The sequence below is a fragment of the Monomorium pharaonis genome, chromosome 9, assembly GCF_013373865.1.
Source record: "Monomorium pharaonis isolate MP-MQ-018 chromosome 9, ASM1337386v2, whole genome shotgun sequence".
Taxonomy (NCBI): domain Eukaryota; kingdom Metazoa; phylum Arthropoda; class Insecta; order Hymenoptera; family Formicidae; genus Monomorium; species Monomorium pharaonis.
The window spans coordinates 21,791,798-21,999,940 of record NC_050475.1 but is presented as its reverse complement, the minus strand read 5'-3'; the positions used below and the strand labels follow the sequence as shown (position 1 = coordinate 21,999,940).

The following is a 208,143-nucleotide window of genomic DNA, read 5'->3' as shown; positions in this document are numbered from 1 at the left end:
TATATATATATATATATATATATAAATTATGCTACGCATATAGCCATAATAAAAAAGAGTGATTGCATCTATATTAATTTAGAAAAATGTAAAGGAGAATAGTACGGTGTTTTCTCGCATCTTAGCTAACGAGTTAATTAAACTATTTATCGCCTTCGTAAATTTTATCTGCAGATGAAACAGCCGATGTTTTTCGACGACAGATAAAGATGCCAATCAAACTAAGAGACATGAAGTCAAGCTGTTAATTATTTCTAAAACTCGTCCGAACATCAACGATGTCAAACTTGATACTTTAGGGCAATTATGTTATTATATCTTGTGGGAGCGCACCCGACGCTACTCTCTCGTAATTTACCACACTCCAGAGTCCATATACAAAGTACATTTAGCAGCTGCATAAATCAAACTAATACGTTACATACACTTACACTCTCGATGCGTTTAACGCATACATACTCCAGGAATAGATGTATCCATTACTGTAACATCGACGTACGTCAACTTCATAATCATATTGGAGGTGTCATTATCATCGTTAATGATCTAATATTAATAATTATCTTATTATAAAGAAAATTATAAAAAATCTATTATAAAAAATTGCAAGTTGTTTTCTAAAAGAGAAATTAATCCACAAATTAATATCCTTGGAAAATTCGCCAAATAATTTGGGAAAAAGTAGAAATGATATAAAAGGAAAAGATGAGAAGCAGTAGGGTCATAGGGATGCTTTAAGTATTTGCTTCGGTATGTTAGTACTTCACGTCTCCCTTTTATGTATTACTCATCCGCACATAAGAAGAATATCATATTCATGCATTCTGACTCATAAAAGAAAGTGCGCGGTTGCAGTTCTCTTATAATTTCAAAATATAATATATTTCTAAAGTATCAGTGATATTTCTATTTCATTCTACACAAATGCATCCATACTGTAATATAAAGATGTACTTTTCTAAATTTTATACAATGGGAAACTCCCTCTCAGATTTTTGTAAAGTGGCAAACACATAATATACAGAAATGCGCGGAATATGATTCAAGTTTGTATTTTGAAAATTGTCATAAAAATGTCTTAAAAATTTAATCATTGGTGTATTTCAGAACTAATCGTAACTTCCACGCAAAATTTCACAGACGCGACTACATCGGGATTTAATCCGTCGAGTTGACAGTGCGGATAAACTGCGTCTATACCACTCTAGCGAGATATTCATCTCTCAACATGTGCCGGATTTCCCTACTGTCCTCATAAAATTGTCGGTTTAATCTCGGCTATTCCTAGCTGAATATTTGACGAATTCTCGAACATATATTCGAGCCTACAAATATAACATGTATATATAACTTTATTATGTTCCCAAATTTTTATTTCTGTAAATTTCTAACAAACAATAAAAGAATAGAACATTTTTATTGGCGATTCAATTTAACGTGCGTATTTACAACAATTACTTGGTTCTGCTACAAAGAACAGTAAAAAAACGATGATAGCAGATTAATTAATCGCCTGTACTTGAGCTCAAAACCTGAAACTCATGCGTTCCTGATGTGTAACTTGAAATTTGTATCTAGAATACTTGTAGAACATAGATAACATATGACAGAGCGTAAAATCTCTTTTCTTCTTTAATAATATACTAGAGTTTTTCTGATTATCGTAAAATATGTAAAAATATAAATGTTTTCCGTTAAGTTATCATGTAATAGTTGATAAAAAGAGATAAAAACGTTTCTTCTAAAATTTTTAGCTTAATTTGTGATTATAACTTATATATAATTCTCACAATTAACTTATTGCATATAATACAAATTTATTATTTATCTTGTTCTATTACTATTTGTTTCGAGAAAAGAAATGCATAAATTTGCACTATAGATTTACATTTCTCAGGTCAATCTATCTTTTTGGTAGAATAATTTTAATAACAATCAGTCATAACACATAATCCTAACGTCGCGAGGAAATCGCAGGAAAATTTCTTTCAACGTATGCAAGAAATATATGGTCAAATTATCGATTGCTATTGAAAAACAGCTTGTTAGTTGAAGTTGAATCACCTCGTAAGAAATCCTCAAGAGTTTCCCAGGTGTCAGACGTTTCCTGTGTTCCTTTCTGTCTCTATATATCTATCGATCCTGAGCACCTTGCATCCCTTCCTTTTTATGCCACCGACTGTTATTCCCCCTTCCCTCTTATTCCCCTATGATCCCGTTTCTTTATCACGCTGTAATTTTCTCTCTCACTCACTCGTAGATCGAATCTATGGGGTGATTCGCTTAACTAGTTCTCTTTTATGCATCTTCTTTTAACTATTTCGATACTATAACTTTCAGATATATATAATATTTTAATGGATTTATTTTGATCTTATTCAAATGTAAAAATTAAAAAAGATAACATCCGTTTCATAATAGAAAAAAACATTTTTGTCAGAAAACAATAAAACACAAAGCTGTTTTTATGATTAGAAGCAATTTATATTTATAATTTGATATTTTTTTCAACAATATCAAATATCAAATACTGTAAGAGCTATATTCAGATTAAATCGATCACCCTGTACATTACAGTTTGCCCTTATACAAGTAGCCCTTCTCATGATAGCTCACGCTATGGCGCGCGTAATTTCCCTTGCATATTTATACATGCGTCTCATCGAAAGAAGTACCTCCATTAAACACTTCTCTCTTCTCTCTCCTTCTTTCCCCTCCTCCCTCTCTCTCTCTCTCTCTCTCTCTCTCTCACGCTCTCTCTTTCCAAAAGAATTAACTGCTACGTTTAACAAATTCATATTACAATAAGAAAAAGTCTTTCCTTTTTTCCGCAAGTTTCTCCCCACGAACGATTCATTTACACGATCAAAATGGAGACATTTCTCGTGATTTACATTGATTTAATTAATCGTTTCATGCCATGATTTACTATAATATGCATCAAAAAATTATGTAGAAAAATTAATACAAATATTAAAAAGATTGTTCAAATATAATAAATAATAACGTGCACAATATAATTTACACAATACTAAGATTTTTATGCGTATTGCTATATTATTAAATTTGATTTGAAAAAAAGCTGTGAGACGGAGCCCTTTTGTTAATAATAAAACTAAAATAATAAATAATTAATATTAATACAGAAACGAATAAATCAGATGGACCTTGCGATTTATAATTCCATCTGACTCTACTACGAATAATACATAATATCTACACAGTAGTGAAAACATCAAAAAGCACCAGTTTTTAATTTTGTTACCGAAAAATATCACGTAGATGTTATCACATTCTATTTCAAATATCTGATATTATATTATCATTATATATAAAATAAATTGTTCATTTACATACAGCTGTGATAACTTTATATATGTAAGTTTGTGGTCCTTAAAAGAACTAGATCTCGATTTTTCTTACGAAATTATCTGTAGAAAATAAAATAAATTATTTTACTGTACTTTATATTTAATACCAAAACTCATTTTACATTAAATCAAATAGACTTATTTGTCAAAGGACATAATATGTGTCCTTTTTATCGCGGTAACAGGGACAAAACTAGTTTAGGTCCGTGTCTGAGTCGACAACCCCTTGGTTTCCGTCACAGTCAGTTAAAACGTTGACAGTTGAGTGAGTTACATCAATGACAGTGGAATGCAGTTCCGACATTCCATTTCTGTCGCCAGCAGAGAAATCACATTTTATCGTTTGAGACGGAAACGACTCTCTCTCCACGAGATGACAATATAGCTCCGACTTTGTCACGAGGTATTATTACTTGTTCTAAATGAAAAGTGGTGAATGTTCGGTGTATATTTTAAATCATCAACTTATCGAACTCAATTAAACGCACGTGCCGCCAATAAAACAACGAACAAAATATGATGAGCAACGAAATAAAGCATTATTATCTATACAAAGATTTAAACAATATTTATTTAACGGTATTGACTTTCAAAAAAATTTCTTGTGTAACTAAAAAATATAAGATATATAGTACATAATAACATAAATAGCACGCGGATATATACAGTAAACAAAGAAATTAAAATTTCTAGACTGTGCAAATACTTACTTTATTCGCTATATAAAACAATATTTTTATATTATAGAATAGAAATAGAAGTATTTTGCAGCATTATTTTATATAAAATTATTAATAAAACTAAAGAAGACAAATTAAAAATATTTTCTCATGCTCATATATGTATATATAATATATAATACGTGATATATGTTATCATATTACATCTTATCTTAAAATTACACATATATAAATATATTATATATTACCTATGTATAACGTAACTTTGAGAGCCAACCCGAGGTTCAGTGAATCACTTTTTAATGGAAGGGTAAGATGAAAAGAGGACGGACTATTTAGTGCCTTCTGAATAAGGTAAAATTAGCACCAGAAAAAAAAACAAGTTCTGAACACCCTCGCATAACGGAAAATTCACTCAGCCACGAACGAAAGTCCGGACGCGAACCATCGGTGATCGTCTTTGTACCGACGCAACGGTGGTAGTGGCGACGCCACCCCCGCAATCGCACACTCTGCCACCCCGAAGATAGACACGCGGCTGCTTTCTCTTCGTCACGTTTTCCCGAGCCCGGTCTAACACCCTCCCGCCGCCTTCGGTCGGTGGTGGTTCCCCATGCGCGCAGAGGGTAGAAAGGGTCTCCCCTTTCGCGGGCGTGGGGTTGCGCGCGCACTGTCTCTACCCCCTCTGTATGTCCGGCACATAATCGAACTGGGAGCGCCGTCGTGGCCGTCGTCAGTTCCGTAAAACGGAGCTAAATTTCTAAAATGAGAAAGTAGTTTAGTTGTAAAACGAAATAAGATAGAGTCGATGTAAAAACGCGGAGTAAGGAAGAGATTCTTCGTGACAGTTTCCTCATCGTGATAGAACCACCACCTCGGATTTACAGCCCGGCCGCGAACGCAATCACGCCGCTTATCGTTCAAGTGTAGCGACATCATCGATGCACGAGTGCATGCGGGATAGAGTGGTAGTGCGACTCGAGGAAAGGAGGGTGGTCTCTTCTTCAAGTTTATATGCACCAGCTCGACACGAGCGTATCTAAGAACCCCTCCTCCCCCCCCCCCTCCCCCCGAGATATCGTCCTTGAGTCAAATTTGTCGCAAACCCGTTCCGCGGGTGCCAAGCAGACAGTGAATATCACCAACAAGAATTGAATGGGATTTGTGGAATTGTGAAGGGTTGGGGTGAAAACCGTCGTAAAGTGGAGGAGCTGCAACGCCGCCACCGATCAAAAGCAGCCGATTTCGTCAGGGTTCAGCCACGTTTTCGACAAGATAGGATACCGTAGGGTCTTTTCTCGAATCACAATGGCGTCCAACTTCGGATTCGTGCAATCATCGCCGGTCACGATCGACTGATGCAACAGCAGCTCAGGCACCTTGATAAATATCGACATAAATCCTCCTATATCGTCCGCTCGATGCATCGCTGATTCAAATGAGCGGACTACTAGCTAATGCTCGTTTCCTAAAACATTTCCGGTAGTCTCTTCAGTGTACGGTGAAAGAGGCAACATGAAAAGAATCCGCAAGAGGCATCCGCCAAAGTTAAAAGAAAATTATGCCAGATTGTCATAGAGAGAGAGAGAGAGAGAGAGAGAGAGAGAGAGAGAGAGAGAGAGAGAGAGAGAGAGAGAGAGAGAGAGAGAGAGAGAGAGAGAGAGAGAGAGAGAGAGAGAGAGAGAGAGAGAGAGAGAGAGAGAGAGAGAGAGAGAGAGAGAGAGAGAGAGAGAGAGAGAGGAGAGAGAGAGATAAAGTGATAGTGCAGTGAGTTTGTTAAGTGATGTGATGCTCCCACCTGGGAGTGTTTGCGATGTTTCTTATCGCTCATCGTCCAGTGAATACTGCTTATTGAAAAGCCAAAATTTAAGTTAACGACGGCGAGATGGTGGGATACGACACGCAATTTACAATAGTTCTTGATTAATTCAACCAAAAGAGATGCAATGGTCCGAGTAATCCAACAACATTCGTAAATAACCTGTACTTGAGTCAAAACGTATGCGATGTTCTCCGAGAAGGAATGGACGAATACCAATGATAAATTGATGACATTTGACGCGCATATCGCATCGATTGTCTTCGAATTGCTGCTCAAATGTAATTGAGAAAGTATACTCGAAGACAATCTATGCGTTAAGTTATTCTCGAAACATCCATCACAAGTTATTACGATTAGGAGCACGATGTCGCGTAAAACCGCGATAGAACACGGTCAATCACTACCAAATTTCACAAGGAAGTGTTAACGACGAGCGAAGATTACGGAAAGAAGAGAAAAATCGTGATATACGTTTGACATCGGCCGTTTTTACAAAACAACCCTTCAACCTGGCGGACCAAGAGGAAGGCAGCGGTTCGGCGGCGATGCAGGGCAAGGAGAGCCCTGTTGGGTCCAACACCCAGGAGACTCATCAGTACGTCGGCCCGTATCGCTTAGAAAAGACCTTGGGGAAAGGCCAGACTGGTGGGTGGTGCACGTTCTCTCCACCCCCTCCCATGTTCCTCCTCCCTCTCTGTTACAAATCTCCGTTGCAATTGTTATGGGATTGACGATAGATAGCCGCAAGAATGTCTAATTAAGTCGACTCGAGAACGTTTCATTAAGGTCCACGTATTCTGAAGGATATACAAGATCTCTCGCACGCGTTCTCAGCGATAGAGCTTCAAAGCAAGTGTTTTGAAACACTTTTCTAGGTGGAAAGATTAAACGTTTAGAAATTCGATCGATACAAATTTTCCACAAAACTTTTGCACTACTTCAAGGACTGTTGCATTGTGACATAGAACACGTGTAATTATTTACATGGATTATCTCGTTACTCACGCAAGCTTTCGAAACAAAAAGATATATTTTTCAAGCTTCGAAAATATAGCAAGAATTGAGAATTTTGTTGTCGCAAAGAGGATAGAAAGATTTTAAAAAGTTTTTAATATGTAAATTATAACTAACGTTAGTTATTGCGGTATAGTGATAATAGGATCAAGTTGAAGCCATTCCACGGCCGTGCACAAGACCATTAGTTTTATATCTTTGCTGAGTGCATTTTCGTGGGTCAGCGGTTCAATTCGAATATTCGATCATAACTTTCTTCTCTATATTTGTAGGTCTATTTTCGTATTCAAATACAATTCAGATTAGCTCTTAGCATAACTGCGTTCAAATTCTCAGAAATATATACATATTTCGTATAACTCACATGCCGAGAAGGCTCACAAAATGAACATTTTTATTACTATTGTGTATTTTATTACTATTATACATATAAATGGTAACGTAAACTTGTGCAAGTGCCAAAAGTGGCAGTCGCAATTTTCACGAACAATTTTATCTTATAATTTTATGATATACACACACTGAGAAAAAAAATTGTTAATTTGACAAAATTTTCCAACAAAATTAAAATTTTGTCAGTTTAAGAATTTATGCATTTTCCTTAAATGCACAAATTTCATCAAATATTTATATAGTTAATTAAAATATATAAATACTTGAATAGACAAAATTTAAATTAGAAAATTTAGTCGAATTAACATTTTGTTCTCAGCGCACACGCACACACGCACGCACGCACGCACGCACGCACGCACGCACGCACGCACGCACGCACGCACGCACGCACGCACGCACGCACGCACGCACGCATGCACGCACACGCACGGAGCATTCCTTGTCAAAATAAAACATGAAATAAAAAACCAGAGTAATTAAATATTATATAAAGCTGTGATAGAAATTATAAAGAGATAAATAAAAGTTTTAGAGAAAGCTTGCAATCAAAGATTTATAGAGATGGGAGAGTTTACCGTCGCCGCACTAATTTGCTCTTACCACGAAGGCATTCAATTGCTATTATACGATCGATACTGACAATGTACTAATTATGCCATGTAACAGTTATGGGCAGGCGGAGAATCAGAAACGTTTTTCAATTTGATTGAAATGATTGTAATGGCTAATCCGTAATAATACCTCATACCTTAATATCTCATACCTGTATAAAAATATGTAAAAAATTTTATTTGTCTATTGTTACGTAATTATAAACTGACTATATTATATATTTTTTTTAAATCATAAAAAAGCGTGAGCAATTAAAAGAAGCAGAAGAATAGGGGAACAATAAAGGATTAAATTTCTAAATTCTCTTCGTTCATGAATCGCACTGTAACTTGATATTCCAATAACAAATGGTTCAAAGTTTAAGAATCCTTGCTTTGTATTTCGTCCATTGATACAAAAAAAACTCGACGACAATTGTAAATCTTTATGAAGCAGTTAATAATCGTTTTTAATTAAATGCCACAAGCAAATAGACTGGAGAGTAATAACATCGACAACAAACGCACCAAAGAAAAAAGAATTTGCTAATTCGCACGCGCATGTATTCCGCGTGTAAATGCGAAAGTAAATTAGTAATATTAATTATAAGATAAATCATTTTTTCTTTTTTACTTTTCATTCATCTTTTGTTCAGATAGAATATTTCCAGACGAAATTCTCAATATAAATGCGAGACTTAAATAGAAATTTGGTTCTTCGATCAACACGTAATTTCGCAAAAGCTCGTTAATGAATTCGTGGCTCGGCTTTCAGCGGATGAGTAGCGTGGTGGTCATTTCCTCCGGTGGACTATATCGATCCCGTATGCATCTCGAAAGGGGTGCATGCTCCGGCACGTGACAATACGGCGCGTTAATCATACGAATGAATTCCTCTCCACGCTTTGAATTCCGTGACCCACGCGCAGGCGGGTAATGAAATTACCGCTCATACTCGCGACATGAGTGCGCGCAGTTTGAATTATAACCGACAGGATCGATGAAGACGTTAGAAAGAAGAATCTAACCATTTAAAATGGTAACGTTCTCGCGTGAAAGAAATAAAAATACGAAAAATTCCCTACAAGTTTGATGTGGAAATTGGTTAATGAAAAATAAATGCAAAATTAAAATCTGAAAATGACAAATTCGTCATCGCATCTCTTAATCATTCGACATACTAACGCTAAGATTTGTTTTATATGCACGAATCACATAAAATTTAATCTTGACAAATATAAAGTTCTAAATTGCATATGACGGGTTCGAAAGCTTTTCTCTACAAATGCATATGCTATCGACACCGTTAAATCATAGATGACGTAAATCGTTGGGGGAAGTGCACTTTAACTCTCGATGGTCTCGATAACTGCTAATGCAATTGCCACCGGATTTGACGGGAAACGTTCCGTCCGTTTAATTCCGTACGCGAATTGTCATCTTGTCAATCACTGACGAGACTTAATCTCTCGCGTTACGATTGAGAATGGCTGAAAGGTGGCTATCGATCATTAAAAAAAAATGTCTTGAAGTATTTATACCATTCTAGCGTAACCTCACAGAAACATTATATATTTTTAGACGATATGCAAATCAGTGCATGTGATACAGACACAGAGAAGCCGACGCGTACATGAAAAATGATTTTTCACTCGTGTAATCAAAACATGTCGATCATTTCGCGAAAATCAAATGCCTATAATAACATTCGTAATTTTTACGTAATCGTCGTGTGAAGAGCAATGTGATTCTTTATCTAAGATTAAATCTTCGGATAGACGCGACTTCATTGACGAGGATTCTTGATTGCTCTCCATCGTTGTCTCACAACGAATAGTTCCTTTCTGTATTTTTCTTTTCTTCTTCCCGCTTATCTGCTTAAGCCATGTACCATCGTTGTCGGAGCGCAGCCATTTAAATGGATAAAGACAGTTGTACGGTGCGACTCATTGTGAACTTCCGACAGGGGTTTAAATCAATTTTGTGCCAATCTCATAAATCCCGTTTTTACATTGGCTCTCCTTTGAATCATTTCTTTTGAATCATTTTGAATTATTTTTCTCGCATGTCCTTATAAAGAATCATAAATCTGATCTCTTGGTCCTCTATAATTGTATGCTTCTATAATTTGTCTCTAATATGATTCGTGATTCATTTTACTGTAACTATAAGTATAAAATAATGTAATCATTACTCTTTGGTCGTCATAGAATTGGCAAGAATTAAATTGACGAAAGATTTTTCGTGACTATATAAGGCATTTTGTGTCATGCGCGAATTAACAAACGCTTAATTAAAATGTTATCAGATATTCAATTAGCGTGTAATTAGAAACATATTCGCAAGAAGAATACGGAGCAAATAATAACAAATCAATGCATTTGCATTTGATTAACTCGAATTATTAATATACTCCTAACACAGCTAATTGATAAAGTTATGACTGTTCAAAGAGTGATGCTTTTTAATATAAATTCGCCAAATTGTTTGGAATTCACCAAACAAAAAGAATGCTGAACCACTCGAATAAACATTGTGCTTGTTTGTTCGGGATAATAGTGTGTGTTTATGTACTACCTCATCCTTGAGAAATAACTCAATCCTCAAGTAATTCAAGCACGTTCCAACTTCACTGATTTTCTTTTCATTTATTTGTGCTCACAATCGTGTCGACAATTGCAGAATTATAGCAAATTAATAATTCAAAATTTTTTAAGTAAGGCAAAAAAAAAAAATAATCAGATTTACTTATCATAATGCTATATAACAAAGATTAAATAATGATTTTAATAATCAATAAAACATAGAAATTTTTGCAATTTTCGTATATATGTTCGCATAAGAAAAATATCTTGTTTTTTTTTAATTTCAGGTTTAGTTAAGCTCGGCGTGCACTGTGTGCTGGGTAAGAAGGTAGCGATCAAGATTATCAACCGCGAAAAGCTTTCGGAATCCGTGTTGATGAAAGTAGAGCGTGAGATCGCCATTATGAAACTGATCGACCATCCGCACGTGCTCGGTCTTTCGGATGTGTATGAAAACAAGAAATATCTGTAAGTATTGAGTAAAAGTATGATGAAGCCTTAAAATTAATAAACAATATACAAGAGTGTGACGTTTTATATTTTTTCAAGATATCTTGTTCTGGAACACGTCTCAGGCGGGGAGCTGTTCGATTATTTGGTTAAAAAGAGCAGACTGACCCCAAAGGAAGCGAGGAGATTTTTTCGACAAATAATTTCTGCATTAGATTTTTGTCACAGTCATAGTATATGGTGAGTCACGTGCATTGTCGCTTTTAATCTATATAATAACTCAGACGTATTTGTTTGATTTTGTTATTATTTTAGCCATAGAGATTTGAAGCCTGAGAACTTGTTGCTGGATGAGAAAAATAACATTAAGATAGCGGATTTCGGAATGGCATCGTTGCAACCTGCGGGCTCTATGCTGGAAACTAGTTGTGGATCACCTCATTACGCTTGCCCCGAAGTTATCAGAGTAAGAGCCCTTAAATTACAATCAATTTGCAATATTAAATTACACAGAAATGATAAATTAAACGAGTAATAACTATTTCAGTATTAACTTACAAAACTATTTGCTTCTTTTTAACAGGGGGAGAAATATGATGGTAGAAAGGCGGATGTATGGTCTTGTGGAGTAATACTTTACGCGCTTCTGGTAGGCGCCTTACCCTTTGACGACGACAATCTGAGAAAATTGTTGGAAAAAGTTAAGCGCGGATTGTTTTATATACCGCATTTCGTACCACCCGAATGTCAAAATTTGCTGAGAGGCATGATAGAGGTTGATCCTGAGAAAAGATTGACGGTGAGATTCTTTTGTTCCTCTTCCAGATTGCAATGTTCTCTCTCTCTCTCTCTCTCTCTCTCTCTCTCTCTCTCTCTCTCTCTCTCTCTCTTCCTCCCTCCCTCTCTCTGTCTATCTGTCTGCCTCACTAAGACATTTTCTAAATAAAGCAATAATTTTTTTTAGTTAGCAGAAATAAATAGGCATATTTGGGTAACGGCGGCGGGTAAAGGCGAATTGGAATTGGAACTATCGATGATGGACGTCGTGCAGACGCACGTTATTCCGTCCGTGGAAGCGATCGATCCCGACGTACTACAGGCGATCGCGAGTCTTGGTTGCTTCAAGGAGCGCGACAAACTCATTCAAGAGCTGCTCAGTCCAAAGTAAGATAAAATTTCTCTCGCTCGTAGAGAAACTTTGAATTTTGTAGTTTCCATTCGTTTGAGTATTAGAAAAGTATTGAGAAAAGCAACTGTGGGATTTAATATGTGAATGTTCTCTCAGCCATAACACGGAGAAGGTGATATACTTCCTACTGCTAGAGAGAAAGCGAAGAAGACCAGCGTGTGAGGATGAGCTAGAGGTAATGAGGAGTAGCATGAGAGGATCCGCCGGACAATTAGAAGCCGATCCACCGAGAAAACGAGTGGATACGTGTAGAGTGAATGGTAGTACCGCGCTCAATCTCGGACAGATCAGTCATGGCTCGCCTTTGACGCCTAGAAGACAGTCCAGGTAAATTGGTATCAATTCGAATAGAAAAAGTTAGAAGCATTATGTAACAGATCGTTTTTTATACTCTTATTGCGCGGAGAACGAAGTCGAGATTATCTGATTCCCGCATTTGCCGATAAAACTAATGCGTCAACTGCACTCAACGAAAACATTTTGTAAGGGAGTAGGCAGCTGTATGATTCGCTTCAAACTGGCCAGCGATCGCGTGACAGCGTCAGTTATCCACACACATGTCGCGTGCACCATATCACGTGTCTCCCCGCATTGTTCTCTCTCTCTCTCTCTCTCTCTCTCTCGTCGATGTTGTGAACTCACGTCAGGCGCGACTATCGAATTATTATATTTCGCTTACAACTTGTTAGTTCATTTCAACCGAATCTCAAAAAAAGAAAAATTTCCAATTGAAGCGTTTAATTTTTTTCGTTTAAAGATAATTTGCAATTTCGTTAATTAGGTTGCTAATAATTTGCAGTACGAGACATCACGCGCGTCGATCACCGAGCACGGGTGGCCACACTCATACGTCTCATTCGCACTCGTCAACGCCAGGAAGCTCACCGTTGCACGCACCTACGAGTCTGCTAAGTCCCCACAGAGCAGTGCCGACGTCGCACGTGGGCCAGACGATCGCCTGCGGTGCACACAGACTATCTATTGGTGGCAGTACAATTACTACCATCGCCGGAAACGGTGGTAATCCTACTAATCAAAGCGTCTCGACGCCGACATCAACGCCGACGTCGGCACTCACTAATGTCGGTATTGAACTCAATGAAATGCAGCCTGGTAAGTTTAACATATTATCCTTAAAATTATATCGTGCTCTTATTTCAAGAATACTATCTTTCAAGTTTGTATTGGTAGGTCAAAAAAATCCTGCTCTTTTTTTAAATATTTTAACATATATTGTTGTATTGTCCAATGACAATGTCGGAAAAAGTTAACACGCAAGTAACGGCAAGCCATGCGCGCGCGCGCGCGCGTGTGTGTGTGCTACGTACGTGTAATTTTATTATTAGATTATATATATTCTGTTCTTCATCTATCTCTTTTGTTCCATTCTTTTTCTTCAAAGTGTTCTTTTCAAACATTTTCAAATTTTGATTATTTATGTATTATATATGTAGATATATACATACATACATTTTATACACATATATTTTTTTTTATATTATATATATATATATATGTACTTACAATTGTAGCTTGCATGTACTAGAGACTGTATTGTACAACATCGATAATCACTTAAGTTAACTGCTGTTCTTAAAGACTATTACCTCATTAGCATAGATGGAGCGTATTACGCTAAGTGCTCTCATATTTATCGCATAGCCGCGAAATTGTGTATCAATGTTTTAATAGGGATTTAAACTACGATGTGATTATGCAGATTAGTATCTTACGCTTTACCGATCATTCCAATATGTGTATAGAACTTGTGTTGTAATTAAATAAAATTGCGTGATAAATTGTCCTTACGCGATAGCCTTTTTCCTTAATTGGAGCAACCAATCGTAACACGTAACGATCACATCAATTTTAAACAAAAATTTGGGAGATAACTGATTAATTACAAAAATAAAGGGAAAGAGAAGGAATAAGCTAACATGTTTTACCGCTTTTAGGATAAGACAAACATATGTTTTTAAAATACGACTCGTTTCGCAGTAGTTGCGGTCGGCGTTACACCGCCGGGTTCACCTCACACAGGAGCGGGATCCGGAGCTCATCACTGGAGATCACGATTAACCACAATCAAGAATTCTTTCTTAGGAAGTCCCAGGTTTCATCGTCGTAAATTGCTCACGAGTACCGAGGAGGTATGCGGTAACATAGATAATAAAAATATAATTTTTATTCCTTTTTATTATACATAAATATTATTTAATTTTTTATCAATTACAATATACGATTATTAGCAATAACCGCATTTTTGGTTTACTTTTTCTTTTTAATAAAATCGAAAAATTCGTGGATATTTCTACGCTTAATGAAATTCTCCGGTGCAGTATAATGTAATACGAGTATAATGCAAAAGATTATAGTTATTTAAGGCAAATCAAACGTTGTGTTTTTCAACTTTTTGTGCATACAGGTACATCTTACGCCGGATTCTTCGCCGGAACTTACGAAAAAATCATGGTTTGGTAGTTTGATGACTACGGAAAAGGACGAAACTTTTACTGTTTTGGTCAAAGGAAAACCGCTAGCCAGTGTGAAAGCCGATCTGATTCACGCTTTTTTATCGGTAAGTGTACCAAAGTTTACTATCCATTTTGAAATAAATCTTGAAAATATAAACAATTCACGACTACCTATCCAGAAAAGAATTTAACAAAATATGACTTTGTCTTTGATTTTTAAAATTGATTTGATCTGTCAGAATTTTATTATGAATTATATCAATTTTATTAATCTTTCTTTATACTTAATTTGGGACAAACTGTACGCTTGCAGATAGCAGAATTATCTCATAGCGTGAGCTCACCAATGTCATTCAGAGTGGAGTACAAAAGAGGTAGCACCGCACCAGCCATGTTCCAGAGACAAGTGCGATTTCAAGTTGACATTAGCGCAATCTCGAAGCAGCCGAATGAGCCCCTCTTTGCCATTACCTTCACATTATTGAGTGGTAAGCGTACAATTGTGTTCTTGTTCAAAAGTTTAAATTTTCACTCTTAAATCAAAGAAAAAAAAAAAGTGAAGAAACTAGAAGTCTAGACTGAAGAAGCGTACCTCGAAAAGTACAAAGTCCTCGCAAAAATACACCGTAGGTACAACATAGTGGATCACCATGCTCTTCGGTGTTTGGCAGTCATCCAAGCGCAATTAGATCGATGTTACCTTGGCACATACAACTAATATATATGTACATCTAATATTATGTTTTATTCGCATATGTACATATATATTACGTTCTGTATGTCGATACGATAGATTCTAACTTTTTTAATGAGTTTAGCATCTTACGACCAACGAAAACAAGCTATAGTCACTTAGCTCGTAAATACAGTCTGTCATACTATGTAAATTCCAGTCGCATTTTAATTGGCAAAAACAATCTTCGCTCGATTTAAACGCTAATGCCCTCACAAAAGAAGTCATATTAATCCCTAACTCCTCTATATAACTCTTTTTGAAATTTTTCTAAAACAAAAAAAATAAAATAAAATATTGTCGAATTAAGGATCAGATAAAACCAATGTAATGTTTGCAGGAAACATTCGAAGATTCAGGCGAGTGTGCGAGCACATTCAATCTCAGGTGTGTTCGAGAAATGTAGGTATGAACTTGGGAGGGCAAAGCAGAGCTGCGCCGCCTAGTCCGAGGGCCTCCAGAAAATTCACCACGGAGATGAGTGAGAGCTCCAGCTGCGGTAGCGACACCAGTGAACGACTCTTTCTTAATCCTCACCCAGCTACCAGACAGGTAGTCTGTTTCAATAAGGTAGCGCATCATCCTCGTCATCTTCATTTTTCATTAACACTGTTGTAATATTTATCACTTTTTCATCTTCAGATTGTTAAAAGTTTTTTAACAAAAATTTTTATTATAAGATAAATTCACCGCATTATTTCTTTCTCATAATTTCTTTCACATAATCTAATTGTAAACCTAGATTAACATGATATAGATTTTTCACTTGTGCATGAATAATCTAAACAATTTTTTGTATTTTAAATTTTTTGATAAAAATAAAAATAATTTTTTAAATTAGATTTTATTTAAAGTTACTATGAAGATTTGCATGAGATAGCGAATGCTAGGAGAGTCGCTTTTGTATCATTAACTAATGCAGCATCGTATCGGTTTCAGATCGATTCGGACATTGAATCGGATACGTCTGTATTCGATGTAAAGTCACCGACCCGTGAGAACGGTAGAAGAAGTTCGACGTCGACGAACAACAACAATGCTCTGTCGGGTGATACGACATCAACACCAGGCAGCCCGCCAAAAGCGGTACGAAGTAATTCGGAGAGCCAAAACACGCCCGAAAAAAAATGTGTGACTACAATGAGCGGTAACAACATAGCGTGATACTATCAGAACTTTCGCTTTGAGTTCCGATCAAGTTTGAAGAGCCTATGGGACAGCGCTCAGAGATTCTGGTGAGATTTCCTCTGAACGCTTAAAACGCTACTTTAACACAACTGCGTGAGACACATCTATATGCGTAATACGACGTTGCAACAACAAGATTGAAGTTTAACATCAATTCTCAGTAGTAGTAGTAGCGAGAAGCTAAATAGACGACAGTGAGGATAGTACACTTATTTGCGGTGTGTAATTCAAAACATCGAATACTCGATACTAAAGATTTCATTCACAAAATTTAAAAAAATATTTCGAACAATACAAAAGCGTGACAAAATTTTCTCCGAAAATTCAATTCAAAACGAAATGTTAGAAGCGATGTTAAATGAAAACATCGTACTTTCTGCGTTTATAAGTCCGTAAATGGAACTTCGAGAGGGACACTAGGTTCAAATCGTCTCCAGATAAAATCGCCGAATGGCATATATATTTCAATAAACAAGCCTACATAAAGAATTACACGAAGAGAAAGATCTACGATTATCTAAAAAAAAATGTAAAATATAGTAAGAAAATGTGTTTCGTGAGAAACTTAAGTGCAATAATATGTATAATGTTACTATATTATTTCACGCCCCCCCCCCCCCACATACAATGGATGTTACTACAAAATTGTATCGTGCTGTTAAGTTTGGATTAACAAACGACTTTTGCATATTAGACATATTCCATTCGTTATTTAATTATAGAAAAGACAAACGCGGAGAGTACCTTTGTGGTACTGTATATCGTTACCTGGACATTATAAATTATTAATTTTGTAAGTTTTAATTTTTATTCACGTTTTTACTCGTTTATCATACACTTTCTTTTATTTGCAACTTTATTATTTCAATTTCCTCATAACAACCTGTTAGACACGGTCTAAACGCGAAGAATGTCTCGAGAGATTTATTTTTTTCACACACAATAGAAAAGAGAGAGAGAAATAGAGAGATTTTCAAATTAAAAAAATATTATAATAAATACACACGCAAATCTTACGATCATGCAGAGCGTAGATATTCGTTTGCTTCTTGCAAAAAGAAGAGCGGAGGACGATAAAGTCGACGATGGCAAGCAAAACCCGCCGCGAAGCGATCAAGAGCTAACGCGTTGCTGAATGTATAACTCATATAGAAACAAAAGAACTGCTTTTGTAAGCAGTAGAAGCTGCACTTCCTTAAGCGACATAAGAAATAAGTAGTTATATCATGAAGTTATTCTCAACTCAGACATATCTCGAGATTGTCCCTATTGGCTTCTTAGTAAAAAGCGATTAAAATGCGCATTTAGCGTTGTTTTTAAGCGAAGGTTTGTTATATAAGGCTATATCGTGATATATGTTTATGAAGAAAGGGGGAATGGCTAGATAAAGTAATGGAGGAAATAACGAGCGTTGAGCGCCCGAATGTTCTCGGAGATGATCTTGGATCGATTCTTTGAGAATGCGATACAGAACAAGGATTATTCTTGACGATAATCCAATGGTGCGATTTTCAAAGTTCACACGATTAGGTTTAGATTAGTAGACGAGAGCGAAAGTGTTTAAACGTTCGCACAAATCAAAATTGTGATTTTTTGTTTAGCGTGTTGAATCCCCCGCGATAGGCGCTCTCGCTTCAGATATTACCTACCTATTATATCGCGCATGTGGCGACTCGTTCCTATATATAAATGTCCAAGGGCTATATCTTTATAATCGATTAACGATACGGAAGAGGAGAGTTAACGATCTACTCTTTCCATTGCATTTCAGAGTAGCAAAATTTCGCGAGACGCAAAACGCGGCGGTGTTTTTCAGCTAAAGGCTCAGCTAACGGCGGACACATTGTCATTCCGTATTAACAAACAAAAATACGTAATATTACAAAAGAAATTTAGCTGGACATGTATCAAAAATATTATTACGATGAAAAATACGTGGGCGAAAAATTTTATGAAAAGTCGTTAATCCTTAACTGTTTTCAATTTTTATATCGCTCCTATTATTACACACATAAACACTAATAACGAGAAATTAATGGGAATTATCTAGAATATTATTTATATGCAAATTCAATCATACATAAAACGTAAATGTTTTTCTGTTTCTCTATCGATTTATAAAAACTTGATTATTCTTTTTGATCGTCGCAAGAATAGATCCTTTAGTATGGCCAAATACGAAATGAATATTAATGTCAACAAGTTAAAAGTTAAAACACGAAGTTAAACACGAATAAATTATTTATCAGTTTGTCGTTCGACGCGGCCGTTCATCGTAGAATAATTTATACCGAAAAAACAAAGACAGATGTCATTATTTGAGCGTAGGTGCAATTAATCCACGGCGAAATTAAACCTTTTATTTGTTATCTTCGCGTATATGTTATTCGCAGAAAGAATGATGGTATTCTCTGAAATCGCTTGATATAAATTTTCTTTGTTTGATATTTTTCTAGGTTGAAAAATCAGACTTTGAAAGTGTTTATTGTATGAAAGTGAAAATAACAGAGAGAGAGAGAGAGAGAGAGAGAGAGAGAGAGAGAGAGAGAGAGAATGTGAACACGCGTTTGAATGTATGGAAAAAATAAAAAAGGAATGAAAGTTTTCGTTATACATAGAAGATGAATGTGAATTTAGTATTATCGATACACACACATACACAAACACACACACACACACACACACACACACACACACACACACACACACACACACACGTATAATTAAAATTAGCATAAGCTTGGAATTATCTATTTACTCTAATATAAAATTTACTTATATAATGCGTAAGTATACTTATATACTTATATAACAAAATAACAAAATGAAAGGAGAAACAGAGTAGTGGGTGGTTCGAGAAAGAAAGAAAGAGGATGTAAAACAAATTACCGGCCATATTAAATTAGGATTTTATATTGTGCGAGTTTGTGAATGTGAGCGGAGGAGAGTTAAAGTAACTTCAATATGCATAAATCCATATTAGCAATTCAAGCAAATTACAATACAGTACGGTTTCGCGTATGTGTACACAAATTTTCAAAAGAAATCTCAGTCTCCTGTTTCATAAAAGGCAAATAGAGGGGAAATCCACGTGATATTTTCGTAGATCGAGCCAGAGCGCGAGAGAATGATACCATGCGAATGTAAAATGATAGGAGTGCGTTGCATCGATCCTCGACGAAATATCTCGCCGATAGCTGTGCCGCTGACGTAACATTGCGAAATCTCTTGTACGAAGAAAATAACAAAAGATTACTCGCTATCTCTCACGTGTCTCCGACTTATTTTTCGATTCGCTTTTGCGCGCCGCGAGACGCCACGCCGCGATTTAGCGTGCGCGAGGAATCACACGATCGGCCACCTCATGCTTACCGGCTTAAAGAAGATTTCAACCTTAAGAACGGCGTCGTAGCACGTGAACGCGAATATCAATCGCGTGTCACTGCTATGGAAAAATGCCGATTTATTCAGCTCGCGAGACGATTGTAATTGAATTGCGGATCCTTCTCTTCACGCTCGTCGTGTTCGCACTTTGGTCTCTTTCCGCTGGATGACCAAATAAACTAATTAATCGTCAAACTGAATCGACACCGATAATTAATTAAGAAAAAAAACCAAACAAACAAACGCACGCTTTTTCGACAGCTTGGAGCTCGCGCGCACAGATCGTAGCAAAATTGTCTCGCGCGAAAGAGAGACGCGCATATCTGCAGGCATTATACAACAAATTCCCGTACCATACTCTTAAGGCATTATAAGACTAGGTTGAACATAGAAAATTTTTATACGATTTATAAAACAATGTAATTTGCGCGCATGCGATCGATTAATTTATTATTCACGCACGTTTCCTCGTTAGCGGTTTTTTTTTTGTTTTGTTTTTTGTTAAATGTGCACTATATTCTTTGGAGGCGTGCATCCCGCGCGGCCATCCCGCTGAGTTTCGCGAGTTCCGTCGTGATCGAAACGCGTCGGGCGACAATGATACGATCCTCTGAGTTCCGAACATTGTTTCCCCTCCGAAATTTGTGTTGAGAATAATTGGCGAATGGTCAAAAATGAATGAGAGAGATTCTCACTCTCTTCGATTAGTCTTACGGGGATGCATAAGTGCATCGTATGTACCTACGTATAGAGAGAAAGTCAGGCGTATGAGTATGATTCTCATTGTCAGTATAAACTCAGAGAGGAAATAAGTAAAGGGCGACGGAATCGCGCGGGTCGCCGCGACGTGCCTCGCGTCGTCCTCGCATTCCTCGCGAGGACGCGTTTTATCTATTGTAAGATAGCTCTTGTCCAAGTGAAAAATTCCGCGTGGTTTATTATCTCTGCTTCTCCCTATATCGCGTAACCAATATAATAATATTTATCGTGCGTCTATCGAGAACTCTCGGCGCGAACGTCGCGCCTATCTCGTACGTACCTATCTCTTTGACTGTCTTGACACTTTGATCCTTCGTAGTCGCAACAAACGACGAGGTCCAATTAGTTTTAGCCCAGATTTAGTAAAAGCGGGAAAGAAGAAAAGCTCACCGAATATTCAAGTGATATCCAAGTAATCTGGACAGCAAGAATGTCTAAAACAATAAGAAATATTCTCATTTGCAGACATGTCTCAGTTGTCTAGAAACACCGCTTATTTTTATGATATTTACAACGCGTATTACACGCTTATCGGTTGCAAATGACGCATCACCGATCGCACTAATCGCTGGGTCTCGTAAAACAGCACGTACCTCTTGTCCTCTTATCATCGCTCATAGATCAGATAGACACGATTAGCGAGTAGTGTGCGGGACTCGAGAGAGAGCGTGCCAGAGGTTGGTTCCATCGATAATCGACGAAGGCGGAGTGGCTTTCTCACAGAACTGCTTGGATGCCTTTCTCGAATCTAAAATTATAAGATAACGGACGATTGCATCCCCAAACTGATCGTGCGTCCCTAGAGCGGTAATGAACTTCGCGATCGGATGGAATAAAGATTGTAGTCCTCTTTGACTTGGCATCAACGTGAAAGGACCAGTGGAATCGATCTGAATTTTTAATTAAACATATTTATGCAGGAAGGACCCGGATCCAAAATAGGTATATATTTCTCAAATGCAGCTACTTTAGCATTAAAAGAGAATAAAAACTGCAGTTTTGCAATGTAGTGAAGTGATAATTAACAAGAAATAACTTTTGAATCTGACAATTAGCTTTTTGTTTCTTTTATGTAATCGCTTGCGCTGCTATAGATCTAGCGGTCTATTTTAACCGAGAAAATGTACAAATGCAAAAGTTGGAAACTAGGTCCTTCTTTCATAATTACGTTCGATATGAAAGGGAACGAGTTTACCCTCTCAATATCGAATACCGCGGTATCGCGTTCGAAGTATGCCCGATATTTTTCTTTTCGTCAAACAAAAGGAAAGACACCCTCCGCGGAACGTAAATCGGTAATTTTCTCAAATCTCCCTCGCGTTTACGAGCTTCAATCTATATAATTGCGCGTACATAGTACGTGCTGAATATTTAGTGCAGACGTCCAGACAAACTGACAATAACGGCTGTGAGTGAGCGGTATTTTCTTTTTCAGCAAAAGTCTATTCTAGCGTAAAGCACGTTCCGCTCGATTTGCCCGTGTGAATCGGACGATCATCATGTCCGGTCGATATTACTACATCCCACACACATACGCAACAATTTCAACACATGCAGGTACATACGTACATGGAACACATAACGCATGAACACAGCGATTGATTTGTTTTATACTATGAAAATTAAAATAAACTCTCGACGATTGATACGGCTCGTGCGGGCTGATTATGTCGATCCGCTTCGAAATGTGAGATACGTATCGTTTCTCTATGTACTCCAAGTAATTTTCGACACTTGCAGCCTGAAATCGCATTCTTAGCACCCCGTTGCAGTAAACCACGTTTCAGGAAAAAATTTTCAGGGGGGGGGCTCATTTATATTACATCTCGAGTACATCTTACTCGAACTTGGTCGTACCAGATTCATGCAATTAGCCTGAGAAAAAACGCTGAAATTCGATGCACTCGCAGTGAACTATTTTTTTACGAATGATAAAAATTGCCCTTGCGATTATATGCCGATACTGATATAATAAGCGATACTAAGCCATTGTATATGGACGATTAGATTTCCTTCGCACGCGAATTACAAAGATAACGATATGCGTAGGTATTGTGATTCAGGTATCACGGACTGGCGAGATAAGTGAACCACATACACCAACGCGCGCGCGCGCACTTTTCAGCGATCGTCGATCATTCCGAGATTGAAATTCGTTCTCGCAGAATAAATTTCGTGAACATAATACAAAATTTTAAGCGCGACATCTTAGCACGTATTTGCGTTGTGCGAAATTCTGCTTTCGTTGGAAAAAAAGGAACATATGCGTCGAGCAATTAATTTTTCTTCACGACTTTATCGCATCGAGTATGCATGTATTCTATTGTTTTACTTAAATCTTATTTGTTGAATATCGATTTACGCGCTGCGTTTACGCATTTATCGCACGTTGTTCCAATGACGCATGTCGTATTAGTACGGAGCGGATTTAGGAGAACGACAATGTATAATTTAACGCGGTATAATTATTATTGGTGGTCACATGTCACATATAATGACTATGAATTATTATCTATTATTATTATATTATTATTATTATTATTATAAAAATATATTGCGTTAGTTTTTATGAATAAACAAAATGAAAACACTAAGGATGGGGAAATAAAAATTGTAACATATTTGTTGATGGCCAATATCAAATATGTATAAAAGTAATAATAACGCAACATTAATAATAAACAGATATTACTAAATGTGCTCATTTAATTAATAAAATCACAAAGCCCAATTTCTAAAAAATCTAAATAGATAATATTAATGCCGATTTCGAGAATGCAGCAAAAATGGAAATATTTCTGTATTTTAATTGTTACTTCGTTATTAAGTAAACAGCAATTTTACCCACACCGTACACAGTAATTACTACGAAGTTAGGCTATAAAGTGTGAATGTAAATAGAGTATTGTAAAAAGATTCATATGCCCCAAAATTTTATTTTTGGCAACTTTGCTTATAACCCTACTTTTAATACCCTATACAATCAAGTTGTAATCATTTAAACACAAAGATTTTGTAAAAGAAGATTTGCTACGTAATATGACCATATTAAATTAATTCTTATTTCAAGGGATTCGTCTAGAATGTATTCTACTTGTATATACATGCACTTTTTGTAAGAAGGTAAAAAAATCTATTCAAGAAGAAAATATAGAGAAATATCTGACATGAATGAAATGAAGATCAATCGTGAGATGAAAATGATAAATATGACTTATAGTTTCAGCAAATACGAAAAATGAATGAGATAAACGGATTACGGAGAGGCGAATATTCGATAGGCTGTCAATCGGAGCGAAGGAGAGCGAGAAGGGAAATTTGCTCGATTTCGCCGTGTACGTGCGTCAGTGCGTGCCGCGTGAATGATGAATCGTCGTCTGCACGAAGAATCGTTGGCCGCGCGGGATCTCGATGGAGATCATTCGTTCGCTTCTCAAGAGGGGGTTGGTCGCGAGACAAGGAGAGTTAGAGATCGAGCGGTTGAGCAGGGGCCGAAGGGGACGATTTCGTGATCGCCATCGCAGCATTGGTCCACGATGCCAAAGAGCGAAGCGCTGTTATGACTCGAGTCCGGCTGCTCGCTCGTCATCGTCATCGTCGTCGTCGTCGTCGTCGTCGTCGTCGTCGTCGCCGTCGCAAGTCGAAGTGAATCTGCCCGGCCGGCCGCGCCGCGCGCCGCCGCCGGTTCGGAAACTTTAAAACGGCTCGCTAAACACGTGTGCGAGAATCCCGATTCCGGTACGATACGCGAAAAACGTTACCATCCTTATCATCCTTCACGTTGCTCCATCAATCCGCAGCTTTGTTCTCGACAGGATCATGAAATGGTACGTATACAAAGTGCACTTGCATGTGTGATTATCGAACGTGCGAAACGATTTTCGATCTTTCGCGACGCGATCGAAGCCAACTTCACTTTCCTAACTTTTGCGCTATCTACATATATAACCGTGCATGGTAAAGAGTTAACGTGTATCTATGCGTATGTCATTTTTTTAGCATATCTATACACGTTTCGAGCAAATAAATTACAAGCTTTTGCTACAGCGTTAAACTTAAACGTTTTGGAATACTTCCCGAAATCATAACTAAGATATCTGGATTCAATGCTTCTCTTATAAATAGAGAGAATAACGCAAATATTTCCCACAAGCTCTGTCAGCGCGGATGCAAAGAAAATAAAATCGTCCGTGGCTATTACCGAAAATCAGAAGCTGCTTGCAAAAATAAAAACTCGACTTTCCTTTTATCTCCTTCCGTTTAATCACTCGCGCCCTTTTTTCAAATTTTTATTTTTTGCATTTCTTTTTTACTTTGACAAAACCATTCTTCGCTAATTGAAAAAAATTCGTCAGTTATTTTTTTAAAAAGTAAAATAATAACTTCAATTTTAATAATAAATATTATTTTTGACATTTTGTCGATACAAAATAGCACTGATATATTAAGAGGCGATAATAACTTTTAATGAGTAATTATATAACAATGTAATTACCGTCTATTTTAGCCTTGGGGTCTCTATCTACGATTCGTATTGCGTCCGAGACGGTATATCCTATTATTAAAGTCCCTTTAAATAATCATAGCATATATTTTTAAAAAATCGTGCTACGTGCATCGTTCGGCGACAAACGAATGGTTCATGTATAATATAATTCACGCGTGGATTTGCGGAATATCGCGATATTCAAATCGTACGTCGATATTCTATTCGAGTAAATGGTAATGAACAAGTATATGCTTTACCGTTTATTTAGATTGAGCGATAATTGAAATATTTTTCGGGTTTCTAGGCTATTCTTATTTACGCGCAGATGCCCGCCGCGACATTTTGGCTCGTTGCTTCGTACGGAATAAGAAAACGGTGTGAGAAAAATGGAAACAAGTTGGAAAAGTTGTCTGGCGCGGAGGAAGATGTTGCTCGCGGTGTATTATATGCCGAGTGGGGTCGTTTAAAAATAGACGTTTAAACTTAAATTATGCCCTCTAGCAAAGGGAACTGCGAGAGCGAGCGGTCAAAATTTTATAAGTGCTTACACCTTGATATAAACGAAGCTTATCGCGATTTCGGAACCAAAATACCTTTTTTATTCAACGCGTACGTATAATATAATCGTGACAAAAAGCCGCAAAATTCATGCAAATTGAAATACAAATTGCTAGGAAATAACTTTTCCCCTGATTATTCCGTTATTGTAATTAAGTGATTATTCCTTATTCATGCTAAGGTACGCGTAACGACCAATGATAACGGGCGATCGAATTTTTTATTAAAAATTATGCTGCATGTATATACACAAGCAAAATATCGTACCTCTTGCACTCTACTGTCTCGTCACAAAAAATTCCCCATCTTCCTAAAATAACAGTCTCGGAACACGCGGAAGAATGTGCCGGGTCGTTCTCGTCTCTTGTCCAACTGGCGATTTTTACAATTTATTATAAGAATTAAGCGCTGATACCTAGAGCTTGCATTATATATGATTTGATTGTGAATTTGTGAAAGGAACGAGCGATAAGAATCGATAATGCAATTGATTTCGACGGGATTGACGATTTATGGAAGAGATGCTTTACGCCTACGGTTACGAATGTAATGAGATTGCTGTAATTATTGCTAACGGGGCGAGAGAATCTTTCGCGATTTTCTTTTCCGCGATGCGAGACGATGCGCCATGAAAGGAGACGTTGTTACACGGACGCGTTTACTTACCATGCGGAACGGCGGAACTTTGCGCGAAGAGCGCAAGATCTACGCAAGATGATAACCAATAATAAGCGCTCGCAAGAGAGCGAGAGCGACGAGAGAGAGAGGGAGAGAGAAGGAGGGAGAGAGAGAGAGAGAAAGAGAGAGAGAGAGAGAGAGAGAGAGAGAGAGAGAGAGAGAGAGAGAGAGAGAGAGAGAGAGAGAGAGAGAGAGAGAGAGAGAGAGAGAGAGAGAGAGAGAGAGAGAGAGAGAGAGAGAGATGACGCTGAGATGAGGCGTGGAGCTTGGACGCAGGTGCGGCGAGTGGGCGCGCGTGGCGCGGGCGTCCCGGAACGAGCCGGAGCGTAGAATCGTGGATTACGTATTACGTAGAAGCGAAAAGGATGAAAGAGGACAAAGAGGGAGCGAGAGAGAGCGGCGCGGCGGCGACAGCGGCGGCAGCGACGAGAGGCATGCACTATACACTCTACACTGGTGCGCATCGATCGCTATACCCCGCGCGCTATCTTCCGGCTATTTTGCGCACTACGGTTCCCGTGCGCGACGTGAAATCGAAAGATGGCCGTCGTCCCGCTAGCATTTGACGGCAACTTTTATAGCAGCCGCAGACCTCCGATCCTGGCCGCGAGGAGCGAGTGATCGGTCGGACGGCAATCGAAGATCGTTGCACGAACGGTAGCCCGGTCGGGAGAAGGATGGGGACGGTGGCGACAACGGCAGCGTCGGTGACGGTGATGGTGATGATGACGACGACGACGACCACGACGACGATCACCACGGGATTGTGAAGGAAGTTGTGCGCGCGCGTTGTGCGACGATCGTCCGTCGAGAGTACGTCGCGCACGAGAGTAACGTCGCGCCGTGAGCGCGGTCCCTAGCAGACGACATTGTTAGTAAAAATAAAGTACTACTTGCATATAATTATATTTGGATCGGATCGGAGGAACGGATACGTGCGGCGGTCTCAGCGAAGAGCCGAGAGCGCGTTCGTCCCGCGCCGCGACGCGAAATTCATTTGTGTAGGCGGCGAATAAGGTCGCTTTTTATGCTGCGCCTCGCGTCAATCGCGTGAACGATGCTCGCCCGTCGACGACTTGTCGACATCGCCAATCAATGATGAGATCGTGAGAAAGAATCGAGAATGTGCATGCTCGACAGGCTCGATTGATTGTCGTGACATTCCGACATCGTTTAATTGACGACAAGTCGAATCACGCTAGCGGAGTAACGATCGTTGAGCGAAGAATAAGAGCGAAAGAAAAGGAATGAGAGAGCCGAGTTACGAGCGATTGGAAGATCGCTTGATTCGCTTCTTTAGTTCGCTCGCAGGACCAAATAAGTGAACGAGCGACACTTTTCTCTCGCACGCAATCATGGCTGCCTAGCATAGGGCGCGTATCGACCAATTTTGTCAAACGTCATTTCAGGTTAAAATCGTATTTCGTATTTGAGATGTGTTTTACATCGATAATACATCGTCGACGCGGTGACGTTGCGCTGTTGTGCGGGTACCAGTGATCTTCAGCGTGCATCCTGCGTCCACATGTATATGTATAACATAATCTGTCACTTGGATTTTTTAGGCCTGCAAATCATACCGAGGATTCGGCGTTAAGGAATGTAGGCGACGAAAGCACGGATCAAAATAATAATATAACTATGACTAGCGAAGATCTGCTGCAGCCTGGCCATGTGGTCAAAGAGCGTTGGAAAGTTGTAAGTGATTTTTATTCTTATATATATATATATATATATATATATATATATATATATATATATATATTATATACCTTAAGAAATAAAGCTGTATACCTTTCTACTGGAAGCAGCTGTATACCTTGTCATTTTTGATAAGAAAAATACTTTAAAGAGATGGACAATATTTTGCATTGAAGTAAAAACATGTTTGTATCATATCGATTTGTTGTCTTAGAAAGGTTAGATACAATATTTTTAAGTAATATATATCATATACAAATATCTTATGTATAGGTGAGAAAAATAGGTGGCGGTGGATTTGGTGAAATTTACGAAGGTCTCGATTTAATGACAAAGGAACAAGTTGCCCTTAAAGTTGAATCTGCACGGCAACCAAAACAAGTTTTAAAAATGGAAGTTGCTGTACTAAAGAAATTACAGGGTCAGTATTAAATCTCTTTTAACTGAGCAGATATTTATGTTTGCAAAATTAAATTAGTTTAGTAATCTTATTCCTGGATTATTATTTCATTAAAGCAATTGAAAATGTATTTCTAGGTAAAGACCATGTTTGCCGTTTTATTGGCTGTGGACGTAACGATCGATTTAACTATGTCGTAATGCAATTACAAGGAAAGAACTTAGCCGAATTGCGCAGGGCGCAACCGCGAGGAGCTTTTTCACTTTCTACTACATTACGTCTTGGTCTTCAAATTTTGAAAGCTATAGAAAGTATTCATCAAGTGGGATTTTTGCACAGAGATATTAAACCTGTAAGTATATGGCTACACTCTAAACACTCTTGTTTACATCTGTTAAATCATCAGTATGTCTATCAAACATATTAGAATTTTACATTATTATGAAAATATTACTATTTTGCTTTGCAGTCAAATTTTTCAATTGGCCGTCATCCTTACAACTCCAGACTAGTATATATGTTGGATTTTGGTCTAGCACGGCAATTCACAACCAGTACGGGTGAAGTGCGACCGCCTCGTGCTGCCGCAGGATTTAGAGGAACCGTCCGATATGCGTCAGTCAATGCACACAAGAATAAAGAGATGGGCCGACATGATGATTTATGGTCACTATTTTATATGCTAGTCGAATTTGTTAATGGACAACTGCCATGGCGAAAAATAAAAGATAAAGAACAAGTACGTCGATCATAGAAATTTGAATGCAACAAAACAAGCAAAGACAGTTTTGTAAATTTATAATTAAAAGTATTATTTAAAAAGTATTATTAATTTTGTAAAATTTTGTATATAGGTGGGTCTCATGAAAGAAAAATATGATCATAGATTACTTTTAAAACATCTCCCATCTGATCTGCGGGTCTTTTTAGAACACATACAGGTAAAATCACCAATATGATTTCTAATTGTATGTCAAATCTTTATCTTTTTAATAACAAAACTCATGTGCTTTTGTAGAGCTTGGAGTATGCAGACAAACCAGATTACAGTATGTTAGCTGGTCTGTTTGAACGATGTATGAAACGTAGAGGTGTGAAGCCAAATGATCCTTATGATTGGGAAAGGCCGTTAATAGCTAATGAAGGTTTATCAACTACTAGATCATTACCTACAGTAGCCGTGCCACCTCCTCTCACTACAGCTACTACTCTCAATCAGCCTCCAACTACAAATGTAGATACAAATAATCAAGAAAATGTGGAACCAGACAATAGAAAGGAGTTAGATGTAAAAAACATAAAAATCTTAAATGTTTCTATCTTATGTATCTTATAACTTGCGAAGATAGCATTTATATATTGCTGTATTGTATATTTACACAGGCACAATTGGATTATGAAAGTATATATAGAAGAAACAGGCAACGTGGAATAGAAGGTTCTCCAGTGCCATTTGCAGCAGCTATCAGCAATCATGGTAGGGATAAAAATTGCAATGCCACAATACCGACGACGGATAATACGCATCAACAAGTTGCGCAACAGACTATGCCAGCTTTGCCAATTCAAGGTTTGAATAATTTATTTATATCGCGATTTTAGCTTTATCTATGTTACATAGCAATTTGCATAGGATCTCCTAAAAAACGACGTGCAGTTTCGATGGCTGTGGAATCTCAAGTTCCTACGCCAGTAGAAAAGCAAGTGGATAACGAAGGAGACGCGTTGATGGCTTCCGCACGTTCTGCATCTGAAGTTCCTCGCCCTAAAACAGTATCAAGTGCAACAACAGCGGCACTTAGAAAATCGGCAAGTGGTGCTACATTACCCGCTACTCTTGCTCGTTTGCGCATTGCTACGCCAGAGGGAACGTCCGCTGAGTTACCGAGTCCTCGTATACAGACAGAAGTCGATGCTTCCTATTGCTCTTACGATGTAACTAATGTTAAATACGTTGGAAATCAAAGTCCAGTGAGTATATGATCGATATTTAGCAGATTTACTACCGAGTTACACAAATTTTATATTTGAATATTTTCAGGTAACTGAACAAAGAGAACCTCTCAGAAGAGAACCTAGAAGGAGAGCAGACAGTCGACAACAAGTAAGAAGCGGACGTTCGGCGATACGTGATTGTTCTATTACGCAATTTGCCCAAATAGATGACGACAATGTGTCTGCCCTGCAACAAGTGACCAAAGGTGGCGGAGGATTGACTCTGGCCTCGCAATGGAAGTCGCAATTTGACGATTCTGAAGAGACTGATAACGAGTGGAAGGGTGAAAATTTGCAGAGTCCTGAACACAAAGGGACAAATGCTCCAACCATACCGCCACAGGTAAAAATGCTTATTTATTACATGATAAAAAACTTAGTCAAACAAAAACATAGTATGTTGTACGAAAATACGTGAATTCGAACAATGCTCGAAATTTAAACAAGTTTACACGTGTAGTCCACAGGTATTATCGAGGGCTCACAGCAATTGGATACAAAATCTGTCGCGGCTCAATCAAATGCTTTAAATGTGTGTCAGCAACAGTCTTTAATACCCACAGCACTGTCTAAAATAAGTGAAGATTCTCCAAGACCAACAGTGCCACATAGATGTTTAAATATCGCGGGTATCGAAAAGTATCCAGAACTACAAGGGGCGCTTCCACGAGCTTGGAGTGTTCCAGTTTTAGCGCCACACATTCGAGCTTATCTCGAAGCTCCTTTGGTTCGTATTGTATTCTATCGTGACTCATGACCGATTGCTTTTTTTTAACAAACATTTAATTTTCTAATAGGTTCAGCAAGCAGCATTTGATGATTTGCTGTATGAAGTGGATGTTATGAGGAATATAGCCACTCGATATGATGAACCGAGACAAACCGCATCAATCAGAAGATTCAGTCTACCAGTAGTAGCTTTCTCTCCTTCCGATGCAACGTTTAACACTCCTAAAGGAGAAGAAGAGGAAGAAGCAGTAGCGGGTAGATTGGAAATCAGAGTGGTAGACGCGACCGGTGGTGCTACAATTGTGCAAACTAGTGCTGACAGGGAACCATTACAAAGTACGTGATCATGTATTTTTTGTCTCACAAATGTTATTGATCAGTGAACAGTGCGTTAATATATAATAACAGTCGATAATTGATTTTGCATTTATATACAAATATTTACATTTTATTATTACATTATTTAAACTTGTAGAGAAATTAACAAACGGCACGGCAGGTAGTCCGGCTAGTCCTAATCCAGGACCAGAAGAACCATCGATATATTACGACGCTACCGAGAATCGACCGGCTGCAAACGTAAGTTTGCAAAAGGAATCGAATAATGTCACTACTGCCTCGACTACTGTACAAAATGCAGTACCGCTTCGTGATAATAAGGACAATAAAGAGAAGGAAACATCTAGTAGGACATACGTCGCTCATAGTAAAATACCGGTTCCTGTTAAAAGCCCAAGATGTTCGTTATCCGAATCGACGCCTGAGACTAACACCCTGAATACCAAGCCAGTAACTGGAAGTGACATAGAAAAACTACTCGTGCCCGCAGCCGCAGCTAAGGAAAAAGAGAATAGTTAGTAAAACTATTAAGTATAAATAGTAAACATACTTTAATAATGTCGGTATATATTTTTAATATTATAGCTATATTCAGTTGTTTATGATGTGTACAATTGTGATAAAAATCAATAAGACGTACATTAGTCTTAAAAACTTTGTAGAGAAAATAATGTATCGCTGAAGATACGCATACTAAAAAAGCTACGCTTTAAATGCTTTAATTTGTTACTGTATACTATATACTTTATTTAATAATTTTAAAGATTATTTATACTGTTATCGTTATTAAAGAAAATTACTGATAAAGTATTAATATAGCTCTACAATATCTATAATAAAGAAATTTATTATATTTTGAAACAGTTTTATTTGAAGAAAATAATTACAGTAGAAAATTACTTTTTAATTTAAATGTTACTTTTTGCTTTAAAAAAATGTTTTATATTAATTCACATTGTAAATGAGTCTTCTACAAATTATTTCATATTTTTTCAAAACAACAAATAAGAACAACGTTTCGTAACTGTATAAAATATTATGTAATAATAAAATGTGCACGAATTTTAAATATGCCAAAAGAATTCAGTCATTATATAGAAATATTTTTGAGAAACGAGAAAGTATTAATCTAGACAATTGATTCGTATTTAAAATGTATGTGTGTGTGCGTGTGCGTGCGTGCGTGCGCGCGCGCGTGTGTGTGTGTGGGAGGGGGGGGCGTGTGTGTGCGCGCGCGCGCGTACGCGCGTAAAATTAATTTGATATGTTAGTGTTTTTCTCCGTATTAACGTTCGCAAATTTTAGCTATCAGAGATAAAGCATTGACAGCACATACGGAAGTGCCAGCACATTATCGTCGCATGCTATTATCTGATGCTAGACCAATCATGTCCTTTAACTTCAGCCAGCTCTGCCGAAGATGAAAACTTAATTGGATGTACGCCCGCTTTGCGCCGCCGAAGACAAAGTGAAAAATATGTGACAGACGCTAGTCAGCTGAATCTGCAGTTCCAAAGACCACAACATAGAGCAAGACCGCAATCGGAAGTATTACCAAGACTTTCTCCGAGGGGAGTACCTTCGCATCTTTTACGGGAACCTGGTAAAAAGTCCGAAGAGAGCAGTGAAAGTGATTCTAACAGCAGTGGACCGCCAAAATCTTCTCGTCAACCACCACCACCACCTGCATCGTTACCACCTCACATAGCAGAAAATAATGCTAGGTAAATATACTTACAAATGTGTCTGACTTGTATAAATAGTTTATAGTTGGACATTTAATATTTCTTTAATTTTATACATGCCACTATATGTAAAATTAACTAAAACTATTATATATCAAGAATATAATCTCTCTTCTGTGATTGTAGATATCAATTTTTTATAATTATAGATGCCGCCGTTATTGGCCCATACCAGACGCACCGGTTGCTAGTAGAGAATCGTGAGGTTTGATATTCAAAATGACAAATAGCCTCAGTTTATGTTAGGATTGAGAAGATTTTTACTGCTCAACCATGTGAGAATGTGATATTTGGGGCACCGAAAACACGCAATTCTTTTGTCGATAAATACACGTATAATCGAATATATAAAAATTTTAGTAAAGATGCATATCTATATATCTGCAGAGATAGAACATAGCTATTCATTTCTTAACGCGCGAAGATATAAACTATCTAAACGCGTATTCTCTCAAATATTGCAGCTTTAATTAACTATTCTTTAAATTCTTTTTAAAATGTTTTTCTTATTATTTTTGGGGCATGTGCTCAATAATTTTTAGTAAATTGAAAATAAAGATGTATATGATATTACTTTCAGTGTACAAGCAGTACAATAATCTAGTGATAGTAGAGATGGTCGCTTTTTTAAGATTATATTATTTTCTTTATAACAGTTGTCACATTTATGTTATAAACTTGTTAATTCAGTATCTTTAAATTTATACACACGTATGGTATTATATATATATTCTTTTTGCATATCTGTTCGATTTCCATAATTTGATTTATGCACATGATATTTTTTATGTCCATCTATGTGTTACCAGAACTTTATGCTTTTATTAAATCTAGTAGTTTTCTTTACATGGAAATATCGAATGCACTTATCTGTAATTTATCTATATTATATAATAAAATATCCTGTATAGAAGAGCAGATTTTGTAAGATTTATAATTTTATTAGTAATAACTGTACAAAAAATATAAACATATTTTTGTTATAATTATAAAATTATTACAACTACTGTTGTACACTGAAACATATTTTATTTGTTGAAGTAATACGAATATTTTACATGAAAGTAATGAGTGCTCGATAATTTATTAATTAAAATTATACTCATCCGATTTATGAGCGTGCTTTAAATTATTAGTATTTAGAATTGCTATCTTGCAATGAGCATAAATCACGTAATAATAAAATAAAATCGAGTTTCGTGGATGGTATAAAAAAGTATGGATAATAGATATGATTTAGCACTGCAAGAAAAAAATGGGTTTAACAAAATGGCTTTAGAATAATTATAAAATTCGGGCCAGATGTACTAGTCTCCTTATTATAGCCCATTATTAAAGTGAGCAAAATGCAATTTTTTCATGTATACAAGATATCTCAAAACTATCTGAAGTCTTTTTAAAACAGATTTTTTGGCCAGTTAGGAATCGATTTTTTTTTTAACAAAAAAGATGTAAAAGAAAATAATTAATTTATTACAACTTCTCAATTTGTTGAATTACTTATTTTTTTAACTGACTTAAAATTTCACCAAAATGTGTGAAATTAGTGAAGTTTTTTTCCCCTGTACAACTTTATGTTTAATTAATAATTGAAAATTATTGATGTTACAATATTTTCATTACCATATTTATTTATTAACTAAAGGTTGATTATAAACTGACTCAAGAATTTTTCATTAAAAAAATTCTTAATACTTTTGAGATATTCTATAAATGTGTATGTGGTGTGTGGGTGTGCGCGTGTACACACATATATGTTCTCAGCTTCCTTGTACTATCTTTCATCTACAGATCTTTGGAACAATTTGAAATTAAAAAGCAATTTTAATTCTCTCGAACTGTAAATAATTAAAAATTCAGGGATTTTGTCCAATTAGCTTCAAGGGTGTAAATATATATGTATACATATATATATATATATATTAAATATATAGTAAAATAATAAATTTAAATTTAAAAGACTTAAAATAGTTAAGATTATTAAATTATAGTAATTATATCAATTTTTTTCTTAGAAATTTATACACACATACACACGATTATTATATAAATTGCATTTATTATTTTTATTATTAAAAATATTTAAAATTAAATGTGTGTGGTGTGCATGTGCGCGCATGTGTGTGTGTGTGTGTGTGTGTGTGTGTGTGTGTGTGTGTGTGTGTGTGTGTGTGTGTGTGTGTGTGTGTTAAAAAGTCATGAAATTTTTTTTAGAAAGATACATCCTAAATTTATCAGGAAATCTATAGATGAAAGAATATGCAGAGAATTTGAGAAACTGTGTCTAAGAGTATATATGCTTACATGCGTGTAGCGAATTGAAGGGACGTATATGCGTGTGAGAAACATTTGTAATAGGAACTTTTAAATAATATTTATACCGAACGTTGTACTAAATACAGGTTCCTTTAATCAATTATGTAGCATATAATAAATACATATATTACACACATACGCGCGCGCGCACACGCGCGCGCGCGCCCACACACCTTCATATAATATATGTATATATATATGCACATATATTTCAAGACGCGATATAGAATGCCATAACTATGAAAAGAAAGATGTCGGATGAGACATAATCGTGACAGATATTTAAACATTTCTCATGCACATAATATGACAAAAAATTGAGCACGGATGCTTTGCGAGTTTTCTTATATAACGAATCTTGAATGAAGTCTAGTGATGCATAAAACTAGTCATAGTAAAATAATCCGTAATCTGCTATTGTTAATCCAATTTTAAATATAGAGTCATGTCACCTTGTATAAAATAAAAAGATTATTCTGTGCAATGATTATAATAAGATCAAGAGTGGCAAGTGTTCTCCAATATTGGCGAAAAGTGGAGATAACGTAATTCTTGTAACGTTGATTTTCGGATACCAAAATGTTAATCTTTCTCGAAATTTTTATCGTAGAAGAATCGACAGCCCAAGGTTTATGAAGCTATTTGACCATTTTTCGTCAATTCTATACATTATATGGACATCTAATATAATCATTTAATTTATAATTAAATTAACAAGTTTTTAATCGTTTTGTTCGACGGAACATAACGCGCAACAAGGGAGATTGTATTAATTATTGTATTAATAGAAAGTTTATCATAGACTTATTATTGCTTATTAATATGGCAATATCTTTTCTTCGTGTAAATGTATACGAAGTGCGGATACACGACGTAGATTAAATAGACATAAAAGGATCAAAATCAGTGAATTTGGGATATTATTAATGATAGCGTTATTACATAAGAAATACGAAAGAATGTATCTTTTCATACGAGTATGACATAGACTTGTAATTGTAAAGTATTATTCGGCTACATGTATAATTGGATTTATAGTTCAATTCCCCCCCCCCCCCCTTAAGAAGAATGAATAGGAGAGAAAAGGATATCTTCTTTCTGAATTTATGTAAATAAATGGCATATATGCATATATATGTAGATATAGCTTATGAGATAAATGCATATGTACATATATGCATATAGGAAAATATATGTATTTTATGGACATTCAGATGTAAAAACAATGATTAAACAAAAAATTGGATATTCAAAAAATTTGAGAGATTAACTCATTAAAGCCCATGCTTTCCTGCAATCTTTAAAACTCTTATCTTTATTGCTGAATAAAGCAATATACTCTTTAGCATGGGAACTTAAAAACTGTAATAATTAAAATTATAATTGAACTTAATGAGTTAATTTAAAATCGAATTATAATCAATATAAAGATAGTAATAATGCTGAACATCACTGAACATCATTTGAAGAATAAATGCTTCAAAACAGTCTTTCTCTTTGTGAAAATTATAAGTTCTTAATTATTGTAACAATTTTCGACGTTAAGTATCGTTATAATTATCAAATTCTAATAAAGTCTACTTGAAATTGAAAAATAAAACTTTAGCTGTTTAACCACGAATTTCGAAATACCATGAAATTGTTCGAATTTTGATCGCTTTACTCCTTTGAGATTTTCAGTAAAAGAATGATTTCAAATTAGTAAAAAAAAGTGTATTATTAAAATATTTTCTGGTCATGCAGAATATTCTGTATATGAAAATTTCCACATAAATTATAATAAAACGGTATTCTTAATTGAATTTGATAGCCAAAAGTGCAATCTTCAAATTCTATAAAGAATATTCTATTGTCACATTTATCGAATTTTTTATGTATCACACGCGCGCATATTTTTTTTATCTTAACAATGTTTCGTATAAAATTATCCAGAGTTCAGTATAGTCTACTATACTTGACTTTTGGACCTTAACCATAAATGTAACTGTATGTATGTGCATATTTTCTGTCCCTGAAAGATGGAAACGTATCATTCCATCCATAATTCTATATTATAACATGCATTATAAAATAGACATACGTACGATAGTCGTTTCTATCTTTATCATGTACATGTATCTGCAAATCGTTGACGAGACCTTGATGACACGATCTTTTCTGCGGTAATATGTAATTGATTTTTTGTGGACAATTTAATACATATTATTGTGACCACTTTATTAAAAGAGTGAGTCATGTACAGTTAATAAATATAACGAAATTTGGCTGTAACATCGCTAGAAAATGAAATACTATACTGGTATATAAGCGCAGTTCAATTTAGCTGAAACTTTATTTCAGCATTTTGAACTTAGGAAAAAGCTCTTCCTTTCCCTATATGGTACTCTTATAAAATTTTTTTTGTAACTCTTTTATGTCTATCTTTTTTGCAAAATGCGTACTTCGAATTAGGTATAAATAAATATCGAAGTGTTTAAATACACATGGTACATAAAGCAATTCATCTCTGACATATTTTGTAATTGTGTCACAAAGTGCAGCTAAACAGACCGAGTTACTTAGAAACATTAACTCATTTTGTTATCGGCAATTTGAGCAGGTAACCATAGGAAAGTGAATTAAAAGAAATTCCAGCGTATTATATAAAACTTTATATATAGATAGAAATAAATAAAATTTATAGAATAAATAACGAAAAATGTGCGAGCGTTTAAATTTTACCGTATCGCTGCAAAGTAAATAAATTTATCTATTCTATTGCAATCCAGTCTTTTAGACATCTGTAGTACTTCTTGCAATGTTTTTAAGTTGTTTTTAACATTGTTTTTGTATTTATTCCATTACTGTCATCAAGTCATTAATCGCTTTATTGTATTTGAAACATGTGATAAATACATTTGTCCCGTTATACTTTTTTAAATGTAATTTTATACAAACGCACAAGAGTAGCATTTGATTGAGAATTACCACTCTCTTGAATTAAGAAGAAACAAAGGCGATATTTGCAATATGTCATTTTTATTTGTTATTAAAGTTTTCTGGTGGGTGTGTGTGTGTGTGTGTGTGTGTGTGTGTGTGTGTGTGTGTGTGTGCGTGTGCGCGCGTGCGTGTGTGTGTGTGCGCGCGCGCGCGCGTGTATATGTACATACATATACACTATAGTAGATTAATTGATACTGATATCTTTGCGCGTGTGTATTCCGTAATAGCTACAATTTTCTCTAATTTATACATGAAACGTTTGGTATCTTTCGAGGGTACAAGATGAAATCAGAATATCGACATCTAGACTATAATATCACAATAATTAACTGCGATTATGTTGGTATTGTTTCAGCTTTACACAATAGCGGCAATCATAGAAAATACAGAGATACTAATTATATTTAATTGTTATCAAGTATTGGAATATATTCTTGGACTTATCTAAAACGAAAATATAAAAAATTGTTCCTTATTACTAATGTGCTCGCAGGAAGTGAGTGCCTTATGGTATAATTCACACGAGCATATTCTTGGCATATAAGCACAATTTTTTTTAATTTTATCATGGCATTTGCACCATTCAACTTAGATCAGCTAAAGCTCAAGTAGTTTTCTACAATAATGACTTGGTTTTGAACAAAAGTTGCTCAATGCGCTCGTTTCACAATTGATCCCAATACTGTTATCAGTATCAAAGACTCACCGATACTAACAAATGGGATATTTTAAATATATTAACGAACTCCACCTTTTGAATGCGCTATGAGCCACTGTAACGTAATATCAATATTGTCTTTTTCTTTACACGAAATACTGTAGCAACAGATTTCACGGTCCTGAATCGCAGATAAATTCCTAGAAGATATATTATCATCGATATACATAACCATATATCTACAAAATATTACAGCTAAGCATTATAACTCACATTCGTTCTATGAGCCCATTCTCATCCAGTGCATGAGGCAAATCCCTTTTATTACCCAGAACCAACACTGGTATCCCAGACAATTGTGGTTTATCCAACAAATTATGTAATTCGTTGCGGCTTGCCTCGATCTTCTCCGAATCGGCTGCATCTACCATGTAAACTATGGCGTTGACTCCTCTACAATATCTCTCCCACATAGATCTAAACCTTGGTTGACCGCCAATGTCCCATACTTTTATAGTGACATTGCCTTTGGTAATTTTACGCATGTTAAAGCCTACAGTCGGTATCATATCTTCGCTAAATTGTCCCGACTAAATATATAAAAAAGAATTATCTTTGTTAATTTGTCTATATTTAAAGACATATATATATATATTTATTTTATATATATATATATATATATATATATATATATATATATAAAACTATCATTCATAATTCTGACAATACATGGATTACGATTTTTATAATTCAACTTGACTGATTGCAATAAAATTACAAAATAATTATGTTAAAATTTGACACAAATTTATTTTTTAATTTATCGATTCGTATAAAATCAAGAAAAAATATAAGTTGTATGCAGAAATAATTCAAGGTTTTACTATACGTTCGTGATATACTAACAATCTGATATTCGTTTAAAAAAAATGGAAAGAAAGCCGAGAGAGAAAAGAGAAAGCGGGAAAGAAAAGACGAGAAATAAACGGCGATACTTGAATGACCGTCACAGTCGGTTGTGATTACGTATCGAATCGACAATTCTAGGTATGTTAAATGATTTGACATATAAGGGCGTATACTAGAACGGTGTACATTAACAGCGATGGAGTTATTTCGAAGGGGTTATTGGAATCTAACCAAGCATATTGCGAGTTTTGCAACACGCAGAGTATTGCAAATTCTTTCACGAGTCTCGTGTTTCACGTTGACACCTGATCGTCGTGGATGAGGATAACGCGCACGCGAGATAAATAGAGAGTTCCATGACTCACATACCGCTATGACATTCACAAAGGTAGTCTTTCCACTGTATTGCAGACCGACAAGAGTGAGTTCCATCTCTTCCTTCCAGAAAAGGGACTTGAACCAGTCCAAGATCCGATTGATGAGGGCCAACATATTGAGTCCTGTGCGGCCAAATCCAGCTCCGTCGCGAGGTTAAAGTCAAAACTCTTTCAAAATATACAGCCACTCGTACTTTTTGACGTATAGATCTCGCTGCATCCGCCGATTCGCCGTTAAGATACGTCAGACGGTCAGACCAATGTTCCCAAATGGAGAGACCATCAGACCAATTCCACGCGTGCGCAATAACGTGAGCATTAGCAGACGCGTGTCAAACTGTCAGACGACTGTCAGCAACAATGGGTGCTTTCCATTGAAGTTCCAAATAGCGATTTTTCCGAATAGCGACTTGTCCAAATTTTAATTTTGATTTTTTGCGAAAGATAATTAAATATGCAAACAAAATAAAAAAACATGTAAAAATTAGCAAACGACTAGCAATCAAATAGCATTTTCCAAATTATTGAAAGTGTAGGTTTTGGTCTGTTCTTTCTAGCTGCACTGTTGCACTGGTGCAATAAGTTAGAATGAGAAAAATATACTTGTCTTACTTTAACTTAATTATTGCACCAGTGCAACAGTGCAGCTAGAAAGAACAGACCTTTTGTTTTTTATTCCTGCACTGCTGTACTAGTGCAATAAGTTAGGGCCACCGCACAAACTCTTCCATAACGCGTTACGTTACGTTAAGTACTCCATACGAACCTAAGTTGTACTTAAAATTTAACTTAAATCAACGCACAAAGAAATCCTTAAAGCGGGTCACACACACTTTCCGTAGAACGTAACAGTAAGGTTTTGACCAATCACGTACTTGATTTAGTCGCTTACTGTTACGGTCGTCCAATCCAACATGTCGAAACCTTACTGTTACGTTCTACGGAAAGTGTGTGTAACCAGCTTAACGTAAGTTCTTAAGTTCTTACGTTAAAGATTTCTTTGTGCGTTGATTTAAGTTAAATTTTAAGTACAACTTAGGTTCGTATGGAGTACTTAACGTAACGTAACGCGTTATGGAAGAGTTTGTGCGGTAGCCCTTAGAATGAAAAAAATATATTTGTCTTATTTTAACTTATTGCACCAGTGCAGCAGTGCAGGCATAAAAAACAAACCTTGTTAGTACGACAGCTGAATTCATACCGGTCATTATTGGGTCTCATTTGAACGATACACCGCTTTGACTATATAAGGCCTATTTTTACCAATGTAGATTAACTTTAATCTTGGATTAAGTTACTCTTTATCTCTTTCTAATTTTTGGACCTAGAATGAGATAACAAGTAAATTAAACCAAGATTAAAATTAATCTACGTTGGTAGAAATAAACCTAAGTAAGATGCACCGTAGATTTATTAAGCTTTGTACACACGTGATACGTAAACGGTAAGTAGATCAACCAATCACAATCGAATGTTTCCCTTGATCTAATCTACTTTCTCAAGAATGCAAGATTGCAATTGGTCAATTCGCTCATCGTTTATCGTTGAAGAGCTTTCGGGTGTTCCTGGCTTAACACTTGGCAATCGAGAGTATTCGAGTGGTTCCTCTTGGAAAAACTTTGGCAGATAGGAAAATATAATTCTTGGACGTAATCGACGTATTCTGATTCGGAAATCCAACAGGGATTTCTCAAGAAGAAGAAGAAAACGTATTCTGACGCGGTGACAGGGGCTTCTTGTGAAAGAATGTCGCATCAAACAGGAATCAAAGGTAATTATATGAGTTTTTCACGTACAACGTGGTGCAGTGCCGTGGCGAAGATTAATTGTAGCGAATCGATAAGGGTCTTTTCAACCTGTAATTGTCAATCTTTTGATAACGTCGTAATGATTAATTTGTTTTAGCTAATGATGCATTGAAAAAATTGTTTGCGAAATGCCGTGACGGAAAAATACGAGTACTAAAGATTTCGATAGAGAATGGTAAGTTCAGGATGATAATAAACAATTTTTTTGTCGAACCTTATAACAGTATGCGTTTGTTGCTACTATAAGATTTGGAGATCAAAGCACAGAGGAATGATATCTTTGATTCTATATAGTCTCACATTCTTTTTCAGAGGAATTGACTCCAGCAACTAGTTTGAAGCCAATTAACAAATGGCAAGATGATTATGATAAAATGATCAAACCACTGATTGTGGAGAATCAGCCAGCATATATCCTTTATAGATTGGACACAAAATCATCAGATTCTGGCTACGATTGGTTATTTATATCCTGGTCTCCCGATACAGCACCAGTGCGACAGAAAATGCTTTACGCTTCTACTAAGGCTACACTGAAGCAGGAATTTGGTACAGCATCAATAAAAGAAGAATTACATGGGACTGTTCCAGAAGATATTACATTAGATGGCTATTACAAGCACAAGAGAAATGATACAGCACCTGTACCCTTGACAACAGCAGAGGAAGAATTAGCTGAATTGAAAAAGACTACTGCGACTACTGACTATAGCATTGAAACGAGACATCAGACATTGAGTGGCGTGGCTTTCCCAGTAACAGATGAAGCTAAGCAAGCCATTACCGAATTGGGTAAAGGAATTCATGAATACATCCAATTGAAAATTGAATTGGAAGAAGAAAAGATACATTTAGTCACAGCTTGCGATGTTTCATTGGATAAATTACCTACTAAAGTTCCATCTGATGCTGCTAGATATCATCTTTATAATTTCAAACATACTCATGAAGGTGATTACACAGAAAGCATAGGTAAGCGATAAGTAATGTATCACTATTTTGCGTGCCCTAATAAAAGATAATTTTTTAATTTCTCTTTTCAGTTTTTATATATAGCATGCCAGGATATAGTTGCAGTATTAAAGAAAGAATGTTATATTCCTCGTGTAAAGCACCTCTACTTGACCTAATCCATTCTTTAGGAGTAACCATAACAAAAAAGGTTAGTGGTAGTTTTATTATTTTAATAATTCACTACTTCGACTTGACTCTGATCCATTTTATGTAAATATTTCTCTTTATTAGTATTGTTTTAAGTTTGAGAGTTATATATTTCAATCAAATGGATTTTAAATAACAAAAGTTTAAAAATTTGATTAACATCATAAGTATGTGATCTATTAATTTAAAACAAATTTTACATTATATTTAATTTATAATTTGTTTGTAGTATTCCTAAAATGAAAATTTATACATATATTTCCTTTTATACCATGTTATTGCTTTGTAACAATAATAATAATTGCAATTGTAATGTTCTGTAACATATATGTAATATATATTACAGTTCTGTAATATATATGTGACTATTGCTCTTCTAAGTTATCTAATGTAGTAGAAGACATGTTACTACATATATTATTTATTGTCTTCTACTACTAAAAAGTATTTTTTTATATGTATACACATGTATAACTGCCATCTCTGTATTATATAACTGCGATCCCCTAGTTGGAAGTAAATAGTGGAGAGGAATTGGCAGATAAGTTGGAAGATCCTCCAAGCATAAAAGACACAGCTGCAATAACTCCTGCAACTCCGTCAACACCTTGTGCCCTCACTCAATCCATACCAGAGAAAAAATCAAAACAGAAACGATCTTGTGTCTTAAGCTAAAACTGGCTTAAAACATTTGTCTCTGCCTCTCATTATTATTGCTTTTTGCTAATTGAAGTATTTGTGATGTTCGTGCATCAAATATTTTTCTTCACGAATTCCAGAATTGTGATAATATGTTATTGACATAGGATGTCATTTAAAATAACGGATTTCTAATGTTTCATGTTAGAGCAAATTATCTAGTTTTATATATATATATATATATATATATATATATATATATATGTTACGAATTAATTTACAAGTAGCAGAAAATGTAATGCATCATGCAAAAGAAAATTAATCTGTGTTGTTTATCAGCATTTAGAATTAATTTATCAAAGTGATACGTAAATCTAAGTAGCAAAACAGAGTAGACCAGAGGGTGTATTTTTCTAAATTTTAAAAGCAAAATCGTGTGGAAGGCTTTCTGCAAGATGTTATTATATCTATTAATGATTAATGTGACATGCCTATGATACTGACAACTCCATATAATTCATGTTGTTCACATGTACTATATAAAATTATTCATGAATTATATGAAGAATTGAGTGTTGAGATGGAGTTAGATTATTTTGTTTGACATTGAAAGCCAAGCCTGATTTTTTACGTTTAGTATTATGTGATAACAATTGTGCGAAACATGTATGTAATTGCATACAGAGCCTAAAACATTCTGTTCATAGAGTTCATAGAGCATAGTTCCTCTTCATTCCAATAACTATATATATATATATATTCTTTAGCTGACACCATGGGATCCAGCTGACTCTAGCTTTTACCTTCAATTTACTCTCCCTTGTTCAAGAATTGTGCTTGTGGTGCTATTTATTATTAGTTCGAAGAACCTTCAACCCTCTTGAACACAGAGAGTAATCTCAATAGTGTCAGTCTAGCTGTAGCAACCTAACAAAGCGGAATGGTGTCCACAGAGACCTCAGTGTACCAGCAACGATCACCAACAAACTTTTTTTCAAAGTATAGCATCTCGAGAGGCTTTAAGTAAATTTTTAGCTCTTAATATGAAACAATGAAAAATTTATGAATTTTTAAATTAGTCATTTTCGTCTTTTTGCATTCTTAAATTTTTTTCCATTGTTCAAAATTATATTTTACTAAAATAAACTCCGAAATCTTCTAAAATAATATGTAAAGACTATTTCACTTTTTTTCAAGTAATAAAAATCAATAGCTATTTTTGCACATTTTAGTGCTTGGGATCTGAAAGACTCCAGGGTGCCAGTTATATGATTCTAGTGAAGTGTTCCAGCTAAGGGATGTGTGTGTGTGTGTGTGTGTGTGTGTGTGGTGCGTGCGTGTGTGTGGTGCGTGCGTGTGTGTGTGTGTGTGTGTGTGTAACAATATTCCTATACGTAAAATATATTTTTCTAGAAAAAATATATATATTATATTAAGTACTGAATTAGTTCCTAGTCTTATAAAGGTGATACACGTCTTTTTAAGTACTTTTATATAGTAAAATTTGAAGGCTTGGCTTTTAAACTCATTCAAATTATAATAACAGGACTTGATAATGTAATATTTTTTATATTAATCTGTGGTAACTTGCATATACATATGTGATGAGTAGAGAGTTAGAAAAAATTCCATTTTTGTGCTCTAGATAGATAGATAGATAGAAGGAAAGAAAGAAAGCTAAAGCCATTTTTACCTAACTTCTCTATATATTTTCAATATGATAATAATGTAGTAGGCAAGTGATAAATATGTAAACGCCACATTAATGTGGATATATTTTTTTCGCACATTATCTCAGCTACAAGATAGTGATAACACTAGTTACTTTACATATAAAATTTTATATAAATGTTCTGCTATTGTAAATGCTACAAAATATTAGATTCTACAAATACGTGTATGCTGTAAGACTGATTTGGTGAGTTCTATCAGCTGTTAATACATGTTAAATAACACATTTGCAATCATTAAACAAATCTTATTTAATCATTATCCTTACATTGAAATCTGAACATGTTATTCAAGATATATTGAAATTATTATATAATATATTAATTACTAATTTATTATTTATAAATGATAAAATGTATTATCTCTGATTTCTTAAATATTTAGTAAGCAAACATGTAATTTACAGCAGATAGGACTACAATTTGATAACCAGCTACAAAATATATGAGAGACATTCTATTTTTTGTCATCTGTATTTTTTTAACACTTGTAGCTTTTTATAAACTTTTTAAATGTTTTAATCTAAGATACGCGTGCGGAAAAACGATTAATAAAACAGCTGGGTCTATACTTGTGCTGTGAAAATAATTCGTGAGCCGAATTCTTGTATTCTTTCCTTTCAAGCATAGTCAATATTGTTTACATTATGGTTTTTATATGATCTTAAAGAAATTTTATATATAATCCTAATATTATCTCCTGTATTTTTAATGAATTATTTAACTAGTCCAGATTAATAGATGTCCAAAGCAGTAGAGGAAAGAGAACAGTTTTTGACCCACATATACATTTGCATAAATGTATTTAAATTAATTCTTGTATTATACTGAAAATTAATTAAACATATGTAAATATTTTATTTTAAAAAAATTGTGACCCATAATGTTGCCTAGTATGTTTTTATTTAAATGTCATATTAAAGGCCTATTCTGTAACTCTTTAATTTTGTTTTAACTCAGAACTTTTTCATTATATCTAGAAATTCATTGAAATGAAAAGAAAAATGTATATCTTGCCAATATTGAATATACTGGAAATAATAAAGTATTATGCGACTTAAACTCACAATTTTGGTGTTTTTTTTAAATATCCAGTATTATGTATATTTATACTAAGTATTTTATAATATATAGTTTATAACGTAATTAAGGATCGCTTGGGTATGTATATTGCTATATTGCTAAAGATGACTTGCCGATATGCTCCTTAATGGGTATGTAATTATTTTTTAAGATTTGAAGGCATGTTTTGTTACAACTTACAGAATAGGCCTGCTATGTGATCTAGTCTTATATCAATATATAACTCATCTTTTTATTGTTTTTTTTTTTCTATTTTCTACAGTGATAAATCTCACATATAACAATATTCATGCTTCTGTTGATATGTATTATTTTTAATTTTCAATTATATTAATACATTATATATAATTTTTCTTTACAATTTAATTGTGTAGCTTGAAATAGCTGCTGGAGAGGAACTTACCGAAGAATTTTTTCAAGAGGAGTTACATCCAAAAATCAGTTTACATCAGCCGAAATTCGCTAAACCCAAAGGCCCACCAAACAGAGGTGCTAAGCGTATAACCAAGATTCAAGAGTTAGCATCTTCCAGACAAGAAAATTAAAAAAAAAAAAACATTACGAGGTCACGAATAACGTCAAAATAAAACCAAGGCGGGGGAGTAACTTTTCAATATATTTTTGTGCACTTTTATTACGAAATATACATGAATCTTATCTTTCATTTTAATTATGAAAAAGAGATTAATTAAAGATATTTATTTGGCCTATTCTGTAAATATACACATATATACTTGAAGTAATTATTTATTTTGTTTGATTGTTAGATATAAAAGATTCATATCAAACTTTGCATTTATGCTGTGGTTATTGTGTGTGTGTGTGTGTATATACACAGGGTGTCCCAAACATGTGGGTCAACGCTCGCAAAAAGGTAGAAAGGATGAACATAAAAGTCCACTATTGTCTTGGGTTAGGTCCATCAATAATCGAGGGATTAATTTTTCAAATTATGCGAACGAGAGTGCGCCAAGAGAAGAGCTCGATCCGCTCGAACCATAACATGGAAGAAAAAATCTATCGTGAATGTATAAGCTTTCATTAATTTACTGTTCAAAATTACGATAGAAATTAATTAGATTATTTGCAGATTCCATACGCTACTATCTTGATTATTGGTGGACCTAACCCAAGACAATATTGGACTTTTATGTTTATCTCGATCCCTTCTACTTTTTTACCAGCGTTGACCCACATGTTTTGGGACATCCTGTACATACAATATTCAAAATTTTTTAGCTGGTAAAATGGATAATAAAAATTTAAAACACATCTTTCTATGTACAATATTTATTTATATAGATTATGAGTTTGTTTTTTCTTGGTTTTCAAAATCTTTTCTTTGTTGAATATTCTGCAGTATTATATTTTCATCATACATTTTTTTCATTTCTGGTAATTCAGAATTCATACATTCTTTTATTCTCTCACGTGTTTTACTGGAATTATTAAACATGTATTATTATATATATTGAAACATGTAGTCAGTATAAGTTATACATTTAACAATATAGCATAATATATTTAAATGTACTTAGAATGGAAAGATTCTTATAAGAAATATCAAGTTTAATATTTAAAGCATAAAAAACAAATAATACTTACTTGTCTCTTGACTTTATCCACTCTTGTTGCGCATTTAATACTTCATCTATAGTTATTCCCGATAAGTAAAGCATAAGGATCGACATACTACCACATACCCCACCTAATATACCACCAAGTCCAGTGCCAACAAGTGCTGCTCGAAATCCCAAGTTTATTTTAAATAATAGTCCTGTTACGGAACCACCCAATATATAGTTTTCTATGGCTAGTTTCCCTCGATATGCGGTTGTACAAGTTGTCACAGAACTGTAAAATATTACACTCTGTAATCTTCTTCAACTTTTGGACTAAAAATGTATTTACCTAAAGATAAAACAAAATATTCCAAGTTTTGCTCCCAATCTCGCACCCTTCTTTAGAAAATTTACAGCAATCCTGTGTTGAAGACTTCGTTTTGCATCAAAATGACTTGAGAATCTTGTTGCTTCGTTAGTCGTAATGAAATCATCTACTGTATTTCTAGTTGCACCAATACCACCTATAGCTAATCCAATTGCAACACCTGATAACGTTACATTTATGATAGATTGCAATTCTTTTGTATATAAACCACTTTCACTGAAAAATGAAATTATAATAAGAATCCATTGTGTAAAAATGTACGTTTTATATATATTGAAGCAAAAGATTTTATTTAGATGTATAATAAAATACATACTTCAAGAAAAATATTCTTTTTACTCTGTCCCAACCCAATTCATCATCTAGTGGTTTTATTATTTCATTTACAGGCTTATCAAACTGATCAACATTCTTGTAAAATGGGAATATAGATATTAACACTGGACTTTTAGTTAATAAACGTATCATTTTAAGTTTCTAAGTAATTTATTGCTAATTATGTATTGTATAGCATCAGAGAGAAACCTGAGAGCGGCCATCGCAGCCTTTTTCGTGCGACCGAAATGTGGATGTAGTATCAGCGCCAAACGTGAATGTAGAACTATGTACCACATCCACTTTTCGACTTTGTCGATAAAATCGTTCGTTTGATGTGCGTCCGTGCCACAGTCTTGTATACAAGACCGTGGTCCGTGCATGGCCTGTTCTTTGCCACTGCACTGCTGCACTGGTGCAATAAGCTAGAATATAAGACAGAAATATTTTTTCCCATTCTAACTTATTGCACTAGTACAGCAGTGCAGCGACAAAGAACAGTGGTCTGTTCTTTCTAGCTGCACTGTTGCACCGGTGCAATAAGTTAAAGTAAGACAAGTATATTTTTTCTCATTCTAACTTATTGCAACAGTGCAGCTAGAAAGAACAGACCACTGGCCTCTTGTTCACCTCCCTTACTATCTTGCTCCCTCGCGTAATGCAAATAATATACGAGAAATCCAAAAAGTCATGCACATTACCTACGGGATTCGTGGATATTTGACTACATAGTTCAATGTGCATATTTTGTGCACATAGAGGCGCTGATGGATTTTTCAAGCCGTCGATTTTATCGGCAGTGTTGCAAACATAGCTTGTAATAGTTCTAAACACACAAGTATTGATGCTGATGGCGGCAGTAGACAATAATTTTTGTATTTCAGATTTCTCTCTTGCTAAACATATATTTCGACGCTATCATACGGACTTACCTTAACAATACATTGGTCAAGTATACGCGTTAAGTATGGAGTGGTTATTATGCGTATCACTTTTCGTTGATGACAGTTCTCTCTCCAAGATTATTACAATGATAACATTATTATAATGACAATTATTATAAAAATCTGAATGGCACAACAAAATGTCAATGTGCTTTATATCCGACTATCTAGCAAAGGTAAATCGTTAAAATTCATTTTTGCATTGGAGAAGTAATCATTTTTTCCGTAGACGAGATCGTTGCAATCAATTATTTTGCACGAGAGAGACATCAAGAAATTTTTGTTATATACATATGTGCGAATGAATTTATTGAATATACCTTTAAACATACAACATTTTGTTTCTTGTAATATCAAATGTTTCAATAGAATTTAACATTTTGAATCAGTTTTGATACTTGCATGTCTTAAAAAACATTAGATGAATGAATTATATAGACAAATATTGTACTCGATTGAATTATAATTGAATTTTTTTACAACTATATAAAAATGTATAGGTTAGGTTAGGTTAAAAAGAGAAATAAATGAGATAATATGAAATTAAAGTATATAGAGATTGATTTATGTTAAATAATGTAATAAATTTCAGAATTATTTTTTATAATTTGTAAAATACTAAATAATTACATTTATTAAATGATATATTGCATACATATAAATTGTTACTAAATATATTAATAGATTTTTATTGTTTCAGTATATAAAATGCTGTGAATAGTAGTTTCTAATTTAACAGTCAAAAGAAAATAACATTGTCATGGAGGAAAACGAAGTATACAATGCTACAGTCTCATCTTTCTTTGGGATTGAATCGGCATTTTGGAATTATTCCGATCATGTCATCTTGGATGATCTTAAAATGGATAGCAACCTTATATGGTTGCTATGTTCATTAGGATTTGCCACATTCTGGATTGTTTATATCACTTATTATAATAGTAGAGTGGCTGGTTATATATTGACAAAGTTGTTAAATCGATTTGTTATTAGAGACGGATATGTTAAAGTTGGTAAGAGCATTGTATGATTAATAGAGAATTTAAAAGCTATCTTAAAATATTTATTTTACTTTACTCACACAGGATCTTTCACACTAAGTGCTTTAAGTGGAAAAATAATGTTTAGGGACATAGTTTATATTACAACAGATTATAGTTTTAGAATTCAGGATGGTTGGCTCATATTTAGGTGGTGGAGAAGTTATGTTCCTAAAGATGTATCAGAAGGTATTTTTCTTAATACATACTTGAATGTAATAATTAAATATAAATTTTGGAATCAAAGTAAAAAATAACACTACATTGAAAAAATCTATATTCTAGATCTTTCACATTCTGACACACGGCTATCAGTTATGTTAAATGGCTTTGAGTTACATGTTTACAATCGCTGTCAACTTTATGCACAATTAGAGAAATCTTTTGGTCTTACACCACAAATGTTTGCCAATGAGGAAAGTCATAATATAAATAGTGATGATCTGGATGGGGAATCTATAAATAATGCAGCTAATGAAAATCGTCATTCACAAATTAATGCAATGGATGTATCTCGTCATGTGGATAACATCAGAAAGAAAGAAGCTCATGTGATTGCACGTACTTGGAGAGATTTGATACCAGTTATTAAACTAGATATTTGCACAGTTAGTAACAACAAATTTATTCTATTTGACCTTCTATTTTTGTTAATTCTGTTTTAGACTTGTGCACAAATAAACTTTTAAAACATTGCTGCCATGTTTTTTCTTTTTATAGGGAAGACTGGTATTTGGTAATCGTTTAGTACCAACTACATTATCAATAACAGTGGAGGAGGCACATTTTGTATATTCTACAAAACCGGCAGCATCTAGACATGATCATTTTATGCATTTTACCAAGTGTAAAGCTGAGAACTTTAAAGTTATTTTGGCTCCTAGCCCAAAGTATACTGGAATGGTTGACGATCCACCCAGATACATGGGAGAAGGTTTTGTTATTCTAAGTTCAAATAATATGGAAGTTTATTATTATATGGATGAACCTGGCGTTGTACCGGAACATCCTGAAATGATTCAATTAGTGAATGGAGACATGGTTGAGGCAATGCCTCCTATATGGGGTATTGATATTAAGTGTGGTAAGGGCACAGATTTCAGTTATGGTCCTTGGGCTGATAGGCAACGAGAGCATTTATTTAAATTCTTCTTTCCTAATGATTACCAACCATTGAAAATTACAAAATTGCCTAAACCAGGAGATAAAAGACAAGTTCAATCGTTTGACATTAGGTTATCAACATTGAATGAGGCAACAATTGATATACTTTTTAGCAAAAATAGAGAGACAAATGCTGTTCATGTTAATGTAGGACCAGGATCATATTTAGAAATTACAATGCCATGGATAGTATTACAAGATGGTTATACTGCAAAGATAACGGGCCAACTTCTACATTTGGAAGCTACATCTAGTCTACAGTATCGGAGTCTAGTTGAGAGTGAAACCTTAGAATTTGGAGTAAAATGCCATTATCCCATTAAATGGAACGATCATCAAGAATGGACGTTGAATTTAACTGGTTGTAAAGCAACTGCTAATTTAGTTTATTCGCATAAAGACTTTTTTCAAGATATGATCAATGATTGGGCGAGTAAAGCGAGACCTGACATTCTACACTTTGTTCCATATACTTGGAAATTTAGTTTACTTTTGAAAGAATTTGAATTGATTACGCTCTGCAATGAATACAATTGGATCGATTGCTCGTCTCAGAACCAAGAAAATGCGCACATTGCTTTTTGCGGAGAGCTTTTCGATCTGTCATTTGATCTTCCATTTGTAGATTTTCTACCTGTCACAATACCCTTGCGTTTCTGGATTCAAGGAGAAAGCGTCGATCTTTTGTTCTATTTGCCAGAAGTTAATACTAATCGTGTCATTTTATTAGCATTAGATAAAAATGCAAAAATCATGACGCGCGATGGATCTCACAAGCATTTGCATGAATTGAATAAAGGCAAGAAATGGAGAAATTTTTGTCAAAAAGAGTCAGGCTGGGTTAATTGCTGGTCTGTGCCGATTGTGGCATTAAGTATTAATTATACTTATCATTTATGCCCACCTTTAGGCCCTACTCCACAAGCTAATATAACTACTCCAGAGAAAGAAGAAATTCTTTTGTCTCCTATGCGAATACCTAAATGTAGAAAATCGCCAGGCTTGCAGTGGGCAAGAAGTGGTGCACAGAAATTTGATCCGCAATCTATAGCGCCTGATAAAGTTAGTTTAGAGCTTGAAATCGGGCCATCCATATTAATTTTATATGGATCTTTGCTGAAAAATTTCATACATTTGAAAGAGAATTTATTTGGAGATTATCAAATGTTTACCGATATGCAACAAAGTAGAAACACTGTAAACACAGAAAAAAATAAGGATAAAGATGTACAAAACAGCAGTATCGAGGCATCCACGGAAGATGAAGAAATAAGATCTAAACCGTTCGATCCGAGAGATTATAGACCATTAGAAGTGACTGTTGGTGTTACTATGCACGACATTCAAGCTCATCTAATAAAGAATTGTAATGAAGATGATCCACCATGTCCAGTTATACTTCTAGAACGTTTCGGATTTGAAATGAGAAAGGGTTATAAGGAAACACAACTTCAGTTATTGCTTTCTCCTGCCATTGCTTTAGTTACAGACAACATAACAAGATCGAATAAAGAACATCATCTGAATCAGGGACATTTGATGTTGAGTGCACTGCAAGTTAGAGGTCATGCTATGTTTAGCAATGAAGGAAGAAGTTTGGATCAAGAAACATTAGAGTATGCATGGCTGATCGAAGTGCAATTGGGCAAATTAAGCGGGAAGATCACTTCTCCTCAATTACATCATTTTGTTACATCATTAGAGACATTCTTATTAATGGCCAAAAATACCGAGAACAGTTTACGTCCACCTAATTTACCTTTCCAATGCCATCATGGTCTTGCGCCACTGCAGTGTCCAGAGAGCGATATCGATAAACATTATAGGTATATCTTATGTCTTTTACACTAAAAATGATAATAGACTAAAAAATTATTTATCATCTTTATTATTATTGTTGTTAAATAAAGTCTCATGTGACAGGTGTCCAAGTTCTGAAGATATAAAATATAGAATGACAAGATTGTCCATAGATGCTGTTGATTTATACTTACAAGAAGTAGGTACTGCTATACAATTTTGGATATCTCCGATTCGCGTTGCTACTTGTAATCTTCATGGATATCAAGTAAAGTCGGGCGTTACCGCTGTTTTACCTACAATATCTATTCGGCAGTTTGTGTCTGCTGCAGATTATTTTGCAAATACAAGTAATACTAATACAACTGGTAGTGGTAGATCGCATAATAATGCAAGCAGCCGATTGTCAGGTATTTTTCTATTGTTAAATTTTTTCACTCTCTGCAGAGGAATTACCCTGGATTTCACTCAATGATTTATTCAAATAAGATCTATTACCTAGGTCAATGAGAAACGGTTGTATTTCTCAAAAAGTTTTTGGGTTTTGATAAAATATTCTAGTATACTCTTTGACAACATTTAGAAATACAATAATTATACAATTATATTATTTGAAACGTTTTTTAATTTTTTTTTTACATTGTCAAATTTGAGGCCGAATCAACCGAAATGTTCGAAGTCAAAAAATTGTCTAGGTTCTTCAATCCCTACGTTGTCTGCGGAAAGTTAAATGTTAATATTTAAATTTTTAATAAAATATTTGGTAAATATATTTTTTACATATGTGTAACAGGTGATGGTTCAGATATATGGCTTGAGGTAGGCTCAATATCTCTGGGTCCAGTTGTTCTAGAAGCTGCAATTTCTCTTCCAACTCCAGAACACAATTTACACTTAGTACAAAATAAATATTTAAAAATGCACGATGAAGCAACAAAACGTTTGTGGTTTCTTTGGCCACAAGAAAGTGGAGTAAAAGCAACGAAATGTGGTTGTATAGGAGGTTGCGTATTTTTTGGCAATAACCGTAACGGACCAAGATTTTTCAAACCAAGCTACCATGATCTTCAGGATGGTATTAATATCGCTGCCTATAGGTGGATATTTATTTTTATAAATTAAACATGCTTATTGATTGATTTAGTAGTGATTTATCATATTTTTTTAAATATAAATTATGTTTATTTATAGAATTCATGAATCTGGTAAAGAGAAAGGATTTGGACAGTCCATTTTGCATGATGGGCAATTGATATTCCACACACCACCATATAGCTTGCAAGATATATCTTTGCAAGATGTATGTTATTCTACGACAGGATTGAAAGTAACAGTCAATCAGGATGGTTCACAAATTCTGAAGAAAAGTATTGAACGTCCAAGGTCTGTGACCGATCATAATAAAGAAGAAAATAATAGTACAAAATTAAACGTTACGTCTGCAAGTCCATTGATATCTAGTGGAGATAGGAAATCGTTGGACAGAAGATTTTCTTATACATCGATGCGGTAATCTTGGGAATTTGCAGTAGCTTTTTCAATTATTTAAATATTAGATAAACAATTATTTTATTTTGTGATATTGTATGATTTAATTGAAATATTATATTTAGTATTTTATAACCTATATTTAAGTCTTTAAGTCTTTAACGTTAAAATTAAAATAGTACTATTTACCGCATAAGTTGAATGATGCATAAATAATTGAATTAAAAAATAAAGCGTATATAAAAGTTGTCCATATATATATATATATATATGGACAACTTTTACATACGCTTTATTTTATACATATATGTATTTTATACATATATTTTATACATATATATATATATATATATATATATAAAACGAAAATTATAAATTCTGTCTTTTGTATCTAAGTGTAATTATATGATTTTTTGTTGCAGTGGGCCGAAAGATGTGCCATATTCTCGTTTAATTGATGCTAGCCCTGTAGCACAGTTACCTCAAAAATTAGATTCTGATTCGAAACTAAATGCAGAACGCAGTAAATCTATCTTAAGTGTACCAGAAATTGAAACTGCACCCAAAAGTAGCATATCTGATTCGAAATTGGCCGTAGATTATTTTACTGCAACAGAGAACGTAGAAACACTTGAATCAAACAGTCCACAATCTTTGCCTACAGTTCCAACTGAATTTAATCTATCTACATCCGCACGATCGACTATAAGAGACAGTAAAGAAATGAATGTATCGGATTCTCATCATTCATTATATGCAAGAACAAATTCGGAAGAACGATTAAAGCAGGAGGTAGAATATAAAAAAGTATTTCTTATGTGTATGACAAATTTTAACTATTTTATTTATTGTAATCGTTTTACATGTACAGGTACAACGTACAGTATCTATGTCGTCTGAAAATCATTCGGAAGCCTTTTATTCAGCCGATGAAGATATGAGTCACGGATTAAGCGGAAGTCGAACGTCTAGTTTACGTCAATCCATCGTCGGTTCTGGCTGTGTTTTAAACCGTAATGACAGTATAAAGAAAAAATTTTCGTCGGACTTATCTATTGTTGAAAGCTCGGCTAACGTAAATATCTCGGCGGATAAAGCGCATACGTTAGAAAGAGCAAAGACACAAATATTAAATACAAAGAGAAGTCCCAGGATTAATAGAAATACTAGTTTTCAAAATAAAATTGATCAAACTGAAAATGGTTTGCAAGATTCATCAGATAGCCATTCGGTATCATCTACCAGTTTTATTTCCGCTGTATCCTCGCAAGAAGATGTCACACTTGTAAATTTGCACATGCAAGTGAATAAACCGATCGTAGATTCACCATTATTGATGTCGAGTTATGTCAGTCATTTAACACAGGTATTTTTGTATTAACTTGAATTCAATTGTGTATTAATATTTTTCTTAATAGATTTGTTAACCAATAATTATATTAATACCTAACAGTATGTATAATTACACATAATAAAAAAACATTAGGTTCGTTGCTCAAACTGGAATCAATCGTCATTACCTGCGGGTGGTGATGCATTTACTACTCCTATATTTCAACGTGCGGAAGATGGTAGATTAGTTTACGTTGGTGGACGATATATACCAAAACTTGAAACTGTCACGGAAGGTTTTACATCATTAAAAATGGTGACACGTTCTGACGGCTCGCCTGTTGCAAGTTCATCTAATAAAACACCTACACATCCTTACTTATGGGACGATATAACCCTAAATCAAACGGAAGGTATAGTAATTGTCTATTTAAATATAATTAATTGCATATTTAAACACCCATAAAAATGTTTTGTTGATGTAAATAGATTTCTCAATGTCACAACTAAAATATATTGCTAATTTTGTGTACCTGTTAGAATTTTTATATATAAAATTCGCAAATTCTGCTTCTGTTAGTGGGATTAAGTGCAATACATATGCATTTCACAATATTTATTAATTATTTATGTCATCTACCTCAGTTAATTTTTACAATTTTTCAAGATAATTTTTTTGAGTTTTCAAGATAAATTTTTAATGAGTGAATATGGTTTCAAGAAAAAATCTAACTTATATATTTAGGTGAGGAAGATAATGCGATGCACAATGAGGAGGAATTATTAGCAATATTGCACGAAACTGGACTACGCACAACGGTTATTGTTAAATTCAAAGGCGATGTCGATATTATGTTAAGTCCTATGATTCTGGAATCACTTCAGCGATTTATTGATAGTATTATACCAACCTTGGCCAGTTTACATCCATTGACAATCTTGAATCACCTTCATAACGAATGTATAAGCAAAGTAGAGAATGCAAATATTTTAAAACAGGATCAAAGTTTATCGTATTGGAGTCAAGTTCAAACTAGTTCAAAACGATCTACTGCAGAAAGGAATCTTAAAAATGGGCAAGGTAATGACGAATGTTTGTTTTTACAATATATTTTTCCATATGAATGAAAGTAGTTTGTATGTATGTATTCATGCATGTACGTATGTATGTATATATGTATGTATGTACATACATATGTTATATAATTTGTTTATTTTTAACAGGTAAAGTTGCACTGCAAACAAATGTCTATGAAGAAAGTATTACGACGCAAATACAAGGCAGTATTATCTTACCAAAGGTAACAATAATTTTATATAATAAATGATAATTTTCTATGAATTTCTTATTTACATATTCTTTACATTTAAAATCTTTTTCAGTTAAATCTAACATTGTTACAAGCATCCGTCGTTGAAGAAATTATCTCGTTCTCTGCATTAGAAAATATTCGAGACTTGACATGTGTATCGCTGTTTGCGATTTGTCTCGACGATGTCACTGCGAGATTCTATTTAGGAAAACAAGCTCGAGAAGTTGTTCAAACTTTTCATAAACCGGCAGCATTACCAAATCAGAAGAAGGTAAACAAAATCAGTAAAGCATTTTTATCTGGACATCAAACTACTGCAGTAGTAGCTGATGTGGGAGGAGAAACGGTATATATAGAAACATCGGAGAAACAGCAAGAAGAAATTGTAGTAACTTTAAATATCGGTATATAAATAAATTAATTAATTAATGTTTATACGTATGTACATATTCTATATATACATTGTAAAATTTTATTTTTTGATAGGTAAAGCACATTCTCAATTAAGAAGACTAAGAAATGAATCTTCAATATTGAAGGATGCAGTGATAACTGCTATACCTGCACATTATTCGAAAGTATTATTTACCTGCACAAGAATGACGTCGCCATTAAAATGTGTTGATTATTATTTACATTATTTAATGGACGAAAAAGAAAAGCAGAATGTATGTAGATTGTTTTTTAAAATATTATTTTAATAAAAATTATTTTACTACATATAACACTTTATATACATTTTAGAAACAGACTGGACCACCACAAGCTACTGAAGAATTTACTATGGGATGCGGAGAAGATAGATTGGGATTTATTATGTTTGAATGTGGTTTTGAAGGAATTAAATTGAAAGTAGTAAAAAGGTCTCAATTTGAAAAAGGAGAAAACGGCGACAGTGACAAAAAGAATGAGGCTGAAGTATTTTGCACAGACAGTGTTAAAAGTCAAGACGAATTAGATAATAATACCGCTGGTAAAAAAACTATGATTAAATGATATCGCATCAATATTTTGTTTACTTAGTTTACTCTACTTTTAGCATCAGCAGCAATTACTACAGAGGCAGAAACAAAGCCAACAAATGCATCTGCTGGCACTCAAATGAATATGAGCACTACATGCACCAGTCTTACGTCCAAAGTGGCAAACGGCAATACTGTATCGTGTGTTATTGAATTGAAGACGGTATGGTTTAATTTCGCTGCACCTCCACGTACTCCAATAACAAGAAAGATCGATTACACAAGATTAGATTGGAATTTACTTAGTACGGCATCGCCAGCGATAAATGCATGGATGAATCCCAGTAACAAATTTGCAATTCGTATCGTTCATATGTTTAGAACAATGTATCGAAGATCTACCGCAATTGTTGCTTGCCTTATGGCAGAAGCATTGGACGTACAAGGAATACATATGCCTTTAAAGGTATGTAATAAGTTTTGATACAACTACAATGAAAAAAATGTTTTCTGTTAGTTTTTATTAATACTAATTAATATTAATTAATTTTTTTATATACAGAGTCGTTATGGAAGATTAACACCTTTAGCGAAAACATTGCAGGAAGATCCTTCCTGTCAATTATGTACTATATTGCAGAATTATGTTTTATTATCTGAAATTATAAATATTGAAGCTAATTTAAAAGAATCTGATTTACCACTTCTGTCTACACTTCGACAGGTAATGATCATTAAAACAATTGATGTATGTCTTTATCAAATATGAAATTTGTATCTTTATTATTATTTTATGAATTTTATCTTTTTATATTATATAGGGTGTCATTGTATTAAGCAGACAATGGAAGAATGTACTTTACACGCCATTATTATTGGAGCATAATTACAAAACTAAACATGTTAAACCATTAAACGTTACATTTGCCGTATCAGATCCTGATGAGGTAAAATATTGTTTACATTTTATAAAAATTGAAAATTATTAATAAATATACAGTGGTTATGATTTGATTCTCAATTTTTTCGAAGATATTGACAAAAACATATGGTATTAAAACACACACACACACACAAAGTATTAAAAAATTAATAGATTTATATAAAATAAATAGATTTAATAATCTATAATAATAATGTATAAATTATAATAACTTTTATAAATTTCATATTGTCATAATATCTAAGGTATCCAGAAGTTATTAATAGGAAAAGCATAATTTGCTAGAAACTTGTTCTTTCAGCAAATAAATAAGACAGAAGTGGAAGAAGAAATCAATGTAAAAAGGAGTAAGAATCCTTTGATATAAAAAATATTTTTACGAAACTTGTGCATTGTGTAAAATATAACAAAAATAGTTTTACATAATTTTTCTTAAAAATAAACTATTAAAATTTTTAACGCTTTAAAATACTTCTTGCAAAAATGTTATTAAATAACAGCTAAGAAATGTGTTATATACGTATATATGCTTTTAATAAATTGTAATATATGTTGCAATATGCAATTTCATGTTTTATACTTTTAGATTACACACACACACACACACACACACACACACACACACACACACACACACACACACACACACACACACACACACACTCTCTCTCTCTCTCTCTCTCTCTCTCTCTCATCTCCTCTGCTCCTCTCTCTATCTCTCTCTCTCTCTCTCCTATCTCTCTCTCTCTCTCTCTCTCTCTGTGTGTGTGTGTGTGTGTGTGTGTTTTATATGTTATCATAGGTGCAGGTGCAGCAAAGCTTGCAAAATATACATATATGTGATTATTCAATAATTTTATGCAAAATTATTTTGTCCTTTATTAGAATTTGGCTTTGTTAAAGGCACTAAAAATTATTTTGAGTCTTAGTTTGCTGATACTTATAGGAAAATCTGTTGACGGATGGGGAGGGTAGTGCAGGAGATGTTGATGATCAAGAAGTGACAGATGAATGTGCTATGCTCATCCACACGGACCATATGCATAAACATATACATATCAAAAGTGGACAAGATAAAACATCAGGTATTACAAATTACACAGCAAAACATTACACAGTAGCGTTTTACAATTTTTTACTGATAATCACAAGATACTTAAAACAGAAAGCCATTTTTATAATAATTAAATGATTGAAGTAATATACATAATAAATGGAACAGTTCAAATTGTTTGTATATATCTGTGTATTATGCTATGTATTATTATGCTATTATTTTATAAATTATAACAAGAAAAAATAATATATCTTTTTGAAAAATGAAATATATTAATTACAGACTATATCCATCATTAAAATTCTATCTGAAATCATTTTGCTATCAATGCTTTTACTAACCATATGTATATAAATGCTTATATATGTTTGCTTAGAAACACCTCTGTTTCCTATTGCTCTGAAAATTCTGTTCTTTAGTAACCGATTAGCTTGTTAGTCACGTAATTAACAAACATAATATTACCTCATACAAATGTCTTGGCTTCATGTGGAAATGATTAGGTATGTGTGGTGATGGTTTGACGGTTCCTGTAAGCTCTCCTCGCGGGAAAGATACGACCCCTATAGCAACACCGGTTCCAGGCCCGGATTCATTTTCCTCTCCTTCTCCACCCGTAGCTCTTCCAAAGAGAGGAAAAACGTTACAACCAACGCAAGTGCCTGCTAGTACACGTGCAAGTATCGTTTTTCCCTTACTCACCAGCGGTGGGTTATTCAGTCAAACACGAGAACCAAATAACATAAGTAAGTGGACGGTGAATGAATTGTTTCATTTTCTTTAATAGCTAGTAATTTGCAACTTAACTTTATTTTGAGATAGCTTTATTTTGAGATAATTGGAATAATAATAACAATTAAACTTTTGTGCATGATCTCATCTCTTGCATATAAATAAAATATCATACAATTTTGTATGCACTTTTAGTGCATCTTTCTCTTTTAGCAATGCACTTCTAGAGTATTTATTTATTTTTTTGTACGACTTGAGAACTTTGATTATTATTACATCTTACTCTTCAATTTATAGTTATTTTTTAAATTATTAATAATAATATTTACATAATTATTGTTATCAATAATATCTATAAGTATGTAAATATATATGTGTAAAGTTGTCTTTATTTAATTTATAAATTATTTTTATGCCAGGTTATGGAACATTGAGAGAAGAAAAGACTCCACAAATTCATATTTCACATTCACATCAACTTGGTTCTAATCCTAGTATCTATTCCGGAGGTCACGGCAGTCAACGTGGAAGCACTGGTAGTTTAGATCAAATTACATCTCCTACGAGTCATTCTACTAAACCTATAAATACAGGGGAAGATCTGTATAGCTGGATGGCAAAACAGCAAGAATTTATAAAGGATAATGATAAAGGAAATTTGAAAGGAAATTGGGTAAGTCTAATTATACTATCTGAATATATAGTCTTCTGATATTAAAATGTAAGAAATGTTTTTGTGATAATATGGAAAAATTTTTATAAAATTATTAAAAACTTGCTTACTTTTATTTTTATTTTTGCTTATGTAGGTCTTTCGTACAGAACAAAAATCTACAAAGGTATATTTAAAAAGGCGCAATTTTTGTCACTGTAACACAGACATATAAATATGTTAGAGATGAAGTAAAAATATTCTTTTTTAGGATTCAAAAATTAACACTATGACTACTGACGACACTGAAGATTCCGATATACAAAGTGGTGCTTTCCTGTATCCAATGAAAGACTCTCTAAGATTATTGGATGCACATTTGATTTTTGAACCGCTTTTGTCGTCCTTATCGGTTATGCCACAACAAATGTTATCAGTTATTGGATCAGGAAATGTAAATAATATGTCCTCCTTAGATTCATTAGGCTCAAATTTATCTCTTGTAGGCAGTATGGATACTATGCGCATTGATATAGTCGTAAGCGAATTTGGAAAAGTAACAGATAAGAAAAAAAGTAAGCTTGGAAATTATTAAAATAAACTTCTAAAAGAGTCTGTAAATATATAGAATATATTATTTGTAAATAATAATTTTTTTATTAATATTTATTGATATTTATACAGATAACAAATGCCAGCCAAAAAAGGGAGCTAATTCGAAATTTTATCTCGATATACCGCCAGAGACTCCAGCATTTTTATGTGAAAGAATTGGCATAGATATTGATATTAAAAAAATGGCCGATATGACAGTAGATGACATGATACAAAAGCAAAATGTATTATATATATCTAGAGGTCAATTGAAGAAACATACTAGCACAGTGGTTAACATTAGTTTAAATATTCGTTATATAAGCCAACAAGTAAATATGCCTCTCCTCAGATTATTACATCAAATAAGTAATATGTATCAAAATGTTAAAGAGACACAGATGGAATTAAAGGAGCAACAGCCTGAAGAAAAACGTAACACTAATTTAATCGTTGACAACGTTGCGAAAAATGGTTCATCATCAAGTAAATACACTATATTTTATTAATTGTAAATAATTTTGTGTGCAATTTATGTTGTGACAAGTACTAATAGAATAATATTTTTTTAGCATCTGATCTGCAAGAACAGTTTCTTACTGACGGCAAAAAGATTGAAGCACCGTTGCTTCGCAGTAGTTTGGAAATAAATCACTCAAAAACCTTACCAGGTGCAACTGTACGATCTCGACCGCAAAGTTTCGCACAAAAATTACGAAGCACTGGCAAAAGTGTAAAAGGTTATATTAATTTAAGTGAAGGCGTTATTACGCCCAGTTTTGGAGCAAGTCCTAGCGGATCTGGTTTAGATAAATTTACGGACACATGTAAAGATAATGCACATTTAACGCCACGATGCTGGAAAACTATATACTATCTTCTGGATTTATACGCAACTCGCCCGGAAACTAAAACTATTACCCATCGATTTTCGATACCTGCAGATGCAGCGGAGCATTATAAAAGTGGAAAAAAGTACGAGATCTTAAATGAAACCAAAGATGTTGATATTGAAAAAGGGTTGAATGCGGAAAATAGTTCAACGCCAATTCCTCCATCGAGAGAATTAAGTAAGTATAGAATATTATAATCAAATATTAAATATTTTCTTTATCTTTTTAGTTTTAATAATCGAATGCCATTTACAGACATTGTAACAGGCGAAAGAACAAGGTTAATTATTTTTGGCGTTACACGAATCCATAGAACCAGATTATTAGCTACTTTAAGTGGTTTAAAGCTTGAGGCAGAAATTACTAGTCTACACACTAGTCTAACTTGTCGTAAGAAATCGCGGCCTGCAAGTTTAGAATGTAGTATGACTGGACAAATTGGAAGAACCATGATTGTTTTACTGGAAGGTGTTGCCCCTAGTCAACAAACAGTCGTGAAAGTTACCGTCGGAAAATCCCAAGCTTTATATTCCAGCATTACAAGACGACAAAAGGACAAAAACAGCGGTTTATTGACTGTCGGCGCTGTAAACATCGATATACCACAACATCCTGTAGCATTGCATGGAATGATGACTAGAGGTAGCAAACAGTTGTCGTCAACGTTACAGGTAAATATTAATCTTGCAATAATAACATTTAAATTCTTAAGAGAAGCATATGTAAAGGGAGACCCTTCTATCTAACTTTAGAGAAAGAAAAACTTTATCTAAAGAGAAACTTCCATCTTACTTTAGGAATTAAGAGTTACTAGAACTTCATCAAGAATGTCGCGAGGACAACAGCAAGACGATGTAGACGCTGTTCCAGGTAGCCCGCGTCATTACGCGCCAGTTCCTTCTATAGATGTAGAAAAGCCACAGGCTGTGTCTGGTCTTTTGGAACCTATCGTGATGCAGTTTCACATAATACTTCAAAGCCTAAGCATAACTGCGGCATTGTTACCATCTCTTCAAGCTCAGTATAAAATGGATCAGGTGAATAGTTCTGGCATAACGGGCAGCAAAGCTAAATTTACTATAGACTTGCCTCATCATAATTTGAGTTTTACGACGAAATTGCAAGTAACAGAAGCAAATTTACCACCTGAAGCGAGTATTGAATTACCTAAAGTTCACGTTTCGGCCGAATACATTCAAGATGGAAGCAGTAACTTGAATGATAGTAAATTAGCAGGTAAATAATATATGAATCGTGTATAAATATTTTTGTTTTAATGATATTCTAATAAAAAAATATATAATTCTTTTTGCAGATGGTGTCGTATTAAGACAAGGTAGCTACTTGAGTGCAACTGCAGATATTGGAGTGTTTGAGCATTCTTTGACGACAGATCTTTTAAATCATTTGGTGTTTGTACAAAAAGTATTTATGAAAGAAGTAAACGAAGTAGTACAGAAAGTTTACGGAGGCGAAAAACCAGTACCTTTGTGGCTCGAAGACGATGAATCAACCAATTCTACTTTGAAACGAATTTTATTTTCACTAATTATACGTATTAAGGTAAGAAATCTTTTATAAAGTTTTATTTATTCTGCTTTGTCGGAGATTTGTAATCAATCTCTATGAACTTGAACTTATTGATTTATAATAGTTGCTCAACTCCAAAAAATACTTTCTATCACAAAAAAAGGACATAATTTTTTTTACAGAGGATTCAATTGACTGCAACAACTCCGACAAATTCGGCAGTGCGATTAGAAACCGGCGCAGTAGAATTCCAATTATCTAACAGAGTGCAAAATGTTTCTGGAGCTACTCAGCCTAATCCTTACATGAAATTATTTGGCAAAGCACAAGTTGATATTAATTTAAGTTTGGGACAATTACTAAAGAATGTATTATTTGAAGAAGCAGAGCCTGAATTTCAACAATTTGCTTTTTTTAATACTAGAATAGGACTACGAAATGCATTTCAAGAAGAAATGGTACAGGGCGAAGATAAGGAAGTAGTTTTAATTACTTTAAAACGTCCACTAATCTATATACAACCGATAGCTATTGATAAAGCTATACTCGTTTGGTTAAATTACAAAAATGCATATGAATACTGGAATGAAAAACGATCTAATTTAAATAAAGAGGTATTAACTGCTACTCAACAAGTATTTGAAAAAGTTCCATTTGGCCAGCTGACGAGTCAGCTCAGCGCGCCTCATCTTGGAACATTATTTTTGCAATTGACAGTCGATGATATGGGTATATGTATACCACTTAATCCTTTACCACCAAATAATTTGAGATTAAACAGAGGTCTTTATGATGGAGAATCGCGAGGGGCTGTTGTGGTAACACTTGAAAATACAAGCATATCTGCTTGTAGTAGCGGTAGTTTAGTTAGTAAGGGAAGGTATGTATATGTATCTACAATTGTTTTATTTATAAACTCTTGATATTTATATTTTAAATTGTATTTTTGTTTTAATTAGATTTGTAGGATTATGTTTGAGATTTGCGGAAGACTTTGAAACTTCTTTGGATGATTGGAAACCAGATATGACCGATAGTAATATAATGAACTTATGTGTTGTGTCAGAAGGCACTTACGAAGTGTGTAGTAGGACTATCGCTCAAAAACAAGATAAATCTGGTATAATTTGCATATTTAATGAAAAGAATTTTTAGAAGCGTATAAGAGTCAATAAATAATCATATATACTTTCTCTTTCGTACAGAAATTTAAGAAAATAATTAATTCTTTTCTAGATAATGCTAAATGGATCTTAAATGTTCAATGGCAAATGGAAGGAGTTGATATTCACCTTGACGTTAATGTAGGACAACAGTTGTCAGCTCTTGGACATACATTAACAATGCTAACTGGTTCTGAAGAAGAAGATGACATTCACATTCCAGATTATGACAGTGACGATGGAGATCAACCAGAAAACAGCACTAGCCAGGTTAAGAAAAAAGTATGGTTTAATTAATTTTATTATTTTGCTATTTATACATTTTTGCAATTTTATGCATTATATTTAAGTAAGTAATGTATAAAAAAAAAACACTTCTTATATAAATATATATGTATAAACTTTCTATATAATATATAGTTTAAATTAGATCTTGATAGTAAAGCACATTCAAGTAGTAAACATGTATTCAAGATTATTTTGCAATATTTCTAAATCTTGTTCTTTTACTTTAAAATATCTCAATATATATTATATTGAATTAGCGTAATCATATTTTTTAATTAAAATTAAATGCATTTATAGGAAAGTATATTAATGAAAAAATCAAAAAATTGGACGGACAGTCTTCCAGCATTTATCTTTGATCCTACACTTGATGCAAAAAAAAGATCACAATTAATAGAGAAAGAGATGAATGAACAAGCAAAAATTATAAACGATTTGCGATCATTGGGCGCTTCGCATGGAACAATCGAGCAGGAAATGAAACGTCTACATGAATTAGAAGCGATGGTATTCAAAGATTTTAGAAGGTATGTCCTGAAATAATTTCTTCCTTCATTATTATAATACATTTTGGTTTGTAAAATATGTTTTCCAGGGATATGATTCAAAAGCTAAGAAGACAATCGGTGAAAGCTTCTGGTATTAAGGGTAAATTAGGTCTTGGTAGCAAACCAAATACATATCGTTCAAGATCATTTATCGTACCCTCGCCCACACCTGAACATCATTTAGAAAGTCCAGAAGATATGAATACAGAAATTAATTCAGCAAATTCAGCTAGTTATGAAAGCAGTCCCAGAAGCGGTCCTAGTCGGTATGCATTTGTTTATTTTTTTAAGGTAATTTTAATAAAAAATTATATATATATATAACATAATTAAAAATAAATTATTATTATATAGGTCAGCTTCTTTGCGAGTTAGAGGACTCGGCGGACCACGAGTTACTTTTAGCGATACTCATACAATGTGCAGGTATAGTTGAAATAATATTAACCGTACATAAATATAAATAATTATTTTGATCTTTTTATCAGGCAATCATCTTTACCCAGTGCTAGTTCTGATTTAAGCTTACCAGAGGGGGAATTAGAGTGGCCAGAGACTATTGAGATAGAAGGAGAACGAGTTGAATTGAGAAAAAAGAATAAAGATATTAGTTGTACATCTAGTTATGATAGCATGGAAGGAAAGTATGTATTTTTAATTATTTAAATAAATTATACATATTTATGAAATATTTTGAGCATATTATATTAGCTTTTTTTTTGCAGCGCACCATTACTCGATTCATTTGGAAAAGAGCAAGCTTCATCGACATCTTCGCCATTTATTACATCCCAGAAAACTCAAGAACCTAATATAGATTTTGAACTTGACGTCAAAGTTTTAATTAACAGTGGAAAATGCGTATTACATACAAAAGATCTAGGGAAAGAAGATGAAATTAAACTGTAAGGCCCGGTTCCACAACTCACGGTTAAATTAACTGGCCGATTATTCCATTGGAATTGACCAATCGTATTTGTTAATTTTGCTTAACGACAAATACGATTGGTCAATTCCAATGGAATAATCCCACCATAAAGCCAGTTAATTTAACTGAGAGTTGTGGAATCGGGCCTAAATGATACAAACATATATTTTAATCTATACTAATATTTTCATCTAATTGTTTAAAAAAGATAAATGTTAATCGAATATTAAATTTTTTAATCCCTTAGCGTTTTCTGAAATATAATTTTTATGCAACAAATGTTTTTTTTCCTTTATAGATTAAGTAGAATGAAGAAAGAAAGATCATGTTCTGGTGGTACATTTGAATTTCAACCTGGCAGTCCCAGTAGTAGCAGAAAACATTTAAATAATAAAGAGAAGCCGTCAACAACTAGTACATCTCGATTGAAATATCTGCAGCATACAAGTGTACCTTTAGTAGATTTAACAATTTTTCATATTCCTGGTTTGGATGTTAAGGTAAAATTGCACATTTTATTTAACAATTATCTACTGATATATTTTCGAAACAGTGATATAAAGAAAAAGTTATTCTGCAGGTTCATTACGAATCCAAAACTCTTCCTGAAGAATCTTTGTCTCCACGTGTATCTGCTGAGAACAGTCTATCAAATCCAATTACAATGACAGTGCTAAGAAAATCTAGTACTAAAAAAGCTAGTTTGTTTGCTTGGATGACTCTTCAAAGCATTCCAGAGGAAACTATTATTAGTCCTCATATCCTTGAATTTTTAGAACAAACTCTAGAGCCAATTCCAAGTAAAAATAATTTCCAGAGTAATGTACAAACAAATGCTGGGTTTCTATTAGAAAATACAGAAAATACATCATGGGCTGCGACTGCTGCAAATAGCAATTATGTTTATGCCAGTTTCCCCGTTGATGTCATAGTATATTTTCATATGCAACCGTCTACATTTAGGTATATCGAACATTATATAAATATATTTAAACTTTTAATTTTAAGGAAAATATTTGTTAATAATTTTAATACTTTTATAGATTTTCGTGTTTACCAGTTTCACGAGTAGAGTGTATGCTACAATTACCATCCCTTGATATTGTATTTTCATCGAAACGTGCTGAGGAAGAATTAATAGAATTTCGAGAGTTTAAGTCACAAACAACAGGCAAAGAAATAGGTTCAGCTATCGGTGGATTATCCGTCACAGGTTGTTTAGCGGATTTTTCCGTTTATATTTTTCATCCATACGGTGGGAAGAAAACAGGATTAAAAGAAGCACAATGGTCACCTTTATCCGATAGCGAGAGGAAAGATTCATTGAGCATCAATGTTGAATTTGTAAAATTTCATTTATCAAGAAGCAGAAAATTAAATTTTCAAAGCGAACAGTTTAAAAAGCTTTCGGATACTAGTCGTGCTGTCATACGATTTTCAAGTATGTTTATAATGCAAATCAAAATGTGTCAAGCATTTCAAGTATATTAAGTTATTCAACCATATTTAGCAACTGTTTTAATAAATTTATTTTGTATAATATTAATTTTCAGCAATCATTGATATTGGATCTGCCTCATTTAAATATGATATGCGTCGATTAACAGAAATTCTAGCATTTCCAAAAGCTTGGTATCGACGTAGCATAGTGAGACGTTTGTTCTTGGGTGATTTAAGTTCAGGTGCCGCGTATTCCGAAGGGGATGGAAGTCCTCCGTTAAATCAGGAAGATGCAGTTATGGGTAGCTCTTTATTGAAACATTATGATAGGCATGATCCATTATCAAAAAGCACATCTGAAAGAAGTCCAATATTAAATAGAGAAAAATTAAAACTAACCTTGGAAAGTGATATGCCAAGACCCATGCGATTAAAAGGTATTTGCTTTCATAATAGTTGCAGTAGGAAAAATAGCTGCGTTGACAAAAGTATTAAACTTAAAACTTACATGAAATGTTACTTTTGTATTAGATATTGGAAGAGGCTGGAGTTTTACCACAGACAAACAAGTGCCATCCGAAATCAAATTAAGAGAATCCGCATGGGAAACATTGGTATTATTTGCAGTAAATTTTACACGTCTAAATGTACATATGAATATGGGTAACGTAATGGGCAATGTTAGCTGGATGACAAAGGATTTCAGATCAGATGGAAGATTATCTATTGGTAGTACAGGACATAAAAATTTGTACATAGGTATTGGTTTAGGAGGTTCGAGTTTAGATGCGAAAGGTGGTATAGTTGGTGGGACAATTGAATTAAGTAGAATTGATACTTACAGTGAGTTTTTTAATAATTAATTTTTATTAAATAAAGACTGTCATCATAGAATTTATTCAATATTTCTTTATGCATTGTCACAGTACACATTCGAGAAGAACCTGGGATAGAACCTGATCATACAGTGGGATTGAAATTATTTGCGTTGGAATTACGATTGGATTATATGGGAACAAGTGTGTTAATGTCCCGAGTGTCTTCGTTGGATGTTACTCTTAGAGACGAATGGAAGATTAATCGTAGCAGCAGTGGTGATGCCTTTATGCCAACTCGAAGGTATGTTTTAATTTTAATAAAAGTTAAATGTATTCCTCCAATGACAAGCAAGGAAACAATTTTATTTTGTCAAAATTCAGCGTTGTAAAGTAATATATATAAATATACTTTTAAAAATGTTTGTACAGACCCGCTATCATTTTTATGCACGGTGACTTGGGTTGGGATCAGTTACAAATTATGATCAGTAAGTCAACAACAGCCGATTTGTTGAAAATGTTTTACAAACTGGATGAGTTTTTCAGTCAACAATTTAAGAGTAGCAAACGAGTATTTAGTTCGTTACAACCAAAGCATCAAAGAATGAATAATAGTAGTATTAAAAAAAGACAACAAAAGAAGAGATCTGGTGTTGACGGTAAATTCAAACTATTATTATTTGTCAGCTGTCGTAATGAAAATTATGATGCTAATTAAATTTATTATAGGAGGTCCATGGAATTTAAATCAGACTGCGATATCAGATGCTAGACACCATAGACATTGGCAAAGAGTATTAACTCAAGTAGCTGGTCTTCAGTTAGGAAGCTTAAGGTTTTCTTTACCATCGACTGGTACTGTCCTTGGTGGTACAATGGAACTTCATGGCTGTAATATTAGCTTAGCGTGTTTCCACGGAATTAATTTTAAGAGCAAAAGTTGGGCTTTGTTCTCATTAAAGGAGCCTTGTATAAGTTTCGCTACAGAAGCCCAAGAAATTCCGAGCGTTGAAAGTAATCAATATTAAATAGCTATACAATTTCTACATCAATTTTGTGTTATAAATTCATTTATTTTCTTTACACACAGCGCCAAATACATATGATGTTCATGTCGTACAAACGTTAACCATCAGTCTAGGTCATCAACAGGAACAACACGCAAGGCATCATTCTATGGCAACTGTGTGTAGATTAAGTCGAAGCGTTTTATTTCCACCACAATTTAAATCTTTACAAGAATGGTTTCATTATGCATTTGCTAGTAGTGAGATTGATGGTATGTATCAAATAAAAAAATAATTTTATCATTTTTTTGCTTTTCTCTATAAAATTTTATGTAACTATCTAACTTCCTCTTTCATTACGTAGCAGTAGATAGATTTCCATGTGTTGAGAGGGATAGAGTGGACAGTACATGTGATGGTAATAGTGCATCACGCGGAAGGAGTACATCCGCGACGTCTGGCAAACTGCAAGAACATTCGCACACACGAGAAGTGATATTTGCTTTGCCTTCGTTGCAATTGCATCTAAAAACCGAACATTTACAAACTGCTAGAACACCAGACGTTATAGGTACGTAAATTAAAAAAATCCTGTTCTCAAACGATTACTGCCTAATTTAAATATATGTCTGTGTAATATCAACCGCTTATTTTTATATAAATTAAACGTATAATTTTTTTGTGAGATATAAAAATAAGCTAGATATAAAAATATGATGATGTGAATAGATCGATTCTAATGGTACTATTACGTAGTAGTGATTTTTTAAATAAATATTATGAAATTATATTAGTAAATGTATTGTCAGTATACAAGTCCTTTTTGTTAAGTGACACTAAGCACAAAGTGATATAATGATATTACACGTCTTTTCACTGTGTTAATTACTCTGCAATTGGTTCTTTCGTATATTTTTAGGACTTCCTAAGCATATTTTATATAGTGAGTATGGAATGAAGTTTATTATGTTTGGAATGATAAAAGTAATAGAAATATGTTTAGTGTGCATAAATGTTTAAATAAATGCTTAAGCGATATCTATATATTACAATTTTGTTTTAATAAGTTTTCTAAAATTTTAAGAAGCCCATAATATAATGACAAATAAATTAAAATTTTCAATTTTTTTAATGGCTTATATAGCTATAATTAAACATAATATTAACATAGATAATATATTGTTAATGTAATGTAGCAAAAAGAATACATTTATTTTAAAATTTTTATAATTATTTCATGTAAACAATTAGTAATGTGCTTAAGTGAGCATGAAAAATTAATTTTATTACTTAGGTCTTAGATGTATCTAAAAATATATATCTATGATATATCATTTTGTTAGCCTAAAACTTTAGAATAATATAGTATGTGTAAAAATGTTCAATCTTAAAAATCATTGTGGGAATATTGTAATTATTATGTTCTATTATTTCAATTTACAGGTGAAAAACCATTAGTTGAATGCAGCTTTATAACAGAATTTGAAGATCATATCTTCGTTACCGTTGATGCCGAAGCCTTTTTCTTCCTACATGATCTCATTACGTCATATGTGAAAGAAAAGGAAAGAGTGGTAGGAGTTTTATTAAAAATATATTTAAAATAATTACAAATTTGAATCTTATTTTAATTTGGAGAAAAGTACTTTATTCTTATGAAATTTTATATTATAGCATACAATGCAGAGCATGGGCACGAGAGCGTATAGTCCTGATTCTCAAGAAAGAAAAAATATAAGCACAGGTACAGTTAATATATCTAACGCATCTGTTACTTTAGAGGACGAGAAGAAACGTAAACAGTTTGATCCAGCTGAAATGTTCATAAAAGATTGGCGATCATACAGATGTAAAACATGGCATTTAGAACCAACAGTAAGGTAAGTTATTCTCGAACTGTAATCTCTCTTTGTATCCAAGCCATCTAAAATAATACTATCACAAATTTCTATCAAGGCTACTCTCATGGGCCGGCAAAAGTATAGAGCCTTATGGAATCGATTATATCCTTCAAAAATTGGGATTCTCTCATGCACGAACGACGATACCAAAATGGATACAACGAGGATTTATGGACCCTCTAGACAAATTACTCGCCATTCTTATGTTAAGAATGGTATTAGCCGTTCGTGAAGAATCATCAGATGAGCAAAAAGAATATAAAAGAGAAAAATAATACTAAATTGATTTTTTTTAATAATATACATATGATCTCGTGATATGTATTACAGCGGTGCAATAACTGGTAAGAAAGACATAATACACATCAGTGTTACTTAAGATGCGATAAAGTTTATGCATAAAGTAACTAGCCTATGTATACATTTTTTAATTGTTTGTTTAAAGTAGTTAGATTCTGAAGTAGCTGATATTAGTAACATAATTGAATAAAGAACCATAGTGGTTGATAATAATCGTTCTTGGTAAAGAACTCTCATATTTATATGAAACTCTTATATTTATAAAATTATTCAAATGTATGTGCTACGATATGTGTTTCAGTATATACGTATATATTTGTAAGTGTAATTAATAAAACATAACGACATGTATCCAAACAATTGTATATTACTATATACACGCATAAGTAATCTTTTTACTAAAGATATTGTTTTTTATCTTAATTTTTAAAGAGAAAGAACGAACACTATATTATTTTAATTAATCTTAATTGTGTTCTTATAGGACATTTCAAGATTTTTTCAGTGTCACAATCTAGAATTAATCATTTGCATTTGATTTATCTACTTGTCTTCCTGTTTTTTGAATTTATAAAACCTAGCATCTATTCAAAAACAATTTTTATGTAGATTTAGATATATGAAAAATGTTTTTTATTTTGAATGTGTAGAGCAATAAAGCTGAATTTAGTATGTGATAATTAGTATTATTTTATCGTGTCATAATACGTATGAATTTATTAATTATATTTTATTTTATAATATGAATTGTACATATACTTCTTAAATATTCAGACTGAGATGGGAAAAAATGTAATCTGTGATTTTTCTATATTTTATATATTGTGTATACCCTTTTTATCATGACTTATTTATAAAATTTGCTTGAAAGTAACTTCTTGATTTATTTTAACACATATAAATAGATTTTTAACGTGCTTTTACGATCATTATCGACCATAAAAGGGTTCTCTGGAACAATTTGTTACTGAATTTAAATAATGTAAAGTTTTATACTGACACATGTAAATATATAAAAGTAATTAAATTTATCCAGCACCATTACATGAATACAAATATTTAAAGAGATATATATGTATAGATCCATTTTAAAGCTTTCGATATTCGATTCAAGAACTCAGTAAATTGTTCCAATATATGAAAAAAAATACTGATTTTTATGTAATGTACAAACTATATGCATTTGTAGAATATTGCTTTATTAAATTTAAATTCAAGAATATATTTATAATCTCTCTTTCAAATATGATCTTTTCATAGCTTCAATCGCAATATGTATTAAACATGTATTTTGCTGATGCTGGAATAAATGTGCGTTTATAAATATTTTTATATTTGAATTTATTTTTATATTATAATGATATAATGAAATATATATAAATATACGTATATACTTTATTTTGAATAACACCTGGGAACATTATATATATTTACAATTAATTTTTTAAATAATTAGACAAAAAATTAAATAAGAGTTAAGATATATATGTATTTCTTTTAATATCCTCCCTAAAAATAAAAGTTGTTAGAATTTGACAAGAGGGAGAGAGAGAAAGAGAGATCTTTAATTTTACTGAATTTAATGTGATTAAATATGCTAATATTTAATTTCTGTAAATTAAAAAAAATTATTTTGGATTTTAATTTACATATTTTAATAATTTTTCAAATATACACACTTCTCTAGATGTTTAAAAAAGATATCAAAAGCTACGGGAATTGATAAAGTAGAGAGTAGTGAGAATTGAGTCCTGTACTCCACTGTACTCCTAATACGTACCTCCGATAATTTTTTGGTTTTAATCGAGAGCGTAACATACTTTCCGATGCTACCTTCTTCCTCGAGCCTGTTGTATTTACATTCTTCGGGGGGAGGGGAATGCTAAAGTGCCCGTCAAACTTGATCGGGGTCAATAATGTAAACTCATTCGTGTATATAATTAATAAATAAGTAGATTTTGTATGTATGTTTGTATGTTTCTTTTATAGATTCGGAACAATTCGGAACAGAGAGGAACCTGAGAGCGGTCATCACGTCGTTTTAAGGTATTTCCATCAATCAGCGCCTCTATGTGCACAAAATGTGCACATTGAACTATGTAGTCAAATATCTATGAATTCCGTGGGTAATGTGCATGACTTTTTGGGTCTCTTTTATATATGCTATGTCCACATTTATTTGTTCTGTTTCATGCTATATCCGTAAATTTTACAATTATATGCATTCATATTTTTAATCTGTTTTATGCAAATATGCATAATCGTGTTCTATAAATTTGCAATACCACATATACATGATATAAATTCAATTAATTGATTTGATAAAAATTCACTTACCGATTGTTGTCGCTGCTCCTGCTGCTGCTGCTACTGCTACATTCCTTTTCCGGTTTTGATTCTGAAAATGTGATAAATATTATTCCTAAACTCAAACACAAAAGCAGATAAAGGCCGGAATTCATAGTCGAATCTTATTCAAGTTCCAGCTTAAGCACGATCTTGAGACGTCAATGCTGTTATTTCATTGGTTAAGTAAGTCTCAAGTCGGCTCGAAGCTAGACTTAAGACAATGCTTGAGCTTAAGATCGGTCTATGAATCCCGTCCAAAGAAATGTATCACTTGAAAAAATAGTATATTTAATACCGAGTCGCTTGATTCATGGATGCCGCTTTCTGCTGACATCATCGTGCTTTTCTCGAACCGCACATTAATAACGATCGCCCGATACCTTATTCGGCACTCCCGATATTACGAATAATATATCACACACGAGTAAAACGTAAACTACGCGCGAGAATTTCACTTGGCGCGACCGTTACATTTGAAAAAGTGAAAAGGACGGCTTGTCTGATTGGCGGCGAAAATCAACCTGGCACGAAAGTGGCATGACGTCACGTAACTTCGTGGAAACGCAAGCCGAGGAAAACCGTTTGAATGAAAATTACGCGCCGACATACAACGAACGGAGACAAATTCACTTCGAGAATTTCGTATGCTCGCACGACGACTAGTAGCACTTTAATTGGCACTCGCGATATTCTACCGAACGTATCCTTTTCACACTTTAGGCCGAAGGCAGAGAACGAGACGTAGGTGTCGCAGTCGTAGTCGTAGGAAAACGTACGTCGTACATGTAGTATACTATTCTAGACTCTAGAATAGTAGTATATTACGACTTACGTTTTTCTCTGCCTTACCCTACGACTACGAATACGACATCTAGAGACACGCAGAAACACGCACGGAGTCGACGGAGCGTCTGACCGGCGCTGGAGAGGCGTACGTGACGACTGGAGCACGGAGCAACGGAGCAACATGGCGGCAGCGGCGCCATGCGCGAGTCAACAAGTCGGTCGCCTAGCAACGCCGAGTGGCGCCGACTAGCGCCGAGTCCCGCCGAGTCTGCCTGCCAGCGGTCACGTACGCCCCGTACGCTGCTGCCGCCATGTTTCTTCGCGGTCCAGCACCAATCCAGCACCGGTCGGAGCGTCGGACGCTCTGTCGACTCCGTGCGTGTCTCGCCTATTCAGAATTCATTGTGCGCAGGTACGGTACTATGTTGAGAGTGTCGTCGCGCTAATAGACAACCCGCGAGGCATGTGAAATCCCGTAACAGAGGTCGTATTTATGTGTAAAGCGCGGCATCGTGCGTTTGCCTTCGGTTGCGAGTGAAGTGTTCGCGTGCACGTTCGAGCAAAGTGTTTGCTCCGTTCGGTAGAATGGCGATCGTGCCAATAATAAAACTTTTACTAGTCGTCGCGCAATCATACAGAGATACGAAACTCTGGGAGCGAATTGATTTACTTCTGTTCAGTGTGTCTTGACGTGCCGTACTTTTAATGTATTTGTCCAAATGTAACGGTCGCGCCAAGTGAAATTCTCGCGCGCGGATTACGTTTTACTCGTGTGTGATATCCGTAATATCGGGATTGCCGAATAAAGTATCGGGCGATCGTTATTAATGTGCGGTTCGGGAATAGTAGGATGATGTCAGCAGAAAGCAGCATCCATGGAGCGATTCGGTATTCTGGAAAAGGAATTAATGTAGCAGTAGCATCAGCAGCAGGAGCAGCGACAGCAATCGGTGAGTGAATTTTTATCAAATCAGTTATTTGAATTTATATCATGTATATGTGGTATTGCACATTTATAGAACACGATTATGCACATTTGCATAAAACAGATTTAAAATATGAATTCATATAATTGTAAAATTTACGGGTATAGCATGAAACAATTAACCAAATAAACGTGGACATAGCATATAGAAGAGACCCAAAAAGTTATGCACATTGGGATTCATAGATATTTGATTACATAGTTCAATGTGCACATAGAGGCGTTTTGTACACATAGAGGCGATGATGAAAACACCTTACCTAAAACGACGTGATGACCGCTCTCAGGTTCCTCTCTGATTCGGAAATCCTTTTTCAGAATTAAAATACATACAGAAAAAAAATGTAATATAGCCAATAACATATGTGATTGCAGGCTGCCAATTACATAAAATACTCAATACAATAATATTTGCTTTTAGTGCAAGTACAATGTTGATACTACAATAGCATATATTATTGTATTGAGTATATCTGTAATTGGGCAGCCCGCAATAACATATTTCATTGAATATATTTAATTTTTTTTTCAGTGTGCATGTATTAACATCCTATGAACTGGTTACCAGATTTTGTACCAAGAATAAACAGAATGTTTTTCTGACTGCTCTTTCTCTAACCTATATCTGAATTTGCAATTATAAAAAGTTATTAAAAGTTATCTTTTTTTTACTTACTTTGAATTGCACGACATATTGTTTGTATACATTATCCCTAGAGGAATACAGTTTCATTTTGTACATATACATATATCGTAGATTTTATATATACTAAGCAAAATATGAAGTGACAGCTCTATGTACTAAAAAATGAACTTTTTTTTCTTTTTGATATTAAATCAGATCGTATTCCACTAGATTTTGGTACGTACTTTAATTCTGTAAAAGTTTTTCGATTCTCTATAAAGCCAATTAAAAGATTAGTTTAAATAAAAAATGTTGGTCAAACAGACGACTCTATGATCTCCTTAATAATTTTTGATGAATTTTTAAAGCTTCGGAGTTATTAGGAAAATGAGCGAGGAAATTATTGGATTTCTGTAATTTATATGTAAATTGTATATCATTATTTCAGTACAATATATATTCATAGTTATACCAAATAAAATAATAAAAATAATAAATCACGATGTAATTACGAATATAAATTTATTACTCACATAATATACGCAAGTGACGCACTTAAAAATACTTTTACTTACGAGATATTTCTTATTAATATACATAATTATATAATACATCTATATCTATGTTTTATAATATTATATTTATAGTTTTGTGTATATAAGATACAAAAGTCATGTGTTAACAGCTTATATTAGAATTAATGCATAATAATAATGACATTAAATAACAAACAATATATGGACATAAAGAGAAATTTAAAATATATCAACACAAGCAAAATAAAAACACAAGATTCTCATGTCATAATAACAATATTTTTCATAATATTTATACCCTGTAAGATAATTATCTAAAAGAATAAATTTAAAAAATGTTTTCACATATTGTAACAACATAAAATGAATCAATAAATAAAAGTTTGTAGGTATTATTATTTAGTAATACTATATTATACTTCTCATTATATTGATCATTGTTAAATATGTTATATTACTGTACAAGAAAGTATAGTTTATACAACTTGTGCGTGTGTGTATTTGTGTGAATAGCAATGTATACTAGTAATTATCCAAATTCGAATTTCACTACAATACATCACATAAGTTTGTGCACTGAGTTCTGAATAGTACAGATAATCAATTGATAAATTATAAAGTTTCTATAAACTGCTTTTCGCTATACAGATTACATGTGGACGGCAAAGATGTTGATATATTTAAATTATTTGGAAATTGCTCGTTATGTTTTTGATAACATTATACAAGTCACATTTTAATGATTAAAAAGTAATTAATGATATATGGCAATATATCATTCACTCAAAATCATTTTTAAATTAACAAAATAGATGTTTTAACTTGTTATATAAAATTAAAATTAGAGCATGTATAATTAGAAATGTTTTCTATTAACTTTTCTTTTACTAAGCTATTCATGCATATACATATATCTGTCTGTATTTATTAGCATAAGTGTGATAAAATATGTGCGTGTAAATGACTTTATCATTAAACATTTACTGTACAATATTTTTAGGAACTCGCACAATTCTATAAGATCGTTTAATATATAAACAAATAGTATAATAAACAAAAATATTAAAATATTTTGTTGTCTCGTTGATTTTCATTACTCTTCATGAGAAAGATATTTAAATGAAAACTAACTTATTAAAAATCACCGATAAATTGTCTTCTTATTTGAATATATAACAATATTATATAATATATTATAACATCTAATATTCAATGTTGTTTGTACATAACCATGAAATGAAATTAATTATATAGCAAATATGACTATTTACAATTTAAACACTATAACGTTTTTTGTGTGACACTATATTTTGATAATAAGCTTATATTCGGTTTCACAAGTATTGAAAATGTTAGCAGTTAACAGTTTCATGTATTACATTTTATTTTACAATCTGTAAACCAGTATCAAAAATTAAAATGTGAACTACATAAAAGATATATATATATATAGTAGGAGTGTAGAAATATATGCTCATAATTAGATCTTGAGTCTGAGTTTCATAAGAAACCATTAATAAATTAAAAGATGTAGTAGTTGATGGTTATAAAACTGCATGACAACACCCTAATGTATGTACATTTTATAGTACATTACAGTAAATATTTTTTTGTTTTATTTTATAAGTTATATAATTTATTTAACGTTTTTTGTATTATTTGTAGTATTAACATTAGTAAATAATATTAACTGAATTAAAATCAAAGTATGTATAAAACAACAAAAAATGTAAGATATGTTGTGCTAACACAAATTCATAAATATGAAAAATGATACATTCCATCAATTACTACTTATTTGTTCGCTTGTTATTCTTACCATGTCAATAAGTGATTAAGATAATTGTGTGTGTGTGTGTGTGTGTGTGTGTGTGTGTGTGTGTGTGTGTCTTCATGCATTATCTCTAAAGAAATTTTCTGCACAATAATGATCCGTGTTACAATAACTATAATTGTAAATAAATTATGTATACTTTGTGTTTATATTAGTAAATAATATAATTGTAATATGCGATATATAAAATACAAGAGTACTGTAAACTACGAAAGCAGAGGACAGATTATAAAGGCACAAAGGCTTCATATAGAGTGGAGAAATCTAACTTTTGTTAGATAATTGGAAATTTCTGAAGTTTCTTATAAAGTATGCTATACAAGGAGAGATTATTCATTGTTCTTCGCAGTCTCGATAAAAGTGCAATGTAAACTCCAAATAGTCGACATCATGCTTACTTTTGCAAATATTCTGTAATAAAATATAATACGCGATAATTAAATTACTCTATTTATGCTAAAAATTTTTAACATTAATATTTAATGTCTTTACTCGTAAATAATTTTGCAAAGAATCATTCCTAAATTGTCTGTTTATATTAAAATAAATTACCTCTTGAGGTTGCATCGTAGGTATTCGAAACTTTAAAGTTTTCCTAAGATAATGCGCAACATCGAGTGGAAAGGATTGATCACCTGGTTGATTATTACTTTCAATATACTGAGGTTGTTGCATAGTATAACTCCAACCACACACCATTGCTTCGTCTATACCAGAGTTTGGTGAAAAGGGACATTGTTGCACAATTTGCCAATACCATGGCATACCGCTATAACAAGAATCATGATTATAACACATAATCAGAAATCGAATACATACATTCATAAAGTATGAACGCATTCTAAACTTACACAAAATGTAATGTTAAATGCGTATCTGGCATATGTTTCGATAAAGGCACAATGCAACTAATGTTGTTGGGTGTATCTGGTGATGATGGAGAGCAATATCTTTGATCTAAAGACGTATTGAAATTTTTTGCTACTACAAATAATTGTGGTCTAGGTTCTGGTGGCAATGATCCTGCAGCGTTGCTAGCGACTTCTCCCCAATCTCCACCGGTTTCTCGTTTTGCTCGTTTATGCAAATACTTGTAATTGGTCTATAAGATACGTTTAATTAAATATTTATCTTCTTTGTGTATAATTTAGCCAATGTAATAATATAAAAAAATCTGTACCTCTTTTACGAGAGTTTGAGTATTGGGATCAGATGGACTAATACCATTTTGGAAACCTTTACTTAATTTTCGTTTTTCTTCATGCGGCATACTTAGTGGCTGTTCCAAATGATCTGCTAAAAATAAAATAAATTTATAATTAATGTGTTTTTGAATTTTAAAAAATTAAATAATTTATCTGCATACTTTAATCTCAGAAAAGTAGATATGAAACTTACAAATGGACTTCTTTTCTGGTGGATGATCAGGCTGAGAATCTTCTAATTGATGAATCTCAGCTGTGCAACAATATACCTGAAACATTGTGTTTATATTTCATTTAATTATAAGTGTATATTTATATGTATATTCATTAGACACATACATGCGCGCGCGCATACAGAGAGAGAGAGAAAGAGACAGATCAATAATTTTTGTAAGTAGAATTAATAAATTCTTACCTGACATGGACTTTCGAGCTCAGTAAAATGAGCAGAGCATTCTTCAGGTTTTCCTAAAGGATTTGGACCTTTATTAGCAGATGAAGAATCTACATCTGAGCTTTGATCGTTTTCATCCACATTGCTAGGAACAACACCTGCACCATTTCTACTAAGCCAATTTCCCGGAAATTCACTGAAATTTATTATTATTATAACATTTTTAAGGAATCTGTATATAACAAAATAATTTCTTTCATGGCAATATTGTTAAAAAATATTTTACTGACTTATTTTTTTCATGTTTAGGTTGGGGACCCGGATGGCTCATAGGATACCATGTTATTTCCTGAGAGTACAATTGTTGTTTTGTATGTGGAGGTGGCGTAGTAAGGGAATTACTTTTGATAGATAATCCTCCATCTAATTCCCTTGTGTAAGGCCCTTGCTTAGTATAGAAAGGAGATAACGTGCTATGTAACAATGAATTATATCGATGCTCATAATTAGAAGTAGTGGACATTGTCGGTGGATGAGCTGGACCAATAGCTAACATGCCATTGCTTGCCATGGCAGACCATTCAACGCTACTACGTTTTTGATATTCTAAGAAATATAATGTTGCCATTGCAACTAGACTGAAAGTCATAGCATAAATTAGTTGAATGTTCGAGAAACGGAATCGGATTAAAATGAAAATAAACTAAAGAAATAATTACCAAAATGCCATGATGAGAATAAGTATAACAATAATAATTTGAATAAATTTATTACTGCAAAGAAGTTCTTCCTCTCTTTCGAGTCTTTTTGTCTTTCCGTGCAAAGATGACTTATTATTAATAGATGATGAATATTTATTGCCTGATATACTAGATACTGTGCTGGAACTCTTTAGACTATCACCCCTTTTCAATTTTGCTAGTCGTTTATTTATCCTTTCTAATTGATCTATTCTCGTTTCTAGACTGTCTGTCACCTGTTGATTATGATAAGTTGATTATGATAAAGCAAAAGATAAAAAAGGGTAAAAAAATCCTATATAAAACACTATAAGAATTAATAAAAAAGTTCTTACTTTGCATAATTCCTTAACAGCACCAACATTCTCCATAAATATTCTCTCCTTATTTACCACTAAGAAATTTTCAATTCTCTGACCATTTGGCAGAACTATATCGCCTGCCGGTAGCACCGCTTCTGGTAGAATTTGCTGAACCTCTTGCGCTATAACACCGGTATCTTCCTGCTTGATATCTAGACCCGAATGTTGCGCGAATTCCGGAGCGTATCGATAACGAACAACGCGTAATTGTTGTACGTTCCGTAGTTGTTCACGTGTATCCACTTCTTGAACGCTTTGCTTTGCTCTTACGTCGCTGGGTTGAACGATATGCCCAGTTACCTATGTTCAATTTAACGACATATCGATACGCGATTGCATTATCCAGCGTTATATTCAATTATCATATAAATATTGGTTTATTATTTGCATTTTTATCATTAGAATCTTCGTTTTTTTTTCTCTCTAACATCTAAATGTATTATTTTGTTTTAAGTGTAAACATTTTGAGAGAATTTCAAGTAACACGAACAGATCTTATGTAATTAAATAAGAAAGTCATCTACCTTCATGTTGCCATGTACAACAAGAGCTTCATCCGGTCTATCCGTATTAATTCCAACCCTGCCAGCATGATATACGCTATCTGGAGCTGCTCCTCTCTGCCATCCACCTTCAGCACCCACGCCAGTGCCTTCTGATTCAAACTGTCCTGGATTACTCGCCTATAGTGCAATGTATGAGAATCAATTCCGATTAAATAATTCCAGAATAATTCCATTATTGATTTTACATACTCTGACAATTATACGTTCCGATGCGTGAGCCACTACTTGATAACTGGCTTGATCCGCGGTATGCGCATGTAATCCGACAACCAAATGGAAATACCTCTGATCCGGATTTGGTTTTCCCTTTTTACGCATATTATTGCTCGTAGTTTCGCTAAAGTGCAACCGGCCGACTGTCACTTTTGTAACGCGTTCGCCGCCTAATTCGATTCTGTAACATGATATCTATAGCATAATTCAATTGTAATTATATTATCGATTTATATATATTGCATCAATGTATAAACTCACGTTACAGGATGAAATGGCTTCTTGCTTCTGTCGCTCTGACTTTGCTCGACTCTAATCGTTTGCGATGGAGATTCCACTTTAACTCCATAGAAATGTAATTGAAAACCGCTTATTTTTTTTAGACCTTCGCCAGTCCTAACAAATACGGCCTCCCCTTGAAGCTGTGCATGACATGTTATCTAAAAGTGTAATGATTGCAAAGGTTGTTATTTAGTAAAAATTTATATATAATTTTAATAATACACACACACACACACACACACACACACACACACACACACACACACACACACACACACACACACACACACACACACACACACACACACACACGAGTATTCAGAAGAAAAAAGATTTTAAATCTAGATATGCTATATTTTATCTTTACAATTATTGGACGTTGATCTATTACCTGAAAATGATTCTTCTTTTGACAAACAAACGCATCATCCGAATTGCTAAAATTAAATCCTTTGTCAGCATCGACTCTGTAATGTGGTACCGGTAATTCTTTAAGATTATGGTCGCAAAGAACGTGCCAAGATGTTTGCTGAAAAGGATGGAACCGAATACACTGGTAACTAGCATCGATGTAATTGTTGTCAGTGACTTCGTCGTTGTCCAGCACTGCGCTACTGCTGCTACAACTGTGTTCCATGGTGCCTAGTTCGGGTTCCTGAAAAATGATAGTCGCAAATAATAATTGAGGGATAAGTAAAAAAGGGGGGACACAATCAAAATAACGCATAAAAGAAGCACTTAACCTGTTTGACATGTATAAGGCCATCTTGGCTAAGTTTTCTCTTTTTTGGAGCTGATTGCAGAGAGGAATATAGCGTATTAATGCCAGCTGAACTATGTTCATGCGATAACGGCACCAAAGGTGGCCCTATCTGAGGCTGCGTTGAAAGGTTCGATGTTCCAGATGTAAGATGAGATGTTAGAACTGGTGTTAACAATAAAGGATCCGTTGTTGTCGCAGGTAACGTTCTTGGAGAAGGTGGTAGCAAATTAGGAGAGTACTGATTGTTCTGATGATGCAAAAGTATTTCTTGCAGAGCTGCTTTTTGATCTATAATTACATGCAATTGGATAATTTTCTTGTAAAATATTTTTATGCAAGTGCATTTTGCAACTCACGTGGCGAATGTACGTGTTGAGTGTCATTATGTCCAGGCGGTGAGTACGGTGGCTCACTTCCGCTATCCGGTGGGCTTTCTGGTAGCGCGTGTCTGAAAAACAATGTTCTAGATTTTTATTAAATTACTACAAAAGATCTGTCGCCTTTTTATTAAACTTTGCTGTGCCATTATAGAACTATATAGTGTAATTTTATTAAATTTAATTCAATTCTCCATTTGTGGTTGAGATATGGGAAGCTAAAGTTTATGCCAATTTTTATGAATAGAGGTTTATTCTCATCTTTTCCACAAGCCTAGTAAAATCGCAATTTGTAACGTTAATTTTATTTTTCGACTTACGGGTGAACATACGTCTGCGGATCTTTGTAGCCGCCATTATTGGACACCGCCGTGGTACCGGAAGCGCACGCTATCGAAACTGGATGAGCCTGCGTCATCTGCGGCGAAGGTAGACGCGGTGATGGCTGCTGTTGGGTGACCGGCTGCGACGTGGGTGTTTCGATCCGGCCACCGTGAGACACCACTCCACCTCCATTTTCGTTGTGGGCAAGGGTATCCGCGAAATATCTAAATACAGAATGGCATGGTCATCCAATGTTTCTGTTTTTGTGCTTTTCTCTTTTTTACGCTTCTTGTTTCTTTTATTTGTAGAATAGTATACTACTATTTGGTATATTTGAATATATCCGATGTAAATTGTCAAGATGCAGAAGACATTTTAAGATTAGAAATCGACAATACGCGCTAAGTCAGCGCCTTTTTTATTGATCTTTCGAGAGTGCTAGGCACATCAAGACCGCGACTGCATGTTGAATTTGCAAAACACGAGATATCGCTATCGTCTGAATCTCAGTTCGACATACAGTGGTAAATAATGCTTCGCGTTGCGTCTCGCATTGAATTTTCTCAACTCCACGGTGCTATTATACACTTTCGAAGTAAGGAAGATTCACGACGACTATCTGCATATCTACGAATTTTCCTCGAATTCTTGATTAAGTGACAAACAGGAATATTCGTTCAATAACAATCCGCAATCTCTGTCAATTGCTTAAAAAAATCATGCAAAATACCTGTTCTTTCTCATTGCATAAGCTGTCGTAATTATACTGTTAATCAAATGGAAATTTCTGATTCTTTCAATATAAATTATGACTATTATCATTGTCTCTTTATTTTTATTGTTTCTCGTTGCACATAGTTTTTATCGTGATGTCTTGTGCGTTATTTCATACTGTTTGTAAGTAATAGAACTAAAATCGAAAAATATAAATGAGTTAAAAATAAATTATTTCTATATAGTGACACTTCTTTCTCTAAACGACAATTCCGCATAAAATCACTTCGTTTGCGTTGTTATTACGAATTTTCTCCGCTTATCTATCTAATGTTTTTTAAAAATAACATATCTATTGCGTATTGATCACGATGCATGTACGTGTACACATCGAAAAACGTACAGATTCATCAAAGTAATAAATGAGAGAAACATTTCTTTTTGAAAAATTAGAAATAAGTAAAAATAAATATAAAATATAAAAAATAGATAAAGTATACAAATCTATTTCTAAACGGAAAAATTCAGAAAAATACAAAGATAAAAAGTGTTAATAATTTAAAAACTAACAAATTAAGATTTACAATTGAATAAAAGGTATGGGTATCGCTCAAATATGAATAAAATTCTTTCTTCTTCGGTTAATCCGGTCGATGTGCAATGTGATCCCGGGAGCCTTTTAATGGAAGACGAGTGCTGGAAGTCGAATTAGCAGGGTTAACGCAGTGTGCACGCTGTGATTCCATCAATTCCGTTCCGTCTGTGTCTCTGTCATTATATCATTACACCTCTACGGTCGTTATCTGCGTGAATATCTGTCTGCAAACTGAGTATATTATACGTATGCGTACGTACGACTGTGTGCGTATAAAGAATGGCTGGATGCGTTTCCTGGTGTACGCGATTACGTCAATATGCGGCCAGGTCTGGAATGAGATGTTTTCGTGCCCGAAGCCAAATAAAAAATTGGAATAAACGTTGTTAGCGCGCTTTATCGTTATTTATTTGAGGTACCAAAAAAATCAACAATACAATAAAATAAAACAATATTATATGAGTAACGAGTTACAATCATAAACTTAATAAATATATACCATTATATTGTAATTAATAAATAACTAATCATATATATCGCTATTATCAAATGCAAATGTTACTTGTTTTGAAACATAACTGTACGCAAAATAGCCGTATAAAAAGTAAACAGTACTAAAATCATATCGCTATGATTTAGAATATTATTATTATTAACAGATATATTAAAAGTACTAGTCCAAGAACCGATCTTTGCGATAATAAAAAAATATTAAATTCGTACGTGTCGATGTGTCTGTGTGGCATCTATCAAGGTCAGCGTGTTGCATCGACGTTCACTAATTAACAAAATGCGGTAGCATACATATAAATTAAAACACATTAATTTATTCTAATTTTTGTTTCTCTCTCTTTTTTTTAAATAGGATTATACGATCTATATTTATCGCGATTTATGCATCAAGCTATAATATCAGTCTTTTTATAGAATCTAAAAAACTTTTTATTCTTTAATAAATCATGTATATTTTTCAAATGTTTAAGAATCCATATGCGGTACAGTCCGAATTAATAAAATATAAATATTATAAAAACACAATGATATATCTTTTCTATGATAATCGTCGTGCTGTAGTGACAGAGTAGCCTGAATACATAGTGTCGAGATGAAGCAATTTAGAAATTTAGTCTGATACAATGTGTCGTTCACAGGAAGCGCGTGCTCGTGCTGTTGGACGGCAGAAGCATATTATCTGAATTCGTTAATTAACATAATTTGAGAAGGCGCCTATACAAGCGTCATACTCATACAATTTTGTATTTCGCATTATGTATATTTTTGGTGTATTTTTTAGAGATAGTTTCAGTTCGTGAAATTATCTTCAAATATGTCGATGAATGAAAATAATTTAAAAAATAAGTGCCTTTAAATTTTAATGTTATATGTATATAATTCATATAACATATATGTATAACTAATGTACTATATAAATGTGACAAATAGAAGATGTATAATTATGAAATAAGATTCATTAATATAACTTTAATGCACAGATTTATTAATGTAAATTTATTGAACAATTAATATAAAATTAATATTGAACATTCAGAAAAGAATAAATTCGAATTTTGCGATTATTGTGCTGACGACACGCATTACGCACGTGTGACGAACATGCGCATTGTAGGCGTTAACTATGGCTTCCAAATGTAGTTAAACTTCGTCACCAGACTGAACACATCAATGTTCGAGATCAAGTTTCCCATCTAATCAGAGGATTTTTTTTTAACGTTAGCTCGAGAGTAGGGGGAGGGGGGGAGAGAGAGAGCCGATACAAAAATAAAGAGATGAAATAAAAATAAATAACAATCATACAGCATGCAAAATTAATCTTCGAACTCACGTCGCAGGTTGTTCACTGTCACTATTGATAAAGTCCTCCAACTGTGAAAAATCCAAAGCTTCGTTGTCTATCCCCCCGACGAAATCGCCACGACCTGAAAAAGGATAAAGAATTTTATATTACTTGTAACAATAAATTGCTTTTGTTATAAACACATATCGCTGTTTCTAATTGTAGGCGATGTGAGAGTGCATCCGTCAATCTGTTTCGATAACATATATTCATGCTACAATACTATATAATATAGGGTGTAATTGCGAATATCATAAAATTGTTACTATGCGCCTATTTCAAACATACACACGTAAACATCTATCATCGTCATTTGTTGCATCATAAGTTGCAAGATCTCGTGTGAGAGATACATCTACGTGCGAAAGAGATTTAAAGAAAGACACATTGTGAGTTACCGTCCCTGATAGTTTTTAGTGATGGAGAAAGTTGATTTATTGAATGGACGAACAAATTTCATGGACGACTGCGACTCGAAGACGATGCAATTGAATGAACAAAACATTAACGGGCAAAAGAGAATGGTTGCACAAACAATAGCCGAATTTCTTCGGCAGTTCGTATACCATCAAAATGTCCGTTTTTAGATACAATAGAAAACGACTTATCAGATTTTATCATTTTCTCACGATGAAATCATGTGAGATTAAAAAAGAAATTTGTTAAAATCTAAAAATATAATAAAGCAGACCACTAGTCTCCCTAATCAGCATTTTCTTGATTCTGTTTTGAAATGTAGAAACGCGAACATGTACTTCGTATATACTTAAGCGCTTAAGACTACAAGCAAAGCGTTGTAATACATTACTTCCGGTCAAACATTCATAAACGTTCAAGCGTTGGGAACCGAGAGTAAGGACACTTTTCAAACGAATAACGAGACATAACGATCCTGTCGTATCGTATCATCAAAAGTTTGTCCAATAGAGCAATATTATTCATCAATAGTAAATGTTATGCAATATAAAACTTTTGGAAAATTATTCTTATGTTTCATTATTACTGCACTTTATCGAATTGTGTAAAGATAATAATTGTAATAACAGCGATAATAATTTATTCTATGTAGTATAAGATATATTTTTCTATATAAGTATCACATAAAAAATTTTTTTCAATATTATAAAAGTAAAAAATGTATACATAAAAAATGGATAATGATAAATATAAGTATGACAAAACAACTTGATTATTTAAATCAACATGTTTCTGTCGCATATTTAACAAAACAAAACGATGTCTCAATTTTTTTATAAAAATGCTAATAAACTGTGTAGATTATTAGTGATCTCATAGGGTCAAACAAGTTTTACAAGTCGGATTTAATTTTTGATAAATAGCAAATCGACAAAGTAATTTTATCACAAGTTTATATTTTATGAGAATTAATAAAAATAATCGAAATAACAGTATTTCTTTTGATAATGCTTTCCAATGGTTTAAACACGTTTTTCAAGATAGTTTAAAATTCGATGTCTTTCTTAAAAAGAATAATTTCTAAGTATCTTTTTCTACTATTGACCGCAATAAAAGCCATTTTTAATAATCAGGCAAATGAAATCTAAGATGGCGTCTAACGTTTATGAGTAAAATGTAGGAGGGATGAGTTACAAGGGTGGATGAGTCGTTGCTAGCCAACCCTTTATCAAGGTATCGACCAAACACCGCCCCCGTGAGTATGGTTGGCCGTTTAAATCTGAATATCATTATAGTATGCACTATGCGCATAGTTATAAATTATCCATCAATATACGGAATTAGAATAGTCATTATTTTGTGAAAAGTGTAATTTTTTCATATAGATGCAATTTATTTCTATTAAAATATATTATACTATGCTATATAAATATGTTAGCAATATGCTAATACATGAAAAAAAAGTTGCATAAAGATGAAATCCATCAAAATATTTATTTTATTCGCAGTAAATTAGAATCAATTGCAAGTCGCGATAACACAAAGAAATGTAACTTTCACTGAACATAATTATATATACCTTTTCTCGTCGCGCCATGTAAAGGAATGTTAATTTTAGTTGAAGCAAAGTCTCCAATCGCGGAAAACAATCATGTAATAATTGTGCCTATTCCAATCAAGTCCCGAATGATGTAAAAAGGCTTATGTATAAAGATGTATGTAGGCATTCGACCTCTCTGTATCGGCTGACGACCACTTTCTCCGGTAAAGCAAATAGAAATGCATCGCGGACAACGACTCGTCTATGAAAATTGGTCGGCTTTCATCCTTCGCAACAGAATATATAGTAGATGAATATAGAAATGTTCATAATCAACTGCTGTAATCCACACGACGATAGAAAGTAATACTAACGCACTCATGCAACGCCATCGTATTATTCTTGCGACACGTGTATCTCTCGCGATCATATCGTAAACGTTTAAAACAGAGGAAGTTAATCGAAACTCAGTTGTCGATTTCACCCCTGTTAATCGTAGGGTAGATGCAGCTGTCGTGCTGTAAGCGCAGTGCAAATCCGACAGAGTACTACCTGAGGTCTAAATGATTAGCAGGGTGTAGCATTCTTTTTCATGGCCATTAAGAGGTTTCGAGAGGGGTCCGAACAAGTTACGGACAGGTGTTAAACTGCTGTTTATGATCACGAACACATTGATATTCGTCATGTAACTTTGATAACATAATTATGCTCATTACATATAAAAAAGTAATATACAAATAATAATATAATATTAAACAGTAGAAACGACACAATTGACAAATATAATTGATAAAATCAGGCTTGCGTAATATCACAACTCTCCTTTCCTTAAAAATTCTACTTAAAAAGAAGAAAAGTAGTTCTTTTAAATTTATTATAGAATTAATCGATCAAAACATATGTGTGATTAGAAACGGTAACATAATTTCAAAAATTAATAGTAAATAGTAAAAACACTTAAAAATTAATTTTTTACGATACTTAATAAAATGTTTTAAAGCCAAATCTCAAACATAAAAAAGTAAAGATTGGCACTAGGACTTCTTCAAACTCAATGACGGTAATATTATAATTTGCTTGATTTCAGTTTAAAAAAAAGATTCTTTTTATGCCATACAAGTTTTGAAGATAATATGCCAAACATATGTTTCCAATACAAGGAAATCAATTTTCGAAACATGAGGAAACATAAAACTTATATCATCAAACATATCTTTTTATTTGTGAACCAGACATTTTTTTTAATAAACAAAAACTATTTTCTCTTGAAAAAAAAAATTTGTAGAAAAACATTGTCAATTATTGTGAAACAAATATTGTCGATTATTGTGCAAATCCTAAAAATATTTACATTTTTAGTTTAATTTTACAACTTTTTAACAACTTTTATTGTTTTGCTGTATAGTCCCGTAAAATCACACATTAATTGTATCATAGTAATTGAATTTTATCTTTGCTCGAAGAGATAAAAACTATATAAATATCTCTATGTCTGTAACATTCATAAAACAATGAAACACTTTGTCACTTATACAAATTAGGAATTAATATTTGATTACCTGCCACGCTAAGTAATCGACGAGCGCTAACTTGGTTGATAATATTAGCATCTTCGTGATGATCGTTCGGATGATTTCGTCCATTTTGATCATTAGATTGATGCTGAAGTGCCCACGAAAATTCCATAATGACGAAAATATTTTAATAATTCTGGATCACTCTCGAAAAATTGTCTGGGTCGTCAGATTAAAACGACACTTCATCGCTACATAATTAATGTCACGAAAAGTTAATTAAATAAAGTTATGACACCTAATCTACAAATAAAATAAATGTTAAATCACTTTGTACGTAATTTATTCAGATCTCGCGTGAGTCTTTGCATTTTATGTGTAGCACTTTATAATTTTTCTTCCACAAAAAGAAGACTTCGATTACGCGATAGATTATTGAAATTCGTTTATCACAAATCCGCGATAGGACATGGCAAAATAGTGATATTTCTAGATGTAATTCTAGAAGTAAAGTTAGTGTTGAATCTCTTTCTTTTTTCAATTGTCTGTCGGAAAAATGAGAACGTAGGTAGGTCGTTTGTAAGTCCTGGTTTTCTAGTTGGGCAACGAAACACAACAGTCCACGGTAGTTCACCACTTAATCGCGAGTCTCCTCCATCGGAGGGATCCAGTACCTCCACCATATTCCAAGTATAGAGGGGATTTCCTCTTTGACTGGAGGGCGGCGCTTATTTCAGACTGAAAGGGGTGGTTTATACGCAGTCCCTTTCCTCGATATGTATTATCGTACATAAGATGTCAGGATACGAATTCAAAGATTAATGTTTTTCTTCATTTAATATAAATTTAGATATCAATTATCAACTAAAACCTGATATTTAAATTACGTATCTATCGATAGATGATCGAATAATATTTGTCACTCATAATTAGATAAATATAAAAAATGAGAGTATTTTGAATTCATCTGCAGGTTACGTTACTTACAAAATTATAAACTACAACAATTTAATTAAATGTTCAATATAATTGTTTCTTTAATCCAATTACTATTGTTGTTATATATTCAATAATATAAAAGAAAATTAGAAATTGTATACACAAATTGAGAAATGTTTTTTCAAAATATAATTATTAAAATTCGTTGTCCCCCCTCATCCCCATTGAATAATTGTGGATTTCACACGGTTTATGTAAAAAATTTTTAAGTAAATTTTATGTTCGAAACAAAGTGACAACAAAAAATATCTGTAATTTCGTCACGGCTCAACTGACCGACACAAAATGAAAACAGGAAATTGTACTTAAGTTTTTGAAAACCACTTTTTAGTGTTTCAAGTCCTATTTGAATCGTACAGATCGTCTCTTTGTATCATCTCTTTATCGATTAACGATGACTTAAATGCATCGTCATTCATACATATAATATATGAAACATTAAACAATTAAAGAGGGGTTTATAGATCCAATTATACCATCAGAATTCTTTCGGTAAACACCTGCTGTTCGCAACACACCTATCACTTCTGCAGCGAGCGAGAGAGCGTGAATCCATTTCTCGTCGCGTGCGTAAATGTTCACGAGTGCGTGTAATCGGCATCACGCATTAAGTGCCCGCCCGCGTTGCGTTGTATCAACCCTCCGTTTATATTACTATTAACACGACCGAGACCGGGCACAGCTCAAACGAGCAATTCCCAGGCTCGGTTTTGAAGCCCATGCTATCGGAAAGGGGCGACGGTGGTGGCAAACCGATAATATGCAAATGTTTGCTTCTGGTTAAACGGCCGTTTACTTATTCATTGTTACCCTGAACGCTACGTTTATTCTCTGTCATTTCTCATTCGCGAAAAGGATAATTACCTTCGTAAATTTTTCCATTTGCGTCGCTTCATAAGCCGGCGATTTCCTATACAAAGACGCTCTATTATAACGTGACTTTTAAAGTATGCATGGTATGTAAGTGCATCATATCGCTTATAAATGTTACGTCAAAATATGTAGAACAAGAGTGATTGCTCGGCAATTACGAGCAGTGTCACTGATGATTAATTAATCTTGACTTATATATTATAGAATTTACAATATGAATAACTGTCTGTCACGAGCAAAGAAAAAAATATGAAAATCTGTGACATTGGTTATAACACAGTAGCAATAAATACATTTCTAGATCGATATTCTTTCTCATCATACAAGAAGATTAACAAAAGATATGAAAAGATGTCATTTCTTGAAGTAAATCTTGGTGTTTAATAATATTTATGATTGCGTTTTAAGCTCAATAGCCATATCGGCAAGCAGTTGTACAAAACTAAAAAATATATTTAATAATTAATATAAAAATATTTGTATATCATCAAAAAATGACACCTTCTCTTATTTCTTGTATTATATAATATCCTTGTGTTATTTAATTAACTTATATATATCTAGCCAGATTTTTTTTTTAATATTTAATTTTATCAAGTAATCGCATACGTAGCTATTTTAAAGTTACAGAAACCTGCGAGGTTGTACTAGTAGCTATCAACATTTCATTATGCCTTGCTAATGGAATTTGCATACAACTGGCATTGTTGGTTCTTCGTGCTGATTCAATTGTTCACCTCATCATTAGATTCTTATCGGAATTGCAAACAGTTGTGGCATTTTTTTCTGCAATACTGATTTATTGCTACGAAAAAAGATATTCACATATTTAAATGTACCACTAAGATATTGTTTAGAATAAAATAACACACGTTGTCAGTAATAATACAATTACAAAACTTAAGATGCAAATTGTTAATAATGTTAAATCAACTATGTGTATTAAATTTTTAATTGCACACACACAAATTAGAAAATAATAAACGATAAGCAAATTAACAAATATATATGCAAATTTTAATGTATTTCAGAACAATTTTATAATAAAAAATTACCTATTTTTGAAAAAAACGGCTTTATCAGTTAAAATTAAAAAGCATACCCCCCCCCCCCCCCCCACCCCCACTCTCTCTCTCCTCTCTCTCTCTCTCTCGCTCCTCGATCTCTCTCTCTCTCTCTCTCGCTCTCTCGCTCTCTCTCTCTCTCTCTCTACTCTCTCTCATCTGTGGTGTGTGTGTGTGTGTGTGTGTGTGTGTGTGTGTGTGTGTGTGTGTGTGTGTGTGTGTGTGTGTGTGTGTGTGCGTGCGTGCGTGCGTGCGTGCGTGCGCGCGCGCAAAAAAATTTTGCAATAATATTCTTACTCTTTATAAAAAATTATTTTTTTTAATGTAACACGGGCGTGCAAACAATTTTATTCACTAGATAAACATAATTATTATTAATTAAGTTGAGTCTGTACATCTCGCAAGTTTCGTGCGCGCAATTATCGTGGTCCAATTTCAGGCCAGTACAATGAAGCAATTAACCAATGTAAATGTCAAAATGATTTATGATACATAACTGTAGAAGTCAACAATAAGGATAAATAAGAAATAGAGAAATATGACATTTTTTCTTTCCAATCAATTTTTGAACATTCAGCTCAATCTCGTATCTACGGTAAATTGTAGACATCACGATCACTGTGATCAACGTTGCGATTACCAGAGCTATCTGTATTACATGTGCGCATAAAAGCCGTGATTTCTGAAGTACTACTCTCTCGACTCGTGGACGCGTGCATCGGTTCAAGGAGAATCTCAAAGGATAGTAAAAGTATGCAGCTGGTGATTTGACGATTCAAACTCACATTTAAACGCTACGTTTCTCCGCGGTTTAGACTTTTTAATTTACAATTAACATTTTTCATTAATTTTCTTTTGTATACCAAAATAATTCGCACAATTATTTTGGTCTACTAAAAGTTTTAAACATTTTACTTTTTACTTTGATGTTAAATAGGTAAATACAAATTATAAGTAAAAATAAATTAGAAAATTTGTAACAATCTCGGTCATTAAAAATTATGATCTTTCAGCATACTCTATAATATGGGCACTGATGAGTGTTTGCTTAATAATTTTGAATTGACTATTTGATGCACGCGTTCCGCATGAATTCACGACAACCATAATTGGATACTCCGGCGGCAATGCGAATTATTTAAAGTTTCACTTTAAATTTGTACAGTATGAATTGTTACGTTATAGCCACACCTATACCTTTCACCTGACACGTTAGCTTGCGCGTGAACAAACTTGCTTGATATATCCTGATATTTACTCGATCGCGTTTAGAAATCCGGGAATTGTTAGACGGCGATGAGATGTTAAAAAACATACTGTTTTACATCGCTAACATACACATCCAAAAAGTTGAGAAAATTGAAAAAAGTCACTTTTTCTGTGAAATATAGACATCTACGTTACTGTCAACTCCGCAATTCACCTTAACAATTAGTAGTGTTTCCAAAATTTGTGTTCTATATTAATATCAAATCTCTATACATGTCTCTTGAACTTTCATTTTTGGATCTTTGAACTCCTTAGCCATATTTACAAACTTTAATATATCAGATGAAACATCGTTTTCTTATAAACTATAGATTTTCAAGTAAGTAACGTTGGAAATAAATAGGATATTTACTATCGTCGCGAACGATAAGGATTCGCGTCCGGAATTCTCGCGTGTGTTCGTGCATTTAACCCAAACGCCTGACCTCATCCACACATCGCTCATCCGTGACACGCTCGCCTACGAACGCGAATGTTATTGCCAAAGCAATAAATATGGTAATGTGTCTAAACGTGGGCGTGCGTACGTATGTATCCACGGAATAAAACAGATGTGTCCGAACACTTAGATCACCTAGAAGACTATGTGTTCGCGCATACGTATATATTTTAAATCGGCCTGTATTTCCAGACGGAGAGGGGAGGGAAAAAGAACCGAGAACGGGGACGAGTGAGAAAAGTTAGCGTGACTCGAGCGGAAGACACGACATCGAGACATCAGCAGAAAACGGCAGGGGCCATGTTTCTCCCGTAATAGCCACGTTCCACGGTTTCCTACCTCGTCGTGATCGTGAGCATGTTGAATCGTGTCTCATTGTGTGTCACTGATATTCAGCTCGAAGCATATCGTTTTGTTACCGTATAATAGTCTCCTTGGAGAATTCGCAAACATCGAGATCGATAAACTCGCGGAATTTTTCCGGAGGACCGGAATGTATATCCTATCTCTACAACCAAAGTTGAATAAAAATTTACCTTCACTCTTTCATCATGAATATATCGCTTTACAATTTACACTTTGTTTACCGATGTTAGGTGCGACGCGTTACAAGTGCGTCGAACGTGTAACAAATAATTCAATTAGATATCATAATCTTCGTACAATGCAGAGAGAAAAGTCGCTTGATTCCCACAGTGATACGCCCCCTGAACTTTAGCTCATGGAATTCATCGGCTTTCACTAGTTGCGCCACTTTACGATGATACAAATATAAACATTTTGATCGCGATTGACGTTAGAATTAAAGACAAAGCTCCGCAAAATAATCATTAATAAGATAGACTTACAAATACACGGGGGGATACATATATCTCTTAGATAAATCTAATAACAATTTCTTCCAACGTTCCTGAATTTTTTTGACGATCGTTATTAAAATATACTAGAGTAATTTGATCAACTATGTATCTGCTGACATTCGTTTTCCATTGTTAAAAGTTTCGAAAACAAACAGATCGTTCAAACATTATGACTTAGAACGAGATATAAACACATTTTCTTCGATATGTCATTATTTGAATAATGTAGCGCTTAAAGGTCATTTGCGAACAGAATTAAAAGAAAAAGTTTTTTAATGGAAAGGATTATCGCTCCCTTCGGTTTTTTGTAACCAGCCTGTTTTATATGTAGAGCGTTTGTACGTTGAACGATCGCGTCGACAACGGCGGCTCACAAGTCGCAAAGTAGTCCACACATCCTCTCTCTTGCATTATAAACAATCTCCCATGAAAATCTAGAGCAGCTGGTGTAGTAAAGTCCACGACGATCGTCTGAACATACAGCGAGGACCATTACCCGTTGCAAATGAAGACATTGTCGCAATTCAAATTTGTACATTCAGTAGATCAAATTAAATTAATAACTGATGCACACTTGACAAGATTACCGACGACACTGATCACAATGATTAAAAACGTTACAAGTTCTATTAATACATTTTAGAAAATTTGAAAATATTACAGCAATTTTTAAGTAAAAGTTTTGGTAACGCAAACATACTGTTCACAAGTAACAAAGGATTAATTGATTTGATAATTTGTAAGCTAATCTGTTTAATAAAAAAAATGTACGAAAACAAAGTCCGAAAGAAATTAATTAGAAATCTTTATTATGTAACTTCTGATTTACGAATTCTAGAAAAGGGATCTTGTAAAAATACAATTTGTCGAAATTATTACCAACTTTTTATATCAATTGCTATGGTTTCATGCTCGATAAAACTTTCAGCAACCGAATTCAGCTTTCGCTTTTGATGACAACACTGTAAAAAGTTTACACCGACAATAATTGTTGTGGAAAATTATTAAAAACAGCACTCATTCAAGTCTCCACAGTACTAAGTGTGGCCAGGTTTATTTTAAAATTATAAATTACAAAAAACATAAAATATTCAAGATATCATTAGTCACACCGATAACGATATCCGTAAAGACTTGCGTGGGGATCAAATTCAGATAAATGCTATACATTTACTAGTGAAATGTATTAGGTAACGAGATACTTAATAAAATATAAATTTCTTTTAATTCTTAACGTTTAAAAATTATTATTATATATTTAAAACATGCCTCGGTTTATAATTACTTGTAAATAAAAATAAACACGTCAAAAAAGTCACTCGAGTACTTGCAGGTTAATGAAAAAAATATCAGTGATATTATCAAATAATAGCTATATGCCATACATTCTTCGTTTTATAATACCTGAGGAAAAACGTGTAGGTGATCGGAGGGGTATATGTATAAAGTAAGGTCTACCAGAATCAAAGGGTCTTGCCATCGATTAAACAAATCGCCCCATTATGCTATGGACACGTGCCTATGTTTACGATGTTTGCGATATGTCCATTTCCCCTTTTTAAGAAGTAAAAGTTTGTGAGGCATAACTTTGTACATTTTACGCTCAAAATATAATTTAGCGTGATTTACATAGTTTAATTATACCATCCCAGCGAGAAACGTTAATGAATTCGACATCGAATCGACATCGAAATGATGATTTCGATGTTGAATCGATGTCGATTCGATGTACTATTTCTCACTGGGCATATATATAATAAATAAAATAGTTATAAAATAAAATTCTCTTTTTAAATGTAAAAATACTATTTGTTTTGTGTATTTGCATTGAGGGATCTCTGTCAAAATATTTTTAATCTTTAAATTAATCTTACATACCGCGTACTCTTTACTTGCGCATACAACTTTCTTATATTTTATTAGTATTATTAGTCCATTTGGCATTAATTAATTGTTTTATATTATATTTTACACCTATTTTATTTGCACATAGTTTTAATCAATAAATATTTTATAAAACAGTAAAAACTTGATGCATTTTTTCAATTTCTATTAAATTATTCTCGGGAAGAGGAATGTTTACTTAAATTAAAGCTTAATTCTAAATAATATAATACAACAATTTTTTAAAAGATATTTATGCGAATAGAAAACACGAGGATCGTATAACGTTTCAACAACAACGGTATATATCATAAAGGCAAGAATAACGCTTAGTAAATAACATCTCCTATTTGACGTTGCAAGAAGAGCGCGCATGCTCGAGCTTTTCGCGAAAGGCGGATCCGCGAAGCTTTCCATCGACCAATGTGCTTTTGTGGGTGGCACAGAACGTCCTACGGCTTGCGCGCCACTTTCCTGAACGGCCATGCTATACGCGATGAAATCCCATAATTCATCCGCAAAGCTTCAACTATCACCGATAAGCTCGCGGCGATCGAACTCGGCTTTCATTATCGTTTTATTTAAGCTCGTTGCGAGCTCCGTAGTCCAAAATAAATTTTAGGTCGCGATCGATGGCAAAACCTGACGAGACTGCGAATCTCCTCGATACAATCGCAAGCAATGAAGGACGGTCGGAGAATAAAAAAACAAATGAATTCAATCGAGCAAGAAGCATGAGTTTTAGGCGAGAAATAATTTTTCTTTTTAATCTTTCAAAATCAAGGATGTCACTGATAAATTATGTCGGATCGCGAAGCAAAGCTTCGGGTGAAACTCAGGTTTTTAAGACAAACATTGAGATCTTGCATGTTGCCTCGTCGAAGCGTAAGTAAGTAAGTAGTAAGTAGTAAATTGGTTCTCCTGACAACACACCGTTTGTTGCAATTTGTGCCTGCTATTATTATATCGAGCGTATTAAACTACTACAACTCTTATAAACCACTCGTTACTATTTATAAACGGATCGGATGAAATTGGAGCACTGTCTCCATTGTTTCTCATTCCGGAGTTCTCTCCGAGAGAGAGAGAGAGAGAGAGAGAGAGAGAGAGAGAGAGAGAGAGAGAGAGAGAGAGAGAGAGAGAGAGAGAGAGAGAGAGAGAGCCAGAGAGAGAGAGAGAGAAATAAAACAGTGTAAGTATATATTGAATCCGATTATAGAAACTTGTAAAACGAAATTACACGTGCTTAATTGACATTAGTGTTATAATGTAACGGGTCAAAATTAATTATTTATCATCGTATGACGGCACCTAACGAACGTGTTTCATCATACGCGTTGCCTGCTCAAGAAAAAAATGAAGCATTTCGAAACGCACGAATGAAATCACGTCGCGTTCCACATCTTTCTAGTCAATGACGCGTTTTATCACGTACGTGTACAAGCAAGCGTGTAGTACACGTGAATACGTTGTCATTAAATAACTCATTTAGCGTTTGCGTTACCCCGCGTAACAGCCTCCGCAGCAATTCTCATCAACCTTTTTGTTAAATGCGCGTTATTTTCGTTCCGTTTAAAAGATAAACATTTAACACGAAAAGAGACGGGGGGAGGAGGCGAGAGAGAGAGAGAGAGAGAGAGAGAGAGAGAGAGAGAGAGAGAAAGAGATAGAAATGTGGCTCTCGATGGATGAAAGGAGCGTGGTTGAACGAGGGAAATGTTGACGTCGGTAGAATAGACAGGTGACTGAAAAAGAGTGAATGCATAGCGGTACATTGCCCGTCTCAGTATAGGTTACCGTGAATTATCAAGCCGTTAATTCCAAATAAACGGAAAAGCACGTTTACCACGCGACTTTCACTATCCGTCCGCAGTAACAGAGAGAGAGAGAGAGAGAGAGAGAGAGAGAGAGAGAAAGAGAATTGTGGAATTGTTCGTAACGGTTGAAGGATAACGTCGGCTCACAGGAAGGAAAGAATGAGAGATCTATGTGGAACGGTCGAAGCATCAAGCAACTGTTATTAAAAGGCTTTAACGGTCTCTGAAATCATATCGACGTTACACGGAAAACATTTCCATCGCTTTCTAGGTTCTATTGGAAAAATTTTTATTTTTTGCTTATTTCTCCGCGTAATCTCCTGAGTGTGATTAGAATCATCTATAAAATTGGCAGATGGATGGTACAAGTTTATTTGAATCACCGACAAAGGATCAACGAGACAACAACACTTTGTTCAGCTGCCGGTTCGTGCCGGACGACATGATACATTCATCTCGAAGATCAGAGGAGACATTACGTTACAACCTCTGACCTACATAAGGAACGCCACACTGCACTCGTTACAGGTGAATGCACTCGGCACCCGTGGAACAGGCCGCAAATTGCGAGTGCACACTCGAAGAAAACGTAAATACACGCGGAAGAGCGGGCAACGGCGATCTCCCCCAAGGTTTTCCTTATCTAATTTTACATTCTACGATTGCGCGCGCAAGGTCCGGAAAGAGCAAAAAGAAGAAGAGTCGCGAAGCGCGATTCAGCACGATGCATCAAACTGAGAGGCGTGTAATAGGTATGCGAAGGCGATTTTTCCGCGAGTATGGAGGAGGGAGAGGGGAAAAGCTGCAGCCAAGGCAAAAGTAGGATAAACGTATCCACGTATTAAGCGGCATGACTCTCCTCTTTTAATCCTCGCACTCTATAAAGTCTATTGTCGAATCAGTACTTCGAGTTACAATTTCGGATGCGAAAGTGATGAGGGATATTTCGCTCGTTAGTCGCGTGGTCGCGAAGGTTGTTCCCTTCGAACCATTGCCGATACGAGGGAGGGAAACGTAAACAGTGACAAAACGCGAGGTTAGGATAGGATGAAGAATCTGCACGCAAAAATGTCGGAATTTCGCGAGCGTGTGACGTGCGTTGACGCCTACAAGCGTCGTGAATCGAACTTTTCTCTCGCGACATGCCGATCTCAAATTTCGGCCAGCTATTCCCTACTTTGGAAGCCCTCGATTTACTCGAATATGGGACAAGCGAGCTATGTATTATTCCCAGTTGTGAAGGCAAACAATAATCCGGGAGGAGACAGATGACAGAGAAAGAGACGAGAGGAGAGCTATGAGTCCCAGTTGGAGAGAGCAACATAGCGCGAAGAGAGAGAGTAGCAGATGAGCACGAGACACTAGACACGCGATGGAGATGAGAGAGAGAGACGCGAGAGATGATCCATGCCGATAGGGAAGATAGCGAAGCTCTCTCTCTCTCTCTCTCTCTCTCTCTCTCTCCTCTCTCTCTCTCTCTCTCTCTCTCTCTCTCTCCTCTCTCTCGTCCTCTCGCGAAATGGAACGACGCAAAACAGAGTTAACAGAGTGCAGCGCGATCCTGCATGACAGCGGCGCAGCGCGGCGCGGCCTCACGGGTTTGCTCGCGCTTCCTCTCTCCCACTTTTAGGCTCCCACCGACGACGACGCGACGATGCCGCGTAGCCGCGTGTTTCGCACGCGAATTCCACGAATTGCGTTCCATTGCTTTCGATTCCAGCATCGGCGAACCGATCGACTGCGATGACGCGACGAACCTTTTAACTCAAAGGATGAAAAGGGGCAGGTTCGCGCGCGCTCGCGCGCGTTTAAGGTCAACGTACGCTTGACGCTTTGGTTCCGATATCCGATGGAGAACCGTGGAGAACGGTGACAGAGCGTAAAGCACGCGACGCACCAACGCGACGCGATAACAGTGTCGGTGTCAAATTCGCGCGACATTCCGTAGCTGTCATCGCCGTCGCGATCGCGCGCTTTTCATCCGCGCCTAAGCTCTTGCGTGCGTTTAGAAGGATCTAGGTACCGTTACACGACACGTTCGGAAACGAGAGAGAGAGAGACGCCGCGCCGCGAGATTGAGGAACGCGCCCGCGCGCGCATCACACACACACACACACACACACACACACACACACACACACACACACACACACGTGCGCGCGCGCACGATGCAAGGTGGAAGCGAAACAAGCAAAATAAAAAACTGACAGCGTTAGAAAGAAAGAACCACTCACCGAGAATCGCCTGGAGGGTCTGCTCGTCTCCGTCTCCGATGACGTCCATGCCGTCTCCTCCTCCGTCGTCGTCGTCGTCGTCGTCGTGGATGATGGTCGTTGGAACCCGTCGTGGTAGCCGCTCTCCCGGATCACCCGATCAACGGGCCCCATTCCGCGACGTTCTCCGCGCGACGACGTCCCGCATAACCGGGATACTTGATCCTGCGCGTTTGATCCTCCTCGCTCCTCCACTACTTACTCCTCCTTCTTCGGGCGAGATCTGTCGCGCGCGCGCGCGCGCGCGCGCGCGTGCTCGCCTCTCGCTTCTCTCACGCACTACTTCCTTCTCGCTCGCGCTTCCTTGATCAACTGCCGATGCCGGACGACACTATGAGTCTACGGGTATCGGTACGCGTAACGGCGAACGCAACGCGGCATTGTCGCGCGCGGCGGATATATAATATACGTATACGATATCGGCGGTTTCGCGGGTCCAACGCGTACGCGCACACGCGCGACACACGAATACGCCGCGCGCGTTCCGCTTTTACTCGCGGGGACGCATAAGCGCGAATAACGCCGACGATCAGAGATGAGATCGTTGCCCACCACCGTCGCGCGCTGCTCCCATGCCCAGTGCGGAGCTGTTCCACGATTTCCACGGTCGGACTGTCGGAGTCGCTCGAGTCGCGCGGTAATCCCCTGTCGCGGACTAAGATCCCGACTCCCGACTCCCGAGCCTCGCTCGCCGCTCGCGTACTTTCCACGGTGTGCACACACACACACGCACGCACACACACACACATTGACACACAGCAAACCTGTCGTGTCCGCAAGTCGCAGGGCCGTGTCTTGAGATCTCGTCTAGCAGCGCGACGTCTCTTTCGAGTTACTCACAGTGAATTTGCATCTAATCATTGTGATTGTTAAATAATAATACATGTACTTTTCATTCTTTCCACTGAAACTGTAAACATTTTTCGATCTTTTTTTACCGCGATGTAAGCATTATGTTTCTTTTTTAGTTTTTTTAAAGATAAATTTTTAAAATTTCACATTTTGCCAGTGTTAATGGAAAAATTATGTCGACAACTTGTCATAAATTGAGCTATCAGCCATAATTTTTTTTTCTTTTTTTAAATTAACTTTCTGAATAACACAGATTTTATATTTTAGATAACGTGTATTAAGTTATCGAATAACTTATGATTATAGTTATAAAAAAATTTGTAAAAAATGCAAAATTTTTATTATTATTTAGTTTAAATGCAAAAATAAGAATCTTTTTGATAAAAGATATACTTGTACAATAATTCTCTTGGTATAGAATAATTCCAAACAAGAGTATAAGGTATATACTTTTTACTTACTGCACTTCTATTTAAATCGAGATAAAAGTGCAAATTTCGCCAATATTACTTGATATAAGAAGAATACATCAAAACATTACTCGAGTCAAACGTAGTATATGTAACCGTAACCGTAAACCGTAATGCGTATTTGTTTATCTTCTACGATTTCCATGAATCGTCTCGCCGCGCCGGCTCGCTGAGAACAAGAGTGCGACAAAACAGAAGCACACGAGACAAAGCGTTTTTTTTGTTTTTTTTAAATGAAAATACTCTGACTACCGATACGGTGCAGGGTTAGAGGACAGACACGAGGCTTAAGTCACTTCGTCGGGTAGAATAATTTAAGTTGCGCGCGAGCTTTCAATCGCGAGGTATAAAATAACCGACAATGTGAAACGTTGTGCCATTGCTTTCCGTAACAGCACTATTTGTCGAAATTCGTCGAATCGCTCGCGGATAAGCAAAACATCATCGACGTGCTCACGGGGGGTGTCACGGCCCTGCGTCGCGCTTGGTGATGCTTGACGGCTGTCGACGGCGCGCGGCGTGTAGCGCGGCTCTCTGTAACACTCGGTCACGTGATCTTAGTCTCGTTCGAACGATCGCGCGCGAGCGGAACGCGAGGCATCGTGGTGCGTCCGTGTCCGTAATGAGTGGAATTACGCGATTGTTTTCGCGATTTCACAGGCGAATTGTCGCTGACGATTTCGGCGAAGGGATAAACAAGGACCGCACGATGAAAGTTTCGGTCGTGACGTCGCGTGATACGTCTCACGCGAGTGCAGAGGAGTGTGTAAGTGAAGTGAGATACGTACGTTTTTCGTAAGTCTTGAAGCAAGATGGCTATGCGGGACGAAACATCAGCAACTTGCACGAGTGCTTGGATTGACGGTGGAATCTATTCTATCTCCTACTGCCTACGATGAACAGATTTTCGATTCGAATCTGGAGGCTGTTTTTACTACTTCCTGTCGGTGAGTGTGAAAAAAAAAAAAATATATATATACAGTTATTAAATAAAATTTTATATATTTATTTTTAGTTTTGGGGGATAAAGAATTAATTGCTGCAGCGAATTTTTTTCCATTAAACAATTTTTTTTTAACGCGCGATATATTTTCGATACGAATTTTAAATATAATCGCATGGCATCAAATTAGGAAAATTATGAAGGTGCCTCGATGTAGAAATTTAATACATGTATCTATGTGTGGACACTATAAACATTTATTACATATAAGTACAATTGAACACCGAGGGGTTGCTAATTATTGTTATTATTTTTATCAGTTATCATTGTTACAGTATTATTGTTATCGTTTATTATCATTGCCTATTAATACACTTATACCAAGTCACTTGCGACTTTACGCGCTTATAAATAATATATACTTTGTCTCCCTTAAACAAATACATACTCTCTCAAAAACATAATTCTCTTCCCTCTCTCTCTCTCTCTCTCTCTCTCTCTCATTCTCTCTGTACAATCTATGTACACTAGTATGCACACACATATATACTTATATACTCCATACGCGCGTATACATAAATATACATATGTTTTTCGAGGTATTAAATCAATAACAACGAATAATAAGCAATAAGCGATAATTATGCGTATATATCGAAGAATTTTATTTTCTTTACTAGCACGTACGAAACTGCTCTACGTGTTTGTGTGCACGCAAAAGTCAGATACATTTCGTATTGTTTATCTGTTAGATTTTCATTTATTCAGACTAAATTGAGATGATCGAATTGGACCATGCAAAACGAGTTAACCACTAACACCTCAAAATACACGTAATACATGTATACGCTATGAATTTCGATACTATTCGGGCTGATTCTATCGAGAATTTTATTTAGTATGTATATCGAATATTACTATATTATTTATTAAATAGTCTAAAAAATATTAGCAGCCAAAAAAGATCCTTTGTATTTAATCAATTAACAAAACTTTAACGTTGTAATAATAGTTTATTGTCATGAAAATTTGCGATAATAATTAAAATTTAAGTTGACTTAAATTTCTCATACTAACCTACTCGTGTATTAAACTTGAAAAACTGTATTATCGATTGAATATTAATTTTAATTTAAGATTATTACGTGAAAACATTTCCAAAGTTAAATTTACATTTCCGAATGTAACTATTAACTGATATTATATATTTAAATTCTTTCTTCATATCATTAGTTTATCATTTGGATAAATAAAACAGATCTATTTTTATACAAAACACGACATGAGAATTATATTATAAATTATCTTCTTTATAAGATACTTTTTTTTAGAATAAATACGAATTTACTTCTAACTGCTACAGATTTGTTATTTCTTATAAAGTTAAAAGTTATAATATAAATAATTATTATATTAAATCAGTCTCAATTTGATAAATAAACGAGTAAAATTGTAGAGTGAACGAATATACTTTATATTTCTCTTAGCAACATTTTTCAACGCAATTGCATACGAATGAATTGAACTGTTGCTTGAATACTGAATATTCGCTGTAACAACGTAACATTCGGCTCGTATTTGTCTATCAAATTGACTCTTATTCAACATTTTTATCAAGCCATTGTCTCTTTCTCTTTTCTTTTTAAATCACATTGTACTATCCGTGTTCAGTCTTAGTCAGCTAAATAAAAGCAAAAATCATAAGAGATACTTTAAAATCAAATAGGAACTAAAAATATACAGTATTTAGTTAATTTGGGTCCCATAAATTAGTAATTGTTTTAACAATTATTCACGTGTATCCGTGTATGTGTATATGTATGTGTACGTAAGATTGTACGTATGTATTGTACACAGGATAAGACAATGACTATTATCACCTTGAATATCTTCGAAAATAATAGTTATTACCTTATCTTGTATCCCTGTATATGTGTGTGTGTATGTGTGTATATATGTATACACACATACACACACGTATATACAATTTCATATTTAGCTCACGCTTAACATTATGTACATTAAAATAATTACGATTAATTTTAGCTCTTACACGTTGGAATAATTTTGTCATGTATCTACTCCATCGTGATGCGTGAATATCGTAGTAGCGAAGAATATATATTATATTGTGTGTGTATGAGTTATATTAGTACAGTCGCAAAACTGTTTCTATACATTTTTGTATATATTATTGGAACTTATTAACTATTTTCTAACACACGAAAAATTTGAGAATAATTAAATCCCAAATTTAGTGATCTTTAGATATAAATTTTATGATACGAATTGCGAATACATTATCGTCATATTTAGAGATTATTTCTAATTCGTAACTTATATAAAATAATATAACCTTGATTTTTAAGCGTATGTGCCGCACGATTTATACCGTGCGTTATTATAAACATAAATACTCTTTTCATTAAGCTATTTATGATACTTTAGTTTTAAAAAGCACCTGCTTAGAAAATGCACTCCGACAGTGAACCCTTTTTTTAACCTCTTGAGCTCTGTGATTGATATCAATTGTCAACGATTTGTCATGGCAGTAGAAAATGGCAGCTTATTAAACGAGCTTTAACTCGTTTGAATATTGAGATAAAGATGAGAGAGCATCGGTTCACAGGCTAACATTGAGATTCGTTAAAAATGTTTTTTTTTTCTGCGGTAAGCATATAGTCCTGCGAAGTGACATTCTCTTAGGCAATAATAAAGTCCCATTTCACGAAAAAATAAGCGAAGGAAATTCCTATTGTAGTACATCCATTCAATCGCTCGAAGTCGACGGTTTGCTGTCTAGTGTCTGTTCAAAAAGATAAAGTGCTCTATGAATAAATTCATATTGTTCAGCCGTTTGCACCATCCCTCCCCTGTCGTATCTAAAATATGAAAAGTGCTCGTACGTGTATCTACATAATTATATTCGTGAAAGTTACATAAACTGTATAGTTAGAGTTTGTTGTCTTACCTCATCTGACACAAAATACCGAGTACATCGACATTTCCATCTTTTATAAGTTGATTCATTCCTATCCCTATTGCTATGAAACAGCCAGTTCGTCCTATACCTGCACTGCAGTGGACGACCACTGGTCCTGGTAAAGTGTTTACCTCTGCGGCCATACTAACGAGCGCATCTGCAGTTTGAGGTACGGCATGGTCCGGCCATGAATCATACCTATCGATACATTTTGAAATTTAATAGACAAACCTTCAGAGAGTAACATGCCTGTTGTTATATTAAATATAACAGAGAATCTTCGTTTTAGTTGTGTATTTGAATAGCGCTGTGATATTACCAATAATGCTGCAGATGTCTTCTTTCTCCTTCGTGTCGAATCTCCATAGTTCTGACGGTATATCCGTTTCTCATATCGACATAGTTAACGATAATTGTGAAAGCTTCAACTTGTATGCGATCATCTATGTCATAGGGAAAATATGCTTCGCACTTTGGTTTGGACGCTTCGTACAATCTAGTTATCATGACGACTGCAGGAACTTTTTCTGCCCAAATCATCTTCCAGAAGTCTACTATCGTGTTAGCTAATGGTCCCTGTGTCGCGATGTATCTACCATTTTCGCTGTCGTATCCCTGTAATCCCATTTGTTTTCCCTTTTATAGCTTTTTTAATTAGTTGGTGCAAATGGATAATAAAAGACGCTTGCGCGTATTGAAAGTTTTCAGGCATAATTTTTACTATAGCACAACATTACTATACATACTCGGATGTAGTTAGCGTTTATATAGCCGGTGAGCGGATCATCGGAGGAACTTGGCAGAACTACTCTGGTTTGTAGATTGGGCAAAACAGAGCTGTATCGATTCTTCACTCCCGAGCCACAAATGTCCACCTTTTCCGGCAGATTAAGTGGCACCTCCCAAAATTCTTTGTGTAACGTTCCCGTACTTTCAGCAACTCTTTTTAATTGTGCTCTCGACAATACATTTCCTGCACTTAGCAAAAACTCTTCCGTTGTACATTCTCGGGTTGGAGTGACCATATGTGGCGGACTTTCGGGAGCTGGTGCCAATTCTATGGTTAAACTTGTACTCGAGCCACGTCTTTCCAACAATCCCTTTGCTTTTATACGTATCGCTTCCGGTTTACGTTCGGGGGTTGCCAAAGACTTTTAACGTAATGAAGGTTATTTCCAATGTGATAATTTAATACTTTTTGTGCGAATTACGTTAATAAATTGTCTTACCTCGGGTAAAGAGGTTTGAGGAATTGGTCGAACCGGATACTTGGGTGCAGATTGCTTCGCGAATGCTTCATGAACCCACTTAGCCTCCATGGATTCTTTTGCGTCTTTAGTTGACTTGTCTGATGGCTGACAAATGGCACCTTCCTCGACCAGACCGTGCCGATCGCCATTTTCGTTATCTTTTTCACGCGACATTTGTTTTCGTAGCCATAACAAGATCTGTCGGAAAGTGCTTATTATTATACTGTATTTAAATGATTCGATCTGATAAAATCAATCAGATTTTATATATCTATAGATTTTTTAATAGTCATTTGTTTTTAGAAAAAAGATAATGAATCCTCTATGACCGGTATTTATAGTCGGATCTTATATTTAAGATCATCTTAAGTACTGTCTTAAGATGCCATCAGCCAATCACAGAGCCGTATTAGCATCTTAAGACATTGCTTGAGACGATCTTTAAATAAGATTCGACTATGAATACCACCCTATATGTATTTCTACATTGTAAAGAAATATGATACTTACTAGGAATGTAAAAAGAATAGTGCCAGCGATTGCACAAAGCGCTACAAAGTAAGGCAAATGCCAATCTAGCCATGATAGAGTCGTCCTGGAATGTACTTCCTTGTCTGTCTGACTGTTGAGTTGGGCCACTTGGAGATCCATTCCAGCATCATCCAGTCCTGTCACGGACTGCCAGATTCTGTATTAAAAATACTTTGAGATAAAGAATAAATCTTAATATTTCATGAAACATTAGCGATATACGATTACAGCTGGTACTGTAAATTTTTATATAAGCATTACCTGTGATGGGATCTTGTAGGCATTCCCTTCGTAGAGGGCAATAAGGAGATTGGCACTAATGTATCCTTATGCCACTTTTGTTCAGTGATTAGATAAAATTTTTCCAGAGGACTTATATTATCACTGTTGTTGTTGATTGTTGCATCATAATAATTAACAACATTTGCATGATGATGAATCAAGGAAACACTTGTACCATCTATAATAAAAATATTAATAAATTTCACACACACACACAGACTGTGACATAACTAGAACTTTTACGATATTGTGAAGCATTGTAAGTATTCTGCTTATCGTACATTAATTTTGTCTTTTTAAAATAATAAAAATTAAATGTATTTAACTTTAACAAACCGCAGCAAATACAATGCAGTTTCGACAAATAGGTGAATGCGAAACGATAGAGAGAACTTATTCTGTGTTGTGAACAACAAATAAAAATAATTTGTTAAATTCTAATAAAACAGAGAATTGCGAAATAAAACGGGAAGACAGACATAACGGATAGAAGAAAATAGGATAGGAACACGAACAGATGTAAAATCGTCCATTAGTCATTTGTCAACCATGAATTGCAATACGCGTACATACGGGTGACACGCAGGCACGCACGCACGCACGCACACACGACGGTCAGCCCGCGTCATACACTATCCCGAAGTCAGAGCATCCTGAATAAATCACATCCTGTTTTCTCGTTGAGGTAATAATAGCGAGCGGATATGTACACGGTATTTACGAACGAGCGAAAGAGAAAACTTATTTTTCACACTAATGTTTGATCGATACCTCTCATCAACAGCACATTCGACAATATTGCGAGCAGCGTGTGATTGACGTGTGATTTACGGGCACGATGCTCCGAGAATGGGGATCGTGTGTATAACGATACGGCCATATTGCGGTGGAACCGAAACCACAGGCAAACTTCTTGTCGGAACTACCCGAGAGACGCTCCGTTTCATATGCCTTGACCTGGAGCTTCGGTTCTATTCATAGTGCTTCACGATCGTCTCGCGATTCCTCTCATTCTCTCGTATAGTACGTCGGGAGTAAGCAACGGCCAATCGGGACGGCGACGGCCTCGTCGACCCATCGGCGCCGGCCAACCGCCGCGTGAATGTAAACGGCTTGAACTGTGTTATTCACGGGTGGGAGTTGGCGTGAATGAAAGCGGAGCACGTGCGATTAATGACAATAATGTCGTATTCGAGAACGAGTTTTACGGTTTATTTGCGAGCGAACATCATTTCTTCTTTGAATAGCTGGTTTGGGGAAATAATGCACTCTACTCGCGTCAATATAATGAAAAGCAACGAAAAACGGATTCCGTTAGCCCATGTCGTATAAATATTCGCGTTGAATGAATCACATTTCTTTGCTAACTTGTAAAATCATCGATGATCCATTTTATTCTCTCTGCTCACTTATCCAGGACGACTGCTCAAAGAAAAAAAAAACTTCAAAAATTGAGATTATCTTTTGAAATATTTCTCTTGACAATTAGTTTCAGAAATAATTGCATGGGAAAATGGATTATTCGATATAATATTGCTTACAATTTTCAAGCATTTTGGCTCATGTGAATATAAATTATCATACAAATAATGAGAGATCGTATAATAAAAATAGTGTCTTTGCATCAATTTGCATTTACAATTGTACTAAGTAAATAACAAAAATTAAAATTTTAAATATCTTATTGTTTCAAAAGTTGCAAACATTTTTCTGAAATCGCCACGTACTTCCTTATTTTTCATTATCTAAAATTTATTAACTCTAAGGTTTAAATATTCTTCCGTAGTTTTGTCTCTTGATCTGAAAGATAACAAAACATCTATCTTAAACATCTTACGTATATATGTTTCTCAAGAATATAATGGTGATTCACGAAACCGGATGTCCATATTATTTGCCATTTACGCTTGCTTAAGCATTACATTCATTCTGCTACAAATTCGTATTATTTGCGCTTTATCTTTGTATCTCTCTTTGTATCCACTTAGCTCGATTTCATGAATTAAATAATAGATAACGAATTTGTATAATTTTCAATTTGAATATTATTTCGACGATTCTTTTTTACAAGCAAACAACGAAATTTGATGCTTTTTACTTACCGGCTATAGTACGACAGTAGCAACCGGCGATCATTGTTGTAGTACTAAAAAATCAATAAACACCGGAACTTCGACTCCGCGTGCCTCGATTTTACACTAATGTAAATAAATGGTTTCACCGTTCAAGATAAACAATATATGTTACACATTTTATTACTCGTTGAAAATCTAAGAATAACTCAAATATCTCTATTTATTGTAGTTAAATCAAGAAACGAAAAAAAACCTCAATTACAGTTTCAAGCTGACTGCATTTGATTTATATTGTGAATGATACAAGACAAAAATACTTTCTCATAAAAAATTAGAAATCGAACAAACAGTAACGTGTTCTCAAGCGATAATATCAGAGTAGCTCTCACGCTGCCAAATGACTTGATCCCTCCATTCATTCTTCTACAGGAGTAACCTCACGAGTTTTCGTAGGGCGCACAAATTCAGGGATATACGCACTTGCGTAAAATTTCGTTATCAACGACTGGTCGAAGATAGCAAACTCGAGTGCTCATAGATGAATATAATTGTAGATATGGTTATATTTTATAATTGATAAATTATTGATTGATTTAATTCATATTGACTTTGTTGTTTAAGTCGCATTGTTAATATATACATGGAAAGAATGAAATTTTTCAAACAACAGCTTTCACTTAACGTACGAATTATCTGGCTCTTACGAGAAAATTTTCATGGGGCCGATTATATTTGACATAGAACGCATAATAATATTGCGCAAGACTTCTACTGAAACGTTTTTGGACGGAACAGTAACGTCGAACACACATGCACTCGCATTTGCATTGGTTATATATACATATGTATAATATATATATATATATATATATACCTTGCCGAGGCGAGTGAGAAGGTCCCCTTTCTCTTCTTTTTCGAGGTAGTCTGTCACGTCTCGTTAAGACGTTGTCACGATCGACAGCATCACCCTGCGCACATCGACATTGTGGTAGACGATAAAATACGATACGTAGCTCCGCAGATAAATTGCGCGACTGCGTCGGATCGGACTCGCGTCGAACGCATCTGAATGGCGTCTGAACAGATTGCAAAATGATGGCCAACTGCATTCACCTCTTTCGCGCTGACCGCGAAGGGGTGGCGAGGGGATAGAGTGCAGCAGACGCGCGCATTCGTGACACGGATACGATTCACCGAGCCACCCTTCCCTCTATAGCGATACGTGGCCTCGCCCCTTGTACCACTACCATCGCGGCACCTAACGTTACCCCTGATGAACGACGGTGATACGATCCATCGACAAGAGTTTTAATGTTGGAAACGTGCTTACATCCACCGAATTTTCTTTCAAATCGTTAAAACACTACTAAATTGTACATTTAATTTCGCCTGTTCAAGACAAGAAGTTTACAATCTAAAGTTTTTCAATGTAAGCATAAATATGTAAGTATATTTATAAATTTGTGCTTCGATTGAAATTCATATGTGTCGCTTTGAAATATAGCAAGGATAAAATGCCTCATTCGATTTTAATCGTTAATTTGTCCCCTTGTTCGTCCACTCATTCAATCATTGAATTCTCGTTTAACAAGAAGCTATATTTTGGTAGCAGAATACCGTTACAGAAACAATTATATCCAAGAGTAAAAAATTTTGTTTTTATATACATCAGTTATCTGCTTTATAGCTTAAGCCGATATTTATTTATTTTTCCGTTATTATTTACGATATTTGCTGATTCTTCGTATCTTTATTTTGTTTAACATTCACCAAAACGCAATCAAAAACGAAGGAAAGCAAAAAGAGAACGATGGAGGGTGGCAAGGTTAAGTAAGAGCAAAAAGGAGGGAGCGTTGAATGAGAACTAGTAAGTCGATGAGAGGGTGTAGAGAGAAGGAGACATAACGGCCTTCGTAACTCGGAAGGGTGGAAGAAAGGAGACAGAAGTAGGCTAGTCTCAGTTGCGAACAGCGTCCCCGCAATCGATAACGCATGTTCTACGCCCTCTCTCATTTTGTCAATTTTTCACTTTATTTTATAATTAACTGACAAATTATATTATTTAGTACGTAGTTTTGTGAACAATCTAAAAAAGAAAAAAAAAGGATGTATTGATTTTTACATTATTATATTTTTTGTTGCAATTAATGAAAGTAATTCAAAAGTATTCGGGTACATGTATCTAACGTTACACGTAAAATAATATATGAACATGATAATAATATTAATTTTGCACATGTGTTGACACAGATTTAACGATAAATATATGCAAGGTGTATTAGAAGTTGATTCTTTTGTATGAAGAACGTTTAAGATGATAATTTTGGTAAGGTTGTTAAATGTTAATTATATTTAATTTTAATTTGTATTTTTTATTTTTAATATTTTTACTATTTATCACACGCATACATGCACGCACGCATAGACAATCATATTGATATTTTTATGTTTGCGATATAGTAATAGTAATAGTAACGTAATTATTCATGGCGATTTAGCTAATCAAATTCAATGACTGCGCATAAGAATGAAATTTTTTAATTACTTTAATCGACCGAGCAACACGTCATATCCGTTTCCGGTGGGATACACGACAGAGAGATCGACCTTGGTATAAGTATTCTCGGAGATTCTTGTTAAGAACCACATTTCACGTAGCAATGTCTATACGTATCAAGTTACACAGATATATCAATATCTGTACATGTATATATTATATAAAAACTTGTTGAGAGAAATAAGATGCTATAAGCAAAGGTGTGAAAGGTGTGAAATTTTTAAGTCCCTTATAGATTTCTTTTAAATTATTAATCCATTTTATTGAAGAATAGATGTTTTTTTTTTCAGACCGTAAGGTGTTGAATGATCGTAGACAGCTACAGCATATCCGATTTCCATTAACTGAACTACAGAACAAGTCTGTACTTTGTCAAGACTTTGATATACACATGTCTTATTTAAGTATAGGTAACGAATGTGTGATTCACGGTAAAACTCAACATACGTAACCGCGAGATAAGTGAAAAGGAGATCGCCTACACAAGTCTCGCTTTACACACCTAATATATTTTTAACATTAACATTATTATGCTTCGTTTATTTTGTACCATTTTAATAAATAACTCTAGTTAATATGTAACAATTTGATTAAATTATAAATGAGATTTCTTGCACATTATGTTTTAATGCGAGATTTTTTTGATGATTATTCCTTAGCAAAATATTGAGCAAGATTTTTATTTATTAGTTATTCAATTGCATTATACTATCTTAGTAACTGAGTCTAAAATTAAGATTCTATGATAAACTTTGCCTGACATAAATGAAGAACATGAAGTTATTTATTTTATGTGTTACTATAATACTGGTTGAAGTTTACGATTAAGTTTGCGAGGAAGTAGAAACAGTTACACACAATTTTGCTTATAATTCAAAGGTTATTTGTATTTTAACTGTGAGAAAATCAAGAAGACCATTTGTTGTTTTTTTTTTTGGAGGAGGGGATATTTTGTATATTTAAAAAAAAATAGAATTTAGAAGTTCTCATGGTAAGATTACGTCTGTACAATAGTGGTTCTTTTCATTATCGCGCTGAGAAATTCCCTCGCGTGGTGTGACAGAGAGAAACAGACACGAAGTGAATATCTATATCCTTTTGCTGGATAAAGAGAAACGTCAAAGCTGCGCATACGCAATGCGAATACCCGTGCAACCTTCAATGGGCTGCCTACCCATTCGCATCCGCTCGCAGGGATTGAACTCTTCCATTGAGCAACTTGGCTGCTTCCGCTTTCCGTTCATGCGTCTGTTTCTCCTCTTCTTTTTCCCCTCTTTCACACCACTTTTTTTTATCTTTTTCTTCTCTTGTTAGATGCGAGTTGGTACAGCCTCTGGCGACTCAATTCGATGAACAATTATTACACAAAAAGCCTAGAATTTTGTATTTATCCATGTCGCAAATATTGATATTAATGTGCTTATCGGGGGAGATATTGATCGAGTCCCGGTTTTTCAATGAACTGTACTGTGCCGTTGCTGATGGCAATACAAGGGACAAGGCGATACGCGACCCAGAGCCGTCCACGGCGACCTACTTTGAGGCTGTGACGTCGAACGGTCCATTCACCTTGCAGCTCGTTCAGAAATCAAAGCACGTGCCATCATTGGCTACTTATGAATACGCAGTGGGACAATTTCTACAGAAAACATTTCGAATGTACATGCGCCATGAAATATTAAACGTTAAATATATTTACTCGCGGTAAGATATATTTTTTGCTCGGTATTCAAGATAAAAAAAGATAAAAATAATACACAGATGTTTATGAGTACTTCGCATTTATTAAATTATTTTGCCTGTACTGCTTTGTTTAAAGGTCATTCTGTGGAAGCTTTAAACATTTCTCTTATATTGTCAGGAAAGCGCAACAGAGTGATGAATTAGATTGTTATTTTTTGAATAACTTTTATCTGAAAAATACACTGAAAATACATGACATTTATTGGATTTTTTTTTAACACGCTGATACTATAGGATTAGGGTTAAAAGACTTTGAATTCTTTAGAAGTTCCACATGTCCAATCAAGATAACGTATACAGTCGTAAATTAATAAATTATATTATTAGCTTGCTGAAATGTTTGCTTCTTCTCTTGATTTTTCCTGATTTCGCTTGGATTGATATTTAAATACTTAATGTCATGTATTCTCGATTTAATCAAAGATTCTGAAATTTATTAGAGCGACGACATTGGTAAAACTATAACTATAGATTTATTATGATTTTAAATTAGATTATTGAGATATTTATAATTATTTTTTTTGTTTGTGTTATAATCAACGTTCTCGCTGTTGATTGCATCGTTTATATTATTGTTGATAAAGAAGCGCAAATGCGTTGCATAATAAAATTAAAAAGTATTTTTAGAATAAAGAATCTCTGTTCACAAAAAGATCAGCATCGGGGGGTAGCTTGTCCTAGTAACCTAGTTTATCCGTGGGGGTTGAATAAACGGAGTTGAAGCAAGATGACGTCATTCTCGACCCCATTTCCGGTTTCCCGGTGCAACCAGTTATCCAGTTCTGTCCCGTTGACCCAAAATTTCTCATGAATTGAAGGACATTCGTTCACAACTAGTCGATTTGCTGTGCATGAATGAATTTTCCGCCTCTGCATCATTATTATTTCGAAACGTAAAAAAGCATTTACGCTTAAAGTGGCTATTAATTGAATCGCCTACCTCATATAAACGATTTCTTTCATAATAAAGATTTATAGAATTATCTTTGTTACCTCCGTTCTAACGAATAACATGCGTATTTAATCCTGTACACTATCAAGTAATTCGGTATTCTACACAGGTGTTATTACTTATATATTGATTAGTTATAGCGGAATCAAGAAATATCAAGAGACGAAGCAAATATTGCAGCAAGCTAATAATATAATTTATTAATTTATAACTGTATACGTTATCTTGATTGGACATGTGGAACTTTTAAAGAATTCAAAGTCTTTTAACTCTAACCCTACAGTATCAGCGTGTTTAAAAAAAATCCAACGAATGTCATGTGTTTTCAATGTATTTTTCAGACGAAAGTTATTCAAGAAATTTTATATATATATATATACACATGTATGTGCATACGTACATTTTTATTGGAAGGAAGATCTTTTCAATAGGAAGATCTTTGGTCCCCATACAATTTTTTTGCAAATTTAGAAAAACGTTAACACTTTTTATATATTAAACACGCATATTTTCTCGTATTAAATAGTATAATTTATAAATATCGTATTTTATTTGATGAATACTGGTAAGATTTTTTAGCGGTTTTTTCTTAGCCTTGTGACAAATGTCGGTATTCTGTATGAATTCCGCCAAATAAAATATTTTATTTCGATTTAAATATATGTTTTATTCCATAAATTTACCTTCTTTTTCGTTTTTGAGTTGATTTTTATTATTAAATGCAAATTATTTTTAATTCCTTAATTTATGTCGAATATATACACACAAATATACACGCAAACAATATGCAAATATATGCGTGCGTGTTAAATATATAAAAAGGATTAACGTTTTTATAAATTTGCAAAAAAATTGTATGGGGACCAAAGATCTTCTTCCTATTACTAATGGATATTTTACTAAAGTTTCACGTGAAGCGCCTGCGCGAGCACAACCGGCCCGTCTATCGACACTGATATTACTTGCCCGTGTCATGTGCAAAGAACTCCTAATCTCTTCAATATGAAATGGGAACTCTCATCGGGGAGAACTACGGAATTTTGATGTTGGGGTGCTAACTTGACACACCCTATTTTGGGTCACTTTAAATTTTAAAACAATGAAAAGAATGTATGAAGCTAAGCAAAAAACTACCAAGGAAACCTCGCAAACTCGAATATTCAGATTTTGTTGACAGATCAAGTTGACTTTAAACTGGCTAAAATAATATATATTCGTCATTAATAAGACATCTCTTTTTGACATTTTATATACGCTTTATTTTATTTATTCTATATTTTGTTATAACTCGCTTTGTGATATCCATATTATTTGATATTATCGGTATGTACAATAGGTATATTTAATTCCGGATGAAATTGAAATGCACCAAGCAGCACTAAGTGAGCCACTGTCATGCTTGGCTCACGGTTGGGACAGAATCAATCCTGTAAATATAGGAAACAAGATTCTTGTAATAGGCGCCGGGATCATAGGTTTATTGTGGGCTTGTCTGTTTCATTTGCATGGTATTAGAAAGACTGTCACTATCAGTGAACCGCAACAAAAACGGAGAACTCTGATCTCCAGCCTTGGTAATATAAATAATATTGAAAATTCTCTCTCTCTTTCTCTCTCTCTCTCTCTCTCTGCCTCCCTCCCTCCCTCCCTCCCTCTCTCTCTCTCTCTCTTTCTCTCTTTCTCTGTAACGGCAATATATTTTTGTATGTAAATAGGTCTTGATTATAAAATTAAAAGTCCGACGGAATTAAAAGAACAGTTTGATTTAGCTGTAGATTGCAGCGGCAATGCTCCAGCCATGGAATTGGCTGTATCTTTATTAGGTCAAGGTGGTCGCTTATGCGTATTCGGTGTTGCTAATCCAAAAGCAAAACTATCGATTGAACCATTTCAGGTAAAGGTTTTCATTTAGTTGAGAGTTGCAAAAATTTTTGATATAGTCTTTTACTAAAAAATTCAACTATTGCGCAGGTTTACAAAAAGGAATTGAGCATCATAGGCGTGAATATAAATCCCTATAATTTTTCTAAAGGATTAGCTCTGGTGCAATCAATGTCCGAGAGATATCTTGATTATGGTAAATTAGGAATCAGTATATTTTCATTGTCTCAATACAAAGAAGCTCTCGATGCATTAAAGAAAGGAGAAATCAGCAAGGCCGTTTTCAAGTTATAAAATTTTCACGTATAACAAGAAAAGATTTTCTTTTTATAAAATTTTATTGCTTATTTCATACATAAATTTTGCTAAATATGTAAATGCATGAAGTTTTTTAAGTAATAAAATGCGATATGATGGTACAAACGAATACCTTATAAAACTTTGTTACTGATATTATAGCCATGATATATCTGATAATACACAATTGTTTACAATGTGTATAAATACTACAATTATAAATATTACGAGTATCATGATGTCAAGTTTCAAATACAAATTACAATATTAGCAAGTATAAAATTGAAAACTTGTAAAGTGTATATAAAAATTTGCTGAGATTCTTTTTATCCAGATTCCCGCTTCTTACTTTCTCTTATTAGGTTGTATAACATCTATGTGATACGTCTTGTTAAAAGAGATCACGATCATAAATGTGCAATAAGTAGAAATATGTGCTTGATGGAACGCATAAAGTGTTATGTTACACACGTACAAGTAATGTACGTATACATAATGTTCTGTGTGTTTGTGTTGTGTGTGTGTGGGGGGGGGAGGGGTTGCTTATATTATACACATGTATAATTTTACTTCTAACATATAAATTACACTTTTCATATCACGAACAAGGCACTAACATTAACATTGTTTTCTTTGTTCATGACATTACAAATTCTTTCGTTAACCGGATAGCTAGATACTTCTACAAATCTGTATTGTCGATTTGTAACTACTGATAACTATAAGTAAGACAATATTGTGTAAGATGGCTTGTAACATTATGATTTTTTACATCTATCGTTGTATCGAAGCCAAGAAGTTTTCATTATGCTGTTTATTACACCGTGTTACATAACATTATGTGTCATCATAAATGTGTACTGGAATGTTAGTTTGTATCCAACATTTGTATACCGTTGGTATCTATATTCGTATGAGTGAATTATACATATGAATTATTTTTTTTGTAATTAAATTGCCAACAAATTTCATACACGGAGAGAAAAATTCTAGAAAAATTACCGTGCTCGAGACTATAACTCGAGTACAAACGTGTTTTGTAATGTAAATGTATGAGAGAACAACAGAAAAATTAATATTTGTTATGGACAATTTCAAATAAATGGATCAATTTTTCAAAAAAATCAGGCTAAAATTTCTAATTTAGTACAGTAAAATGAAAAACTTTTACTTGATTTTGGTGAAAAATTAATAGTTGCTCATAATTAAATATAAAAATTTTCTTAAACTTTATCGTGCTCCTTGTAAATTTTTCTTTTACGCTAAAGAATACTTATAGATCAGTTCATAAAATTTTACCTTGCTGTCTCTGAAAATATATTTATCTTGTTCGGCTACCATGGAGTTTCATATCGTATTGATCATGTATTTAAGTGACAAAGAAACAAATAATATTACGTATTGCATATGGTAGCCTTCGATCAACTAAAGATAAATTTCAATGAATATAGTGAATTGCAGTAAATTTTATTTCAATTGATTTTATGCAATTGATTCTGGCGGAAAAAAATTCTATGAATGTAAAATTTTTTATTAAATTATTAAAAATTTGTAAGAGTTTTTAATGTTTTATATAAATATCAAACTTTTTATAGAAATTTAAAAAATAACCACAATTACGTTTACTTTTTCAAATAAATCTCTCTGAATATATTTTTTTGCTAAAGATCTCCTATATCAATTTTTTACTTATATATGCTTCATGTTTTTATAACGATACTTTAAACAATTCAACAATAATTATTAATCTATCACACATATGTAGCTATAAATATGTATCCATAAACATCGAGTGTTTATAATGGGATTGAGATTGGATTGAAATCTAACCAATCAGAGCAAGTAAATTAAACAAAAGTTTTAAAAACTTTGTTCCGATTCGTCAAATTTCAATCCAATCTCAATCCCAATTGTTAGTCTGATACGGACTTAGTTCCTGTAGAGTCTTCGAAGTGAAGTAACGTCGGCGGCGGTTCATGATTGAATAGGTAACCGTTTTTCTCGCAGAAGCATTAAGTAATGCTAGATGTGCCTATAGCTTGTATTAAATTGGAGAGAAAGTTTTTATAGAAGGCACCAGTAAATTTACCGTGCGTAGTAAAATAATTTATACTTAGTACTCTTGTCTATTTTTTAGTAAGACATAAATAATAATTTTTATCCTTTACTTTTTAAAAATTAAACAAATTAAAAAACTTCTTTCTCTTCAAAACAATTGCACCCACATTCCAATAAATCACGGTAATTTTTGACGAATTTTCTATATAAAAATTAGCTAATTTTTCTCTCCGTATATTAACGTGATAAATTTATAAGCATCACGTCATGTCTTCTTTTGTCCTATCAGACTGTACTTCTCGATTAGGTTTAATATCATTTAAATAAAGTTAAAATTTCGATGTAAAATTTGAGCGACGGTATTAGCTCATCATATAAAGAAAAAGGGATCAATCGTAAAAATTAGAAAAAACCATCAATAAATTGAATATAAAAATTGTAATATAAAAGTCACATATTAAATATATATATATATCTATATATACACATAAAAAGTTAATTCTAAAAGTAAGAGTACTGTAAAAAACCGAACGTGTAAATAATGTTACTAAATTTCTATCAACAACTGCACTGTAGTGACGTGAAATGTCACGATATGCGCATATTTCATTGATAATAAATTGTTCTGCTTGTAAATAACTATAAAAATAATTGCATGATACGAATATAGAAAGTAAATTAGTAAAACAGTAATTGAGGCCCTTACAATTTTGGTTTTACAACGTTATCGCGACAACAATAAAGCTGACAATTCCATAGAGCCATTTTAAGAAGTCACATTGATTTGCTGCTGCCCATTGAAGGCCTGGATAATTAATATTTGGCGTAGAAATTTCTGTAAATATCAAACAAACATATGTATGCAGATTGTTAGATTCTTGCTTGCAAATTTTAGTACATATGTCTATGAACTAGAATAAGAAAAAAAAAATTGCATGAACACACACACACGCGCGCGCGCAGAGAGAGTATATAAATCCTGCAATTGTTGTTAAAGCAAATAGAAATGTAAGATAAGAAACATTTTCACTTAAGTTTATCAAATACAAATCGATCACATCAAGAGATGAAGATAGTGCAAAAAATTGACAAATTTTTTAATAAAGCATTTTGAACTACATTTATAACTTTTTTTTTCTATTTATAGAACATTTACTAAAATTTGTACGGAAAAACCTGAGATATGAAGGTAAACACAGAAATCAATTTAGAAATCTACAGTCAAACGTTCTGCTTGATATCTTAACTTAATTATTATTGCAAGGAAATGTATAACACATAACTTACCTCATTGTCATTGTAATTAATAAAACTAGGACTACCAAAGGTCCAGAAGAAATTGGAACTACGCCAGTTCCATAATGAGCTTGACCACAAGCTGGCGGGCAAACGGGAATAATGGTTTCTGCGCAAACAAAAGAGGGGACAAATCTAATACATGCTAGCTACGAAAATAAAAATTGACTTAACTAAGAAGAAAAAATAAAAATCCGAAAAGTAATAAATTATACTAACAAAGATGTAAAAAATACATTATAAATTGAAAATTGACATTCAGAATTAATACGATGAAAATTACACTATTATCATGCGCGGTCGACATATGACAAAGAGTTTGTATCCAATACAGTTAATTGTTCCATACTATTAGACGTTGTCTACAGCTAACATACAGTACACAAAAATACATGAAACGGATCTCCTTCTATATTCTCTTACCGAAAAGCTCGACTTTTGTTTCGGCAGTGCCTAGTTTGTTGGCTGCGCGACATACGTATTCTCCATATTGTCGTTTTTCTATGGTAATAACTCGAATCGTTGTGTCAGTATATTCATCCGCGGTTGCAAAATGTGATATGCTGTAATGTTGATTATTTGACAACTGTACGTCGTCCTTGAGCCAGATAATAGCTGGCGGAGGATATGCTTCTACGTGGCATTCCAAATCCATATCATATTGCAAAGCTTGCCCGAGTCGTGGCCTAGGAGCTGTGATTACTGGCGCAAATTCCACCTCCACGTTAATGTTACGTCTGGCACCGCGTCCAACGCCATTCTCAGCGATACAATAATACGTTCCGCGATCCTCTTTTCGTATGGAAGATATTTTTAGTGTATTACCACTGCAATATTTTCAGATTATACAATGATTCAGATTATAAAATATTGCTAGATATTTAAATGTAATAATTAATAATAATAATATATTTTCGTTACCATACCGATAAATCGAACCTCCAGTGGGTAGGATAGCATTGTTTTCTCTACGCCACGATATCCTTGGCGATGGATAGCCATTGGCATAACATTCCAGTTGGACAGGTTGTCCCTCGCTAACTACCAGAGATTGGGTGGAGTTGTCGCTAATTATCGGTGGCCTGCGTACTTGTAATTCCACTTCCGCGCTTATAAGATTGTTTACAGATATTTGTATTCTACATTGATAGAATCCGGCATCCGTTTCTTGTATGTCTTTAATCTAAAATGTTGGGCGTATTAATCACATGTTATTAATCTTTTAAGCAACTGCATTTCGATGAGAAACATTTCAATGAAATCTTACTTGTAAATTATAAGTGGTAGACGCTGTATCATATTTAAGGGCAAATCTGCTGTCTCTGATTATCAAAGCAGTTCCAGTAGAAAGTGCCACTTGCTCGTGTACACTTTCTTTGTTAACTTTTATCCACAACACAGGATATTCTTGTGCATACTGAACAGAACAAAGTAGCTCTACCGTTTCCCCGATATCCTTAATTTGTTCCTGCGATATGTAAGATATTGTCGGCGTACGTTGAGCCGCAACTGTAACAGCATGTAAATCCATTGATTTGTCACATGCAGGTTAAAAAATCAAGCTGTAAGTGTGAGAAGTGGACGCACGAGCCGAAGGCGAGTACAATCATCCGCACGAGTGGACAATAGCCCATCCGCACATGTTGAACACAATATTTTTTGTTACCTGTGCGTCGAAGTGTGGTCCTTGAATGTGAATTCATAGATGAGAAAAGGACCAGTTTCGGTACACAGGTAGCGAAAAAAAATTTTTTCCAGTTCAAGTAAATATGACGCTACCAATGAAACAATCGATTCATCGAAATTTCGATAGTCACGTACGTGATATGTGTGCGAAATTTACATTCAACAAATGTTCTTACCCGTTTGCAAAAACACGCATATCAAGGCTAGAATAGCACGCATCATGACACACCCAGCACGGTACTTGAGTCTCGATCCGGAGTATTTAGCTTCTCTTGGTGATGCGTTTGTTGCTCTCGTTCTGGAACATAGAATCCTACTCCCTTTTCGATTTAAATTCAAACAAATGTTCGACTGTCGCCAAACGACAGCAATTATCACAAAGAAACGTTAGAACGCGCACAAATTCCTTCTCTCACAGGCGTGTATAGGCGTGCAAAGTGTCTGCAGACGGTAGCTGCAGGTGTCTGTTGACCGACCACGAGCGTTGTAAATATGGCGAATGATGCTACGTCTTTAGTCAAGTGCGAGACGAAATTTCATTTTATTATTAAATTAGATTTTCATCGCGATTATTGATCAACTTAAATTGATTTAAAGTCACGATTGATAATTTCGAAATTGTAACTGATTAATATAATGATTTACAAATAATCTTTATAAATTATTGACGCAACTCGATCATTCTCGCGATAGATTTAAACATTTAAATAGTTAAATAAAGTTTTGTTCAAATTTAAGCATTGAAAGGTGTATCTTGCAAGGAAAATTCGTGGGGAAAAATTGCAGAAACACAGTTCTACTCTCTTTACATTTCGATAGAGTTTTGGTGTAACAATTTTTTTAATTCTTACCGACGCGACGACGTTTTACTTATTAACAAGAAAATTTTTTATTAACATATTGATATTAAACGTGCAAAGATAAAAACTAAATAGGCAATAATGAAAAGAAAGAAGAAACAACAGAAGAAAGAATGCGTACACATATCAAGTATGAAGATATTCAATATATTTTTTAATAATATTAATAAAATTTATGAATTAGCATATGCTCTTCTGGTATACTCAATGAAAAGAATTGGCTACTAAACAATAGTTATCTGCCAATACATATAAATGATTAATATATGTCAATGTTTTATTTAAATGTGTGAATAAAATTTTTAAAAATTTGATTTTAATTTACGAACGATTTAAATGTATTTGTTCATAGACTTGTGTGTGAACAGAGTTTTTTTTTTTTTTTAGAAATTGTCTTACGTTTTGTTATACAAGTCTCTCTTTCTCTCTCTCTCTCTCTCTCTCTCTCTCTCTAATTATACACATCTAATTCAAATTAATGCAGAATAATAAATCGAAATAAAAAAAGAACGCAAGATAGATTTGCTCGAACAAACGTTAACTTGATGAGAAATCAATGTTAAATTCTGGTACAATTAAAATGTAATAATTTTCCAAGTATTATGTAATGAAGTAAAGAACGGGAACGTTCTAACGTGAAGGAGTAACCTTTAGTTTATTAATGTTTGCACGCGACAAAATGGCGCGGTGAGCGTGGGTGTCGCATGGATATCATGCGCGTTTTTGTTCCATTCGCGATCTACGAAGCCGACGCTTCAAGTTCAAGCTCAAAGGAAGAGTCGATGATGCGTTTAATGTAACGACATATGTAACACACATGTTGTGTCCATTGGGTAACCATAGCAATTCCGAAAGCCTCGACATTCCACCGCTCGACCGTTTTCACCCCCGCGGCGAGTGAAATCTTCGCCCCCGAAGGCGAAGGTAATGCACACGTACACCTTCGCGGAATGTGTACGACCACGTAGATAAGGGACACTAACGGGGTGATACGTGTGCGATATATACAAGTATTGCTTCTGTCCTTTGGTCAGTACATCTCATACTACCGTCGCGAAAGAACTATTCAATCGAGGACGATTCGTCCGTACAATCTTGTTCTCCAACAGTTTGAGAAACGGAAAAAAAAATACAACATACGCCTGCATAAACTTCACCATTCAATCTCGCTTCGCTTCTGTTCGTTTTAATTCCGAACTTATTAACAATCCAGTTGTCTGTTATGATCAGCGTTAATTGTTTAACGTGGTAACAGTAAATAAAACTTTAATTTAAAATATTAAATTTTCTTGAAAAATATTGTTAAAACTCAAAGATCAAATTGAAGAAATGAAGACGGATAGATAGCAATGAGTGGACGATTAATTCAAATGTGAATTTGAAAAGTAACAAATATAATACTCTGTGATATATCGTGGAATTAAAACGTGCTAACGATTCAACATGTTTCGCCATGAAAAAACACTCTCGAAACGATTAACTGAACGAGGCTTCTTCGAAGTATCTTCGCTTGTACCTCCATAAGGATATCCCGAGAGAACATCCCGAGTATAAACAGCTGACCGCTGCAGCGGTCTTCTTCGAGCAAGATTGATTCGCTCCATCCATAATTAAATGACTGTCCAACCAATGCGAGGTCACCGTCGCGATTATTCAAGCTGTCGACACCGATCAATGCTCGTTTTCTTACGATTAACTATCAGACGCGATCAAGAAAGCTCGGCGAAAGTGTCTGGTAGCATTTCGATAGATATCTAAATATCTGTTGAAGAGAAAGATCGAATTCCCGAGATGATTTTTCTAAGAGATAAATAATTCTTCTGGACTTGCCCCGCGCAGATCGATGAATAATCGTTGGAACAGTCACCGTGAAAAATCGTCTCCAAGAGAAAGAATGTTACCGGACCAATCGATGCTCCGAATACTGGCCATCGAAAGTCTTCCGATCTTCACGAACGTACGTTAAAAGAAATATGAAGAAAGAGAGAGAAAGAGAGAGAGAGAACAACATGGACGATAACAAGCTGCAAGTAGACGATGACAGCCAGGTATACTTAGCACCGTTCCAAAAATCGGTTTTGCATCCCGCGCATGTGAGAATATTTCTCATAGTGAGTTATCGTTTAGTAATATGCATATATATAAATATATGTAAAGTACTCCAGCGCCCCAAAGTATAGCACACGAGCACATATATGTATTTGTATATGAAGAAAATGTAACGATTGATAACGCGCAACGTTAACATGTTTACATGAATTCGCGCTTCGAATATCTAAGTGATCCATCTAAATAGAGGATGCACGTATCTTGATACATCTAAACAGCTCGGATCGATATCTGCATTTATCATTCTATCGAAGGACCGTCAAGCGAAAAAGTGCTCATTATCGCAAATCAATATATTCACCGCGTCTAATTACCGGTATAATTAGCGTATTATACTACCTCTTTTCGCTACGTACTACGAATTAGCAAGAACTCGTGTTGATTTCTGATATTTAAAGGTGATTAAGATATCGATCCTCTGACCACTTTATTCTTCGCGAACTCATTTCTGTATCTCGCTCGCATTATCGCTGATTCCGTTATAAAACTAAAGCTTCGACAATAACGTTCTTTTTATAACGTTCTTATTTTACCATGGAACGAGGATATACAAATAGGACATACGAGTTGTCGGAGATAATGATTCACTGGAAAAGCCGTTTTTAAATAATTTGCAGCAAAATCACACTGGAAGGCGTGGTAGTTGGGGCACTTTTCTTCATCCTGACGATAATAGTCCGGTCGAGCATCAATTCAATGACGATAAATCGAGTGGCTCCGGAAACACCTCTCGTGCGTCCTCGGCCAAATCGATCAAGAAATCCAAGGCGCCGAGATCTCCGGGACTAGTCTCCTCCGTCTATCCGAATAGAGATGCCATTTATGAACCTGACAAAAATGGCTCGCTGGCCGGCGAAACGCCGGCGAGTGTCAGGAGAAAATTGTCGAGAGCCAGCGTATATCCATCAGGAACGAATCTGATCGCGCAGGATGCGTTCGGTAAGAATTAATTTAATGTTCACCCAAATGCTAAACGCGGTGGGATCTTGTTTCAAGGTCGATTCAAGGAAAGGCGGTACTAACGCGGTACGTTCGATAACATATAATTGTCAACGTTCTCGAATTTCCTGGAACACGTGAGATTCCATGTTTGCCTCGACATACAATGGGAAAACTAATTTTAACACTAGTCCTACTTATATGGCATTTTAATAATGGAATTTGTTAGACATAATGCGATATGATCTGTGCGAGCGAATATAAAGAAAGAAAAATGAGTCGGTCGTGGAAACTCGCGGTTGTCTATAACAGCGATAAAGCTATGTCAGTAAACCCCGATCAATATGCGTACGAATGTCAGCGTGTCACGAATATCGGATGTTAATAATGCAACGTTTTACTCGGCTCTAGTATATTATCATCCTACGAATGTACGCTCTAACTTCCTGCTTAACTTTTTGCTCTTTTTCGTAATAGCGTTCCACATTTGTGAAACTATGCCGCAAAATTATAGGTATCGTTATAAGAATGCTTTCAAGGTGAAGCGACTCGATAAATGACTTGAAGAAAGTTTATGCTATTAATTCGTTATAATTTGCCAAGTGTACGACATTTCCTTTAAAATGATTAGAAAAATATTAATAGTCAATTAAAAATATACCTACGCAAACGCGCGTATTAGAATCTTTAAAGAGAGATTATAGTAATTTATTTTTAACTGGGCAAGGTCCTAAACTCACGGCACCCGCTACTCCGGATGTCAACCCATCGCTACCGGATACGCCAGTTTCGATGGATTTCGTCGAAACCGCAGGGGATTCATTGCCACCGAAAGATATGGGAATCGATCCCGAGCTACTTTATTTTCGGTGAGTAGTTGTCTACCACGGCGATATGTCACGGGTTATTTTGGTTTTTCCTCGTTTGGACTTTAGATAATCGAGTGTCTGTCGAGACGTGTATACATATATATATGGCCGTAGATACTCGTTTCTATTATTACATACAAGCTTAATATAATTATCTGGAATGTTAGCGAGTGTCTCATTATTTTTTTATCGTTACTTATGCGCAAGCGAGCAACTCTGCAAAAGAAAATGCGAAGGGTCGTTTATTTCGGAGGTCTCTTATTTTAAAAAATTCATTCTATAAAACATGCATATGTGCGAGACCAACATTATTATCAAATTGGGTCATCTTTCAAAAGGATTTCTCAATGTTTCACGATTAATTATTAACCGATTTAATTTTAGCGATGGTCATCGAAGAATCGACATGGTATTAGTATACCAAGAAGAAAACGAAGGGGTCATGACCGAATTAGAAGCTCGTCGGCGAGAGCAGAGACGAGTATTTCAACAAAATCTTTTGAAAGAAGGTTTGCAACTAGAGCTCGAGCCGAAGGAGAGTTCGTTTGATGGAAAAACGTACTTTTTAAAATTGCACATACCTTGGAAAATCAAGGTGCAATATGCCGAAGTAATGAGTATAAGACTACCCACAAAGAGATTCAAAACGATCCCTATGAAAACTTGGGTACGTTTGTTTTTAAAGCAGGCATGTTTGCGTAATGCACGTCTCAGGTATCGTATTTTATATCGCATAAGTTTTATATCTTTTAAAAACAGGATACAGACGGTGCCAAAGAACTATCGAAATTCTGGGCGCGATGGATGCGATGGGCCGAATGGTTACGTAAAATACATACTTGGGATACATCGAAATATCCGGAGGAACCACATTTTTATGATTACATAGATTCCAGCGATCGCGAAGAAAGGTACTTAAGTAATACAAAATCAAACAGTTATCGTCGGACTTGACTGTCAAACTTGATGTTTGGCAGGTTTATCGTAAAGGAGAAGGATAATGCTTACACGCCTGCCCAGAGATCGTTAATAGTGATGCAAATATTATTACGAGCGAGATATGACGAGAACCATGAGAAATCGGGCATTCGCAGGCTTTTAGCCGACGGAACGTATCTCGATTGTTTTCCTTTGCACGAGGGTCCTTATAATAAACCCATGCGCAACGGAGATATTCTCGATAGATACCTGTTGTACTTAATATGGGCGAGACCCTCGCAATGGTAATGGAAAATATGTACTTGGACGCTGTTCGATATTGCACTATTATTATCTAATTTTTTCTCAAACATTTTTAGGTATAAAAAACAACCATTATGGTTAATAAGACGATACTTTGGTGAGAAGGTCGCTCTTTATTTCGCGTGGCTAGGATTTTATACGAAATGCTTATATGCACCAGCAGTGGTCGGACTTTTATGTTTCATTTACGGTCTTGGAAGCATGGACAGTGAAGACAATGTTCCCAGCAAGGAAATATGCGATCCTAATTTGGCTGGTAAATGTCCTTCCTTGTAATATTTTGCACAAAAAGTTTTGCACAGTTGACAAATTAATCTGCAATGTTCGTAATAATTCTAATTTTATGTAACGCAACATTTTAGGAAATATCACTCTATGTCCTATTTGTGACAGAGCGTGTACCTATCAAAAACTTGGCGATTCCTGTATATTCTCAAAATTGACTTACTTATTTGACAATCCCGCGACTGTCTTCTTTGCTATTTTTATGTCTTTCTGGGGTAAGCTTTGAAAAAGGGTAAAATACCTTTCTCCGCGTGTATATGTATATGTATATGTATATAGAGTTATGCATTTTATATATAACTAATCTACACGTTTTAACATGTTTATTCTTTAATTATTTCAATATTAATGCAACAGCTACCACGTTTCTCGAATTGTGGAAACGACGACAAGCTGTACTCGTTTGGGAATGGGATCTTAAAAACGCCGAATACGACGAAGAACCAAGACCTGAATTCGAGACATCTGTTAAAACGTTTCGAATAAATCCGGTAACGAAAGAAAAAGAACCGTATTTGCCCGTGTGGTCTAAAGGCATACGATGTTTGGCTACTAGCTCGATAGTATTTTTTATGGTAATTAATATCATGCATTTTCAATTTCTTCGATACGTAATATTTCACATCACAGATTATTATTGTTGTTACTTTTGCATAGATATGCGTAGTCCTCGGGGCGGTTTTAGGAACGATCGTATACCGTATTTCGTTAGTTGCTGTCTTTTACGGTGGAGGTGGTAGTTTTTTAAAAAGGCATGCAAAAATATTCACTTCCATGACCGCTGCCCTTATTAACTTGGTGATAATAATGATACTTACGCGAATATATCATCGATTGGCTCGTTGGATGGTCAATTTGGAAAATCCGAGAACGCAAACGGAATACGAAGCCAGTTATACATTTAAAATCTTCTTATTTGAGTTCGTCAACTTTTACTCTTCTTTGATTTACATCGCTTTTTTCAAGGTATATTAGCATACATGATACCGAGAGACACGAAAACTTGAGTCTTATATTCATTTACTTTAGGGGAGATTTTTCGTCCATCCTGGCGACACAAATGCGAGAGCCTCAGAGTTTTATCGCATAAAGACAGACGTCTGTGATCCCGCTGGTTGCCTTTCGGAAGTCTGCATTCAACTTGCAATTATAATGGTCGGTAAACAATGTTTTAACAACTTTGTCGAAATCTTATCACCGAAATTGTGGAATTGGTGGCGCAAGAGAACGCACGTGGCGGCGACGAAGGATCACGATAGAAGATATCCTTGTTGGGAGAAAGATTATCAACTTCAAGATCCGGGGAGACTAGCTTTATTCGACGAATATTTAGAAATGAGTAAGTCTCATGCTAGATATTTCAGTGAAGAAATTCCTTCTTACAGATGTTTTCCTTTCTTTTTACAATGTTTATAGTTCTACAATATGGATTTGTAACATTATTCGTGGCAGCGTTTCCGTTAGCACCTCTGTTCGCTTTGTTGAATAATATTGCCGAGATAAGATTGGACGCGTACAAAATGGTCAAGGAGGCTCGAAGACCATTAGCCGAACGAGTAGAAGATATTGGCGCTTGGTTTGGTATTCTTAGGGGTGTAACTTACGTGGCGGTGGTATCGAATGTACGCACTCACATACAAATGAATTCGTCGAGTTGCGTCTTCAAATCATTCTAATACTTGATTACAAAATATTGCAGGCATTTGTTATCGCGTACACGTCCGACTTTATTCCACGAAGTGTGTACGCGTTTGTTTATTCGCCCAATGAAGATTTGGTCGGTTACATCGACAGTTCTCTGTCAGAATTCAATACTTCCGATTATCGCGAAGATATGAAAAGTGAAGTAGAGGTTGAACATCCGGAGGTGTGTCAGTACAGAGGCTATAGAAACGGCCCGAGACACGCCGATCCTTATGGGCTCAGTCCACAGTACTGGCATGTTTTTGCCGCGCGTTTAGCTTTCGTCGTTGTCTTCGAGCACGTTGTGAGTCGACAAACTTTCTCTTACTGATGAATTGATAAATTAGCTGTTTTAATAAAAAGAAAAATTTTTTAAAGGTTTTCGCCTGTACCGGTATTATGAGCTATGTAATACCGGCTATACCGCATTCTCTGGCAACTCAGAAACAACGCGAACAATTGATTGCTCAGGAAGAAAAGTACGAAAAGGAAATAAGAGGGAAAGAAGACGAAGATGATTTACTTTCGGTTTTGAGGGAAGCTGGAAGTATTGGAAGAGGAAGTTGGGCCAGGCGATTCAGTAAATTGAGCGACGTTTTAGATAATCACGCTGATATTAGGCATAGCAAACGCAGCGATAGTTCAACAGTATGGGAAGTCCCATAAAATCAAACATTTTTCTGTTCTGTACATTCCATAAAACTCGGGATTATAAGGGAATAATAAGAAAAAGAAAAGCCCAAATGTTCTCTCTATTGCGCGTAAACATTCCCTATTCTCACTTTCATTTCCAAATAATTTATAAGTTCAAGTACTATAATAAACTTACATTTATGCCTTTCAACATTCTCGTCCAGAATTATTATCAAATGCACTGTAAAAAATGCATAAGGAAAGAATTACAAATGCTGTTACACAATATACTTTTTTATTTTACATAATGCCATATTTTTTTCCTAGAAATTATTACAATCTATAATATTGTGTGTGTGTGTGTGTGTGTGTGTGTGTGTGCGCGCGTGTGTGTGTGTGTGTAATATATTTATAATAATATACATGTATTTTCTCTCTCTCTCTCTCTCTCTCTCTCTCTCTCTCTCTCTCTCTCTCTCTCTGCCTCTTTATCTCTTATATATATTCCATATACACTTTTCTTGATATTATACACGTATACACGTTTTGTATATATGTTCATTTCGATACACATCACTTTCTTAAGATTACTATTACTTTAAAATCTAAATGTTTAATTACATTAACATATTTTTTATATGAAAACTATATCACAGTTGTGTGTATTTGAAGGAAAGACGGAGATTTAAAAGAAGGAAGCCATTCAGGTAACTGATACTGAGCGTAGTCTATTTAGTAAGATAAAATATAACAAAGCACTAATTATTTTAAATAACAAACTTGAAAGTTCATCGAATTGTTAAAATATTAAATCATTATTTAAGATTTTTACTATTTTCACATTTAATGATTTGTCATCAATACTTTGTGAATACTTTATTTGGAATTTATCGATCTATTAGATTGTGCCTTTTTACTATTTGTGCGACAAGAAAGATTTCAGCTTTACTTACCAAATGGACTAAGCTGCGACTGAAATTTTTTTTAAGTAAAAAAAAATAAAACTATGATAAGAACAACACTTAGCTAGGTCCAGGAGGAGCGCTGAAATTAAACATAGTAGGTTGACGTCCTGATAAAGGTTTCGGTGGTAACTTTGGCGTTACTGATCCTGAAACGCAATAGTACAAAAATAAAATATCTTTTAACAGTTTATGTTACATAAACACACATAAATTTGCAAGTGACATAATATCTCACCGTTAGGCTGTGTTGGTGGAAGTTTTGTAGGGCTAGGACTATTGAAAGACATATGTCTCCGTGGATGAACGACAGTACAACCTGTATTTTCTAATGTGGAATTTCGGCGCGTCAGTAATGCCGAACTATTTGGATTTAATGTCGCTGGAAGTCGTGGTGGTAATGTTACAGGTCGCGGTGGTAACGGCGGTGGTGAAATATCATCTCTTGGAGGAAGAATTGGTGCGTTTGGAGCTTGTTTTGCCTGTATTTGTTTGAAGTACATTGTTTACTTTCTCAAAAAAAAAAATTACATAATAATATCCTATTTTTCATCAATCTTGCAAAAATATTTCTAATCTACTCTAATCAAATATACAAATATAAGTGTAATGCAATATATCTATCAAAAAATTTTGCATTTGACATAACAAGTAACAATAAAATTAACAAACATTATTGAATAAAATAAAAATACTTACATAGTTTAAAAATTAACACTTTTTCTTAAGAAAAATTTTACATCAAGATATCTCAAAATTAAATTATCATATTATTTGAAAACTTTTAAAGACTAACTAGATTAACTAGATAAATCTTAGAATCTTACTTGTTGTGGTGATTCGCTACATGAACTTTCTTTTCGTTTAGGTCTAGGTGGTAGCGGTGGTGGAGGTTGGCTAGGATGTGGGTTCCCAACATTATTGGGAAACGACGGCGTTTGTATTGCACTGGGGCTTCCACCTGGCAGGATACTTGGTAGACACGTTATAGTACTTATGTTGTTATTAAAAAAAAAAGGTCCAGGAGATTGAGGGCTGCTATTCGACGAAGCGAGCGAAAGCGCCGACATACTAGGTGGACTAGGTGATGCCGGAAGTGGTACAGGTGCTATAGAAAGATAACAAAAAGTATTAATTTACAGTTATTATTAATACGTGATTTAAATATAAATACATACCGAATAAGACAGGCACAGAAACGTCCACTGTATGTGATGGAACTGTAATTTGTGATACATGTGGAGGCGTTTCCGGTAATCCTTGGGAAAATGCATCCGCTGGAGAATCGTGTAATTTTACGCTGGATGTTACCACGTGTAATGGAGCTGGTAATCTTGCGCTTCTAGCTTTGATTCCTGGTGATTTCAAGTTCAATTCTGGCCATTTACGCGGCTGTTGCAAAAGTTTAAGAAAATGTAAGACAATTTTTATATACTGTATCACACACATGTATTAAGTAACAAACACTTACGAATCGTAGAGGTTGTTTACAACCTCTTGGTTCTATTTCTAAACTTTTCTCATACAAATAATTGCTTATATTCGCGTCTGACATCTCGGGATCAAAAGGACACAGATTTTCAAGAAATTGTCTTATTCTAGGTTCCACTAAAAGACAATAAGGTTGATTTTGATACTGTTGTATTTCACCAGTTATTTCTGCTACTTTTCGGCGTTTGCTAAAATTAATAAGCTCTGGACTTCCAGGTAAATAATCTGGATTTCCTTCTTCAATATGCAGAATATTAGTCAAGTACATACCTAAGAATGAAAAAAATTAATTTTCTGTAATAAAAAACTTTATAACATTACTTTATAATACTTACCAAAGAATGGTACGCAAGGTGGATTGATAGATCTTAGTTTCTCTTGATACTTCCGAAAATGGTCGCTATTAAGCTCTCGTGCTTCTTCTAACGCTTTTTCTAATCGTGCAGGTAATTGCTGTAAAAGTAAACACGTGTTGAAAAAACAATAATTCGATAAAATACTTTTTTTAAAATTATATGAATATGAATGGAACGTACTTGAAATGTACATCTTAATCTAAAAACTGAAGCTGATCCCATAGCACTAATAATAGCTAGAACAGCATTAAAATTATTGAGATCTTGCAGCACCATCATTACTTCAATTGCACGTGATACAATGGCTAATCTCTCGTCGAAATTTTCAGCCTCTACTATTATCTTTTCTAACCATCTTGTGAACTATCAAATCGCAATAAAAATTGAATTAGTGCGATGTAAAATAATAAACATTTGATATATTTTACGATATATTGACAACGAAAATGAAAACTTACATTTGTTGTATGCTTGATCATTTTCAGCAAATTTGGTGATGTCTTATCCTTATCCTTTTTTGTCCATACAGATCCAACTAATTCGGAAGGCTTTACCGTTCTATACAGATCAAACTCCAATAGTGTTAACTGTCTTGCTAATTCGATAGGATGTAACTGTAATTGATAAGTTACTTCAGTATATTTCAGTAATATTGTTAGTAATATATCAAGACATTATATTTAAAAGGGAATTTAAAGAATTAATTTATATACCGTAAGTATTCCATATTCTTCCTCAGGAACTTTAAGATGCCACTCAACTGGTGGAGGAGATCGTTCAAAACTAAATGTGATAGGTCGTTGTTCCGATGGCTCGCATTTTCTTTGTACAATTTTTATTACTGAATCAACCCATTTTCGCATGGATTTACCACTAACTGTATCCAAAAATAATTGCAATCTTTCTAAAAGATTTCTATCACGTTCAAAATCGTAAAAATGATGATCCACCTAAAAGAAAAAAATACTTAGAATATTTTAAGAAAAACAACAAAAAAATAAAAGTTAAAAAACCAAGCAAAATAGGATGTTACTCGAAAAAATTAATTTATTTTAATATTAAATTAAATTTACGGTATGTTTCAACTTCCTCAGCCGTTCTAATAAATCATTTTAATAAATAAGGACAAAAATATTGTTAAAATATAAATATAAATGAATAGTTTCCGAATTCTGCCAAAAGTTACATCAAAACTTAGCAAATTAAATAAGGTATAAGTAAAAAAAAATATATATATATATATATATAAAGTGTTGGAGTAATAAAGTATTGAAACATCAATAAATTTCTTAAAAAGAGATAATATATTGATTATTCGTTGCTATAAGAGAATAGTTTGAATCCAAAGTGATAAGACTAATCAAAAGACAATATCAGGTGTGAAAATATCGGAAGGAGAATGATATAAAATTTAAATATTTATCTGAGGAAAACCAAGTTCATCTAAACATGCTGTGATAAAATTTTTAAAATTTTTATTCTACACACACAACACACACACACACACACACACACACACACACACAGAGTTTTTTGCATTTAATTTTTTTTTATTACGTTGCAAATATAAATTGTTAATTTTTATTATTTTTAAGAGACTGTAAATTAAAATCAGAAACTGTTACTAACCCAATGTCTTAAAACGTTCAAAACTCTAAACTGCACTGGTTGGCAAAATTCCTTTCTATATCTTTTCCAATCTTCTCTAGCGGTTTTACATACAGAAGGTTTTTCTTCTTCACCATAGACTAATGAAGGATCTGGTATATCGAATCTCTCTATTAACAATGTCAATAATTCTTGAGGTGAGCAAAAACTCCTAAAATAGATGGTGAATAAATAACTTGTATATGAAAAGAATTAGTACAATAAGCCACCGTTACTTGCCTGTAAGTAGTAAGGAATGTTCTTACAAAAGCTGGATCAGCATATATATGATAAGTTAATCTTTCTACTAATTTTATTAAAGTTGCACCCTTAATTAAGGGAACACCACCATTTTCCCTAGCCTCCAAAACAATATTTTTGTCACTATCTTGTTCAGCAAATTTATACAAATGAGATGGAGGTAGCCTCAACGGATGCTTTCTTTCCTCATCCAATAGGATACTATCTAAAGTTCTTTCTAACATACTTTTGGTATTCAACATTACTAAATCCGCCATCCAATTATTCTTATCTTCAACAGATTTGGCAACAAGAATAACATTAGGGTGGTCCCTTGGTGCAATTTCAAAAGCATTTTTTAATTCTGTAAAAATATTTCAATTATAAAGTGAGGTGACACAAAATTATAAATATAAAAATTATGTGTCTGTATTTACCTTCGGTATCTTCTCTATCGATAATATCGACTTTTCTAATGAAAAGTCTCTCTTTTAATCGAAGTTCACCTTGGTGAGTCGAATGTCCACCTACTCCGATACCTGCTGCAACGGTAACGCTGACTCTTTTACTACCAGTTGGTTTACACAATACTAATAAACCATCGAACAACAAGGCTTTTCTTTCTGTTAATCTTCGTCCATTACTAGCCACTTTTTTCAATGTATCCTCTGTAAACATTAACATTGATATAAAACTACCAACAATCGAAAGAAATGGTTGACTATTAGGAGATATAATAAAAAGATATTTCTTTGTGTTACCTCTAATAAATTCATTGCAACACTGCCCAATATCTCTTTGATCCCAACCATCCACAGTCTTTTGTAATTCACTAATTTTCTCCAGTGCTGCTTGTTTCCTTGCTCTGCTCTGCATTCGCAAGCCCGTATCCTTTTTTGGAAGACTTGCTACAGATTGCATTAATTCCATTTGTAATGGTCTTAACAAACCTTGCACTTGTTCCAGAGTTTCGGCATCCTCTGTATTAGGCGTACGCTTATGTAAAACCTAAGATTTTAAAATACATTAGGTAGATTGTTACAAAAAAATAATTCTATATACACAATAAGTAAAAAGATACCTTTATGTAATCAAAATACAGGAAACAATGCCATATAGGTTGTAATAAAAGTTTTGGCAAATAATATTTAACAGCTTCCTTAAAACCATGACCTGCTGCACGTAAAGCCGCACTAGCGTCTGGTCTTGACAATAAATTTGTTAAAACTTCCCGACTAGCTGAACCATTAATATCTTTCGCATATCTAATAATATAATTAGTAACAATTTTATACATACTATATACATTTTTATGTATACATTATGATTATGTATGTAAATTATATAATGTAATATATACTTTATATAAACATCAAATTCTGCTGCTTCTGCTAATTCTTCAAAACATGAACCAACTGTAGGTGTTTGCTTCTCTTCCGTAATTTCCATTATATCTTCTAAACTACCAAGTAATGTTATAGTAACTTCATAAATATCTGTAATATTACTGAAAAGCGTCTCAAGTTCACTGTTATCTTGTGCTAACTTTGCAATTTCTTCACGAAATACCTAATAATAAAAATAATGTAATTTTTTTTATAAAATTTTTATATTCTTTAACATTATGATATATTACTTTGATAATCATATGTAAGTCACGGATGTAATGCCGTTCATCATGAATGAGATCTCGAACAGACTCTTCATAAGTCTGCGAAACAACTGCACCCAAGCTACTCTGTGGACCTTCCATACAATCATCTTGATAAAACATGTCCATCAGTACCTATTGATAAGTTACAAAAAAATTATATCTAATATTTTGATATTCTTGAACATCAATAAGAAAAAAGAAGTAATAATAAATAGAATATTTAATAATTATATTTATCAAAATTTACTAATGATAAATAAATAGCTACATAACTATATAGCAATATAACAGCATACACATAAAAGTTATTTTTAAAAAGTGAGAAAAATTAAATTTTTCGCTGCAGTTTGTGCTGTTAAAATACTTTCTATCAATGTTTAATTCGTGTATATGTATGTATATATATGTACATATAAAGTTATTAATAAATGCATGCTAAAGAATAATTAGCTAAACATAGTATAAGTAGTAATAATTGTATGTGTGTGCATGTGTGTACACACACACACACATTACTTATATTAAAACATTATATATATTACTTATATCTAAAACTCTATACACTTAATAGACATACAACGTATAATATTGATGCTAAAATAAATATTCTATGTTGTATAAAAAATATATTAACAATTTTTTAAATAAGTAATAAGTATTTATAGAGATTAAACAAGTAAGAAATTACACAATATTTATGCACAAATTTAACTGTCTTGTAAATATATTCTTAAATTCCACACCCTTAAAATAAACATATTTTAAGGATTACCATTTATATTCACAAATTAAATTTAAACAAATATGATTAAATTTAAAAAGTATTATATGTTGAACATATTTTAAATCTTTTTGTAATTAAAATATTATAAAATTAAATATTTTTCTTTTCTAATTCAATTAAATATTTTATGTAATATTATAATCATATTTCTCACATAAATAATATTATGTTGATATTATCTTGCTTAATGTAACAAAAGATGCAATATTTCTTTTAATCATTTTACAAAAAATTATATATGAAACAATAGGAAAAGAAACAATAAAAAATAGATGTAAGACTAATTGTAAGTATAACTTTTAAAAATGATACCAAGATAGCAAAAAATGTCAACAGCTTAAATTTTTTTTGTGCAATTACAAGTACGTACCACCTAGAACAGCATGAGTGAAGAATGAATATGGTTAGAGTTGTTATATATTAATGGAAAGCATTGTAACCAAGCAGAGAATATATGGCAGCCACAATTAGCCTAGTGTAGCCAATTCTGAAATTGTATTAGTGTATCTGTTGCTAGTAGTAGATGTTCAAATTACAAATTATGGAAAGTAATTACAATTTTAGATTTTTACTAGTGCAATCTAAAGAAAGTAATGCATTTTTTGAAGGAATTAGGCAGTGATATAATAAGAAAAAGCAATCTGAATCTAGAAACAAGTAATAAACTATTACTAGCAAGACATCATATTTCTCTACTGCGTTTACTATCTATTTAATGCAATGTAACACTACTCGTTTTAATTGTATTTCTTTTATACAAGCATAAGCTAGGTATATCTATTAGAAAATGTGACTACATATTTTATAAGACTGATTCGAAATATTAAATATCACATGTTAATTATATTATTAATATATATATCATGGTACACTTACACATATCTACATGGATATTAAATATATATTCACAATTTAAACACACACACACACACGCGCGCGCGCGCGCGGATAAATTCAAATCAGCTTTAAAATGTAACTGGTACAAAACAGAGTGCATGTTGGCAATTAAGATGCAGTATAAAGATACAAAGTAGATTATACATTTCTACAATGTCTTACCATGTCCGCGTACATTGCGACTCTTATGTCTTCGCAGGAAATCTCTACATGGCGAATATTTTTCACATAATTTCCAGCTAACTGAAAAGAAAGTAATCTTAAATATTCCTAGACAATTCTTTTCAAATAGAAATGTGCAAATGCAGAGAATAGTTTAATATTTTATACTTTACCAACCTTCAGAATATCAGCAGAGATATATTCCAAAACGCCAACTACAAAAAGGCTAACTTGCAAATCAATTTTGTGCTGTAATACTTCCTATTATAAAAAAAATGTGTTGTGATTATTCAGCTTTAACGTTTTTTTTAATTCTATAATAGAATTTAAAAAACAATAGAATCTGCATGCAAATGTATAAATAAATGGGCATCTGTACTTTTTGTAATAACTGATGAATCTTGTCAACTGGTAGTACTAATGGCGACTTTTTTTTCCCTTTTTCTAAAGCATCTCTCGCATCACGAAGAGCCCATCTATCGATGGGCGTAGGAAACGTCCGTCTTACTCTTTCCTCTACATCTTGAGGAGTTTGAGGAGGTGGATGGCCACAAAGCATGCCTAGCATTCTCAAAATTAAACACTCCACATAGTCTAAGGCATCTTCTCGAGCTTCAAGACTAGGATGTACTTGTTCTAGTACCTATAAAATGATATTTTCTCGTTGGTATTAACGTCAAAATCTATAGGCATACTGTCACAATTATATTATTGGCCACAGATACAGATAATTATATTATATTATATTACAAAATATAATACTTTGGGACAGAGATAGTGGCGAAGGAATTGACAGTCGGACTAGAGATAAACGCGAGGATGCAATATAAAAAAATTCACTAATCGCCGATGTTGATAGGAAGGGCATTTGAGAAATCATATGGTGGCCGCACACGGCGATGACGTCGGTCAGTGTCGTTGATCGATCCAGCCTCGACGTAAAATCATTGAGACGAAAAATTATCGAGCGTTGGAGCGAACAAAACATGAGGGAGAGAGGCGGGAGCGAAGTAGAGGGGATAGAACGGGATACCAGAAGACAAGAAAGCAAAATATATAAGACGGGAGCATGGAGCGAGCGAGAGATAAAGAAAGGGAGCGAGAAGGAGGGAGAGGGAGTGACAGGGACGGATGAAGCGAAGGATAGAGAGGAGGAGCAGCGAAGTCGGAAGGAGCTATGTACCTTGCGCAAGGAGTTGACAAACACTCCCTTCCACTTGGCAGCGTTCTCCTCTTTCTGAAAATCATATCCCAACGGCTCGCTCGCCACTGACGCCGGCGACGAAAACATCTTTCACCAAGTGCTCGAGAGAGACTAAGATAAGTCCGTGGGATTTTCAAAGAGCATCGTCATCAGCAATGAAAGAATGAAAAATCGGCCGAGACGTCCGTCCGTCGATCGGTCGAGTGGTCGGTTGGTCGGTCGACACCTCAGAGCGCAGATATCTCAGTCTCGCTCGTTGGCAGATCGACGCTTTCGTTTTCCTCGACAGCTAAGCCACTCGATTGTATCCGCGCGCTGTTCTCGCGTTGCACGCGCTCGTCGCTCCCGGCGGCGTCGTCGTCGTCGTCGTCGTCGTCACCGAGGCCGAGGCCGTGACCGAGCCAAGAGTCCGAGAGCTCCGGCACTCGTGCATCTTACACGCCCTTTACTCCGTGATTTTTCCTCGATTCCGTAATCAACACCAGCGTTAACACTACCAAACACCACCTCCTGGAACCGAAAAGAACCAAGCGGAACCTGAGAACTGACTCGACTGCCCGTGATGGCCGCGACAATACAATCGCCTTCGGAGAATTTTATCGATAAACGGGAGTAAGGGATGGGCGGTTCGTTCGTTCGTTCATTCGTTCATTCGTTTGTTCGTTTGTTCGTTTGTTCGTTCGATCGATCAATTACCCCTCTCAGCCTCTCACCGATATTTTCAAATTTGCCCAATCCCTATGTCACTGTTTCCACTCTTGTCCGCACGAGCACGACGTTTACGCGGAATTTTTACTAGGCTTTCATAGAGACATGTAATGATATCTTCAGATATGAAATATTATTTGTCGTAACAAGTTTTTTCCACGTACCAATTGGACATCGAACGGTAGGAGCAGAGAGGTTCTCTCTCGAGAAACTCGAGAAATTCTCTATCCGATAGCCAATCAGCGCGCCCGGAAAATTTTCTCACGACGAGCACGTTCGAATCATACACATGACGCGTTCGAAGAAATTACAATAAGTTGCGTGAAATATATAGAGAAAAGAAAATTCGGACAATAACATATATTGTTTTTAATTTTTAAATTTCGATGAAAGTGCTACTTTTGCGTATTTTAATTCGCTGTGAGTTTTAGTATTTGTAACCTTGCTTGATTAACCTATACGATTGGTATTTTATTCCTCTATATGAAATGGCCAAATGCATAAACTTTTTTCTGCACGAAACGTCATTAGAACTTTTTCAGCTAAGACGTTTGAGATTTCTGCGCGCGTGCAGCCAAACATTAAACGTAGCGCGAAAATTTACGGATGACAGATCGGCTATCATCTTGGGAATCGAAACTAGCTGCGACGATACAGGATGCGGAATTGTAGATACCACGGGAAAAATATTAGGCGAGGCGATAAATTCGCAACATGTTACTCATCTGAAGTAAATATATCTCGCAAGTCATTAATTTGAAATGAATTCAATACGTATTTGAATCAAGACTACTTGGAATATTTAGGAAATAATCAAATTTTTATAATTTAATATATTTATAGAATGTTTATCTATTAAATAATATATGCGAATTATGTCCAGATTAATAAAATTTGATCTCCAAATTAAATAACACATAAAAACTAAAAAATTTTTTTTAGTAAATTATAAAGGTATACTCTCATTTTTAGACATGGTGGCATAATACCTACAATTGCCAGTGAAATGCATAGGCAACATATTACAACAGTTTGTGAAAATGCCTTAAAATCGGCAAATCTAAGATTAAGAAATATAGATGCTATTGCAACTACAACTAGACCAGGTCTTCCTTTATCGCTTTCCATTGGAAATAAGTTTGGCAAATATCTCAGTAGAATTGGTAACAAACCATATATACCGATACATCATATGGAAGCTCATGCATTGACTGTACGGATGGTGCAGAAAGTATGTCAGAGCTAATTGCATATATAAAATATATTGCATTAAATATAAATTATTCATGTATCTTGTAGGTAGACTTTCCTTACCTTGTTTTACTTGTATCAGGTGGCCATAGTTTATTAGCAATCGTTGAAAATGTTGATAAATTTTATTTACTGGGTACCACGGTAGATAATGCGCCTGGTGAAATTCTGGATAAGGTATATTTTTTAATTTCTGACTATTATATGTTTAGCTAAAAATTTGATCTTCAAATTACGTCTTCAAAAATTATCAAAATTATATGGAAGATCTTATAGAATTTAAAGATAAAAAGATCTATGAAATACAACGATAAACAAATTTGTTTTAAATTTTACAGATTGCTCGTAGGCTTAAGCTTGCGAATATACCAGAATTCTCGCATATAAGTGGTGGTCAAGCAATAGAAAGTGCAGCGAGCAAAGCATCAGATCCAACTAAATTTGTTTTTGAGCCAATCTTGACGAGAAAGAGGGATTGCCAATTCAGTTTCGCAGGTATATCGAACACCTGTTTCAAATACATTGATGAACAAGAAAAAAAATTCAATATTTCTGATAGTACAATCTCTGACTTGTATAATCTCTGTGCTGCTCTGCAGCTGTCTCTTGCAAAGCACATATGTCTCAGAACACAGAGGGCGATGGAATTTATTAATAATATGAATTTGATATCGCAAGAGAAACGAACTTTGGTATGAGATACTAAGTTTATATTTGTTAATTTCCCCTTTTTCTTTATTCTATATATTCGTTTAAATACAGGTAATATCTGGTGGAGTAGCTTGCAATAATTTCTTGGCAAAAACTTTAGAAACTGTTTGCTCGGAAAGAGGCTTCAAATTCGTTAGAACTCCACCTCATTTATGCAATGACAATGGTATAATGATAGCATGGAACGGTGTGGAAAGGTGGCTGGTGAATGCAGGCATTTTCCGAAGTAGAGAGGAAATCGAAATGGTAACCATTGAGAAAAACGCATTATTTGGTGAAAGTTGGATCGAAAGAGTAAAAGATGCAAATATAAAATGTAAATTGGTAAAATTGAACAAGAAACTTTGAACACAAATTTTTATCCAGTCTTTCACTTTGAATCTCTATAATGAAATGAATTCAATTTTTTAAAAAATTAGACGTCTGCATACTTTTTCGAATCCTTATTAACAAAAATATTTTTTTTACAAAATGTTTTATTATTTTTGTACCTTACAAATTTACACAACAGTCGGTGCATGCTCTTCAAATTGTCGATTTATCCTCTTCTGTAATTGAAAGTCCAAGTTGCCATGTTCAACAAGATATTTCCTCTCTTCGTATTTATCTAATACTTTTCGTATCTTATTTTTTATCACTTCTATATCTTTTTTATCTTTCGAGATTAAGGACGTCGACAAAACATCAGCAAAATGTATCACTTGTTCAGGTCGTATATCCTCTGAACATGTGGACACGTAGTCTCTTAAGTTGTACAGTGCTGGCTTAATTTCTTTAAGGATATTATTAGCATTATCAGTGTCCATTTTATTAACTATAATCATAGCTGGCATTTTTAATAAGTCTGGATTGTAGAGCTCAATTTCCTTGTTTAGTAAAACTACAGTTTCTAGGCAGGATCTATGCCCATGCTTGGGCGATAATTGAAATCCTTGTATATCTACGATGAACATAAGTAGCTTTGTTCTTTCAATATGCTTTAAGAACTTGTGACCCATTCCAATATTCATATGAGCTCCCTCGATCAGACCTGGTAAATCTGCAACGGTAATCTGTCTTAAATCGTCGTATTTCATGATTCCTAATCTGGGCCTTATGGTAGTGACTATAACAGAAAAGATATCCTTTCAGTAAATATTTTAAATTGATAAGCATAACAATTTTAGAAAACCAATAACAAAATCTGATAGTTAATAAAATATATATCAAGTCTTACAAGGATAATCAGCAATTTTAGGCCTAGCTTTTGAAACTGCTGCTAAGAATGTGCTCTTGCCAGCATTGGGAAAGCCAACTAATCCGACGTCAGCAATCAGTTTCATATCCAATTGTATCATTTGAGATTCTCCCTTCAATCCAAGGAAACCTGTATCTTTAGAACCACCCATACCTCCTTTGGCTATTAATATTTTCGAGTTCTCTTCATTTAAGTCTCCTATGTAATTTTTAAATAAAGAGGAAAAAAATAATGTTGAATATATATAAGTTTGTGCACAAAATGCAAATAATTTTAAAAATTATACCAACCTAACAAAATTCCATTCTGATTGTATACTGTAACCCCACGTGGAACTAAAATAACCTTGTCTTCACCAGGTGCACCTATAATTCCTCTTGCTGTACTGTCATGACCCTGATCCGCTTTGATCCGTTTGCTCTTCAAATTCGTGATAACATTCTCCAATGTTATTCCGTCTTTTGCAACTAGGTATACATTGCCCCCTGAACCTCCAAATCCACCGTAGCGACTCAATCCAGCACCTCCTGTACCCGCCCTGACATGAAGACGCAGCGTGTCAATGAATCTAGATTTTAGATATTTTCTCACTGGCTACAATCAAATAACGAATTTTCTTTATCAGGTAATATATGTACAATCTTATGATATTTAATTCAACAAGATTTACGTACCTTTTTAATGCCATCTAAAACTGTTGTTAGAAGTACCATCGTTACAAAGATAACTTATAATTATTTTTAGTACGGTACAAAGATAATTTATAATTATTTCCTTACACTTGTATTTTCTAATTTATTTGCATTTATTCGACAGTACATATTCATTTGCAAAGTTGAAACCAAACATGCTTACATTGCTTTAGGCCATATCTACAATAGGTGTAGTCCTGTAGACGTGTAGTAAGCCTTAAGCTCTAAGGAATTAACCAATTATATTCGTTTATTCTTCTCACATTTAATTATAATTGGTCAGTTTCTTATGGCATAAGGCTTACTACACCTATTGTAGATCCGGGCTTAATATCGGCTGTTTTCCTTTTAGGGAACACAATCGACACAAGTATCGTTCTATCTTTATTACTTATTGAACATAAAAAAAGATAGAACGATGCTTGTGTCGATTGTGTTGCTTAAAAGGAAAGCAGCCATTATTGGCCTGAGGTTTGTTCTTGGTAGCTGTACTACTGTACTGATGCAATAAGTTAGAATGAGAAAAAATATATTTGTTTCATTCTAACTTATTGCACCAGTGCAGCGATGAAGAACAGGCCTCTGTTCTTTTTAGATGCACTGGTGCACTGGTGCAACAAGTTAAAGTGAGACAAATATATTTTTTCTCATTTTAACTTATTGCACCAGTGCAGCTAAAAAGAACAGGCCTTTAATAATGTGCACGAATGGGCGCGTTCAGCAGACGGAGCGGATCAGGGGCTCGATTCTTGAATTTATTCGCAAGAGAAACGTATTCGCAAATTCTGTTCTTACAGAAAAGTTAGAAATTTATTGGCTATCGTATGGCTATTAACCAATAAACTTACAATTTTCTGTTAGAGCGAGTATTTGCGTATACGTTTCTCTTGCGAATGACTTCAAGAATCGGGGCCCCAGTGAGCTCTCAGTGATTCTTTACTATGATTGGTTCTTGCCTTTAGTTCTTCGTTGGATTTAGAAGCAGAAACCAATCATAGTAAAGAATTACTGAGCGCTCTTTAATCTGCTCCGTCTGCTGAACGCGCCCAATGACTACATTGGGTGCTTTCCATTTAATGACACAAGTCGACACAAGTGTCGTTCTATCTTTGTTACTCATTGAACATAAAAAAAGATAGAACGATGCTTGTGTCGACTTGTGTTACTAAATGGAAAGCACCCATTATCGATCCTGATCAAGTTTGAGAGGCAGTCCAGAGTCCAGCATCCCCTTAACCTCCCTTCCTCTTTAGGGCCAGTTTCACAAACGTCGATTAACTGCTAACGAGAGGTTAATCGACTACCTATCTTTCTCTATATTATTATCTAAGGAGAGACAGAAAATCTATTAACCTCCCGTTAGCAGTTAACCGACGTTTGTGAAACTGGCCCTTAGTCAAATATCCACGAATCCTGTAGGTAATGTGCATGACTTTTTGGGTCTCTTATGTTATTAATAATAACGTTTTGTAATCTTTGAAGATGTAAATAATGCACAACGTGCGTAATATTATAATAATACAAAATACTTAACTGTCTTTTTAATATACATACATGTCTATTTATATGTCTACTAAATTAATAAAATTAAAATTTCAAAACTTTTACTTTTGAAAATTTCTAATAAGAGATCGAGTCTACATTTAGTAAAAGTACGAATATAAAACATACCAGAAAAATATAAAAAGGTTATATTATTTAAAATTCCACGAGTTTTGTAAAAATCTAAGAATTAGGAGATTTCAAGCTTTTAGGTACTTTAAATTACGATTTTTATATAGTTTTTTTAAGAAATTTTGGTAAAATTTTAAAGACATTTAAGAAAATTATTTTTGAGAAATTTTTTAGACACGCGTGTTGTCTATAAAGTAGGTATGCCTTTTTATTTAGCTTATAATACTTATATATACTTTGAAATGAACCACGTGATGTTAAAATAGACGCGACGGAAGTCTACTCTCACATGTCGCGACGTAAATATTTCATTGACGCAATCATGATGTTTATAAATCGCAATACTTTTTGTTTAATAAAAAGAAAAATTAGAGATATATGTATTAAGACCAGCTCTCATTTTAATTGAATTACGAAATAATAATTATAAAAATAATTTTATTTTTAATTCTTCCTTTTTATTTTCAGATTTGCATCTAAAAAATGGACATCGGGAGATATACAAACGCGACCTGGATCAGAGAAGTGAGTCGCAGTAAGTTTTCAAACAGTTTTCCAGGAGTTGAACAGAGTAGCGATGCAGTGTGTCTTAGGGTCAAATGAAACCAATTACGAGGCGCGGATCAATTGTCGGCGTTGCCAGAGAGATGGGAGGGGGGGGGGGGTAAGCGAGAGAATCTTCTCTCTTCTCGATGAAACTCGGAGATTCGTCTAACGGTGGAGGCGCGTACACGAAGCGAAGCGTTAAAATTAAATCTAGCCAGAGGCCGTCGGCTACGTCGTCCACGACGATGACTCGTCGCGTCCTCTCAAGCTCAGTCTCAAGAGCATCCCCCGGTTGCACGGATGCATTCCGTTCTCCGATCGAATTAGTATTCCCCGCCGCAGTTCTCTCTCTCTCTCTCTCTCTCTCTCTCTCTCTCTTTTTTCGTCAACTACCCTCTTTTTGTGCAACGCGCACTCAAAAATCCGAACGTTCGAGGATTCCTCGCGAGACGTTAAATTCGCGCGAGCTCTCGACCACTCTCACCTCTAAACTTTGCCGAGGTAATCTTTCGTTGTTCAAAATCCAAGTTTATGATTTGAGGATTACTATGATTTCGTTCTTGTTGTTCATTTTCGTTATTATTGTTAACTTAATTGTAGAGCCTCTCTCTTTACTTAACGCATGTTGTCTACGATGCACTTATTTGGAAACAATTAAATTCTGAGATTGCAATTTTTTTTATTTGTGTAATATCCCAAAGATTAGGGTTACCATATAAAATGAACAGGACGCTGAGATATATTTAAGTGTCAATATTCTTCTTCTAACAAGATCCTCTCTGGAAAAAATACGTCTGTACAATCCATTCCAATATTGACAAGTATTGTCAATTCTCCGATGTTTTTTTGGCTAAATTTAAATCTACGTAATTTTACTGTATTATTGATTATAATTCCGTTTATGTAAATTAGATTTATCTTAGAAATAAAAAATATCCTTGTACATTTTTCAAGTTTGAACAATTGCGCGTACGAAAGTAACGGATAAATACTTTGAATTAACGTTTAGACTTGAACGTAAAATCGATCCGTCGAAATAGTCGTCAGATTTCTCGTCGCTCGATCATTCCTGAATGGTCGTACGACGAAAAGAGATCACGCATGTGTGCGAGGAGTATGTCATCGGGTTACTAGCCTTGATCATTGGCCAAATACTTGACAGGGAAAGCGCACCGTTGTCACGCTACTCGTGCTAATTTTATGTACGCCACGTACGACGCAGAAAACTGTGAAAATTGACAATAACGGTAAAACCTCGTGACAATATGATTACAGCTCGCGCGTTGCAATTTCCAAATATTATACTTTTATTTATCAATAAAACATTTATGTTGTATTACGACTGTACATGGAAACGAAACGTCTGCATGTGAAAGACGTGAACGAAATAAAATGTTGTTATCTTGTTTTTATCAGTCCAATAAGATCTTTTCTTCTTAAGTGGAACAGATCGATTATACTTTGTAATTTTAATTATAAACTCGCATTTCCGACAGATGGAACGAGAGGACGAGGACTTTGGCGAGGGCTACATCGCGGAGTCGCATCCGTTGAGACCGACACATCTCACGGTACCGCTTGGTGGACGCTCCGATTCACGTGCACCTAGCATTAGCAGCAGCGTCAGTGATCTCGATGTTCCGATATATACCAGAGAGACCACCATACCTGTCTCGGCGAGGAAGGTAAGGAAAGAAATAGCAAAGCTAAGATACACACAAAATTAGAATTTATTCCTTGAGATTAAATACGCATATTAAAATTAAACGTGATAAATTTGACAACGTAAGAAAATCAAAATTCGCCCTAAAATCTCGATAATAAGAGTTATTAATTGAATACTAATTTTATTCATTTCCATACGTTATAAAATTTATGTTGAAATTATTTTTTCACGGCAACATGCTACTACCTTTTTTTTGTAAGGACAAAGATTTTTTAATTTTCTTCTCAATAGTAAGAATTGCTTAAGCAAAGGTCGGAACCGATATATGATTTAATCGGTAGGACTCGAAAATACTTGGCCTGCTCACTATATCGAAAGATGTCGCGGTAAGAGGTTGCATTATTTAAATACGAATAGAGAGAACTCTTCTCCGTGAGAGCGTGATGAACATCGAAGCACATCGGATCACAATAATGCTAACGCCCGAGGTGCGCCGAACCACGCGAGCAGAGACAGCAGAGATGAACGTCTATGTAGCGAAATATGCGCTAGCAGGAAAACACCTTATTTTTAGAACGATGTCGAAATCTCACGGTTATTCGAAGTCAGGTGGGCGTACATACGCGCGCACGCACGTCTCGCTCGGACTTAGCTGCGGTGGAAGACCCGTGTAATGTTTTTGGTTTAATCTTGTTTACGAGATGGCGTCTCGTGTTTGCGTGAAATCCACGTGCGACACGTTGCGTATAAGCATATATGGTATTACCGAACTTTATCTATAATTCGGTAGCTCTATATATATACACACATCTCGAATTAATGAGTCTTTATGGCTATAATAAAAAATTTAGCTACGAAGAACAGAGCAAAAGTTCTCTAATTCTCTAGAAGCTTATCGTACGTGATGCTGCAAGCTCCGTCTACTTTTGTTAGTTTATTGTGGCATTCTGCACAAGTCGTTTTCTTATATAATTTTACGTAGTTTGTATGCGCTCTTTACGGACTGGTCAAAAGCACGTATCGTTTAATCGAAGATATTAAACAAAGAAATCAAAATGATTATAAAGAAACAAGGACTGTTTTGATCTCTCGTCGTTAAAAAAACGTTGACAATGTTTTTATGAATGCACAAACGCCGTGTATTGCGCTTAGGCATTTTCTCAAAAAACGTCTAGAAATGATAATCACATCGGACTATTGGCAAAAATTCCTCGTGTTGTAACTCGCCGTCAAGCCCACTTTGCCTACTCATATATTTTATTTTCCAAAAGTTGTACGGGAAAAATGTTAAACTACCTAAATTACATTTAACATTCTTTCTCTTTATCATTTATACTCAATACTCACGAGTATTAGAGATTACTTTTATTTTTTTACCCCTTTATTTTACTCACTAGGTTTTTCTTACAATTTTTTTTCTTCTGAACATTGATTACGCCACTGAACGCAAAGAGGAGAAACACGTGACGAAGTTTGCCCGCGAGTGATGCAACAAAGCGCGTTGTCGTCGTTTGCGTGGTGCTTGTGTGCGCATTTGATTCGGGTTTGATTAATGATACTCTAGGCAGTCGATTAATTTGCCCTCGCAGCTAATTAAATGAGGCCTGCGGTTTGAAAAAAAAGTATGACGGACGAGATACTAATGCTTTGTACGCAAGGTTACATCGCGCCGTTCGTTTCCTCGCTTTGGCCACTGTGTCGTTCAATTTGACAAAAATAGTCCTGTATCCGTGCGAATAATCGCGCGATAATCCGCGCGTGCCGCGGATTGCGTACGTTGCTTCAACAGGTGAACCGACGCGCTTTTTTCGATCGCGTGTCCACGATGACGCACGAGCGAATGCATCGATCGAAACAGGAGCCGCAGGGACCGTAAGGGTTGCCATCGTCTAGCTGTCTGGTATTTTTATGGTATACCGCACGGAGAGAATTCTCTCTTAAAATTTACCCTCAAAATCTGGTAATTGTGGGATAATGTGTGATCTCGAGGAACTTTATTGCTGTTTAGTAAAATTTACTATACTTTCAGTAAAATTTACCAAAGTATAGTAAAATTTCTCGAGCTCACACATTATCCCACAATTATCAAATTTTGAAGATAAATTTTAAGAGAAAATTCTCTCCGTGTGGAAAAAAAGAGTTTGGCAATAGCTAAAAAATGTTTTTTAATTGGCATTATTTCACTTTGTTATTATTAAACTCTTTTTCAGTATACGCGTGGTCTGGAAAATGAATTTTTTTATAGGATCTAATCTATAGCCGCCGCGATCTCACGTTTTCAGTACACTTGAACCTTACGTCGATTATTTTTTTAAACTTAGCGTAAAAAACACGCTTGAGTGGCACGAGAGCGATTATTCGTAGAATCAAAACGCGCTTTTCCTTCTTGCCTAGTCGCTACGGCTCTTTATTGGTCGATCCGGTGGGTGTGCACGGAAGCATGTAATCGGTTTCCTTCCGCGGGGAAACCGCGTCTCTCCTTATCTGATGAAAACTACTGCGAGAATGACGACGCTCGTCGCAGCTGTGCGAGATATTTGCTTGTCGTAAAAATAGAAAATTACAACGCGAGCAAAACACTTCGCGGGGAAGCGATGTTAACGCGCGATCGACTGTTCGCGGGGTCGCATACGTAAAATATCTTCGTCTGATATATTTTCTTGCAGCTCCTACTCACTTGTGACACGAAAACGTATAGTTTTCAGGAAAAAAGAAGAGAAAAATAGAACGCGTCAAAAAAATAAAAAGTGCAACTGAATTGGTCTAATTAGATTAATTAGATTTAATCTTTCTTAGAGTCTATCTTAGATCTCGTACATTAGATCTAAGAAATTCCAGATGTAATAATGCTATCGAAATTTTAATCATGTTTCTTCATTATTGTATTGTAGGAGCAATCATAAAAATTGAATTTTCAAGACTGCTTTGAATACCTAATCTAAATAAATTCCGCGAGAATTTACTTAGATAAAATAATTTTCTTTGCGATAAGTATTTAAAAATAAGGCAGCGTAATGAATATGAAAATTCCGACTGTCTTGAAAACTAAGAACGGAATTCATAGACCGACCTCATTCAAGATCCCATCTTAAGCACGATCTTGAGACGTCAATGCTGTTATTTCATTGGTTAAGTAAGTCTCAAGTCTGCTCGAAGCTAGACTTAAGACAATTCTTGAACTTAAGATCGGTCTATGAATTCCGTCCTAAGTTTTTCTTAAGATGCTTGAGCCGCTTAACAAATTATATGCACACTTGTCAGATATCGTGTATAATTGCAAAGAATTTAATTACACATTAATACATCATTATCGTATCAGCCGTATCGATCGTATCAATTACATCCGTTTCCTCTCGTTATCGTTCATCCAACGATAGATTGAACGCGATAAGGAAATTATTTGATACAGCCGTATCGAATATCGTGATCTCCACGGAATCGTAAATATAATAAATTGACATCTGAATCCAACCTGATATCAGATGGAAAATAAGCGAGGAGAGATAAAAAAAAGGTCTTCGGTTAAAAAATGTTAATATTTCATCTTATAGAAATTCTTTGAATTGTCTTTACAACTCGAATTTATTCATCAGGACGATTCTTGAATGTCAGGATATATCAATTTTTTAAATTAATTTCCTTGCAACAAGGAAGTTATCGGCTAACTCGAAGGAACGCATATCGTTACTTTTCCCTCCAAGTGTCGCCCCAGCCGCATCCGGGATGATAAGATGAATGTTCGGTCGCATTTTCGTGCGAGATCGGGCAACGCGCCAGTTCTCGGTGTCCAGACCGTTTTGCGGACGTCACAGGCTAGACGCGGATTTTTTTCACACAACTCGAAAAAGATCCTATTCCCCTGCACGCTCTTTCCTTTTCTTTTCTTTTTAACGCTTTCCTGTATTGTAATAATAATGATACTTTGACTGATGATGTCGTCAAGTAATGTCGTACATATAACGCGTCTCCCGTTTATTTACGTCCTCGAGACATAAACGCATATAATATTGTGTCGCGAAGCAATGAAACTCTTATCATCCTAGTGAGACGCGGAAGGGGATTGACATTCGCATCGCCTCTCTATCGTCCATTTCTTATTAGCGAATCAATAACCGCTTTACGTAACTCGGTTATTCGATAACCGACCGCGATTATCATCCAGAGTAATCTCAATGTACTGGAAATAACTGCACATTGCAATGAAAAAAAAGTTATATTTTGCATTACAATTTTCTCTACCTTATTTTTTATTACACAACAGTAAAGGTAACATCCTTACACTTGAAGAAAGAAATTATTATTAGTAAATTCTTTGGCTAATCTGAAGCTGAGCTAATCTTCAACACTCATACGGGGAAAAAAGAAAGAAAAAGGACACGAATAAAAAGGTGTGACAAATATTTCTGTCTCTAGTTATGAACCGGAAGTACTGAATTTTTTAAGCAATTTCTCGTTCGTTGTTCGAGATGCTCAGCAGCCCCACCATTCATGACGTCATCATCGTCATTCCTACAATCGACCCTACAATCTGTGTGCGCGGTGAATGATGCAATCCGCGATTCAACCCGCGCGGGAATTTCCCCCGTTACGTGGGTGGCACGTATTACGGGGGTGCGTTTGCGCCGTGTGGTCGGTCGACGGGGTTGCGCCAGCTGCGCCAACACTCGTCCGTGGGGGGTATTAGGCGCACGAGGATCGAATCGAACCGAACCCTCAGAGTAGACGAGTCCGTGTTTCCTGCCTCCTACCACTCGTCGCCTACGAGGTGAGTTTGCAGATATTTAATTCTTATTCACAAGACTCCGCACGTGATCTTTGACTCGTCGAAAAAACTGCAAACAATGCTATTAGTATTGCCAGAATTTTATCATATTACAGTTTAGCGCACGTGTTTCCCATGACGGTTTTCGATATCTCCTTGAGTTCATCGAATTACGTCGATCTCGCAAAGTCAAAGCAGTTGAGGACAAGTGCTCGATTCTAGATCACAGAGAATTGAAATTCATGTATCAAGTCCTTATTCCGCAAAATTGAATTCCCGATGGTCGAAGTAGAGAAAATGTTTCTTGCATTCATCTAAATGTTGCCGACGAAAAATTTAACCTGAAAACCTGAAGGAGATTTAAAACCTTCAAGATTTAATTTTCTCAGGTTCAGGAAATTCCTCACCTGAACTCGTCAAAGTTGAACTGGTTTTAGTTTCGAAGATTTAATATTTATGGAATACTTGTGTCCCCCACTATTACTGGCATCATCGTGTAAAATTCATGACTAAACAAGGTGGAAGATATGACTGTCGACCTTTACGATTGACCTTTGCTATCATCCAAGCCGGATTTTCCTGTGACGTTCATCGGGGATAAGCGCAACTGCAACAAATACAATTTTTTTTTCAAGAGTAGACTATGAGGACTAAAGTTCAATAGTAAACGGAACACACAATCCATTTCCGTGTGTGATATTTCGTAATACTTAATAACAGTTGCGTGACACCTTTATGTCGTTCACATCGCGTCGTGTTGCACGCCGCATGCATGATGTACTCTTGCAAATATAAATCATAATGTTTTAGCTTAGAAATACCTAATTCTTTTACCACCAAATAGGACGATGCAACCTACGTTGTACAATTTGCTTAAGTAAAATTTATATAGAGGATTACTTATTAGTTTTACACTGAAAGCAATAACGTAAGTGAAATTATCTTTGGAAGAGTGCAACAGATATTTATTATCACGTAATTATGTTACGATAAAATTTGATTTTCTCGCACATATTTAATCCTTTTGCGTGATCGTTTGATTAAGACAACGTGTTAGTTCAGATGAGATGTAAAGATTGATCAATCAATCAAATTGACGCGATCAGAAATAATTTTGAAAATTATCAAACTTTTCGAGAAAAGAGAGAACATATCTTAATGACTAACGTTTACATGTAGATAAATATAAAATGTGTTTTTTTTTTTTTTTTTTATCGCGAACAATTCTGACTATAACAAGGTTAAAAATGAATTTATATATAATTTTGATTTCTTTTTCAAAATATTTCTTTTATTTACAGTTTTCGTTCATTTAGCAATTACTTTTTTATATCTTTTATTATTTTTCCTCTCTAGAAAATAGAAATATTGCCAAGTTTTATAGTCTCATCACGCACGCATCGTTCTTGGTAAATACTTTGTCTAACTAATCGGATTTGCATAAAATGGTTCGAAGAAAAAAAGTCAGAATAATAGAAGAACGAGTGTTATTCTGTCCTACTGGGACAATATGGGATGACAAATGGTGCTCTCCGAATGGAGTTACCTGTATCTTTAACAAGTAATGTCTGTTTCGTAATTATTTCTAAAGAAAGTATAAGACATAGCATTTTTATGGAAATCAATATTTATTGTATTTTTAATTCTTCAATATTCAGTATAGAATTCTTATTTTATTAAACTTTATTTTATTTTTCTTATCAAACTTTTCCATGGAGCAAAATATAATAGAATAGGATTTTCCACGAGTCGTTATTGCAAACGCAACGTTCGTACACAATGCATTTCGTTGTAATTAGAACACTTACGGTATTTATTATAGATAAATTTATTAAAGATGTTTATGAATTTAGAAACATGTTTACCTTGAAATATATTTTACGACATTTTTTTATTGTAATGCTGAGATAAATTTTTTTACTGTCTTCGTCATACCTGGTTGCGTCACGTTTACATTTATCATCTTTATACAAGTTTTTTGTTTGATATATTGCATCACATGGGCAGCAGTGCAGACGACTGTCCGTTCTTAGTCAATCGATATCGCATTTTGTAAGACATTCATTGAATTATCGCGAATTCTAAGAGTACTTTTTATCGTTGCGAAATATCTGTTTCTCATTTTCGAATGATACTGGTTACATGATTTTCGAGTTTTGTCGCATATTTGCGCAGAGAGATATCGCTTATATATTTACTCAACGACCAACGTTTTTTAGGACTTTACTGACTTAATCAACTGTTTGTTCTCTATCCTTTCAAGCTGTCATACGATGGGCGTGGAAAAAGAAAAGGTATCGTATACATTTGGCTTGTTCTTTTTCGCTACACTGCTGCACTGGTGCAACAGGGTAGAGTAAGATAAGTATATTTTTTCTTATTCTAACTTATTGCACCAGTGCACCAGTGCAGCGAAAAAGAACAGGCCTATCTATGCATAATTTTTACATCGAAGGTGTAATCGAAAATTAAATGTAGAATTTGTAAAGATTTTACGTAGTTAATTTAATATATGAAATTATGCTTTACTATTATGATTCTTGTTATGTTGTTTTTTATTACAATATAAGCATAAAATAAATAAAATAAAATTTTATATTTAATTTTTTCTTAATCTAATTGTTACATATGGCGAAGTGGCTTAGAGAATAAATAAGGATTTCCAACAATGATTTAAGTTATAATTATAAAATATTAAACAATTAATGTTTATGTTAAGAGGAAATTCAATTATCTTCAGTTAAAGAAATGGTTAGATCAATATTGCATTGAATCTTTTAATTATACTCTTTTAACTTTCCATCTACGCCCTCGTCGCTCGTATACGTCACGAGATTGTTGTAATTAAACATTTTGCTCTAGTCAAATGACAACATTCAGGAACAGGCAACGACACCAACGGCCCTGTCTCCATCACCAAAGGTAATTCATCTTCCTCCTATGTAATTTTCGAGTATAATAGTTTTCTTTAACCTTCAGTGAGCAATATGAAGAGAAAATTTCATATTTAAAAACTCTAAAAATTATATATTGACTGTTTCTTTATTATTAATTAAGTAAAACAAATATCTCTATCAATATGATTAATTTTAAATATTTCTTCGATACATTCTGTATATATATATAAGGCAACTATACTCGAGGATTAGATTAATGAGATACTTATTAACGTTTTTCATCACTCAATATTATAACGCGAAATATTCTACAAACACTTATACTGCTTGTTAACCGTCCAATTACGATAACGTTTTGACACTCGCTTACGAAATTTCGTATGAAAGTTAATCTTAACTTTTTTCCTCGTATCTTTTCTTTTACACGCAGACCGACACGACCGATAAGGATTGGGTAAGTACCATTTGTTACCATTACACGTATTCATTGTCAATAGCTTTTCGTCGAGAAAGGATATTATGATCGAGCATGCATCGTTCGAAGAAAAGTGCATTCACGTGACGAATGACAGAGGAAAGATGTTGTTGATGTCTCGACAAAGTCATTGACTCGCAAATTATCGCGACGTCTCGTTCAGTGTCCCATTAGCAGAATAGTGTCGAATGTGTGTAAGCGCGCGTGATTCTGAGACATCTCGCGTACATACACGTACATACGCTATAATTGCTATAAACGATTGAAATAAAGTATTGAAAATTAGCATCAGCAAATTATTAAATTGCAGTTGTAGGAGTAAATAATATCAACATAATTGTCATTCGCGACTACCGAGCGCAAGCTGTGCGATAAACTGCGACATAAAGTCCACAAAAGATAACGTTCTATCGCGACAATGTGTTGAAATTTCGGCGATTATTTGAGGGGGTGAAAGGCGGGAGTATCACCCAGGCACTAGTCTCTCGTTATAATTCGTTGACGATAAGAAATATTTTTAAAAATGTCAATATTCTTGGTACTAGGAAATTAAGCAAAATTCGAAAATTTTAGATAATGAATTCTAATATAAATTAATATCAACGTACATGAATAATATAAAATAGTTTGTGTCTTGTTTAATGTCGTAAAATGTCTTGTTATTATTTTTATTCTATATATTAGTCTAATTCTATATATAAATAGTTTAATATATTGATTAATTTCCTCTGATTATTTTATAATAATTTAATAATAGGTAAATAATATTGATTACGTAGTGACTAAAATCTTACTTTTCTTTATCTTGATGAAAATGTACTTGCGTATATAAACAGTGAAATACCTAATTTTAAACGTGGATGACAAACCGAATGCCGGATGTTTGTTTGACATGTCTGGTTTAACAGGGGAGCCGTCAAATTAAAAAGCTTTACTTCGTTTTTTTTTTTTTTTTTTTTTTTTAAATTATTTTTACTAGCAGAAACGGAGACGCATGGCTTTAGATCGGTATTTACATGCAAATTGGATCTCGTATTGTTAGCATCATCGACGTGTTATGACAATTAGTAATAATTGGTTCTAATAGTGAATAATCGTTTCTGCCTGTCTAAATCTAAAATCTATTTATATCGATATTTATAGCAACTTTTAATCATTATCTAAAATAGAACGATGAGACAGTTTTTTTTCTCCATTGTGCAATTTTACTTTCTTCTCTCTCTTCTTGATAAATAAAAAAGTTAATATATTATTTAAAACATTAGTCCGCGATGCCATTTTTATACGACGATATTTGTGATTAACACATACATACACACATGTCTAGCATCTTGTATTTATTTTATACCGAATTATGACATGTAATAAAGTCACGAATGTTTGGCTTTAATTCGATAAATATTTGCGATGATTCATTTATATATAGCGATAAAGTATTATACACTATACTACTGCTATTCATAAATCTTTTTGAAATCATTTAAATGGTTTCAAAAAGCTCTTTTCCAAAGGTTCTCGATTAAACGATATATCCTAAAATATACCGAACAATTTGTAAACTTATAACATGATAAATTTGAAAATATTTAATATGAAAGTAGCATTTCATTTTAGAACAATATTTTCAAATTTATTGACATATTTATAATTATTCCTTTCAATCTCGTCATTACATAGAGCGAATATATCATGTCGGAGGCAAAACGAGTCTTAAAGTCGGTCATGCGAGATCGCCGGCACATGTGCGCGAAGTTACAGGAGTGGTTCGCTTCAATACGGCTTAATTGTAAAATTGACATGTACTCACATGATCTAACCGGTCATCATTAAACGGACCGCGTCCGGTAACGTACATACACTCTCCAGCTCCAGTACAGATCATTCGAAGCGCGTGCTCATAAGAAACATAAAGAGAATCGCGTTAAAGTGCAAAAATTAAGAAATACTCGAAATGCCACGTGTTCAGTATTTCTTTAAACGACAAAGTGCACGTATAATATTTATTTTGGATTCGTAGAACCGTAAACGCTGTAATGTGAACTAAGAATATTCTATGGGAATGTTTCGTGACATTTTTGGATACTGTAAGAGAGCTCCACGAGCAATAAATGTTTTAAGAAGGATGCATTATTCTACGTGAGCGAAAATGATTTGAAAATATTTTGGAATATACTCTTAAAAAATATTTTTTTCTTGCTTCTGCATCTCTTCTTTTGTCTCTTTTATTATAATATTTTATTTATAATATTATAGATCTCAGTTATTGCTCATAGTTCAAAAGCATTTCACGTGACACGATGTTGTCAATGATTTTCCGCTAATAATAAATGCATCTCTCAAATCACGTGGTATTCGTATCGATTCCTGTCTCGCACCGCAAAACACACTGTAGTTTTTTCCCGTAATATGAGTACAACTGGGATTACTCTTCGTGTCCGATATCTCGAACAGTTGGATCGTGATGCTCGCGATTTCCATGTGTCTTACTCGACGCTAAACTAAAATCCGACAACTGTTGCGCGCCGCAAAATCATTTATTTACTAATTCTCAAGATGTTTTCTTGTATTTGAAACTAATTAACATTGGAAACATTATTTTATGCATAATAATATTTAATTCATTTTAAAATTTTATATATATATATATATATATTTCGATCCGCGTATAACTTTGTTAGAGAAACTCTTACTTTTACCGTTGCTTTCGCAGGTCACATGCTGTGCCTTTGGCGCCTACGAACTGCTCGGTGATCCGCTATTTCTTTTTTTTCTTTTTAGTGGGGCAATCCCCCCTCGTTGCGTAGTAGAGGTGTGTGGGACGGTGAAAGGTTTCACGCGACTGGAATCCAGTCCCGGGATCGTCCAATCGCGCTGTTGTTGTATCTGTCCAGGAGGAAGAGGGGGACGTAAAGGAAGAGAGCGGGGTCTTTTGAAAATCGGCTTCGGCTATATCATCACACGAATATCGGCGGTAGTCGCGCGCACTCGCGATCGTAATGCAGAGGTCTCGTTCACCGGAGCCATTTCGAGATTTTTCTCAGCTCGAATGAATCGTTGCGTTCTGTGTTCGTCAATATTATCTTCAAAAAGAAAGTGTATCGCGAGAAAGGAAGAGTGTGTCCCAAAACGTAGACTTTAAAAAAAAGTAGAACGAAAGATTACAGAGAGACAAGTGCAGCAAGTGTCGCATACAGAGATTTTGCTTCAAACATGGAGCTCAAGGTAAAACCTTCGAACGAGAGAAGACATCTGGTTTTTTTACGCTCAAATATAAGCGTATCCCGAATATAAATAGAGACATTTTAATAGCTTACGAATTTATAGAGCCGAATTTTTAATATAGCTTTTAGAATGTAATTTATAATTAATCCCTAAATTTAAATTTTGTTAAACTTCAAAATTGAAAGAAAATCTCGATTTTCTTAATCCACTACTCTGAAAACTTGTTAATTCACAAGAGGAATTTATCTCTTTCGATTACTAATTATTCAAAAGTTTGATATCTTAACATTTTGGTTGAAAAAAAATTTGACCATGCAAATTGACCGAAGAATCGCATATTTGTATCCAATTATGTGATTGTCTGTATCAAGATTCTTTTAAAGGTTAATTCCGTAATGGATATGCGGCGCGAAACCGGATAAAAATACGTACTTTCTATTCGAGAAAACTAAAATAAATGTTTCTGAAAAGGTCGACTCGATATATTTTAAAATTTAATGATTGTAACTATTATAACAAAAATTTTACATCTTCTATCAAAGGTATCAACTAAAATTATTTGTGACTTTAATTGTCTCTATTAAAAATATGTTTGGGATGAATAAAAGATATTCCAGACGTCACGTTGTTCGTGTAACATCCGCGAATATTTGAGAAGTTTGAATGCTTGTACATGTATATACACATTATAGTTAAACAGACTCGAGCGTATCATCGTATCGATTTGTTCGGTTCAGGGAACTCTTTGCTCGTATAAAGAATTTACAAAATTCTAATTCCTAAAATCTGTTTTTTTTCTCACTTTTCGCATTTTCTATACATAAAATAAAAAAAAATAGTAATAATAGTACATCGTCAATTATATTATACGCTAGAGTGACTTCCTTTAAGCGGCAAAACAAGGCAATAATATGACGTACGATACTTAAACGAAGACAAACACATCTACATAAATATTTATATTTAAGAATTTATGTTTTGAAGAAAATAAGTAAAGATAGCATGGCTAATAACACATAGATAACATGTGGTGAAGACAATAATTGAGTGTAATACTAGAGAGAGAAATTATTTTTATTTCATTATACAAATCTTAATTTTATTATAAATTCAATAACTGCTCTTCGATTTCTTTATCGTAATCATTTAGATCAAACTCTGATGCAAAAACGCTGAGAAAGTTGTCATCTCACCAAGTACAATTGCTGTTTGGTCAAATTGTAAAAATATTGCAAAGATATTGATTAATGTATACATTGATTGTGTAATTTCAACAGTCATAGATATATAATTCCATCTTTCTTTATAAGTAAAATATTTTTATAAATAAAATAGGTTCGGTGCATCGAAAACTTGAATTCTCTTTGAGTTTTAGCATGCTGCAAAGACAGTCTCGCATTGCGTGGCGATTGGCTGCGATTCGATAATAATCAAAAACGGAGGAAGTGCCTCGTCAGTGCTCCTTGAATACAATGTATGAGTAATGACAGCTGCTTGAAAATTCTTGTTAAAACCCATTATCATCATTAAGTTCCATTTTCGCACCATATAAAGCGATACACTATTATCAAACGTGGAATTTTAACGAAAACTACTTCTGTAAGAAAATGAAGTCGGCTTAAAAAAATATTAATCATGCGGAACGGAATGCCACAAGTGGCAATTGAGTCTTTTGCTTACCTGGAACACGCGACATTTTGCGTTATAAGATATCGTAACACTTCGAACTAATTAACATAGCTAAAATGATTAGCGTCGCATCGTCATCTCTGTAGAATTCCAAGAAGGAGATTATCGCGTGATTATCATAATGCGCGATCATCGTTATTATAAGTCCTACTACGTACGTATCGTATTGGTCGTCATTATATAACAAACATCCATATTAATAATGTGTCGTAAAATCGCCTTTTTTACGGTGTATTTAACCATTCTAAAGCTATCCAAGATTTTTTTACGCACCATTTCCAGAACAGCGAAGAGTAGATTAACTAGAAAGATAATTAATTTACGATTAAAAAAAAAAACAAAATTGCATGACGCAATTCTATACGTTTCGTTGTTTACAAGCTTATCGATAGAATTTTGCAATCTTACAACTCGATTTTTCAATAACATGAGCAGAAAAATTATCCGCGATGTATCGTTTCAATAATGATGCAAAATGACTACGCCCTAAATATCGAATCTTCATTCGTAGGAGCTTCTCAAGTCACCGATACGCTCTCGAGAGAGAGGCTTGTAGGTCAAGTTCTTTCTATTGCCTAATGGCAAGAGGATAATATGAAGCCCTTCTATTTTAATCAAGCTTCTCCCGCAAGATCTGTCCTGATCATTAAGAAAGGACTAATATGAGAATTGAATTGAGCGAGGAGAGCGGAAAGCAAAAAAAAAGAGGTAAAAGAGCTCTACTAGTTAAAAATGGTTGAAAGAGGCTGAATATCTGTATCCAAGAGCGGACCTTGTACGGGGACGCGTTTTTTTTTGCGGGCTCGTAGCCTATCGAAATTAGCGACTTGGCGAGGTAACCAGAACAACGGCGCGGCGGCGTCTCGAAAACAGGCAGCAGCAGCACACCCTTAGACGAATGTTGGCGGTCGGCGGCGCGTTCGCGCTCGGGCGAGTACTTTACGGGCTATTTTTAGCGTGTTCGAGCTTCTTGTCGTCTTTAGCGTCACTGTCTCGGGAGGCTCGACCATCGGCTACGCCAATCGCACCGCGACACGCCTTCGAGCAGCTGCGAGAGAATTTCATTACGAACATATGTGTACACGCACGTACACAAGCGCCTAGACGGATAGGGTTGCTCTTCGTGACGCGGGACACGTCACGGCGGCCTGGAACTTTGCTACGTAGGGAACGATGAAATATTCTCTTATATGCGCGCGTGGCTATGATCCGTATGTATGTGATGACTCGCTGTGCATCACACACACACACACACACACACACACCAATACTCGTATTCGATGCACACACGCAGCCGTCCCTCCGTTACAACAGAGCGGCTTCTCTATCAGGATCATTGGCGTCGAATCTGATCAACAATAGAGTTAGCATTGTTATTAAATGAAAAAGTATTTAGTTATAATTCAAGTACGAGAGTTCTTTTTTTCTAGAAAGTATTCTAGTTGGTAAAAGAAGCGATAAACAAAAAAATAGAAAATTAGATACTGTTTTACATTTGGCATAAAATGTAAAATGTTAAATAAAATTCTGTATTTAGCCATTAGGAACAAGCAAGCAAAGAAGGAAGAAAATTCTATTTAAAAGCTAATTATCCGCTTTGATGAATTGAATTGATTAAAAATTCAATTTCACGTAATGAATTCCTGTCAATTTTTCTTTTTCAACTCGAAGCTATTTTCTCGCAGAAATGTTTTATCGTCCTGAAAGATTTCTTATGAATTTTGTAATAAAGAAAAGACAATAAGATCCGCGTAATATGCAAATTTCTGTTAAAAAATCTGATTAGGAAGGATTAGTAAAATTTTATTTGTGAAATGATGGCCTTTAATATCATACGAAAAATTACAAGGGAAAATTGAAAATAAAAGATAATGTAGAAAATTCAGGTCGTTTCCAAGGTTTTACATGCATTTGACCGTGATCTAGATCACTTTATCCGTTGTCTCGTGTGCGATTACTCAATTTTGTAGTAACACACGCAACCAATTGTGGCTCCGAGGATATTGCGGATTGATTGTGCCTAGGGTCGATATCCTTGGAATTGAATTTGCGTACGTACAGACGCGTAAATCTATTAATTTTTAACATTAAATGACTTTTATTAGTTACGGTCACATTATCATTTTATTAAAGATCCAAAATTAAATAAATAATTATGTTATCAATTTGTATCCTATGTCGAAGAGATTTTGTTCTCAAATCAACGTTTTTTTTTTTTCAAGTTTTTCTGTTTTTAACACTCAACATTTTTCATAAAAATTATTTTTTTGAAATTATTTCGTATCACTGGCTTTCTATGCATTTTTTACATACATACAGATATATACATTTGACATAAATGCAATTGTGTGGAAATTAAGTAATTGTAAATCTCCAGAAACGGTTAACTATATTTGACAGCAACATTTTACATCGGTATAAGTTGCGAGTCACTTTAGCATTGATAATCTGTTCGGTCGTGCCTCTCGCGAGACGGTACTGATTAATGGAATGAATACTGCTACTGAAAATTAAATGGACTCGGTATAAAGTATAGTGAAGATTTAACATTATACATTGATTTTCCTATGGTATTTTTTAACCGAGAATATCATACACTTCCGCCTGTAATAGTAATAGATGTTAAATAATACGAACTGTCAAGATGTAGACTCGCGCGAATCACTGATAAGTTGCCTTTTTTACGTCACGTTTTTTTCTTTGCATTTTTTAGAGAGGTCGTTTCTATTTGCGAAGCGATGTCACGATATCGTGTCATTTTACGTTATTATTAATGGACTTTGTTGTTTACTATAGTAGCTACGAATCAGCGGAAGAAACGGCGAAAAACTGTTTATTTTATGCAGTTCAACAACTTTTTGGCAAACAAGTATTGCTTACACATAAATCTTATTTCATTTGCATGAGAAGCTTGTATGACGCATGATCGATGTATGACGAGACGAGAAATTTAGCACTGCTACATTGTACAAACTTTAGGATTTCATCTGCATCCATGCATAAAAAAGTGTGATAACGAAAGATGAAATATTTTCTTTGATGTACACAGAATGATGTTAAAAATGTTGATACACTGAAATCCAGCAACTATAATACTGTGTAATGTTTAAGTAATTTTTCTAGCTCTATTTCATTTAGTTGGACTATGTAGCCAAGCAAGATCTGATTTTGCTTAGATCAATTTTTAGAATTGAATCTTCTATTGACAGATAAAGATCGAAGAAAATCATAAAGTGGAAAATTACTGACACGGAAATGTTCTAATAGATTTGTTTACTTTGCTGCTCTCTTTGCATATTCGCAATAGACTAAGGATATGCTCTTGTAGAGCTTTGAAAGATACAGACGAGAACAGAAAAATGCATGGAGAAACGAACAAATAATTGTTATTTATTTTGTAAGAAGAGTTTAAAGTTCGACGGCACAGAGTTTTTTTCAACGACTTACAATCTTAGTGCATAGTACGTAGCATTGTTATCGCATATCCGCGTACGAAGTGCACTCGGCTATCGGATCACCGACGTCAAAGACGACTCGCAACATTGTCAAAAATGCATTGATATTTATACAAGTGCAATGATATATAAACATATACGTCTAGAACATCATGATAATGGTGATGATGATGATGATGATGATGCGCTTCGTATACGATTCTTGATCTATGCATTCTTTACGTTCTACATACAATTTTCATAAAATTTAGAAAATATATTATTTTAGTTATTTATTTCAGAGTTGAGAAATTTTTTTCGCTAATATTAACAATTGAAGATATAATGTAATGTAGCAAATGTGTGTGTGTGTGTGTGTGTGTGTGTGTGTGTGTGTCGTTTGTGATTTAATATACATATATTATAAAAGTAGATAAATGAAGATGAATTTAAAGTAATTTATATATGCAAGATTGAATAATGAATTTTCGCAATTTGCTTTTTTGCCTTTTTCTTTACTATATTAATGCAACTTAATTGAACCGAGCATAACACAGATTCAATTTCAATAAGATATAATTTACGCGGCTTACGCCGTTGGCATATGAGCTCTTGCGCGTAACGATAATAATCGGTTCTCCATGGAAATGACAAGCGCGTATACGCACATATTGCACTATGCAAACCCAATAAAAAAATATTGAGTAATGTACATTGTAACGCCGTGTTAAATAACACAAATACATACGCGCGTATATCTTATAGATGCAAAGATATGTATGTCCCGCATTCATACGCATGTATGCGTGAGTGTTGTGTCTCGTGGTATAAGAACGGTCAGCGGGGATAGCGAAGACCCACTAGTCTTCGGCACGTGTTTCGAGACACTGGAGAACGATATTACATTACGACGAACTGCAACACAAACGATCCGACACAACGTATGCAGTTTTATCGCGCGCGTGTCGATCGGTGAAAGTGAAATATTAGAAGCTAATCGAGAGTACGATTGCGTATCCCCACGTGTCTCTTTGCAAGGAAAGCTTTTAAAATGACGATAAAATCGACCGATTTCGACGTGCCATATTTGAGAAAAGCGGTATGCACTTATTATATTAAAAAAGGAGTATTAGAAAAGGGAAAGAGAGACGAGAGAGACTTGATTTTGTGAAAAAATTGTGTGGAAAAATATATTTCCGTTTAAATTCTTTTTTTCCCCGTATAACACACACACACACACACACACATATACGGAAAATATTCTAATAAAAATTAAGATACAAATTGACGAGATAATATTTCCTGCGAATATTTCGCGATTCGCTACTCGTACAACAAATGATCAATTCTTTCAACTTAAATCTGAGCGCCATGCAATATTTAGCACATTGTACTTGCGCGTTGCATATTCATCGTTTTATTAACATGCCATATATCTTATTGATATTTGCATTTTAAGAAGAAATAACGACGTCGCTTCGAACATACTAAGGGAATATTTCTTAAGGATTTTTTGAAACTATTTCTTTTCGAATTTTAATATTATAAAATTATGTAAAATTATATATAAATTTTGTCCAATTGTGTGCATTTTTCAAACAATTATTTTATCTTTTAATATTAGATAAAAATATACTTTCTTTCTGTAATAACTTTAAAATAAGATTTCCTATATCGATTTTTGCCACAGGGTCTCAACGGTCGGCTAGCGTTCGCTATTGCGGCGGCCGCTCTCGGCTCATCATTTCAACATGGATACAATACCGGTGTGGTTAATGCACCTCAACAGGTACAGATTTATTGATTGATTTAATTGTAAAAACTTAAACATCTTACATTGATCATTTGCAAAAACATTTACCAAAATGGTTACATTTACTTTTTCTTAACTTAACGATATACCATGTGCTATTATGTTAGTCAGAATTACAAGATAAAATAACACGACGATAGAGTATTATTTTATCTCTCATAATGCATAAAAAAGGGATGAAAATTATTAATTAAATGTTTCTACATTTGTTAGCTTATCGAAGACTGGATTAAAGAACTGAAGACTAACCGAACGGGCGTCCCAACGGAAAAAACAGAGGTGACATTAATTTGGTCATTGGCAGTGTCGATATTCTGCGTCGGTGGAATGATAGGAGGTAGTTTGGTGGGCTGGGTGGCGGATCGCTTCGGCAGAAAAGGTGGTCTGTTACTGAACAACATCCTGGTCCTACTGACTGTGATCTTCGAGGGTAGCGCCAAGGCGGCGAAAAGTTACGAAATGATAATCGTCGGCAGGTTCATAATCGGTATAAATTCCGGGCTGAATGCTGGTTTGGCACCGATGTATCTGGCTGAGATCTCGCCCGTGCATCTGCGCGGCGCCGTGGGTACGGTCTATCAGTTGGTCATCACCATCTCGATTCTGGTATCGCAAATTCTCGGCCTGGAGCAAGTCCTCGGTACCACCGAGCAGTGGCCGTTGTTACTGTGCCTGACAATCGTACCGGCGATCTTCCAGATGTGCACGTTACCTCTCTGTCCCGAGAGTCCCAAGTACTTATTGCTCAACCGCGGCAAGGACATGGACGCACAAAGAGGTAGAGAAGAATATAACTTATATTACGACATGTAAATGGCAAACGTAGAACGCAGCTTGTAAAAATAGCCGGATAAAGGACATACTTTAAAAAGAATATTCAAGAATAGTCTTGAATATTCTTTGAAATCGAAAATATCTCTTTTGATATGTCGTTTAATGCACCAATAGAATAACGTTTAAATCTTTTGTCCAGCTCGTTCGCTTTGCCAGCTTCATCCGAGTTTTTGTTTTTCTCATGAAAGTAATTTTTCTTTTCTTTTTTAATAGCTTTGTCCTGGTTACGTGGCACGATCGAAGTTCACGACGAGATGGAAGAAATGCGAACGGAATATGAGTCGGTGAAACTGGTGCCAAAGGTCACTGTGCGCGAGCTGTTCGTAAATGCAGCGCTTCGCATTCCGCTGTTCATTTCGATCATGATTATGTTCGCCCAACAACTATCCGGCATAAATGCTGTCATGTTTTTCTCAACGAAGATCTTCAGAATGGCGCAGCTCGATAAACATGCCGCTCAGAACGCCACAATGGGAGTCGGCGCGATGAACGTCTTGATGACCATCGTATCTTTGGTGTTGGTAGAGAAGGCAGGCAGAAAAACGCTACTTTTGGTCGGATTCTTTGGCATGTTCCTGGATACCGTTCTACTCGCTATTTGTCTCGTGTTCGCTGTAAGTATTCTTATTCTTTAACTAATCATCATACGATAACTTTTGAAAGTTGAAATAGTAATAGAATTTTTTATTCGTACATTATAGGATACATCGCGAGCGGCGGCGTATTTCTCAATCGTGCTAGTCATCATGTTCGTCGTCCTGTTTGCCACCGGACCAGGAAGCATTCCGTGGTTCCTGGTATCAGAGTTATTTAATCAATCCGCCCGACCACCCGCTACCTCCATCGCTATCGCCGTCAACTGGACCGCAAACTTTATCGTCAGTATCGGCTTCCTGCCGCTACAGGAGGTACTAGGCGCTTACGTGTTCATCATCTTTGCGATACTACAATTATTCTTCGCGATCTTCATATACAAAAAAGTGCCAGAGACGAAGAACAAGACCATGGAAGAGATTAGCAGCATGTTCAGGCAAATATCGTATCAGTGAGGAACATATTCAAAATGGATAAAATGTTACTCGAAAACAAAATCGAATGAACGATAAAGGCGATCGTTCTTTTTTTCTTCTCTATCTATGTGTCTCAAGTAACTCAGAAATTTGGCGAAACTAGCACACTATTCTATGGTCTATCAACGCGCTTCCAATATTCTGTCCATATGCAATATCAAAGTTCATCGAAAGGGCATTCGATGAACACTTGTGTATAATCATGTGTGCTACGATGTATTTGGCGTAGATATAACCCGTAATCGCGTCAGTCCGGGAATCTTAATTTTTCATTATTTATTTAATTTTTAAATATTTTATTCTTTAGTTTCTTTATCTCGGAAATCCGTTCCACGTTGAGTCGCACGGACGCGCGCGTATAGTTCCGCCCCAGGGTGTAAGTTGTAATCTTAACCTTAGTTCCTATGTTGTATCCAGCGAAAAAAAATTATTGCTGGTAAGAGAACAATCGAAATGCGAAACAGCTTAGGAAACACGATTCTTTCACAAAGTCTTTTTGAATAATGTTTTGTTCCTTATTTTAGGAGTAATAACGTCATTACTTGTATCAATACGAAAGGTCGCAGCTCTAGTCATCAAAAGATCTGTAGATGAGTATGACGTTGAAAGAATCTTATACGCTAGCTGATTTTATCTTTATTATTAAATCTCTGATTCGCTATATATATATATACATCGACAGATACGTATCACGTCTCTAAACGAATTTTTAATATGGTATCGCGCTAAGTTATATATTATTTACGTTTTAAAGAAATCACTTGAGAATAATTGGGACTTTTTATAGATTAACAGTTTTATGATAGTAAAAAATTTGCGTTTTCACTATTAAATAATCACATTACTGTAAAAGAACTTAAACTTGTTAAAAAATATATAAATGGTTATGTTGATGAATGAAGAGTGTGTCGATGCCTTTTTATGAAATAATTTATATAATAGAAGTTTAAAGAATATTTTATTATATGTAAATCGAAACGCAAGTTTTATTCAAACGAAAATGGAAAGAATGATGTTAAGATGATGTTAAGTGTAAATACAAAAATATGTAAAGACTAGTATTGTGCGTAGCGTAGAAAATAATTATATTTATGTATTCATGTAGATTTGATTAATATTTAAGAAAATATCAATTGTTGTCATATTTTTAAATTATTTAGATTAATTTTAAGGATGTATACATATATATATAAAGAAAAATAGGCGATATACAAAATGTAACTCAGGAACTTACGCTGATCTTTTTTTCACAAGTAGCAGATAGATGCAATATTTTATTTTTACAGCATGTCCGCGTCTCTCAAAGAATACTCATTTGTAATCGTTTTTTAGTTTTAAACAATAACGGATTTTTATTGTAAAACAAAAGGCATCTAAGTTTACCTGATTTTACGTTAAATAAATAATCGATTTTTATCAACTTTGCTCAAAATTTGTCATTTGAAACAAAATCTGATCAATCAAAACTTCAGATTTATTATATGTATGATATTTTATGTTATCCACATGTATGTACAATGTATTCAAACTGTATTGATCAATAATTTTTAAAACTTCATAAAACTGTAGATAATAGTTCTCATATATCATTTAGCTAATTGATTGCTAATTATCATATAAGTTTTTGCAACGCAGTTATTAGCATTTAGATTTAGATGATTCTTTTATAAATAAATCTATAGATTTTTGCCAAGATTGGGGAATTGCCAGAAACAAAATTAGATTTATCATTTGTACGCAAAGGGTTACTAACTAGATATAATTATGACAATAGATCGAAATTTAGTATTTCTATTGATATGTCTCTATAGAAAAATATATATGTTATTAACGTTACAAAATGTTTTCAAAACTACAGTTTTATAATATTGAATGGAAATATATTAATAATAGTACAAATAAAAAGGAACATTATTCAGAACAAATGTATTTTTTCATCAATTGTTATTTAAAAATCTTATATAATGATATATAATGTTGATAATGCTTAACTAACATTATAATTTCTAATTAATCAAATTAATCGGAATAAGAATATTTCTTAGGAAAGATGATAAATTTTCGCAAATTGTATAACTTAAATTTGTAGTAAATTTTCAAATTGACAGTTTGATAAATTTGTGTGATAAAATTAGACAAAAATAAAAAGAAACCATCCGAGGTGACTATTGAAATCTTTGTACACTACCGCAACTAACGTCAATAATTCAAACTAAAAAGATACATTTACAACACCATGAATAATCGACGGATGAGAAAATAAATGCGATTCAAGTCGACTTGACAGATCTGTGCTAAAATTATACATATACATATAAAATGGGTAATATTTTTCAGTACAGATTCAAACCACATTTCTGTTTTCTCATGCAAATATCATGCGGATAGTACTTCGTACATATCAGTATATATAATATAATAATTCTTTTACCACTTATTATCGTATATGTAGTCCCTTTTTCGACAGATAACTTTGCAATTATTACAAAAGGCGACAAGGCGAAGAATTCTTTAAAGCGTCGGTGTTGCTAATCAATCGCAATCGTGAAAAAAAATTATCCGTGGACTCTTTACTTTTTTTTTCTTTTTACACACAAAAATATGAAAATACCAATTGATAATACCTTTTCATAGGTGACGGCATCTGACGGAAGATAATGCAAACCGCGATTAAGATGAGAACGCGACGTGGCGCGCGTATCGTTCCATTCCGTCCGAGTAAACACGAAGCGCGGAGGCGCCGCGCTCGCACACCTCGTGCGTGCTCGCGGTCGTCCGTAACTAACGTCGCGTGAGAATTCCCCTCGTGCGACACAGCAGAGGGGGTGGAAAAAAAATCAGTCAGAACTCCGTGTTTCGGAAAGTGGCCGAACGGCAACGACGCGAGGACAGCGCTCGACGCGAAAACAACGACGACAACAACTACTACTACTACTACTACTGTTACTATTACTACTACTACTACTACTACTACTACACAACGACGACGACGACGACGACGACGGAGACGGTGGCGGCAACGGCGACGGCGGCGTTTGCGTTACCGCACAGAACGCACATGTCAAAAACGCTTAATGTGCGCGGAGCAAGGTGTGCGTGATACGCAGGAAGCGGCCGCAGATGTCCGCGGCAGCTACCGTCGCGGCGTCGGTGCCGCGACCGCGACCGCGTCGAGAAGATGTCAAGCGTCGGCTCGGCGCCGCTATCCAAGCGACTCGTGAACGGTGAGAAGAGCATCGACGGCGCTGCTGCCGCGACCGGCGCTGTCAGCGGCAACAGGGTGGCTGGAGGAAGAGGAGGTGGAGGAGGAGGAGGAGGAAGAGACGTGGGCAGCAGTAGCAGCAGCAGCAGTAGCAGCAACCGTAACCGAAGTTGCGTGGGTGGCGGTGGTGGTAGTGCGAGTGTTTTTGCTTCTCGTAGTAGTGCCGGTTTTCGCATCGGTGGTAGTGGTAGTGGCGGTGGTAGTGGTAGAGGAGGCAAGAATAATAATAATAATAATAATACTGATATCGCCGGTAACGTTGTTACCGGCAACTTTATCGGTGGCGCCGCGGACGGTTCCCGCAACGTGACGTTGTCCAACGCCCGCGGCACGACGCCAGTGAACTTCTACCGCGAGACGACAGTACCGCGCACCTGCTGCTGCGGCGGCAGCGGTGGTGGTACTTGTCGTTGTTGCGTTTACGCTCGTTTATCACCGTCCTCGGTCAGGACGGGGACTGCGACGACGCGCGCGTCCAACGGCAACAAGATCACGTTGAATATTGCCGGGACGACGGCGGCGACGACAACAACAACAACAACAACGACGACGACGACAACGACGACGACGACGACGCCGCCGCTGCTGCTGCTGAACGCCGGTTGCATCGCGGATGCGAGAATCCTCGGTGGAGGCAGAAACGTCAACAACAACAGAAATCCCACAAACCCCGCTACTGTCGTCATTGTCGACGTCGCATCGTCGTTTCACCGCCGCGACCACGAGGAAGACGACGAGGACGACGAGGACGACCATCGCCGCTACTACGGTCAACTTGGCGACAACATGGTCGCGGCGATGAACGAACACCTGTCCAACGCAACGACGACGACGACAACGTCCTCGCCGCCGGCGGTGGCGAATGCCATCCGCGGTGACAGCAGCAGCAACCCCGTCATCGCGATGTCATCGTCATCATCCTCGTCATCCTCGTCATCATCGTCATCATCGTCATCGTCCTCGTCCTCGATGTCGTCGGCTCTGATGACGGCGACCACCACGAACGCCGGTGGCAACAGCAACGATCCTTGCGCCACAATGATGACGATGACAGGCAACGTCGGGAGCGGTGCCAACAACGGTGGTAACAACGGCACCCAGGAGTTTCAAGAGGTGGATGGTGACAGCAAGAGCACCGTTGCCGTCGCCGTCGCCGCCGCCGCCGCTGCCGCCACTACGACCACCGCTGCCGCCGCCGGTATTCTCAGTTTTCCATGCGACTTCGATCACATGTATGCGAGCATGACCGACGGCACCGCGCCGGCTGCCGCCACGGCCACCGTGGCCACCGCGCTCGGTGTCAGTCCGCTGCGCGGCAACGAGCCCCGTCACAACGATCTCACCGAGGTCAAGCATCTGAAGGAACTGCTCCTGCTCCACCTTGACCTCATTCAGCAGCAATCCGAGCAGATCGTCACCAAGGACAAACTTCTCGCCGCGCTGCGCCAGGAAAACGAGACGGTACCTATGCGCTCTCGAGACGACGCGCTTCTCTTCTCTTCTCTTTTTTTTTCCAAGCCATGAAAATTATTGTTAAATTGAAGAAAAATGCATTCTGCGAATTTATGAAGTCAGATCGATCTCTTCTCGAGAATCACTCGATTTGTAGAGAGAAACTTAACCCGATGAGCAATTTGAAACGGAATTTTATTAACGGAGTGTGTACGCGATCTTTTTCTTCCCCCTAATATACGTATTCCACGTGTTCTCTCGGAGATTTAATTATGTGACAACAAACGGAAAAATGTTACGTCTATCTCTCTGATTTCGACAAATTTGTATATTCGCAGAATGAAGAACTGACTACTGATCTTTTTGAATGCACCCATCTCATAATATAGTTCGATTACCGTAACCTATCTTCGATGGAGGGATGAAAATCTATTTCGGTGGAGAAAAGCCTTTTAATTTCCGAAAGTGCGATCGCTGTAATAGTAAGTCGAGAGATGCGGAATTGGGTAAAGCGAGTGGTGGTGAGTCATCGAGCGAGTTTTCAATTTAAAACCCGATTCGTCTACCGATCCCGCGGTCATCTGATTTTTGCGAAAGCGTTCGCGGCGATTATTGCGTCATTGCACCATTGCGCGTGTTTGTATAATTGAAAAAACGTCTAAGCATCGAAACGACGATTCTTGCAAAACTTGGCGAGCTTTTTTTGCACAAGTTAATGTAACTTGTAAAAATCGCAAGTTTGTAGCGAAATGAAACCGGCTCCGAGTCGCGAAATAACCCTTTCTCTTGGGTGCACGATATGATGCCTCGTCGTCGCTTCGAGGTAGAAATATATCGAGATTCGTTGGCGTGGGCCAACGTCCGAACATTTCACGTTCTTGCAGTCGCGGACATCAACGCGACGTCCATTTCATTCTGGCTTTCCCGTCGTCGTCTGCGACAAATAACAAGCTCCGAGCGCGCCATCCTAACCTAAGCCTGAGCGTTTGTGCATATTTCGGTTCGGGAGCTCGGGGCGCGCCGATCCCGCTCTTTTTCTGGCCGCGGTACGCCGGCGACGACTTTGGCACCATTTTGTAAAAAACGCGCACATGCCCACGAGTGTCAATTCTGTTTCTCCCTCCTTTGCGAGCTGCCTAACCTAAATGTACCACGCGGGGAACAGGTTGACCGTGAAGGTCAACTTGCGCGGTGTCAACACGTGGTGGCGCTACTTCCGCATTGAAACTGCGCGCGCGAGAAAGAGAGGGAGGAGAGAAGGAGAATGAACGTATGTGTGCGTATCTATCTGTGTGGAGCTGCGAAGATAGGGTGAGAGACGTGCGAATTTTCTCCGCGGAAAGTGACGATGTTCTCATTGTTGCGCGTTTTCGCAATTTGAAAATGACAGTTGAACCGAAGAGAGGACCGCGATCGCGGGGTGTGACAAAGTAGATGGCTGCGCGACCAGGAAATCGAAGCGGATATTGGTCTCGTTTCTCGAACCGTGCCTGAAAGGGACAATACGTGTCTCGCTGTTCATTAACGGCGCGAATGACGAAACGCGATTAACCTCCCTTGCCCGCGCGAACGCGAGGGTAACGACAACGTCCAGACGGCTGAATTCACAAAACGATCTAACATGATTTGCGAAGAGAGAAAGACCGTGTACGGACCGTACACGCGAAGTGTAAATAACGTTTACAAATTCTTAAGTATAAGAACGACGTACGTCAAATGTTGTGTCAGTCACGTCAATCGGTATTTGTATTTGTTGCAGCTGAAACTACGTTTGGAGCGTATGGAAAGGCGGGTGAACTTGCAGAAGCTGAGGTCCGAGTGTAGTGAGAATTCTATCAGTTCGGAACATTTAGGCGCCTGTTCGCCCACTAATGTCAATTCGGTCAGTGTACCCTCGACCAGTGAGCTGCACAGAAGTCCCCCGTGCGAGGGTAACAACACCTTACACGAGAGCTTCAAGATACGTCTGAACACTAGCGGCGGTATAACCACTGTCAAACAAGAGCCACATGATAATCAAATTAAAGTGGAAGTGAAACAGGAGGTCAATACCGACGCAAGGTTCGAATGGGAGGAGAAAAAGAAGAGACGATCTGATCCAACTCCCTTATCTACAGGTAGTAAAAAGAAAAGAGGACTCTCTTGTTCGTCTACTATTAGTAACGATGGGATACCAGAAAAGATATTAGGTCAGGCTTTGCATGAGGCGAGTAGAAAGAGTGACAGGAAGGCTAAATCTCTCATAAAAAAGGAATCTTTTCTTACAACGGAGGAACATTATTATACAGCTGTAGGAGACCCAAATTATACTTTAAATTTGAAACAGTTTAACCCAGTAGAAACAAGTAATTCATTAGAGGTTCCAAACTGGAGAGTAAAGGTATATACGAGTTGTTACACAATGGAGGGAACTGAGAACTTGGATGATGAAATTTTTAATAAGAGACACTTGAAATTGGAGAATGATGAAAGGAGGAGAAAGCGATGGGATGTACAAAGGATACGGTTTGTAATAATTAAAATATACTTTGTCCTTTTCTTGGAAAATTTTAATTATTTAACTTGCATATTTTATCATATCATTAGAGAACAAAGGCACATAGAAAAATTAAAACAGCGACAGGAACGTCAAAATCATCAAGCTACATGCTACAATACTAATCATACTGGTCCTTGTCCCTCGTCCATGGAGGAGGAAACCATAACGTCCTTGTGGCCTGATTTAGAACAAATTCAAAGTCTCCAAGTAGATCCTTATTTGCCAGTAACTGCATTTGGCGCTCCTATTCCTAGTTTCACACCAAGGTAAATAAATCTATTTTTTAAACTTACATATTTATTAAATTACGTTAAATATTAATTAACATAATCTTTATTTCAGTGAATTCTCTTTACCCTGGTCGAATATAACGCGAATAAAGTGTCGACGTCCTAAACGTTCAACAGGTAGAAGAAAATCTACAGGTAGAAGAAAAGTTTAGGAAATATAAATTTTTATAAAATGGACAGAACTGATTTTAAGAAACAATATCGTCGATTTAAAAAAAAAACTGTTGAAAATACTATCGCTCCCTCTTTCACACCATAATTGAAACAGCGTCTTTCGTTGCTAAATAGGAGCACCAAAGATATTTTCATTGACTTTTTAAACATGCAATATAGTATAGTTTATCTATTTTTTTTACATTTTTATTTAAGAAATTTCATCGTCAATGTTTGATACATTATTTGTTTGATAAATCTACATTTTGTACTCGGTGTTGGTCATTTTATTTATATAACCATGAATATGTATCACACAATATAACGAAATATCGATCCGGCATGTTGAACTTTTTTCAATTCCAGACTTTATTTTTGTTTCATTTTCAGTAAGTTGACAATATTGATATTTCCAAGACTTTTTGATTGTTCCAATTATATGGAACATTTTATATTATTTTTGTAATACATTATTTGCTATTGTTTAAAAAATTAAGAAAACTACCGTATACATTGACCATATACACTTCGTAAATATATATGTAAAAAAAGAATGTCACATAACGGGAGAATATAATGAATTTTTTAATCTTGTGTAGCTCTTTTTGATATTTTATAAATTGTACATTTCTCAATAATTTAACATCAAAGAATTATAGATATTCTTCACAAATTAATAAATACACTGTCGCAAGCGAATCGCGTTAACTCCAAAATTTACAGTACAAATGTACTGTATAGAGCTATAGAAAAAAATGCGCGCTTCCTTTCACCAACAAATTTTTTGACGAAAGTAATATCCTTTGCGAAAATTTGACCTAATAGAATGATACATGAATTTTTTTGCCAAGAAAACATTTAAGTATTCAAAAAAAATTTGTAAAAGAAATTTTTTTTTTTGTACATATTGTACATTTGTTGGATTACAAACAAGATTGTTATAAGCAGTATCGCTGTAACTTTTATTACTCCTACGCTTATTGAACATTAAACATTAAAATCAGGAGAAACTAAACTTGGATAACTTTGGACATCATAAATAATTATAAACGAACATAAAATCATCGATATCGTAATTAATAATTTAATTTTATTGACCCGAGATTCAAAATTGTTTATAAAACGTTCTATCATAATCAGTTAAAATTAATCTGACTTAGTATTATATGTTTAACGAAAAGAAATTTTATGTATGTTAATTTTTCACAAATTCTTTGTTGTATATTTAAATATTGATATCTGTTAATAATCATTTTACAGTTCTGTCATGATAAAAAAATTATATATATCAAATTTCAACACCTCATCCTAGATGAATTGTGATAACTCTGATTTTATTTGCGTTAAGAAAGAACTATAGTCTTACCAATATGAGGGATCGACGCAAACAATAATTCAAGCAGATGACAATATATTATTTTCGCACATTTCAATCTGCTACATATAAGATAATTTTTTAAGATGTCTGATCCATGATGATTTATCTTGAATGAATGAAAATGAAAATTGTATATATTTTTCTTTACAGATAAGTTTTTTTACGTTCTACTTTTTAAGGTAGATATATGTAAGATTCTGTAAGATGTATTAACCGTCCATGAAAATTAATAGAATTTCATGAACAAAAACAGCATTTGATGCTATGGATGAAACTACAAATGTAATTATCAACCTCTTGTAAATAACTTTTTTAGCTGTGGAATTATTATTAAAATTACTAATCGAGTTCTTAGTACATTTAAAAAATGTATGCGACACGTAACGTTCTATGAAGAAGAATACATATAAATTATTATTTTTTAATCTATATGCGTCAACAGAGAATTTTGTTACGTCGGCAGATGTATTGTGTGTCAAAAGTTGTATGACAGTTTCTAAGAGGAACGTAGGGAGAATTAGACTCTGCAGTGTCACATTCGCCTTAAGCGTCCTACTGTGTAATGTAACATCGAGTACATTTTAGAAATAAAAGACATTGAATCAATGGCTCCGTTCGATGTGCACAAATTCCGAAGTGTTTTAAGTAATAAAAAAATATTCATTTTTAATTGAAGCTTGTATATGCGAACGCAATAAAACGAAGATCGACGATTATCGAACATAGAAGCCGTTCGTTACGAATCAATTTTCAAAAAATGTCTACATTTAGCAAGAGGTAAGAAAACTATTGGTGAAATAAACAATTATTTTTCAAGAAGCATAAAGAATAAGAAAATAATATGTAAGAAAAGAATTATTACTCGGATAATAAATTACTACTCAGAAAATAAATATTCTTTTATCTTGAATATGATTCTAAGGATTAATATTGGTCGAGAAGCGTTCTGAATGATGGCATCTCAAAAGCACTTTCTGTGCACAATAAACGGACCTAATTCGTCATATTCCTGCCTAGAGATCCACATCTGCTGGAACGTGCTCAAACTAGCGAGAATCGAGCCGCCGATCCACACCGAATATTTCCTTTCAGGCGGCGCGATTACTTTAATTTTCATGGTGGATGGTGCTAGTGCCGTTATCTCCTTTTGCATCCGATCAGCAATGCCCGGATACATGGTTGTACCGCCCGAGAGTACCGAATTGGCGTATAAATCTTTGCGGATATCGACGTCGCATTTCATGATTGAATTGTACGTCGTCTCGTGTATACCACAGGATTCCATACCCAGAAAACTTGGTTGAAACATCGCTTCCGGGCAGCGGAAACGCTCGTTGCCGATTGTGATGACCTGGAATCAAACCGTTACCCGTTACGGCTTCGTCCACTGACCGTGCAGCTAGTCAATCCATGACGAGTTAACACTCGCTCGACGCAAATGCGTGCGATTAATAATGCTAATGAGAACGTATACTCCCTCTTTCATTATCGTTATTCATTACATTTAGATTACAACTATGTATTTGTATCTAGAATTTACATTATTTTCAAGTCAACTTAAAATTAGCCCTGTAAAATTGACATCTCAATTAAAAAATTTTGGTAAATCAAAACACAATCTGATTCTTTCTCAAAAGATCTTGGTTTTTTTGTAAATTTTTTTCTTATTAAAGAACAAAATTTTGGTCGCTATCGAGAAGCTCTCGTTTTGATTACATAAAATATAAATATAGCATTTGTAGACCGAATTAAGTAACGCATTACCGGATACCATACCTGGCCATCCGGTAACTCGTAGCTCTTCTCTAATGCAGTCGATGCAGCAGCTGTCGCCATTTCGTGCTGAAAGTCTAGGGCCACATAACACAGCTTCTCCTTGATATCGCGTACGATTTCACGCTCGGCGGTAGTTGTAAAGGTGTAGCCCCTCTCTGTCAGAATTTTCATCAAGTAATCCGTCAAATCGCGACCGGCCAAATCCAAGCGCAAAATCGCATGAGGTAGGGCGTATCCTTAAAAAAAAATATATATATATATATATTGCGATATCAAGCATCACGGAAATTGATACTGATTCCTTTTAGATCACATGCATTAACGGGTGCTATCGAAGCAAACGAGGAGAGATACCTTCGTAAATTGGTACTGTGTGAGAAACCCCATCGCCACTGTCCAGCACTATACCAGTCGTACGTCCTGACGCATACAAAGACAGGACAGCCTGAATGGCAACGTACATAGCCGGAGTGTTGAAGGTCTCGAACATGATTTGCGTCATTTTCTCACGATTAGCTTTAGGATTCAAGGGGGCCTCTGTCAACAAAACGGGATGTTCCTCCGGCGCGACTCTTAACTCGTTGTAGAACGTATGATGCCAAATCTTCTCCATGTCATCCCAATTAGTGACGATACCATGTTCTATAGGATATTTAACAGTGAGAACTCCTCGTTTACTCTGCGCCTCGTCGCCTACGTAACTATCCTTTTGTCCCATGCCGACCATAATTCCCTAAAAATACTTTTTAATTAGAATATACTTAATTACGTCAATTTATGTAGTTCATTTATCTGTACTTTTTATACCTGATATCGAGGTCTTCCAACAATGGAAGGAAATACAGCTCGAGGAGCATCATCCCCGGCAAATCCGGCTTTGCACATTCCTGATCCATTGTCAATCACCAACGCGGCCACGTCGTCGTCACACATTTTAAAGTAATATTAAGCGGTTGATTTTACAGCAATGTCGAAACAAAACGCAAATTGTTTAGCAAACAAATAAGTAGCACAACCGAGAGACTAGATAGTACAACGTTCTCGCGTGGCATTGGCTTCTGAAGCATTTCTTCCCAGAAGAGTTGCTTTATATGAGCTCCCCTCCTTCTGTCTATAGATCCACGTATGTAATAATCTGCTTTTATGTGATGTCCTTAGAAACGAACAATAACGTTTCAAATTGATTTAATAAATTTCCTTTACATTACATTAGATGTAAAAAGAGTACTTTTGCTTATCATTAAAAAAAATTACAAGTTAATTGATTTTTGATCAAACTTGTTTATAAATGTGTAAATTACATAGTGAATATATTAATAACGAGAATATAATCTGTAAATATAATACATGATTTTTAATAGTTAACACATAGTTTTTAACATAAAAATAATGCGCGCAATAATATAGATAAGAATATATTTAAAAGTATGTTTTCATTTTTAGAGATACAACAGAATGTAATACAATGTATTAAATGTATTACAATCGTGTTTTATCGTCACATATTAAGAAAAAAAACAGAATTCAGATAGCATTTATTTCTTACTCTTTATAGAAAAAAAAATGTATATACCCTTTTAAATAAAAGACTTAATTGCTCTTTAATGTATACCAATTATAACTGGTACCTACTTATAGTGTTATCCTCAATAAATGCATGAAATTCTAGCGTAAAGTAATTAGAGCATACATTTTTCTGCGTTCCCGCAGTCACATTGATCTCTCTGCGTTTGAAATCTATACTAAACTGTAATCTTTTTAGACATAATGTGCAGAAAGAATGTAATTTCATTTGCAAAAATTTTTCGACCGAATAAATTTTTATTCAGAGATAAAATGTCTTCTATCATTATCTATTTAAAGATAGATTTCCAAATGGCAAGTAAAATAAATCGAGCTAAAAAGATTCTATGAGTTATGTTCAATTATTAAACATAGCTATTATTCGTTCAACAAGTCCTTTCCAAATATGTCACAGATTAACAAAATTAAACAAAAAATGAAAAAAAGAAGGAAAGATCAACGGAAAGGTTAACGGGCTAAAAAGTCTTAATTGTTCTAAATTGTCTTTCATAAATGTGTGCACTAATCATAGATAATCGAAGTGCTCGCGGTTTCATGAAACATATTTAAAAAAACGATGTTACATATTTTCAGCAGAGACTATAGTATAATTATATTGGCCCTTTAAAAGTTTTGTTATTAATTTTTATTAATTTTTATTAATTATAGTAAGTATTATAGAATTTATTAAAAAAAAAAAATTTATCAATTTATAATAACATTATCAATTACCAAAATTAATATATATACACATATATATTAATTTTGATAGGATGTAACGCAAATTTGACTTCTGTTATTCTACTTTATTCTCGTCATTCCTAGATAACAAGCTTTATTCCTTTAAGAATACTTTACAAACGTGCATTACAGAGATTTACTGTTCCGTAGATTGATCACTCACTAGAGCGATTTTTATAATTACTGTATTACGCTCCTTAATTAACTGCTCGACTAATGATATTAATTAGGCTGTGAAATTAAGTATCCAATTCGGTCTGAAGTTTTTGCATAAACCATTCTTGATATTTTTAACACCATAATGCTATATAATGTAACTTAGTAAAAAGGCCACATATAAATAATTCGTATAATCAATATGTGAAATATATAATTAAGATCAGACAGATCTGCTCTGCACTATATGCATTTAAATACACATATGTACACGCGCGTTACACATTCGATTAACGTGAGATATATAAATGCTCAGAATAGGTATATACGTATCTAAAGAAATCAATTAAAACAAATGTAGTAAATGTGACAAACGTTGCGTTTTAAAAAACAGAAAAAATGAGAAACACTTGAAAAACACGCAGGACTACGGAAATAAAAATTTTTTTTAATCTCTTTTTTAATTATTTTGACATGCACTTCCACACAGTAGATATTTAATTTAATCTTTATACAAATATTGCACAAAAAGCAATACAATTTCAAGATATGACTTTCTTTGTAAAGCGATAATACTTTATAATAAGAATAAATTAGGAAGTTATCAATTGCCAACATTGTCATTTATTGTAACAGTCTTAAAAGTTCTACTTATCCCAGAGTCCGACTTCTTTCATACGCGTTTGAAAGTACTTTTCCAAGGCATTGGCACAACGGTAATATTCAGTGTCAGGACTGTTATACAATCTACAGTTGGTGAAAATCCGTAACATGTCCGCTATAAATAATCTTTTTATTACATAGTATCCCGAATTCAAGCGATCTTGCATCGTCTTGAGATCTATAACATTAATAAATATATTATTATATTTCAATCTATCATACTCGATTGGCTTCAGATAATAATTAGGTTAATAACAAATAATACTGTATATTAATTTTTAATCATTTAAATATGAATGAATAAAGATGTATGAATAGAGATGCTTTCTTCTTTTAAAAAAAACTCACCCATAGGATATTTTATGTGATCATAGTAATCTGGAACATCATTTTTATCTACAGGTTTCAAAAAAGGCCACGCTGTACTGTGTTTTTTCACACTGTTCAGAACACTATTTAACGTATTACATAGAGAATCTGGTACATCTAAACTCGTATCCATTGGTTCTGGACCTTGCATTCCTTTTGTCACACCCCTCGTTCTAGTTTGAGCGCAACTTTTCCATCCGGTTTCATGAATTCCCGGAATACACTCTATGGGAATGCCTCTTAGACCCTCCTTAAAACACGTTAAGCCAGGATGCACTTTCTGTATTTCCTGGTGTCTCTGGTGAATCAGCTTTTTCACTATTTCCTTTTGCTTTCTGATAACTGCCGTAAATTCGGTATATACAATTTTCGGGTTTAACTCGCAATGCATTAACGTCGCTCCTACGTAATATTTTATATATCCCTGATGTACCGACTTCGGCAGTTTTATGTCCTTACTAAATCCCTGCTTCTTAAAATATCCAATGGCAAAATCATCCGCGAATGTAAGAAAGTGCAGTATGTTATTCTTAATGTGATAATCCTTCAACATGTTCATTAAGTGCGTCCCATAGCCTTTTACTTGCTCGTGACTCGTGACAGCGCAAAACACTATCTCTGTAAAACCTTGACTTGGAAACATACAAAAACAAATTCCACCGATTGGACGACCATCCTTTATCAAGGCTAGTGTTTTATGCTTTCTGTAAGATAATACATGAATACTGTTATCGCATGCATAAATATGTAAACTTATTTAACACGCTAGATACTTTGATACAAGATTTTTGTTACTCACGGATCAAAAACGAGCTGAGTAATGTATTCCTTGGGTGTTCTTGGCAATTGATGGCTGAATACATCTTGTAGTCCTATCAGCCAAAGCATAGTCTGCTTAGACACTGGTCGTGTAAGGCTATTTCCGACTACATGAAATTCTATTATCTTTTTACTTTCTTCCATCTTTGCAGTTTCATCCCGTGGCACATTTGGTGGAAATACTGCATCAGAACCAGACATATAATTAGTGTCATTAATAGATGCAACAATTTCAGAAATGGTCTCATCTGGCAGATCCTCAAAAGTTTCTTCGTTTTTTCGCCTCTTCGCGTCAAGACGACTTTCGGCGTTCGGACGTTTCTCCTGGATTTTCTTAATTCCAGGACTAATATTTATTGTTGTAAAATTATCTTTCTCATTCGGGGTGACAGTAACCTTTTCAAATTCTCCAGTTTTCCTTCCTTGATGAGCCTTTGATTCCAAGGCAGCTTGAAAATGAGAAGGCGGAAGTTGCTTAAAATCAGGATCCCAAATGGGAGAGTTGTCAGAATAAATTTCTCCTTCCAACAATGAAAGAAACCTTGAATACAAAAAATTATAACTCGGCTTAATATCACAAAGTTACATATATAAGAAATAGAAAAGAAATTTGAAACATACTTGGGAAAATGAGTTAAAACTAAAACTCTTTTCTCTGGTGCTATTCTGTCTCTTTCGTTATTACATTTATCCATTAATTGTCTGCAAACTGATCTAAAGACAGCTTGTAACAGAGTTTTTCCAAAAACCAAAGGTGTATCGTAATGCGGCAAGGAGTCACAGAATGCAGGCACATGACAAAAGACGAGCCAGCGAGTATAATTGATTTTGTAAGCGGGAGCTTCATCCGCACTAATTGTCAATCGTCTGGCACTGGGTGCTTCAAAATTCCAAAAATTCAGGCAGTGTAAAAGCATTTTTGCCATATCATACATAACCAGGCATTCTCTTGATGGCAAATGACTAAATTTATATAAAACAAAGTTTGTTACTGCTTTCGCTATGCTAGGTCTTTCGAATGGTGGCTGTCCTAATGGACCTTCCACTGCTGGCTTTGTCATAGATAGGATACAATTCCTCAACAATTTGTACAAATAAATATATACTTTCTTAGTATCGGGATCTGTTTCTCTGTGCGTACATGCAAAAATATTGTCCGCGTCGATAGCCATCCCTAATAGTCTATTAATTTCTTCCTCGGAACGAACAGGTAGATGTTTGATATGATTCTCTAAAGAATGGGTGCACATTTTACACAGATCGAAAAAATTTATAACTGGCTGCTGTATCTCGCCCTTTGGTGATTTCATAATCGGGTGTGCATTTTTCCAGCCTGTACACTTGCATTCCTCCGCTTGACAAGCACTGTAATTCGCAAGCTTCAACAATTTCTTTTCTTGCGGCCAGCTGTACGTCTGCTGCTTGCGTTGGTGTATCCTTTGAAGATTACTTGTTCGATTTACTTGAGGCTTAGTTGAATTTGCATCCTTGTTATTACTTTCTTGTTGCAAGGTACTGGTGACAGGTTGTCCAGGCTCTTCCGAAGAAGCTGCTGTATGAGAAATGACGTCCTCGGATGCCATTCTGAAACAAGTTGTACGTGAATCACAATCTTGTGGTATTAGTAATTGTAATAAAAAAAAACAATATTTCGAAGACACTTACGCGAATTTACACACACATTACAAATTTTCTTCTCGAATACAAGAAATCAAATTGCAAATTTTACGTAAGTCAAGTTAATGTTTCTACTCTCGCCAATATACTCAACTATTTGATAATAATAGTTCGATTTAAACAAACAATCACGATATCTGCAGAATTCTCACGCTGTATAAACCAGCATTCTCTATGATTCTCTACAATTTATTATGTTATTATTATGTCGACATATATATATATATATGTATATCTACATATGTATATATAAATATATATGTATATAGGACACTTTTTGACAGATCAGGTTAGGTCAGGTTATATGAACTATCCCCTAATGCTTTCTACACACTACTCATATCAGCTGCGATATTCACTGCCAGTACTGTACATATATGGAAATTCTACAGTGTATGTGACGTAAACTATAGATTTTCAATACTGGCAGTGAATATCGGAACGCAGCCACTGTTACATTGCATAGTGCTACACCAGGAAATGTGGCCACGCGATGGGACAAGTCACGTTCACGCACTAGCCAATTGCTTTACGTTTTCTGGAAATAATATTAATATATACTTTAAGATAAATTTCATAAAAATTATTTATTACATTAAAAATATTTTTATTCTTAATTGCCTTAAATTTTTATTTTTAGAATATATATCAATTTTGTTACATGTCCTAAAAATATGAATTTTAAAAAGTTGTGAGCAAAATGGAATGGCACGGAGGAGTCGAAAGAAATCAGAAATAATCGAAATATATGCCTTCCGAAGCTTCGAAAATTTATCAGAGATTATTAGGAAATACAACAGAAAGAAGATGGTATCGAGAAATAACATTGCGCTGTCGATTAAAGAGACTCGAAAAATCATCGGAGTTATTGGGAATACAGAATGAGCGAAGAAGTTATCGGATTTCTTGTAATCTCCTCGCCTAATATGCTTTGTTGATATTTCAGATAAAATTCGTGGCGCTCGAAAATCCGGAAAATTTCGTCCGAACTATCAGCAAAGCATATTAGGTGAGGAGGTTACAAGAAATCCGGTAACTTCCTCGCTCATTCTGTACTCCTAATAACTCCGATGATTTTTCAAGCCTCCGATCGACAGCGTAATGTTATTTCCCAATGCCAACGTCTTCCTCCTGTTATATTATATTTTTTTAATAACCTCTAATAAATTTTCGAAGCTTTGGAGGCACACGAAACTAATGGGAGGGAGGGGAGAAGGAAAAAGAACAGGGTACGTATGCTCGTTTGAAATTTCGTGTCCAAGGATTTGATAATTTTATATTTTTATATAACTATAGTAGGATTATTACATTGATGATCCTCGCATACTGAATCCGATGAGCAATGAGTAAAAAACGATTCAGTAAAAAGTTTTTCATAAATATGTGTGTATATATATATATATATATATATATATATATAAAATATACGAAATACATAATTATATATGAAATATGTTTATATATCTTTACACCAGTTTCTTTTTAAAAATTTTTATTCAGTATTAAGGAAATTAAAAAATAATAAAATTATACTAAATTATACTAAAAAGATAAAAATTAATTTACAAAATAATTTTGGCGCATTTTTACAAAAAGTTAAATATGAAAGAATTGTGCTAAGTAGGTAATGGAGGAATAAATAATAAACACATTTATTATTTTTTTATTATATCACAAGACACTCTTAAAAAGTCTACTTGTCCCATAGGCCTATTTCTTTCATGCGCGTCTGAAAGTATTTTTCCAGAGCATTGGCACAGCGATAATAATCGGTCTCAAGACTATTATACAATCTACAATTTGTAAAAATTCGTGTCATATCTGCGATAAATAATCTTCTAGTTACATAGTATTTGGACTTTAAACGTTCTTCCATAGTCTTGAGATCTGCAATATAAGAAATCATGTAAGGTTCTTAATTTGTTAATATATTTTTTCATTTTAACATTATTTATTTGTTAATATTTTACTATCCAAAAGCATTTTGTCACTTTAATATGTACATTTTCTGCTTACCCATCGGATATTTTATATGATCATAGTAATCTGGTACTTCGTCTTTGTCCACAGGTTCCAGGAACGGCCAAGCCGTGCTATGATTCTTCACGCTATTTAGGACATTATTCAAGGCGTTATAAAGAGAATCTGACATATCTGTGCAATCTACGATTTCTGAGAGCCCTTGTGTTCCTTTCGCTACACCTCTTGTCCTCGTTTGAGCATAATTCTTCCATCCAGTTTCGCGAATTCCTGGAATGGATTCGACAGGAATGCTTTTCACACCATCCTTGAAGCATGTTAAGCCCGGGTGAACCTTTTGTATTTCCTGTTGTCTCTGATAAATTAACTTTTTGACGATTTCCTTTTGTTTTCTTAGTACTGCTGTAAATTCGGTATATACTATTTTAGCATTTAATTCACAATGCATCAATGTCGCTCCTTCGTAATCTTTGATATATCCTTGATACATTGACTTTGGTAGTTTTATATCTTTACTAAATCCTTGCTTTTTAAAGTATCCGATAGCAAACTCATCGGCGAACGTGAGAAAATGTAGTATGTTGTTTTTAATGTGATAATCTTTCAGCATATTCATTAAATGCGTTCCGTAACCTTTTACTTGCTCTTGGCTCGTAACAGCACAAAATACTATTTCGGTAAAGCCCTGAGTAGGAAACATACGAAAACAAATACCGCCGATTGGACGACCACCTTTTATCAGGGCCAATGTTTTGTGTTTCCTGCGTTATAAATAATGAATTATTACTAGACAAATTCTTACAATAAATTAACATATTATTTTCAAATAATACTCACGGATCGAAAACAAATTGAGATATATATTCTTTAGGCATTCTAACTAGTTGATGACCAAATACATTATGTAATCCTATTAGCCAAAGCATAGTCTGCTTAGACACAGGCTGTGTCAGGCTATTTCCGACAACATGAAACTCAATAATTTTTTTACTTTCTTCAATTTTAGCAGTTTCATCTCGTGGAACATCTGGAGGAAATACTGCATCGGGTCCACACATATAATTGGGATCATTAATAGTCTTAACAATTTTAGCAACAGTTTCGTCCGACAAGTCCTCAAAAGCCTCTTCACTTTTTCGTTTCTTTGCATCAGATCGTCCTTCGGAATAAAAACGTTTTTCAGGAAGTCTTCTTATCCCAGGACTAATATTGATGGTCGTATAATTGTCCCTCTCGTTCGGTGCAACAGTGACTTTCTCAAATTCTCCTGTCTTTCTTGTTGGCTGTGCCTTTAATTCCAAGATAGCATGCAGCTGAGGTGGTAGTACTTGTTTAAATTCAGGATCCCACATAGGTGAATTATCGTTGTAAACCTCAACTTCTAGCAAAGAAAGGAACCTTAAATGAAAAAGAATTGTGTAGTAACTTATAGTTAAGAAAAACAGAAATCTATACAAAGAGAAAAGATTCAATATGTACTTGGGAAAGTGTGTTAAAACCATAACTCTTTTTTCTGGCGTTATTCTGTCTCTTTCATTATGACATTTGTTCACCAGTTCTCTATAAAATTGTTTGAATACAGCTTGCAACAGAGTTTTCCCAAAGGAGGAAGAAGTGTCGTGACGTGGTAAAGAATCACAAAATGCAGGTACATGACAGAAGACTAGCCAGCGAGTAAAATTAATTTTGTAAGCAGAAGCGTCACTCGCATTCATTGTTGCTTGTTTGGCACTGGGTGCTTCAAAATTCCAAAAATTCACACAGTGTAAAAACATTTTTGTCATATCACATATAGTTTGCCATTCTCCTGGTGATAAACGACTAAATTTAAACGTAATAAAGTTCATTACTGCTTTTGCTATGCTAGGTTTTTCGAATGGTGGTTGTCCTAATGGGCCTTCTACGGCTGGCTTTGACATAGATAAAATACAATTTCTCAACAGTTTGTACAAATAAAAATAAACCTTTTTAGTATCGGGATCTGTTTCTCTATGTGTACACGTTAAAATATTGTCTGCGTCGATGGCCATTCCCAGTAATCTGTTAATTTCCTTATCAGATTGAACTGGTAGATGCTTAATGTGACTTTCCAAGAGGTGATTACATGTCTTGCATGGATCAGAAAAGTTTATGAGAGGTGGCTGTATCTCTCCTTTTGGTGATCTTACAATTGACTGCATGCTCTTCCAGCTCATACATTTACACTCCTCCACTTGACAAGCACTGTAATTCGCAAGTTTTAACAATTTCTTTTCTTGTGGCCAATTGTACATCTGCTGCTTGCGCAGTTGTATCCTTTGTTGATTACTCGTTGGATTCACTTGACTCTGTAGCTTAGTCGAGTTTGCATCCTTATTGTTACTCTCCTGCGAGGTACTGCTAACAGGCTGTTTAATCTCCTCCGAAGAACCTGGTATCGTACGAGAATTGACGTCCTGGGATGCCATCCTTAAAATAATCATTATGTTTGTTATATATTAAAATTGTAATTATGTGTAAATCACTCTCTAGTCGTATCAATAATCATAAAAATAATTTTATTAACTTACATCAAAAATTTCTGTTATAAACAAAATCAATTGCAATTTGACGCGAATCAAGCTAATTATACTTTCATTCCCAATTCTATCGTTGACTTATGTATTGTATAACAAGTATTTCATAATATTATAAATTAAGTGATCAACTACAATATTTATATGTTATATTTTTGCTAGTATAGCCACATTTTTTATAATTTGTTGGTATCGTTGATTTAAAACACGATGCTTCGATCAGGGTTAAGTTAGGTTATATGAATTATTCTACACCACCGTCCACCATGTTCTATACTGTTCTATACATGATATTTTCGTGTATAGTCGGTTAGCTCGAGTTTAATCGAGTGTAGATAGTGTAGATATAAGCCAATTAGGCAAGCGCACTTGACTGATGGAAGCACTTGATTGGCTGTGAAGTGGCTGTAATTTCTACACTAGCTACACCCGAAAATATTAGGTGTGTGTGTGTGTGTACGCGAGTGCGTGCGAGCATCACTGTACAGTGCTGTACAGTTGTACACAGTGCATCACAGATCACAGTGCATACAATTTACTGAATTTACGCGTCCATTGTGTGTCGCCTATGAAGAAATTTTCTTGTTGTCACGTTAAAAAGTGCTACTTTATTCTCTAAAAAAGATATTTAAAAAGAACAGAAAACCGTGAAAAGAAGCGAATTACAGAAACGGCTTTCGTGAATCAAGTTAAGAGTTCATAGTAATTTTATTCACGTTACGCGGAAAAATGGCAGAGAATTTTGGAAGGGAAACCCCACCGCTTTACAACGAAGAAATCAAGACTGCGGGACAACCGTTGTCGGATTTTCTTCTACAGTTGGAGGATTATACACCTACGGTATTGATTCACTTTATTTTTAAGTAAAATTGTCTAAGGAAATAAATCTTGTTTTGGACCATTAATGTGAATGTTTACCATTTCACATTAAAGGAATTACATGTTTTATTAATATTAATATTAGATTAGATACTTAATATTAATATTAATATTAATATTAGATACCTGATGCCGTCACCGAGCATTACTTGCATACAGCTGGTTTTAACGCTACCGATCCTAGAATGTAAGTACAAATGTGATTGTTTAATTTATTGGTTTATATTGGTTAAGAATTTTGTTAAATCCATTTAATTTATTGAATAATATTGTTATATGAGTTATTGTTATTTCAGAGTACGCTTGGTATCCTTAGCAGCACAGAAATTCATCTCGGAAATTGCTAACGATGCACTACAACATTGTAAAACACGCGGAGCCAATCAAAATTCAAAGACAAAAGGAAAAGACCGACGTTATACTTTGACTATGGAAGATCTGACACCAGCAGTTGCAGAATATGGCATAATAGTGAAGAAACCACATTATTTTGTTTGATTGGAAAAGCTATTTAATATGTTTACATAAAATCACATAATATATATATATATAACTGCATTAGTGATAAGAACTTTTCATCAAGAATTTATGTATATAAAAATATATATATAAAGATTACAATAAGTCAAAATATATTAATTTGAATATATATTTGAAACATTCTTATTAAGAACGATATTGCAATATAAACAATTATATATATATATATATATATATATATATATATATATATATATATATACACACTACATACATACATACATATATCTGATTGTCATTGTATCCTTGTACGAACTTAGCATAAGAACTTAGAAAAAATAAGTATAACATAATTAAAATTGTGTAGTACTGTGACTATGTGTATTTTAATATTTAAATAAGTATATATAAAATATCCATTTTTGCTTATTAATTTGAATAAAACACATGTATGTTAAATCAAAAGATATGGTTGTACAAATAAAGCTTTTGAAATAAAAATGCTTAGACTGTATCATCTCATCTAATCAAATTTTCATGATGCTTTATTTGTTGTAAATTTTCTAAATTAAGATGAGTTAACTGGGGTTTGAGTCTCTGCTAACTAGGGTTCGAGTCTTCGCTAAATGGAATTTGAGTCTCGGCTAGGTGAGGTTCGAAACATAACAAATAGTCACGATACAATGAATATTTAGATACGTAACTTGGATTTCACATACGTTCACAATTGTAGTGCAACATCTCGCATATGAAGAATTTCATGAATATACAGAAATATAAAATTCCATAAAAAGAGATGCAATGAATCAGGATAAGTATAAGTAGTTGAGTCGTGGAGAATTGATCGTGAAGCGATTGATTTCGAACAGTGTTGATTTAGTTGATGGGTACATCACTTGCTAAACAAAGTAGCATAAAAATGAGCAAGTATGTATTTACAGTTTCCTGGTACTAAGATTAACCTAACCTAACCATTTTACATAAATATGATCTCTTATATCAGTCCTGAGAATAGAGAACCGAAAAAAGATGCCAAGCAAGGTTATTCGAAAAGCAGTACGAGACCGCTGTCTATTGAAGGTCCCTCGACTTCCAATAATGTTGAGGAAACCCCACCGCAACCGTTACTGAATCAACCAAGACAACCAACTAATTTACAAGGTTTGCTAAAATATGCTATGGATGCAGCACAATCTGAGGATTCAGAGAATAAACCGCCAGTCTATCCTTTGGACGAAGAGGTATGAAATTCAATTTAAAATCATATGCATTATGTATGTGTTTGTCATTTATTTGTAATGGGATATATTATTTATATGTTGTAGAAAAAGATATTTTTAGACAAGGCGTTATCATCGTTAACGGTGAATGTAATAGAAGAACTGCAGAAAGCTGTACAAATCTTATCTAATGTCAATAATCTACGAGCAGATGATGATTCATCAGAGTATGAGAGTGTGTTGGAAAGAATGGCCGATTTTGTAGACAATATCGATATAGCCAACGACTTTTACAAGATTGGAGGCTTCTCGGTATTTCAATCATGTCTGAATTCCTCACACAGCAGCATCAGATGGCGAATAGCCGATATTATCGCAGAATTGGCGCAAAATAATCCATTTTGTCAAGATAAGCTACTAGAGGCTGGAGTATTTCCTGTATTATTGTCCATAATCGATACAGATCCATCGGAACAGACTAGAATAAAAGCTCTGTATGCAGTGTCATGTACGTGTCATTATAGAACGACAGAAGGCACAGTCTTTTATTTCATTAATTATATTTTGAATACAGGTATAGTCAGGGGACATCCAGCATCATTAAAGTATATGGATACACATGATGGTTATTCGGTGCTTTTACGAGCAATGCAGAGCCCAGTGGAGAAACTACAGATAAAGTCTGCATTCTTGCTTTCCAGCTTGTGCAGTAAGCACGATTCGAATAACATAAAATATACTTTGGTAAAAATGGGATTCATAGAGCAAGCGGCAGGATTGTTGGGTAGAATAAATTTACAGCCAACAGTCAGGTAACATATGTCTATAGAATTTCAAGAGAACCATGATTTTTAACATTATTTCCCTTCAGTATACATATGTCCGATATAAATCAAATAATTTTTCTATATCGTAGGGAACAATTACTGAGAGTACTCAGTAGTATGGTGAACGACAACTTCTTACCGGCGCTGAAGGAATGTCGCCGATCACAATTATGTTTAAGAGCCACTTTGGAACAATTGTTGACGGAATTAAAACCAGTGGAAAATCAGGATGAGATAGATATGTGTTCTGAGCTCCTGGACAAAGTGTTTTCCGAGCCTGATACGAATCAAGAGAGATAACGAATTTGTATCGTAATCTTTCCGCTAAATAAATGTTTTATAATTCTGACATTTGTCTATAATTACAGTATTCGAATAATTTATAAGATCAGTTTGCACCAATAGTGTAATCACAAGTTCAGTTTAACTTTCTATATTTTTTTCTAATTGTAAAAATTAGAAAGTCGAAAAATATACATTACGACGTAAATAAAATTGTTTTTAAATATATATATATATACCATATATACTAAAACAAATGGAGCAAAATATTTTGTTTCGCAAACCAATGTGTTTAAAAGATAAACTTTTGCCCTGCAATCAACTAAATTGGACAATTGATGAAATTTGTTTTTGAAATCTATCACGTTCTGAATTTTAAGGCACATACGCGTAACTTCCTGTATTTTAAACACGTGAGTATAAATCAATTGTCTCCGTCGTGTACCTTGATAATACCGACCCGGCGTTTTCGCAGATTAATTCGATCAACGGAATACTTACGCACATCCGGTGCGTCAATCAGGCGGTTCGTTTCATCATCCATCCCCACCATGATCTCTACTGGCGTGTACTCTGCTACTTTTCTCTGTCTTCCCCGGCTCGCTGTACTCTCTCCCCGACATCTTTCCTTCTTCCTCCTGTTGGCGCGCGTCTGCTCTAGTTCACCGAACGGTAGCCGGCTAGCACAGTCAGCCGGCAGTTCTTACCGGACTTTGTCAAGTGTCACTCGTTCTCCTATCAGGATCCTCCAGATGTCTCGAAGATATTCGAGTGACACGATTGAGATCACGGGACGATTGCCGGAAGATCGATCTTTTCGGAGCGGATTTCACCAACCAATTTGATCCAAGATCGATCTTGAGGATCCAGCGCATCACTATAGAGTAGACACGTGTTTGGCCAGGATGATGGCGAAAAAGGAGCAACTCCTATTGTCGTGGTATCCCGCCGATTACTTGAACCGCCACGCGAATTAACAAATTGAAATCACCGCTGCGAGCTATCCAAAGGAGAAGTGAGGGATCCAGAGACGCAAACGCTTGCATCAGCGCGATGATCGAGGATTGATTCAACGAAAGTGTCGAAAGTGAAATCTCGTCAATTCGATGTAGTGTCGCTGATCGATAAAGATCCGGAACTAAGGAACTGCTCTCCTGCAACAGTAGGACAGCTAAATCTTCAATAGTTTCGATAGAAACAATCTTTCTATACACATCGAATAAAGGAAGAAAGATATATATGACACTATTCGAATTGAAACGGATTTTCTATCGAGAGACACGGACTCAGAGAATCCGAACTTTTAGAGAAATTGATAATTTAGAAAAACTGACAACTTAAATAAAGGTGTATCAATGCATAGTTTTTAATTTAATAAGGGCATTTACAAAAAGAAATCTATGATTATTTTCTAACAACAGGATTTAGATATATTATTACACGAATTCTTGACGACAGATGTGGAAATATATCGTGAGGCACTGAGTCTTGCTTAAAAGCCTTGCACTTGAAGAATATTACAAGATACACAAAACGCACAAGAATATTGTAAGAGATAAGGAAAGAGACAAGAAAAAGATAAAGGGGAAAGAATAAAGGAAGAAATAAGGAAAAAATACGGGGCGCTCATTATCTGACTTTCTTTTTTGCAAGAGAACAGAGATGAATTGCACGCAGGAAGACGAGCTTTGGGTATTTGGATATGGGTCACTTTGCTGGAATCCTGGTTTCTCGTACATAAGTAGCACAACTGGCTTCGTGAGAGGTTTCAGCAGGCGATTCTGGCAGGGCAACACCACGCACCGTGGAACGACCGAAAAGGTAAGCTAAACTGACCTTTGATTCTCCTCGTTATTCTTCTTTAACTATTGTCAAGTACCGCATTCGATGACCATATGAAGTCGATTCATATTTAAAAACCTGCCTGCGTATTCGGTAGATGAATTGAAAGAGACAAATTTATTTTTGCGAAACAAAATTGTGTTGAAATGTTTTTCTTCGATTCTTTCTTTTCTCATGAAGGCGGATTAAAGCTTTAAAAGATAACTTTGATACAATATTTTACAAATATTATTATTATTATCTATATCATTTTACACTGTAGCTTTTTACGTATTAATTCTCGATATCGTGTATCTTTAGTTCATATATGATAATAAAGATCGGAGCAGCTGTACGGACTTTGAGTAAAGCGAAGATCCGTGGCAACGACCTATCGATACGATAAAATAGCAAACAAAATTTCAATTATGAATAAGAGTCTCTAATTAATTACACTCATAATCAGAGAAAAAAGAATGCGTCCTACATTCGCCATCGCTATGTTTACACATGGCAGTATTAATTAATTCCAAAATATACATATAACAAGCTACAGTAATATTGCGTACATTTGTAAAATGTACATGTGATAACATTTTTAGATGCCTGCAAGATTGACAATTACATTTTTTTAATTTAAACATTTTCAGCTTAAGGTTAACATTAACATCTACTGCAGTCATCCTTGACGGATATATTTGCAGTATTAATATACTTTTGCGTATAAAAAGATATCTCATACATTATGCACGTGATATTTATTTCGAGTCATTTGCGGACTCTATTATTATATCTGAATTTTATTACTCTCGCCGGCGTGCATTCTTTTTCTGACGCTGGCCCGATTCCAAGCGAAACGATACATTTTTCTTGATTGATTTCTTGACATTGATCATTCACGTGGCTTGTCTCGACTTGATAAGAATCAACACGTACGTGATTTTGATAAAATTGCGCGGAAAAGAACAGAATTTGAAGGACGTCTGTGTGCGTAACGTGCGCGAGTAGTAAAAATAGCATGCTCGAAATTTTGGTCCCTCTCTTTGTTTCAACACGTGCGAGAAAACTCGCGGGCTTTGTCACTTTCTTCTTTGTGTCGTCTTTGTTACCATTTTTCCTTTTGAAAAATGATGAAAGAATATATATCATTTTTACCATTTATAAAATTATTATAGATACATACGATATAACCGTCCAATATTTTAATTATTTATAAATCAAAATCGTAGATGAACAATGAAATGTATTTTATTTTTAACATCCGCGTCTTACGGTACAATATATTCTTGATATAGAGTTTCTCAACGACATATATTTCTCTCTCTCTCTTCACAAGTCAACCACGTGCTCTGCCGTGCGTCACCGCAGCAAACAACCGAATTAACCCTCGCAGATCTTTAAAAAGTATAATCACATGTACAGTATTTTTATAGAAACACGGATCTCATTGACTAAGCGATATATTAAATAAAAAAGGACACACATATCGCGTGTAGTTTTCAAATTGATTTTTGACAGATCTATAGATATTCAGAAAATCACTGCTTTTTATTTGAGTGTAAGATTTACGCAAAGATTGTGTCCTACACTTCTAGAATATCTGAAAAATTTTATTTTCCTCTTTTGTGGAAGAAGGGGCGAATGAATGTTGCGGTAATGCGTTTTGTATTACACTTACGGATAAATTACATGAAATTGTATATACAGCCAGTTATAAACCAGTAGTAACCGATATCCTCAAATGACAGATAAGCTTTGTGTCGCAGATTACTCTTTGTTTCGCATCTTCGTTTTGCGTTTTGCAACAGTGCGATATGTACTTTTTGCTTACAAACAAGTGTGTATTACGTGATATGCAAACATATGCACGCGGTGTAACAATAAATATCATTTAAAAAATTTAATAAAAACCTAATAAAAATTTAATGGGTATATGGGGAATTAATATATGCTTCCAAAGAAATTATTCTACATACAAATTTTGTTCCACGTCAAAAAGATTTTCAAACACAATTAATTTAATTCTTTCTAAATGATTTCTCTCGTATTTTAATTTCTGGACAAGATCGAATATTATATCGTTGTAATCCCTTTATGTTACAGCCTGGGCGAGTCGTCACTCTAATTGAGGACAAAGAGGTATGTTTAATTTATAATTTATAATTACAACGCGTTTCGTCGCGATATAAATCTCACATATGGGAATCACATGCGATATAGGTACTTTTTTTTATTCGCTGACAGGCTATGGTGCATGGACGAGCGTTTCAGCTTCAGGACAGTGCGGCGCTATCTTATTTAGAAAACCGCGAATGCTCCTTAGGAGGATACCTGATGACCATCGCGACGTTTCACAGCCGGGATGGGAACAGACAATTTCCAGTGGTAATTTACATCGCCACCAGCAAAAACGAGCAGTGGCTCGGCGACGCATCGTTGCAGACTATAGCGCACCAAATCACCGAATCTTCTGGCTCGAGCGGACATAACGTCGAGTATCTCTTACGGTAAGAGATAACACTTGCACAAGTTATCTCTTTTTTTTTTTAATTTAATAACTGTCTAATACTTGACACGTCAATAATGTTACAAGTTATGTAATAAGATGATAAGAGTATCTCTGTCTGATTGTGGTGTGACAGCTTGGCGGAGTTCATGCACCGTTATTTGCCAGAGGCGCACGACGAGCATCTCTTCACGCTGGAAATGTTGGTACGCTCGCGAATAAAGGAGAAGAGCATGTGCCTGATGACACTGATGGGAAATCGCGACTTCGACATCGACCTCGACGAGGATGCTCACGCCGAATCGGCTGTTCCTATGGATCAGGAAGTTAACGGGCGATCCAGGGAGAACTCTTTCCAGTTTAGCGCGCGGATTCCGTCCAAGAGCTTGCGTTGCGTAAAAATGTAGCAAATTCTCATGTAGAAAGAGAGATTGCAGCAATGTTGTAAAATGTCCGCCTTCAAAAATATTGCAATGCAGTATTCACTCTTTATGACAATGTTGCTGCAACCTTCTGTGCTGTGTAAGTTAAAATGCACGATTGTATGTTTAAACTTCGATCGCATATCCGTACGTATGTGATAACGAATGACGAAAGCGACAGTTTATTTTCTTAGAGAAACGTGCAATTCGAGTACAAATTTCCAAATGTATATAACGCGAACTAATAACGAAATCACATTCTCGTAGACATTGCATGAATGAACTCGAACTTGAAGAGCAAATAATTATTTAATGAAAAGCTCAAGGAAAAGAAGCTACGGTCTAAATTTAAAAGAATTAAAAGTAATCAATTGCAAATTTCTTCGAGAATATAATCTCACTGTTGATATATGTCTCTCGTTTAGAGGATATACGTATAAACGTATTTGTGAGACGGCTGTGTTAATTTTGTATTACGTAACGTGCTGAACACGTGCACGTGTCTAAATAAATTTCTTTATTTTGTCAACTACTCTATTATTAGGTATTATTCTTAATGTAGGAGCATCATTTATCCTGTTATTTTAAAACACTGAGAATTATAACCGTGGAATTGTAGATAATGATAATGAAAGTCATTTCTTTAAAATCGTAAAAATTTCAAAGTCCGAGACATGAAGAAAGGAAAAGATATTTGCAAGTATTTATGTGCGAAGCGTTTATGAAAGACCGTTTGTTTTTTTGTTTTAAATATTTAATTTTAAAACGTATTGTAAATTTATTATGATATTGTAAATTTATAATTTATTTAGACACAGACGTTAATTTAATTACACACTGACACATTTCATACATTGTATATATATTTATTTCTTTAATAAGAATTATTTTTTTAGAAAATTTGCCATGTTTTATAAACATGCAGATATAAATTATTACATAGAATTTTAAAATAGTACTCAGCTCTTCTCTGTGAAAGATAAAAAGTACAAATTTTTACATTTTTAACACTCGTCGATAAAGTAGGAAAATTATTACTTGATCGATTTTGCATCTGTAATCTTAACGTCGATAAAATTGCTACCTTCTTTGAAATTACTTTTAATAATTATATTAAATATATTAAAAAATTTTTTACATACATATGGTTTCTTTTTTGTTAAACTAATATAAAACAATGTTCCCGGTCCTCTTATTTCGAGAAATTGGTAGAAACTTATAATACAAGTACTCTCAACTGCATCCGTTCATTCATGGAAAATTTTATGTCGTCTTTTTATGCAGCAGTTTTCTCGATCGAAAACTTGATCGAGCCGTCGAGAAATTTATGAACGGTACATCGTAATATGGAACAGCCATTCATCTATCCGCTTAGACTCTCCATGAATATTAGACTGACCATCCTACGGAACGTTGCGTTGCATTTTAGCTATCATTATTTTACGTAATAATTCGAACGTTCAAGTTTTAGAAAAAGATTTCCTGGAGAACACACTCGATAACAGTATTCTAACGGAACAATCGTGTCCGCCCCGCGTCGTTTGATGATTTCTATTTGCGATATTATGTCTATTAATTGCGTTATCGATTTAAGTTGTCAGAATGACGGGAGGCACCACGCATTTCACTGACATTTGAGAAAGCCGCCGAAATTTAGCAAAAAAGATTGCAATTACACCTATAATAATTAATAAACAAGTAGAATATCGAATAACAATCGAGAAGTATTTTGTTTTCGCTCCCTGATCAAAAGCAAATCATATAAAAATAGGCAATTTAAGTCTTCTTTCTTCAAGAAGAAAGCTGATAACGCATGTATTAAGGTATTCTTCAAGACATTAACTTTTCTAATGTAAAAGAGCATAACGGACTTTTCGCAAAAAAAGACGTTTTGAATGCGGCTCATATTCACGAGGCAGATTGCACGTCATGGTCTCGATTTAAATCTTTGGTGTATCTCAAAGTCATGCGTTCACGGACACGAATTGAATTTAGAACGGGTTTACGTTAGACATTTATCGTGCGACATTGCAAGAAAAAATAACCGAAAAAACACTGACGCAGTCGCCGTCTCCGTAACGCAAAAAGTTCTCACGCATTCTTTTTACATAAACGCCTTTTACATAAATTTTGAGCAGAACGTGTTGGATTGCGATTACGTTTAATTTTTCTTATCAACCTTTCACATTGACATGTATAAAACAAATTTCTCGAGAAAGTGTCAGACATAGAAATCGGACGATCATGTGTTCGATTACGACAGCAGTCATTCTTCGAACGGATTTTAATTCACCTTATTCTTATGAAGAAACGTTACGGCAATCTATAATCCGATTCTTCGGCGTTACATCAGACCGAACATTGTTTTAGTTATGAATGTCGATTTCTTACGATAAAGAGAAATCCGTCTGTGTACTGCTGAAGTCGTTTCGAGCCGACTCAAACAAATAATGACTTGCCCGCACCGTCTTTACAGAATGGACATATACCGGCGTCCGTCACGCATCGTGACGTTAGAACCAGCCAGGTATCTCGGGGATAACGTTACTCGGTAGCACAGTGCATCTACTGTCCTGTAATTGCCATTAAGAAAAGACCGAACGAATCGATTAAAACTCCTTCTCAAAAATAACATGTAAATCGCGTGTTAAATCTTTCTTCCAAATCAAGAAGACATGAAAGTCTTAAAGTCTAATAAAAAGGGCATTAAAATGCTATATATTTCTAATAAACTCGCCAAATAACATTTAAATTTGTACATATTTATAATATTTGCAATTTTTGCACTGTAAAATGATAATTGCGTCTATTCGTAAAATATTGTGGAAATAATACGTATAAAATATTAGCAATAGAGGGACGTGCAAAGTCTCATTTGTTATCATTAACGTACAACGAAAGTACGACAACGGTTTTTCTTTCTCTCCCCGAAAGCCGCGTGTTTCGCGTGGAAATTTACGTAACGACGTGCCGTGCTGCCTGTCCTCTTGTTGCAATGATATTTACTGTGAAAAGCGAATGAAGACGCTGCTGCATGCAACAAATTGGATATAGCCGGCATGAAGAAGTTAACAACTCGCACACGAGCCAACTCGAGCGTGTACGGAGTATACGCTTCGTTTCGCTGAAATAATAACGAAGATCCCCAGACCCGGCCCGTGTCGTCACGGTGTAAGCAGGCATTTCTTGCTCTCCTTTCCTATACATTTTCACCCAAAATTACAAAAAAGTTCCCGCAAGCGAGTCGACCGCGGATGAAACTCCGGGAATTAACGCACGAGACGTAGTGCAACACTCATCAGAAGGCTTGGAATTTAATTTCACAAAAAAAGCTGCGTCTTTGTTGCGTAAAATGATTACTCGAAACATCGTACGCGTGCGATGTAACAGTAGTTTCAGAAACTAAAATCATCCGTTTTAATTAACGCTCGTTCGTGTTATATGCATATCACGGTCTCTCGCTTATCCATTCGCGGAAATCCACTGAAGTTTATCCAATTAGATTTCCAATCGACTTTCACGGGTTCTAAACTTTTAATTTCTATAAAGTATTCTTTTGGGAAATTTTTCTGTAAAATCAGATTCGAATCTCTGGACGATTATCGGCGATTAAGTGACGCACGCGATGTTGACACCCACGGGTACTTATGCAAGGGCTACGGGGAAACTGCGAATTGCTCAGCTCGCGCAAGAAACGTCCTACACGTGTAAAACCAATCGGTTTTATACGAACGCCCGTCAACGATTGACAAATCAACGATCCGGCAATGCCGATCGCGCCCGCGCATGAAAATGCATAGGCAATAGCGACAAAAACTTTGTTAAGGCCACGCACCAGCTCAAGGAGCGGAAAATGTGGCACGTTATACTACATGCAACGTGACGATTTCTATCGTTTGCTGCTACGATCAATAAAAATGTCTTTCCGCATGTCAAGTATGAAAAAGAACTGATAACAAATAACCGCATTACTTTTTCTCCCTTTTGTCGTCCCTTCTTACCGATTAAAATAAACTTATCTAATATAAATCCTATTGCTAGACTTAATTTAGTCAATACTTTAAATGTTAATATTTATGCGTTTTAAAAATATTTCAATTTAAACATGTTATTGAAAGATTAAAGAAACACACGCTTACGTGTTAAAAATGATATCAGAAGTAATTTTCTCTTTAATTAAAGACTTTAACAAAAGAATACTTTCAAGTCAATTAGTTGCACCGAAAAAAGAAACGTAACGCGACGCTAAACGATGGCATTCTACCGCGTTACTGACAATTAATCGTAACCATCCGGTTTGTAAATATAACACTAGTTACGAGCGTCTCAGAGAAATTTCTCTGAGAAACGTGCAACCGCAAGACAATGCCGCGGTTCCCGTGGATTATAAATACACGAATCAAACCGTGTATTAACATACATCTTACCACAATTATACGCGTTTCTTTATTATTACACGTCGAAAAACTTTCGCTGCGCAGACAGTTTTATTTCCTGCCAATTTCCACGGGACGCACTTTACAGCTTGCGACTTTTTCTCGTGCACTGCTCTACCGTATCCGGTTTATGATTCGGAAAAGAATCGAGAGACCGAAATTATTGTGACAGGTATAACGTTTAAAACGAAAACAATCTACGAAAATTGTGCGCGCGCGTATCTTTTCAAACAGTTGAATGGTCGTAGCTGTCAAATGATATTTTTCGAGCACTAAAATAACACAGGCGCGCGCTACGCGCGCGCTATTTAGTTTTTTACTTTTTAAAAATAACAATTTCAATAATAATTATATAAATAAATAATTATTTACAAAAAGAAAGGAAAAAGAAAGAGAGAGAGAGAGAGAGAGATAGAGAGAGAGAGAGAGAAAGCATACTCCCGGTCTCTCTCCGTCTTTCCCCGTCTCTTCCAGTCTCTCCCCGTCTCTCCCGGTCTCTCCCCGTCTCTCCTCGTCTCTCCCAGTCTCTCCCCGTCTCTCCCAGTCTCTCCCGGTCTCTACCCGTCTCTCCCCGTCTCTCTCTGTCTTTTCCCGTCTCTCCCCGTCTCTCCCCGTCTCTCCCGATCTTTCCCCGTCTCTTCCCGTCTCTCCCGGTCTCTACCCATCTCTCCCAGTCTCTTCCGGTATAGATAATCATTTATACAAATTTGACAGCTGTCAAAATTCAATCGCAAAATTCAATCTCGCAACACGAAGTAAGCGCAACGAGAGAACCAATCGGCATCGCGGAAAAGCCACAACAATACTTCGAGAGATGCGAGTATCGATGCCCTTTTTTAGAAAGGAAACAACGCG

The 208,143-nt window shown here is 34.8% G+C and overlaps 22 protein-coding genes and 3 long non-coding RNA genes across 53 annotated transcripts; 12 read left to right on the top strand and 13 right to left on the bottom strand.

Moving 5' to 3' along the window:
• Positions 1 to 6,418: 6,418 nt before the first annotated feature.
• Positions 6,419 to 17,020, top strand: LOC105830753 (serine/threonine-protein kinase BRSK2). 3 transcript variants are annotated; one of them, XM_028193351.2, is made up of 13 exons: positions 6,419 to 6,518; positions 10,746 to 10,926; positions 11,008 to 11,148; positions 11,224 to 11,374; positions 11,492 to 11,707; positions 11,873 to 12,072; positions 12,194 to 12,424; positions 12,897 to 13,210; positions 14,099 to 14,247; positions 14,523 to 14,675; positions 14,885 to 15,059; positions 15,645 to 15,874; positions 16,244 to 17,020. In XM_028193351.2, exons 1-13 carry the CDS (start codon positions 6,419 to 6,421, stop codon positions 16,466 to 16,468), a joined length of 2,466 nt encoding a protein of 821 aa, XP_028049152.1. In that variant the 3' UTR covers positions 16,469 to 17,020. The 3 variants fall into 3 exon arrangements, with proteins under 3 accessions (XP_028049152.1, XP_012525742.1, XP_012525741.1); XM_012670288.3 differs by having other exon boundaries at positions 14,096 to 14,247; positions 15,645 to 15,856; XM_012670287.3 differs by having other exon boundaries at positions 14,096 to 14,247.
• A 2,908-nt stretch (positions 17,021 to 19,928) lies between these two features.
• Positions 19,929 to 23,265, bottom strand: LOC114255219. The gene is made up of 2 exons (XR_003626522.2): positions 21,229 to 23,265; positions 19,929 to 21,069 (listed from the first exon to the last, which is right to left on the bottom strand). It is a non-coding gene; the product is annotated as an uncharacterized LOC114255219 (long non-coding RNA).
• A 1,004-nt stretch (positions 23,266 to 24,269) lies between these two features.
• LOC105830751 (tau-tubulin kinase homolog Asator) lies at positions 24,270 to 34,719 on the top strand. Of its 3 annotated transcripts, none has more exons than XM_012670283.3 (15): positions 24,270 to 24,462; positions 27,926 to 28,058; positions 28,335 to 28,482; positions 28,599 to 28,813; positions 28,931 to 29,200; positions 29,316 to 29,402; positions 29,480 to 29,749; positions 29,845 to 30,031; positions 30,095 to 30,432; positions 30,503 to 30,799; positions 30,917 to 31,183; positions 31,254 to 31,521; positions 31,661 to 32,038; positions 32,930 to 33,248; positions 33,419 to 34,719. In XM_012670283.3, the coding sequence occupies exons 1-15, from the start codon at positions 24,455 to 24,457 to the stop codon at positions 33,471 to 33,473; spliced, it is 3,240 nt and encodes a 1,079-aa protein (XP_012525737.1). In that variant the 5' UTR covers positions 24,270 to 24,454; the 3' UTR covers positions 33,474 to 34,719. The 3 variants fall into 3 exon arrangements, with proteins under 3 accessions (XP_012525737.1, XP_012525738.1, XP_012525740.1); XM_012670284.3 differs by lacking the exon at positions 24,270 to 24,462 and adding an exon at positions 26,590 to 27,231; XM_012670286.3 differs by lacking the exon at positions 24,270 to 24,462 and adding an exon at positions 27,238 to 27,769.
• Positions 34,720 to 37,781: 3,062 nt separating this feature from the next.
• Positions 37,782 to 40,787, bottom strand: LOC105830755 (ADP-ribosylation factor-like protein 8B-A). The gene is made up of 3 exons (XM_012670292.3): positions 40,504 to 40,787; positions 39,499 to 39,815; positions 37,782 to 39,425 (listed from the first exon to the last, which is right to left on the bottom strand). Exons 1-3 carry the CDS (start codon positions 40,624 to 40,626, stop codon positions 39,305 to 39,307), a joined length of 561 nt encoding a protein of 186 aa, XP_012525746.1. The 5' UTR covers positions 40,627 to 40,787; the 3' UTR covers positions 37,782 to 39,304.
• A 1,041-nt stretch (positions 40,788 to 41,828) lies between these two features.
• Positions 41,829 to 47,720, top strand: LOC118644042 (twinfilin-like). Of its 3 annotated transcripts, none has more exons than XM_036292250.1 (6): positions 41,829 to 41,955; positions 42,062 to 42,282; positions 42,417 to 42,494; positions 42,632 to 43,291; positions 43,363 to 43,481; positions 43,991 to 44,208. In XM_036292250.1, the coding sequence occupies exons 2-6, from the start codon at positions 42,258 to 42,260 to the stop codon at positions 44,153 to 44,155; spliced, it is 1,047 nt and encodes a 348-aa protein (XP_036148143.1). In that variant the 5' UTR covers positions 41,829 to 41,955; positions 42,062 to 42,257; the 3' UTR covers positions 44,156 to 44,208. The 3 variants fall into 3 exon arrangements, with proteins under 3 accessions (XP_036148143.1, XP_036148141.1, XP_036148142.1); XM_036292248.1 differs by lacking the exon at positions 43,991 to 44,208 and adding an exon at positions 47,307 to 47,720 and having other exon boundaries at positions 41,838 to 41,955; XM_036292249.1 differs by lacking the exons at positions 41,829 to 41,955; positions 43,991 to 44,208 and adding an exon at positions 47,307 to 47,720 and having other exon boundaries at positions 42,056 to 42,282.
• Positions 47,721 to 48,206: 486 nt separating this feature from the next.
• LOC105836585 (RPII140-upstream gene protein) lies at positions 48,207 to 49,460 on the bottom strand. The gene is made up of 4 exons (XM_012680711.3): positions 49,199 to 49,460; positions 48,844 to 49,098; positions 48,538 to 48,786; positions 48,207 to 48,371 (listed from the first exon to the last, which is right to left on the bottom strand). The coding sequence occupies exons 1-4, from the start codon at positions 49,348 to 49,350 to the stop codon at positions 48,236 to 48,238; spliced, it is 792 nt and encodes a 263-aa protein (XP_012536165.1). The 5' UTR covers positions 49,351 to 49,460; the 3' UTR covers positions 48,207 to 48,235.
• A 641-nt stretch (positions 49,461 to 50,101) lies between these two features.
• Positions 50,102 to 74,009, top strand: LOC105836587 (transmembrane protein KIAA1109). 3 transcript variants are annotated; one of them, XM_036292246.1, is made up of 51 exons: positions 50,102 to 50,317; positions 50,842 to 51,154; positions 51,227 to 51,370; positions 51,467 to 51,789; positions 51,902 to 54,171; positions 54,269 to 54,555; positions 54,939 to 55,242; positions 55,337 to 55,528; positions 56,056 to 56,425; positions 56,505 to 56,999; positions 57,120 to 57,378; positions 57,711 to 58,046; positions 58,190 to 58,266; positions 58,349 to 58,682; positions 58,765 to 58,946; positions 59,023 to 59,251; positions 59,318 to 59,706; positions 59,803 to 59,964; positions 60,062 to 60,187; positions 61,130 to 61,268; positions 61,744 to 61,986; positions 62,392 to 62,645; positions 62,782 to 62,811; positions 62,896 to 63,199; positions 63,309 to 63,704; positions 63,791 to 64,288; positions 64,367 to 64,782; positions 64,909 to 65,347; positions 65,427 to 65,674; positions 65,824 to 66,521; positions 66,601 to 66,761; positions 66,878 to 67,086; positions 67,390 to 67,619; positions 67,688 to 67,906; positions 67,995 to 68,066; positions 68,129 to 68,284; positions 68,366 to 68,545; positions 68,867 to 69,068; positions 69,149 to 69,531; positions 69,612 to 70,009; positions 70,122 to 70,445; positions 70,540 to 70,851; positions 70,935 to 71,127; positions 71,256 to 71,485; positions 71,556 to 71,840; positions 71,917 to 72,105; positions 72,198 to 72,404; positions 72,753 to 72,776; positions 73,277 to 73,407; positions 73,508 to 73,713; positions 73,790 to 74,009. In XM_036292246.1, exons 2-51 carry the CDS (start codon positions 50,902 to 50,904, stop codon positions 74,007 to 74,009), a joined length of 14,928 nt encoding a protein of 4,975 aa, XP_036148139.1. In that variant the 5' UTR covers positions 50,102 to 50,317; positions 50,842 to 50,901. The 3 variants fall into 3 exon arrangements, with proteins under 3 accessions (XP_036148139.1, XP_012536167.2, XP_036148140.1); XM_012680713.3 differs by having other exon boundaries at positions 55,337 to 55,654; XM_036292247.1 differs by lacking the exons at positions 50,102 to 50,317; positions 50,842 to 51,154; positions 51,227 to 51,370; positions 51,467 to 51,789 and having other exon boundaries at positions 53,978 to 54,171; positions 54,256 to 54,555; positions 55,337 to 55,654.
• Positions 74,010 to 81,278: 7,269 nt separating this feature from the next.
• Positions 81,279 to 105,159, bottom strand: LOC105835892 (myelin regulatory factor-like protein). 3 transcript variants are annotated; one of them, XM_012679535.3, is made up of 18 exons: positions 104,450 to 105,159; positions 89,528 to 89,621; positions 86,372 to 86,599; positions 86,031 to 86,122; positions 85,655 to 85,962; positions 85,303 to 85,566; positions 84,891 to 85,069; positions 84,606 to 84,810; positions 84,375 to 84,533; positions 83,824 to 84,150; positions 83,468 to 83,724; positions 83,039 to 83,386; positions 82,770 to 82,944; positions 82,548 to 82,623; positions 82,330 to 82,445; positions 82,001 to 82,251; positions 81,702 to 81,918; positions 81,279 to 81,560 (listed from the first exon to the last, which is right to left on the bottom strand). In XM_012679535.3, the coding sequence occupies exons 1-18, from the start codon at positions 104,496 to 104,498 to the stop codon at positions 81,483 to 81,485; spliced, it is 3,423 nt and encodes a 1,140-aa protein (XP_012534989.1). In that variant the 5' UTR covers positions 104,499 to 105,159; the 3' UTR covers positions 81,279 to 81,482. The 3 variants fall into 3 exon arrangements, with proteins under 3 accessions (XP_012534989.1, XP_036147835.1, XP_036147834.1); XM_036291942.1 differs by lacking the exon at positions 104,450 to 105,159 and adding an exon at positions 93,056 to 94,018 and having other exon boundaries at positions 82,330 to 82,442; XM_036291941.1 differs by lacking the exon at positions 104,450 to 105,159 and adding an exon at positions 93,056 to 94,016.
• Positions 105,160 to 106,988: 1,829 nt separating this feature from the next.
• On the bottom strand, positions 106,989 to 115,009 carry LOC105835893 (tyrosine-protein phosphatase non-receptor type 5). Of its 3 annotated transcripts, none has more exons than XM_012679536.3 (8): positions 114,749 to 115,009; positions 111,779 to 111,977; positions 111,497 to 111,674; positions 110,966 to 111,184; positions 110,483 to 110,887; positions 110,056 to 110,351; positions 109,725 to 109,934; positions 106,989 to 109,635 (listed from the first exon to the last, which is right to left on the bottom strand). In XM_012679536.3, exons 1-8 carry the CDS (start codon positions 114,981 to 114,983, stop codon positions 109,524 to 109,526), a joined length of 1,854 nt encoding a protein of 617 aa, XP_012534990.2. In that variant the 5' UTR covers positions 114,984 to 115,009; the 3' UTR covers positions 106,989 to 109,523. The 3 variants fall into 3 exon arrangements, with proteins under 3 accessions (XP_012534990.2, XP_036147837.1, XP_012534991.1); XM_036291944.1 differs by lacking the exon at positions 114,749 to 115,009 and adding an exon at positions 113,902 to 114,729 and having other exon boundaries at positions 109,524 to 109,635; XM_012679537.3 differs by lacking the exon at positions 114,749 to 115,009 and adding an exon at positions 112,571 to 113,889 and having other exon boundaries at positions 109,524 to 109,635.
• A 1,115-nt stretch (positions 115,010 to 116,124) lies between these two features.
• LOC105836706 (D-altritol 5-dehydrogenase) lies at positions 116,125 to 121,629 on the top strand. 2 transcript variants are annotated; one of them, XM_036291947.1, is made up of 4 exons: positions 116,125 to 116,200; positions 120,463 to 120,700; positions 120,896 to 121,020; positions 121,098 to 121,629. In XM_036291947.1, exons 1-4 carry the CDS (start codon positions 116,189 to 116,191, stop codon positions 121,299 to 121,301), a joined length of 579 nt encoding a protein of 192 aa, XP_036147840.1. In that variant the 5' UTR covers positions 116,125 to 116,188; the 3' UTR covers positions 121,302 to 121,629. The 2 variants fall into 2 exon arrangements, with proteins under 2 accessions (XP_036147840.1, XP_036147839.1); XM_036291946.1 differs by having other exon boundaries at positions 120,842 to 121,020.
• A 2,156-nt stretch (positions 121,630 to 123,785) lies between these two features.
• On the bottom strand, positions 123,786 to 126,798 carry LOC105836704 (lachesin). 2 transcript variants are annotated; one of them, XM_012680925.3, is made up of 6 exons: positions 126,521 to 126,797; positions 125,926 to 126,167; positions 125,585 to 125,841; positions 125,082 to 125,485; positions 124,650 to 124,767; positions 123,786 to 124,197 (listed from the first exon to the last, which is right to left on the bottom strand). In XM_012680925.3, the coding sequence occupies exons 1-6, from the start codon at positions 126,564 to 126,566 to the stop codon at positions 124,176 to 124,178; spliced, it is 1,089 nt and encodes a 362-aa protein (XP_012536379.1). In that variant the 5' UTR covers positions 126,567 to 126,797; the 3' UTR covers positions 123,786 to 124,175. The 2 variants fall into 2 exon arrangements, with proteins under 2 accessions (XP_012536379.1, XP_012536380.1); XM_012680926.3 differs by lacking the exon at positions 124,650 to 124,767 and having other exon boundaries at positions 126,521 to 126,798.
• Positions 126,799 to 127,594: 796 nt separating this feature from the next.
• On the top strand, positions 127,595 to 135,250 carry LOC105836701 (anoctamin-4). Of its 2 annotated transcripts, none has more exons than XM_012680922.3 (14): positions 127,595 to 129,252; positions 129,931 to 130,252; positions 130,980 to 131,121; positions 131,506 to 131,788; positions 131,881 to 132,032; positions 132,099 to 132,344; positions 132,420 to 132,619; positions 132,726 to 132,863; positions 133,006 to 133,223; positions 133,306 to 133,614; positions 133,678 to 133,987; positions 134,065 to 134,270; positions 134,348 to 134,635; positions 134,710 to 135,250. In XM_012680922.3, the coding sequence occupies exons 1-14, from the start codon at positions 129,178 to 129,180 to the stop codon at positions 134,995 to 134,997; spliced, it is 3,177 nt and encodes a 1,058-aa protein (XP_012536376.1). In that variant the 5' UTR covers positions 127,595 to 129,177; the 3' UTR covers positions 134,998 to 135,250. The 2 variants fall into 2 exon arrangements, with proteins under 2 accessions (XP_012536376.1, XP_012536375.1); XM_012680921.3 differs by having other exon boundaries at positions 127,595 to 129,315.
• Positions 135,251 to 135,609: 359 nt separating this feature from the next.
• On the bottom strand, positions 135,610 to 144,983 carry LOC105836700 (protein son of sevenless). 4 transcript variants are annotated; one of them, XM_012680919.3, is made up of 20 exons: positions 144,341 to 144,983; positions 143,537 to 143,800; positions 143,335 to 143,418; positions 143,158 to 143,238; positions 141,297 to 141,446; positions 141,021 to 141,229; positions 140,742 to 140,925; positions 140,422 to 140,668; positions 140,098 to 140,328; positions 139,661 to 140,024; positions 139,403 to 139,592; positions 138,487 to 138,723; positions 138,232 to 138,387; positions 137,954 to 138,136; positions 137,753 to 137,870; positions 137,398 to 137,687; positions 137,105 to 137,318; positions 136,754 to 137,034; positions 136,165 to 136,408; positions 135,610 to 136,075 (listed from the first exon to the last, which is right to left on the bottom strand). In XM_012680919.3, exons 1-20 carry the CDS (start codon positions 144,446 to 144,448, stop codon positions 135,987 to 135,989), a joined length of 3,924 nt encoding a protein of 1,307 aa, XP_012536373.1. In that variant the 5' UTR covers positions 144,449 to 144,983; the 3' UTR covers positions 135,610 to 135,986. The 4 variants fall into 4 exon arrangements, with proteins under 4 accessions (XP_012536373.1, XP_028047175.1, XP_036147831.1 ...); XM_028191374.2 differs by lacking the exon at positions 144,341 to 144,983 and adding an exon at positions 143,920 to 144,289; XM_036291938.1 differs by lacking the exons at positions 143,537 to 143,800; positions 144,341 to 144,983 and having other exon boundaries at positions 143,158 to 143,234.
• Positions 144,984 to 145,356: 373 nt separating this feature from the next.
• On the top strand, positions 145,357 to 147,386 carry LOC105836702 (probable tRNA N6-adenosine threonylcarbamoyltransferase, mitochondrial). Its single transcript, XM_012680923.3, has 5 exons — positions 145,357 to 145,799; positions 146,042 to 146,300; positions 146,369 to 146,497; positions 146,659 to 147,012; positions 147,083 to 147,386. The coding sequence occupies exons 1-5, from the start codon at positions 145,558 to 145,560 to the stop codon at positions 147,377 to 147,379; spliced, it is 1,281 nt and encodes a 426-aa protein (XP_012536377.1). The 5' UTR covers positions 145,357 to 145,557; the 3' UTR covers positions 147,380 to 147,386.
• LOC105832205 (solute carrier family 2, facilitated glucose transporter member 1) lies at positions 147,159 to 174,462 on the top strand. 7 transcript variants are annotated; one of them, XM_028192825.2, is made up of 8 exons: positions 152,683 to 152,865; positions 159,872 to 159,902; positions 160,471 to 160,530; positions 160,936 to 160,959; positions 171,016 to 171,114; positions 171,352 to 171,916; positions 172,186 to 172,586; positions 172,674 to 174,462. In XM_028192825.2, the coding sequence occupies exons 1-8, from the start codon at positions 152,816 to 152,818 to the stop codon at positions 173,019 to 173,021; spliced, it is 1,578 nt and encodes a 525-aa protein (XP_028048626.1). In that variant the 5' UTR covers positions 152,683 to 152,815; the 3' UTR covers positions 173,022 to 174,462. The 7 variants fall into 7 exon arrangements, with proteins under 7 accessions (XP_036147832.1, XP_028048625.1, XP_012528392.1 ...); XM_012672941.3 differs by lacking the exon at positions 152,683 to 152,865 and adding an exon at positions 156,041 to 157,611; XM_036291939.1 differs by lacking the exons at positions 159,872 to 159,902; positions 160,471 to 160,530; positions 160,936 to 160,959 and adding exons at positions 147,159 to 147,277; positions 151,103 to 151,159 and having other exon boundaries at positions 152,677 to 152,865.
• Positions 147,490 to 149,434, bottom strand: LOC105836703 (GTP-binding protein 10 homolog). Its single transcript, XM_036291940.1, has 6 exons — positions 149,352 to 149,434; positions 149,124 to 149,140; positions 148,943 to 148,962; positions 148,559 to 148,862; positions 148,248 to 148,466; positions 147,490 to 148,136 (listed from the first exon to the last, which is right to left on the bottom strand). The coding sequence occupies exons 1-6, from the start codon at positions 149,417 to 149,419 to the stop codon at positions 147,532 to 147,534; spliced, it is 1,233 nt and encodes a 410-aa protein (XP_036147833.1). The 5' UTR covers positions 149,420 to 149,434; the 3' UTR covers positions 147,490 to 147,531.
• Positions 157,694 to 163,538, bottom strand: LOC105832209. Its single transcript, XR_001138722.3, has 3 exons — positions 162,788 to 163,538; positions 158,016 to 158,215; positions 157,694 to 157,957 (listed from the first exon to the last, which is right to left on the bottom strand). It is a non-coding gene; the product is annotated as an uncharacterized LOC105832209 (long non-coding RNA).
• On the bottom strand, positions 165,256 to 175,794 carry LOC114255040. 3 transcript variants are annotated; one of them, XR_004964619.1, is made up of 2 exons: positions 175,667 to 175,794; positions 165,256 to 166,193 (listed from the first exon to the last, which is right to left on the bottom strand). It is a non-coding gene; the product is annotated as an uncharacterized LOC114255040 (long non-coding RNA). The 3 variants fall into 3 exon arrangements; XR_004964618.1 differs by lacking the exon at positions 175,667 to 175,794 and adding an exon at positions 175,474 to 175,562; XR_003626371.2 differs by lacking the exon at positions 175,667 to 175,794 and adding an exon at positions 166,664 to 169,676.
• LOC105830471 (male-specific lethal 1 homolog) lies at positions 175,673 to 181,327 on the top strand. Its single transcript, XM_012669801.3, has 4 exons — positions 175,673 to 177,765; positions 179,516 to 180,261; positions 180,343 to 180,561; positions 180,638 to 181,327. Exons 1-4 carry the CDS (start codon positions 176,221 to 176,223, stop codon positions 180,735 to 180,737), a joined length of 2,610 nt encoding a protein of 869 aa, XP_012525255.2. The 5' UTR covers positions 175,673 to 176,220; the 3' UTR covers positions 180,738 to 181,327.
• A 726-nt stretch (positions 181,328 to 182,053) lies between these two features.
• On the bottom strand, positions 182,054 to 185,018 carry LOC105830473 (actin, clone 403). Its single transcript, XM_012669803.3, has 4 exons — positions 184,700 to 185,018; positions 184,247 to 184,625; positions 183,893 to 184,128; positions 182,054 to 183,467 (listed from the first exon to the last, which is right to left on the bottom strand). Exons 1-4 carry the CDS (start codon positions 184,823 to 184,825, stop codon positions 183,078 to 183,080), a joined length of 1,131 nt encoding a protein of 376 aa, XP_012525257.1. The 5' UTR covers positions 184,826 to 185,018; the 3' UTR covers positions 182,054 to 183,077.
• A 1,255-nt stretch (positions 185,019 to 186,273) lies between these two features.
• On the bottom strand, positions 186,274 to 190,205 carry LOC105830474 (histone acetyltransferase KAT2A). 3 transcript variants are annotated; one of them, XM_036291937.1, is made up of 6 exons: positions 190,155 to 190,205; positions 189,869 to 190,062; positions 188,825 to 189,787; positions 188,184 to 188,744; positions 187,364 to 188,109; positions 186,274 to 187,193 (listed from the first exon to the last, which is right to left on the bottom strand). In XM_036291937.1, the coding sequence occupies exons 3-6, from the start codon at positions 189,784 to 189,786 to the stop codon at positions 187,000 to 187,002; spliced, it is 2,463 nt and encodes an 820-aa protein (XP_036147830.1). In that variant the 5' UTR covers position 189,787; positions 189,869 to 190,062; positions 190,155 to 190,205; the 3' UTR covers positions 186,274 to 186,999. The 3 variants fall into 3 exon arrangements, with proteins under 3 accessions (XP_036147830.1, XP_036147829.1, XP_028047689.1); XM_036291936.1 differs by lacking the exon at positions 190,155 to 190,205 and having other exon boundaries at positions 189,869 to 190,137; XM_028191888.2 differs by lacking the exon at positions 190,155 to 190,205 and having other exon boundaries at positions 187,364 to 188,088; positions 189,869 to 190,136.
• Positions 190,206 to 191,516: 1,311 nt separating this feature from the next.
• On the bottom strand, positions 191,517 to 194,740 carry LOC105830477 (histone acetyltransferase KAT2A). The gene is made up of 5 exons (XM_012669806.3): positions 194,410 to 194,740; positions 193,340 to 194,308; positions 192,698 to 193,258; positions 191,897 to 192,621; positions 191,517 to 191,767 (listed from the first exon to the last, which is right to left on the bottom strand). Coding segments are annotated over exons 1-5 (2,451 nt in total). The 5' UTR covers positions 194,412 to 194,740; the 3' UTR covers positions 191,517 to 191,573.
• A 152-nt stretch (positions 194,741 to 194,892) lies between these two features.
• LOC105830472 (transcription initiation factor TFIID subunit 10) lies at positions 194,893 to 195,943 on the top strand. The gene is made up of 3 exons (XM_012669802.3): positions 194,893 to 195,255; positions 195,417 to 195,481; positions 195,591 to 195,943. The coding sequence occupies exons 1-3, from the start codon at positions 195,145 to 195,147 to the stop codon at positions 195,790 to 195,792; spliced, it is 378 nt and encodes a 125-aa protein (XP_012525256.1). The 5' UTR covers positions 194,893 to 195,144; the 3' UTR covers positions 195,793 to 195,943.
• A 452-nt stretch (positions 195,944 to 196,395) lies between these two features.
• Positions 196,396 to 198,170, top strand: LOC105830478 (hsp70-binding protein 1). The gene is made up of 5 exons (XM_012669807.3): positions 196,396 to 196,701; positions 196,778 to 197,015; positions 197,100 to 197,502; positions 197,569 to 197,806; positions 197,911 to 198,170. Exons 1-5 carry the CDS (start codon positions 196,658 to 196,660, stop codon positions 198,119 to 198,121), a joined length of 1,134 nt encoding a protein of 377 aa, XP_012525261.1. The 5' UTR covers positions 196,396 to 196,657; the 3' UTR covers positions 198,122 to 198,170.
• Positions 198,171 to 198,312: 142 nt separating this feature from the next.
• LOC105830476 (putative glutathione-specific gamma-glutamylcyclotransferase 2) lies at positions 198,313 to 203,384 on the top strand. The gene is made up of 4 exons (XM_012669805.3): positions 198,313 to 199,924; positions 202,028 to 202,063; positions 202,169 to 202,431; positions 202,567 to 203,384. The coding sequence occupies exons 1-4, from the start codon at positions 199,766 to 199,768 to the stop codon at positions 202,835 to 202,837; spliced, it is 729 nt and encodes a 242-aa protein (XP_012525259.1). The 5' UTR covers positions 198,313 to 199,765; the 3' UTR covers positions 202,838 to 203,384.
• The last annotated feature ends 4,759 nt before the right edge of the window (positions 203,385 to 208,143 follow it).

Coding starts and splice junctions, on each gene's coding strand:
- LOC105836585 (XM_012680711.3), bottom strand. CDS start 49,350: ATGATACGTTTATTAACTAAAAGTCCAGTGTTAATATCTATATTCCCA. Junction 48,787..48,843: donor ATATTTTGTTTTATCTTTAG/GTAAATACATTT, acceptor AATATTTTACAG/TTCTGTGACAACTTGTACAA. Junction 48,372..48,537: donor TGGATAAAGTCAAGAGACAA/GTAAGTATTATT, acceptor TAATAATTCCAG/TAAAACACGTGAGAGAATAA.
- LOC105830478 (XM_012669807.3), top strand. CDS start 196,658: ATGGGTACATCACTTGCTAAACAAAGTAGCATAAAAATGAGCAA. Junction 196,702..196,777: donor AGTAGCATAAAAATGAGCAA/GTATGTATTTAC, acceptor CTCTTATATCAG/TCCTGAGAATAGAGAACCGA. Junction 197,807..197,910: donor AATTTACAGCCAACAGTCAG/GTAACATATGTC, acceptor TCTATATCGTAG/GGAACAATTACTGAGAGTAC.
- LOC105836706 (XM_036291946.1), top strand. Junction 120,701..120,841: donor AACTCTGATCTCCAGCCTTG/GTAATATAAATA, acceptor GTATGTAAATAG/GTCTTGATTATAAAATTAAA. Junction 121,021..121,097: donor TATCGATTGAACCATTTCAG/GTAAAGGTTTTC, acceptor ACTATTGCGCAG/GTTTACAAAAAGGAATTGAG.
- LOC105836704 (XM_012680925.3), bottom strand. CDS start 126,566: ATGATGCGTGCTATTCTAGCCTTGATATGCGTGTTTTTGCAAACGG. Junction 126,168..126,520: donor ATGCGTGTTTTTGCAAACGG/GTAAGAACATTT, acceptor ATGCTGTTACAG/TTGCGGCTCAACGTACGCCG. Junction 125,842..125,925: donor CTACCACTTATAATTTACAA/GTAAGATTTCAT, acceptor CCAACATTTTAG/ATTAAAGACATACAAGAAAC.
- LOC105835892 (XM_036291941.1), bottom strand. CDS start 93,182: ATGGAATTTTCGTGGGCACTTCAGCATCAATCTAATGATCAAAATGGA. Junction 89,622..93,055: donor TCGATTACTTAGCGTGGCAG/GTAATCAAATAT, acceptor ATCCTTTTTCAG/GTCGTGGCGATTTCGTCGGG. Junction 85,070..85,302: donor AAAAGAAGAATCATTTTCAG/GTAATAGATCAA, acceptor TTACACTTTTAG/ATAACATGTCATGCACAGCT.
- LOC105830471 (XM_012669801.3), top strand. CDS start 176,221: ATGTCAAGCGTCGGCTCGGCGCCGCTATCCAAGCGACTCGTGAACGGT. Junction 177,766..179,515: donor TGCGCCAGGAAAACGAGACG/GTACCTATGCGC, acceptor TATTTGTTGCAG/CTGAAACTACGTTTGGAGCG. Junction 180,562..180,637: donor ATTCCTAGTTTCACACCAAG/GTAAATAAATCT, acceptor TCTTTATTTCAG/TGAATTCTCTTTACCCTGGT.
- LOC105836587 (XM_012680713.3), top strand. CDS start 50,902: ATGGAGGAAAACGAAGTATACAATGCTACAGTCTCATCTTTCTTTGGG. Junction 66,762..66,877: donor TCAAAAACAAGATAAATCTG/GTATAATTTGCA, acceptor ATTCTTTTCTAG/ATAATGCTAAATGGATCTTA. Junction 69,532..69,611: donor ATGCAACCGTCTACATTTAG/GTATATCGAACA, acceptor ATACTTTTATAG/ATTTTCGTGTTTACCAGTTT.
- LOC105835893 (XM_012679536.3), bottom strand. CDS start 114,983: ATGCAGTTGGCCATCATTTTGCAATCTGTTCAGACGCCATTCAGATGC. Junction 111,675..111,778: donor CCTACAAGATCCCATCACAG/GTAATGCTTATA, acceptor TTTTTAATACAG/AATCTGGCAGTCCGTGACAG. Junction 109,935..110,055: donor AGACATCTGCAGCATTATTG/GTAATATCACAG, acceptor ATGTATCGATAG/GTATGATTCATGGCCGGACC.
- LOC105832205 (XM_036291939.1), top strand. CDS start 151,118: ATGGACATCGGGAGATATACAAACGCGACCTGGATCAGAGAA. Junction 171,115..171,351: donor TGGTTAATGCACCTCAACAG/GTACAGATTTAT, acceptor TACATTTGTTAG/CTTATCGAAGACTGGATTAA. Junction 172,587..172,673: donor CTATTTGTCTCGTGTTCGCT/GTAAGTATTCTT, acceptor CGTACATTATAG/GATACATCGCGAGCGGCGGC.
- LOC105830474 (XM_036291937.1), bottom strand. CDS start 189,786: ATGGCATCCGAGGACGTCATTTCTCATACAGCAGCTTCTTCGGAAGAG. Junction 188,745..188,824: donor GTTTTAACTCATTTTCCCAA/GTATGTTTCAAA, acceptor TTTGTATTCAAG/GTTTCTTTCATTGTTGGAAG. Junction 187,194..187,363: donor TCACATAAAATATCCTATGG/GTGAGTTTTTTT, acceptor TTAATGTTATAG/ATCTCAAGACGATGCAAGAT.
- LOC118644042 (XM_036292248.1), top strand. CDS start 42,258: ATGTCGCATCAAACAGGAATCAAAG. Junction 42,495..42,631: donor AAAGATTTCGATAGAGAATG/GTAAGTTCAGGA, acceptor ATTCTTTTTCAG/AGGAATTGACTCCAGCAACT. Junction 43,482..47,306: donor GAGTAACCATAACAAAAAAG/GTTAGTGGTAGT, acceptor TTAATTGTGTAG/CTTGAAATAGCTGCTGGAGA.
- LOC105830472 (XM_012669802.3), top strand. CDS start 195,145: ATGGCAGAGAATTTTGGAAGGGAAACCCCACCGCTTTACAACGAAGAA. Junction 195,256..195,416: donor TGGAGGATTATACACCTACG/GTATTGATTCAC, acceptor TATTAATATTAG/ATACCTGATGCCGTCACCGA. Junction 195,482..195,590: donor AACGCTACCGATCCTAGAAT/GTAAGTACAAAT, acceptor TTGTTATTTCAG/AGTACGCTTGGTATCCTTAG.
- LOC105836701 (XM_012680921.3), top strand. CDS start 129,178: ATGAAGAAAGAGAGAGAAAGAGAGAGAGAGAACAACATGGACGATAAC. Junction 133,988..134,064: donor CGACGAATATTTAGAAATGA/GTAAGTCTCATG, acceptor CAATGTTTATAG/TTCTACAATATGGATTTGTA. Junction 134,271..134,347: donor ACGTGGCGGTGGTATCGAAT/GTACGCACTCAC, acceptor AAAATATTGCAG/GCATTTGTTATCGCGTACAC.
- LOC105830755 (XM_012670292.3), bottom strand. CDS start 40,626: ATGTTGGCCCTCATCAATCGGATCTTGGACTGGTTCAAGTCCCTTTTC. Junction 39,816..40,503: donor CCTTTGTGAATGTCATAGCG/GTATGTGAGTCA, acceptor TTATATATTTAG/TCGGGACAATTTAGCGAAGA. Junction 39,426..39,498: donor AATGGGCTCATAGAACGAAT/GTGAGTTATAAT, acceptor TATATCTTCTAG/GAATTTATCTGCGATTCAGG.
- LOC105836703 (XM_036291940.1), bottom strand. CDS start 149,419: ATGGCTGCTTTCCTTTTAAGCAACACAATCGACACAAGCATCGTTCTA. Junction 148,863..148,942: donor TTTTAGATGGCATTAAAAAG/GTACGTAAATCT, acceptor ATTTGATTGTAG/CCAGTGAGAAAATATCTAAA. Junction 148,467..148,558: donor TCAGAATGGAATTTTGTTAG/GTTGGTATAATT, acceptor AAAATTACATAG/GAGACTTAAATGAAGAGAAC.
- LOC105830477 (XM_012669806.3), bottom strand. Junction 193,259..193,339: donor GTTTTAACACACTTTCCCAA/GTACATATTGAA, acceptor TTTTCATTTAAG/GTTCCTTTCTTTGCTAGAAG. Junction 192,622..192,697: donor TCTCAATTTGTTTTCGATCC/GTGAGTATTATT, acceptor TTTATAACGCAG/GAAACACAAAACATTGGCCC.
- LOC105836700 (XM_012680919.3), bottom strand. CDS start 144,448: ATGTTTTCGTCGCCGGCGTCAGTGGCGAGCGAGCCGTTGGGATATGAT. Junction 143,801..144,340: donor TTGTCAACTCCTTGCGCAAG/GTACATAGCTCC, acceptor ATCATTTTATAG/GTACTAGAACAAGTACATCC. Junction 137,871..137,953: donor GATTAAGATGTACATTTCAA/GTACGTTCCATT, acceptor TTACTTTTACAG/CAATTACCTGCACGATTAGA.
- LOC105830476 (XM_012669805.3), top strand. CDS start 199,766: ATGAATTGCACGCAGGAAGACGAGCTTTGGGTATTTGGATATGGGTCA. Junction 199,925..202,027: donor ACCGTGGAACGACCGAAAAG/GTAAGCTAAACT, acceptor TTTATGTTACAG/CCTGGGCGAGTCGTCACTCT. Junction 202,064..202,168: donor CTCTAATTGAGGACAAAGAG/GTATGTTTAATT, acceptor ATTCGCTGACAG/GCTATGGTGCATGGACGAGC.
- LOC105830473 (XM_012669803.3), bottom strand. CDS start 184,825: ATGTGTGACGACGACGTGGCCGCGTTGGTGATTGACAATGGATCAGGA. Junction 184,626..184,699: donor TTGGAAGACCTCGATATCAG/GTATAAAAAGTA, acceptor AAGTATTTTTAG/GGAATTATGGTCGGCATGGG. Junction 183,468..183,892: donor ACGAGTTACCGGATGGCCAG/GTATGGTATCCG, acceptor GTTTGATTCCAG/GTCATCACAATCGGCAACGA.
- LOC105836702 (XM_012680923.3), top strand. CDS start 145,558: ATGGCCAAATGCATAAACTTTTTTCTGCACGAAACGTCATTAGAACTT. Junction 145,800..146,041: donor CAACATGTTACTCATCTGAA/GTAAATATATCT, acceptor TCTCATTTTTAG/ACATGGTGGCATAATACCTA. Junction 146,301..146,368: donor CTGTACGGATGGTGCAGAAA/GTATGTCAGAGC, acceptor TGTATCTTGTAG/GTAGACTTTCCTTACCTTGT.
- LOC105830751 (XM_012670283.3), top strand. Junction 30,433..30,502: donor ACGTTGGAAATCAAAGTCCA/GTGAGTATATGA, acceptor GAATATTTTCAG/GTAACTGAACAAAGAGAACC. Junction 33,249..33,418: donor ATAGCAGAAAATAATGCTAG/GTAAATATACTT, acceptor TTATAATTATAG/ATGCCGCCGTTATTGGCCCA.
- LOC105830753 (XM_012670287.3), top strand. CDS start 6,419: ATGCAGGGCAAGGAGAGCCCTGTTGGGTCCAACACCCAGGAGACTCAT. Junction 10,927..11,007: donor TATGAAAACAAGAAATATCT/GTAAGTATTGAG, acceptor TATTTTTTCAAG/ATATCTTGTTCTGGAACACG. Junction 15,875..16,243: donor AGGTAGTCTGTTTCAATAAG/GTAGCGCATCAT, acceptor TATCGGTTTCAG/ATCGATTCGGACATTGAATC.